Source organism: Oncorhynchus clarkii, chromosome 5 (assembly GCF_045791955.1).
Source record: "Oncorhynchus clarkii lewisi isolate Uvic-CL-2024 chromosome 5, UVic_Ocla_1.0, whole genome shotgun sequence".
Lineage (NCBI taxonomy): Eukaryota > Metazoa > Chordata > Actinopteri > Salmoniformes > Salmonidae > Oncorhynchus > Oncorhynchus clarkii.
This window is the reverse complement of record NC_092151.1, coordinates 39,620,252-39,863,555: the sequence shown is the minus strand read 5'-3', so window position 1 is coordinate 39,863,555 and position 243,304 is coordinate 39,620,252. Positions and strand designations below refer to the sequence as shown.

General features: G+C 43.5%; 16 protein-coding genes, 1 long non-coding RNA gene and 4 pseudogenes across 19 annotated transcripts; 16 read left to right on the top strand and 5 right to left on the bottom strand.

Moving 5' to 3' along the window:
• Positions 1 to 1,006: 1,006 nt before the first annotated feature.
• On the bottom strand, positions 1,007 to 12,258 carry LOC139408812 (pumilio RNA-binding family member 3). The gene is made up of 17 exons (XM_071153156.1): positions 12,217 to 12,258; positions 11,789 to 11,865; positions 11,443 to 11,664; positions 11,125 to 11,263; positions 9,863 to 9,938; positions 9,492 to 9,585; positions 9,303 to 9,369; positions 8,398 to 8,572; positions 8,119 to 8,222; positions 7,933 to 8,011; positions 7,749 to 7,847; positions 7,595 to 7,648; positions 7,266 to 7,489; positions 6,161 to 6,383; positions 5,826 to 5,913; positions 3,131 to 3,221; positions 1,007 to 1,512 (listed from the first exon to the last, which is right to left on the bottom strand). The coding sequence occupies exons 1-17, from the start codon at positions 12,222 to 12,224 to the stop codon at positions 1,386 to 1,388; spliced, it is 1,947 nt and encodes a 648-aa protein (XP_071009257.1). The 5' UTR covers positions 12,225 to 12,258; the 3' UTR covers positions 1,007 to 1,385.
• An 819-nt stretch (positions 12,259 to 13,077) lies between these two features.
• Positions 13,078 to 22,582, bottom strand: LOC139410024 (coactivator-associated arginine methyltransferase 1, like). 3 transcript variants are annotated; one of them, XM_071155443.1, is made up of 13 exons: positions 22,374 to 22,582; positions 21,141 to 21,266; positions 20,928 to 21,037; positions 20,730 to 20,834; positions 20,506 to 20,616; positions 17,588 to 17,765; positions 17,394 to 17,484; positions 14,706 to 14,787; positions 14,515 to 14,600; positions 14,274 to 14,363; positions 14,012 to 14,149; positions 13,814 to 13,903; positions 13,078 to 13,331 (listed from the first exon to the last, which is right to left on the bottom strand). In XM_071155443.1, exons 1-13 carry the CDS (start codon positions 22,543 to 22,545, stop codon positions 13,322 to 13,324), a joined length of 1,389 nt encoding a protein of 462 aa, XP_071011544.1. In that variant the 5' UTR covers positions 22,546 to 22,582; the 3' UTR covers positions 13,078 to 13,321. The 3 variants fall into 3 exon arrangements, with proteins under 3 accessions (XP_071011544.1, XP_071011543.1, XP_071011545.1); XM_071155442.1 differs by lacking the exon at positions 13,078 to 13,331 and adding an exon at positions 13,487 to 13,574 and having other exon boundaries at positions 22,374 to 22,566; XM_071155444.1 differs by lacking the exon at positions 13,078 to 13,331 and having other exon boundaries at positions 13,810 to 13,903; positions 22,374 to 22,566.
• Positions 22,583 to 23,693: 1,111 nt separating this feature from the next.
• Positions 23,694 to 24,338, top strand: LOC139410023 (heat shock protein 30). Its single transcript, XM_071155441.1, has one exon. The coding sequence runs from the start codon at positions 23,694 to 23,696 to the stop codon at positions 24,336 to 24,338; it is 645 nt and encodes a 214-aa protein (XP_071011542.1).
• A 1,145-nt stretch (positions 24,339 to 25,483) lies between these two features.
• On the top strand, positions 25,484 to 26,128 carry LOC139410022 (heat shock protein 30-like; annotated as a pseudogene).
• A 1,108-nt stretch (positions 26,129 to 27,236) lies between these two features.
• LOC139410026 (heat shock protein 30-like) lies at positions 27,237 to 27,882 on the top strand. The gene has a single exon (XM_071155445.1). The coding sequence runs from the start codon at positions 27,274 to 27,276 to the stop codon at positions 27,880 to 27,882; it is 609 nt and encodes a 202-aa protein (XP_071011546.1). The 5' UTR covers positions 27,237 to 27,273.
• A 1,145-nt stretch (positions 27,883 to 29,027) lies between these two features.
• LOC139410021 (heat shock protein 30-like) lies at positions 29,028 to 29,673 on the top strand. The gene has a single exon (XM_071155440.1). It carries the CDS (start codon positions 29,065 to 29,067, stop codon positions 29,671 to 29,673), a length of 609 nt encoding a protein of 202 aa, XP_071011541.1. The 5' UTR covers positions 29,028 to 29,064.
• A 1,145-nt stretch (positions 29,674 to 30,818) lies between these two features.
• On the top strand, positions 30,819 to 31,464 carry LOC139410020 (heat shock protein 30-like). The gene has a single exon (XM_071155439.1). The coding sequence runs from the start codon at positions 30,856 to 30,858 to the stop codon at positions 31,462 to 31,464; it is 609 nt and encodes a 202-aa protein (XP_071011540.1). The 5' UTR covers positions 30,819 to 30,855.
• A 1,145-nt stretch (positions 31,465 to 32,609) lies between these two features.
• Positions 32,610 to 33,255, top strand: LOC139410019 (heat shock protein 30-like). Its single transcript, XM_071155438.1, has one exon. The coding sequence runs from the start codon at positions 32,647 to 32,649 to the stop codon at positions 33,253 to 33,255; it is 609 nt and encodes a 202-aa protein (XP_071011539.1). The 5' UTR covers positions 32,610 to 32,646.
• Positions 33,256 to 34,436: 1,181 nt separating this feature from the next.
• LOC139410018 (heat shock protein 30-like) lies at positions 34,437 to 35,081 on the top strand (annotated as a pseudogene).
• Positions 35,082 to 36,189: 1,108 nt separating this feature from the next.
• LOC139410017 (heat shock protein 30-like) lies at positions 36,190 to 36,835 on the top strand. Its single transcript, XM_071155436.1, has one exon. The coding sequence runs from the start codon at positions 36,227 to 36,229 to the stop codon at positions 36,833 to 36,835; it is 609 nt and encodes a 202-aa protein (XP_071011537.1). The 5' UTR covers positions 36,190 to 36,226.
• Positions 36,836 to 37,980: 1,145 nt separating this feature from the next.
• LOC139410016 (heat shock protein 30-like) lies at positions 37,981 to 38,626 on the top strand. Its single transcript, XM_071155435.1, has one exon. The coding sequence runs from the start codon at positions 38,018 to 38,020 to the stop codon at positions 38,624 to 38,626; it is 609 nt and encodes a 202-aa protein (XP_071011536.1). The 5' UTR covers positions 37,981 to 38,017.
• Positions 38,627 to 39,771: 1,145 nt separating this feature from the next.
• On the top strand, positions 39,772 to 40,417 carry LOC139410015 (heat shock protein 30-like). Its single transcript, XM_071155434.1, has one exon. It carries the CDS (start codon positions 39,809 to 39,811, stop codon positions 40,415 to 40,417), a length of 609 nt encoding a protein of 202 aa, XP_071011535.1. The 5' UTR covers positions 39,772 to 39,808.
• Positions 40,418 to 41,562: 1,145 nt separating this feature from the next.
• LOC139410013 (heat shock protein 30-like) lies at positions 41,563 to 42,208 on the top strand. Its single transcript, XM_071155433.1, has one exon. The coding sequence runs from the start codon at positions 41,600 to 41,602 to the stop codon at positions 42,206 to 42,208; it is 609 nt and encodes a 202-aa protein (XP_071011534.1). The 5' UTR covers positions 41,563 to 41,599.
• A 1,144-nt stretch (positions 42,209 to 43,352) lies between these two features.
• LOC139409688 (heat shock protein 30-like) lies at positions 43,353 to 45,825 on the top strand (annotated as a pseudogene).
• A 1,109-nt stretch (positions 45,826 to 46,934) lies between these two features.
• LOC139410012 (heat shock protein 30-like) lies at positions 46,935 to 47,616 on the top strand. The gene has a single exon (XM_071155432.1). The coding sequence runs from the start codon at positions 46,972 to 46,974 to the stop codon at positions 47,614 to 47,616; it is 645 nt and encodes a 214-aa protein (XP_071011533.1). The 5' UTR covers positions 46,935 to 46,971.
• A 1,146-nt stretch (positions 47,617 to 48,762) lies between these two features.
• LOC139410011 (heat shock protein 30-like) lies at positions 48,763 to 49,407 on the top strand. The gene has a single exon (XM_071155431.1). It carries the CDS (start codon positions 48,763 to 48,765, stop codon positions 49,405 to 49,407), a length of 645 nt encoding a protein of 214 aa, XP_071011532.1.
• Positions 49,408 to 55,679: 6,272 nt separating this feature from the next.
• On the top strand, positions 55,680 to 56,359 carry LOC139410010 (heat shock protein 30-like; annotated as a pseudogene).
• A 2,407-nt stretch (positions 56,360 to 58,766) lies between these two features.
• LOC139408811 (heat shock protein beta-11-like) lies at positions 58,767 to 59,787 on the bottom strand. Its single transcript, XM_071153154.1, has one exon. It carries the CDS (start codon positions 59,602 to 59,604, stop codon positions 58,975 to 58,977), a length of 630 nt encoding a protein of 209 aa, XP_071009255.1. The 5' UTR covers positions 59,605 to 59,787; the 3' UTR covers positions 58,767 to 58,974.
• Positions 59,788 to 64,251: 4,464 nt separating this feature from the next.
• Positions 64,252 to 180,887, top strand: LOC139408810 (poly [ADP-ribose] polymerase tankyrase-1-like). The gene is made up of 27 exons (XM_071153153.1): positions 64,252 to 64,699; positions 66,720 to 66,944; positions 79,882 to 79,977; positions 129,882 to 129,918; positions 135,332 to 135,407; positions 159,303 to 159,397; positions 159,615 to 159,681; positions 160,003 to 160,189; positions 160,357 to 160,478; positions 160,598 to 160,689; positions 160,800 to 160,878; positions 164,182 to 164,353; positions 164,441 to 164,520; positions 165,022 to 165,167; positions 165,502 to 165,667; positions 167,183 to 167,402; positions 170,738 to 170,847; positions 172,026 to 172,214; positions 172,475 to 172,847; positions 173,081 to 173,160; positions 175,151 to 175,271; positions 176,692 to 176,789; positions 177,044 to 177,118; positions 177,271 to 177,376; positions 177,818 to 178,004; positions 178,274 to 178,430; positions 178,575 to 180,887. Exons 1-27 carry the CDS (start codon positions 64,270 to 64,272, stop codon positions 178,659 to 178,661), a joined length of 3,873 nt encoding a protein of 1,290 aa, XP_071009254.1. The 5' UTR covers positions 64,252 to 64,269; the 3' UTR covers positions 178,662 to 180,887.
• Positions 180,888 to 188,606: 7,719 nt separating this feature from the next.
• Positions 188,607 to 195,767, bottom strand: LOC139408809 (dual specificity protein phosphatase 4-like). The gene is made up of 4 exons (XM_071153152.1): positions 194,887 to 195,767; positions 193,919 to 194,052; positions 193,057 to 193,276; positions 188,607 to 190,991 (listed from the first exon to the last, which is right to left on the bottom strand). The coding sequence occupies exons 1-4, from the start codon at positions 195,272 to 195,274 to the stop codon at positions 190,609 to 190,611; spliced, it is 1,125 nt and encodes a 374-aa protein (XP_071009253.1). The 5' UTR covers positions 195,275 to 195,767; the 3' UTR covers positions 188,607 to 190,608.
• Positions 195,768 to 206,043: 10,276 nt separating this feature from the next.
• On the bottom strand, positions 206,044 to 207,677 carry LOC139408807 (uncharacterized). Its single transcript, XR_011634322.1, has 3 exons — positions 207,471 to 207,677; positions 206,729 to 206,914; positions 206,044 to 206,223 (listed from the first exon to the last, which is right to left on the bottom strand). It is a non-coding gene; the product is annotated as an uncharacterized lncRNA (long non-coding RNA).
• Positions 207,678 to 243,304: the final 35,627 nt, after the last annotated feature.

The following is a 243,304-nucleotide window of genomic DNA, read 5'->3' as shown; positions in this document are numbered from 1 at the left end:
TGTGTGAACAGGCTCTAGACTCATCTTCGTGTCTGTGACAGACCGTATGAGCAGCACCATTGAGGCCATCTCCATTTTAAAGTAGTAATTTCTTCATTGGCTGATTGCTCCCAACGCATAGGATTCCCCAACCGGTTGACTTTAAAATGGTGGAATCCCTCAATGTCCATGCTAAAACGGGTTATAGCTAGGAGTCCTCTCTATGACAACACGCACAACTCCTATAGTGTTTGATTTTTTGCCAAAATGCCACGTGTCTACTTATATCAGTACATTAATTAATCATAACCTAACCACTACGAAACTTATTTTAGAGCAAATTAGCAAGTACACTTATGACCGAATTTGACCACTATACAAAAATTCCTCACTTTGTGCGCTTATTTTCATGGACAGATTGTGGGCAGAGAAAAACCTCTCGCTTGTCATTCACAATGTTCACCAGCCACCAGTGCTGTATTTCCACTTAGCAGAAAGCAGACTTTTTGCTAAAGAGAAAGATCAAAATAACATGACAGCACAGCTCTCAGGTGTTTTTGATTGCCTAACGGCCAAATTGTCTCCACTGGACAGAATCCTCAGAAGTAGCGCAAGTCAGACTGACTACTACAATGTGACTAAAATCTCCCGAATAGCGGCCACACAGGCAGCCACTAATAATCCTCTAAACTGATGAGAAGAATGCTGGGTCTTGAAGGAAAAAGCTGTTTCTCGGCTGACTGGGTCCATCCAAATCACAGAGACCTGGACAGATGGAAATCTAAGCAGGACACACTAGTGAGCAAGCTGGCTTCTGCTTCCTTCACAGATGAATAGGCTACGAGCAGTCTGACAGGCCGGGACACAGATTGGTGACTTAATGGGGCATAAAGGTGACGGACTGAGGTTCCCTGTCAGGGAACGTGACAGGGAACGCATTTATGGTTGGATTTATATGAAAGAATTCTTCTAACATTTGCTTACTGACAAATTCATTGGCAATGGAAAGATTCACACAACGATAGTGTACCAACCAACATTTTTGTTTATTCCAGCGCCACAGTCAGCTAGCACAAATCAAAAATACAGGTCAGTTACAAATTATACAAACTCACTGCCTGCCAGTGTGTGGGTATCTTTTACCTTTAAAATACTTGCACCACAGCTTTACAAACAAGCATATCGGAATTATTTGGACAAAAAAAATGCAGTACAAATAAGCATCCTCTGTTCTTCCCTCTTCACGCTATTTCACCAGGATGGTCAGGTCATTGGACTGGGTGGACAGTATGGATAGAAAACCATATAAACCCCAGTGAAGTAATGAAAACCTGTTACTCCAGTTGGGAAGAAGTGACAAGTAAGTGGGTAGACTGTCTCTGAGGATAGACATCATGAAATATGTATCAGGCCAGTTTCTCCAAAAGAACTTCCACTCCTTTACAGTTCTGGATCTTCTGTAGTTCTGGAGCGTAGGCCTTCAACGCCTCCCTAACCTCCTCTGCAACAGTCTCATCTGCACTGTTCAGGAGACTGTAAAAAAACAAAAACAGATATGTTGGTGAAGGTAACCTTTACACATAAACCACATTACAAAACAAACGTCTTCCTTTCATCTCATACCTGGTGAGTGAAACATTTCTTCCCATACTAAGTTAACCAAGTCAAACTATTTTTAGTGAACATCGAGAATTAAATCTAATTATTTGCAGTGCTTCCCCTATTTGCATTGAGCAGCAGTGCACTGCCCCTTGTTAATTTGTGGTCGCCATTGCAAAAAAAATTACAAAATAAAAGTTTTATAATGTAGATGTATAGATATGCCCCCGGAAGCCCCCCCGACTCCGCTAACTGCCACCGCTGCTGGGAAAAGAATCCTAAGAGAAAAACTGATTTGATATGGCAGGCTACAGCTATAAATGTAGACTTTAGAGAGTGAATCAGACAAATCTCTCACTGCTTAGAGACTTAGAGAGATTACAGAAGGACAATGGGCACAAAGACATTGCAGGAGGTGGCGGGACAGTGGCACAGGACAAGAGAGGAGAGAGGGACTGGAGGAAGGGGTGGGGGCTAGAGTGAACAGGGGCTAGAGAAGAGAGGCAGAGAAATGAGAGAAGAAAACGAAAGCCAAGGAATTGAGGAAGCGTAATCCACGGCTTGTGTTGCTGTTTCACAATGGGCAGCTGTGCCCAACTGCACACCCCTTTCTCACCCACAGCACCCAGTGATATGGTGAATGAATACAAACAGCCACCCTGTAAGACATGCTTAACCCCCAGCTGCCTGTTCTCGCTTTACACTCAATTTCACTGGCAACAGCTAGGATGATAAGACAAGCAGAACATCTATAGTGATGGGAAGATTTAAATGTTTAAATCAAGACAAACACTAAGCTTAGTCTTTTGTGATGGTGTTTGGTATTCCTGAAGTGTTTGGCCTCCAGAGACCTTGATCCAAGTTCAATTACCCTTTCCATGGCTCAGTGAGTTTCGCTGTCATGGTACACATTTCTAAGCACTTCTAGTTTCAATCTGTTTATAACAGGTTCCCCCCCCCCCCGTTCTGAACAAAACCACCCTTTCATTGTTCCGACCAGCAAAATAAAGTTCTGAACCGGTTCGAACCAAAATTAAATAAACTATTTTTAATTGTTCCTTTCTACATTAAATGACTTCAGACAGAGCAGCTGGCAATGGAGCAGTCAAGCCATTTACATTCATTGGACAGATGAGTGTAGGGCGCGAGATGAGACTAATGTTGCGGGTGGGGAGAGAGCGAGAGGGTGGAGGAGTACGCTTGGCCTGAAGCACTGGGCTCCCGAGTGGCACAGCGGTCTTAGGCACTGCATCTCAATGCCAAAGGCGTCACTACAGACACCCTGCCTGGTTCGAATCCAGGCTGTAGCTGTATCACAACTGGCCGTGATTGCGAGTCCCATAGGGCGGCGCACAATTGGCCCAGCGTCATCCAGGTTTGGCCGGTATAGGCCGTCATTGTTTTAAGAATTTGCTCTTAACTGACTTGCCTAGTTAAATAAAGGTTAACTAAATCAAAAAGCACCAGTTTGCGTCCTTTGCAGTATTTGTCGATAGTGCTACAGTTTGTGACTGGCTAGAGGAATTAGATCGAACAGTGTAGAGGTACTCACCAGTAGAGCACGATAGCCCCACGGTTCACTGCAGCCCACGTCTTTAGCTTGTCCATCCCTACCTTGTCCAACAGGACCCTGGAGAAACGCTCTGTGAAGACACAGTAGTCATGGTCAGGAAGACACAGGATAGAGTCACAGGTCCAAATGGACACGCATACAGCCAATGTTTGCGTGGAGTACTGTTTCAAGATCATACACTCCCCTATGTATTTATTTATAGACAGTGAAGATAAAACTTAATTTGGCGCTATACTCAAGCATTTTGGATTTGAGATCAAATGTTTCATGAGGCGACAGTACAGAATGTTACCTTCAATTTTATAAAAACAATTTACCCCCCTTTCTCCCCAATTTCATGGTATCCAATTGGTAGTTACAGTCTTGTCAATAGGGGAGTGGCAGCGATGGGACTCGTCCTCCGAAACACAACCCAGCCAAGCCGCACTGCTTCTTGACGCGATGCCCGCTTAACCCGGAAGCCAGCAACACCAATGTGTCGGGGGAAACACCGTACACCTGGCGACTGTGTCAGCGTGCACTGCGCCCGGACCACCACAGGGCGTGCTGGTGCGCGATGGGACAAGAACATCCCTGCCGGCCAAACCCTCCCCTAACGCGGACGACGCTGTGCCAATTGTGCGCCACCCCATGGATCTCCCGGTCACGACAGAGCCTGGACTCGAACCAGGATCTCTAGAGGCTCAGCTAGCACTGCCACCTTTCATTTTAGGGCATTTTCATACATATCAGTACTACCGTTTAGAAATGAAAGCACTCATGTATCTAGACCCCCTTTTGAAAGTGTCATAAGTATTTGGACAAATTAACATGTGTATTAAAGTAGTCCAAGTTTAGTACTTGGTCAGAAAGTATTCATACCCCTTCCCTTTGTCCACATTTTGTTACGTTACAGCCTTATTCTAAAATGGATTAAATAAATAAAAAATCCTCAGCAATCTACACACAATACCCATAATGACAAAGCGTAAACAGGTTTTAGAAATGTGTGCAAATGTATTAAATTCAAAACCGAAATACTTTATTTACTTAAGTATTCAGACCCTTTGCTAAGAGACTTGAAATTGAGCTCAGGTGCATTCTGTTTCCATTAAGATGTTTCTACAACTTGGGAGTCCAGCTGTGGTAAATTCAGTTGATTGGACATCAGAAAGGCACACACCTGTCTATTAGGGCCCACAGTTGACAGTGCATGTCAGAGCAAACACCAAGCCATGAGGTCGAAGGAATTGTCCGTAGAGCTCCGAGACAGGATTGTGTCAGCACAGATCTGGGGAAGGGTACCAAAGAATGTCTGCAGCATTGAAGGTCCCCAAAAACACAGAGGCCCCCATCGTTCTTAAAATGGAAGAAGTTTGTAACCACCAAGACTCTTCCTAGAGCAGGCCGCCCAGCCAAACTGAGCAATCAGGGGAAGAAAGGCCTTGGTCAGGGAGGTGACCAAGAACCTGATGGTCAGTCTGACAGAGCGCCAGAGTTCCTCTGTGGAGATGGGAGAACCTTCCAGAAGGACAACCATCTCTGCAGCACTCCACCAATTAGGCCTTTATGGTAGAGTGGCCAGACGGAAGCCACTCCTCAGTAAAAAGGCACATGACAGCCTGCTTGGAGTTTGCCAAAAGGCACCTAACGCTTCTCTGACCATGAGAAACAAGAGTTTCTGGTCTGATGAAACCAAGACTGAACTCTTTGGACTGAATGCAAAGCATCACGTCTGGAGGAAACCTGGCACTATACCTACAGTGAAGCATGGTGGTATCGCTGGGAGTTTAGTCAGGATCGAGGAAGATGAACAGAGCAAAGTACATAGAGATCCTTGATGAAAACCTGCTCCAGAGCGCTCAGGACCTCAGACTTTGGAGAAGGTTCACCTTCCAACAGGGCAATGACCCTAAGCATAAAGACAAGACAACGCAGTAGTGGCTTCCGGACAAGTCTCCGAATGTCCTTGAGTGGCCCAGCCAGAGCCTGGACCTGCACCTGATATAACATCTCTGGAGAGACCTGAAAATAGCTGTGCAGCAACACTCCCCTTCCAACCTGACAGAGCTTGAGAGGATCTGCAGAGCAAAATGGGAGAAACTCCCCAAATACAGGTGTGCTTAGCTTGTAGTGTCATACCCAAGAAGACTTGAGGCTGTAATAGCTGCCAAACATGCTTCAAGAGACTTTCAAATAAAATCTGTTTTTGCTTTGTCATTATGGGGTATTGTGTGTAGATTGATGAGGGACAAAACATTTTTTAATCCATTTTAGAATAAGGCTGTAATGTAAAAACATGGAAAAAGTTAAGGGGTCTGAATCCTTTCCGAATGCAATGCATATGGAAGTAGTTGTGCCTATAGTTTTGGTATAAAAAAATAAAAAAAATCCAGACCTTTCTTAGATATAAAAGAGACACTTTAAAACAAACTTCCTTCTGATTATCTGTTTTTCCATGTATGAACCTGTTATTCAATGCATTTATATGGACTAATAGCAGTAAGGCCAACTTCAATATTTCATCAAATATATAAACATTTGATTTCAAATCCCAAATACTTGATTATAGAGCCAAATTAAAAAGTTTAACTTTCACTGTTCAAATAAATACGTAGGGGAGTGTATTTGAGGTCATATGTACGGTCAGCCCCATAGGTGATATATACATATATTTTTTTACAGACGGTCATACCTTCTCTCCCAACCTCCTTCATCTTGGTGTCTTGTTCAATCAGCCATTTGAGCACCAGATGCCCAGCAGGGTGTTCAGCCATGTGCAGCTACAGAACAGGAAACAGACAAAACATGTTCACACTGAACACCATGTTTTTTCCAGAGGACAGAAGAGAGAAACAGATTTTGCCCTTCAAGTGTTTCCGATTCCAAGCCTGGACAATCCTCCTGCAGTTGACCAGACAGACTGAAGAAAACCTAATGAGACTTCAAAACCAAGTGAAATTCTCACCAATGAGAGACATTCTCCTACTTGAATTTGACAGGCACACCATGCCCCTGACCCCTCCTCACCTGCCCCTCCACTCCTCCTGGTGTGAAGTCGTCAGCAGCCAGCTCAGCCACAGCCTCCATGGCAGGATGCAAGTCCCCAATGGCAGACCCCAGAATGACGGTGACTGTGACGCTGGAGGCCTTGTCCATTGCCATAGTGCGGGCGTGGTCACACAGGTGCTGAATTAGGTGCGGGGACACCGCATCCAGGAGCTCCTTCCGGCGAAGGGCAACATCCTTCTTGCTGAAGGGACAGAGAACGGATGGAGAACATTTAAAGTACAGGCTATGAAAAGCATGAAGCATAGACGGCATTTCTTTCATCTTGTCTGTCCAATTGGGTTCAAAATAGCAATTTAGGTATGTTAAGTGACTCTAGGGAAGGTTTGGACAGTTAACCTCCCTTTGTTCTAGTCTAACTAGCTGGTTAAGGCAGATCGGACGAGTTAGAGTTAGCTGTTCGGACACACACATTTCTGTCTCGAGGCAACCCGAAGTCAGTAGCCAGAAGTCGGTAGCCGGAAGTCGGTAGCCGGAAGTCGGTAGCCGAAGTCCACGACCCCTCGTCTGTGATTTGTCAACGGTTGGGATTCTTCAATAAAGTGTCATTCAATGAGCACCGACTCATTTTCATGCGAAAATAAAAAGTACAAATAAATATTGCGGCAAACATTTTAGTTAAATGTAATATTGCACAACTAAGATCTCCTCTGCAAAAACGTCAACATTTTTATTTAACTAGGCAAGTCAGTTAAAAACAAATTCTTAATTACAATGACAGCCTACCGGGTAACAGTGGGTTAGCTGCCTTGTTCAGGGGCAAAACAACAGATTTTGTTAGCTCAGGGATTCGATCTAGCAACCTTTCGGTTACTGGCCCAACGCTCTAACCACTAGGCTACCTGCCGCCTAATGACAGAGTTCTTGAGATATCTTAGATTAATTGACTATTTTGAGGAAGTGTATACTGGACAAACAATCCTATTGCCGCTTTTTTTCTTGTTTTCCTAGTGAAGGTCTTTGAAGCACACTCGTTCGGTACACCTAGCCAAATCCAGCTAGGCACCAACCAAACTGAAGTACGCGGACGCCTTTAGAATGATTGGTAGGTGGTGGCAGGACTCACCTGTGGGCGTTTCCATCCCCCTTCTCTAGCACCTGGATGATTTCAGGTAACAGGTGGGCGTGGTCTCTCGGGCTGAGCAGGTACAGCAGAACTTTCTTTCCATTCTTATTAGTGATGACATCAGGCAGGGAAGCAAGAATCTCTGATAGGACGGCCTGCTTCACTAGCTTGGTGTCGTCTATGCAGTCAAAGGCAGCGATGAGGACTAAGAACGCAAACTCTCCCTGGAGAGAAAATCAACAAACCAATCAGTAAGTCACACACGTTTACATATTTGCATGTCTGACTGTGGCGATCAAATATTGTCTGTTTGTTGTTGTCTTGAGTACCATTGCAAACTTCTCAATGTAGGTCTTCATGGTTTTAATGATGACTTTTCTGTCCTGAAAGATAAAACAAATAAATCACTGTACATACAAAGAACAGACACTAGTTTGTGGTTGGTGAGGCTCATCTCTCTAGAAGGCCTGAGTGAATACTCACCTTAGGTGTCCCATGCCACAGGCAGTGCATTGCTACTCTAGCTCCATCGTGGGTGTGGGCCATATACACCACAGACTCCCTTATTGATTCAATCATTTCCTGTGAAATCACATGATCAAAATGGTATTAGAAACATGGTAGGATTCGCTCGGTCATTTCTACAGCCATTGGTAGTTTTACTTACAGTCCTCTGTTTGGCTGGGGCATGCAGGAAGAATTCCAGAAACACTTTGTGCACCAGAGAATGTTTGATCACAGCCTCTCTGTGGGAGAAGAGAACACGGACAGAAATCAAAAGCAGTATCTGGATTTATTATCTCGGTTTCCCTTGTGGAGGGTTAGAGCTGTGTGTGTGCTCAATAATACCCACTTTGTGGCCATGGGGGTAAGGATCTGCTTCATCTCCTCCAAAATGCCATTAACCTTGTCTGGGTTCGCCTCCAGCACCTTCTCTAGCGTGGGGCACACTGCCGACTGTGAACAAACATGCCAACTGTCAGTACAATTCGGCATAACATCCTCTCCGGCCGATATTCACAGAGACAAGCAATCAGAAAGATATCTTGGTAACCAGGTAACCGGGTTTCCGGACTCTGAGAACTACACTATTACACTGTGCTCGTGGGAGAGGTGTGAGACGTGTCCTGACCTTGAAGACTTGGAATGTGGTTCCGTAGAGCTCCTCGGTGAGCATGAGTCTCTGGGAGAGGATGGCCTTTTCGTTGTAAGCGTACTCCACCACCGACGACGCCTCAGAGTGACGCAGCATCTGCCTCACTTTCCCCTTGAAGCCCACCATCACACCCGCAACCTGCTCTTTGCTCCTGTGGCAGAGGATACACACACCTGCCGTCAGATTTTCATTCAGAGACCCCTGTCAGGTTTACTTCATTATGATGTAACAACACTGCCCTATCAGAAACTAGCAGTGAGTAGAGAGACTCAATGGAGATCAATGACTTGAATTTTCTCCCCAGATATCATTCTCCAAATCTTACACATGGAAGATGACAGGAAATGCAGAGATGAGTGTTCACAATGTAAACCAATCAAATGATGACCTTTATATTCGCCGTACAAGATACACCTTCATAACGGGATAACATTCCCCTATCCTTTAATAGCAGAGCCATGCATTAGATAGAAGTTGTTTTAAGTACAATCTTCAGCAAAGGTCACGATTACAAGGAAGATTACAATGAGTAAAGTTTGGAATTATTGACCTGATTCCCATTTCAAATGTGTCCTAAACAAATGATCAGGGAATTCCAACGACAGATCAGATCAAGCAGCACTACCAATTTGAATTGACAATGGCACGCGAGCACAAAGGATTACTGATGAATCATATCCATACTAAGATTTACAATGATGTGATTTACTCAACAAGATGACCCTTTTTGTTGTTTTTACTATATTTTTGGGGCCGGCTTTCCTGCTAGGATCTAATGCCACCAACACAATATCTGATGATATGGAAAGAATACATCCATTGCTAGTGCGACAACTTTGTGTATAAACAAACTGTCTGGAGGAAGAAAAAGGCACACTTACCCATACATTAAGAACTTCTTCACAATATTTCGGGCATACTTTGATTTACTCAGCTCGACCATATCATCTAGGGAGAAGAATAACATCATTGAGATGTAGAGCATTGTGATTGACGTGACAAAAACAACTGACCACACTCAGAAGAACAGACCGTTGGAACAGAACGGTAGAACAGAGCAAACCACCGACCCTTGAGTTCATCAAAAACCTCCCGCCTTTGCTCGTCGTTCCCAAACTGGATGAAACACTGGAGGACTCTGGTGGAGTCGTGAGCAAATGCTATCTGAAAGAGAAAAAACGTTTCATCTTTACCTGCAAACTTGAGCATTGGGATGCCATGCACTGTAAACTAATTTGAATACGTCTACTGTGCTCAATTGTTTTATTGTACTCAAGTGTTGACAGGCATGGTCTGTCCAATAATTTCAGCGGATAACAAATTCTCCATTGTGCCATGTTTTTAATTCGTACATTGTCGTGATTGACAATGCACAATCTACAGTAAAATATTGATTTTGAATGGCTCCTTCCAGCAGTGTAAATGTTAAGACTGTACTCACTGTTTTTATCTTTCCTTTCACAAGTTCCTGAAGCTCTTTCATGAGTTTGATCCTCTTCTCTTTGTTGCAATCTTTCCTGTGTTGAAAAAGAGGAACATATAATAAATAACAAGTACAGGCGTAAAATGTTGCTGTCGCCAAATGACATTTAGTCCTGAGGTGTTAAACTACTGCACTCTATAGCCACTGTGGTTTTTATCTGACCCTGCTGGCCATCTATGAACGTTTTAATGTCTTGAAGAATGGCCATGTACTGGCCACCCCTCGGAGCCTGGTTCCTCTCTAGGTTTCCTCCTAGGTTCCTGCTCAGGTTGAATATTTCCCTGGTGTTTTACAAATGTTCCATCCCGAGAATAAATCCCCTTTCTCCCAGGTATCCCAGTATTTCCAGACAAAACCAGAAGTGTTATTCAAAAGCATTATAAAGCATATAAATCCCGTGTCGGGATTAGATTAGAGATTTGACTGAAAATTCAAGCCTGATACTACCTGAGGCCTACATTAAATACATTTTATGAGGCTTAGCACACAAAAAAGCACAAATGAGTGCTGTTCTCCAATAAATATTTGATATAGGCTACTGCAGAAAAACAAAGCCCATGGATGTAACTAGTTCCAGTAGGCTAATCTTGTGTGAACTGTATTACTGTACTGTATTAACCGGACTGGAATGACGCACGTTCAAACCATGATAAAGTAGGTGAGCGAACACGTGATAATGGTGCTGCACATGCGGCCTTCAAAGTTATAAGTATAGGCTAGCGAATTTGATTTTGAAATACAATAGGGCCTATTTGTATAATTAGTAGGCTGACTCATACATACCTTTCATAATATTACCCCTAATGTTACCACTAATATTACCAAAAAGTTACCACGATGAGATGATAGGTCTACGTGCATTGTGAACTGCGCTCCATACTGAGATGGTCTGTCTGTCCTCACCCGGAGCGGAGCGTTGATGATTCATCATGCAAAGTCCGTAAGGGAAGCCAGATGTCTCATATTATTTAACAGTTCCATTTCCCGCTATGCTATTCATAGAAATAATTTATTATATTTGACCTGTTTGTCGCAGCTACTTATCCCGGGAATAGGTAGTGGTTTTGTGTGGCAAATCCCGGTAAATTAACCGTGTTCCCAGCGGGTATCTGTATAGCACTGTGACAACTAACGATATAAATATATGCAACTTAATCCTAAATTTGAAATTTTGTTAGACCGCTGGTACAATAACTAATGTAGTAGCTGGTTTAACCCACCTTCTGACCATCTCCCACACTTGCTTGGCTCTGCTCACTATTTGATAACTCTCCTTTTTTTCAGTCTGCTGCCGGTTTTGTTTCAGCTCTTTCTTCTGCTGTTTGAACTCATCCCATTTGGGCTTCTTGGCCTCAGAACCTGAACAAACGAGACAAGCGTTACACCACTGGTGTGATGACTGATCATTCATACAAAGATGAAGAAATCTAATAGACCCATTTTTTTTTAAAAATACTGTTAAAACATTTCCAGCAAGCCATTACAAAATGTAGCCCATTTAAAGTGTTTGATAATTGGCTGTTGTACATATTTCATACCTTCCTCAGCCTTCCCAGGTATGAATTTTCGCTTTTTGGTGAACTTTCCATCTGTGGGTTTGATATACTTTCCATCTGTGGGTTTTTTGTTCAAGAATTTCCGTGGAGCCCCCTTTCCTCCAGTCTTCTCAAACGTCTTGCCCTTTTCTCCACTGTGGGGTTTAAATGGCCTCTTCCCTGGTGATTTACCTGTTGGTTTGGTCCCCGGTTTGCCTGTACCTTCTGAACAGAGTTTGTAGCTAGTCAGTTAGGCCTACACATTGTTTTTACCAGCACATCATTAAACAAATATTTTCAAGTATAATATTCATATTAGTAGTAGTATTACTTCTACGTATTAACTTACCTTTTCCTTTCTGTATTAACTTCTTGCCACCTTTAGGGGAAAATATTTTCTTTTTGGGTTCCATTCTCAAGAACTCACTATTCAAAGGAAAAGACAAAAAGCGCATGATCAGTAGGTAGTTGCACCTTAGACGATCGACTAATCATAGTTCCAGCTTCAATACTGATTACTGTATGTACTATTGCCATGTGTTTTCCAGCTAACTTCAGTACCTAGCTAGCAATAGCAGCTAGTTAGTTAGCGTTCAGCTGACTTGCTAACGTTAGTTACTAAACCTGGCAGGCCAGAAAGAACTACAGGTAAGGTATGAGGTGTAATAATTAAACATGTCTGGTAGAGATATTTTCACTGACAAAACAGTCACGTTAACAACATTATTTTAGCATTTTCCTATGCAGAAGACAAAATACACACGTTTAGCTACATACCTTGACATGCGTTCTGAACTTAACGGTTTACGGCATGAACCTTCCAATCAGAAAACGTCCTGACTGCCGTAAAATGCATGGGTTGTTTTTTATTGCGACAATACTAGAACGATACGGCATATTGTGCTGTGCCTGGGTTGTCACTAGTTACCACAGCCACAAAGTCAGAATTGGCAATATCGTAGACATTCATGAAAACAAAATGTTGCTGTTTTATGTTAATTTAAGGTTAGGTTTACGATTAGAAGTGTGGTTAAGGTTATGGTTAAAAAAATCACATTTGAAGAAGATACATTGTAGAAATAGGCGCGGTTTATGAAATATTTTGGCTGTGGTAACTTGTGACGACCCTGGGTGGTTAAGTGCAATCAGGGATACTTGGGACGTTCCTACCCCCTAACACGTCTAACAGCTTTTGTCAAAATTGACTTTTCGTATCATGTTTTGCAGAATTTACACAGCAAATTAGGAGAATTAACGTAGCCGGTTATGAGAATTAGGTTACGTTTAGGGTTACGTAAAATGCAAAACAAATTAAAAAACGGCGTAAATTTGACAAAAGCTAGCTGCAATCCATCTAGACATGACCCGGTGCCTGTTTTTGTACCTGATAAATCATTATATTACATGTATGATATCTATGTGTTTATAGATAAAAACTGATACTTACTGTAGTAGCTAAGTAGCCTAAGTCACGTATAGTCATCCCCTGAATAGCCCAAGAAAGTCACTCGTCACCAGCATGTTGTTTCCACCTGTCCCTTCAAATCAATGATTTTCAAATCCAAGTAAGAGCTAACGAGCCAGGGACCGAAATGGAACCAGATATGTGTTGGTTAGAGAAGTAATGAGAGGTTATTGTTACGGATAACAAGTTTATTGGTTTTGTATTACAGGTTTACAATACATACACGTGTATCTCTCTTAGTGCATAACTATTGTAGATCCACTTGATGTCCCTGTACACTATAATGCATGAAATGCCGGCGTTGGCTATATGTTTATGCAAAATAAAAACATATTCATGTACATTCAAAGTTCTTTAATGGACAGTTTTATAGCGAAGGACATGAAGGCTCCTGGAACTTGATTGGTGATCATCACTTCAGGCATACCTTTGGAAAGAAAATGCATGTTTAGCTAAACAAACAAAGTCAAACTCCTGTTGGAACTATGCACTTTCCTACAAAGGGGATATGTAATGGACTACACTATTGACCCCGCAGGGCAGTTCAGGTGTACTTTACCTAGCCTATAGTCCCGGGGCTTGTGCCACACTCTACTCTGTAAAGGGTCTGTCCACACTCTTTGCTCCTGCATTGTCTGGAGGTTCTTACACCAGCAGCCAACTGTGTACCCTAAACAGGCAGACAGACAGAGGTGTAGTCCAGGCACACTACAGAGCACATTAGGCAAGTAGGAAATAACAATACTACCATATCTACTCGCTTCTACCAAAAGCTGTATTAATTGAAAGGATATGAAGAGAATTTAAGCTTCTGCTATGGACCTGGTATGGACCAACATTATAGACTGCATACATAGAAGAATAAGACATCATTGAATCTCACTGTTGAACCAAATATCAGCTGCTCACCTGAAGAAAGGGTTCTTTAGATCCAAACTGTTGCCAGATTTGAAGCCTGACTGATCAACGACTGCTGTGATGTGAATGTCGTAGCTCTGCCTGGTAGAGATGAAGAGCAAAAAGCAACCAATATAATCTCTGTATGATATTGTTTCCATTTCCCACATTCCATTTCTATAGTACAGACACTGTCCTTCTTCGGCTTACCTTGTGTTGGCTATGAACTGGACAGATCCGGACAGAGTCTGTCCCACCTTGCCAAACAGAGGGGTCTGGAAGAGACAGCGGACCTGGTACCAGTGAGTCAGAGGTTCACTAGGAGCAGTGGACAGCCACACTGTCATCCTGCAGAGAGAAAGGACTCAAATGAACAGAGTATATCTACTGTACCCCCTGGAGCCTGAGACAACACTTGTTTGTTTTTTTAACAATGAAAATCATTGAAAAACATCACTCCAAGCGGTCTCACTTGGATCCTATAAATGCTACGTCAAACCAGAAGGCCAGCCCATGGATCAGTCCAGACTGGAGCAGTTTAAACACAAATGGAATCTCCATCCTGCAAGACATAGTGAAATGGAATGTTTATTACAGCGACGTTCTGTCATTATCGCAGATTTTCTCTTATCTGCCAATACAGTTTCATAGCTCATAATAAGAGCCGCGCAATTACATTTGTGTTGTTGTTGAAAAAGGACTTAGACAATCACCTGTGTAAGTCCTCTTCTTTAGCCTCCATGAAATTGATGCAGTGCTTGACAGATTTTGCCATTAGAATCGACATCTCAAATGTGTCCTACAACAAAATGAGGACAATGAGGCAAATTGAACATCTTTGTATTATTTCACAGTATATATCAGCATGAACGCAATTATAGCCTCATTGAACCGAGGTACTCACAACTATGGGCTGTTTGAAAAACTCATCAACTGCAGAACTGTGAAGACCACTCAGGTTAACCCCATAGAAACAGGTCTGGTGCCTGCAACGGAGTGTGGCAGAACAACAAGGCACATAATGTATTAGATCGGAAGATTTTGCACTTAAGTCTAACTTGTCCAGGCAGACACAACTGAAATTCATGCTGTAAAATGTATGAGCACCAGGCTAAGAATGATTTCTGCATTCCTAAAAACTGAAAAGGCTTGTCATCCCTTCATAGTAGTGGATCAAAGACTGACACTACACCATAGCCCTCTTGCTGGAAAAGGCATGCAGACCACTATCTTGTAACATTATACAGCTTCAAGGGGAAAAGTGAAGTGTATATATGACACCGTTGATTTCATTGCACGTCCCATCTTGGTGAAGTGTCTTTGGTCCCGTATTGTTATAAATGGGTGGTGTAAAAGACTTGCATGTGAAACACAAGATGTGTGTGAGATGAAGTGCATTAGATTATCACGAATAACCTTTTCAGTATGTTCAAGCTTGGGTGAGGATGCTGTCAGCACTAGTGAACTGGTGCGGGTGATATACAATATAACCTCAAAAGTATGTGGACTCTCCTTAAAATGAGTGTATTCGGCTATTTCAGCCACATTTTGCTGACAGGTGTATAAAATCGAGCACACAGCCATGCAATCTCCATAGACAAACATTGGCAGTAGAATGGCCTTACCGAAGAGCTCGGTGACTTTCAATGTGGCACCATCATAGGATGCCACCTTTCCAACAAGTCAGTTCGTCAAATGTCTGCCCTGCTAGAGCTGCCCCGGTCAACTGTAAATGCTGTTATTGTGAAGTGGAAACGTCTAGGAGCAACAACGGTTCAGCCGTGTGGTGGTAGGCCACACAAGCTCACAGAACAGGACCGCCGAGTGCTGAAGTGCGTAGCATGTAAAAATCATCTGTCCTAGGTGGCAACACTCATTACTGGGTTCCAAACGGCCTCTGGAAGCAACGTCAGCACAACAACTGTTCTTCAGGAGCTTCAAGAAATAGGTTTCCATGGCCGAGCAGCCGCATACAAGCCTAAGATTACCATGCGCAATGCCAAGCGTCGGCTTAAGTGGTGTAAAGCTTGCCGCCATTGGACTCTGGAGCAGTGGAAACGTGTTCTCTGGAGTGATGAATATCACTACATCATCTGGTAGTCCGACGAACAAATCTGGGTTTGGCGGACGCCAGTAGAACCCTACCTGCCCAAATGCATAGTGCTAACTGTAAAGTTTGGTGGAGGAGGAAAAATGATCTGGGGCTGTTTTTCATGGTCCGGGCTAGGCCCCTTAGTTCCAGTGAAGGGAAATCTCAACGCAACAGCACACAATGAAATTCTAGACAATTCTATGCTTCCAACTCTGTGGCAACAGTTTGGGAAAGGCCATTTCCTGTTTCAGCATGACAATGCCCCTGTGCACAAAGTGAGGTCCATACAGAAATGGTTTGTTGAGATCGGCATGGAAGAACTTGACTGGCCTGCACAGAGCCCTGACCTCAACCCCATCGAACACCTTTGGGATGAATTAGAATGCCGACTGCAAGTCAGGCCTAATCGCCCCAAATCAGTGCCCGACCTCACTAATGTTCGTGGCTGAATGGAAGCAAGTCCCCGCAGCAATGTTCTAGTTCTAGTGGAAAACCTTCCCAGAAGAGTGGAGGCTGTTATAGCAGCAAAGGGGGGGACAAACTCCATATTAATGCCAAAGATTTTGGAATGAGATGTTCGACTAGCAGATGTCCACATACTTTTGGTCATGAAGTGTAGGTGTGTAAGTGAGAGGGAAGGCAGAGGGTTCATAGAGGAGCATTGCAACATCTATCCGGTATCTCCATGTAAGCATGGCATCTGCGGTCATGTGTTGAGTGTAGTGAGGGAGGAAAACTACAGGCAAAGACATATTGCGCTTTCTCTAACCAACAATATTTGAGCAGCAGATATTTTCTTTACATTTCTCTCTATGTCTCTGTGTCTTCTGCCACTGGCAATGTGAGGACAGTTATCTGAGTAGAGGGGGTTCGAGAGGGTATGTGTGAGTCAGGTTTGGACTGAACTGGAGCGTTTTACGTTGACAGGAAACCCGCTTGACTGGGGTCACAGCCCAGTGCCAGTCGGACCTGGAGCTGCGGGTGGGTGGGGGACCGATTAGCCTCCTGGCATGTTGCGTAGCCCCACAGCCTGCCCAGGCCTCTGTGGGGGGATGTCAAATAAACCCTCATGGACACAGCTGTAAACAGTCACAGAGACTCATGGAGATGGAGGGGAGGGGAGCGTCAGGCAGGGCCAGGCCCAGACTGAGAGGCTTTGTGGGGGTGTGAGGCGGGGTCAATCATGGTCTGTTAACGCACTGGCATCCTGCTCTGCTCTGCTCTGCTTCTCCCCAGAAGGAGAGGAGAGAGGGGGAGGAGAGCACTATGAGCTCATCCCATACAGCAGTTCACTGTGTTTTCATGGCAGCCACACACACACCGCTGTCACAGTTAAGTACGAGTTAAGTTAGCACTGATGCCAACTGTGAAACCCCCTATGGAAAGCAGCACTAATCCAGAATACAAAACTAATAAGAACGTTTATTTGAGTTCAGCCTCCACCTTGTGGTGCCGGAATGACACGCAACAGATTCTGAAACGTTGTGTTAATTCTCTCACCAGAAGCTAGAGCGTCCATAGTGCTCGATGTAGAGCTGCTCGTCAGTGAAGGGAGCGAGGTGCATGTCACTACAGGTTGGGAACATCATACCTGAATAGGTAGAAGAGAGACATGTTTTGTGTAACATTAGCTGAACAAAACTATCAACAGATCAATCACAGCATGGAAAATAGCCTCTTGGAATTCAACTGACCTTTGGGTTTAAGCCACTTCCTGGAGTGGAGGTAGCTCTCCAGCATCCTCTCGTTCAGAAGCATGTAGCCAATGGGCTCTGAGATGATCACGTCCACCTGCTCAGGGCACGACACCTCCTCAATCTTTCCAGCCAGGACTATGATCCTATCTGACAGACTATTGCTCTTTACAAGCATCTGAAGGGAAAACACAAAACATTGCTGTCCCCCCCAAAAATGACATTTGTTTTTTGAGTCAGACAGGGTCCGATCTTACTGATGCACCACTGCACGTCTGAGGCTTTGATGATGACATCCTGTGTAGTACATTTGAGAGCAGATGTCTTGGATCAAGGGTGTTTGTAGCTTGTTTCTTCACCTGAAATTGCATTAATCTGCTGTCTAAAATTAGCGAGAAATAATTAGCTGTTGACAAATTGTGTTTTGGTAAACCCTCGTGCATGCAAACTCTCCCATGAAGTGCTCTGGTACATTACACTTCCCTGCTGTGTAAACAGGGAGTTCTACTTTAATGATGCCAGAGCTGCTGGGCTGCTGCTCCAGGGCAATTCCATGGTAACGGAATTACGCTTCGACTCGATTTTTTCACTTTAAAATGTATGCCAAACAAAACAATTGATTTAAACAGTTATCAAACCATACAACTTTGTGCACAATAACTACTTTGAACAATTTGCACAGAACATTTCACAAAAACACATTTACTGGAAGAACTGTGCAGATGCTAAATTTGGCCACAGAATTACGGTAAAATCTCCCTCAGTTTTCTATGTGGACCACGTCTGCTCAGTGGGTGAGGAGGCTTGTTACAGTAAATGGAAGGAGGGTAGGTGGTAGGTGTCATGGTAGGTTTCACTAAGATCTGGGAGGAGACATTCACTGGAGAGAGAGAGAGAGAGCGAGAGAGAGAGAGAGAGAGAGAGAGAGAGAGAGAGAGAGAGCGAGAGAGAGAGAGAGAGAGGGGTTGTCCAGACTTTTTTAACACTGTTTTAAAAACAGTAGTGAGCTGAACATAACAGAATGCCAGAGGAAGGGAGGACAGTAGCAGGTGAACCCAACTGTGATTTGTGGACTACTATGATTTCCCATTGTAGACAATTCAATTGCAGTAATTCCGATTTGGTAACAGAATTCAGAGTTTTAATCACTTAATAATTCATAACAAACTTGATATTAGTAAAAACACTACACAGTAACTAATTGGTAGGTCTACCTTTACTTGTTACTTCTGTGAACTTTCACTATCGTCCCTCCTCATGAGAGACATTAAAACATGTCTTAAAGATATGTGGGGTTTTGGTAACGGAATCACAAGGCACAAAGTTTCTCAAAGCAAATGATTTATCCAAAAACGAAACATAAGTATTGATATTAGTGGGCAGGGGTCTTTACTTCAACATTGTGTTCTGATGTATTTCTCATACCTTTTACTGGTTGATGTTGTGGTCTAAGAACCCTTTCCATCAGTTTGTTAGTCCAGATTTTTAGGATGGCAAATGGTAGAGAAATGTATATATGCCTTCATTTCCCCCAAATATAGACTCTTAGCTTTCATTTGACACACAATGTGATATGCTCCTATGAACTTCACATGTTGGTGCTCATGGGTCCTTTTACATGGAAATGCTCTCCATGCACACTGAGTGAGAGGAACAGACTGCTGGGTCTTCGATTACTGAGAGACTGAAGCATATGGTGTATTAAAAACATAAACCAGGTCATGCTGGCCAGGCAAGACCCTCTGACTGGGAGTGTGACGGAGCCCCTCATAATATTGTTTCAAAAGGACATTGTCCACACTGGTTGGTTTTCTCTTGCTGTCTGCGTAGGTCATCATCCCACACCGTGGCAGAGCACCCTTCCTGTTTAATCCAGACCTTGGCCTGTGGAGCGTTCTTGTGAGGCAGTGACCCATGCACATGCACGTGCACACTGACGCTGGCCAGGCGTCCACAGGGGTGGTCCCAGGCTCTGGCTCACACTGTTTATATAGACCTCAGTGTAGGCCTACAGTGTGATAGGGATTCAGCCTGCTCAGAGAGACCATGCAACCACCCCAACAGGAATACATTATGGAGGTCCACCATTTTGTCCAACTGAGTATACGGTTCGGCTATTGGCAGATAAGCTGCAAGGAAAGAAATATGAAGGGACACATCTGGTTGCAGTCTAGAAACAAGCACCAGTAGAGTAGAAATAGAACAGGGAGAACTATGCCTGACTGTTAAGCTAGAGGCCATCCATCCATGAAAATATGTTTCCTTCACCCTCAAGCTGGTTTCTGGGCCAAGAGCTGCCTCAAACCATTACACCCTCAGAATGTCATGCTCTGTGTGTGAAGCACGAGGTCCTTTTTATGGGGGCTGTTCTGTTCTGGAGGTGTGACTTTCGCTGAGATAGCATTTCCAGGGTTGTGTGGTTTTCATCAAGGCTTTGTCCTTGGCTCCATGTAGACACCATGAGGTTTGAGCTAGATGTGTTGACAACACAGGTGATTAGGGCTGTGATAAGTGATTCATCATCTTTACCCGGGGTGTTTCGGGCCAAGCAATACAAATGACTTTATTCACTGGTCAAAGCCGTAAGGTTTTCCTTCTCATTCTAGGCGTAAGTGGTTTAAGCTGCTAAAACAGCAGAAACATAAATCAGATATCAAAGCAGCATAGAACGTTCAATCATCTCAACAGACCAATGACGTTACTGAAGTAACTACCTATTCATCATACAACACACACACATTTGAGCAATTATTAAGAATTCTGGTGCTATAGATTGAAAATGCCAGATAGCGCATGTTAAAGTGCAAAAGGATGCTCGTTTAACGTGAGCTTTCACATTTCCTGGAAGGTTGATAGGAAAACAATCAGATGCTGCTAGAGTAGGCCGTAAGGGTGAACGGTAAAAGAGATGCCTTTACCTCCGCAAATTTGGCTACAGGGCTGGCCTCCACAGCATATACCCTCTTCGCTCCTGCCTGGATGGCGAAGAAAGACAGGATCCCTGATCCACTGCCAACATCAAGTACTATCTGGGTACAGGAAGGAGCCAGACATTACATCCGCATGCAGTAACAGACAAAATGTAAGACATGATCAGGTTCAATGGATACGTGTGGTTTTGGTTATGTGGTTCCACTCTTACCTTGTCCTTGAAGTCCATCTCGTTTAGTAGGATGGCCTTTTGATACGTGGCTGTCCTCAAATAATCCTGCAGCATATTCTGTTGTTGTGATAGACAGCCATAAAACTACAGAAGAAGGGAGGACGAGGTTCATTCACAACCTAGTACACCACCAGTTTGTCTCTCTGCGGGCCGAGTTGACGGGTACAGTAAAACTACCTGGAAGTACTGCAGGGCTGAGGAGTCTTCTGTTCTCTGGTCAAACACGGATTGTTGCCTTTCTGCTGACTTCTCTTCTCTCCTCAGCTGTATGTGGAACTCCTGAAACTCTAGGGTCAGAAAACAACGGACTTTATGCAGGAAAACTCTTTTTGACGGTGCAAAGGAGGCTCCCACCTTAGCTAACGTGAGTCGTTTCATGTGTGCCCTTACCACTCTGTGTTCTGAACTGCAAGAGAACGCTCAGGCAGCCAACGGTAATGAGGAAGGATTGGGTGCCCACCCGACAACAGTCTGTTTCCCTGGTGACTGTGAATTTGAAAACACAGACCCCATCACCTGCAAAAGAAAAAAACACAACAGACAGTTAATTCAAATACACCCAAATACAAGATCTCTGTATTCTGTGTCATCCATTATCAAGGGGGCTGTTCCTCTGAGTTATCTACCCCAAGTCCATTCATTTGTTCTTGGCCTTTTGCAAACGTATCAGTAAAGGAACCATAAATAACAATGTCAGACATTAACCTAAGAAATCCTTCAGCATACTCTGGCAGCACGAGGCTTCTAATGTGTAGCGGCCCTATCTGATCCTGTGCACCAGCAGGCAGAGAGATATAGCGGTAAGGCCCACTGTACCGTATAGTATAGGAAAACACAGTCTAGGTGCATACTGTCCAGTAGAACTCCATAACAACGGAGTCAGACACGCACGCACACACACACACACACGCACGCACGCACGCATGCATATTGACGCCTCACATACACACATACACACATTTGCACACTCTCAACATACGCTGCTGCTACTATTATCTATCCTGATCGGTTAGTTTTTACCCATACCGACATGTACACCTCAACTACCTCGTGCCGCTGCACATTGACTCGGTGCAGGAACTCCTTGTATAGAGCTACATTGTTGTTATTTGTTGTGTTTTCTATTTTTATTTGTTCATTTGCTTTTTTTAACTCTGCATTGTTGGGAAAGGGCTCGTCAGTAAGCATTTCACGATCAAGTCTACACCTATACTGCACGTGTGACAAATACAATTAGATTTGATTTGACTTCACACGCACGTACGCGCGCGCACACACACACACACACACACACACACACATGGTGCACACAACTGGGTAGTAAATCTCACAGACCTTTCAGCACTGCCTGTCCAGCGACCACACAGAAAGAAGTCAAATTGCCACATGGGAAAGACTGTAGGAAAATATCATACACTCCACACACATACACATACATGGGCTTCTCATAGACCAGAGAGAGGGCAATACATTTCTTTTTTTAATCTTTAGAAAAAAAAAGCTATTGACAATTTTATTCAGAAATAAAGAGAGCATCATCACTATTTCTTCTTGGTTGTACTCATATGGAAAGACTGTAATTTGATATATTAGCTTGTTCTTGTTTCTTGCATGTGTACTTACCATCCTGAATAGTGAGCTCTGTCTCCTCCAGCCCTGTGCTCAACTGTAGAGAAAGGCCTTGGTGTTGCCTCTGTTTAGCCACCTCTATCTCTCCCTGTACCTGGTCCTCATTCACCGTGAACAGATTGATGGAAAAACAGGTCACTTCTGAACCCCTCTCCATGGTCTCCATGGTCGCAGCTGTCGTAACTTCTGTAGTAAGGTTCTGTAGATGTGTCTGAGTTTGGTTGAGGTGGGAGGGGAAGGAGCTCTGGTAGGAGTCAAGGGGCGGGGACAGACTGTGTACAGGAATATGCTTTGAACAAAAAGAGAAGTTACAATCTATTTTTCTACATATACATATATATATATATATATATTAACCATGGCTAGATTTAGCTGATCTAGTTCAGCAATTTAGGCTAAGGCATTGAAGAATCTGAATAGACAAAAGTTTATTTTAGATTTCTGCAAATACATATTTGTATCATCAATGCTTGGATAACTTCCAAATTCAGGGCGAAAACACCTTTTTCTAACATAATAATGAACACACTTTCACTTGATTAAAACTGACTTTCACTCATGTTCTATTTTGTTCACTTTTTACTATGTTGAATGACACTAAAGTGGACAGCTTAGTCTATTGATATCATTGAAAACATAGCAGCGTTAAGCACAGCAGGACGAAGTCCTGATGAATGTGGAATAAATTGGGCTTGGTCCTGAACTTCCTGATTTCGAAGTGGGCTGGAGTGACGTCACCACGTCCATTCAGTGTGTCACCTAGTGGAGAACTATGGCAATGACAAGAAAGGTCCTGCTCAATTACATTTTGACGTCTCTTGCAATGACTCCTGTGGTGAAAACTCTTTAAAACGTAGCTTGTGATCTTTTGTCCAATTTTGTTCGACTTTGCTGATACTATTGCATGTCACAGAATATGCATTGCTAATGATCCATCAATACTGTAAATGTCAAAAGCAATATGGTTCAAAATACTTTTAAAAGTCATAAATATATTTAAGTTAAGTGAATCATTCATCAGTGAAACCAATAAAAGGTGACCTGCTTTAAGTACAGCACCACTAATATCTCAGGACTGTGGACTCCATCCAGGTTGTTACTGAACTACCTGATTTAGAAGCTGGCTGGAGGGACATCACCACTTCCCTGCAGTGTGTCACCCAGTGGAGAACTGTGGCAATGACAGGAAAGTTCCTGAAGACACTGGAGCTCCAAGTGGCAGCATATAAAAGCTGTGAAACTTCCCCTGCCGAGACAGAAACCAATACATCCAACACTGAACACACAAGACTCAACACTCAACATTGACTGAAGATGCTGTGTTCCCGAGGATTCCAGTCTTCCCTCAGCCCATTGATGGACTTCTACTGGCCTGTCCGCAGTCTATGGCCAGAGGTCCGACCTCTTCTCAGCCAGCGGGATCTACTGCAGAGAAACCTGCTAGAGGTCAAGAGCAGTCTGGAGCTTATGGCAAAACTCCAGCAGCAGATCTTTGAAGAGTTGGACAATGTCCCGTCCTCTTTGACCATCCAACCAGTCTCCTACAAGCATGATAAAGATGGAGAGGGCTTTGCCCTGACACTGGACACTGAAGACTTTTCCCCAGAGGAGCTGTCTGTCAAGCAGGTGGGCAGGAAGCTGAAAGTCAGTGGGAAGACAGAGAAGAAGCTGGATGATGGGGAAGGCTCCTACTCTTACAGATGCCAAGAGTTCAGACAAGAGTTTGATCTGCCTGAAGGGGTGAATCCTGAGACAGTCACCTGCTCCCTGGCTCATGATGGGAAGCTCCACATTCAGGCACCAAAGAATCCATTATCTGGTGAGGAGGAGGTTGCAGAGAGAGTGGTGCCCATCAACTGTAGCCTGGATGTGAAAACCCCACAATTCCTGTCAAAGACAGAGGGAAGCATCACCGACACACAGAAGAAACAAGAGAACAGCGTTTCACATGAGGACTGATTTGTAATTCACTGGATGAAACATTTTCTAATACATATTTTTCATGTTATGAAACTGTATGCATTTACATTTCATATCTTGTAACAATCAATATGATATGCTTTTTAATTTAATCAATAAAATATACCATTTTACAGAATATTGCAGTTGTTATGATCTCTTCAACGGATATCAACATAATGACCTTTATTTCTCATCAAAAGTTAACTTTCCAAAAGGCTCACTTGTCTGATATTTTTCAATGATCATTTTCAATAAATTCAATTTTCAAAAAGCTCTCCTGAAAATGTTCTGATTCTAACATGTTTATGACATGTTTATAAACCTGACTTCTGAAAACAAATGTCATGTGGACTTGTCAGGATTTGCAATGTAGGCCTTTTTGAGCAAGTGTCCTGTTTTAGATCATTGAATGTGAGTGACTAGTTTCCACAACTAGAAAATATTGTTTTTAGTTATTATAAAACAGATGTTAATATATGATAAACATAATGCCAGACAAAAAAAAATATGTTTTCAACAATGTTATAGGAACATAAAATCGACACATGACCAATTTCATAATGCTCTACAATCTGAATTTCTTTCTAAAAAATATGATTTCTCTGTGGATTATTTTAGAATGTGTTCAATTACATTTGGACCTTTCTTGCAATGACGCCTGTGGTGAAAACTCTTTAAAACGTAGCTTGTGATCTTTTGTCCAATTTTGTTCGACTTTGCTGGGACTATTGCATGTCACAGAATATGCATTGCTAATGATCCATCAATACTGTAAATGTGAAAAGCAATATGATTCAAAATACTTTTAAAAGTCATAAATATATTTAAGTTAAGTGAATCATTCATCAGTGAAACCAATAAAAGGTGACCTGCTTTAAGTACAGCACCACTAATATCTCAGGACTGTGGACTCCATCCAGCTTGTTACTGAACTACCTGATTTAGAAGCTGGCTGGAGTGACGTCACCACTTCCCTGCAGTGTGTCACCCAGTGGAGAACTGTGGCAATGACAGGAAAGTTCCTGAAGACACTGGAGCTCCAAGTGGCAGCATATAAAAGCTGTGAAACTTCCCCTGCCGAGACAGAAACCAATACATCCAACACTGAACACACAAGACTCAACACTCAACATTGACTGAAGATGCTGTGTTCCCGAAGATTCCAGTCTTCCCTCAGCCCATTAATGGACTTCTACTGGCCTGTGCGCAGTCTATGGCCAGAGGTCCGACCTCTTCTCAGCCAGCGGGATCTTCTGCAGAGAAACCTGCTAGAGGTCAAGAGCAGTCTGGAGCTTATGGCAAAACTCCAGCAGCAGATCTTTGAATAGTTGGACAACGTCCCGTCCTCTTTGACCATCCAACCAGTCTCCTACATGCATGATAAAGATGGAGAGGGCTTTGCCCTGACACTGGACACTAAAGACTTTTCCCCAGAGGAGCTGTCTGTCAAGCAGGTGGGCAGGAAGCTGAAAGTCAGTGGGAAGACAGAGAAGAAGCTGGATGGTGGGGAAGGCTCCTACTCGTACAGATGCCAAGAGTTCAGACAAGAGTTTGATCTGCCTGAAGGGGTGAATCCTGAGACAGTCACCTGCTCCCTGGCTCATGACGGGAAGCTCCACATTCAGGCACCAAAGAATCCATTATCTTGTGAGGATGAGGTGGCAGAGAGAGTGGTGCCCATCAACTGTAGCCTGGATGTGAAAACCCCACAATTCCTGTCAAAGACAGAGGGAAGCATCACCGACACACAGAAGAAACAAGAGAACACCATTTCACAAGAGGACTGATTTTTATTTCACTGGATGAAACATTTTCTAATACATATTTTTCATGTTATGAAACTGTATGCATTTACATTTCATATCTTGTAACAATCAATATGATATGCTTTTTAATTTAATCAATAAAATATACCATTTTACAGAATATTGCAGTTGTTATGATCTCTTCAACGGATATCAACATAATGACCTTTATTTCTCATCAAAAGTTAACATTCCAAAAGGCTCACTGGCCTGACATTTTTCAATGATCATCTTCAAAAAATTCAATTTTCAAAAAGCTCTCCTGAAAATGTTCTGATTCTAACATGTTTATGACATGTTTATAAACCTGACTTCTGAAAACAAATGTCATGTGGACTTGTCAGGATTTGCAATGTAGGCCTTTTTGAGCAAGTGTCCTGTTTTAGATCATTGAATGTGAGTGACTAGTTTCCACAACTAGAAAATATTGTTTTTAGTTATTATAAAACAGATGTTAATATATGATAAACATAATGCCAGACAAAAAAAATTATGTTTTCAACAATGTTATAGGAACATAAAATCGACACATGACCAATTTCATAATGCTCTACAATCTGAATTTCTTTCTAAAAAATATGATTTCTCCGTGGATTATTTTAGAATGTGTTCAATTACATTTGGACCTTTCTTGCAATGACGCCTGTGGTGAAAACTCTTTAAAACGTAGCTTGTGATCTTTGGTCCAATTTTGTTCGACTTTGCTGAGACTATTGCATGTCACAGAATATGCATTGCTAATGATCCATCAATACTGTAAATGTGAAAAGCAATATGATTCAAAATACTTTTAAAAGTCATAAATATATTTAAGTTAAGTGAATCATTCATCAGTGAAACCAATAAAAGGTGACCTGCTTTAAGTACAGCACCACTAATATCTCAGGACTGTGGACTCCATCCAGCTTGTTACTGAACTACCTGATTTAGAAGCTGGCTGGAGTGACGTCACCACTTCCCTGCAGTGTGTCACCCAGTGGAGAGCTGTGGCAATGACAGGAAAGTTCCCGAAGACACTGGAGCTCCAAGTGGCAGCATATAAATGCTGTGAAACTTCCCCTGTCGAGACAGAAACCAATACATCCAACACTGAACACACAAGACTCAACACTCAACATTGACTGAAGATGCTGTGTTCCCGAGGATTCCAGTCTTCCCTCAGCCCATTGATGGACTTCTACTGGCCTGTGCGCAGTCTATGGCCAGAGGTCCGACCTCTTCTCAGCCAGCGGGATCTTCTGCAGAGAAACCTGCTAGAGATCAAGAGCAGTCTGGAGCTGATGGCAAAACTCCAGCAGCAGATCTTTGAAGAGTTGGACAATGTCCCATCCTCTTTGACCATCCAACCAGTCTCCTACAAGCATGATAAAGATGGAGAGGGCTTTGCCCTGACACTGGACACTGAAGACTTTTCCCCAGAGGAGCTGTCTGTCAAGCAGGTGGGCAGGAAGCTGAAAGTCAGTGGGAAGACAGAGAAGAAGCTGGATGATGGGGAAGGCTCCTACTCTTACAGATGCCAAGAGTTCAGACAAGAGTTTGATCTGCCTGAAGGGATGAATCCTGAGACAGTCACCTGCTCCCTGGCTCATGACGGGAAGCTCCACATTCAGGCACCAAAGAATCCATTATCTTGTGAGGATGAGGTGGCAGAGAGAGTGGTGCCCATCAACTGTAGCCTGGATGTGAAAACCCCACAATTCCTGTCAAAGACAGAGGGAAGCATCACCGACACATAGAAGAAACAAGAGAACACCATTTCACAAGAGGACTGATTTTTATTTCACTGGATGAAACACTTTCTAATACATATTTTTCATGTTATGAAACTGTATGCATTTACATTTCATATCTTGTAACAATCAATATGATATGCTTTTTAATTTAATCAATAAAATATACAATTTTACAGAATATTGCAGTTGTTATGATCTCTTCAACGGATATCAACATAATGACCATTATTTCTCATCAAAAGTTAACATTCCAAAATGCTCACTGGTCCGATATTTTTCAATGATCATTTTCAATAAATTCAATTTTCAAAAAGCTCTCCTGAAAATGTTCTGATTCTAACATGTTTATGACATGTTTATAAACCTGACTTCTGAAAACAAATGTCATGTGGACTTGTCAGGATTTGCAATGTAGGCCTTTTTGAGCAAGTGTCCTGTTTTAGATCATTGAATGTGAGTGAATAGTTTCCACAACTAGAAAATATTGTTTTTAGTTATTAAAAAACAGATGTAAATATATGATAAACATAATGCCAGACAAAAAAAAAAATCGTTTTCAACAATGTTATAGGAACATAAAATCGACACATGACCAATTTCATAATGCTCTACAATCTGAATTTCTTTCTAAAAAATATGATTTCTCCGTGGATTATTTTAGAATGTGTTCAATTACATTTGGACCTTTCTTGCAGTGACGCCTGTGGTGAAAACTCTTTAAAACGTAGCTTGTGATCTTTGGTCCAATTTTGTTCGACTTTGCTGATACTATTGCATGTCACAGAATATGCATTGCTAATGATCCATCAATACTGTAAATGTGAAAAGCAATATGATTCAAAATACTTTTAAAAGTCATAAATATATTTAAGTTAAGTGAATCATTCATCAGTGAAACCAATAAAAGGTGACCTGCTTTAAGTACAGCACCACTAATATCTCAGGACTGTGGACTCTATCCAGCTTGTTACTGAACTACCTGATTTAGAAGCTGGCTGGAGTGACATCACCACTTCCCTGCAGTGTGTCACCCAGTGGAGAACTGTGGCAATGACAGGAAAGTTTCTGAAGACACTGGACCTCCAAGTGGCAGCATATAAATGCTGTGAAACTTCCCCTGTCGAGACAGAAACCAATACATCCAACACTGAACACACAAGACTCAACACTCAACATTGACTGAAGATGCTGTGTTCCCGAGGATTCCAGTCTTCCCTCAGCCCATTGATGGACTTCTACTGGCCTGTGCGCAGTCTATGGCCAGAGGTCCGACCTCTTCTCAGCCAGCGGGATCTTCTGCAGAGAAACCTGCTAGAGATCAAGTGCAGTCTGGAGCTGATGGCAAAACTCCAGCAGCAGATCTTTGAAGAGTTGGACAATGTCCCATCCTCTTTGACCATCCAACCAGTCTCCTACAAGCATGATAAAGATGGAGAGGGCTTTGCCCTGACACTGGACACTGAAGACTTTTCCCCAGAGGAGCTGTCTGTCAAGCAGGTGGGCAGGAAGCTGAAAGTCAGTGGGAAGACAGAGAAGAAGCTGGATGATGGGGAAGGCTCCTACTCTTACAGATGCCAAGAGTTCAGACAAGAGTTTGATCTGCCTGAAGGGATGAATCCTGAGACAGTCACCTGCTCCCTGGCTCATGACGGGAAGCTCCACATTCAGGCACCAAAGAATCCATTATCTTGTGAGGATGAGGTGGCAGAGAGAGTGGTGCCCATCAACTGTAGCCTGGATGTGAAAACCCCACAATTCCTGTCAAAGACAGAGGGAAGCATCACCGACACATAGAAGAAACAAGAGAACACCATTTCACAAGAGGACTGATTTTTATTTCACTGGATGAAACACTTTCTAATACATATTTTTCATGTTATGAAACTGTATGCATTTACATTTCATATCTTGTAACAATCAATATGATATGCTTTTTAATTTAATCAATAAAATATACAATTTTACAGAATATTGCAGTTGTTATGATCTCTTCAACGGATATCAACATAATGACCATTATTTCTCATCAAAAGTTAACATTCCAAAATGCTCACTGGTCCGATATTTTTCAATGATCATTTTCAATAAATTCAATTTTCAAAAAGCTCTCCTGAAAATGTTCTGATTCTAACATGTTTATGACATGTTTATAAACCTGACTTCTGAAAACAAATGTCATGTGGACTTGTCAGGATTTGCAATGTAGGCCTTTTTGAGCAAGTGTCCTGTTTTAGATCATTGAATGTGAGTGAATAGTTTCCACAACTAGAAAATATTGTTTTTAGTTATTAAAAAACAGATGTAAATATATGATAAACATAATGCCAGACAAAAAAAAAATTCGTTTTCAACAATGTTATAGGAACATAAAATCGACACATGACCAATTTCATAATGCTCTACAATCTGAATTTCTTTCTAAAAAATATGATTTCTCCGTGGATTATTTTAGAATGTGTTCAATTACATTTGGACCTTTCTTGCAGTGACGCCTGTGGTGAAAACTCTTTAAAACGTAGCTTGTGATCTTTTGTCCAATTTTGTTCGACTTTGCTGATACTATTGCATGTCACAGAATATGCATTGCTAATGATCCATCAATACTGTAAATGTGAAAAGCAATATGATTCAAAATACTTTTAAAAGTCATAAATATATTTAAGTTAAGTGAATCATTCATCAGTGAAACCAATAAAAGGTGACCTGCTTTAAGTACAGCACCACTAATATCTCAGGACTGTGGACTCTATCCAGCTTGTTACTGAACTACCTGATTTAGAAGCTGGCTGGAGTGACATCACCACTTCCCTGCAGTGTGTCACCCAGTGGAGAACTGTGGCAATGACAGGAAAGTTTCTGAAGACACTGGACCTCCAAGTGGCAGCATATAAATGCTGTGAAACTTCCCCTGCCGAGACAGAAACCAATACATCCAACACTGAACACACAAGACTCAACACTCAACATTGACTGAAGATGCTGTGTTCCCGAGGATTCCAGTCTTCCCTCAGCCCATTGATGGACTTCTACTGGCCTGTGCGCAGTCTATGGCCAGAGGTCCGACCTCTTCTCAGCCAGCGGGATCTTCTGCAGAGAAACCTGCTAGAGATCAAGTGCAGTCTGGAGCTGATGGCAAAACTCCAGCAGCAGATCTTTGAAGAGTTGGACAATGTCCCATCCTCTTTGACCATCCAACCAGTCTCCTACAAGCATGATAAAGATGGAGAGGGCTTTGCCCTGACACTGGACACTGAAGACTTTTCCCCAGAGGAGCTGTCTGTCAAGCAGGTGGGCAGGAAGCTGAAAGTCAGTGGGAAGACAGAGAAGAAGCTGGATGATGGGGAAGGCTCCTACTCTTACAGATGCCAAGAGTTCAGACAAGAGTTTGATCTGCCTGAAGGGATGAATCCTGAGACAGTCACCTGCTCCCTGGCTCATGACGGGAAGCTCCACATTCAGGCACCAAAGAATCCATTATCTTGTGAGGATGAGGTGGCAGAGAGAGTGGTGCCCATCAACTGTAGCCTGGATGTGAAAACCCCACAATTCCTGTCAAAGACAGAGGGAAGCATCACCGACACATAGAAGAAACAAGAGAACACCATTTCACAAGAGGACTGATTTTTATTTCACTGGATGAAACACTTTCTAATACATATTTTTCATGTTATGAAACTGTATGCATTTACATTTCATATCTTGTAACAATCAATATGATATGCTTTTTAATTTAATCAATAAAATATACAATTTTACAGAATATTGCAGTTGTTATGATCTCTTCAACGGATATCAACATAATGACCATTATTTCTCATCAAAAGTTAACATTCCAAAATGCTCACTGGTCCGATATTTTTCAATGATCATTTTCAATAAATTCAATTTTCAAAAAGCTCTCCTGAAAATGTTCTGATTCTAACATGTTTATGACATGTTTATAAACCTGACTTCTGAAAACAAATGTCATGTGGACTTGTCAGGATTTGCAATGTAGGCCTTTTTGAGCAAGTGTCCTGTTTTAGATCATTGAATGTGAGTGAATAGTTTCCACAACTAGAAAATATTGTTTTTAGTTATTAAAAAACAGATGTAAATATATGATAAACATAATGCCAGACAAAAAAAAAATTTGTTTTCAACAATGTTATAGGAACATAAAATCGACACATGACCAATTTCATAATGCTCTACAATCTGAATTTCTTTCTAAAAAATATGATTTCTCCGTGGATTATTTTAGAATGTGTTCAATTACATTTGGACCTTTCTTGCAGTGACGCCTGTGGTGAAAACTCTTTAAAACGTAGCTTGTGATCTTTTGTCCAATTTTGTTCGACTTTGCTGATACTATTGCATGTCACAGAATATGCATTGCTAATGATCCATCAATACTGTAAATGTGAAAAGCAATATGATTCAAAATACTTTTAAAAGTCATAAATATATTTAAGTTAAGTGAATCATTCATCAGTGAAACCAATAAAAGGTGACCTGCTTTAAGTACAGCACCACTAATATCTCAGGACTGTGGACTCTATCCAGCTTGTTACTGAACTACCTGATTTAGAAGCTGGCTGGAGTGACATCACCACTTCCCTGCAGTGTGTCACCCAGTGGAGAACTGTGGCAATGACAGGAAAGTTTCTGAAGACACTGGACCTCCAAGTGGCAGCATATAAATGCTGTGAAACTTCCCCTGCCGAGACAGAAACCAATACATCCAACACTGAACACACAAGACTCAACACTCAACATTGACTGAAGATGCTGTGTTCCCGAGGATTCCAGTCTTCCCTCAGCCCATTGATGGACTTCTACTGGCCTGTGCGCAGTCTATGGCCAGAGGTCCGACCTCTTCTCAGCCAGCGGGATCTTCTGCAGAGAAAAATGCTAGAGATCAAGAGCAGTCTGGAGCTGATGGCAAAACTCCAGCAGCAGATCTTTGAAGAGTTGGACAATGTCCCATCCTCTTTGACCATCCAACCAGTCTCCTACAAGCATGATAAAGATGGAGAGGGCTTTGCCCTGACACTGGACACTGAAGACTTTTCCCCAGAGGAGCTGTCTGTCAAGCAGGTGGGCAGGAAGCTGAAAGTCAGTGGGAAGACAGAGAAGAAGCTGGATGATGGGGAAGGCTCCTACTCTTACAGATGCCAAGAGTTCAGACAAGAGTTTGATCTGCCTGAAGGGATGAATCCTGAGACAGTCACCTGCTCCCTGGCTCATGACGGGAAGCTCCACATTCAGGCACCAAAGAATCCATTATCTTGTGAGGATGAGGTGGCAGAGAGAGTGGTGCCCATCAACTGTAGCCTGGATGTGAAAACCCCACAATTCCTGTCAAAGACAGAGGGAAGCATCACCGACACATAGAAGAAACAAGAGAACACCATTTCACAAGAGGACTGATTTTTATTTCACTGGATGAAACACTTTCTAATACATATTTTTCATGTTATGAAACTGTATGCATTTACATTTCATATCTTGTAACAATCAATATGATATGCTTTTTAATTTAATCAATAAAATATACAATTTTACAGAATATTGCAGTTGTTATGATCTCTTCAACGGATATCAACATAATGACCATTATTTCTCATCAAAAGTTAACATTCCAAAATGCTCACTGGTCCGATATTTTTCAATGATCATTTTCAATAAATTCAATTTTCAAAAAGCTCTCCTGAAAATGTTCTGATTCTAACATGTTTATGACATGTTTATAAACCTGACTTCTGAAAACAAATGTCATGTGGACTTGTCAGGATTTGCAATGTAGGCCTTTTTGAGCAAGTGTCCTGTTTTAGATCATTGAATGTGAGTGAATAGTTTCCACAACTAGAAAATATTGTTTTTAGTTATTAAAAAACAGATGTTAATATATGATAAACATAATGCCAGACAAAAAAAAAATCGTTTTCAACAATGTTATAGGAACATAAAATCGACACATGACCAATTTCATAATGCTCTACAATCTGAATTTCTTTCTAAAAAATATGATTTCTCCGTGGATTATTTTAGAATGTGTTCAATTACATTTGGACCTTTCTTGCAGTGACGCCTGTGGTGAAAACTCTTTAAAACGTAGCTTGTGATCTTTTGTCCAATTTTGTTCGACTTTGCTGAGACTATTGCATGTCACAGAATATGCATTGCTAATGATCCATCAATACTGTAAATGTGAAAAGCAATATGATTCAAAATACTTTTAAAAGTCATAAATATATTTAAGTTAAGTGAATCATTCATCAGTGAAACCAATAAAAGGTGACCTGCTTTAAGTACAGCACCACTAATATCTCAGGACTGTGGACTCTATCCAGCTTGTTACTGAACTACCTGATTTAGAAGCTGGCTGGAGTGACATCACCACTTCCCTGCAGTGTGTCACCCAGTGGAGAACTGTGGCAATGACAGGAAAGTTTCTGAAGACACTGGACCTCCAAGTGGCAGCATATAAATGCTGTGAAACTTCCCCTGCCGAGACAGAAACCAATACATCCAACACTGAACACACAAGACTCAACACTCAACATTGACTGAAGATGCTGTGTTCCCGAAGATTCCAGTCTTCCCTCAGCCCATTAATGGACTTCTACTGGCCTGTGCGCAGTCTATGGCCAGAGGTCCGACCTCTTCTCAGCCAGCGGGATCTTCTGCAGAGAAACCTGCTAGAGGTCAAGAGCAGTCTGGAGCTTATGGCAAAACTCCAGCAGCAGATCTTTGAATAGTTGGACAACGTCCCGTCCTCTTTGACCATCCAACCAGTCTCCTACATGCATGATAAAGATGGAGAGGGCTTTGCCCTGACACTGGACACTAAAGACTTTTCCCCAGAGGAGCTGTCTGTCAAGCAGGTGGGCAGGAAGCTGAAAGTCAGTGGGAAGACAGAGAAGAAGCTGGATGGTGGGGAAGGCTCCTACTCGTACAGATGCCAAGAGTTCAGACAAGAGTTTGATCTGCCTGAAGGGGTGAATCCTGAGACAGTCACCTGCTCCCTGGCTCATGACGGGAAGCTCCACATTCAGGCACCAAAGAATCCATTATCTTGTGAGGATGAGGTGGCAGAGAGAGTGGTGCCCATCAACTGTAGCCTGGATGTGAAAACCCCACAATTCCTGTCAAAGACAGAGGGAAGCATCACCGACACACAGAAGAAACAAGAGAACACCATTTCACAAGAGGACTGATTTTTATTTCACTGGATGAAACATTTTCTAATACATATTTTTCATGTTATGAAACTGTATGCATTTACATTTCATATCTTGTAACAATCAATATGATATGCTTTTTAATTTAATCAATAAAATATACCATTTTACAGAATATTGCAGTTGTTATGATCTCTTCAACGGATATCAACATAATGACCTTTATTTCTCATCAAAAGTTAACATTCCAAAAGGCTCACTGGCCTGACATTTTTCAATGATCATCTTCAAAAAATTCAATTTTCAAAAAGCTCTCCTGAAAATGTTCTGATTCTAACATGTTTATGACATGTTTATAAACCTGACTTCTGAAAACAAATGTCATGTGGACTTGTCAGGATTTGCAATGTAGGCCTTTTTGAGCAAGTGTCCTGTTTTAGATCATTGAATGTGAGTGACTAGTTTCCACAACTAGAAAATATTGTTTTTAGTTATTATAAAACAGATGTTAATATATGATAAACATAATGCCAGACAAAAAAAATTATGTTTTCAACAATGTTATAGGAACATAAAATCGACACATGACCAATTTCATAATGCTCTACAATCTGAATTTCTTTCTAAAAAATATGATTTCTCCGTGGATTATTTTAGAATGTGTTCAATTACATTTGGACCTTTCTTGCAATGACGCCTGTGGTGAAAACTCTTTAAAACGTAGCTTGTGATCTTTGGTCCAATTTTGTTCGACTTTGCTGAGACTATTGCATGTCACAGAATATGCATTGCTAATGATCCATCAATACTGTAAATGTGAAAAGCAATATGATTCAAAATACTTTTAAAAGTCATAAATATATTTAAGTTAAGTGAATCATTCATCAGTGAAACCAATAAAAGGTGACCTGCTTTAAGTACAGCACCACTAATATCTCAGGACTGTGGACTCCATCCAGCTTGTTACTGAACTACCTGATTTAGAAGCTGGCTGGAGTGACGTCACCACTTCCCTGCAGTGTGTCACCCAGTGGAGAGCTGTGGCAATGACAGGAAAGTTCCCGAAGACACTGGAGCTCCAAGTGGCAGCATATAAATGCTGTGAAACTTCCCCTGTCGAGACAGAAACCAATACATCCAACACTGAACACACAAGACTCAACACTCAACATTGACTGAAGATGCTGTGTTCCCGAGGATTCCAGTCTTCCCTCAGCCCATTGATGGACTTCTACTGGCCTGTGCGCAGTCTATGGCCAGAGGTCCGACCTCTTCTCAGCCAGCGGGATCTTCTGCAGAGAAACCTGCTAGAGATCAAGAGCAGTCTGGAGCTGATGGCAAAACTCCAGCAGCAGATCTTTGAAGAGTTGGACAATGTCCCATCCTCTTTGACCATCCAACCAGTCTCCTACAAGCATGATAAAGATGGAGAGGGCTTTGCCCTGACACTGGACACTGAAGACTTTTCCCCAGAGGAGCTGTCTGTCAAGCAGGTGGGCAGGAAGCTGAAAGTCAGTGGGAAGACAGAGAAGAAGCTGGATGATGGGGAAGGCTCCTACTCTTACAGATGCCAAGAGTTCAGACAAGAGTTTGATCTGCCTGAAGGGATGAATCCTGAGACAGTCACCTGCTCCCTGGCTCATGACGGGAAGCTCCACATTCAGGCACCAAAGAATCCATTATCTTGTGAGGATGAGGTGGCAGAGAGAGTGGTGCCCATCAACTGTAGCCTGGATGTGAAAACCCCACAATTCCTGTCAAAGACAGAGGGAAGCATCACCGACACATAGAAGAAACAAGAGAACACCATTTCACAAGAGGACTGATTTTTATTTCACTGGATGAAACACTTTCTAATACATATTTTTCATGTTATGAAACTGTATGCATTTACATTTCATATCTTGTAACAATCAATATGATATGCTTTTTAATTTAATCAATAAAATATACAATTTTACAGAATATTGCAGTTGTTATGATCTCTTCAACGGATATCAACATAATGACCATTATTTCTCATCAAAAGTTAACATTCCAAAATGCTCACTGGTCCGATATTTTTCAATGATCATTTTCAATAAATTCAATTTTCAAAAAGCTCTCCTGAAAATGTTCTGATTCTAACATGTTTATGACATGTTTATAAACCTGACTTCTGAAAACAAATGTCATGTGGACTTGTCAGGATTTGCAATGTAGGCCTTTTTGAGCAAGTGTCCTGTTTTAGATCATTGAATGTGAGTGAATAGTTTCCACAACTAGAAAATATTGTTTTTAGTTATTAAAAAACAGATGTAAATATATGATAAACATAATGCCAGACAAAAAAAAAAATCGTTTTCAACAATGTTATAGGAACATAAAATCGACACATGACCAATTTCATAATGCTCTACAATCTGAATTTCTTTCTAAAAAATATGATTTCTCCGTGGATTATTTTAGAATGTGTTCAATTACATTTGGACCTTTCTTGCAGTGACGCCTGTGGTGAAAACTCTTTAAAACGTAGCTTGTGATCTTTGGTCCAATTTTGTTCGACTTTGCTGATACTATTGCATGTCACAGAATATGCATTGCTAATGATCCATCAATACTGTAAATGTGAAAAGCAATATGATTCAAAATACTTTTAAAAGTCATAAATATATTTAAGTTAAGTGAATCATTCATCAGTGAAACCAATAAAAGGTGACCTGCTTTAAGTACAGCACCACTAATATCTCAGGACTGTGGACTCTATCCAGCTTGTTACTGAACTACCTGATTTAGAAGCTGGCTGGAGTGACATCACCACTTCCCTGCAGTGTGTCACCCAGTGGAGAACTGTGGCAATGACAGGAAAGTTTCTGAAGACACTGGACCTCCAAGTGGCAGCATATAAATGCTGTGAAACTTCCCCTGTCGAGACAGAAACCAATACATCCAACACTGAACACACAAGACTCAACACTCAACATTGACTGAAGATGCTGTGTTCCCGAGGATTCCAGTCTTCCCTCAGCCCATTGATGGACTTCTACTGGCCTGTGCGCAGTCTATGGCCAGAGGTCCGACCTCTTCTCAGCCAGCGGGATCTTCTGCAGAGAAACCTGCTAGAGATCAAGTGCAGTCTGGAGCTGATGGCAAAACTCCAGCAGCAGATCTTTGAAGAGTTGGACAATGTCCCATCCTCTTTGACCATCCAACCAGTCTCCTACAAGCATGATAAAGATGGAGAGGGCTTTGCCCTGACACTGGACACTGAAGACTTTTCCCCAGAGGAGCTGTCTGTCAAGCAGGTGGGCAGGAAGCTGAAAGTCAGTGGGAAGACAGAGAAGAAGCTGGATGATGGGGAAGGCTCCTACTCTTACAGATGCCAAGAGTTCAGACAAGAGTTTGATCTGCCTGAAGGGATGAATCCTGAGACAGTCACCTGCTCCCTGGCTCATGACGGGAAGCTCCACATTCAGGCACCAAAGAATCCATTATCTTGTGAGGATGAGGTGGCAGAGAGAGTGGTGCCCATCAACTGTAGCCTGGATGTGAAAACCCCACAATTCCTGTCAAAGACAGAGGGAAGCATCACCGACACATAGAAGAAACAAGAGAACACCATTTCACAAGAGGACTGATTTTTATTTCACTGGATGAAACACTTTCTAATACATATTTTTCATGTTATGAAACTGTATGCATTTACATTTCATATCTTGTAACAATCAATATGATATGCTTTTTAATTTAATCAATAAAATATACAATTTTACAGAATATTGCAGTTGTTATGATCTCTTCAACGGATATCAACATAATGACCATTATTTCTCATCAAAAGTTAACATTCCAAAATGCTCACTGGTCCGATATTTTTCAATGATCATTTTCAATAAATTCAATTTTCAAAAAGCTCTCCTGAAAATGTTCTGATTCTAACATGTTTATGACATGTTTATAAACCTGACTTCTGAAAACAAATGTCATGTGGACTTGTCAGGATTTGCAATGTAGGCCTTTTTGAGCAAGTGTCCTGTTTTAGATCATTGAATGTGAGTGAATAGTTTCCACAACTAGAAAATATTGTTTTTAGTTATTAAAAAACAGATGTAAATATATGATAAACATAATGCCAGACAAAAAAAAAATTCGTTTTCAACAATGTTATAGGAACATAAAATCGACACATGACCAATTTCATAATGCTCTACAATCTGAATTTCTTTCTAAAAAATATGATTTCTCCGTGGATTATTTTAGAATGTGTTCAATTACATTTGGACCTTTCTTGCAGTGACGCCTGTGGTGAAAACTCTTTAAAACGTAGCTTGTGATCTTTTGTCCAATTTTGTTCGACTTTGCTGATACTATTGCATGTCACAGAATATGCATTGCTAATGATCCATCAATACTGTAAATGTGAAAAGCAATATGATTCAAAATACTTTTAAAAGTCATAAATATATTTAAGTTAAGTGAATCATTCATCAGTGAAACCAATAAAAGGTGACCTGCTTTAAGTACAGCACCACTAATATCTCAGGACTGTGGACTCTATCCAGCTTGTTACTGAACTACCTGATTTAGAAGCTGGCTGGAGTGACATCACCACTTCCCTGCAGTGTGTCACCCAGTGGAGAACTGTGGCAATGACAGGAAAGTTTCTGAAGACACTGGACCTCCAAGTGGCAGCATATAAATGCTGTGAAACTTCCCCTGCCGAGACAGAAACCAATACATCCAACACTGAACACACAAGACTCAACACTCAACATTGACTGAAGATGCTGTGTTCCCGAGGATTCCAGTCTTCCCTCAGCCCATTGATGGACTTCTACTGGCCTGTGCGCAGTCTATGGCCAGAGGTCCGACCTCTTCTCAGCCAGCGGGATCTTCTGCAGAGAAACCTGCTAGAGATCAAGTGCAGTCTGGAGCTGATGGCAAAACTCCAGCAGCAGATCTTTGAAGAGTTGGACAATGTCCCATCCTCTTTGACCATCCAACCAGTCTCCTACAAGCATGATAAAGATGGAGAGGGCTTTGCCCTGACACTGGACACTGAAGACTTTTCCCCAGAGGAGCTGTCTGTCAAGCAGGTGGGCAGGAAGCTGAAAGTCAGTGGGAAGACAGAGAAGAAGCTGGATGATGGGGAAGGCTCCTACTCTTACAGATGCCAAGAGTTCAGACAAGAGTTTGATCTGCCTGAAGGGATGAATCCTGAGACAGTCACCTGCTCCCTGGCTCATGACGGGAAGCTCCACATTCAGGCACCAAAGAATCCATTATCTTGTGAGGATGAGGTGGCAGAGAGAGTGGTGCCCATCAACTGTAGCCTGGATGTGAAAACCCCACAATTCCTGTCAAAGACAGAGGGAAGCATCACCGACACATAGAAGAAACAAGAGAACACCATTTCACAAGAGGACTGATTTTTATTTCACTGGATGAAACACTTTCTAATACATATTTTTCATGTTATGAAACTGTATGCATTTACATTTCATATCTTGTAACAATCAATATGATATGCTTTTTAATTTAATCAATAAAATATACAATTTTACAGAATATTGCAGTTGTTATGATCTCTTCAACGGATATCAACATAATGACCATTATTTCTCATCAAAAGTTAACATTCCAAAATGCTCACTGGTCCGATATTTTTCAATGATCATTTTCAATAAATTCAATTTTCAAAAAGCTCTCCTGAAAATGTTCTGATTCTAACATGTTTATGACATGTTTATAAACCTGACTTCTGAAAACAAATGTCATGTGGACTTGTCAGGATTTGCAATGTAGGCCTTTTTGAGCAAGTGTCCTGTTTTAGATCATTGAATGTGAGTGAATAGTTTCCACAACTAGAAAATATTGTTTTTAGTTATTAAAAAACAGATGTAAATATATGATAAACATAATGCCAGACAAAAAAAAAATTTGTTTTCAACAATGTTATAGGAACATAAAATCGACACATGACCAATTTCATAATGCTCTACAATCTGAATTTCTTTCTAAAAAATATGATTTCTCCGTGGATTATTTTAGAATGTGTTCAATTACATTTGGACCTTTCTTGCAGTGACGCCTGTGGTGAAAACTCTTTAAAACGTAGCTTGTGATCTTTTGTCCAATTTTGTTAGACTTTGCTGATACTATTGCATGTCACAGAATATGCATTGCTAATGATCCATCAATACTGTAAATGTGAAAAGCAATATGATTCAAAATACTTTTAAAAGTCATAAATATATTTAAGTTAAGTGAATCATTCATCAGTGAAACCAATAAAAGGTGACCTGCTTTAAGTACAGCACCACTAATATCTCAGGACTGTGGACTCTATCCAGCTTGTTACTGAACTACCTGATTTAGAAGCTGGCTGGAGTGACATCACCACTTCCCTGCAGTGTGTCACCCAGTGGAGAACTGTGGCAATGACAGGAAAGTTTCTGAAGACACTGGACCTCCAAGTGGCAGCATATAAATGCTGTGAAACTTCCCCTGCCGAGACAGAAACCAATACATCCAACACTGAACACACAAGACTCAACACTCAACATTGACTGAAGATGCTGTGTTCCCGAGGATTCCAGTCTTCCCTCAGCCCATTGATGGACTTCTACTGGCCTGTGCGCAGTCTATGGCCAGAGGTCCGACCTCTTCTCAGCCAGCGGGATCTTCTGCAGAGAAAAATGCTAGAGATCAAGAGCAGTCTGGAGCTGATGGCAAAACTCCAGCAGCAGATCTTTGAAGAGTTGGACAATGTCCCATCCTCTTTGACCATCCAACCAGTCTCCTACAAGCATGATAAAGATGGAGAGGGCTTTGCCCTGACACTGGACACTGAAGACTTTTCCCCAGAGGAGCTGTCTGTCAAGCAGGTGGGCAGGAAGCTGAAAGTCAGTGGGAAGACAGAGAAGAAGCTGGATGATGGGGAAGGCTCCTACTCTTACAGATGCCAAGAGTTCAGACAAGAGTTTGATCTGCCTGAAGGGATGAATCCTGAGACAGTCACCTGCTCCCTGGCTCATGACGGGAAGCTCCACATTCAGGCACCAAAGAATCCATTATCTTGTGAGGATGAGGTGGCAGAGAGAGTGGTGCCCATCAACTGTAGCCTGGATGTGAAAACCCCACAATTCCTGTCAAAGACAGAGGGAAGCATCACCGACACATAGAAGAAACAAGAGAACACCATTTCACAAGAGGACTGATTTTTATTTCACTGGATGAAACACTTTCTAATACATATTTTTCATGTTATGAAACTGTATGCATTTACATTTCATATCTTGTAACAATCAATATGATATGCTTTTTAATTTAATCAATAAAATATACAATTTTACAGAATATTGCAGTTGTTATGATCTCTTCAACGGATATCAACATAATGACCATTATTTCTCATCAAAAGTTAACATTCCAAAATGCTCACTGGTCCGATATTTTTCAATGATCATTTTCAATAAATTCAATTTTCAAAAAGCTCTCCTGAAAATGTTCTGATTCTAACATGTTTATGACATGTTTATAAACCTGACTTCTGAAAACAAATGTCATGTGGACTTGTCAGGATTTGCAATGTAGGCCTTTTTGAGCAAGTGTCCTGTTTTAGATCATTGAATGTGAGTGAATAGTTTCCACAACTAGAAAATATTGTTTTTAGTTATTAAAAAACAGATGTTAATATATGATAAACATAATGCCAGACAAAAAAAAAATCGTTTTCAACAATGTTATAGGAACATAAAATCGACACATGACCAATTTCATAATGCTCTACAATCTGAATTTCTTTCTAAAAAATATGATTTCTCCGTGGATTATTTTAGAATGTGTTCAATTACATTTGGACCTTTCTTGCAGTGACGCCTGTGGTGAAAACTCTTTAAAACGTAGCTTGTGATCTTTTGTCCAATTTTGTTCGACTTTGCTGAGACTATTGCATGTCACAGAATATGCATTGCTAATGATCCATCAATACTGTAAATGTGAAAAGCAATATGATTCAAAATACTTTTAAAAGTCATAAATATATTTAAGTTAAGTGAATCATTCATCAGTGAAACCAATAAAAGGTGACCTGCTTTAAGTACAGCACCACTAATATCTCAGGACTGTGGACTCTATCCAGCTTGTTACTGAACTACCTGATTTAGAAGCTGGCTGGAGTGACATCACCACTTCCCTGCAGTGTGTCACCCAGTGGAGAACTGTGGCAATGACAGGAAAGTTTCTGAAGACACTGGACCTCCAAGTGGCAGCATATAAATGCTGTGAAACTTCCCCTGCCGAGACAGAAACCAATACATCCAACACTGAACACACAAGACTCAACACTCAACATTGACTGAAGATGCTGTGTTCCCGAGGATTCCAGTCTTCCCTCAGCCCATTGATGGACTTCTACTGGCCTGTGCGCAGTCTATGGCCAGAGGTCCGACCTCTTCTCAGCCAGCGGGATCTTCTGCAGAGAAACCTGCTAGAGATCAAGAGCAGTCTGGAGCTCATCGCAAAACTCCAGCAGCAGATCTTTGAAGAGTTGGACAACGTCCCGTCCTCTTTGACCATCCAACCAGTCTCCTACATGCATGATAAAGATGGAGAGGGCTTTGCCCTGACACTGGACACTAAAGACTTTTCCCCAGAGGAGCTGTCTGTCAAGCAGGTGGGCAGGAAGCTGAAAGTCAGTGGGAAGACAGAGAAGAAGCTGGATGATGGGGAAGGCTCCTACTCTTACAGATGCCAAGAGTTCAGACAAGAGTTTGATCTGCCTGAAAAGGTGAATCCTGAGACAGTCACCTGCTCCCTGGCTCATGACGGGGGATCTCCACATTCAGGCACCAAAGAATCCATTATCTTGTGAGGATGAGGTGGCAGAGAGAGTGGTGCCCATCAACTGTAGCCTGGATGTGAAAACCCCACAATTCCTGTCAAAGACAGAGGGAAGCATCACCGACACACAGAAGAAACAAGAGAACACCATTTCACAAGAGGACTGATTTTTATTTCACTGGATGAAACATTTTCTAATACATATTTTTCATGTTATGAAACTGTATGCATTTACATTTCATATCTTGTAACAATCAATATGATATGCTTTTTAATTTAATCAATAAAATATACCATTTTACAGAATATTGCAGTTGTTATGATCTCTTCAACGGATATCAACATAATGACCTTTATTTCTCATCAAAAGTTAACATTCCAAAAGGCTCACTGGCCTGACATTTTTCAATGATCATCTTCAATAAATTCAATTTTCAAAAAGCTCTCCTGAAAATGTTCTGATTCTAACATGTTTATGACATGTTTATAAACCTGACTTCTGAAAACAAATGTCATGTGGACTTGTCAGGATTTGCAATGTAGGCCTTTTTGAGCAAGTGTCCTGTTTTAGATCATTGAATGTGAGTGACTAGTTTCCACAACTAGAAAATATTGTTTTTAGTTATTAAAAAACAGATGTTAATATATGATAAACATAATGCCAGACAAACATTTTTTCCGTTTTCAACAATGTTATAGGAACATAAAATCGACACATGACCAATTTCATAATGCTGTACAATCTGAATTTCTTTCTAAAAAATATGATTTCTCCGTGGATTATTTTAGAATGTGTTCAATTACATTTGGACCTTTCTTGCAATGACGCCTGTGGTGAAAACTCTTTAAAACGTAGCTTGTGATCTTTTGTCCAATTTGTTCGACTTTGCTGAGACTATTGCATGTCACAGAATATGCATTGCTAATGATCCATCAATACTGCAAATGTGAAAAGCAATATGATTCAAAATACTTTTAAAAGTCATAAATATATTTAAGTTAAGTGAATCATTCATCAGTGAAACCAATAAAAGGTGACCTGCTTTAAGTACAGCACCACTAATATCTCAGGACTGTGGACTCTATCCAGCTTGTTACTGAACTACCTGATTTAGAAGCTGGCTGGAGTGACATCACCACTTCCCTGCAGTGTGTCACCCAGTGGAGAACTGTGGCAATGACAGGAAAGTTTCTGAAGACACTGGACCTCCAAGTGGCAGCATATAAATGCTGTGAAACTTCCCCTGCCGAGACAGAAACCAATACATCCAACACTGAACACACAAGACTCAACACTCAACATTGACTGAAGATGCTGTGTTCCCGAGGATTCCAGTCTTCCCTCAGCCCATTGATGGACTTCTACTGGCCTGTGCGCAGTCTATGGCCAGAGGTCCGACCTCTTCTCAGCCAGCGGGATCTTCTGCAGAGAAACCTGCTAGAGATCAAGAGCAGTCTGGAGCTGATGGCAAAACTCCAGCTGCAGATCTTTGAAGAGTTGGACAACGTCCCGTCCTCTTTGACCATCCAACCAGTCTCCTACATGCATGATAAAGATGGAGAGGGCTTTGCCCTGACACTGGACACTGAAGACTTTTCCCCAGAGGAGCTGTCTGTCAAGCAGGTGGGCAGGAAGCTGAAAGTTAGTGGGAAGACAGAGAAGAAGCTGGATGATGGGGAAGGCTCCTACTCTTACAGATGCCAAGAGTTCAGACAAGAGTTTGATCTGCCTGAAGGGATGAATCCTGAGACAGTCACCTGCTCCCTGGCTCATGACGGGAAGCTCCACATTCAGGCACCAAAGAATCCATTATCTTGTGAGGATGAGGTGGCAGAGAGAGTGGTGCCCATCAACTGTAGCCTGGATGTGAAAACCCCACAATTCCTGTCAAAGACAGAGGGAAGCATCACCGACACACAGAAGAAACAAGAGAACACCATTTCACAAGAGGACTGATTTTTATTTCACTGGATGAAACACTTTCTAATACATATTTTTCATGTTATGAAACTGTATGCATTTACATTTCATATCTTGTAACAATCAATATGATGTGCTTTTTAATTTAATCAATAAAATATACAATTTTACAGAATATTGCAGTTGTTATGATCTCTTCAACGGATATCAACATAATGACCTTTATTTCTCATCAAAAGTTAACATTCCAAAAGGCTCACTGGCCTGACATTTTTCAATGATCATCTTCAATAAATTCAATTTTCAAAAAGCTCTCCTGAAAATGTTCTGATTCTAACATGTTTATGACATGTTTATAAACCTGACTTCTGAAAACAAATGTCATGTGGACTTGTCAGGATTTGCAATGTAGGCCTTTTTGAGCAAGTGTCCTGTATTAGATCATTGAATGTGAGTGAATAGTTTCCACAACTAGAAAATATTGTTTTTAGTTATTATAAAACAGATGTAAATATATGATAAACATAATGCCAGACAAACATTTTTTCCGTTTTCAACAATGTTATAGGAACATAAAATCGACACATGACCAATTTCATAATGCTGTACAATCTGAATTTCTTTCTAAAAAACATGATTTCTCCGTGGATTATTTTAGAATGTGTTCAATTACATTTGGACCTTTCTTGCAATGACGCCTGTGGTGAAAACTCTTTAAAACGTAGCTTGTGATCTTTTGTCCAATTTTCTTCGACTTTGCTGAGACTATTCCATGTCACAGAATATGCATTGCTAATGATCCATCAATACTGTAAATGTGAAAAGCAATATGATTCAAAATACTTTTAAAAGTCATAAATATATTTAAGTTAAGTGAATCATTCATCAGTGAAACCAATAAAAGGTGACCTGCTTTAAGTACAGCACCACTAATATCTCAGGACTGTGGACTCTATCCAGCTTGTTACTGAACTACCTGATTTAGAAGCTGGCTGGAGTGACATCACCACTTCCCTGCAGTGTGTCACCCAGTGGAGAACTGTGGCAATGACAGGAAAGTTTCTGAAGACACTGGACCTCCAAGTGGCAGCATATAAATGCTGTGAAACTTCCCCTGCCGAGACAGAAACCAATACATCCAACACTGAACACACAAGACTCAACACTCAACATTGACTGAAGATGCTGTGTTCCCGAGGATTCCAGTCTTCCCTCAGCCCATTGATGGACTTCTACTGGCCTGTGCGCAGTCTATGGCCAGAGGTCCGACCTCTTCTCAGCCAGCGGGATCTTCTGCAGAGAAACCTGCTAGAGATCAAGAGCAGTCTGGAGCTCATGGCAAAACTCCAGCAGCAGATCTTTGAAGAGTTGGACAACGTCCCGTCCTCTTTGACCATCCAACCAGTCTCCTACATGCATGATAAAGATGGAGAGGGCTTTGCCCTGACACTGGACACTGAAGACTTTTCCCCAGAGGAGCTGTCTGTCAAGCAGGTGGGCAGGAAGCTGAAAGTCAGTGGGAAGACAGAGAAGAAGCTGGATGATGGGGAAGGCTCCTACTCTTACAGATGCCAAGAGTTCAGACAAGAGTTTGATCTGCCTGAAAAGGTGAATCCTGAGACAGTCACCTGCTCCCTGGCTCATGACGGGAAGCTCCACATTCAGGCACCAAAGAATCCATTATCTTGTGAGGATGAGGTGGCAGAGAGAGTGGTGCCCATCAACTGTAGCCTGGATGTGAAAACCCCACAATTCCTGTCAAAGACAGAGGGAAGCATCACCGACACACAGAAGAAACAAGAGAACACCATTTCACAAGAGGACTGATTTTTATTTCACTGGATGAAACACTTTCTAATACATATTTTTCATGTTATGAAACTGTATGCATTTACATTTCATATCTTGTAACAATCAATATGATGTGCTTTTTAATTTAATCAATAAAATATACAATTTTACAGAATATTGCAGTTGTTATGATCTCTTCAACGGATATCAACATAATGACCTTTATTTCTCATCAAAAGTTAACATTCCAAAAGGCTCACTGGCCTGACATTTTTCAATGATCATCTTCAATAAATTCAATTTTCAAAAAGCTCTCCTGAAAATGTTCTGATTCTAACATGTTTATGACATGTTTATAAACCTGACTTCTGAAAACAAATGTCATGTGGACTTGTCAGGATTTGCAATGTAGGCCTTTTTGAGCAAGTGTCCTGTTTTAGATCATTGAATGTGAGTGACTAGTTTCCACAACTAGAAAATATTGTTTTTAGTTATTAAAAAACAGATGTAAATATATGATAAACATAATGCCAGACAAACATTTTTTCCGTTTTCAACAATGTTATAGGAACATAAAATCGACACATGACCAATTTCATAATGCTGTACAATCTGAATTTCTTTCTAAAAAACATGATTTCTCCGTGGATTATTTTAGAATGTGTTCAATTACATTTGGACCTTTCTTGCAATGACGCCTGTGGTGAAAACTCTTTAAAACGTAGCTTGTGATCTTTTGTCCAATTTTCTTCGACTTTGCTGAGACTATTCCATGTCACAGAATATGCATTGCTAATGATCCATCAATACTGTAAATGTGAAAAGCAATATGATTCAAAATACTTTTAAAAGTCATAAATATATTTAAGTTAAGTGAATCATTCATCAGTGAAACCAATAAAAGGTGACCTGCTTTAAGTACAGCACCACTAATATCTCAGGACTGTGGACTCCATCCAGCTTGTTACTGAACTACCTGATTTAGAAGCTGGCTGGAGTGACGTCACCACTTCCCTGCAGTGTGTCACCCAGTGGAGAGCTGTGGCAATGACAGGAAAGTTCCTGAAGACACTGGAGCTCCAAGTGGCAGCATATAAAAGCTGTGAAACTTCCCCTGCCGAGACAGAAACCAATACATCCAACACTGAACACACAAGACTCAACACTCAACATTGACTGAAGATGCTGTGTTCCCGAGGATTCCAGTCTTCCCTCAGCCCATTGATAGACTTCTACTGGCCTGTGCGCAGTCTATGGCCAGAGGTCCGACCTCTTCTCAGCCAGCGGGATCTTCTGCAGAGAAACCTGCTAGAGATCAAGAGCAGTCTGGAGCTTATGGCAAAACTCCAGCAGCAGATCTTTGAAGAGTTGGACAATGTCCCATCCTCTTTGACCATCCAACCAGTCTCCTACAAGCATGATAAAGATGGAGAGGGCTTTGCCCTGACACTGGACACTGAAGACTTTTCCCCAGAGGAGCTGTCTGTCAAGCAGGTGGGCAGGAAGCTGAAAGTCAGTGGGAAGACAGAGAAGAAGCTGGATGATGGGGAAGGCTCCTACTCTTACAGATGCCAAGAGTTCAGACAAGAGTTTGATCTGCCTGAAGGGATGAATCCTGAGACAGTCACCTGCTCCCTGGCTCATGACGGGAAGCTCCACATTCAGGCACCAAAGAATCCATTATCTTGTGAGCATGAGGTGGCAGAGAGAGTGGTGCCCATCAACTGTAGCCTGGATGTGAAAACCCCACAATTCCTGTCAAAGACAGAGGGAAGCATCACCGACACACAGAAGAAACAAGAGAACACCATTTCACAAGAGGACTGATTTTTATTTCACTGGATGAAACATTTTCTTATACATATTTTTCATGTTATGAAACTGTATGCATTTACATTTCATATCTTGTAACAATCAATATGATATGCTTTTAATTTAATCAATAAAATATACAATTTTACAGAATATTGCAGTTGTTATGATCTCTTCAACGGATATCAACATAATTACCATTATTTCTCATCAAAAGTAAACTTTCCAAAACGCTCACTGGTCTGATATTTTTCAATTATCATTTTCAATAAATTCAATTTTCAAAAAGCTCTCCTGAAAATGTTCTGATTCTAACATGTTTATGACATGTTTATAAACCTGACTTCTGAAAACAAATGTCATGTGGACTTGTCAGGATTTGCAATGTAGGCCTTTTTGAGCAAGTGTCCTGTTTTAGATCATTGAATGTGAGTGAATAGTTTCCACAACTAGAAAATATTGTTTTTAGTTATTAAAAAACAGATGTTAATATATGATAAACATAATGCCAGACAAACATTTTTCCATTTTCAACAATGTTATAGGAACATAAAATCGACACATGACCAATTTCATAATGCTGTACAATCTGAATTTCTTTCTAAAAAATATGATTTCTCCGTGGATTATTTTAGAATGTGTTCAATTACATTTGGACCTTTCTTGCAGTGACGCCTGTGGTGAAAACTCTTTAAAACGTAGCTTGTGATCTTTTGTCCAATTTTGTTCGACTTTGCTGATACTATTGCATGTCACAGAATATGCATTGCTAATGATCCATCAATACTGTAAACGTGAAAAGCAATATGATTCAAAATCATTTTAAAAGTCATAAATATATTTAAGTTAAGTGAATCATTCATCAGTGAAACCAATAAAAGGTGACCTGCTTTAAGTACAGCACCACTAATATCTCAGGACTGTGGACTCTATCCAGCTTGTTACTGAACTACCTGATTTAGAAGCTGGCTGGAGTGACATCACCACTTCCCTGCAGTGTGTCACCCAGTGGAGAACTGTGGCAATGACAGGAAAGTTCCTGAAGACACTGGACCTCCAAGTGGCAGCATATGCAGTGCCTTGCGAAAGTGTTCGGCCCCCTTGAACTTTGCGACCTTTTGCCACATTTCAGGCTTCAAACATAAAGATATAAAACTGTATTTTTTTGTGAAGATTCAACAACAAGTGGGACACAATCATGAAGTGGAACAACATTTATTGGATATTTCAAAAAATTTTAACAAATCAAAAACTGAAAAATTTGGCATGCAAAATTATTCAGCCCCTTTACTTTCAGTGCAGCAAACTCTCTCCAGAAGTTCAGTGAGGATCTCTGAATGATCCAATGTTGACCTAAATGACTAATGATGATAAATACAATCCACCTGTGTGTAATCAAGTCTCCGTATAAATGCACCTGCACTGTGATAGTCTCAGAGGTCCGTTAAAAGCGCAGAGAGCATCATGAAGAACAAGGAACACACCAGGCAGGTCCGAGATACTGTTGTGAAGAAGTTTAAAGCCGGATTTGGATACAAAAAGATTTCCCAAGCTTTAAACATCCCAAGGAGCACTGTGCAAGCGATAATATTGAAATGGAAGGAGTATCAGACCACTGCAAATCTACCAAGACCTGGCCGTCCCTCTAAACTTTCAGCTCATACAAGGAGAAGACTGATCAGAGATGCAGCCAAGAGGCCCATGATCACTCTGGATGAACTGCAGAGATCTACAGCTGAGGTGGGAGACTCTGTCCATAGGACAACAATCAGTCGTATATTACACAAATCTGGCCTTTATGGAAGAGTGGCAAGAAGAAAGCCATTTCTTAAAGATATCAATAAAAAGTGTCGTTTAAAGTTTGCCACAAGCCACCTGGGAGACACACCAAACATGTGGAAGAAGGTGCTCTGGTCAGATGAAACCAAAATTGAACTTTTTGGCAACAATGCAAAACGTTATGTTTGGCGTAAAAGCAACACAGCTCATCAACCTGAACGCACCATCCCCACTGTCAAACATGGTGGTGGCAGCATCATGGTTTGGGCCTGCTTTTCTTCAGCAGGGACAGGGAAGATGGTAAAATTGATGGGAAGATGGATGGAGCCAAATACAGGACCATTCTGGAAGAAAACCTGATGGAGTCTGCAAAAGACCTGAGACTGGGACGGAGATTTGTCTTCCAACAAGACAATGATCCAAAACATAAAGCAAAATCTACAATGGAATGGTTCAAAAATAAACATATTGTCACGTTCTGACCTCTATTTCCGTTGTTTTGTATTTATTTAGTATGGTCAGGGCGTGAGTTGGGTGGGCAGTCTATGTTTGTTTTTCTATGTTTTGGGGCATTTCTATGTTTTCGGCCTAGTATGGTTCTCAATCAGAGGCAGGTGTCATTAGTTGTCTCTGATTGAGAATCATACTTAGGTAGCCTGGGTTTCACTGTGTGTTTGTGGGTGATTGTTCCTGTCACTGTGTTTGTTGTCACAGGATAGGCTGTATAGGTTTTTTCACGTTCCGTTTGTTGTTTTGTAGAGTTAAGTTATTTCATGTATCGTTCATTTTTCATTAAAGAAACATGAGTAACCACCACGCTGCTTTTTTGTCCGCTTCTCCGTCTACAGACGAACGCCGTTACAGAATCACCCACCCCCCAAGGACCAAGCGGCGTGGTAAACAGAGGCAGCAGCAACAGCAGCAGCAGGAGAAGCGACTGGTGCAGCAGGAGCAACAGCAGCAGCAGGAGGAGCAACAGCAGCAGCAGGAGAAGCGACTGGTGCAGCAGGAGCAACAGCAGCAGCAGCAAAAGCAGCAGCAGGAGGAGCAACAGCAGCAGCAGCAAAAGCAGCAGTGGGAGAGGCTGCACTACTTGGAGAGATGGACTTGGGAGGAGATTCTAGACGGGAAAGGACCCTGGGCAGAGCCAGGAGAATATTGCCGCCCCAAGGCCGAGCTGGAGGCAGCAAAAGCAGAGAGGCGGCATTATGAGGAACTAGCACGGCAGAGCGGATGGAAGCCCGAGAGTCAGCCCCAAAAATGTCTTGGGGGGGGGCACAGGGGGAGTGTGGCAGAGTCAGGAGTCAGACCTGAGCCAACTCCCCCCGTTTATCGTGAGGAGTCAAGGAGGAGCTCAGAACCAGAGCTGGTGTTGGAGGTGAGCGAAGCAGAGACTGTGAAGGAGTTAATGGGGAAATTGGAGGAGAGAGATATGAGGGAATTGCTGGTTTGGTGCATGAGGCACGACATTCGCCCGACGGAGCGTGTCAGGGATTTAATGGCACCGGGGTCAGCTCTCCATACTCATCCTGAGGTGCGTGCGAGGGGTCTGGTGAAGACTGTGCCAGCCTCACGCACCAGGCCTCCTGTGCATCTCCCTAGCCTTGCACGTCCTGTGCCATCTCAGCACTACAGTGCTCCTAGCAGTGCTAACTGTGGCGGGCGTGGTGCTGGTCAGGCACTGTGTTATGCAGTTGTTCGCACGGTGTCCCCAGTACGCGTGCTTAGCCCGGTGCGCTACATCCCAGCTCCCCACATCTGCCGGGCTAGGGTGAAGATCCAGCCAGGGCGGTTGGTGCCAGCCCTGCTCTCAAGATCTCCAGTACGCCTTCACGGCCCGGTCTATCCGTCACCACCTCCACGCACCAGCCCTCCGGTGGCAGCCCCCCGCACCAGGCTGTCTCTCCGGCCCATCCTTACAGGGGCTCCCTCCTCTCCAGCGCTGCCGGAGCCTCCCGCCTGTCCGGCGCCGCTGCCGGAGCCTCCCGCCTGTCCGGCGCCTCTGCCGGAGCCTCCCGCCTGTCCGGCGCCTCTGCCGGAGCCCCCCGCCTGTCCGGCGCCTCTGCCGGAGCCTCCCGCCTGTCCGGCGCCGCTGCCGGAGCCTCCCGCCTGTCCGGCGCCGCTGCCGGAGCCTCCCGCCTGTCCGGCGCCGCTGCCGGAGCCTCCCGCCTGTCCGGCGCCGCTGTCGGAGTCTCCCGCCTCTCCGGCGCTACCAGGGCCTTCCTCTTCTCCGGCGCTGCCGGAGTCTCCCGCCTGTTCGGCGCTACGAGAGCTACTCAGTCCAGCGCTGCCGGAGCTTCCCGTCTGCCCAGCGCCAGCTGAGCTTCCCGTCTGCCCAGCGCCAGCTGAGCTTCCCGTCTGCCCAGCGCCAGCTGAGCTTCCCGTCTGCCCAGCGCCAGCTGAGCCTCCCGTCTGCCCAGCGCCGCCAGCGCCGCCCGTCTGCCCAGCGGCGCCAGCGCCGCCCGTCTGCCCAGCGCCGCCAGCGCCGTCCGTCTGCCCAGCGCCGCCAGTGCCGCCCATCTGCCCAGCGCCGCCAGTGCCGCCCGTCTGCCCAGCGCCGCCAGTGCCGCCCGTCTGCCAGGAGCCGCCAGTGCCGCCCGTCTGCCAGGGGCCGCCAGTGCCGCCAGTCAGCCAGGGGCCGCCAGTGCCGCCAGTCAGCCAGGGGCCGCCAGTCAGCCAGGGGCCGCCAGTGCCACCAGTCAGCCAGGGGCCGCCAGTGCCGCCAGTCAGCCAGGGGCCGCCAGTGCCGCCAGTCAGCCAGGGGCCGCCAGTAAGCCAGGGGCCGCCAGTAAGCCAGGGGCCGCCAGTGCCGCCAGTCAGCCAGGGGCCGCCAGTAAGCCAGGGGCCATCAGTGCCGCCAGTCAGCCAGGGGCCGCCAGTCAGCCAGGGGCCGCCAGTGCCGCCAGTCAGCCAGGGGCCGCCAGTCAGCCAGGGGCCGCCAGTGCCGCCAGTCAGCCAGGGGCCGCCAGTGCCGCCAGTCAGCCAGGGGCCGCCAGTAAGCCAGGGGCCGCCAGTAAGCCAGGGGCCGCCAGTGCCACCAGTCAGCCAGGGGCCGCCAGTAAGCCAGGGGCCGTCAGTGCCGCCAGTCAGCCAGGGGCCGCCAGTCAGCCAGGGGCCGCCAGTGCCGCCAGTCAGCCAGGGGCCGCCCGAGCAGCTGCCCCTCTGTCCAGAGCAGCTGTCGCCCCTCTGTCCAGAGCAGCTGTCGCCCCTCTATCCCAAGCTGCTGCCGCCCCTCTGTCCCGAGCAGCTGCCCTTCTGTCCCGAGCAGCTGCCCCTCTGTCCCGAGCTGCTGCCGCCCCTCTGTCCCGAGCTGCTGCCGCCCCTCTGTCCCGAGCAGCTGCCCCTCTGTCCCGAGCAGCTGCCCCTCTGTCCCGAGCAGCTGCTTCACCTATGTCCCAAGCAGCCCCTCTGTCCAGTGGGGTCATTGAGAGGGGTGGCCATGGTGAGTAAGCCACGGAGGCGGACAATAAGGCGGACTAAGACAATGGTGAAGTGGGGTCCGCGTCCCGCGCCAGAGCCGCCACCGCGGACAGACGCCCACCCAGACCCTCCCCTATAGGTCAAGGTTTTGCGGCCGGAGTCTGCACCTTTGGGGGGGGGGTACTGTCACGTTCTGACCTCTATTTCCATTGTTTTGTATTTATTTAGTATGGTCAGGGCGTGAGTTGGGTGGGCAGTCTATGTTTGTTTTTCTATGTTTTGGGGCATTTCTATGTTTTCGGCCTAGTATGGTTCTCAATCAGAGGCAGGTGTCATTAGTTGTCTCTGATTGAGAATCATACTTAGGTAGCCTGGGTTTCACTGTGTGTTTGTGGGTGATTGTTCCTGTCACTGTGTTTGTTGTCACAGGATTGGCTGTATCGGTTTTTTGACGTTCCGTTTGTTGTTTTGTAGAGTTAAGTTATTTCATGTATCGTTCATTTTCCATTAAAGAAACATGAGTAACCACCACGCTGCTTTTTGGTCCGCTTCTCCGTCTACAGACGAACGCCGTTACACATATCCAGGTGTTAGAATGGCCAAGTCAAAGTCCAGACCTGAATCCAATCCAAGAATCTGTGGAAAGAACTGAAAACTGCTGTTCACAAATGCTCTCCATCCAACCTCACTGAGCTCGAGCTGTTTTCCAAGGAGGAATGGGAAAAAATGTCAGTCTCTCGATGTGCAAAACTGATAGAGACATACCCCAAGCGACTTATAGCTGTAATCGCAGCAAAAGGTGACGCTACAAAGTATTAACTTAAGGGGGCTGAATAATTTTGCACGCCCAATTTTTCAGTTTTTGATTTGTTAAAAAAGTTTGAAATATCCAATAAATGTCGTTCCACTTCATGATTGTGTCCCACTTGTTGTTGATTCTTCACAAAAAAATACAATTTTATATCTTTATGTTTGAAGCCTGAAATGTGGCAAAAGGTCGCAAAGTTCAAGGGGCCGAATACTTTCGCAAGGCACTGTAAATGCTGTGAAACTTCCCCTGCCGAGACAGAAACCAATACATCCAACACTGAACACACAAGACTCAACACTCAACATTGACTGAAGATGCTGTGTTCCCGAGGATTCCAGTCTTCCCTCAGCCCATTGATGGACTTCTACTGGCCTGTGCGCAGTCTATGGCCAGAGGTCCGACCTCTTCTCAGCCAGCGGGATCTTCTGCAGAGAAACCTGCTAGAGATCAAGAGCAGTCTGGAGCTTATGGCAAAACTCCAGCAGCAGATCTTTGAAGAGTTGGACAACGTCCCGTCCTCTTTGACCATCCAACCAGTCTCCTACAAGCATCATAAAGATGGAGAGGGCTTTGCCCTGACACTGGACACTAAAGACTTTTCCCCAGAGGAGCTGTCTGTCAAGCAGGTGGGCAGGAAGCTGAAAGTCAGTGGGAAGACAGAGAAGAAGCTGGATGATGGGGAAGGCTCCTACTCTTACAGATGCCAAGAGTTCAGACGAGTTTGATCTGCCTGAAAAGGTGAATCCTGAGACAGTCACCTGCTCCCTGGCTCATGACGGGAAGCTCCACATTCAGGCACCAAAGAATTCATTATCTTGTGAGGAGGAGGTGGCAGAGAGAGTGGTTCCCATCAACTGTAGCCTGGATGTGGAAACCCCACAATTCCTGTCAAAGACAGAGGGAAGCATCACCGACACACAGAAGAAACAAGAGAACAGCGTTTCACACGAGGACTGATTTTTATTTCACTGGATGAAACATTTTCTAATACATATTTTTCATGTTATGAAACTGTATGCATGTACATTTCATATATTGTAACAATCAATATGATATGCTTTTTAATTTAATCAATAAAATATACAATTTTACAGAATATTGCAGTTGTTATGATCTCTTCAACGGATATCAACATAATGACCATTATCTCTCATCAAAAGTTAACTTTCCAAAAGGCTCACTGGCCTGAAATTTTTCAATTATCATTTTCAATAAATTCAATTTTCAAAAAGCTCTCCTGAAAATGTTCTGATTCTAACATGTTTATGACATGTTTATAAACCTGACTTCTGAAAACAAATGTCATGTGGACTTGAGCAAGTGTCCTGTTTTAGATCATTGAATGTGAGTGAATAGTTTCCACAACTAGAAAATATTGTTTTTAGTTATTAAAAAACATACGTAAATATATGATAAACATAATGCCAGACAAACATTCTTTCAACTTTCAACAATATTATAAGAACATACAATCGACACATGACCAATTTCATAATGCTGTACAATCTGCATTTATTTTATTCAAAATATGATTTCTCCGTGGATTATTTTAGAATGTGTTCAATTACATTTGGACCTTTCTTGCAGTGACGCCTGTGGTGAAAACTCTTTAAAACGTAGCTTGTGATCTTTGGTCCAATTTTGTTCGACTTTGCTGATACTATTACATGTCACAGAATATGCATTGCTAATGATCCATCAATACTGTAAATGTGAAAAGCAATATGATTCAAAATACTTTTAAAAGTCATAAATATATTTAAGTTAAGTGAATCATTCATCAGTGAAACCAATAAAAGGTGACCTGCTTTAAGTACAGCACCACTAATATCTCAGGACTGTGGACTTCATCCAGCTTGTTACTGAACTACCTGATTTAGAAGCTGGCTGGAGTGACGTCACCACTTCCCCTTCAGTGTGTCACCCAGTGGAGAACTGTGGCAATGACAGGAAAGTTTGTTTGGCCATCCAACCAGTCTCCTGCAAGCTGGATAAAGATGGAGAGGTCTTTGCACTGACACTGGACACTGAAGACCTTTCCCCAGAGGAGCTGTCTGTCAAGCAGGTGGGCAGGAAGCTGAAAGTCAGTGGGAAGACAGAGAAGAAGCTGGGTGATGGGGAAGGCTCCTACTCTTACAGATGCCAAGAGTTCAGACAAGAGTTTGATCTGCCTGAAGGGGTGAATCCTGAGACAGTCACCTTCTCCCTGGCTCACCATTATTTCTCATAAAAAATTAACTTTCCACATTGATGCACCAAATAATCAATTTTCTGCTGAGGAGGAGGTAGCTGGGAGAGTGGTGCCCATCATCTGTTGCCTCAATGTGAAGATGCCACAATCCGTCAGCTCACAGACAGAGGGCAGTACCACAGAGGACAGAACCACAGACACACACAAGTATCAATTGTCTATGGACAAAATACATATTGCCTAAAGCCTGGCCTCAAGTATTATTCATAGAATATTTTGTTTTGATAATTAATTCTCTAAATGTTTTTATTAGATTGTCTCTGAAATAATGTCTTTCTGTCGTTTTGTTACACAATAAAATGTTCAGTACACTTCTAATAGTTGTTCAATTCACTCGTTGAAATTAAAGATACTATATTTTACTATACTATATATACAGTATTTTTTAAATAGGCAAGTCAATTAAGAAAACATTCTAATTTTCAGTGAATACCTAGGAACAGTGGGTTAACTGCCTGTTCAGGGGCAGAATGCCAGATTTGTACCTTGTCAGCTCAGGGGTTTGAACTTGCAACCTTACGGTTACTAGTCCAACGCTCTAACCACTTGGCTACCCTGCCTCCCCCCCAGTATGCTAGCTAGAGGAAACTATATTTAACATTTTGGATGGATCCAGGCCCATATTTTTGTTCATGTATAAGGAAATCATTATTGACATAATCAGGAAAATCCTGTAAGTTCATTAAAACCTCACCAGACCTTTCATTTCAGTTACATGTTCATGTCCTGGGATCATTTCCTGGTTGGTCACCTTTTTGATGTAGAGTATTTACACTCCTCATAATGTTTTACTTACATTGTGTTGAGAAATAGTTCAGATATGGCAGGGTCTCTTCAGCGATATCATGGTGACTGGTGGGAACACTACTACCACTCAACTCCTGTGACCCTCAGACATTCTCTAGCGTAGTTTGAAGAGTGTGAATATGACACTAACATAGACACACACAGACCATACAGTACATATGTACCCGGAACCTGTTTGCGCTCATTTTGACTAACTACATTACTCTTATAAAACTCAACTCTGTTATAATATCAAAACATAGTCTTTCAATCCACTAAGTGATTTTCAAGACATGTATTGAAATGGCAGCAAAACCAGGCCAGGGACACAATTTAAAAAAAACTTTATTGAACATGCTAAAATATTGGCTTTACATTCCATGCCATTGATAATTATTGATGTTGAATTCATCAAATTTGACAAAATAGTTATTTCATTGAGATAGTACAGAAATTATGATATTCATGGGAGTTATTTTTATTTTCCAAACATAAAATGAATGGTTATAGCAATATCATGAATGAGTCATCGTAATCAGTCCTTCTTGGGCTCTGCCTCCACAGCAGTGCTCTCAGTGGCAGCCCCGGGTGATGTTACTGCTGATGAACAAGTGATAGGAACCACTCTCTCATTGCTTTCCGTCACAGCAGCCACTTTTGGTGCCTGAATCTGTAGCTGTCCATCATTCAAAGAGCAGGTGACTGTCTCAGGATTCACCCCTTCAGGCAAGTCAAACTCCTGTTTAAACTCCTGGCATCTGTAAGAGAAGGAGCCTTTCCCGTCGTCCTGCTTCTTCTCCGTCTTCCCACTGACTCTCAGCTTCCTGCCCACCTGCTTGACAGACAGATCCGCTGGAGAAAAGTCTTTAGTGTCCAGTGTCAGGGCAAAGCGGTTGTTTTCTTTCCCCATCTGGAAAGCGATGGGCTTGAAGTCAGTTAAAGATAATGGGCCATCAATGTCTTCGAAAATCTTTTGGTGGAGTCGTTGCATATATTCCATATTGTGCCTCATCTCCTGCATGTTTCGCATCATTTCCTGCTCCATCTGGAAGAAGAGAGGCCGGGTCTCTGGCCAGAGGCTGCGGACGGGCCAGTGGAAGTCCATGAAGGGGCCCATTGGGCTCATTGGGTTGAGGGAAGACTGCATCATGCTGGGGCAAAGCATATTCAAAATCGAATCTGCGTCGTTTCTGCTAGTTGGTCTCTTCTCCCTGATTGTGTCTCCGCGAGCTTCTGTCCCCAGCAGACTAGGGCTCACAGCTTTTATACTGTCCAATGGAAAGTTCCAGTAGCATTCCTCTGACTTCAACGTCTGAGTGTTATGACTACGCAACTTTTGTCATTCTCCAAAACAAGCCCCGGGTAATAGTGCAGTCTGACTGCCAAATGCCTTAGGGATATATCGTTGTTCTATTTACAGAGTGGCCGCTGAAGCAGGTCAGAGTCGCAGGGCCACATAACGTCCTTTAAATAAGAGTAGCCTCCAAAGTGAGCAAGTAATCTACAACAGCTGCTTTGTCATGCTGTCATTTCTGTCCATGAATAACCTTTCCCCCATGACAACAAATCCAAAGTTTTCCTGAAATCACTGTACTTATGAGGATAACAGTTATAACATATGGTTCTGCCTTAAAAGGGATACAGACATAAAAGGAATTACAAGTGCCCTTCCCCTTATTGATATGACATGTAGTAAATGTATTAACATTGTATTAATGTAGCTTGAGTCAGTATTCAATTTCCCTCAACCATCTTCTTGGATGTGACTCTGAAATTGACACCCACTGACAACATTGCTTCCTTACTCTGTCTTTAAATATAGTGTTGTGTTTGTTGAGAGAACATCACACGACCAAAAAATTATTCATAGTGTGTATTCATAGTGTGCACAATGAGTCACAATCTATAATGTAATAATATTCTTGATTTGAATGTACAAAAACAGCTAAGATCCTATTTCCAGCAACTTCTCCAAGTTAATTAAATATTTCAAAGGAAACTTGATCTGGACACAGATTAATGCCATGTCCGATCAATAAATGTTAAGGAACATACAGGAAGTTGCTATATGAGAAGAAGGAGTTACTGTCTTCCTAAACCACGGCATCAGATGAAACACACTGAGCCTTTGTGTCACGTTCGCTGTCTTCAAACTCCCTGTCATAAATGAGCCAAGGCACAGCGTGCATGTAATTCCACATCTTTAATCGAAGTGAAACCTTTCACACAAAAACAGGTAAACAGAAACAGACCGTGACGCAACCGTGGCGCACACAAACACTCACAGAAAATAAATAATTACCCACAGACACATGTGGGGAAAAAGGCTGCCTAAGTATGATTCCCAATCAGAGACAACGATAGACAGCTGCCTCTGATTGTGAGCCATCCCCGCCAACAAAGAAACAGACCAACTAGAATGCCCACCCAAATCACACCCTGACCTAACCAAATAGAGAAATAAAACGGCTCTCTAAGGTCAGGGCGTGACACTTTTGAAGGAGCAGCTAGAGGGCTGAATCTAAATCAGGACTATGACACGAGACAGGGATCATCAACTAAGTTCAGCCACGGGACCATTTTTTTTTGAGCTGATGGTCAGGGCCCCGGAACATAATTACAACTCATTTGAACTGTTGTGGAAAATTACTAAATTAGTCATGCTATCCCACTTTACTACTTAAAAAAGTGTCTCTTGTCATAGGATAGTGTTTTTTCTAACATGATAAAAACTTGCCTTTGTGTGACTTAGTCATTAGACTGGACGTATAGCTAAGATCCGTTTGAGTGTGACAGCAGCATGTGAGACATCCCTTGGATTTACTATCTGCAGGAAGTCAGCTGTATGGAAACTTGCAGGAAAGAGCACATTTTATTTACTAGGCAAGTCAGTTAAAAGCCTAACATTATAGTGTGGACTGTGACAAAACACAGTTACGTGGTTAACCCCTTGTGCTATCATCCTCGGGCTATCTTAATCTGCACAGACAAATCAATCGCCTTTTACACTATGTTCCGTCCCTGTTTCCACACATCTGCTAACACTGAGTAAACAAAAACATAAGAACACCTGCTCTTTCCATGACATAGACTGACCAGGTGAATCCAGGTTAAAGCTATGATCCCTTGTTGATGTCAATTGTTAAATCCACTTCAATCAGTGTAGATGAAGGTGAGGAGACAAGTTAAAGAAGGATTTTTAAGCCTTGAGACAATTGACACATGGATTGTGTATGTGTGCCATTCCGAGGGTGAATTGGTAAGACAAACTATTTAATTGCCTTTGAACAGGGTATGGTAGTAGGTGCCAGCGGTACCAGTTTGTGTCAAGAACTACAATGTTGCTGGGCTTTTCATGCTCAGCAGTTTCCTGTGTGTATCTGGAATGGTCCACCATCCAAAGGACATCCAGCCAACTTGACACAACTGTGGGAAGCATTGAAGTCAACATTTGACACCTTGTAGAGTCCATGCCCCAACGAATTGAGGCTGTTCTGAGGGTAAAGGGTGTTCCTAATGTTTGGTATACTCAGCGTACGTGGTAATACTTTGTAATAGATTTCCAAAATGTAAATAACTTGGAGATGATTTGCTGAAGTTTTTACAGGCTTTTACATTCGTTGGTTTACAAAAAAACAAAAAAATAATTTGGCCCACAGACTGCCAGTTGGGGGAAGCCTGACATAAGATATCTGGGTTTTCACAGACCTTTGTTAGGGTTACAGCAGGTCCTTTTCAATTACTTGATAAAGACTTGGACTTAAATATTGTATGTGAAATAAGTTAAAACCTTTGTGCTTTTTGTTGGTACACAAAAAAACATATTTTGCACATTTTTATTGGGTCACAAAACTAAACATATAAGACATAATTCCAGAAATTTTATAAAAAACATATGACAAAAAAACAAAGACAAGATTAGAAGCCTGTCTATTCATTTTCCTGTGTGTCTGTGGTGCTGTCTTCTGTGGTGCTGCCCTCTGTCTGTGAGTTGAGGGATTGTTGCATTGTCACATGCAGGCTACAGTTGATGGGCACCACTCTCAGCCACCTACTCCTCAGCAGATAATGGATTATTTGGTGCATCGATGTGGAGCTTCCTGGGAGCACAGCATCTTCAGTCAATGTTAAATCTTCTTGCTCTGAGATGGCACTGTATTGGTTGCATTGGTTTCTGTCTCAGCAGTGGGAGTTTCACAGCTTTTATGCTGAACAAAAATATAAACGCAACATTGGACGTACAGCCATATTCTCAAAAACGACGTTGGAGGCAGTTTGTGGTAGAGAAATTATAATTATATTCTCTGACAACAGTTCTGGTGGACATTCCTGCAGTTAGCATGCCAATTGCATGCTCCCTCAAAACCTGAGACATCTGTGGCATTGTGTTGTGTGACAAAACTGCACATTTTTTTAAAGTGGCCTTTTATTGCCCCCAGCACAACGTGCACCTGTGTCATGATCATGCTGCTTAATCAGCTTCTTGATATGCCACACCTGTCAGGTGGCTGGATTATCTTGGCAAAGGAGAAATGCTCACTAACAGAAATGTAAACAAATGTATGCATTTGAGAGAAATAAGCTTTTTATGTGTAAGGAAACTTTCAGGTATTTTTTTTATTTCAGCTCATGAAACATGTGATTAACACTACATGTTGCGTTTATATTTTTGCTCAGTGTTTATCCTGCCACTTGGAGCTCCAGTGTCTTCAGGAACATTCCTGTTTTTGCCACGGTTCTCCACTGGGTGTCACCCTGCACATGAGTCATTTTCTTTATCTGTTCAGTAATAGAAGAAGCAGGGCACATATTCCAAGTCCTTTATCTGTGTTGAGTACATTTTCTTCCCTGTGTGTTTCCCAGCACTCCAGGTCAAGAGTACTTCTCCCATAATTGTACCTTATACACGCCAAAAAAAACATAGGCATACAATGTTGAAATGGGTAAGACCGGAATGGTTGCAGAATGTACATTTTCACCATTGTCACTATAGACTATAGTTATTCAAATAGCTTTCATTTTTTCATATGTAATTTGCAAGGCTCTGAATGTCAAGGCAGAAAAAGTAATCAGGCCAACCTGACTGACACTGAATTCAACTGCTCATTGAAAATGTAATTTTCTATTTAAGTCATGCAATAAAGTGTTTTTTTTTCTGAAACTGATTTTGCCTGTTAGATATGTTTCATATTCTCGTCCATTTCAATATCAGGACAGGCAGTCCTGCCTGCTGGTGATTCAGGCTACTTTAGATTAAGTGAAAAATGTGATCTGCATAGGGAAATACTGTGGATGACTCATCGTGCAGTACGTGCACACTGAATTTCACAGACGAGAGGGAAATTGTGTTCAGTGAAATGAATCTTCCTTAGCATATATGACAGTCTATTTCTGCTATTTTGAGGGTTGCGTACAGTGCAAAAAATTTAAAGGTTGATTATAATATAGCAATAGTAGCTGTTAGAAGTTATACACACTATTGTCTCTGACACTAAAAACATAAGATATCAGACCATGGAAGTTATAAAACCATAGAATTTGCTGTGCATGTGTAGGAGAGAAAGTCTCACCCATGTCATGCCTAGTCTATTCGGTTGAAAGAGCAAAAATAAATTGTTATGGCAATTGAATAACAAGCTCTTTAATCAGACAATTTGATTAAACCATAGGCTGTGTAAAAAAAAACGATTAAAAAAACGTTTTGAAAGCCAGTTCTAAAAATATTTTCATGGCGACTTTCACTGCTGACATTAGAAACCGGAAATTAGCGTCTCCGCTTCCAGGAAGTTTAGCCAATATATTTTTTGTTGCCAGTGGGACTGCTGTAAAAATGGCGGCGTCTCGTCGCTCTTCCCAACAGCAAAAGCAGAGCATATCCTCGCCACCTCGCAGTATTTCTCTTTCACTCACTCCTCCGGGGTCTCCTCCCGTTCCCTGTGGTGGCATAATTTCGGTGCTAGCGGGTGCTGAAGTAGACAGTGCCGGGGATCCAGAGTTAACTCCGGCCTCCCCCAATATCCCCGCCCCGGCCCTAAGCAGCAGCAGCTCCACTACCACCGGGGGTAGCAGCAGCGCTGGCTCTAGTCCTGACTCAGGTAGCAATAGCAGCCCCGGGGGCAGCGACTGCGGGACTTTCAGAGAGCTGTTTGAAGCCTGTCGTAATGGGGACGTATCGCGGGTGAAGAGGCTGGTGGATACGGTTAACGTGAATGCCAAGGACATGGCTGGGCGGAAATCCACTCCGCTACACTTCGCTGCAGGTAACGTCGATGGCGAATGTTCGCTAAGAGCTGGTTTGTTTAGCTAACATAGCTAGCCAACGAACGTTACTTGAGTAAATTGCTAACTAACTAGCTACATTTTATGAGGCTAACTTCTGCAAGCTAAATTGTTAGCTAACAAACTTCGCGTACTAGTTAAGTAACGTTAGGCTAACTTGTTGAAAATGCCGAGCCAACTAGCCTACATTTAGACTCAGGAAGGGGTTGGTAAAGTAACTCAACTCTGCGATGATTTCATCCACGGAGTTAATCGTAAATACGTTTTTTAAATTAACCTCCGACTCGTTCGAGTTGATATGCACTAGACACTTAACAAAAAATGGTAATTATTCGATATAACTTTACCATGTACCAATGTTTGTTTTCTATTGTTGCTTGCGTTTTCTTTATTTGATTTAAAAAATATATAGTTTAAGTTTTTAATTAAACGTTAATCAAATACCACCACCGAGTTTAACTTAAAAAAAAAAAACTTTTTGAGATTCAATTGGAACATGTTCTGCGTTTCCACCGTAGAGAAAAAATATTGAGTACACCTTCCAGTGGTTGTATATATTAATATGCACGTATTATTAAAAAGTGTGGATTTAAGCAAATAAATGACAAGGACAGAGGACAAACAGAGGACAAGGTATATCGTCTGCATCGACTCCAAGGAGTCAGGTTAATTTAAAAAACTTTAGTCTGTGCTCAACTCCGTGGATGAAGTCATTGTGGAGTTGAGGTACTTTGCTAGGGGAGGGGGCACTGTATTAGCCAGCAAGTTGTAAGCAAAACACACAGGCCTTTCCAGGCAGAAAACGTGGTACAAACATTATTGGGCACAGATAACAGCACAAAGGGCAAGAAGGTAGAGAGACAACAATACATCACGAGCAGCCACAACTGTCAGTATGAGTGTCCATGATTGAGTCTTTGAATGAAGAGATTGAGATAAAACTGTCCAGTTTGAGTGTTTGTTGCAGCTGCAGCGACCTGAAAAGAGGAGCGACCCAGGGATGTGTATGCTTTGGGGACCTTTAACAGGGGCGGCAGGTAGCCTAGTAGTTAGATCGTTGGACTAGTAACTGAAAGGTTGCAAGGTCGACATGGTAAAAAAAAACAACAGAATGTGACTGGCAGAACGGGTGTCGTATGTAGAGGATGAGGGCTGCAGTAGATGTCTCAGATGGGTGGGTATAATTTGTGGAACATTCCAACGGGTATTTGTTCCAAAAACTTCGTAAATAACAAGGTTGCCAACAATAAGATTAAGATACCGGGCTAGGGAGATGGCTATTTTAATGAGGTTTTTTACTCACCATATTTATTCTGAAAAATGTCTGTAGTAACTCTGGTAGCCTATCGACAAACATTAAGAATAAGCTATATGGTGAGTTAATGCCTATTCGGTATTTAGGTGGATTGATCATGTTACTTTGTATGCATTGTTTGTTGGCAACCTTGTACTTTACGAAGTTTTTGGAACAGATTCCTATTGGAATGTTCCACAAATTATACCCACCCATCTCAGATAGGGGGGGAGTGAGGCCTAAGAGGGTTTTATAGATAAGCTTCAACCAGTGGGCCTTGCGACGGGTATACAGAGATGACCAATTTACAGAAGAGTGTAGATTGTCGTGATGTGTCCTATAAGGAGCATTGGTGGCAAATCTGATGGCCGAATGGTAAAGAACATCTAGCCGTCCGAGAGCACCCTTACTGCCGATCTATACATTGCGTCTCCGTAATCTAGCATGGGTAGGATGGTCATCTGAATCAGGGTTAGTTGGGCAGCTGGGGTGAAGAGGAGCGATTACAATGGAGGAAACCAAGTCTATTTTTAACTTTAGCCTGCAGCTTACCATACTGATTTAGTATATGTGATACACAACCAGTATTTCTTATCAGAAAAAACTATAAAATATGTTCAACAATGATTACAGGTTGTGTTTCACTGTTTTAGAGGCCCATTTGTGTAAGGAGGAAAAACACTTTGCACAATCTTTCCACTTTTTAGGATTTGGGAGGAAGGATGTTGTGGAGCACCTCCTTCAGACTGGGGCCAACGTTCACGCCTGTGATGACGGAGGTTTGATCCCTTTGCATAACGCCTGCTCCTTTGGTCACGCAGAGGTGGTCAGCCTGCTCCTCTGTCAGGGCGCCGACCCAAACGCCCGGGACAACTGGAACTACACACCTCTCCACGAGGCTGCCATCAAGGGCAAAATAGACGTGTGCATCGGTAAGAAACATCTACGACGACATGCAACTTTTATGCTTACCTTGCATTTTGTGCTGACTTTACACACTTGAATCACATTTAAAATAGTCCTAGCTATCTTTGAATCCAAATCTAAGGCTCCTGTGTTATGAACAGCTTAATTAACAAATCAAATTTATTTATAAAGCCCTTCTTACATTAGCTGATATCTCAAAGTGCTGTACAGAAATCGAGCCTAAAACCCCAAACGGCAAGCAATGCAGGTGTAGAAGCACAGTCGCTAGGAAAAACTCCCTAGAAAGGCCAGAACCTAGGACGAAACCTAGAGAGGAACCATGAGGGGTGGCCAGTCCTCTTCTGGCTGTGCCGGGTGGAGATTATAACAGAACATATAATAGCCTAACTGCTGTAGAAATTGATAGGAGAGTCTATGGTCTGTTGCTCTGCTGCTGCGTATTGTATCATCAAGTCTTACAGTCAGGTTATTTTGCCCTGAAACGAACATGTCACCCCTAGTGATCTCAACAGAATCACATCTCAATGACATAATGACATTTTCTGACCAGCCCATAATGGTCTGGCCCTAACAGTCTCCCTGTCTCCAGGGAGGAAGCCAGACACCATTGAAAAGAACATCAGGCCAGATCAATTTCTCGGGGCAGAAACTAGAGCCACAGTCCCTTCTCTGTCACTTACTTTGACCTACAGTGCCTTTCGGGAAATTATTCAGACTTTTCCACGTTTTGTTCCGTTACAGCCTTATTCTTAAATGGATTAAAATAAAAACAATTCCTCAGAAATCTATACAGAATACCCCATAATGACAAAGCGAAAACAGGTTTTTAGAAATATTTGCAAATGTATAAAAAAACAGAAATGCCTTATTTCCATAAGTATTCAGACAATTTGCTAGGAGACTTGAATTTCAGCTCAGGTGCATTTTGTTTCCATTGATCAATGCTTGATGTTTCTATGGCTTGATTGGAGTCCACCTGTGGTAAATTCAATTGATTGGACATGATTTGGAAAGGCACACACCTGTCTAAAGTCCCACAGTTGACAGTGTATGTCATTGCAAAAACCAAGCCATGAGGTTGAAGGAATAGTCCGTAGACCTCCGAGACAGGATTGTGTCAAGGCACAGATCTGGGGAAGGGTACCAAAACATTTCTGCAGCATTGAAGGTCCCCAATAACACAGTGGCCTCATCATTCTGAAATGGAAGAAGTTTCTAACTACCTAGAGCTGACCGTCCGGTCAAATTGAGCAATTGGGGAAGAAGGGCCTTGGTCAGGGAGGTGACCATGAACCCGATGTTAACTCTGACAGAGCTCTAGAGTTCCTCTGTGGAGATGGGAGGATCTTCCAGAAGGATAACCATCTCTGCAGCACGTTACCAGTAAGGCCTTTATGGTAGAGGGAAAGACGGAAGCCACTCCTCAGTAAAAGACACATGACAGCCCGCTTGGAGTTTGCCAAATAAAAGGCACCTAAAGACTGTCAGACCATGAGAAACAAGATTTTCTGGTCCGATGAAACCAAGATTGAACTCTTTGGCCTGAATGCCAAGCGTCACTTCTGGAGGAAACCTGGCACCATCCCTATGGTGAAGCATGGTGGTGGCAGCATCATGCTGTGGGGATGTATTTCAGCGTCCAGAGCTCTCAGAACCCTTAGACTGGGGTGAAGGTTCACATTCCAACAGGACAACAACTCTAAGTGCACAACCAAGACAACGCAGGAGTTGCTTCGGGACAATCTTTGAATGTCCTTGAGTGGTCCAGCCAGAGCCCGAACTTGAACCCGATCTAACATCTCTGGAGAGACCTGAAAATAGCTGTGCAGCAACGCTCCCCATCCAACCTGACAGAGCTTGAGAGGATCTGCAGAGAAGAATGGGAGAAACTCCCCAAATACAGATGTGCCTAGCTTGTAGCGTCATACCCAAGAAGACTCGATGCTGTGATCACTGCCAGAGGTGCTTCAACAAAGTACTGCGTAAAGGGTCTCAATACTTATGTAAATGTGATATTTCAGTTTTTTATTTGAATAAATTAGCGCAAAAAAAGCCAGTTTTTTTTCTTTGTCGTTATGGGGTAGTGTGTGTAGATGAGGACAAATAGTTTTTTTAAATCAAGTTTAGAATAAGGCTGTAACGTAAGAATGTGGAAAAAGTCAAGGGGTTCGAATACTTTCCAAAGGCACTGTATATATTGGCAAGAGTTTATTTTCTACCATTGCTGTAATGGAATAATCCCTGCATTGACCAAGTGTTGAGACACGAGTTGTCTATATGCCTTCAGAGCGTGTGCTTTTTAGCATCTGGTTCTTTGAATTATGCTTGACTACTATATTTGTTGGCTCTTGAGAATGAAGTTTCTTGTTGCAGTCTCTCTGCTGTGAAATGTGCATCGTGGCACAGGGATGAGCACGTTATTCTCTCTGGTGGGCAATGATCTGAATTAAGTTGATGTGCCGTACTCCGATTAAAACTTCCTCTCGACTTTGATGGTTCTGTTGTCTTTCCAGACATTTATTATTGAGAATATTTGACAAATTTCTTATTAACAAACTATAGTTTTGGCAAGTCAGTTAGGACATCTACTTTGTTCATGACACAAGTAATTTTTCCAACAATTGTTTCCAGACAGATTATTTAACCTATAATTCACTGTATCACAATTCCAGTGGGTCAGAAGTTTACATACACTTAGTTGACTGTGCCTTTAAACAGCTTGGAAAATTCCAGAAAATTATGTCATTGCTTTAGAAGCTTCTGATAGGCTAATTGACATAATTTGAGTCAATTGGAGGCATACCTGTGGATGTATTTCAAGGTCTACCTTCAAACTCAGTGTCTCTTTGCTTGACATCATGAGAAAATCAAAAGAAATCAGCCAAGACCTCAGAATTGTTTTTGTAGACCTCCACAAGTCTGGTCTTCTTTGGGAGCAATTTCCAAACGCCTGAAGGTATTACGTTCATCTGTACAAACAATAGTACGCAAGTATTAACACCATGGGACCACGCAGCCGTCATACCGCTCAGGAAGGAGACTCGTTCTGTCTCCTGGAGATGAACATACTTTGGTGCGTAAAGTTCAAATCAATCCCAGAACAACAGCAAAGGACCTTGTGTAGATGCTGGAGGAAACAAATATCCACAGTAAAACAAGTCGTATATCGACATAACCTGAATGACCACTCAGCAAGGAAGAAGCCACTGCTCCAAAACCGCCATAAAAATAGCCTTTGTACTTTTCTGAGAAATGTCCTCTGATCTAATGAAACAAAAATATAACTTTTTGGCCATAATGACCATTATGTTTGGAGGAAGAAAGGGGGAGGCTTGCAAGCCTGAAGAACACCATCCCAACCGTAAAGCACACTGGTGGCAACATCATGTTGTGGGGGTGCTTTGCTGCAGGAGGGACTGGTGCACTTCAGAAAATAGATGGCATCATGAGGTGGGAAAATTACGTGGGTGTTTTGAAGCAACATCTCAAGACATCAGTCAGGAAGATAAAGCTTGGTCGCAAATGGGTCTTCCAAATGGACAATGACCCCAAACATACTTCCAAAGTTGTGGCAAAATGGCTTAAGGACAACAAAGTCAAGGTATTGGAGTGGCCATCACAAAGCCCTGACCTCAATCCTATAGAAAATTTGTGGGCAGAACTGAAAAAGCGTGTGCGAGCAAGGAGACCTCCAAATGTGACTCAGTTACACCAGCTCTGTCAGGAGGAATGGGCCAAAATTCACCCAACTTATTGTGGGAAGCTTGTGGAAGGCTACCCAAAACATTTGACCCAAGTTAAACCATTTTAAAGCAATGCCTCCAAATACTAATTGAGTGCATGTAAACTTCTGACCCACTGGGAATGTGATGAAATAATTAAAAGCTTAAATCATTCTCTCTACTATTATTCTGACATTTCACATTCTTAAAATAAAGTGTTGATCCTAACTGACCTAAGACAGGGAATATTTCCTAGGATTAAATGTCAGGAATTGTGAAAAACTGAGTTTAAATGTATTTGGCTAAGGTGTATGTAAACTTCAGACTTCAACTGTATATTGTGAGGGTCTGATTCTGATGACATGATGATCGATGCGTGACTGCCATTTGACAATTAAAATTATCCATAATGTCATCACGTAGACTAGCATACCCGCACTGTATCTGCAAGCTGTTGTCTTGAGCGCACGTACCAAGACCAGAGTAGGCACATTATTATTAGAATTATTTTGTAAAACTTTTTTTAGTGTGTAGAGCAGCTTTAATATTGCAGATAGAATCGACAATTTATCAATGTAATTGTCTGCCTAATTTCCCTTCCCCCATAGAGTGGGGCAAAAAAAGTATTTAGTCAGCCACCAATTGTGAAAGTTCTCCCACTTAAAAAGATGAGAGGCCTGTAATTTTCATCATAGGTACACTTCAAATATGACAGACAAACTTAAAAAAAAAATCCAGAAAATCACATTGTAGGATTTTTAATTAATTTATTTGCAAATTATGGTGGAAAATTAAGTATTTGGTCAATAACAAAAGTTTATCTCAATTCTTTGTTATATACCCTTTGTTGGCAATGACAGAGGTCAAGCGTTTTCTGTAAGTCTTCACAAGGTTTTCACACACTGTTGCTGGTATTTTGGCCCATTCCTCCATGCAGATCTCCTCTAGAGCAGTGATATTTTGGGGCTGTTGCTGGGCAACACGGACTTTCAACTCCCTCCAAAGATTTTCTATGGGGTTGAGATCTGGAGACTGGCTAGGCCACTCCAGGACCTTGAAATGCTTCTTACGAAGCCACTCCTTCGTTGCCCGGGCGGTGTGTTTGGGATCATTGTCATGCTGAAAGACCCAGCCACGTTTCATCTTCAATGCACTTGCTGATGGTAGGCTTTGTTACTTTGGTCCCAGCTCTCTGCAGGTCATTCACTAGGTCCCCCCGTGTGGTTCTGGGATTTTTGCTCACCGTTCTTGTGATCATTTTGACCCCACGGGGTGAGATCATGCGTGGAGCCCCAGATCGAGGGAGATTATCAGTGGTCTTGTATATCTTCCATTTCCTAATAATTGCTCCCACAGTTGTTTTCTTCAAACGAAGCTGCTTACCTATTGCAGATTCAGTCTTCCCAGCCTGGTGCAGGTCTACAATTTTGTTTCTGGTGTCCTTTGACAGCTCTTTGGTCTTGGCCATAGTGGAGTTTGGGGTGTGACTGTTTGAGGCTGTGGACAGGTGTCTTTTATACTGATAAGTTCAAACAGGTGCCATTAATACAGGTAACGAGTGGAGGACAGAGGAGCCTCTTAAAACCTCTTGGAACTACCGCTCCCGGATCCGGGAGAATTGTCATCAACTGACACTAATTAGCATAACGCAACGGATAAAAAATATTACTCGAAAATATTCATATTCATGAAATTACAAGTGAAATATATTGAAACGCAGTTTAGCCTTTTGTTAATCTCCCTGTCATCTCAGATTTTGAAATTATGCTTTACAGCCAAAGCAAGACGAGCATTTGTGTAAGTTTATCGATAGCCTAGCATAGCATTATGCCTAGCTAGCAGCAGGCAGCTTGGTCACCAAAATCAGAAAAGCAATCAAATTAAATCGTTTACCTTTGATGAGCTTCGGATGTTTTCACTCACGAGACTCCCACTTAGATAGCAAATGTTAATTTTTTTCCCATAAAGATAATTTTTGTAGCCGAAATAGCTCCGTTTGTTCTTCACGTTTGGCTGAGAAATCGACCGGAAATTGAGGTCACGACAACTCTGAAAAATATTCCAAATTAGATCCATAATATCGACAGAAACATGGCAAACATTTTTTATAATCAAACCTCAAGGTGCTTTTCAATTATCTATTCGATAATATATCAACCGGGTCAGTTGGCTTCTTAGTAGGAGCGAGAGAAACAATGGCCGCATTTGTCTATTACGCACATATCACTCTGAGAGCCACCAGTTGACCATTGACGCAATGTTGTCGCTCAAGCTAATTTTTCAAAATGAAAAAGATCTAATACAATGCTGGGCCAGTATCCGAAAGGTTGCTAGATCGAATCCCCGAGCTGAGAAGGTAAAAATCTGTCGTCCTGAACACGGCACTTAACCCACTGTTCCTAGGCCGTCATTGTGAATAAGAATTTGTTCTTAACTGACTTGCCTAGTTAAATAAAGGTTAAATAAGAAAATTACTATCTAGTTTGAGGAACAGACAAGTCCTCAACTGGCAGCTTCATTAAATAGTACCCCCAAAACACCAGTCTGAACGTCAACAGTGAAGAGGCTGTGTTGCCTCTTCACCAGTTCAGACAGTTCCTTACTTTCTCCGTATTCCACTTGCGACTTCCATTTTTGCTGTAATGCTGCAATTTGTTGGTTGTAATTTAGGGTCCATGTTTTTTTTTTTTTAGCTGCGTGTGTGATTTAACTCCACCAACCCTATTTATGATATAATTTACAAAGATTATACCCTTTTCACCATAATATTGGCAAGTAACTTTCTATGGTTTGTTTTAAAAATAGCAATATTTTGGAGATTATTTATATAATAACTGAAAGTGTGAGATTGTAATCTGAATAAAGGGAAATCGGGTGAGCCATTCTTACTAATCTGCTATAGAGAACCAGTTCAGATTTAAGTATAGCTTTTGCATGACTGAAGCCTTTTTAGTAAGAGGTCTAATGCTTTAATACCTAATGATTTCTGCCCTCCGAATTCATATTCATGAAACAAATATAGAGTAGGCACATTTGATATTTAACGCAACAGTTTTGGTGAAAATAAATCTAGGTTGGAGTTAAATGTGATGGAAGCACATTGCACTTTAGATTTTTGTTTGGTACATGAGAAGTTAAGCAAAAAAAGAACATTTTGTGTGCACTGTCATTTGGTGGAAACACACTGGTGGGGAAAATGAACATATTTTTTAATATTCACAAGTCTGTCGCCAATTGGATGGAAATCTAGCTACACAGATTGTTGATTTGTGAGCTGCTGTTCTTCAGAACTGGGCATGTAAGGAGATATTCACTCATGCTTTTGCTTGTCTCAGATATTATATACATATTTTTGTGTGTTATGTTTATGTTGAATGAAAATAATTTCAGCAGAAATTAAGCAGTAACCATTAAGTGACTTTAGCCTAATTTCAGCAGTGCCAGTTCATTAACATAGAAACACTCACTCTGCTCATCTCATGCCAGAATGTAATTACTACACACATTTCTCACTCTCACAGAGACTAATAACATTTGGACTCGATAGTTACATACCACAATATTATTTTGGACGATATTATACTGAACAAAAATATAAATGCAACATGTAAAGTGTTGGTCCCATGTTTCATGAGCTGAAATAAAATATCTCAGAAATGTTCCATATGCACAAAATGTGTATTTCTCTCATTTTGTTCAGAAATTTGTTTACATCCCTGTTAGTGAGCATTTCTCCTTTGCCAAGATAATCCATCCACCTGACAGATATGGCTGATTAAACAGCATGATCATTACACAGGTGCACCTTGTGTTTGGGACAATAAAAGGCCACTTTAAAATGTGCAGTTTTGACAAACACAATGCCACAGATGTCTCAAGTTTTGAGGGAGCATGCAATTGGCATGCTGACTGCAGGAATGTCCACCAGAGCTGTTGCCAGATAATTTAATGTAAATTTCTCTGCCACAAGCCGCCTCCAGCGTCATTTTAGAGAATTTGGCAGTACGTCCAACCGGCCTCAATCCGCAGACCACGCATAACCTCTCCAGCCCAGGACCTCCACATCTGGCTTCTTTGCCTGCGGGATCATCTGAGACCAGCCACCGGGACAGATTATGTATCTGTGGGTTTGCACAAGTAAGGCTGTGTCGGTCATGACAGCCGGTGATTTTCAAGCAATTAACTGTCGGTCTCACGATAATTGACTCTTAATTAACATAAAGACATTTAGCATCTCCTGGCTTCCACACATAGCCTACAAGCCACTGATGAAGACCTTTGGAACATCTACATTTTAAAAAGGCAAATAAATCCATATAATATAGCCTACACCTTCACAATAAATCAATCATTTATTTTAGACAGGTCTAAAGAAGCATGATATGAAGAAAATGAAGTCTATTTCAGCAGAACAGAATTGCGTACTCTGAGTTGTCCTGATCTGGCTATGCGAAATGGCTGTGGGCTACACTTTAATTTAGCAGACAAGATTAGCTTAGAATTCCGTGGCATTATTTTATAATATGAAGAATACAATTGAACAAAGTGGAAATAAAATGATTTGAGATTGCGCACATTTATTTACCTGTGTTGACTGGTAAATAAAGAAATATGTATTCCTATTTGCTTAATTTAGAGGTATTAATGTAACTTTTGTTGTTCTACAAACGTTGAGCTACATGTTTTGATATTTGATACATTGTAAGGCTTCATGATGCTACTCTAATGATGATTTTGAAAAAAGTCGCTTGAAAGGCATGAGCTCTGCTTTGTTTTTTGCGCGGGCTGTACACACTTCATCAGTCTTTCATTCACAATTTGACCAGCACTTGATAATGCCTCGAATTTTACGGCGGCATCCCCTTTTGTGTGGCCATAATGCACCTTGGTCTGGAGTGCTGCGATGTGCCCTTCTCCCTGAGTGCTGCGCGCTCCGAGCGCCTCTCACTCACACGGCTCCCCATCACGTGATCGGGTCTTTCATACAGGCTACAAGTGAAGACAGACACATCGTGGATGCAACTGCGCGGGTCCTTACCCAATTCTGAGGTGCATATTGAAGATATTGGAAGAACTGTCCACATTTACTTTTCATCAGCCAACAAAATGAGTGGGCCTAACGAACAGCAAAAGCACAAGCCTATGCCAATCTACCATCCCCCATAGTACAAAAGTTGACCTATTCTGCGCAATAAATAAATATTCCAAACATAGTCTGGGACAGTTGTGAGATGCAATAGATCCCAAATTAATACTTTAAAAAAGCGCAATATGGCTGATGCAACAGATCAGAACGTTTAGCTTAAAATGTCAATGAACTATTAGGCTATTTCTTCCATTATAAGCGCAGCAATGCACACATGGTAGTAGGCTATAAGCGCAGCAATGCACACATGGTAGTAGGCTATAAGCGCAGCAATACACACATGGTAGTAGGCTATAAGCGCAGCAATACACACATGGTAGTAGGCTATAAGCGCAGCAATACACACATGGTAGTAGGCTATAAGCGCAGCAATACACACATGGTAGTAGGCTATAAGCGCAGCAATACACACATGGTAGTAGGCTATAAGCGCAGCAATACACACATGGTAGTAGGCTATAAGCGCAGCAATACACACATGGTAGTAGGCTATAAGCGCAGCAATACACACATGGTAGTAGGCTATAAGCGCAGCAATACACACATGGTAGTAGGCTATAAGCGCAGCAATACACACATGGTAGTAGGCTATAAGCGCAGCAATGCACACATGGTAGTAGGCTATAAGCGCAGCAATGCACACATGGTAGTAGGCTATAAGCGCAGCAATACACACATGGTAGTAGGCTATAAGCGCAGCAATACACATGGTAGTAGGCTATAAGCGCAGCAATACACACATGGTAGTAGGCTATAAGCGCAGCAATACACACATGGTAGTAGGCTATAAGCGCAGCAATACACACATGGTAGTAGGCTATAAGCGCAGCAATACACACATGGTAGTAGGCTATAAGCGCAGCAATGCACACATGGTAGTAGGCTATAAGCGCAGCAATGCACACATGGTAGTAGGCTATAAGCGCAGCAATGCACACATGATAGTAGGCTATAAGCGCAAATGTTCCATTTAGCGGGAAAATACCTTTATCATGTAATGCTTTTATTATAAAGATGCATTTTTATGGAGCAAATTATTTTCCCCAAACTTAACTCACGCTGCTTATGCATGCAAGTAAGGCGCTACACACCTTGTAAAGCGGATTAATGTGCTTCATTTTAATACGTTATTTGGCCACTTTAGTTGTGATAGAAACCTTATCTAAACACATAGGCCTATGGGCTAGGCTACATGAGTTGTGCGACTGATTCGAAGAAGTCGGCAAAAAAATGAATATTTTTTTGCCTTATGCTGGGCATCATTCACAAGTGATAGGCTAACATTGATACCCATCAGACTAATCTTGATTTAATCTTGTTTTCACATATTCTAAATAATATATGTGTGAAATTTGTTTTGATTTAGAATGGACCATTATGCACCTGTCTCGAAACGGGGCAGCAGGAAAAATGCATGTCATCTATGCACTTAAATAGCGAATGGAGGACGCCTTTCCGTGGTTCATTTTCATGCCAGGCAGGTAGTTTATAATCCTGTTGTAATTAAAAGCGATGTGCTAAATATTAAGAAAGTTTAGAAATAAATATAGTAGGTCTGGCCTATGATGGGATCCTCTTCTTTTTAATATCGACTATCATTTCTTGCGTAGCCTATAGAAATGTTGAGCAACATGAGCTCATTGGCTCTCAAGAAGTGTTTGATTAGATGTTTGATTACTTTTGCATTGTCAGAGTGATTTAGAGGGACAATAGAGTGCTTGAATACCAGGCAGTTAGCAAGTTTGGTAGGCTACTAATGACCATCACTTGGAGAACCCTAATCACCGTGACTAAAAGGTCACTTGGAATTGAACTGCCTTCATGACCGCCGGTGTGGTGATAATACGGGATTCCCCAACAGCCCTATGCAGGACCAAAGAATTTCTGCGCAAACGGTCAGAAACCGTCTCGGAGAAGCTCACCTGCGTGCTCGTCTTCACCAGGCTCTTGACCAGACTGCAGTTTGTTGTTGTAACTGACTTCAGTGGGGAAATGCTCACCTTTCGATGGCCACTGGCACGTTGGAGAATTGTACCGGGCAGATGGCAGTGTATGAGGTTGCGTGGGCTAACATCATAATGCAATAAAATCGTAGTATGGAATCCTAATACGTATAGAATCGCAATACACTGTGTCAGCACCTAAGTGTCAGGATCATATGATCAGGCCCCCTCCATCCTCTCCATCTTGTCAGCTAGCTCTGTCACTCCACAGTGGCTGGTGTTTGTATGCTGAGCACTCTCCCGCCCTCTCGTTTATCATTGTTGTAGGTGTTATTGGCCGTGTTAGCCAGCTGCACGTGCAGCACCATGGGAACAGGGTGAGCGGCGATGGCAAGGCAAATGGCTCATCTACTCAATCTTTGGGAGTGTCTCTCTTTGGTATGTGTGTGTGTTCGGAGGGTGGAGGTCATGTGGGTTTACATTATGAGGGGGAAGGAGTTGTTGTTGCTGTACAGGAACAGCTGAGCTCGCTCGCTCTCGCTCCCTCTCTCGCTCATGTGTGACAGACAGATAGATAGGCAGGCAAGCTGTCAGAGGAGCACCTGCGAATCTTAATCACCCCGTCGCCATCATTTACGCCTTGACACGACACCAAGCCCCCTCCACACTGCCCCATCCCTCTCCACACTGCCCCATCCCTCTCTCCACTGCCCCCTCCACCAGCACGGCCACCCCTCCATCAGACTCCCACTGACTGCCTGTCATACATCGACTCTCTGCTCTGCCTCCAGCTAACGCAGCAGCGTATGAGAGCCTACCTGCATATTAATCTGTTACAGGACTGAGACTGCTGCTATAGCCCAGCATATGTCTATTTTACAGAGGGCTCCTTTTCATTGGATTTGTTCACTCTTTCTTCCACCAGGGCTTTCTCTTTAGTGTCTCCCTGCTCCTTTAGTTACCAGGCTAGTAGGACAGGAGTGGATGTGGAAGACAATGTGATTTGGTGCAGAGCTAAATCACATTTGTGTTGAGGAATGGGTGAGTTAACGTGTGGCGTGCGTCACCGACGTGGAGAGAGGGGCAGGCAGGCAGGCAGACAGACATGGGCTCCCATTTAGCCAAGTGATCACCCGAGTGGCGATGTTGAGAAAAGCTGCTGCTGCTTGCGTGACTGAATACGAATGATGACAAATGGCTCCGAAAGCTAGCACCCTCACCCTGTTCTGCTGTGTATAAAAGGTGTATGTGATTTTGAGAGGTGCGATCCAGATTGAGTAGGAGTTGTCTTTAACCGGCCCTCTTGTTTTCTTCTCCCGGCCTCCCTCCCCATTGACTCTTTCTTTCATTGTCCTGCTCCCTGATTTGAGTGCAGAGCAGTTTTCTGCCTCTCTCCCTTTGTGTGTCTTCTTTGTTTTGTTCAGTGTGTAAACCTTGGTAATACATAGAGCGGTGTGTGAAGTGAAGAACGACTGAAGCGTAGTAGTGTTGCAGGATGTGATTGGTAGTGTGTGCGCGTGTGTGTGTTTCGGGATAGAGCTGAGAGTTCGGGGCCGCTGGTCTCCTTATGAGCGAGCGCTCTGCTGTTCATCCACTCAGACAATCACTCATCTGGGGGAGATTAAAACGCTGCACCCTGGGAAACATGTCCCCCCCCCGTCTCTCTTCTTTCCCCTCCCTTACTCTGTCTCTAACCCTCTGCTCTTTTATTGTCACGCTCGCTCACTCTCTCTCTCTCATTCCCTCTCCCTCCCTGGGCTAGAGCGAGAAAGGCTAGGCAGGCAGGCGGGCTTTGATATTCTGCTCTCATACCTGTGCTGGAGTCACATGGTAGTGCCCGAGTCCTCCTGCCTGTTTTTCTAATATGGCTTTTTCCCCTCCTCCTCACCTCCGCCGCAGCATTCAGTTTGGGCTGTTGTTTTTTTCCCCTCTTGCTGCCTGCTGTCGCTCCGGTCCTCCGTTCTCACGACGCACCGCTGGTGTGCGATGTATGTTTATGTCGGCAGCATGCCGCGGAGCCAGAGAGTGCTAGCGGGCAGCAGTGGCGGCAGCGCTAGTCCTGGTGTTAGCAGTGGTGGTCTGTGTCTGTCCCTGCCTGAGCTCAGCTACTGTCTGTGTTTCCCCTGTACAGTGCTGCTCCAGCATGGAGCCGACCCCAACATTCGCAACACCGACGGCAAGAGTGCCCTGGACCTTTCCGACCCGTCCGCCAAGGCTGTGCTCACTGGTAAGTGATGAGCGATTATTATTGTATTTTTTTATTTATTTTTTTACCTCTCTTCCTCCCTTTCTTTCTTTCTCTCAAGTTACCTCTATCACTCGAAGTCTCTCTACCTCCACTGCACTCTTTCTCTCTCCCTCTCTCGAGCTCTCTACCTCTGGCACTCTTTCTCTTTGTATCTACCACTCTCTTTCTCTTTGTTGTCTACATACCTTCTCCTCTAGCAGTCTCTCTACCCCTCGCTCTTTCTACCTCTACCATTCTTTCTCTCTTCCTACGTACCTGACCTCTTGCGCCTCACCTCTCCTCTCTCTCTCTCTTCTCTCTCTCTCCCCCAGAGATAAGTTGTCGAACTGCGAATGATCCTCCACTTGTATCCACACTACTCTATCCTTCACCCTCTTCCATGGTCTTATCTGTTGATTTTGTGTCTGAGTTGGTTGTGTGATTCCCTCCTTTCAGCAGTCAAGACAAATCCATAATTAGGCTGTTCCGTTGTGTGTGTGTGTTCTTTCACGCTCTCTCTGTTCACGCGGTTTCGTCATATTCCCTGGCTGGTAGATAAATTAAGGTGCGATACAGAGTGGAAGACTGTCCTAAAAGGCTTTCCACCCACCTTGTAAACAAATCACAGAGCGGATGTTATTTGTCTGGAATTTCTGTATGTGATGCAAACGTGAACTGATTTTGATAACAGTATTCAACAACAAAACATTCACATGATACGAAAGCAGACAGAACCGTTACACACTCAGGAAGTGTTTACTACGTTGGAGTGTGGCACGCAAGAAGAGCGAGCAACACACTGTTTACTGTTGCCAATTTGTCCTCTGTTGCTGAATATGACCGTGAGAAAAACTTCCTCTTATCGATTGCTGTGTGTAGACCGCAGTATTAAGCCGTGCGTGTGTGTTTAGATTTCTTGGAGATGAATGTATAATGATGCTAATACAACATCTTAATTATACCACCTGCTTGGACTTTCGTTTTGAGACAGTCAGTGAACTGATGCGATCCAGGTAGAAAATGCCCATCACTGTCACACTAAACTCTGGCCTTGTAGTATCATGACCCGGCTATCAACAATCACCAGACGACTTTCATGGGTTGAGAAAGAGCAGCCGAGAGGACTGTACTGTCTGTATAAATAGTGTAGCAGCGAGAGAGGAGAACCCCTCCAGTCACTGGAGTACTCCAGATAATTGTTACATATCGACTTTTCTTATCTCTCTCTGCACTTTGCGCCAGCACTCTGTCCGACCCTCATGCTGCTCAAGGCCCCGACTCTCTCTCCTAGAGCAAAGCTAACAGTGTTCACATACGCACATACTAGGGAAGGGGGTTTTAAACAATTGTACTATTCAAATAGTATCATGAATTTTTGCCCTAAGTCTGGAAATTTGAAATACATGATTTAAAAAAAAATTAAACAGTTTGTTTTGTTACATTTTTATTTTAAATTTTAATTTGAAAAACAATGATTTTTTATTTACCTGTTCACTGCTGCGTGAGGGAGAGAGGCTGGTACTCTATTGCTGCAGCTGTAAAGGGGCTTGGAGCGAGCAGACGGAGGGAGACGGAGTGTCACGGTAGCCACTAGCCACGGCAACTCGGCTACGGCCAAGACAAGCTAACTTGTAGCAGCCACAATGTTATTTATCATCGCACATAACAGTACCCGTCTTGACTGAAGTAGCCTAGAGAGAGGCTGGACAATAGAGCGAGTTAAAATTCACCCAAGTCTGAAAAACAGAAAAATAATATTGGCTAAGCTGGAACAACAGCGCACGCCCGTAGCAAATGAATGGAATCGAACATTCGCAGAGCCTGTTTTGACTGGATTGATGCTTAGAATTTAATTTCACATAAAATGCACCAAAAAATGTATCCCTTTTTATTTTACCACTAAAATCTGTTCGTCGGACGAAACTGTAAAAAAAAAAAAACTTGTGTAGAAAGTAAACATCTGCACCTCGATGGTGTCAACTGTGCTTATGTCTGTGTAATGAAAGTAGAGGAAAATATAAACTTCTGACTATTTCTAGTCTAGTGATCGATGACAAAAGAACTCGCTGCCCAGACATACATAATTACAAAGAGGAGGTTCTCCTGGCATGCCTCTCCATAGGAAAACAATGGGGGAGCTCAGCGTTCCAAGGGCAAAAAGTATTTTGGGGCTAGCATTTGATGACAACCAAGCTCGCTGCCCAGATTTACATAATTAGAAAGAGGAGATTCTCATGATTTTAAAATGACGTCCGACTAGAAAAAAATCAAAATATACACTTTGCAAGATATTTGGCGAAATAGACCGACATGATTTCCCCTATAGGAATCAATAGGACGACCTCAGTTTCATGAGTAATTTCTTTGTTTACATTTGAACTTCTAACAACGTGAGCAGGTCTCATTGCCAACAATAGCAAAGAATTGTGACGTAAAACAATAAGCTGGGAATAGAACGTTCGGAAGGCGAGTTGGTGCTCTATAGAACTAATAGGAGCTGGCAGGGTGAAAAATGACCTAAAATAAGGCCTGTTTTTTCTCGATTACTTCAAATCGACGACAAGCAGCTTGGAAAAATGGTCACATTATGAAACTGGGCTCCACGGCGGATGCAATGAACTAGCTTTTATCGGAAAAAAAGCGTTGTTAAAAATGTAATCTGTCCAGCCTACTAGAGAAGCTAGCTAAGCTAGCCAGCTATAGCTAGCTAGGATAATTGAGGCTACCCCCCTCCCAACCCCATTCAGATAAAACAACAATCTACCTTTTGGTTGCTCGTTGTGGCCTACTTCTCAATTCGGTAACATTTTAATTCTGTAACTTTATTCCATCTTGCTTTGTGTTAGTGAACTCTCACTCCACTTGCTACACATTGAGCCTCTTTGCCACTTTGATTGGCCAACAAAAACAACAAGCTACACATGTTAAAATAGGATTTTTTTCTCACATATGTATATTCCAATACTAATGTTAATTTGGATATTTAGAATAAACGCCACACTTGTTTTTCTATCCTCGTGGGGACCTAAATTTGATTTCCACTCAAAATCCTATTTCCCCTGACTAAAACCCAAACCTAGTTGTAACCCTAAACCTAACCACTAAGCTTAAAATAGCTTTTGTCCTCGCGGGGATGTGGGGAATGTCCCCATGAGGGAGATTTTTCCTTGTTTTCCTATCCTTGTGGTGACTTTTGGGGATTTCAGGTCCCCACCGAGGACAGAAGAACAAGACACACACACAGTTTCTCTCTCTGAGATAGAGAAACTATAGGACTGTTATCTTGAAAAGGAGATTCCACTGACACTTAGTTTTATCTCCTCGCCTGGCACAATCTTCCTCTTGTAATATAGAGCTCAGTTCTTATGTCACGAGTGGAGACGAGACCGACAACATTTTGAGGAGTCCGTCTTTTTTTCCTCTGCAATATTTTTGCCAGATTGGATCGATATGGATGTTCTTTATGCAGACCATCTCAAACTCTCAATGGCACTTCAATGAAACAAGGGGAGAATAGAACAGAGGCACTGCATGTGGGTTGAATGTCTTTTTTAAAATTCTGCACTTAGCTTAGACATTGGACTACGTTTATAATATGTAAAAACCAAGGACACGTCGCAATAGATTGTCAAATCATTAGCTGAACACTATTTGCAGGGCCCTTACGAGGCTTTTCCCATTCATAGCAGGGTAATGTTGTGATTTCTCAGTTGGCCTACCTAAACGGAGTGGACGTTGTACTGTGCTGACTGTGTTACATAAACAATCCCCCTCAAGGTTAGTCTTGAACAGAGGACCAAGCAGAGGCTCAATGATCATGGTGTTGCTCTGGCTGTGTTATACATCCTCTGGGTGTTGGCTTATACAGTAGTAACAGGACTGATGTCTCGAGGAAAAAGCCCAAGCCTTTGGCTGTGAAAAGGCACAAAGCGACAAACCATAACCATCTCACCGTGAGAACAGTGTTAGAGGCCATGGGCTAGGTTTTTGTTCCAAACTACCCCATGGACAAGAACAGTGTAATCATGAAGGTATCTGGTATGTTCTACCAGTTATCTATGTCTGTGATATGAGGTAAGTTACATGCAATCTATATAGATCTGTCATATGAAATAATCTAGATGTACTGTGTATACACAGCAATAACAGCCAAAATAATTATATTTACTTATGATTGACTATTGCGGTCTAGGAACCGTCCAAGACGGACATTCGTGTACCAACCTAGAGTAAACTGACTCCTCTCATCCACAGGACTGTATATCATACTCTACTCTAGTCTAACTTGTTTTACATTGACATGTTGTTTTCTAGAGGGCACCAGATGAGAAATGATATCTTCTTTTAAAGATGCCACACCTGGGAGTCCACACCGTACTTCAAAACACTGTGGCACCGTGTGTTACTGTTAGCCCCTGTCTGTAGTGTACTCCTAGTTGCAGGCTGCATTTTGGATGGATTTAGAGCTGTTATTCAGTTCTTCTACCCCAGAGCGAACAGCGAGTACACTGTTTGATTAAAGATTATATTGACCTATAAACTACCCGGGTGACGGGGAACAAATATCCTGTAGCGATGACAAATTTAGATCTACGCCGTTCCAGCAAAGCTTGAAGTGTTGCCACGGTTCCTGAGCGGAGAATATATCCCTACATGTAATCCGTAACTAACTGCCACGAAAATGCATTTTCAAATCCCGGCTAGAAGTAATTTAGTGTTACGGACAACACCCGGGGTTAGTCTTTTGTTGGATCCTCAAAGCTTGCATTAAAGAAATCGCCTTATAACACAGCTTGATGCATGCTGCTCCACGTCGTCCTCCACACTCAGATGAATCGCTTTTGAATTATTGACTTTTTCCAGACGACTTGAAATTAAATTCGCTGTACTCTGGGTATGAAAAGGATTGTGTAATTTTGTTTCACACATCTCATCTTGTGATGGAAAAATGCAAGGCATGTTGAATGATGTGTAGGATGTTCTTTCGGCCTCGGGGAGGGGGGCTGATGGTCCCCAATATGATGGGAGACCTCTCCAACAGAACACAATGACATGCAGATAAGAAGATGGAGGAACATTTATGCGGATTGTACATGCTGAAGCAAGTCGACATTGCACCCATTTAGTATCGGGTGCCTATTTGGATGTCATTTTGGCTGTGTTGACTTTGCAACTCTGCAAATGAAAGACACGGATTGAGTGGTCTGTGCGTGATTTGATTCTGAAGTTTAGCCCCAGTAGCACCTGTAGCTCTACCCCCTATGCGAGGTAGATTTAGATATGAGTGCCAGAAACTGAGCAAGATGAGTAAGATGCTGTGTGGGCGCTCCCTTTCTCTTCTTCCTCTACTGCAGCCAGGACCTCTACCTGCTACTGATGAAGTGTCTGCCCCAGTGCCCCCAGCTCTCAGCCGCCCTGGCCCTGGCCCCACTCCACCACACCCCACCGCCGTGCTTAGAATCACAGGGAGTGAGAAGGGCGCTGAGAGCAGTGGATAGAGAGGCTGGCTAAAAGGGACAGTGATAGAGTGAGGGTGCGTAGAGACCAGCTGCTCTTGAGGCTACACAGAGACAATAGGTTCACGGAGTGTTAAAGGTCCATTGAAGCAGTTATTATCTCCATTTAAAATTATTTCTGGATAACTATTAAGTATCTGATTATTTTTGGCCATTTTAATAGAAAACAAACAACTTTTTAGCAATTTCTCAAGCAAGAATTTTGCTATGACTGTCTGGGAGTGAGAGGGGAAAACTGAAAATTAGATGTTATTGGCAGGGAGTTTTGGAACTCTTTCTTATTGGTCTATTAACTAATTTACCACATGGTGATGTCACCATGGAAGGCCAAAACAGCATCCCAACAAAACAGGCGGAAATTTAGGCAGTCTTTTTAAAAAACGCTTACATTATCATTTTCACAATTTTACAGTATTATTCTAACCTCATAGTGTGGAAATATGTTTGTATATGTACAGTGCAAATTGACCCCAGGTGCATCCTGTTTCCATTGATTGTCCTTGATCAGTGGTGGAAAAAGTACCCAATTGTCATACTTGAGTAAATGTATTGATACCTTTATTAGAAAATGACTCAAGTAAAAGTGAGTCACCCAGTAAAATACTACTTGAGTAAAATTCTAAAAGTATTTGATTTTAAATATACTTAAGTATCAAAAGTAAATGTAATTGCTCAAATATACTTAAGAATTGAAAGTAGAAGTATACATTTCAAATTCCCTATATTAAACAAACCACATGCAACCTTTTTATTTTTTTTATTTATGGACAGCCAGGGGCACACTCCAACACTCAGACATAATTTACAAGCATGTGTGTTTCGTCAGTCCACCAGATCAGGCAGTAGGGATGACCAGGATGTTCTCTTAAGTTTGAATTTGATAATTGTCCTGTCCTACTAAGCATTCAAAATGTAACAAGTACTTTTGGGTGTCAGGGAAAATTAAAAAGTACATTATTTTCTTTAGGAATGTAGTGAAGTAAAAGTTGTAATTAAAAAAAAAAGTTACGTACAGATACCCCAAAAACGACTTAACCTCTCTAGTAGCGTCCCACCTCTTCAACAGCCAGTGAAACTGCAGGGTGCCAAATTCAAAACAACAGAAATCCCATAATTAAAATTCCTCAAACATACATGTATGTATTTTACACCATTTTAAACATACACTTGTTGTAAATCCAGCCACCGTGTCCGATTTCAAAAAGGCTTTACGATGAAAGCAAACCAAACAATTATTAGGTGAGTGCCTATTCACAGAATAACACAGCCATTTTTCCAGCCAAAGAGAGGATTCACAATAAGCAGAAATATAGATTAAATTAATCACTAACCTTTGATCTTCATCAGATGACACTCATAGGACTTCATGTTACACAATACATGTATGTTTTGTTCGGTAAACTTCATATTTCTATCCAAAAATCTGAGTTTACATTGGCGCCTTACGTTCAGAAGTTCCAAAACATCCTTTGATTTTGCAGAGAGCCACATCAATTTACGACCGGGAGTTCCGTGGGGCGACGCACAATTGGCCTAGTGTCGTCCGGGTTAGGGAGGGTTTGGCCGGCAGGGATATCCTTGTCTCATCACGCACCAGCGACTCCTGTGGCGGGCCAGGCGCAGTGCGCGCTAACCTCCTGTGGCTTTCGACCTTCATCTCGCCCGAGCCCATACGGGAGTTGTAGTGATGAGACAAGATAGTAACTGCTAACAATTGGATACCACGAAATTGGGGAGAAAAGGGGGTAACATAAAAATTAAAAAAATTAAAAAAAGATACAACTGTTATGCATGGAATTTTAGATACACTTCTCCTTAATGCAAACGCTTTGTCAGATTTCAAAAAAGCTTTACGGAAAAAGCAAACCATGCAATAATCTGAGTCGGCGCTCAGAGCCCAATCAAGACACAAATATATCCGCCATATTATGCAGTCAACAAAAGTAATAAATAGCATTATAAATCTTCACTTACCTTTGCTGATCTTCGTCGGAATGCACTCCCAGGACTCCCACTTCCACAATAAATGTTTGTTTGTTCGGTAATGTACATCATTTATGTCCAAATAGTTACTTTTGTTAGATCCAAAGTCACCAAGCGCGTTCACTAAAAGCAGACGAAATGTCAAAAAGTTCCGTAACAGTCAGTAGAAACATGTCAAACGATGTATTGAATCAATCTTTAGGATGTTTTTAACATAAATCTTCAATAACGTTCCAACCGGAGAATTCCATTGTCTTCAGAAGTGCAATGGAACAGAGTTCTCATGTGAACGAGCACGGTCAGTTCATGGCAGACCTTACTCATTCCCTTCTCCTTCGGCCCCACTTCACAGTATAAGCATCAGACAAGGTTCTAAAGACTGTTGACATCTAGTGGAAGCCTTAGAAAGTGCAACATTACCAATATCCCACTGTATCTTCAATAGGAGCTGAGTTGTAAATCGACCAACCTCAGATTTCCCACTTCCTGGTCTAATTTTTTCGCAGGTTTTTGCCTGCCATATGAGTTATGTTATACTCAGACATCATTCAAACAGTTTTAGGAACTTCAGAGTGTTTTCTATCCAATAATAATAATAATATGCATAATCTAGCTTTTATGGCTTTATAGCAGGCCGTTTTCATTCGGATGTGAAAATACTGCCCCCTACCCCAAAAGTTAAGTATTTTTACTTAAGTACTTTACACCACTGCTTGAGATGATTCGACAACTTGATTGGAGTCTACCTGTGGTAAATTAAATTGTTGGACATTATTTGGAAAGGGACACACCTGTCTATATAAGGTCCCACAGTTGACAGTGCATGGCAGAGCAAAAACCAAGCCATGAGGTCGAAGGAATTATTCGTAGAGCTCCGACACAGGATTGTCGAGGCACGGATCTGGGGAAGGGTACCAAAACATTTCTGCAGCATTGAAGGTCCCCAAGAACACAGTGGCCTCCATAATTCTTAAATGGAAGAAGTTTGGAACCACCAAGACGCTTCCTAGAGCTGTCCACCCGGCCAAACTGAGCAATCGGGGGAGAAGGGCCTTGGTCAGGGAGGTGACCAAGAACCCAGTGGCCTCTGACAGAGCTCCAGAGTCCCTCTGTGGAGATTGGAGAACCTTCCAGAAGGACAACCATCTCTGCAGCACTCCACCAATCAGATCTTTATCAGACTGAAGCCACTCCTCAGTAAGTGGCACAGCCCGCTTGGAGTTTGCCAAAAAGCACCTAAAGGACTCTGACCATGAGAAACAAGATTCTCTGGTCTGATGAAAGCAAGATTGAACTCTGGCCTGAATGCCAAGCGTCATGTCTGGAGGAAACCTGGCACCATCCCTACGGTGAAGCATGGTGGTGGCAGGATCATGCTGTGGGCATGTTTTTCAGCAGCAGGGACTGGGAGACGAGTCAGGAGCGAACAAATATGAACGGCGCAAAGTACAGGGAGATCCTTGATGAAAACCTGCTCCAGAGCTCTCAGGACCTCAGACTGGGGTGTAGGTTCACCTCCACACAGGACAACTAAGCACATAGCCAAGACAACGCAGGAGTGGCTTCGTGACAAGTCTCTGTCTTTGAGTGGTTCAGCCAGAGCCCGGACTTGAACCCGATCTGACATCTCTGGAGAGACCTGAAAATAGTTGTGCAGCAACGCTCCCCTTCCAGCCTGACAGAGCTTGAGAGGATCTGCATAGAAGAATGGGAGAAACTCCCCAAATACAGGTGTGGCAAGCTTGTAGCGTCATACCCAAGAAGACTCAATGCTGTAATCGCTGCCAAAGGTGCTTCAACAAAGTACTAAGTAAAGTGTCTGAGTACTTATGTAAATCTGATATTTCAGTTTTTTAATTTTGTTATTTTTTATATTTGCAAACATTTCTAATAACCTCTTTTTGCTTTGTCATTATGGGGTATTGTGTGTAGATTGATGGGGAAAAATGTATTTAATAGATTTTAGAATAAGGCTGTAATGTAACACAATTTTGAAAAGTCAAGGGGTCTGAATACTTTCCGAAGGCACTGTAAATACTCTGTACTCCTCTGTAAACTGTCCATCTCTGTGTACCTGACGCAAGACCCATTCTTATTTATAAAAACCTCTTAGGCCTCACCTCCTCATCCTCCACATACACCCGTTCTGCCAGTCACATTCTGTTAAAAGTCCCCAAAGCGCACACATCCCTGTGTCGCTCCTCTTTTCAGTTCGCTGCAGCTAGTGGACTGGAACGAGCCACAAAAACACTCAAACAGGACCGTTTTATCTCCATCTCTTCATTCAAAGACTCAATCATGGACACTCTCTTACTGACAGTTGTGGCTGCTTCGTGTGATGTATTGTCTTTCCCTCTTGCCTTTGCTGTTTTCTGTGCCCAATGATGTTTCTACCATGTTGTGCTGCTGCCATGTTGTGTTGCTGCCATGCTGTGTTGTCTTATGTCTCTCTTTATGTAGTGTTGTGTTGTCTATCTTGTTGTGCTATGTGCTTTGTCCAACATTTTTATTTTTGTATTATCCCCGCCTCCATCCCCGCAGGAGGCCTTTTGCCTTTTGGTCATTGTAAATAAGAATGTGTTCTTAACTGACTTGCCTAGTTAAATAAAGGTTAAATAATAAATATATACAAATAATATATATATATATATATTCAGTGCTGTGAAAAAGTATTTGCCCCCTTCCTGATTTCTTATTTTTTTGCACATTTGTCACACTTAAATGTTTCAGATCATCAAACAAATTGTAATATTACACAAAGATAACCCAAGTAAACACACAATGCACCTTAATTGATAATTTTATTTCTTAAAGGAAAAAAGCTATCCGAACCTCCATTGGCCCTATGTGACAAAGTAATTGGACCCCCCTTGTTAAATCATGAATTTACTGTGGTTAATCAAATTTTTTGGAAAGCTGAGTTCAATTTCACTAGCTACACCCAGGCCTGATTACGCCAGACCTGTTGAATCAAGAAATCACTCAAAAAGCAAGACGACATGTTGCGATCCAAAGAAATTCAGGAACAGATGAGAAACAAAGTAATTTACATCTATCAGTCTGGAAAGGGATACAAAGCCATTTCTAAAGCTTTGGGACTCCAGCGAACCAAGGTGAGACATTTTCCACAAATGGAGAAAATTTGGAGCAGTGGTGAACTTTCCCAGGAGTGGCCGGCCTACCAAAATTACCCCAAGAGCACAGCGACGACTCATCCAAGAGGTCACAAAAGAACCCACAACAACATCTAAAGAACTGCAGGCCTCACTTGCCTCAGTTAACCTCTCTGGGATATTCGGGACTGTAGCGTCCCACCCCACCAACTGCCAGTGAAAGTGCAGGGCGCCAAATTCGAAACAAATAAAATCTCATAATTAAAATTCCTCAAGCATACAAGTATTTTACACCATTTTAAAGATGCAATTCTCAATCCAGCCACAGTGTCTGATTTCGAAAAGGCTTTACAGCAAAAGCACCACAAACGATTGTTAGGTACCCACAAAGTCACAGAAAAAAACAGCCATTTTTCCAGCCAAAGAGAGGAGTCACAAAAAGCAGAAATATAGATAAAATTAATCACTAACCTTTGATGATCTTCATCAGATGACACTCATAGGACATCATGTTACACGATACATGTATGTTTTGTTCGATAAAGTGCATATTTATATCCAAAAATCAAATTTTACATTGGCGTGTTATGTTCAGTAGTTCCAAAACATGCAGTGATTTTGCAGAGAGCCACATCAATTTACAGAAATACTCATAAACATTGCTAAAAGATACAACTATTATACATGGAACTTTAGATAAACTTCTCCTTAATCTCACCGCTGTGTCAGATTTAAACTTTACGGAAAAAGCATACCATGGCGTAATCTGAGTACGGCGCTTAGAGATCATAACAGCTAAAGAGATAACCGCCATGTTGTGGAGTCAATATTAGTCAGAAGTAGCATTATAAATATTCACTTACCTTTGATGATCTTCATCAGAATGCACTCCCATGAATCTCAGTTCCACAATAAATTTTTGATTTGTTTGATAAAGTCCATTTATGTCCAAATAGCTCCCTTTGTTAGGGCGTTTGGTAAACATATCCAAATGCGCGTGCAAGTCCAGCCGAAAGGTCGGACAAAAAGTCCAAAAAGCTATATTACAGGTCGTAGAAACATGTCAAACGAAGTATAGAATCCATCTTTAGGATGTTTTTATCATAAATCTTCAATAATGTTCCAACCGAGAATTCCTTTGTCTGTAGAAATGCAATGGAACGCAAGCTAACTTTCACATGACCTAGCGTCACGAGCTCGTGGCTCTCTGCCAGATACCTGGCTCAATCCCCTCTCATTTGGCCCCCCTTCATAGCATCATACAAGGTTCTAAAGACTGTTGACATCTAGTGGAAGCCTTAGGAAGTGCAATATGACCAATACCCCACTGTATCTTCGATAGGCTATGAGTTGAAAACCTACAAACCTCAGATTTCCCACTTCCTGGTTGGATTTTTCTCAGGTTTTCGCCTGCCATATGAGTTATGTTATACTCACAGACATATACTAATTCTATGCATATTCTAGCTTTTATTTGTAGGAGGCAGTTTACTCTGGGCAACTTTTTCATCCAAGCTACTCAATACTGCCCCCCAGTCACCAAGAAGTTAAGGTCAGTGTTCATGACTCAACCATAGGAAAGAGACTGGGCAAAAATGGCATCCATGGCAGAGTTCCAAGGCGAAAACCACTGCTGACCAAAAATAATATAAAGTCTTGTCTCACATTTGGCAAAAAACATATTGATGATCCCCAAGACTTTGGGAAAATTTTCTGTGGACTGACGAGACGAAAGTTGAACTTTTTGGAAGGGCCATTACATCTGGTGTAAAAGTAACACAGCATTTCAGAAAATGAACATCATACAAACAGTCAAATATGGTCGTGGTAGTGTGATGGTCTGGGGCTGCATTGCTGCTTCAGGACCTGGATGACTTGCTGTGATTGATGGAACCATGAATTCTGCTCTCTACCAAAAAATCCTGAAGGAGAATGTCCGGCCATCAGTACGTGACCTCAAGCTGAAGCACACTTTGGTTCTGCAGCAGGACAATGATCCAAAACACATCAGCAAGTCCTACTCTGAATGGCTTTAAAAAAGCAAAATTAAGGTTTTGGAGTGGCTTAGTCAAAGTCCGGACTTGAATCCGATTGAGGTGGCGTGACCTTAAAAAGGCTGTTCATGCTCGAAAACCCTCCAATGTCGCTGATTTAAAACAATTCTGCAAAGAAGAGTGGGCCAAAATTCCTCCACAGCGATGTGAAAGACTCATTGCCAGTTATCGCAAACGCTTGATTGCAGTTGTTGCTGCTGAGGGTGGCACAACCAGTTATTAGGTTTAGGGGGCAATTACTTTTTCACATAGGGCAATGAAGGTTCGGATAGCTTTTTCCCCCTTAATAAATAAAATCATAACTTACCTGCATTTTGTGTTTACTTGGGTTATATTTGTGTAATATTTAAATTGGTTTGATCTGAAACATTTGTCACGTGCAAAAAATAATAATAATCAGGAAGCGGGCAAATACTTTTTCTCAGCACTGTGTGTGTGTGTGTGTGTGTGTGTATACATACATTATACATACAGTGGCAAGAAAAAAGTATGTGAACCCTTTGGAATTACCTGGATATCTGCATAAATTGGTCATAAAATTTGTTCTGACCATCTAAGTCACAAAAGTAGACACACAGTGTGCTTAAACTAATAACACACAAATGATTGTATTTTTATTTTTTTATTGAATAGATCGTTTAAACATTCACAGTGTAGGAAAAAGTATGTGAACCCCTATGCTAATGACTTCTCCAAAAGATGATTGGAGTCAGGAGTCAACTAACCTGGAGTCCAAGAGATGAGATGTTGGTTAGAGTTTCCCTGTCATATACAAAACACTCATCAAATTTGGGTTTGCTATTCACAACAAGAATTGCCTGATGTGAACCATGCCTTGAACAAAAGAGATCTCAGAAGACCTAAGATTAAGAGTTGACTTGCATAAAGCTGAAAAGGGTTACAAAAGTATCTCTAAACGCCTTGATGTTCATCAGTCCACGGTAAGACAAATTGTCTGTGAATGGAGAAAGTTCAGCACTGTTGCTACTCTCTCTAGGAGTGGCCGTCCTGCAAAGATGAACTGCAAGAACACAGCGCAATAAAGCTCAATGAGGTTAAGAAGAATCCTAGAGTGTCAGCTAAAGACTTACAGATATCTCTGGAACATGCTTGTATCTCTGACGCGTCAACGATACCTAAAACACTAAACAAGAATGGTGTTCATGGGAGGACACAACAAAAGAAGTCATTGCTGTTCAAAAAAACATTGTTGCACATCAGAAGTTTGCAAAAGTGCACCTGGATGTTCCAAGATATTCTGTGGACAGATGAAACTACAGTTGAGTTGTTTGGAAGGAACACACAACACTATGTGTGGAGAGAAAAAAGGCACAGCACACCAACATCAAAACCTAATCCCAACTGTAAAGTATGCTGGAGGGAGCATCATGGTTTGGGGCTGCTTTGCTGTCTCGGGCTGGACAACTTGCTATCATCAACGGAAAAATGTATTCCTAAGTTTATCAAGACATTTTGAAGGAGAATGTTAGGCTTTCTGTCCGCCAATTGAAGCTCAACAGAACAACGACCCAAAACACAGAAGTAAATCAACAACAGAATGACTTCAACAGAAGAAAATACGCCTTCTGGAGTGGCCCAGTCAGTCTTGACCTCAACCCGATTGCGATGCAGTGGCATGACCTTGAGCGGTTCACACCAGACTTCACAAGAATATTGCTGTACTGAAACCGTTTTGTGAAGAGGAATGGTCCAAAATTCCTCCTGACCGTTGTGCAGGTCTGATCCGCAACTACAGAAAATGTTTGGTTGAGGTTGCTTCCATAGGAGGGTCAACCAGTTATTAAATCCAAGAGTTCACATACTTTTTCCCAACCTGCACTGGGAATGTGTTCATTAAAGACATGAAAACGTATTGTTTGTGTGTTATTATTTTAAGCAGACTGTTTCTTTTTGTGACTTAGATGACGATCAAGTTGTATGGCCAATTTTAAGCAGAAATCTAGGTAATTCCAAAGGGTTCACATACTTTTTCTTGCCTGTCAAGGCATGGAACTTTCAAGTGGACGTTTTCCAAGAGTTTTAGTTATTATGATGAATTGCGGTTGCTATGACAGCCTGTGAATGTGACCGTGACAGGTTTTTACGTAGCCAGGGGACGCCATTGACACAAGCCAGACCGGAGCTTGTACCACAAAAATGACTTTGCTGTTAGTGGAAAATGGAATGTCAAGGTCGCTGGGAAATCTCAATGAACACGCACGCAGCGGCGATCCGGAAAGTTTAAACCTTTTCCCAGCCCTTAGAGCATGTCCGTGTGTCTTCTCTCGTGGTGGCAACTGAGGGATTCCTCAATTACAGCCCTCCTAGATAATGAATAGCTAGTTAGCTATCACCCAGATTATCCATGTTGGATATTATTTTAATTAGCCTAGGTCTACTTATTAACGCTCTGGCTTCATGATCAACGTCTCTATACCACAGCAGTCTAATGATGCTTAGGATCTCAGTTGAGAAAAGCTTCCCTCTAAGAAAGCACCACTATTTCTGTCATTGAGTAGAGTAATTGCTAGCCAAAGCTTTAGATTGTTATGATAGCCAGAAAAATGTTATAGCCTTGGGTGATTTTTGTTCTGAAGGACGGAGGTCCCTGGTCTGACTGAGACTGCAGTACCGTAAGCGGCTAAGTGCAAGGCTCTTCTTCATTTATGAATAATCCTCCTCTCCGTACTCTGAGTGGAAGGAAGACTTTCAGGTCGTTATCCTGTGTCCTTGTGCCCTTGGGATGCCTTGGCTTCTTCTCATCAATTAGAAGCCAGTTTAATGATCCTGACTTGAGGCAGTCCTTGGTATTGACAGTGGGGATTTATCTCTCCTTCTCTGTTCCTCTTTTTCTCTGGCCCCCTTCTCACCATCTGACAGCAAGGAGACTTTTATTTCCTCCATGTCATTTTTTGATGTTGTTAAATGGCCATAGGCCTCATTTAACACTTAATTGCTTAAAAAGTTGTATCTCTGAATGTCCTTATAGAGCCAACTCTAGTCCTATGTGCAGGAAGCTTATGCCCCAGCAGGAAGCTATGCACCAGCCAGAACCTCTCCCGTCTCCAGACTACGTGCTGGGCGCACCAGTGAGGAGGGATTCACAGATGGGCCTAGTATTAGTGTAGAACTCTTTTTTTCCCTTTTTACTTGAGTTCTAGGTCTTGAAGAGTTAACATTGAGAATGCAAATCCCTTTTAAGACTTTTTGCAAATGACTGCTCGCCTGTCATTTTATTCCAGAGCTCCAAGCTCCATTACTATTGAAAGAGGTATACTCCATTATTACTTCCTCTTTGCTTAGCTTAAATACCAGGATAAGTGAAATGGCTTGCGTGATGTGATTATTCGTTTTTTTGTGGGTCCAACTAAGCGGGATGTATTTAAGCTTGCTATTGTTAATTTTCCTGCCTTTTATCCCCAAATAAACGTGTGAATGTGGTCATTTCTTCTACGCAATTAAAAGGAAAAACAAGTTAAGTATAATAGTATAATAGCACATAACGATGTAATGGCATCATGTAAGGCAGTTGAATGCAGTGTGTTTAACTCGATCTGGAAAGTGCACTGCAACCATTGCACAACTGACAGTGAGTGTGTGAGGGAAGGCGGCTCAATGTGGATGAGAGAGTATGATTTCTTCTATAAGTTAATGTTGAACGACTGGGACTAGTTTCTACCTCCCATGTGTTGCCCCAGGTAATTATGTAGCCATGCGCACATTTTAGATAGACCTGGATAACTTTACAATGAATTAAAGCTGCAGTATGTAACCTTCTGGGTGCCCCGACCAGATTCACATAGACATGTGAGTTAAATACAGTGTATAAAGCATTAGGAACACCTTCCCGAATTTTGAATTGCACACCCCTTTTGCCTTCAGAACAGCCTCCATTCACCGGGGTATGGACTCTATGAGGTGTCATGTGTTCCACAGGGATGTTGGCCAATGTTGACTCCAATGCTTCCCACAGCTGTCAAGTTGGAATTTTAGCAACCAGGAAATGGCGGAGGGGTTTTACATATTACACCTTTTTTTAATATTAGAAATGTCTTATTGCGCTTCATCTATTTTAGATTCTCTCAATCTTCATACTCCCGTTCTCTTAGGGTGTCCCTCCATTTCTCTGTCCTCTCTCTCCTCCCCCTCTCCATAGGGAGGAAGTATGGTTCAATATCAGTTCACACACTCTTGGCCAGGGAACACACCTTTTAAGTCTTTGTCTGAGGGGACAGAGGCCACTGTCAGCCTATTCTACCTGCTGACAGGAGGCACGGAGAGCTGGAGGATTAATTATGTCAAAGTGTTAGCGCCTGAGTGCTAGCTGTTGGCTGGGCTGGCTGGCACTCTAATCGCGAGGAAATTCCGGTCCACCAGCCGTTGTGTGCCATTGATTAGTTCTCTTACACACTGGTGGTGTCTCCTAGCGGCTCTGTCTTCTCTCTGGGTTTTATTGACTTTAAGGAGTTCATATGAATTATCTTAAATCCATGTGAATTCACAATGCAGATGGCTTACGTGTATAATTTATGCTGCTGCTCTTGCTTTTCACAATATGTATGTGAATGGTGTGTGCATGGACGTTTATGTGACTTGGTTTGTATAGCGGTAGTTAAATAGAATGAGCTTTGACTAGAATACAGTATGTAAGGTAAAACCATATTAAAGTGACCAGTGTTGAGTGAGTCGTACATTATAAAAAGTGTGCTATTGGCACAGTGGGCGATTTAATTGTGAAATGACAAATGTACCTCATCAACAATGCCCAGCAGCAGTTTCTAGGCTTGGTGGTGAATGTAAAATGTATCTTATCCATAGTGAGAAATCAAGCTTTGCATCTGTGGTAGGATCAGATCACAACATGCAGAGCAGCACATCAGACCAGACAGGTCCGGCTGCTCATTAACAATCAGGGAGACATGCTGCCAAAGTTGGGAGGTATTATGCAACCCAGATGTAGAGAGATGGCAGGCAGGCCTGTCTGATGGTGAGTTAAACAGATGTGGGGCTGTTTAGTCAGTGGTGAACCGTGACTATAGGACCACTGTAGGACCTAGGCCCTCAGAGGATCCAAAAATCTTCCAATACGTTGTATCAAACTCAAGAAAATAACAAAAAACATAGCATCACTTAAAGCGCCCGACATGATGTCTTCTGTAGTCGGACAATTCTAGTTGTAGTGAAGGAGGAGCAATGCTTTTTGATGACGGCATGAATGAATCAAACAGGCCTGGCCGCGCTTCCGGCTGCGTACAAATGGACACAACACGTGACACACAGCATAAAACAATGCGACCAGCAAGACAAAAAAACACTGTTTACAGCACCTATGCTAGCCTAAGGCCACTATCACACAATCACCAATAGTGACAACAACAGTGGCACATCAAAGGTGACAGGCTCGTTGTGCTGAAAGGACAGCGACCGTAATACCTGTGCACTCAACTGGCCTGAAGGAGAGACCGTTTTGGCCGAACACATAGACACGGCTGATAGACAGACGACAGCAGTCACGCATCAATTAATGTTAAATAATAAGCAGTCCATTCACTCCAGTAAGCCCCATGAAATCACAACGATACAAAAGCATTTTCAAAAATGAAATTAACAAACCAGCTATTACTTCCGATTGCAAATTCAATTTCATCAGCTTAATCGCACTAACCGGTGATCTAAAGTTTATATCTGGCCACTACGTTTCAGTCGTTTTCAAAGCGATAACTAACAGCAAGTGAGCTGCAACAAAAAACAGTGCCACTCACCAGATGATAATTTGTAAATAAGGTTTGAAAGAAGATGAAAAGTTTATCTTGAAAAAGGTGATTTTTAACAAATTAGCGAGGGCATCCACCTTGACGTTGATAACAGCTGCTGCAGCCGCTGTCGTTATTGTCAAAATACTACAACACAAGCCAGCTAACTTTACTTGCTTTAGCGGGGGAAACTACTGCTTGCACCACTGATTTCCTCTTGCGCTCTCAGTAGACCTCTGAGAAAGCCTAGACACGTCACCTTTTTGTTTTTACGATCCCGCCCTTTACAAGTCAAAATGTGATTGGTTCATTCCACTGTCACTCGAAAATCCTGCTCTAATACAGTTGAATGTTAGAGGCCTTCTGTCCAGCTTCTGAAGGCTGAGCCTATGGCTGGCTGACCAAGCTTGATTTTTCTAACTGGGGACAACCAAAGAAAATCCTGATTGGATATTTTTTTATATTCCAATTGTAAAGATGAAATATAAATTGAACTACATTTTCATAAATCGTTAGGCCTTCTCCGAAGGTCTAGATGGCCCTCAAGGGTCCCCACTGTCTTTAGTTGTGTGTCCTCTGGGGGATAGATCTCTCTGATGGCGTAGTGAGTGCTCAGGTATCTCAGCTGCCGCTCTTTACATTGGCATTTTCATTATACCTGGATTGAAGATGCTTATAGCCAACTATGCTTTCCCAATACGGTTGAGATGCCATGACACAATCCTTCTGAAATCCACTGGATACACCTAAGCTATTTGACATATTGGTGTCGATGTGCTGTCTTTGAATGAAGTCTGAGAGTGGCAGCGAGCTGCACAGTTGGATAGGGCTGCGATGGTAATTGAATAACCGTGTAACTGCCGTTTATGGATCAAGACCCTCATGAATTGTTTTTATTTTCATGTAGGTCAACATCACCTAATAGCAGGAGTGTTCACTAATGATTATAAGCAATTGTTTTGCTAACTTGAACTTTCTACATCTAGTCCTCTTTCCAACTGTCCTTTGATGCTTGAGCAGCTAATATGCTAATGTTTTTTAATTGAACCTTTATGTCACTAGGCAAGTCAGTTAAGAACAAATTCTTCTTTCGGTTACTGGCCCGATGCTCTAACCACTAGACTACCTGCCGCCCCTGTGTATGTGCGTGGAGTGTTATGGCACTTCATTAAAACAATTGTTTGTGTGGACATTCTTTTACACAATGTATGTTTTTGTTGCTTGCTAGTAAATAAATAAATTGGTCTTTTAAAAAAGGTTGATGTGTCTGACTTCATGAATTATTCAACAGCAGTCGACAAGGTTGTTCCTGCGATGAGCTAATGTTGTGTCAAATGGACAATGCGCCAATCCTCTCCAATTTGGCATGGTATAATATGATACATAATCTTTACTCAATTTATACACTAATCAATGCTGATCCGGTCCTAACCAGTAGTTTGCCCTAGACGAGACCAAAAATACTGACGTCTCACAGCATTTGAAGAGTCTTTCCAACACTCTCCCCCTCAATAATCCGTGTCGCTGAAAACTAGGTTATGGACATGATGCGTGTATTGGTTTCTATTTTAATGACTGTACATTTCATCTTCACACTATAACATAGGTGTCCTTGTCATACTTTACTTGACAATTCATTATATTATAGCCTACTTTCAGTAATGCCTAAAGTAGGCCTAGTTTAAAAAAAAAAACGTTTTAAGTGAAGGAGAAATATTTGCTATTTTGGCTGGTTGAGAGAAATCAAGTGTGCAAAGCTGTCATGAAGGCAAAGGGTGGCTTTTTGAAGAATATAAAATATAAAATATATTTTGACTTGTTTAGCACTTTTTTGGTTACTCCATGATTCCATATGTGCTATTTAATAGTTTTAATGTCTTCACTATTATTCTACAATCTAGAAAATAGTAAAAATGAAGAAAAACCCTTGAATGAGTAGGTGTTCTATAATTTTTGACCGGTAGTGTACGCTGGTTGCTTTGATAGACAGGTGCTTTTACAGGGGGTGTGAGAGTTCACTGATTCTCTTTCTATAGGCCTATATGTCCAAGTTTTCCCGAAATTAGCATGTCTGGACTCCATCTCTTTAATAAGAATCAAATGCTCCTGTCAAGACTTAATCTGGTAAAAAGCCTGTTTTCAGTAGGCTACATTATTTTTCTCATTACGGCGACCTCTCTTTGAAGAACATATGCCAATGCTGTTGAATGACCGCAGCAGCAGGGTTAGTGACGTTATGCAAATATTTCGGGGAAAGTGTGACAAAACCCATGGGACTGGTTTTGTGCGTCAAAATATGATTTGTATTACATGTTTTTATATGCAGAAAAGCCAACAGACAAGGAAAAGGTTGGCATATTTCTTTATTTTGACTCTGTTAAAGTTGTCAGTAGGAAAATGTGACAGATCCTCTTCAACCTGGCATTTGTTCATGTATTGATTCATATTTACCATAACATCAAATTCCAAGACTGTTGGTTTCCTGTCAGTCTTCTCTCTGGTCATGTTAGCTTTGTCAGAAAGACAGCTCTGATCTGTGAGAGGTAACGCACCATGTCATCGAATCGCTCTCTCCACCAACCTCTCCTCTCCGTCCTATCCCACAGGTAGAGGTCTCTCTGTCTCCCTCTCTCTGCAAAAAAATAAAAGCACAAAGGCAGATAAAACTGCAACAACAATATTGAAATCTCCAGTTGGCTATCCAAACCTTAGGTATACTTCTGATTTGCACAGTCCTCCTACTTTGTTAAGCCTCTATCTCAAACATTGTTCTCTGAGTCCTAAATCCCGAGATTCAGTGTCATTCTGATGTGTTGATCCTCAGTAAGGGCGAGCCTTCAGGACAGCAGAGAGGAGAGGCTGCAGAGAGGCTCCTTGTCTTTGTAGCAAGTCTAGCCATGATAATGTTAAAGTTCTTTAACCACACAGATGCCCAATGCGTTACTGCAAAAAATATTGCCATGCTGTTCAATCACCTGCCCATTGATTGCGATGCAGGCCACGTCCTCTTCTCCCTGCCCGGTCCACAACAGGAGCCAGCCGCAATGGGGTGGGGACGGGGTTGTGTTCAGGCTGACTATATGGTTTCCACTGGCTCTCCAGAAATAGCTACCCAGGCCAGCAGTGGCCCTGCTATGGAGACTGCTCTCATTGATCTGGAGCAGGAGAGGCTTGGCGCTTTTGGTCCATTCCAGTCCCCTCAGTGTGGAAGGCTGTTTCTGGGCTTTTTTGTCTATGACTGAATCACTAATACTGCAGAGGAGGTTTATTGTCTGGCTTTTGTCTCTCTGACTGATTGAGGCACTGTCCTCTCAAAACGACTCTGAGTGGGAGGGTTAGGTGCATTTCTGCGTCACACAGTTTGTATTAGGGCTGGGACTATACCATTATCGCGATTCTAGTTCTGTCGTGGCAAGGGAACAAAACAGGAAGTGGATTTAACTTCTTTAGGAAAACAGCCCTAATGTTGGAAACAAATGTTGTCATCCAGAGTCACACATATATATTTGCCAAACTATAGCACACAATATTCTACATACAGTGGATTTTTAAAGGAACAAAGAGTTTGGTCTGCTTCGTGTTCATTTGTGCCATGGGACAAAAAACATGGCTAAACTAGTATTGTCACAACCCTAGTTTGTATGCGATGTGTGGTCTTGTGGTTAGGGAGTAATGTGAAGGAACCAGATCACCCGCATGTAACAAATCCAGTTAATTCCTGGCTTTGAATAAAGCCTGTTCATCCGTCATTTGTTTGTCGCTCTGTCATGGTTGGCTCTGGACTTTATACGCAGTGGGCTCATCATCAGGCTCCTATAATCGTATTGGTTTGTATTTGTGTTAGCGTTCCACCTAATGCAGCATCTATCTAGGCTTATGTCTCGGAGTCCCGTTTTAATGAGGCAACTTGCTAATTAAGTGGAAGAATTACTCACGGAGACTGTTTTTCCTGCTTTGGGAGAGCATGAGGAGGTCATATCACACAGCTCTTCACCTATTAACCACCAGCCTGTTAGTTGGCACACACAAGTGAAAAATAAAAACTACCACAGAAACCATCCTACCCTTAAATCATTTTCAAATCAGATTTTCTCTGTTGGGATTTTCCAGGGGTGATAAGATCCCATTCTTTTTTCATGCCTCTTCTCTCCTCCAAAAAGCTAATTTATTTCTGCTGATGAGACAATGTTCGGGGGGGCAACAGTAATGGGAGTTCACAGAGACATTTCAGAGAAACTGCCATCTTAGGCAACATTAACTCCTCCTATTAATTACCTCTGTGATTGGTATTCAGAGGCTGGTTGCCTGTAGGGGGGAGGGGAGGATCAATTCTCTTAACCGGACGGTGCACTGGAAGAGAGGACCTTGATCATCTCCCTACTCCTTCTCTTTTTCTCCTGTGTAATAACTAACATAATGTGGCATGTAGCTTTCCATTCACTGGCCACTTCATCACTGTTTGACCGGGCCCAGTGGGGTTGTCACTCTCACTAACCTTGGCTCGGGAGGAATGCCAGTCTAAACTGAAGCATGGGGCATCTCTAGGCTATTTTTAGACTCTTTAGAAGAGTGATTCCAGTGATTGTGTTGTCAATTGATAGGCTCTATCGTCAGACGCTTGTGTTTTGAAACACTTTTTCTGAAGAGTAGCCAAGCTCTCTTGGTTTCCCAAGGGCCGACGCTGTAGGGAGGGTTTGCATGAATGGCGCTGCAGATGGAGTATTGATTTTGAAGCTGGCTGTATACTTTTTATTAAACACTCCTTCCAGCTGCTAATTGTTTGCCCCAGACACAAGAATTTCAATCCCACAGCTACAGTAGTAGCTAGCGTTATTGTTCAGTGAATTCACCTTGGACCGTAATGGATCTTCCAGAGTTATTTGTATCTGTAGCACCCTTTTGCCTTGACTGTTGTTTTTTCCCATTCTGCTGCGCTGAGGTAAATATCTACTCTATCTTACCAGCGTCATAAAGCACAACATCTTAAATCATGGCCCCACGAGGCATGAGGCTCTCCCTCTACCACAAACAGCCACTTCTCCTTGGCGAGGGATAATGTCAAGTAGCACACCCAGGTAATTGCAAATGGGAAAGAGGAATCAGGGGTTACAGTGTGTTTTAAGGTTGAAGGGTCTCTTGTCAAGGTAAACAATCACTGGCGCGTGTGTGTAGCCTAGCTTATATTTTTTTCTACGTCTATGAAAGGGTGTGTGTGTGTGCGTGCTGTGTATTGAGTCTCAGGAGTCGGAGTGCTCCCCTATGGGAGTGATCTCAGCAGCCTTCAACCCAGCCTGGCCATCAGTTAGGCAGCAGCAGCACGGTGACTCAGGTAATAATATAGCTCTGACCAGCACACCACAGGGAACTGAGAAAGGACAGAAGGAAAAGCACTCTGAATAGGTTTTGGTTATGAAACCAATCGACACGTGTCACTACAGGTATTTTTTATTTTATACCATCCATCTCTCTGACTACCGTTGTTTTTTTTCTTTCCAGGAATCAATTATAGAAGCAGACAATGAGCTGGAGCATTGAAATGTGTTCTACAATGGAGTTGTACTTCTTGGTGTTACACACTTTAACAGCCCCATTCAGGTAGTCTTTCGACCTTGTTCTGTCGCGTTGAGCCACTAAGACTCTTTCTGGAGCTCTTTCTGTTGTGAATGTGTAGAGGATAAACCTCTTACTGGGCTGGAACCAAAGCCTTTCAGGGTGCCAGGCCAACCCACAGCAGAAGAGGTTTAAGCCCAGGACAGAGGATGAGGAGAGGATGGAGGACAAAGAGGGACACAGAGAGGGAGCCAGACGGGTAGGACTCTCTGAAGGCCGTCCTATAGATTTAGCTGCATCTCCCCTATAACTATTCCCCAGGCTGTTGCTGTAAGTGAGAATTCTCGGTCAACTCACCTGGTAAAATAAGGGATGAATAAATATGAACGATGGAGAAATCCTCCTAACCTTCCCTAGAGAGAGAAACTCTTTGACTTGATGTTTTCTCTCTCTTTCAGTTTCTCTTTCAGTTTATCTCTGTTTATCTTTCTCCCTCTTTTGCTCTCTCTCTTTCTCTCTGAGCGTGTGATAGGGAGAGTGTGCGTGAGAGGGAGAGACAATGCATACCAAAGTGCAAGTGTCTTTGTGCTTAAGAAACCTTCTCCTTATCAGTGACAGGCTCATTGATTACTGTCGCGACTGCCTTTCGATTGGTCCCCTGTGATGAATGGGCCCGGGCCTAAGATATCCAGCGAGCACTCATCATTCTTCTTCTGGCAGAGCACAATATCTCTGTTTTCTGTTGCCATGAGAAAATGCAGAATCTTCCCGGAAACATTCCTTCCTTGTCCCCTTATGTCCTCCACTCATAACATTTGGGCCAGATGACAGGCTGAACGGATATGAAGTCGTCCTCCGGGACACACAGGCGCACATGCACACTACGCAGGCACAGGCTCACACATGAGCAAATAGATGAGCGCACGCGCACTCAACCTCCCTAGTCCCCACAAGCGGGTCGGGCAGTGAGGCTGCTGGTTTTCCACTTTGTGATGGCACAGGGAGTGATTCATCTTCCAGGCTGTTGGCCTTGGTGGCCGTTATCATCCAGCTGTAATTGCCTAGTTTTTCACATGGCTGCTCCACTTGGCTCTGCTGTGTGTGCCCGTCTGAGAGAGGATGGTACAGTAGGAGAAATTACCATATTTACTCCACTGCTAATGTTTCTGTGCCCGTCTCTCTGCTCCACAATGCTGTTATGGATGTAGCTAGCATATTATCAGAGTTAAACCCAGAGGCCCAACATCGTGATACTTCCGGGAACGCTTCACGAAGCAGACTTGACAGACCAGACGGGTTTGGGAAGTCAACGGGAGAAGTGAAAAATTCTTACTTTTTAGTTGTTAATTTTCTCAATCTAAAGACACAACGTAGATTCGAGCCAATGTCTGAAGTAGCTGAATGTGTTATTACTCCATCCTCAGGAATGTGACCAACTGACACGTTTTCATTTTCGCCAAAAATAAGTTCATATCGAACGAGTGCCTTTTGATTTGACGGCCTGCACGGTCATGCCCGATGACGTGTTTCTGTGCATGAGCTCAGCGAGCCAACGTCGCCACGACATCGTCTTCAAGCATGACTGGGGATTTCTATTGGAGAAGCAGTTTCTAGTGTACTGTCTGTCTGTTATCGTACTTTTTGAACCATTTTATGCTGTGGTGATCACCTTATCACATCTAGAATTCTAGATATTTCATGTAATACTCCTAGTCCAGTTATAGTTGGAAATAGGGATGTACCTATGACATTTTTGGCCGATACCGATATCCGATATCTTCCTTGCCATAAAATCCTATACTGAGTGTGTTCATGTTTCCAAGATGTTCTCAAATGCCATTGAAATGGCAGCAGCGGTATGAGAACCAGCACATTCTCGAGCATGCAATACGGCTTTCCTCAGTACCAAATCCTCGTCGACTCACTGTACTGTCAGACTCCGCATGCTCACAGGGCTGATATCGCTGGTCCAAATGTCAGTCGTGAAGCTAATGAGTGACGCGCGCCAATAGCAAGTAGCTCATTGATGTGCTTTCCAACAATACTGTCTAACTCTGGTAGGGCAACATCTGAAAAATAGCGCCTACTTGGCAGAGTGTACCTGGGCCCGAGGTGTTGGACCAGTCGGTGAAAGCCAACATCATCCATGACAGAGAACAGTTGATTGTCAAGAGCAATGAATTCCATTATCTTGGCGTTAATGGATTTTGCCGTTGCGTGTCTCACGGAAATGTTCTTACTCTTTCAAATGACTGCTCGACTTGTTGACTGCTTGATCCATACAGCAGACATTGTGTGCTGGGGTAGGAATGCTTTGTTGCACGCGTAGCGCTGTAATTTTCGTGGCGCCATTACGTCATCTACCTACGTTATATAGGTATGCACGTCTGCTTTGACATTGACTTTGCACATCGGCGTTAAACTAGCCGAATTGGGCATTTTTAGCTAATATCGTCTGATTCCGATATGCTTATCGATATATCGTGCATCCCTGGTCGGAAAACTAAAGGGTAGACTCCCAGTAACAAACAAACTAAATTAATTTGTCTTGTGTTTTCTTACAGCCATTTTTAATATCACCACTCAGCCTTTGGTAACCAAGTCAGAACACAGTATCTGTTCTTCTCCACTCAAACCACTCACATTAAGGTTTCAACATGTATGCAGAGCTTGTGACGGAATCGTTCTTCTAGAACATTCATAGAATCAATGTTGTGTACTCTACCTCCTCAGCATGTCTATGGAAAACAGAGGGGAACACTTTCACCATCTTGTTCCTGCTTCACACACACAGGCCTAGCGTAGTACAACTCATGCAGAGAAATACATGCAGTGTGTCGATCCCATGATGGAAATACTTCTAATGAAAATAAATGTTTATGCTGGCTATATCTAATTTGTTTTGAATAATAATGACACGGCTGACCGAACGAGAATAACCCTTAGTTGAAAGAAGACACTTAGAGGCGATCTCACCAACTATCTGAATGCTAGAACCACTAAACGTTTAAGCGACTAGGCTAGATTGCTTTAGCGGCAGAAGGACCATGTAATGTTTTGTCTTTGAACCCATCCTACTCGGAGGGAGGCTGCTCTGCTTTGTTATTGAGCCCATCCTACTCGGAGGGCGGCTGCTCTGCTTTGTTATCGAACCCATGCTACTCGGAGGGCGGCTGCTCTGCTTTGTTATCGAACCCATCCTACTCGGAGGGCGGCTGCTCTGCTTTGTTATTGAACCCATCATACTCGGAGGGCGACTGCTCTGCTTTGTTATTGAACCCATCCTACTCGGAGGGCGGCTGCTCTGCTTTGTTATTGAACCCATCATACTCGGAGGGCGGCTGCTCTGCTTTGTTATTGAACCCATCGTAGTCGGAGGGCGGCTGCTCTGCTTTGTTATTGAACCCTTCCTACTCGGAGGGCGGCTGCTCTGGTTTGTTATTGAAACCATCCTACTCGGAGGGCGGCTGCTCCGCTTTATTATTGAACCCATCCTACTCGGAGGGCGGCTGCTCTGCTTTGTTATTGAACCCATCCTACTCGGAGGGTGGCTGCTCTGGTTTGTTATTGAACCCATCCTACTCGGAGGGCGGCTGCTATGCTTTGTTATTGAACCCATCCTACTCAGAGGGCGGCTGCTCTGGTTTGTTATTGAACCCATCCTACTCGGAGGGAGGCTGCTCTGCTTTGTTATTGAGCCCATCCTACTCGGAGGGCGGCTGCTCTGGTTTGTTATTGAACCCTTATCGAACCCATCCTACTCGGAGGGCGGCTGCTCTGCTTTGTTATTGAACCCATCCTACTCGGAGGGCGGCTGCTCTGGTTTGTTATTGAACCCATCCTACTCGGAGGACGGCTGCTCTGGTTTGTTATAGAACCCATCCTACTCGGAGGGCGGCTGCTCTGCTTTGTTATTGAACCCATCCTACTCGGAGGACAGCTGCTCTGCTTTGTTATCGAACCAATCCTGCTCGGAGGGCAGCTGCTCTGCTTTGTTATCGATCCCATGCTACTCGGAGGGCGGCTGCTCTGCTTTGTTATTGAGCCCATCCTACTCGGAGGGCGGCTGCTCTGCTTTGTTATTGAACCCATCCTACTCGCAGGGCGGCTGCTCTGCTTTGTTATTGAACCCATCCTACTCGGAGGGCGGCTACTCTGCTTTGTTATTGAACCCATCCTACTCAGAGGGCGGCTGCTCTGCTTTGTTATTGAACCCATCATACTCAGAGGGCGGCTGCTCTGCTTTGTTATTGAACCCATCGTAGTCGGAGGGCGGCTTCTCTGCTTTGTTATTGAACCCATCCTACTCGGAGGGCGGCTGCTCTGGTTTGTTATTGAACCCATCCTACTCGGAGGGCGGCTGCTCTGCTTTGTTATTGAACCCATCCTACTCGGAGGGCGACTGCTCTGCTTTGTTATTGAGCCCATCCTACTCGGAGGGCGGCTGCTCTGGTTTGTTATTGAACCCTTATCGAACCCATCCTACTCGGAGGGCGGCTGCTCTGCTTTGTTATTGAACCCATCCTACTCGGAGGGCGGCTGCTCTGGTTTGTTATTGAACCCATCCTACTCGGAGGGCGGCTGCTCTGGTTTGTTATTGAACCCATCCTACTCGGAGGACGGCTGCTCTGGTTTGTTATAGAACCCATCCTACTCGGAGGGCGGCTGCTCTGCTTTGTTATTGAACCCATCCTACTCGGAGGGCGGCTGCTCTGCTTTGTTATTGAACCCATCCTACTCGGAGGGCGGCTGCTCTGCTTTGTTATTGAACCCATCCTACTCGGAGGGCGGCTGCTCTGCTTTGTTATTGAGCCCATCCTACTCGGAGGGCGGCTGCTCTGGTTTGTTATTGAACCCTTATCGAACCCATCCTACTCGGAGGGCGGCTGCTCTGCTTTGTTATTGAACCCATCCTACTCGGATGGCGGCTGCTCTGGTTTGTTATTGAACCCATCCTACTCGGAGGGCGGCTGCTCTGGTTTGTTATTGAACCCATCCTACTCGGAGGACGGCTGCTCTGGTTTGTTATAGAACCCATCCTACTCGGAGGGCGGCTGCTCTGCTTTGTTATTGAACCCATCCTACTCGGAGGACAGCTGCTCTGCTTTGTTATCGAACTGATCCTGCTCGGAGGGCAGCTGCTCTGCTTTGTTATTGATCCCATGCTACTCGGAGGGCGGCTGCTCTGCTTTGTTATCGAACCCATCCTACTCGGAGGGCGGCTGCTCTGCTTTGTTATTGAACCCATCCTACTCGCAGGGCGACTGCTCTGCTTTGTTATTGAACCCATCCTACTCGGAGGGCGGCTGCTCTGCTTTGTTATTGAACCCATCCTACTCGCAGGGCGGCTGCTCTGCTTTGTTATTGAACCCATCCTACTCAGAGGGCGGCTGCTCTGCTTTGTTATTGAACCCATCATACTCGGAGGGCGGCTGCTCTGCTTTGTTATTGAACCCATCGTAGTCGGAGGGCGGCTACTCTGCTTTGTTATTGAACCCATCCTACTCTGAGGGCGGCTGCTCTGGTTTGTTATCGAACCCATCCTACTCGGAGGGCGGCTGCTCTGGTTTGTTATTGAACCCATCCTACTCGGAGGACGGCTGCTCTGGTTTGTTATTGAACCCATCCTACTCGGAGGACGGCTGCTCTGGTTTGTTATAGAACCCATCCTACTCGGAGGGCGGCTGCTCTGCTTTGTTATTGAACCCATCCTACTCGGAGGACAGCTGCTCTGCTTTGTTATCGAACCAATCCTGCTCGGAGGGCAGCTGCTCTGCTTTGTTATCGATCCCATGGTACTCGGAGGGCGGCTGCTCTGCTTTGTTATCGAACCCATCCTACTCGGAGGGCGGCTGCTCTGCTTTGTTATTGAACCCATCCTACTCGCAGGGCGACTGCTCTGCTTTGTTATTGAACCCATCCTACTCGGAGGGCGTCTGCTCTGCTTTGTTATTGAACCCATCCTACTCGCAGGGCGGCTGCTCTGCTTTGTTATTGAACCCATCCTACTCAGAGGGCGGCTGCTCTGCTTTGTTATTGAACCCATCATACTCGGAGGGCGGCTGCTCTGCTTTGTAATTGAACCCATCGTAGTCGGAGGGCGGCTACTCTGCTTTGTTATTGAACCCATCCTACTCAGAGGGCGGCTGCTCTGCTTTGTTATTGAACCCATCCTACTCGGAGGGAGGCTGCTCTGCTTTGTTATTGAGCCCATCCTACTCGGAGGGCGGCTGCTCTGGTTTGTTATTGAACCCTTATCGAACCCATCCTACTCGGAGGGCGGCTGCTCTGCTTTGTTATTGAACCCATCCTACTCGGAGGGCGGCTGCTCTGGTTTGTTATTGAACCCATCCTACTCGGAGGACGGCTGCTCTGGTTTGTTATAGAACCCATCCTACTCGGAGGGCGGCTGCTCTGCTTTGTTATTGAACCCATCCTACTCGGAGGACAGCTGCTCTGCTTTGTTATCGAACCAATCCTGCTCGGAGGGCAGCTGCTCTGCTTTGTTATCGATCCCATGCTACTCGGAGGGCGGCTGCTCTGCTTTGTTATTGAGCCCATCCTACTCGGAGGGCGGCTGCTCTGCTTTGTTATTGAACCCATCCTACTCGCAGGGCGGCTGCTCTGCTTTGTTATTGAACCCATCCTACTCGGAGGGCGGCTACTCTGCTTTGTTATTGAACCCATCCTACTCAGAGGGCGGCTGCTCTGCTTTGTTATTGAACCCATCATACTCAGAGGGCGGCTGCTCTGCTTTGTTATTGAACCCATCGTAGTCGGAGGGCGGCTTCTCTGCTTTGTTATTGAACCCATCCTACTCGGAGGGCGGCTGCTCTGGTTTGTTATTGAACCCATCCTACTCGGAGGGCGGCTGCTCTGCTTTGTTATTGAACCCATCCTACTCGGAGGGCGACTGCTCTGCTTTGTTATTGAGCCCATCCTACTCGGAGGGCGGCTGCTCTGGTTTGTTATTGAACCCTTATCGAACCCATCCTACTCGGAGGGCGGCTGCTCTGCTTTGTTATTGAACCCATCCTACTCGGAGGGCGGCTGCTCTGGTTTGTTATTGAACCCATCCTACTCGGAGGGCGGCTGCTCTGGTTTGTTATTGAACCCATCCTACTCGGAGGACGGCTGCTCTGGTTTGTTATAGAACCCATCCTACTCGGAGGGCGGCTGCTCTGCTTTGTTATTGAACCCATCCTACTCGGAGGGCGGCTGCTCTGCTTTGTTATTGAACCCATCCTACTCGGAGGGCGGCTGCTCTGCTTTGTTATTGAACCCATCCTACTCGGAGGGCGGCTGCTCTGCTTTGTTATTGAGCCCATCCTACTCGGAGGGCGGCTGCTCTGGTTTGTTATTGAACCCTTATCGAACCCATCCTACTCGGAGGGCGGCTGCTCTGCTTTGTTATTGAACCCATCCTACTCGGATGGCGGCTGCTCTGGTTTGTTATTGAACCCATCCTACTCGGAGGGCGGCTGCTCTGGTTTGTTATTGAACCCATCCTACTCGGAGGACGGCTGCTCTGGTTTGTTATAGAACCCATCCTACTCGGAGGGCGGCTGCGCTGCTTTGTTATTGAACCCATCCTACTCGGAGGACAGCTGCTCTGCTTTGTTATCGAACCGATCCTGCTCGGAGGGCAGCTGCTCTGCTTTGTTATTGATCCCATGCTACTCGGAGGGCGGCTGCTCTGCTTTGTTATCGAACCCATCCTACTCGGAGGGCGGCTGCTCTGCTTTGTTATTGAACCCATCCTACTCGCAGGGCGACTGCTCTGCTTTGTTATTGAACCCATCCTACTCGGAGGGCGGCTGCTCTGCTTTGTTATTGAACCCATCCTACTCGCAGGGCGGCTGCTCTGCTTTGTTATTGAACCCATCCTACTCAGAGGGCGGCTGCTCTGCTTTGTTATTGAACCCATCATACTCGGAGGGCGGCTGCTCTGCTTTGTTATTGAACCCATCGTAGTCGGAGGGCGGCTACTCTGCTTTGTTATTGAACCCATCCTACTCTGAGGGCGGCTGCTCTGGTTTGTTATCGAACCCATCCTACTCGGAGGGCGGCTGCTCTGGTTTGTTATTGAACCCATCCTACTCGGAGGACGGCTGCTCTGGTTTGTTATTGAACCCATCCTACTCGGAGGACGGCTGCTCTGGTTTGTTATAGAACCCATCCTACTCGGAGGGCGGCTGCTCTGCTTTGTTATTGAACCCATCCTACTCGGAGGACAGCTGCTCTGCTTTGTTATCGAACCAATCCTGCTCGGAGGGCAGCTGCTCTGCTTTGTTATCGATCCCATGCTACTCGGAGGGCGGCTGCTCTGCTTTGTTATCGAACCCATCCTACTCGGAGGGCGGCTGCTCTGCTTTGTTATTGAACCCATCCTACTCGCAGGGCGACTGCTCTGCTTTGTTATTGAACCCATCCTACTCGGAGGGCGTCTGCTCTGCTTTGTTATTGAACCCATCCTACTCGCAGGGCGGCTGCTCTGCTTTGTTATTGAACCCATCCTACTCAGAGGGCGGCTGCTCTGCTTTGTTATTGAACCCATCATACTCGGAGGGCGGCTGCTCTGCTTTGTTATTGAACCCATCGTAGTCGGAGGGCGGCTACTCTGCTTTGTTATTGAACCCATCCTACTCGGAGGGCGGCTGCTCTGGTTTGTTATCGAACCCATCCTACTCGGAGGGCGGCTGCTCTGGTTTGTTATTGAACCCATCCTACTCGGAGGACGGCTGCTCTGGTTTGTTATTGAACCCATCCTACTCGGAGGGCGGCTGCTCTACTTTGTTATCGAACCAATCCTGCTCGGAGGGCAGCTGCTCTGGTTTGTTATTGAACCCATCCTACTCGGAGGGCGGCTGCTCTGCTTTGTTCTGTTATTGAACCCATCCTACAGCAACCCTCCTCCTGTCAACCCCCCTTTCTCTTCCCTGCTTCACTTCCCTGGTTAATCAGAGTCCGACACGGGTGGGAATGAGAACAAATTGAGCCAGTCAGCTGACAATCTATAGAAAATGTCTAATGTGGATGGGAAGATTTAGAGAAGACATAGTGAATGACATTGAAACGGTCTCTCTTTTGTCCCTTCCCTGTGCCTTTAGAGATCCATCTAAAAGCTGAGATATTGTAGAGGTGGGCATCGGTAGTGTGGACACAGACCCACCCCTGCTTCTATGGTAGTCATTATGTCACAATACCCCTCAGCTAACCTGTCAGTAAGTCATGCTTGAAATGCTGTCTTCTCACTACTTGTCCCTCATCCTTCAGTTGTGTGTGCGTGTGCGTGTGCGTGTACACACACAGACACACAGACAGTCAAATAAAATTTTATTGGTCATATACACGCGGTTAGCAGATGTTATTGCGAGTGTAGCGAAATGCTTATGCTTCTAGATCCGACAGTGCAACAATATCTAACGGGTAATAGCTAACAATTCCACAACAAAACCTAATACACACAATCTAGTAAAGGAATGGGATAAGAATGTATAAGTATAAAGTGAGCAGTGACAGAGTGGCTAAGATGCGACGGTAAAGAATAGATGGTGAAGGATACAGTATATACATATGAGATGAGTAATACGAGATATGTGAACATTCCTAAAGTGACTAGTGTACCATTTAGTGGCCAATGATATCAAGTCTGTAGGTAGGCAGCCGCCTGTCTGTGCTTGTGGTGGCTGTTTAACAATCTGATGGCCTTGAGATAGAAGCTGTTTGTCAGTCTCTCGGTCCCAGCTTTGATGCTCCTGTACTGACCTCACCGTCTGGATGGAAGTGGGGTAAACAGGTAGTGGCTCGGGTAGTTGTTGTCCTTGATGATCTTTTTTGCCTTCCTGTGTGTTGTAGGTGCCCTGGAGGGCAGGTAGTTTTCCCCCATTGATGCTTTGTGCAGACCGCATCACCCTCTGGAGAGCTTTGCGGTTGTGGGCGGTGCAGTTGCCGTACCAGGCTCGATACAGCCCGACAGGATGCTCTCAATTGTGCACCTGAGTTTTGGTGATGAGCCAAATTTTTTCAGCCTCCTGAGGTCGAAGAGGCACTGTTGCCTGTGCGCGTGGGCCATTTGTTTGTCGGTGATATGTACACAATGAACTTAAAATGCTCCACCTTCTCCACTGCTTGTCCTGTCAATGTGGATAGGGGGGTGCTCCCTTTGCTGTCCCCTGAAGTCCACGATCATCTCTTGTTTTGCTGACATTGAGTGGGAGGTTATTTTCTTGACACCACACTCCGGGGACCCTCACCTCCTCCCTGTAGGCCGTCTCGCCGTTGTTGGTAATCAAGCCCAACACTTTAGTGTCGTCTGCAAACTTGATCATTTGAGTTGGAGGCGTGCGTGGCCATGCAGTCATGGGTGAACAGGGAGTACTGGAGGGGGCTGAGAATGCACAATTCTGGGGCCCCAGTGTTGACGATCAGCGGAGTGGATATGTTGTTTCCTACATTCACCACCTGTGGGCGGCCCGTCAGGAAGTCCAGGACCCAGTTGCACATGGCGGGGTCGAGACCCAGGGTCTCAAGCTTAATGATGTGTTTGGAGGGTACTATGGTGTTGAATGCTGAGCTGTAGTCAATGAACAGCATTCTTACATAGGTATTCCTCTTGTCCAGATGAGATAGGGCAGTGTGATGGCGATTGCGTCGTCTGTGGACTTATTGTGGCTGTAAGCATATTGGACTGGGTCTAGGGTGACGGGTAGGGTGGAGGTGATATGATCCTTGACTTGTCTCTTAAAGCATAGTCATTTAGTTCAGTTACCTTAGCTTTCTTGGGAACAGGAACAATGGTGGCCATCTTGAGGCATGTGGGGACAGCAGACTGGGATAGAGATTGATTGAATATGTCCATAAACACACCAGCCAGCTGGGCTGTGCATGCTCTGAGGACGCGGCTAGGGATGCCATCTGGGCCGGCAACCTTGCGAGGGTTAACACGTTTAAATGTTTTACTCACGTCGGCCACAGAGAAGGAGAACCCTGTCTTTGGTAGCGGGCTGTTTCGGTTGCACTGTATTGTCCTCAGAACGTGCAAAGAAGTTGTTTAATTTGTCTGGGAGCAAGACGTCGATATCTGCGACAGGGCTGGGTTTCTTGTCTGTAGACCCTGCCACATACTTCTCGTGTCTGAGCCGCTGAATTGCTACTCCACGTTCTCGCGACTCCGCGTTCTCTCTATACTGATGGTTTGCTTGTTTGATTGCCTTACGGAGGGATTAACCACACTGTTTGTATTCAACCATGTTTCCCGTCGCCTTGCCATGATTAAATGCGGTGGGATGTGCTTTAAGTTTTGCGCGAATGCTGCCATCAATCCACGGTTTCTGGTTAGGGAAGGTTTTAATAGTCACAGTGGGTACAACATAGAGGTCGGCCGATTAATCGGAATGGCCAATTTAATTAGGGCCGATTTTCAAGTTTTCATAACAATCGTAATTTTTGGACACCGATTATGACCAATTACATTGCACTCCACGAGGAGACTGCGTGGCAGGCTGACTACCTGTTATGCGAGTGCAGCAAGGAGCCAAGGTAAGTTGCTAGCTAGCATTAAACTCATCTTATAAAAACAATCAATCTTAACATAATCACTAGTTAACTACACATGGTTGACGATATTACTAGTTTATCTAGCTTGTCCTGTGTTGCATATAATCGATGCGGTGAGTGTTAATTTATCATCGAATCAAAGCCTACTTCGCCAAACGGGTGATGATTTATCAAGCGCATTCGTGAAAAAAGCACTTTCGTTTTCACCAATGTGTACCTAACCATAAACATGAATGCCTTTCTTAAAATCAATACACAAGTATATATTTTTAAACCTGCATATTTAGTTAATATTGCCTGCTAACATGAATGTCTTTTAACTAGGCAAATTGTGTCACTTCGATTGTGTTCTGTGCAAGCAGAGTCAGGGTATATACAGCAGTTTGGGCCACCTAGCTCGTTGCGAACTGTGTGAAACCATTTCTTCCGAACAAAGACCGTAATTAATTTGCCAGAATCATAATTATGACATAACATTGAAGGTTGTGCAATGTGACAGCAATATTTAGACTTTGGGATGCCCTGGATAAAATAGATAAAATACGGAACAGTTCCGTATTTCACTGATAGAATACACATTTTGTTTTCAAAATGATAGGTTACGGATTTGACCATATTAATGACCTAAGACTCATATTTCTTTGTGTTATTATATTATAATTAAGTCTATGATTTGATATTTGATAGAGCAATCTGACTGAGTGCTGGTATGCAGCAGCAGGCTCGTAAGCATTCATTCAAACAGCACTTTCCTGCATTTGCCAGCAGCTCTTCGCTGTGCTTCAAGCATTGCACTGTTTATGACTTCAAGCCTATCAACTCCCAAGATTAGGCTGGCAATACTATAATGCCTATAAGAACATCCAATAGTCAAAGGTATATGAAATACAAATGGTATAGAGAGAAATAGTCATATAATTCCTATAATAACTACAACCTAAAACTTCTTACCTGGTAATATTGAAGACTCATGTTAAAAGGAACCACCAACTTTCTCATGTTCTGGGCAAGGAACTTAAAACGTTAGCTTTTTTACATGGCACATATTTCACTTTTACTTTCTTCTCCAACACTTTGTTTTTACATTATTTAAACCAAATTGAACATGTTTCATTATTTATTTGAGACTAAATTGATTTATTGATGTATTATGTTAATAAGTTAAAATAAGTGTTAATTCAGTGTTGTTGTAATTGTTATCATTACAAATATAGAAATAAAAATTGGCCGATTTTAATTGGTATCGGCTTTTTCTAGATCCTCTAATAACCTGTATCGGTGTTGAAAAATCATAATCGGTCGTCCTCTAGTACAACATCTCCAATACACTTCCTTATAAACTTGCTCATTGAGTCAGCATATACGTCAATGTTATTGTCTGAGGCTACCCGGGAACATATCCCAGTCCATGTGATTGAATCAATCTTGAAGCATGGAATCCGATTGGTCAGACCTAAGCACTGTCGCTTCCTGTTTTAGTTTCTGTCTATAGGAGGGGAGCAACAAGATGGAGTCATGGTCAGATTTGCCAAAAGGACAGTGGGGGAGGGCCTTGTATGCATCGCAGAAGTTAGAATAGCAATGGTCGAGCATGTTACTCGCTTGTGTACTGCAATCGAAATGCTGATAGAATTTAGGTAGCCTTTAGGTAGCCTCAAATTAGCTTTTTTAATATCAATAAACTCAGCCTCATGATATATGGTTTCCAGCTTGCATAAAGTCCAGTGAAATTCCTTGATGGCTGTCTTGGTATCCGCTTGCCAGAGGGATATACACAGCTGTGACTATAACCGAGGAGAGTTCTCTTGGGAGAAAATACTTTTGCGTGTGAGGAAGGTGGGAGGTGCAGACAAAGCATCCACTTTGGGAAAGTCGTATTTCTGGTCGTTGTGCTGGTAAGTTGACGTCTCTGATATCCAATAGTTATTCCCGGCTGTATGTAATAACACAAGGTTTTCTGGGCTAACAATGTAAGAAATAATACAGTTTCCGAAGGACTAGAAGCGAAGCTGCCATCTCTATCGGCACCATCTTGTACCCCGAAAGACTCGCACACAGACACACACACACACACAGTCTCACACACAGTCTCACACACAGTCTCACACACAGTCTCACACACAGTCTCACAGACAGACAGACAGACAGACAGACAGACAGACAGACAGACAGACAGACAGACAGACAGACAGACAGAGAGTAGTATAAGGTGGACTGAAGAGACTCATGGTTCTGTCAGCAGCGGCAGCATCATCAGTGGAGCTGTCTGTTTCAGTAAGGTCACTTAGTCTCTATAGTGCCGTTATTAGACACATGCTCTCCCAGGCTGTGGAGGGAGAAGCACTGACTGCTGTGCTGCTGTCAGAGGGAACATCCACAGCACAGAGCCACTCTGCTCTGTGGTGGGAGATTTGCATGCAAGCCGGCAGAGGTGGATGGTAGCAGTGTCCTGAGCTTTTGCCCTGCCCTCTCTGTCTTCCTGTAGTCAGCATTGTTGAAGAATACACACAGACATGCACACCAGTGTACGTACACACACACACTGTCAATTGCACAGACTTCATAGACTATGGTTGCTTTTTGTTGTAAAGTTTCCCTTACCAACTGCATATTAATTAGTCAACGTCGTGATAGTTTTTCCAGAAACTCTTAACGTGCCCAGACCACTTACTTGTTCAAATCAAATGTTATTGGTCACATACACGTTTTTAGCAGATGTTATTGCGGGTGTAGCGAAATGCTTGTGCGTCTAGCGCCGACAGTGCAGTAATATCTAACAGTTTCACAACATAAACCCAAAATGCACGTAAATCTAAGTAAGGAAAAGATTAAGAATGTATATACAGATACGTCAGAGCGGCATTGGACTAAGATACAGTGACATAGTATAGAGTACAGTATGTACATATGAGATGGGTGATACAATATTTACACATAATTCATGTGACTAAGATACCGTAGAATGTTATAGAGTACAGTTTACACATATGAGCTGAGTGATGCAAGATACGGAGACATTATTAAAGTGGCCTGTGATTCCTAATCTGTGTCTGTAGGCAGCAGCCTCTGATGTGCTGGAGATGGCTGTTTAACAGTCAATGGTGTAGTATAGAATACAATACCGTATATACATATGAAATGGGTGATGCAATATGTAAGCACAATTTAAAAGTGACTAAAGATACTGTAGAATAGTGTGGAGTGCAGTTTGTACAAATGAGATGAGTAATGCTAGATACGGAACATTATTAAAGTGGCTAGTGGTCCATTTCTAAAAGTGGCCAGTGATTCCTAATCTTTGTCTATAGGCAGCCGCCTCTGATGCGCTAGTGATGACTGTTTAACAGTCTGATGGCCTTGAGATAGAAGCTGTTTTTCAGTCTCTCGGTCCCAACTTTGATCCACCTGTACTGACCTCGCCTTCTGGATGATAGTGGGCTGAACAGTCTGTGTCTCAGGTGGTTGATGTCCTTGATGATATTTTTTGCCTTCCTGTGGCATCGGGTGCTGTTGGTGTCCTGGAGGGCGGGAAGTTTGCCCCCGGTGATGGGTTGGGCAGACAGCACCACCCTCTGGAGAGCTTTGCAGTTGTGGGCGGTGCAGTTGCCGTGCCAGGCGGTGATACAGCCCGACAGGATACTCTCAATTGTGCATCTGTAAACTTTTGTGAGGGTTTTTAGATGTTATGTCAAATTTCTTTAGCCTCCTGAGGTTGAAGAGGCGCTGTTGCGCTTCAGTTATGGGTGAGCAGGGAGTACAGGAGGGGGCTGAGCACACATCCTTGTGGCGCCACTGTGTTGAGGATCAGCTAAGAGATGTTATTTCCTACCTTCACCACCTGTGGGCGACCCGTCAGGAAGTCCAGGAGCCAGTTGCACAGGGCAGGGTTCAAACCCAATGCCTCAAGCTTGATGATGAGCTTGGAGGGTTACTATAATGTTGAATGCTGAGCAATAGTCAATGAACAGCATTCTTACATAGGCATGCCTCTTATCCAGATGGGACAGGGCATTGTGATGGCGATTGCATCGTCTGGATCTATTGGGGCGGTAAGCAAATCGAACTAGGTCTAGGGTGGCAGGGACAATGGTGGCCATCTTGAAGCATGTGGGGACAACAGACTTGGAAAGGGAGAGATTGAATATAGAGAGATTGAATATAGCCAGCTGGTCTGCGCGTGCTCTGAAGACGCGGCTAGGGATACCATCTGGGCCGGCAGCCCTGCGAGGGTTAATGCACTTAAATGTCTTACTCACGTCGGCCACGGAGAAGGGGAGCCCGCAGTCGATGGCACTGTATTATCCTCAAAGCGAGCGAAGAAGGTGTTCAGCCTGTCCGGAAGACATCGGTGTCCGCCGCGTGGCTGGTTTTCCTTTTATAATCCATGATTGTCTGTAGACCATGCCATATACGGTTGGAAGTTTGCATACACCTTAGCCAAATACATTTAAACTCAGCTTTTCAGAATTCCTGACATTTAATTCTAGTAAAAATGCCCAGCTACAATAAATGCAGCCTCAGGATATGTGCTTTCCAGTTTGTGTAAAGTCCAGTGGATTTCTTTGAGGCTGTCGTGGTATCTGCTTGGGGGGTGGATATAGACCGCTGTGGTGTTTATTGATGAAAATTCTCTCTGGAGATAGTATGGTTGGCATTTGATTGTGAGATATTCTAGGTCGGGTGAACAGAAGGACTTGAGTTCCTGTATGTTATCACAGTTACATCATAAGTCGTTAATCATAAAACATATACCTCCATCCTCCATCTCTCCATCCGGAGAGATGTTTGTTCCTGTCAGCGCAATGTACTGAGTACCCAACTGGCTTTACAGAGTCAGACAGTGTATCTCGAGAGAGCCATGTTTCTGTGAAGCAGAGTATGTTACAATCCCTGGTGTCTCTCTGAAAAGCAACTCTCGCCTTGAGCTCATCAATTTTTTTTATCCAGAGATTGCACATTAGCATGTAAAATACTCAGGAGCGGTGGGTGGTGTGCATGCTTCCTAACTTGAACCAGAAGACCGCCTCGAGTACCTCTCTTTTGCCGGCTTTGTTTTGGGTCAGCCTCTGGAATAAGTTAAATTGCTCTGGGGACACAAGGGATCCGCTCCAGGGAAGTCGTAATCCTGGTTGTAATTCTGGAAGTTCTGGTGAGTTACCGCCGCTCGTGTGCAAGTCCGCTCGTGTGCAAGTCCGGGCCACTCAAGGACACTATACGGACAATGCCTTCGACCTCATGGCTTGTTTTTTGCAGTGTCAACTGTGGGACCTTTCCAAATCATGTGCAATCAATTGAATTTAACACAGGTGGACTCCAAGTTGTAGAAGCTTCTCAAGGATGATCAATGGAAACAGGTTGCGCCTAAGCTCAGTTTTGAGCCTCATAGCAAAGGGTCTGAATACTTATGTAAATAAGGTTTTTCATTTACTAATTATTTTGTGCAAACATTTCTAAAAAACGGTTTACTTTGTCATTATGGGTTATTGTGTGTAGATTGATGAGGGAAAAAAAAAATTGTATCCTAGTATAAGGCTGTAATGTAATACGATGTGGAAAAAGGGAAGGGGTCTGAATGCTTTCCGAATGCACTAGGCTACCAAGCGTGTCTGATGCTTTAAGCACACTTTGATTAAATTATTAAGACACACAAATGACTCATGAGTAGGGTTGCACATGTTGGGAATATTCAGAGGTGGGAACTTTCAGTGGGAATTAACGGGAATATATGCAAATAAATATTAATACCATTTAAATGTAAATGTTTTTTGCATTAGATATATTTACCATATATGGAGACAAACATAAACCTTATACCTTATCATAAGTAGACATAATTGCAAATTATTAAATCCATACAATAGAGTATATTTTTTACATTTAGTTACGAATTTAACTTTAATTAAATTAGTTGACTCTTCACATGGGATGATTTCACTGAACAACAAAAGGGAATATTGAATGATCCATTATCTCCCATAAACATTTTCAACATCTATAAAATGATAACCAAAGCTTTAGTTTCTAGACTGTCTTCCTCTCAGGCTTCCATATATTTTCCCTGGACCTCAATGTCCACCTCTTGAACATCAGACTCCGAGGCCTCATCTTCACTGTCACTTTCCAACCTTGTTCAGGATGGCTCGGTGTCAGGCTCAAAAAGCCTCAAATTTACCCGAATTGCCACCAATTTTTCAACCGTTGTATTAGTTACCCTGTTGCATGCTTTGGTGTGTGTTCCCAAACAAGGACCAGTTGCGCTGGTGGGATTTGGAGGATGGAGGCAACCGGGGAAAGAGCCTCAAATCCATGAAGTCCCTACCACCAGGTGGCTGATGAGATATGTTGACACGACTGCCATATTGCATCTCCATCCCAAAGCCCTTGCTTGGAAGTATACTTTGCCAGAATGCCAAGAACCTTGCCCTCCTTCAGGCCAAGGTGGTGGGACACTGTAATAATGACTCCATTGGCCTTGTTGATCTTTGCGAATGATTAAATCCATACAATAGAGTATATTCTTTTCAATTTAGTTACGAATTTAACTTTAATTAAATTAGTTGACTCTTCATATGGGATGATTTCACTGAACAACAAAAGGGAATAGGATGCTCTCGCCAGCATACTTGGGGTCCAACATGTACGTTGCGGCATGTACGTTGCGGCTTCAGGCAGAAGTCTTCACGCCTTTTGATGTATTTCAGAACTGCAGTTTCCTCTGCTTGGAGCAACAGTGAAGTGGGCAAGGCAATACGGATTTCTTCTCTTACATCTGCAAGCAGAGTCTGAACATCAGGCAGGATGGCATTGTCTCCCTCAATCCATGCAATGGCTACTGCTATAGATTTCAGGAGTTTCAGGCTGCTTACCACTCTCTCCCAAAATGCATCATCCAGGAGGATCCTCTTGATGGGGCTGTCCATATCGGCAGACTGTGATATGGCCATTTCTTGGAGAGACTCCTTCCTCTCCAGGAGACTGTCAAACATGATGACGACACCACCCCAACGGGTGTTGCTGGGCAGCTTCAATGTGGTTCTCTTATTCTTCTCACTTTGCTTGGTGAGGTAGATTGCTGCTATAACTTGATGACCTTTCACATACCTAACAGTTTCCTTGGCTCTCTTGTGTTTATCCATTGTTTTCAGTGCCATGCCGTCCTTGAGGAGCAGATTCAATGCATGAGCAGCACAGCCAATGGGTGTGATGTGAGGGTAGACCAAGCAGCCTTCATGTTCGCAGCATTGTCTGTCACCAGTGCAAATACCTTCTGTGGTCCAAGGTCATTGATGACTGCCTTCAGCTCATCTGCAATGTAGAGACCGGTGTGTCTGTTGTCTCTTGTGTCTGAGCTCTTTTAGAATACTGGTTGGGGTGTGGAGATTAGTTAATTATTCCTTGCCCACAAACATTTGACCAAACATCAGAGATGATTGCAATACTGTCAGCTTTCTCTGATTTGCTTGACCTTCACTTGAACTCTGTTGAACTCTGCATCCAGCAAATGAGTAGATAAAGCATGTCTGGTTGGAGGGGTGTATGCTGGGCGAAGAGCATTCAGAAATCCCTTCCAATACACATTGCCTGTGAGCGTCAGAGGTTAACCAGTTGCATACACATCTCGAGCAAGACATTAATCAGCATTTCTCTGACTATGTTCCTCCATTGAGTCGAAGAAACTTCTGATTCCAGGAGCACCATGAGCTGTTGCCATTGAAAAGGTGTCTGATTTATAACTTTCACCTCGAATAGAAGTAGAGGGACTTTTGACAGAGGTTGCTTGTTGTGAGCTCTGAGGGAACTTTATGCACTTGGCCATATGATTCTGCATCTTTATTGCGTTCTTCACATATGATTTGGCATAGTATTTGCAAATGTACACAGCTTTTCCATCTACATTAGCTGCAGTGAAATGCCTCCACACATCAGATAGTGCCCGTGGCATTTTCCTGTAAAGAAAGGGTTAAAAAATAAATAAATACATGTACAAATAAATTAACTCAGCACTTCAGGGCCGTGTCTTTCAAAGATAATTCGTAAAAATCCAAATAACTTCACAGATCTTCATTGTAAAGGGTTTAAACACTGTTTCCCATGCTTGTTCAATGAACCGTAAACAATTAATGAACATGCACCTGTGGAACGGTCGTTAAGACACTAACAGCTTATAGACGGTAGGCAATTAAGGTCACAGTTATGGAAACTTAGGACACTAAAGAGGCCTTTCTACTGACTCTGAAAAACACCAAAATAAAGATGCCCAGGATCCCTGCTCAATTGTGTGAACATGCCTTAGGCATGCTGCAAGGAGGCATGAGGACTGCAGATGTGGCCAGGGCAATAAATTGCAATGTCCGTACTGTGAGACGCCTAAGACGGCGCTACAGGGAGACGGCACGGACAGCGGATCGTCCTTGCAGTGGCAGACCATTTCTAACACCTGCACAGGATCGGTACATCCGAACATCACACCCGCGGGACATGTACAGGATGGCAACAACAACTGCTCGAGTTACACCAGGAACTACCTGATGAGCAGCACAGCCAATGGGTGTGATGTGAGGGTAGGAATCCTCCACTTTAGACCAAGCAGCCTTCATGTTCGCAGCATTGTCTGTCACCAGTGCAAATACAGTGCCTTGCGAAAGTTCGGCCCCCTTGAACTTTGCGACCTTTTGCCACATTTCAGGCTTCAAACATAAAGATATAAAACTGTATTTTTTTTGTGAAGAATCAACAACAAGTGGGACACAATCATGAAGTGGAACGACATTTATTGGATATTTCAAACTTTTTTAACAAATCAAAAACTGAAAAATTGGGTGTGCAAAATTATTCAGCCCCCTTAAGTTAATACTTTGTAGCGCCACCTTTTGCTGCGATTACAGCTGTAAGTCGCTTGGGGTATGTCTCTATCAGTTTTGCACATCGAGAGACTGAAATTTTTTCCCATTCCTCCTTGCAAAACAGCTTGAGCTCAGTGAGGTTGGATGGAGAGCATTTGTGAACAGCAGTTTTCAGTTCTTTCCACAGATTCTCGATTGGATTCAGGTCTGGACTTTGACTTGGCCATTCTAACACCTGGATATGTTTATTTTTGAACCATTCCATTGTAGATTTTGCTTTATGTTTTGGATCATTGTCTTGTTGGAAGACAAATCTCCGTCCCAGTCTCAGGTCTTTTGCAGACTCCATCAGGTTTTCTTCCAGAATGGTCCTGTATTTGGCTCCATCCATCTTCCCATCAATTTTAACCATCTTCCCTGTCCCTGCTGAAGAAAAGCAGGCCCAAACCATGATGCTGCCACCACCATGTTTGACAGTGGGGATGGTGTGTTCAGGGTGATGAGCTGTGTTGCTTTTACGCCAAAAAGTTCAATTTTGGTTTCATCTGACCAGAGCACCTTCTTCCACATGTTTGGTGTGTCTCCCAGATGGCTTGTGGCAAACTTTAAACGACACTTTAACGGCCAGGTCTTGGTAGATTTGTAGTGGTCTGATACTCCTTCCATTTCAATATTATTGCTTGCACAGTGCTCCTTGGGATGTTTAAAGCTTGGGAAATCTTTTTGTATCCAAATCCGGCTTTAAACTTCTTCACAACAGTATCTCGGACCTGCCTGGTGTGTTCCTTGTTCTTCATGATGCTCTCTGCGCTTTTAACGGACCTCTGAGACTATCACAGTGCAGGTGCATTTATACGGAGACTTGATTACACACAGGTGGATTGTATTTATCATCATTAGTCATTTAGGTCAACATTGGATCATTCAGAGATCCTCACTGAACTTCTGGAGAGAGTTGGCTGCACTGAAAGTAAAGGGGCTGAATAATTTTGCACGCCCAATTTTTCAGTTTTTGATTTGTTAAAAAAGTTTGAAATATCCAATAAATGTTGTTCCACTTCATGATTGTGTCCCACTTGTTGTTGATTCTTCACAAAAAAATACAGTTTTATATCTTTATGTTTGAAGCCTGAAATGTGGCAAAAGGTCGCAAAGTTCAAGGGGGCCGAATACTTTCGCAAGGCACTGTACCTTCTGTGGTCCAAGGTCATTGATGACTGCCTTCCGACTGTCCGCAATAGGCTGAGAGAGGCTGGAATGTTGGCTTGTAGGCCTGTTGTAAGGCAGGTCCTCACCAGACATCACCGGCAACAACGTCACCTATGGACACAAACCCCCCGTCACTGGACCAGACAGGACTGGCAAAAAGTGCTCTTCACTGACGAGTCGTGGTTTTGTCTCACCAAGGGTGATGGTTAGATTCGTGTTTATCGTCAAAGGAATAAGTGTTACACTGAGGACTGTACTCTGGAGCGGGATCGATTTGGAGGTGGAGGGTCTGTCATGGTCTGGGGCGGTGTGTCACAGCTTCATCGGACTGAGCTTGTTGTCATTGCAGGCAATCTCACCGCTGTGCATTACAGAGAAGACATCTTCCTCCCTCATGTGGTACCCTTCCAGCAGGCTCTTCCTGACATGACCCTCCAGCATGACAATGCCACCAGCCATACTGCTCGTTCTGTGAGTGATTTCCTGCAAGACAGGAATGTCAGTGTTCTGCCATGGCCAGCGAAGAGCCCGGATCTCACGCACGTCTGGGCCATGTTGGATCAGAGGGTGAGGGCTAGGGCCATTCCCCCCAGAAATTTCTGGGAACTTTCAGGTGCCTTGGTGGAAGAGTGGGGCATCATCTCACAGCAAGAACTGGCAAATCTGGTGCAGTCCATAAGGAGGAGATGCACAGCAGTACTTAATGCAGCTGGTGGCCTCACCAGATATTGACTGTTACTTTTGATTTTGAACCCCCCCCCCCCCCTCCCCTTTGTTCAGGTGCACAATGTTCCATTTCTGTTAGTCACATGTCTGTGGAACTTGTTCAGTTCGTCTCAATTGTTGAATCTTATGTTCATACACATTTTACACATGTTAAGTTTGCTGAAAAGAAACGCAGTTGACAGTGAGAGGATGTTTCTTTTTTTGCTGAGTTTAGTGAAGCAGTTAGATTAAACAACTCCTTTGTAATAAATGTTTTAAAATTTGACATGTATGGAAACAGGTGAATTAACACTTCTCAGTTAGCAGGCTCAAGCAAGCTAAAACCCACATGGAAGCAAAAACTAACTAGCAGAAATTGTTACGTTTTTTTTAAACACACTTTGCTGTAGGCCACTATTTACTAGTTAACAAAAAAATCATGTATGTCATATCAAATATATTCAACCCACCCAGTATTGTAATCAAACCTTACCAGAAAGTATGTAGTCCTTAGCTCAGACAGTGTAGTAGTGTGGGCTCAATAGCATCTCATAAGTGTGCAAGATCTTGAGTCAGCTGTGCATGTGATGGAGGAATGCACTGTGCATGCAGGGGGTTGCAATTCAATTGAATTTGAGATAGTTTAACCAAAATATGCCACAAGACCAATAAATTCCTTGTGTGTATCCCACAAAAAAAGGTTCACTGTTATAAGCTAACTTTTTTGATGAATTTAAGCAAAATTCCTGGGCTTAACTTACCATGGAAAATTACCGGGAAGTTTCCAACCCTTTGCAACCCTACTCATGAGGGAACCAGAGTTCAAGATAGCATAACCAGAAGGAAAAACCCTGTCCCCCCCCCCCCCCCCCCCAGGCTACACCAGGGGTCATCAACCTTTTCCTGCTGGAGTGCCAATTTATCTTTGACCATTTCTACTGATCTGCGTGCCAGTCATGATTTTTGTGGAACAGTCATTTCATTTATAATAAAGTCTTTGAATCTCAAAATCTTTGTGGTTATTCAAAATTCTAAAATTAACTTCTATTACCATTGCCAACTATGTAAAAAGTGCTAACATAAAGCCAACAAATAAAAACGTTGCAACTTGCAGGTAGAAAACATCCAGATTTAAAAAATGAATATCCTATTAATCACATTGGCTATGCATGGCATGTCTGCAAGGAACTTGAAATATTGTGTCAACTTGGTCTGGCCTGAAGCTCACCCTAGGAAACTTGCCCCACTGTATAAAACATTCTGGGCCCTCAGAGTTTCCCGTGCCAGTGAGCTCCAGATAGACAGAGCTGTAGGCTATTTGTGCAAGGGATAAGAAGTAATCAACCAGATCAGAACATACACATTTTTCTCCCTTGTTTGTTGTTTGTTGTCTTTCTCAATACATGTAAAACCAGACTTTTGTTTACTTGCTGTTTGAGGTGAAGAAAAAATGACTCATATGTTCCACAGTGGTGGTGAGTTAAGATGATCAGAAATACTATCAGATCCCCAAATGGGCACATTTATCATTTATAGGCCTACATTTGCGCGCAGGCCAGGCAGCCTAGGCCTACTGCTATGCATAATCTGGTGCGGGTCCTTACTCAACATTTACCAGAGCGCTACAAATAAAATACATTGAATGAATTGACAACTCGTAAATGGAATGAAATAAACCAAAACTTGTTCCTCATAACTGTAGCCTAGGTTGTGTGGTCCTTAAACAACTTGTCAACTCCAGACAATGAGAACGGTAAAAGACTATAATAATAATTTTTTGAATGCATTAACAGAAATGACCTTAACTAAACATTGTAGATTTGAAATGATGGGAATTAACAGTAAATGTACTACTGGTGATACTGGTGTGCCCTCCCACGGCCTACAATGGATTAGTCCACTGAGACATGCGTGAATCAGACCGGTGTCTCGTGGCATAAAAATAATAATATATATAATTGCTGCTCGACTTAAAAAAAATATATATTGGTCGACCAACAGCCTATCGACCAAACAATCGACCAGTCAGTCGACTGGGGTCAGCCCTAGATGCCGTGCTAATTTCTGCCTCGCCATCTGCTGTTTTTATATCCTCTCCTCCCTGTCGATAATGTCATATCTGTTAGAATGATCCAATCTGAGTCAGAGTACAGGCAGTCAGGCACACCACAGCAGAGACAGAGGAAACCAACCACTGCTCTGGCAAATATGGATGGGAGCACCGCATGCATGCCTCAGATGAGATTTACTTCTGTTTGATATTGACTGAGGCAACCGTACCCCGAATATACATACACACAGCCTACTCCCCCACAGAAACACAATGTAATTCATGGCATCCATTAACTGCCCTCTGGGGTCCGGCCATTCCAGTCAGTCTATCACTATGTCCCCGTCAGCTGCCAATCACATATTAGGGAGGGTTACTGAGTGCAGGGGCATCAACACTAAGAACACAGGGCGAGGAAAGATGGTGTGTGTTCTCTCCTCTCGCCTTGCTTTATCTCAGGAGAGGAGGGGGTGTTGTTTGTTTGATCTTGCTGCCCATATGTCTCTGAGTTAATAAATGTATTATGTCCATAGAGACCTAAAAGCCTGCCTAGACATGTCCCCTCTCTTTGTATGGGAGTCCATCCCAGCCATAGTCTTCTAACCCCAGCCAGCCCCCAGAGCCCCCCCCCCCCCCCACCCCTCCCGGATGTATTCTGTGTGTTCTGATCTTAACACCAGGCAGCCTCCCTCCCTATCTCCACATCCACGGCTGTTGGAATGGAAACAAAGGACTCCTCCAATTAAGCCACTGTGTCTGACTCTGCGTGTATTCTTTTTGTGTTCCAGAATGCTTTCTCTCTCTCCCTCCATCTCTGTGGCACCCCTCAGGCATGTCCTGTCAAATCCACGCATGTCCACACACGGGGGATGGGGGGGGTTGATGGTGAGGAAATCAAGGGGGGTCGGAAGGAGGGAGAGGGGGATGGAATTTGTTGCGACTGTAGTGGCGGGGGCAAGGCTGTGGGTTGGAGGGATGAGAGGGAGAAGGGAGGATGAGGGTGGGACCACTTCTGTTCATGATATCTATTTCCCTTCTGTTATCACTGCAACCCCTCCTCCTGTGCTAACAGAAAAACAGGAGGAGAGAGAGAGATGGGCGGCGTTGGTTGGATGTGTGTGTATGTGTGTGAGTGAGAGAAAGAAAGAAAGAAAGCCGTTTAATTTGAAGATTGAAACAAGCCGTCTCCTAGAGGATGATAATGCTGTGTGCACAGGCTGCCCAACGTCACGTCAACATCAGCCAAAGGGGTGTGCACTGAGCTACGCCACCCAAGCCAAGAGAGAGATGTGCGAGGGAGGGGAGGGGGAGAGAGAAAAGCGAGAGAGAGCCGTAAGGAGAGAGAAATAGGCAGGCATTGAGGAAGGTTCTCTGTCTAATGTGTGGGTGCTCTGCTGCACCGTGTGTGTGTGTGTGTGTGTTTCTCCCACACAGTGTCTGTGTGTGTTTCTCTCTTTTCTCTCTGTGCCGTAGCTGCCTCTCTCTCGACTGTGACACTGGCTCTGTGCTGCTGCTGTGCGTCTCTCTCCCTGCCCGTCTCTGACACTATGATTTTCTGCAACCATTTAGGTGAATACAAGAAAGACGAACTCCTGGAGGCGGCTAGGTGAGTACAAGCTCCCCTCTCATCATCTCTCCATCTCTCTCCTCCTTTTAATCTCGATCTCCCTTCTCCCCTCTTCCCCTCCGGCATTAGCAGACAGGTGTTGTGAAAGGGCTGAGCGTGTGGCTTGGGAGTGCTGGTGCACGGTGAGGGTTGTTATTGTGAAGGGATACCCACGTGGACTGTGTGTGGCCCTTTCTCGTTTGGGCAGAAGTCCGTCCTCGCTCTCCTCCGTCCTTTCACTTCCGTTCCCTGGAAACCGATGTGGTCGAGGAACGTGTCAATTGGTTAGTAGGCAAACGGAAGATCCCCCCCCCCCGACAGCCTCCTTTTGGCGAGGAAGCACGAATGTTTCCTGCCGCGGAAGAGTTTTGATATCTGCCACACCACCTTATGAATCAGCTGTCGTATTGTCAGAGGAGAAAAGCATGCACACATTTAAAGACCAGAAAGCTACGTATCCGTTTAGCTATAAACTGTCTTGCACAACTAATTCAACTAATTTATTTTTAGCACTTTACACATATATTTTGGGATCCACCCCTGTAAACGTCATTGGCCTGATGACGCGCAATTGGAGAAGGAGCTTCTCATTTCACTCAAGAGCATTTTCGTCCACGTTCCCACTCCTCGATTACCTTTTACCTTTTTCAGAAGGAGGCGAGAGAGGACAGAGAACGCAGGAGTTGAGCAAATCCAATTGAGGAAGGCCCCTGTCTGTGTGGAGTGTTAGTTGTTACTTCTGCTTGGTGTGGGTGGCAGGACAGCGACGTGTCATTCAATCAACACAGAACACACTATGTTAAGACACACTGACCGGAGTCCGGACTGTGTTCCCTGGTAAGGTGCTAGCTCACCGACCAGAGACCCAGAGCAGAACCAGAATGGATCATATAAGGTTGCTCCATTTGATTTGAATCACTTTCCGACTGCAAAACCTTCCAAACATGTTTGCCCGTGGTAAAGTGGTCAGAAAATGACTTTATAGACCTGAATGCAAAAACATTCATGTGATAGAGGCCCTCATAGTTGAGCCATTTTGCATACCCCACCCTACCATGAGACATCCGTTTCTGAGACTGGTTACTCAAATGAACTTGTCCTCTGCTGCAGAGGTATTTCTGGGTCTTCCTTTCCTGTGGTGGTCTTCATAGGGCCAGTTTCGTTATAGCACTTGAAGGATTTTGTGACTGCACTTGAAGAAACGTTAAAAGTTCTTGACATTTCTTGGATTGACTGACCTTCATGTCTTAAATTCCTGATGGACTGTCATTTCTCTTTGCTTATTTGAGCTGTTCTTGCCATAATATGGACTTGGTTTTTACCAAATAAGGCTATCTTCTGTATACCCTCCCCTACCTTGTCACAACACAACTGATTGTCTCAAACGCAACAGTCCATATTATGGCAAGAACAGCTCAAATAAGCAAAGTGAAATGACAGTCCATCATTACATTAAGACATGGAGGGTCAGTCAATCCAGAAAATGTCAAGAACTTTTAAAGTATCTTCAAGTGCAGTCACAAAAACCATCAAGCACTATGACGAAACTGTCTCTCATGAGGACCACCACAGGAAAGGAAGTCCTAGAGTTACCTCTGCTGCAGAGGATAAGTTCATTGAAGTTACCAGCCTCAGGAATTGCAGCCCAAATAAATGCTTCACAGAGTTCAAGGAACAAGACACATCTCAACATCAACTGTTCAGTCGTGACTGCGTGAATCAGTCCTTTATGGTCGAATTGCTGCAAAGAAACCACTTCTTAAGGACACCAATAAGAAGAAGAGACTTGCTTGGGCCAAGAAACACGAGCAATGGACATTAGACCGATGAAAATCTGTCCTTTGGTCTGATGAGTCCAAATTTTAGATTTTTGGTTCCAATTAGTTGAGCGGATGGTCTCCGCATTTGTGATTCCCACCATGAAGAATGGAGGAGGTGGTGCTATGGTGTGGGGGTGCTTTGCTGGTGACACTGTCTGTGATTTATTTACAATTCAAGGCACACTTAACCAGCAATGGCTACCACTGCATTCTGCAGCGATATACCATCCCATCTGGTTTGGGCATAGTGGGACTATCATTTGTTTTTCAACAGGACAATGACCCAACACACCTCCAGGCTGCGTAAGGGCTATTTGATCAAGAAGGAGAGTGATGGAGTGCTGCATCAGATGACCTGGCCTCCACAATCACCCGACCTCAACCCAATTGAGATGGTTTGGTATGAGTTGGACCGCAGAGTGAAGGAAAAGCAGCCAAGAAGTGCTCATCATATGTGGGAACTCCTTCAAGACTGTTGGAAAAGCATTCCAGGTGAAGCTGTTTGAGACAATGCTGAGAGTTTGCAAAGCTGTCATCAAGGCAAAGGGTGGCTACTTTGAAGAATCTAAAATATATTTTGATTTGTTTAAGACTTTTTTGGTTACTACATGATTCCATATGTGCTATTTCATAGTTTTGATGTCTTCACTATTATTCTAAAATGTAGAAAATAGTCCAAATAAAGATGAATGAGTAGTTCTGTCCAAACTTTTGACAGGTACTGTATATATTTTTTTATTTTTTATTATACAATCCTTTGACAACCCGTTTTGTGAGCTTTCAAATGATGAGTGACAACGACATGGATGTCTCATGGTAGGGTGGGGTATGCAAAATGGGTCAACTTTGAGAACCTCTCATCTCCTGAATCGTTTGGCATTCACGTCCAAAAAGTCAATTTTTCTGACCACTTCTACCATGGGCAAACGTGTATGGAAGGTTTAGTTCAAATAAAAAGGGGTGCGGTCAGAAAGTGATTGAAATCATATGGAAGGACCCTTTTTGGACAGGGTTCCCCAAATGGTGGCTTTATGAGCAAAAAAATTACCAAACCGTTTTTGTCTTTTCATTGTTGGACATAAAATACTGTAAAAACACCAGGAAGTCAGCTCCAAGTTATTTTAAGTTAAAACATCTGTTTTCAAGTATTCCCACACATAATTGAATGACACGTGATCATATACAAAGGTTTAAAATGATTATGTTTTAGTCCAACATATGTGTTTGAGCTTCTTGCGGTCAATTTGCAGTCTATACATTATTCGTAATTATGTTCTTGCCCTCTACCATCCGCTCAACAACAACAAATAAACTGCTGCAGGGATAACAACAGAAGGCTAGATAGACCGTCTGGTCCGGATGCGGCTGGGATTCAGAGTAGGGGTTATCTCTCTCTCTATGGCTGTTATGACTGACATGACAACACCGTTGTGGTGGATGGATGTTTCTGATTGGCCAGCGGGTTCACAGTTCACACGGCCATCCCTCGAGAGGTGCACTCTGGGAAGGAGTGAAGCCCCCAGCGAGAGGAAGAGGAGCAGTACTGAGTCTTCCTCCTGTCATCTGAACAGCTGAGATTCCCTGGTTTCCTGCTCTGTGCTCCCACCCTCTGTCCGCCCAGCTCTCGGTGCTCCTGCTGCCTGAACACGAACTCCCTATGCCTACTGGGAACTCCTGTCATGTCAGCTATAAACATGAGGGGATTTCTCTCTTGTTCCTACAAATTAAGGACATACAGGCTGCCCCACAATGGCTGTTGTGGTCGCTCCACGCACACAGTTTCCTTCCCACAATGGCCACCCCAGCATAGCAAAGTCTGTTATAGTCGTGCTTTGAACCACCTGAACATGTCTTGCGGTGCAAGGCATGTATGTCACATTCAGCTCATTATGGCCCTTGGCCAGCAGACCCAACTTGAATACATGAGAACTATAAAGACTCCGTCTTCATTATCTGGGAACGCAGTTAGTCGGTTGAAACCATGATGAGAGGGGTTGCCATGGAGTGTAAATGTACCACTCACTATGTCCACAACAATCACATGTACTGTATGGAGCTCCATCCATCCAGGGCTTTGCTTTCAGCACTTCTTATAAAGACGAGGCCTGCTATTGGTTATTCTGCGGTAAGGGATAAGGCTCTTCTGAGATGTCTGTATCATGGAGGGGGCGAGCCTCATATAGCTGATTGACTTATGACAGGAGGTTTACTCTGTATGGGCTCCATCTTAGCGCCCTGGTAATTAGGAAGATGAAACTGACAAACACACTAGCTTTAATCCAGTGGCCTCCACTCTCTGCTAAACCTTGGGATGTTGTTGTGCATCTCAATTAAGAATCTCTTGTTTTCACTTAAGCCCAGTTAGCGTTGTCTACAGGCGGAAGGAGAAGGAGGGGAGAGAAGAGAGGAACAGAAGAAAGCAAAGCCACCGACTATGAATGCATCTTCGCTGAAGGAACTTTGGCAAAGGTTGATACAGGGGGAACGAAAGAGAAAGAGAGTTGGGGGGGAGAAAGATCCCTTTCTTCCTTTCTCTGACGGCCTTAAAGAGTTGTCGTCATCTGGGTAATGCGGAGACTGGCCGGCTCCGCTGCCAGGGTAGTGCATCCTGGCCAGGCCTCCCGTCACCGTGTCTGGGCACCGTGCACCAACCACAGGAGGCAGAGGACATCCCTAATAAATAAACTCTCAGAGCGTGCCAACATTAAGACTGACTGGCACGGCCACCCTGATCCAGAACAGAGCAGGCAGCAGGGCTTCTGGTAACAGCCAAAGGGTGAAGAGACACACGGATAGAGGAGAATGAGTAGGATTACCCTGACCCAGCACAGTAGTAGGGCCTTACTGTAGTTTTTTATTTTGTCCATCCCATATTCAGGACTGTCTTTTACCCCCCTGGCTCTTAACTGTGGATCCTTCGAAGTGCCATACAGTCACATTGAGAACTGAGAGTGGAGCGGAGAGGGTGGCCCTTGGCTTCAGTGACACTGGAAGGAGACGCTGAGGCTTTACATGTCTCCTGACCACACTGGACCATCACTCTGGACCAGATTTTAGGACCAGACTTCAGGACCGGCTGTTAGTGTGTGTTCAATGTGTAATGTCCTGCTGTGTTTTGGGATGGTAGAGCAGAACACAGGAAAGACCTCCACAGCAGGTAGAGATGCTGACTCTGTTATCCGGAAGCCTTCTCTCTGAATCTCTCTACAGCCATGCATAGCCATTGGCAAAAAGGAAGTTTCTGTTGGGATAAGGAGATAATTTATACTGCGTCAGTGTTTTTCACTCTTGTTGTTTTCTGTTACCTAACTATCTTGACCAGTGTGTTCAGAGATCTAAAGACTGGTTTTGACTGCAGACATAAATAATGCTCTTTAGTTTAGATCGCCGTTCTGTCCATTTTGGGCAACTCCCTGGGCAAGTTTTCTACTCCTAGCCTTTTGTTATTCTCCTTTTTAGTTAATGATAATCCTCCATTCCTCCCTTCTGTTTCTATCTCTCGTTCTCGCTCACTCGTTGGGGTATATCTAATGCAGGGTATATATTTTTTTGTTTTTTCGATCCCTATTTTCTATGGTTTTCTTCCGCTGCAGGAGTGGAAATGAAGAGAAGCTCATGGCCCTGCTCACTCCGTTAAACGTCAACTGCCACGCAAGCGACGGCCGCAAGGTAAGGGCTTGCTCCACCAGCACGCACGTGTCTGCACACACATTGTTACCCAAGCGATTCCCGCTCAAACCATGATATTACAACTCAATCGTTAAGTCATAGTGAAATGGACCAATCAGTTCAGGTAAATCTAGAGGCGTTGAGACATTCTTTGCCAGCGGAGGTAGTAATTGTAAGTGAACACAAGTGAAACAGGGTGAGGAGGACTATGTGGCCCTCTTGATGTCATAGTCCTGTTCCAGGTGTCAGTGTTAGAGGCCTGGTCTGAGCTCAGGGAAAGCTACAGGATCCAAGTCAGTCCAGAGAAGAGGCTTAATCTGAGCCACGACATCCCTTCTCACAGACCTTTCATACGGGAAATGAGAGGATTTGTGATACCCGGTTGTCTGCTGCAAGGTAATCATAATGCATAGATAGGTCAGAGTTGAGGATAGTACCTCCGCTCTCTTTTCTACTAAATTTGTTTTTGAGATTTTGACCACACTCAGTTTCTATAGTATGTTGATTATAAGTAACACATTTTTAGTACAGTATTGACACAACATTCTAGTGACAATGGATACTACAGTCGTGGCCAAAAGCTTTGAGAATTACACAAATTTAAATTTTCACAGGGTCTGCTGCCTCAGTTTGTATGATGGCAATTTGCATATACTCCAGAATGTTATGAAGAGTGATAAGATGAATTGCAATTAATTGCAAAGTCCCTCTTTGCCATGCAAATGAACTGAATCCCCAAAAAACAAACATTTCCACTGCATTTCAGCTCTGCCACAAAAGGACCAGCTGACATGTCAGTGATTCTCTCGTTAACACGTGTGAGTGTTGACGAGGACAAGGCTGGAGATCACTCTGTCATGCTGATTGAGTTTGAATAACAGACTGGAAGCTTCAAAAGGAGGGTGGTGCTTGGAATCATTGTTCTTCCTCTGTCATCCATGGTTACCTGCAAGGAAACATGTGCCATCATCATTGCTTTGCACAAAAAGGGCTTCACAGGCAAGGATATTGCTGCCAGTAAGATTGTACCTAAATCAACCATTTATCGGATCATCAAGAACTTCAAGGAGAGTGTTTCAATTGTTGTGAAGAAGGCTTCAGGGTGCCCAAGAAAGTCCAGCAAGTGCCAGGACCGTCTCCTAAAGTTGATTCAGCTGCGGGATCGGGGCACCACCAGTACAGAGCTTGCTCAGGAATGGCAGCAGGCAGGTGTGAGTGCATCTGCATGCACAGTGAGGCGAAGACTTTTGGAGGATGGCCTGGTGTCAAGAAGGGCAGCAAAGAAGCCACTTCTCTCCAGGAAAAACATCAGGGACAGACTAATATTCTGAAAAGGTACAGGGATTGGACTGCTGAGGACTGGGATAAAGTCATTTTCTCTGATGAATCCCCTTTCCGATTGTTTGGGGAATCCGGAAAAAAACTTGTTCGGAGAAGACAAGGTGAGCTCTACCATCAGTCCTGTGTCATGCCAACAGTAAAGCATCCTGAGGCCATTCATGTGTGTGTGGTTGCTTCTCAGCCAAGGGAGTGGACTCCCAAAATTTTGCCTTTGGGTCCATGGCCAGGAAACTCCCCAGATTGGACAAACAAAACCCCACAAATTCTGACAAACTCCAAGCAATGATTATGCAAAAATGGGCTGCCATCAGTCAGGATGTGGTCCGGAAGTTAATTGACAGCATGCCAGGGCAGATTGCAGAGGCCTTGAAAAAGAAGGGTCAACACTGCAAATATTGACTCTTTGCATCAACTTCATGTAATTGTCAGTAAAAGCTTTTGACACTTATGAAATGCTTGTAATTATACTTCAGTATTCCATAGTAACATCTGACAAAAATATCTAAAGACACTGAAGCAGCAAACTTTGTGGAAATGAATATTTGTGTCCTTCTCAAAGCTTTTGGCCACGACTGTACAGTGTAGCCACACGCTGTGATATCCATCATATCCAAACATTACATTATTCTCTCTGAAAGCTATCTTCCTGGGAATATTTTAGCAATAAGGCCTGAGAACTATCGTGTGAATAACTCCCGACTAAGGGCTGTTCTTAGGCCTGACGCAGAGCAGAGGGACGGGGAAACAGCCCTTAGGAGGGTGTTATTCAAGATAATTCCTGGGTTCGTAGCCCTTATTGCTTTTATAAAACGGTTACCAGCGTATAACTAAAAAACAGATTTAACGGCATGTTTTCATTTTTTTATTCAGTCAATTTGTTTGCTTTAATCCTTCCACCTTACGATATAGTCTGAGAAAAGCCAGTCGTTAGTTCAGGAATCCTGAAGTTGCAAGCCAGATGGGCTGGTCATCCATTCTATTGGCATGGACAGTTCTAAGCCACAGGTGTCAAACTCATTCCACAGAGGGCCAAGTCTATGCGGGTTTTCGGTCCTCCCTTGTGCTTGATTGATGAATTAAGGTCACTAATTAGTAAGGAACTCCCCACACCCGGTTGTCTCGGGCTTAATTGAAAGGAAAAACCAAGAACCTGCAGACACAAGGCCCTCAATGGAATGAGTTTGACACCCCTGGTCTAAGCAATAAAGGTTGCTATGAGACTAGCACGTTCTCCTTTGCTAGTCTAGCCAACTAAAGCAAACAGACAATCACATCAAGCAGCTGAAATGACAGCAAGCTATGTGCATTTTTTGTTTGTTTTTACCTTTGTTCCTTTTGCAGTTTCTTGGGATATATTAATTATAACCAGAGAATCTGTCACGTTCATATGCATGGCACGGATTGGAGAAGCAGACAGCAAGTTTTAGACAAACCTCAACTGTTGCAAACCAAATGCTAGAGTAGTAGCATGGGGAAATATTGCCTAGACGTTTTTTTTTTCAGGGGAGATGAAGTGTATAAATTACCTGGCTAAGCTGTCAGACAGTGGATGCGCATGGATTCAAATGGAGCTGTTAACAGGCATTATCAAATCAAAATGTATTTGTCACATGCGCCGACTACAACAAGTGTAGGTAGACCTTACCGTGAAATGCTTACTTACAAGCCCTTAGCCAACAGTGCAGTTCAAGAAGAGTTAAGAAAATATTTACCAAATAAACCAAGGTAAAAAATAATAAAAAGTAACACAATAAAAGTAACAATAACGAGGCTATATACATGGGGTACCAGTATAGAGTCAGTGTGCGGGGGTACAGGTTAGTTGAGGTAATTTGTACATGTAGGTGGGGTTTGAGTCAATTCATTACCTGGGATTGTGGTTACTAACTCCTATCAACCAATCAGCATCCAAGATCCAAATAACCTGTTTTATAGTTTAGAATTATTCCGGTAGAGGGATTTGGAGATCTGTGTGGGGTTCCGCAGTGAGGTCCTTTGTATTCCTACACCACAGCAGTGTAGGTTGTAGTTATGGCTATTAAGTAAGCCGTTAGCATTCAATGACTCCTGATCATCCCCCGGCTCGGTTGTCAGTGCCGTGGCTTTGTATATCTGAATTCTGTCCCTGCCTGCTTCAGGAGGCATGCAATGACATTTAGATTTGGATTGATTTCCGTGAGGGTACGATGACAGCGATAATAATAACTGACACAATGATGCATATTAAAATGCTAATGAAGCTTTCCCAAAGATTGTCGCCATAGCCTCCATCTCAAGACCCCTTTCTTTATTACCCCTCTTTCCTTTTAATTAAAATGCCACCATCCCTCCCTCCACCTCCCTGGCCAATTCTCTGCCTTTTATGTGAGCAGTGCTGTTCTAGACGCTGTGGATGTTTATGGCTGGTTCTGTGTTTGCCAGATCACGGCCCTCTAATACAGCTCTGCAGGGTGCAGTGTTCCTGCCAGCCAGCCAGCCAGCCAGTTGGTTGCTCCCCAGACCTCAGTGTTTATGAACAGAGAGAATGTATTCTCCTTTACAGTCGTCACTAATGTGCAGTGCGGTTAGTCTCTCTGTGCTAATGAGTTGCTGTGGCCCAGGCTGCACAGCATGTCAGTTCAGAGATGCTGTTCTAAGGCAGATGAGAGGGTTGCTCCTGCTAGTTACATTGATTTGGGTTTTTGAGTCCTCGGTGTTTCTCGATATGCGTACTACCGTGCTCCCCACACTCGTGCTCCACGTGCATTCTCCAAGGAAGTTCTCTTGAGTATGCTCTTGTGAGGACAAGAGCATTTATTTAACTAGGCAAGCCAGTGAAGAAAAAATTCTTATTTACAATGACGGCCAAACCCAGACGACGCTAGGCCAATTGTGCTTTACCATATGGGACATCCAATCGCGGCCGGTGGTGAAACAGGCTGGATTCGAACCACAGTGTCTGTAGTGACACCTCTAGCACTGAGATGCAGTGTCTTAGGCCGCTTCGCCACTTGGGAGCAGCAGTCTAGCCAGGATAATGGCAATAGAGACGAAACCAGATATACACAAAACAAAAGTTTTACTTCATAACTATCAGCTGTGTGAATGTGTGAATATGTGAATCGTAATAATGTAGCTAACCAGATAGTATAACCGGCAAAAATGACCTTAAACCAACGTTATCCAATATAGATGTGAATTCTACATGGGTAGCTAGCTAACAATTCTTTGTGGCTATCTAGTTAGCTAACAGTAGTAGCTAGCCAGTTAACTCTATTGACTTACTATGGCTTGCGGTCTACGCACACCACAGTGGGTATGGTAGGCAGGTAACCATGCCAAAATTAACACAGCATGTATTTATTGAGGTATTAAAATATTGTAGTCAGGCAACATATGAGAGGTGAATAGGCAACATTTTTTATTTATTTATTTATTACTTTTCATATTTTTTTTCTCCCCAATTTGGTGATTGCGATCTTTTCTCATCGCTGTAACTCTCCAACGAGCTCGGGAGAGGCGAAATTCGAGTCATGCGTCCTCCTTAACATGACCCACCAAGCCGCGCTTCTTAACACCCGCTCGCTAAACCCGGAAGCCAGCTGCACCAATGTGTCGGAAGACGCTGGGCCAATTGAGCATCGCCATATGGGACTCCCAGTCACGGCTGGTTGTGGCACAGCCTGGGATTGAACCCGTGGCTGTCGTGATGCCGCAACACTGAGACGCAGTGCCTAAGACCGCTGCGCCACTCGGGAGGCCAATAGGCAACATTTCATTCAAATGAAAGTATTTTCTCTCACTTCAGCTCAAATAATCGCCACCATTGATTTCAAGAAAATGTGGGTAATTTTTTACGTGGTTGCGTCATATTTCTTTGCATACTTTCCGTTGACGCTTGCATCGGTGCATGCTTCAAGATATGTACAAACGGAGCACGCATTCGAGAAGTGCCCTCTGTGCTCCGTTTGGCATACTTTGATTTAAACTCGTACTCTGACCCTCCTGTGCTAGTATGTATTTTGACAAACACCCATGTGTGTTCGTTCGGATGGTACTATAATTGTGTTTTTAAGAGTTTTTCAGATAGGAGAGGCCAAGTAAGCCTTTTCTAAGGCCACAGCTCTGTTTCCCTGCTACTATATAGCCCTTTAATTGACTGTCCAGTGAGTCACAGGTATTTTACCTAGGAGGGAGACCCAGGAGTTATGGAGGAGATTATGGGAAAGTGAGAGGTCAGCATTTAGCCGACATGGTGCAATTCATGGGGCTCCTAGATATTTCCAAGGGAGCTTTTTGTCGGTGTTTAGGCTACATCCAGTCTTTTAGGTGTGGTCTCGTCCCCTTCCCACTCTGACCTCTAAAGGGGAGCTTCTCAGCTATCCTAAGATGGTTAGTACACGGCAACTCACTGTTTGTAATTACCTGGACTCCACTTAACTTAATGCTAACACAAAATTGTCCTGATTTCTTCCTAAGAAAGAGGGAGAACTGAGTGTGTGAGCCAGAGATAGAGCCATCTGCGTGATCTCTCTGTGCAATATGCAAATACTGTAAGTGTGGATTCTGATTAGCATACTAATGATATTCTGTTCTGAGGATTCTCCGTCCTCATAACCCATTCCACTTGTAATTTCTGTTGTCAAAACTAATAAAGAAATGAGTGACTCAACTGGAATGGAAGTAAAGGTCTAAGGCCCGCCTTGAGAGGGAAGAGTGAACTTGAAAATGTACTAAGCTTGCTGATGTTTTGTTGGTGCATTTTATTCAGAGATGTGTGCCATGCATGTGGTAGTTAAAAAGTGACTTTGTGGCACAGGTTATTTCATGGAGATTCTACCACTCAGGTGCAGTACATGTTACTTTAACCCCCCCCCCCCCCCCGTAAAGAGACTAGTCACAGTCCGTCAGTCCTCAATGCTCTCACCTGTCTAGTCATTCCATGCCCAGATAATCTCTCCTTTGATACTCGGCTAAATAAATAAAAAGTTGATCACACTTGCTTCCTGAACCCATTCAGTTAGCTTCTTGTTTTTATCTCCTTAGTGGTCTGCCTATGTGCGTTTTAAAGATCCACTGCTCGCATTTGCTGCCTCTGCCCCTGTCCCCCCACCTCGCTTCTCTGTCCCTCCGCCTCCATAACCCAGGGAAAGAATTGAAGAGAAGCTCGCCCTTGGCTGCTCAAGTCTTCTGTTTTCCATTTGTCATACATTTCCAGCTTACAGGGGCATTATTTTGTTGAAGTATATAATAGAATACTTTAGCTCTTTCCGAGCGGCACCATTTGTCATGGGACTCTGTTGCTGTACCAGTCTCTCTTCTATTTCTCCTCTTCTGTTTTGTGTTGAATCCACACCCAGAGTTTTTTTTAAAAAGCAGCAAAGGGCTGTTATCATCCTCCGATATCTTCATGGCCTGAAACACAGTTTGTTCTGTAAATTCATTGCGTTTGTCACAGTTTGCTTCTACAATGGATATTGCAGCAGCCCAGGACAGAAAAGGCTCTTGGCGATGATGGGGTGATCAGGGACAATAGGAAATGGAGAATACTGTCCCTGGCAGTGTCCTCAGTGTTAGGCTATTTCCATGGCTACAACAAGGAGGGGAAGAGGCGTAGGCGATACTAGAGAACGTTGTAAAGTGATGAATCCACTCCGAACCTGTGATATTAGCCATACGTGGACCCCCTGCCAACAGCCATGTTTTTAATCTAGGTTACTGCGGTGTCTGCAACACTGGTATAGTTAGTTGTTAGAAACCCCTATTAGATTGAGGTTCAAGGCATGAACAATAGGCCCTAGTTGTTTTTGATCATCCTCTTTTATGTAGCTGGATTTACTAAATCCTTACTTTGCTTTTCTGACTGGTTGGTGTTGATACTGTGGCGGAATCTGTAGAATGCCTATCCCTTGGCGTCTGCTGTTAGTAACTCCGCTCTGTCATGTCAGTAGTGTGTAAAGAAATTACCTTGGGTGGACACTGACGGGAAGCTTAGTGGAGCGTTGAGATGAGACGCTCCCTGTAATGACCGGTTTGCCTCAACCCAGTACCCGGATGCGGCCAAACGCCTTCGGAAGCTGCCCAGTATTCAGGAGGAGGAGATCCAGTCTGTCTATGTGTGAGGAGCAGAGCAGACACGTGTCCGTCTCCCCGGGCACAATGGCATCTCAATTTACTTCAACAACCTGCTGCCATCCTGTCCCTCCAACGGCCCTAGGAACAGTGGGATGTGCTGAGGATGAATGAACCGGGCCTGTCTCAAACCTCACCATTTTTTGCTGTGTCTTAACCGTCATCAACATCAAGGCTTGTCATAACCATCACTGCCTCTGTTTTTTGAGGGACTGACTTCGAAGTGACATCCGCCTCTGCATATTGTACCGCAGGGGAAAATGAGAGACTCAAATAAATGCTTTATCGGTTTTGAAATTATATCGGCTTTAGAATTTCAATGGAGAGCATAAGACGCTGAGGATGAATCTCTGAGTTAAGTGAATCAATCATGTGATTGGGTAGCTCAGGTTCCTGGGTGTCTCTGCGTGACACCAGCTGGACTATGTCATCACACAAGTGTTTGTTACATTTGGGGTTGTCCCCAACTTTAAAAAATCTTGGTCGACCGAGAGTGGTCCAGTTCTTTTGACCAATCGATTGGTCGAAATGTTTCACCTTATTTTTCCATATATAGACAGGCACACCCTATGTGTTTTAATAAAATCAACTACATATGCACTGAGCGTGTCTGATGCTTTAAGCACACTGTTTGATTAAATTATTAAGACACACAGATGAGTCAAAGACCCCGGAGGTCACATTGTGCTTAAAAAAAAAGAATTACAGCGAGTGCCTGTGTGACTGGCGCACATTGCCTCCTCTCCTCCCTACTGCAGCGACAAGGTACCACAGCAAGTGTTTATTGTGCTGTTCGTGCTGAAGCTGCAACATTTCAGCCATTTGTTTTCCTGCCTGTTTCTGACTGAAAAACACTGTTACCCAAATCCCTATTTTGTTTTCGGAGAAACTTTCCCTATTCCCTCAATATTTGCTTTCTTAACTTGAAATTGGATTTGATTTGAAACATGTAAGGATCACATGCATGTGACCATAATCACATTAATACATTGGTTATAACAAACACGTGACCGCAAAATGGACGCGGAAGACGTGAAAAATCAACTCAAAGCGGTTTGTTTACTGGTTGCTCAGGAGGATAAGTGGAAGTCAGATCTGTGGAAGACATTTGACTTAGTTGTGGAAAATCCTGGAGATGAAGAAAGAGGAGGGTATTGGAGCAAGCGTTGCGTGAGTATTATGTGTGCCAAACAGTTGCTATTACATAACAAAATGTTGGGACCATTTGGAACAGTAAACAACACTAAATAAATATGTCTGTTCTAATGAAAAATAATAAATATGGAGCCTTTATTACAGCAGACTAAAAACAGCATTGCAGTTTATTTATTGTTTAGGCTTCTCATTCAAAGCTCCCCTTGATATTTAATTATGCTTGATTGCATTTCAAAGTAGGAATGCCTCATATGCTGTGTGATGGCATGAATGAACAAATTATTGATTGATACAATGTATATTGAAATATAGGCCTAAGTAAGTTACAGTTTAAGTTTAAGACTGGCCTACAGCTCATGAGAATGACAATATTTATTATAATGATAATTGTAACAATAAGAATGAGATCAATAAAATGAAGGGTATAAGACCGAGAGATGCTTGCTTATAATGTGTGACAAACAGATGCTGTTAGATTAAATATATTTTTTCCTGCCTGTTTGGAACAGTGTAAACAACACTAAATAAATTGTAAGTAATACCAGTCTATCCTAACAAAATATATATATATATATATATATATTTTTAACCTTTATTTAACTAGGCAAGTCAGTTAAGGACAAATTCTTATTTTCAATGACGGCCTAGGAACAGTGGGTTAACTGCCTGTTCAGGGGCAGAACGACAGATAAGTACCTTGTCAACAACTCGGGGGTTTGAACTTGCAACCTTCCAGTTACTAGTCCAATGCTCTAACCACTAGGCTACCCTGCCACCCCGGGTGTGTTAAAATATTACAGTATAGTAAAGGCTAAAAACAGCCAAATCTGTTTTGCCGTTGCATGATGCTTGGTTCTCACGAATCAGTAGGCAACTAAACAAGCACTCAAACAGGCAACAAAGGCAAGCTCGGTCTTATTTCTGTGTATGTATGTATATGTATGTGTGTGTGTATGTATGTATATATATATATATATATATATATATATATATATATATATATATATATATATATATATATGATTTGTAAAGCCAGGCACATTTAACAGTTAGGCTATTTATTATAGACCTAATTAAGTTGGGGTTTCCTCTCTCCTCAATTTGATTAGACAATTAGGCATGGGCTGTTTCCTCATCTTTGCTGCTGCCTCCGCTGCAATGTTCTCAATCCCCATATACAAGTTAACTCTACTATTATGCACGTAGCAACATAGGGAAAAGAGCCACTTCTACGGCGCACTAAAGAATGTTTCAGAGCCGCTGTCAGCGACCTGTAAACAACGCGGGAGAAAGTGCATTTGTTAATATTAAATGTATTAGTGTTGCAACATTATTTTTTACATAATTTCACAATCACAATACACAATTTCAGTATCACATGTCTTAGAGCGATGGACTGTTCCATCCCCGTGGCCTCAGCAATGGATTAGTCCACTGAGACAGTCGCGAATCAGACTGGTGTCTTGTGCACCATTAGAAAAATTACAAATAAATTGCGACTGCTCGACTAAAGAGATCTTGGTCGACCAACAGCTTATGGATCCAAACAATTGACCATTCGACTAAATGGGGTCAGCCCTAGTTACAGTGCATTCGGAAAGTATTCAGACCCCTTCTCCTTTTCCACATTTAGTTACAGTTGAGGTCGGAAGTTTACATACACTTATGTTGGAGTCATTAAAACTCGTTTCTCAACCACTCCAAAAAGTTATTGTTAATAAACTATAGTTTTGGCAAGTCGGTTAGGACATCTACTTTGTGCATGACACCAGTCATTTTTCCAAATATTGTTTACAGACAGATTATTTCACTTATGATTCACTGTATCACAATTCCAGTGGGTCAGAAGTTTACATATGCACTATGTTGACTGTGCCTTTAAAAACAGCTTGGAAAATTCCAGAAAATTATGTAATGGCTATAGAAGCTTCTAATTGACATCATTTGAGTCAATTGGAGGTGTACCTGTGGATGTATTTCAAGGCCTACCTTCAAACTCAGTGCCACTTTGCTTGACATCATGGGGAAATCAAAATAAATCATCCAATACCTCAGAAAGAAAATTGTAGACCTCCACAAGTCTGGTTCATCCTTGGGAGCAATTTCCAAACACCTGAAGGTACCACGTTCATCTGTACAAACAATAGTATGCAAGTATAAACACCATGGGACCACGTAGCCGTCATACCGCTCAGGAAGGAGACGCGTTCTGTCTCGTAGAGATGAACATACTTTGGTGCGAAAAGTGCAAATCAATCCCAGAACAACAGCAAAGGACCTTGTGAAGATGCTGGAGGAAACAGGTACAAAAGTATCTATATCCACAGTAAAACGAGTCCTATATCGACATAACCTGAAAGGCCGCTCAGCAAGGAAGAAGCCACTGCTCCAAAACCGCCGTAAAAAAGCCAGACTACGGTTTGCATCTGCACATGGGGACAAAGATCGTACTTTTTGGAGAAATGTCCTCTGGTCTGATGAAACAAAAATAGAACTGTTTGGCCATAATGACCATTGTTATGTTTGGAGGAAAAAGGGGGATGCTTGCAAGCCAAAAAACACCATCCCAACAGTGAAGCACGGGGGTGGCAGCATCATGTTGTGGGGGTGCATTGCTGCTGAAGGGACTGGTGCACTTCACGAAATAGATGACATCATGAGGGAGGAAAATTATGTGGATATATTGAAGCAACATCTCAAGACATCAGTCAGGAAGTTAAAGCTTGGTCACAAATGGATCTTCCAAATGGACAATGACCCCAAGCATACTTCCAAAGTTGTGGCAAAATGGCTTAAGGACAACAAAGTCAAGGTATTGGAGTGGCAATCATAAAGCCCTGACCTCCATCCTATAGAACATTTGTGGGCAGAACTGAAAAAGCATGTGAGAGCAAGGAGGCCTACAAACCTGACTCAGTTACACCAGCTCTGTCAGGAGGAATGGGCCAAAATTCACCCAATTTATTGTGTGAAGCTTGTGGAAGGCTACCTGAAATGTTTGACCCAAGTTATGCAATTTAAAGGCAATGCTACCAAATACTAATTGAGTGTATGTAAACTTCTGACCCACTGGGAATGTGATGAAAGAAATCAAAGCTGAAATAAATAATTCTCTCTACTATTATTCTGACATTTCACATTCTTAAAATAAAGTGGTGATCCTAACTGACCTAAGACAGGGAATTTTTACTAGGATTAACTGTCAGGAATTGTGAAAAACTGACTTTAATTGTATTTGGCTAAGGTGTGTATAAACTTCCGACTTCAACTGTTCGTTACAGCCTTATTCTAAAATGTAATTCAATTGTTTTTTCCCCCTCATCAATCAACACACAATACCCCGTAATGACATAGCAAAAAATGTTGAAAAAATAAAATACTGAAATATCACATTTACATAAGTATTCAGACCTTTTACTCAGTACTTTGTTGAAGCACCTTTGGCAGCGATTACAGCATTGAGTCTTCTTGGGTATGATGCTATAAGCTTGGCACACCTGTATTTGGGGAGTTTCTCCCATTCTTCTCGGCAGATCCTCTCAAGCTCAGGTTGAATGGGGAGGCTCTGCCTGGGCCACTCAAAGACATTCAGAGACTTGTCCCGAAGCCACTTCTGCGTTGGCTTGGCTGTATGCTTAGGGTCGTTGTCCTGTTGGAAGGTGAACCTTCGTCCCAGTCTGAGGTCCTGAGCGCTCTGGAGCAGGTTTTCATCAGGAATCTCTCTGTACTTTGCTCCGTTCACCTTTGCCTCAATCCTGACTAGTATCCCAGTCCCTGCCACCAAAAAACATCCCCACAGCATGATGCTTCCACCACCATGCTTCACTGTAAGGATGGTGCCAGGATTCCCCCAGATGTGACGCTTGGCATTCAGGTCAAAGAGTTCAATCTTGGTTTCATCAGACCAGACAATCTTGTTTCTCATGGTCTTTTAGGTGCCTTTTTTTTTTTAGCAAACTCCAAGCGGGCTGTCATGTGTCTTTTTACTGAGGAGTGGCTTCCGTCTGGCCACTCTACCATAAAGACCTGATTGTTGAGATGGTTGTCTTTCTGGAAGGTTCTTCCATCTCCACAGAGGAACTCTAAACCTCTGTCAGAGTGACAATCGGGGTCTTGGTCATCTCCCTGACCAAGGCCCTTCTCCGCCGATTGCTCAGTTTGGCCAGGCGGCCAGCTCTAGGAAGATTTCTGGTGTTTCCAAACTTCTTCCATTTAGAATGATGCTGGCCACTGTGTTCTTGGGCACCTTCAATGCTGCAGAAATGTTTTGGTATCTTTCCCCAGATCTGTGCCTTGTCACAAACCTCTCACAGAGCTCTACGGACAATTCCTTAGACCTCATGGCTTGGTTTTTCCTCTGACATGCGCTGTCAACTGTGGGACCTTGTATCGACAGCTGTGTGCTTTTCCAAATAATCTCCAATCAATTGAATTTACCACAGATGGACTCCAATCAAGTTGTAGAAACATCTCAAGGATGATCAATGGGAACAGGATACACCTGAGCTTAACTTCGAGTCTCATAGCCAAGGGCCTGAATACTTATGTAAATAAGGTCTGTTTTTTTTGTTTTAATACATTCACGAACATTTCTAAAAACCTGTTCACTTTGTCATAATGGGTATTATGTGTAGATTGCTGCTTATTTTTATTCATTTAATCCATTTTAGAATGAGGCTTTAACAAAATGTGGATAAAGATAAGGGGTCTGCAAACTTCTTGAAGGCACATTACATTAGTGTTCTCTCACAGAGCTGATTCCGTCTAGCCTAATCCGTTAACCATCTGGTTCACACCGTCCTATAAGAGATGTTTGTGAGGTGATAATTTCTCTGATGGCACTTACGCTTCATCCTTTAATAGTCATGATTAGCTGGTGATTGCCTGTGTAATTAAGGGTAATTATTGGGCGTAGGGCATCCCACCTCTTCACCCATCAGCCTATGCTGTAACCAGTGCCTGGTGTTACACTGGTCCACATTTAACCAGAAGAGAGAAACCAGTCTCAGGTCTTTGGTCCTCCACATTCTGCAGAACAAGTTGTGTCATAGACCAAAGGTAGGATTAGCATCCAGTAGATTAGTCTGGATGGCCTTAGTCTGCAGTAGAAGATCCAGCCAGGAAGGGGTTAATGCTGTCTAACACTCCTCGCATAAGTGTTCTGCTACTGGCTCTGTCAGGCCAAGATGGGTAGGTAAGCTCCATTGTGTTGACCCAGTCTGCTGTACACGAGGCTCCGGTATTACTAGTTAATGCTCCTCTGTGCTTCCTTGTCCTGGATATGGAGGCCCAAGTACGTTTCCTGAGCCGCCCACGCATTAAAGGTTTTACTCCGAGAGCCTTCGGGGGAGAGAGCAGAGTAGTCCAAAACACTGCTGGGTCATAGAGGCGGGTCATGGAGAGGAAGATCACATCATTACCCCCCTGTCTGAGAGGACTGATAGCCAGCCAGGTTCAATGATCATACGTGCAAATGTGCATTGTGCAATGTGACGAATACTGATGGGAGTCAAGCTTGTGGCTGGATGTTGACAGCTGTTTTCCCTTGTGGTGAACTGAAAGAGCAGCCGACGTCCCAAATGCATGACGATCATCAGCTCATGCAGATTGGAATGCCCACTCCTGAATCTGTCGCCGGTTTTACCGGCAAATGTGACAACCACCATCAATACCTGTGGAGGGAGTAGGAATACGAAACAACGGCCAGGTATTCATACTGCTGCCTGTGATTCACATCAAAGCTGACAGGAGTGTGCCACTTAACTCAGTCTGCAATGAAGCAACTCTTCAAAAGCATCATTTGAAAAGGCGTCTCTGTAACACCAGCCGCCCTCTTTACGCTATCCTGCCTCCAACAGAAGCTTTCATTTGGAAGTTTGTAGTAACAGTGTGTGTGTGGTGTGTGCGAGAGAGACTCCATGGGTGGGTCTGAAGATGATGGAGAGCTCAGGAGTGCAGGACGTTATTAACGCGGCACGGCTCGATGCGGCAGCTCGCTGGAGAGCATTATCAAAATGCCTTCTGAAAAACCAATCACTTACTCCACCACACATGTGCAGCGCAGCCATGAGAGTCCCCCCTCAATTGTTTCACTGACCTTTCTGGTTTCTCCTCTCTTTTTATCCCCTCTTTCTCCTTTTTATGTATTCCTCGTTCGTACTAGTTCTGTGAGAGAGGGCTCTACAGTGCTACAATTTTGGTCGCATATGCTCCTAGATATTTTACTGTGCTACCTGGAATTTTAATTTAGGAGCACCGGTGCCCCTAGGAACAAATTTCAGCATAGATGCCTGAGTGTGGTACAGAGAGGGCTAATGTTGCGTTATGTGCTGCAGGACCTAACTGAGACAGGGTCCTTAATATATGGAGTGTTTTGGCTTGTTTGAACCATCTGCGAAAGCAGCCCGGCAGGCAAATGTAGTGGTGTTTTTTTGTCGTGGTTCATGGCATAGATATTGAGTTGGTAACACCACTACTGAACCAAGTCCTTCATCTTTATCTCACTGAGCTGCTTCTTTCTAGGCCCATAGTTTCCAATTAGCGCACTCTGTACCGGGGGAAGACTGTACCCTTCTCAGTTCTCTCTGTGTAGGCTACTGTGTATATACTTGACTGTTAGCCTCTCGTTGTACACACACACACACGTTATTCCATTAAGATTATATCAGAACTACTGGCAGAATGTCCACCTACACTCTGCTATCATGTTGGCAGGGGTAATATTTACTTGACGATATCGCCTGGCTCGAACGTAAAAATGATCTATTGCTGGTGTGAGGGCTAGGATTGGACTGGGAATAGAGTCTGCGGCCAATGCTGGGTGAGTGTTTCTTTTCAACCCAATTAACACTAGCAGCTTTTGTGAGTTTGCTACTCAGGGATTCTGAGCTTCTTTTGAGCCTCGTGTGGTTTAGATCGTTCACCGTTATCGTGCCGCAGCCGCCTCAAGGTTTGAAAGATCAGTTGCAAGGCGTATGTGATTTCTAAAATGTTCTTGATCCATGTTCTGACCGTATATAAATGTAGGCCGCCTGCTCGGCTGTCCTTCCTGACTCTGTGTTTTGTCTGAGTCTAGCTGTAATGGGAATAGAAGGTGGCAGTGAAGTACCACCCACGCGCCTGCCACAGCTAACTACAACATCAAAGACATAACGATTAGGGAGTCACTCTGTAGCCCTCATCAAAGGCGCTTGTTAAGATGTTCATCATATTTCTGGATAAAAGCAGCATGCTAAGACGGCTCCCAATTTTGGTGTGTGAAGACTGTCTGTACTATGGGAAAACAGACTGTTTAAATATGTGCTTAATATTAAGTACATTTTCTGAACATTTGTCAACTATCGGCTCATGAAACGGGGCTGTAAGGTTTCAGGAAGATACCTGCACGGTGGTGGTGTTTGTGTTTACGTAGTCGCTAGCCTGGAATATATGGAGGTCAGAAGGACACATTAACAGAGGTGTGCATGTAGTGTGCTGCTTTATGTCTGGAGGATGGGCAGGGCACCCATCCCCCCGGGACCTGGGCTGTGTTATGCATCATTACCACAGAGTGGCTGGGGATAGGGGCCGGGGCAGGGCCGTATATCTCCCCCAGCAGTTAGCCGTCAGCAGGGCGGAGGAGGGGAGTGGAGAGGCCTAATGTATTATCGATCCAGGGAAAGAGTGGGCTATCCTCCGCTCTCTGTTTGCCAACATTTGTGTTCGCCTGCCTCCCCTTGGACCGGGCTGTCTACTCTACCGTATCCCCTGGAACAGGACACAGGACATGAAGACAAAGTCACCCTCCCTCCCTCCCTGGCTGGTGGTGTGTCCCCAGGGTTAAGCCTGTCGATGCATGGTTATCTCAGTGGAGAGAGAGATTCTCTGTAAGTTGGTTCGCTCAGGAAAGCGCAGTGCCTCGGCCAAACCTCACACTCTACCAATTTTATGGTAGTTATAGCATGCACTGCCGCCATGGCAACAGCTGACAGCTAGCAGTCACTGTTGGCATGGTTACAGGTTACAATTCTGTGAAAAGAGAGAGAGAGGGGGCTAAGGAAATAGGAGAGAAAATGGGACAAAGGACTGGAGCTGATGAAAGTAATGGCAAAGGAAGGAATCACAGCTTTGCGACATACTCCCACCCCTGCCGCTCTCCTATCTGCTACTCTGTATATGCTCCGGTTGCCTGGCAGTCTGCTTTTAGATTTTAAAAACACAACGTATTTTATTCAATTTTACCTTAGTGCCGATTTCATAAAGTACTGACTGGCTATCCAGCTAAGTTTGGAAGTCTGCTATGTCCCTGTTTAGTCTAATGGAATAGTGTGTCATACAATCTTTGGTGTAATTGAAGACTGAATATACACTGAGTGTACAAAACATCCAGAACACTTTCCTTATATTGAGTTGCACTCAGAAGAGCCTTAATTGGTCAGGGAATGGACTCTACAAGCAGTAGCGGTGTGTGGGTAAAATCACAGGGGAAGCCAAGACCAAAAATAAGCCAAATTACACCTTGTGTAGTGATGATTGCCTTGTTTGCTCTATAATGTTAGTTCATATGCCTTGCAACCTCTGTCCGGTGAAGTCCACGACGCATATTGCATGTAACAAACCGTTACGTGACCTACAGAATGGTGAGAGGGTGTTAATGTTTCCAACATTTTCAGACCACTAAACAACTATTGATTTAGAACCACGGAGAGTTTCCGCAAAGAAAATAGGAGCTGCCTCCACTATTCCAGCACAATTTAAACTTCAACATTTCAACATCATCAAATCACCTACGCTTAGTCTAATACAGTGACAACTAAACATACCAAAAACTCCAATCAACGTTAGCTAAATATGATGTGGCTGACCATGGTTCTGATTTGTGTGTGCGTGCGTGCGCTCATGCAAGTAGAATAAACATGTTGACTCACCCTAACTGTAGAGAAACGCCAATGCCATCCTCTCGTTCATGTTGACGAAACGGTCAATGACTGTCATACAGTACACACTTTTATTTGTTGTTCTAGGCTACCTGGCAAAATTCTTGCTCGCTAGCCTAACTTCCTTTCATGGGCAACGTTAAATAGTTCATATTAGCCTTCTACTACTATTAGTCTTCTACTAGCTAAATATTGAACTTCCGTCCTCTCAGACCAGGGGCACAATGGATGAATTTATGGTTGGATCAGAATTGCCATTGTAATCGTTGGCCAGTATGGAGAATTAAGTAAAACCAGAAGTCCAAATCCTTATCTCCATCCATGGCTAATTTAGGAAAGGGACGATTTTAGCTAGCTAGCCAGCCACCAGGGGATAACAACACAATGAGATGCATCAATTCAAGTTATTTCTGTCAATGACGTATTTCTCTTGATGCGATGTGATGTGATAGGAGTGAAGCCAAATCCAAACTGGCTTCCCTTGTCACTTTATTTTTTTTGTGTGCCAGGACCATTCACAGTTGCGCTTACTCAGTTTACATCAATGCAGATTGGATATTATTTAATACTTTTTTTATTTTTTATCAAGGGAGGCCAAATACTCGCTGGCTTCCCTTGCATTTAATGCCATGGGTGGCAACAATGTCAGTCTTTATGACCAGACAGCATCAGATAGATGGCCTACACATACAGAGACAGAGGGGCGCTGTTTCACTCGCCCCGGATACTTTCTCCGGTGAGATACATTCAGCCTCTTGCAAATCGAAGGAAAATTATGAAACAGAGGCTTAAGATAAATTCAAATTTATTTTGTTTCTTAGACATTTTTGGGGTTATCGACGTAAGCTCATAATCGAGTTACCATACACTGATTTAAAACACCTGGTTTTCTGAGAAATCTTTCAAATTATTAGGACACGTTAACCCCTTACTGTATTTCACACGAGCAGCTTCCTTTTGTCCGAGAGTTCGGAAAAAAGTATGCATCATATAAATAGTTTTCACATACGAAATCGTTCTTCTTGCAAAGCATGTGTACTTTTAAATCGAACTATTATATCAATCTGATTATTCACAATTGTATTATTGTGTGGATGTATCTGTACTCATTGTGTATTGGAGATGAAGAGGGCAACATTAACTGCCAAGTAACAGTTCAAAGAACATTACAATATAGTACACACAGACATGTACTCTCTAACACTCCACCCTCCTGAACCTGCTCTCTTTCTCCCCCTCTCTCTCCCTTTATCTGACTCACTACAGTACATATCTCCAAGGGCTGGGAGACAATAGGTTAATCCTGCCACATCCGTTTTCACTCATTCGCTCGCTCTCTCTCTCTCTCATATTCTCTCCGACAAGCAGCTCAGCTTTGCCTTGCCCTCTCCATGTCCACCGGGAAATGAAACAGTGCTTTATTCCATCACAGATGTTCCCTTACAAATACTTAAGATTTGGTTAGAAGATGAAAACTACGTTTTCACATCGGGCCTCCGAGACAATATGCCCCAGCATGCAATTCCTCTATCTGTATGACTTCAGTACGTCATGTTCCAAATCAAAACTGTCGTTTGATTTCATATCCGCGGGGACAGTACATTATTAGAGGTGGGGACAGGGTAGTGAGTTGTGTAGTAGTTGACTAGACTGTCTGGAAGGTCATGATGACTCTCGAAAGTGGAGGCCGGATTGTAATAATTTCCAGTCAGTTGTTTAACAGTGAACAGCTTTGTGTCTGAAAGCAGATGGAACATTACCCGGTCTTGTCAATGAGCCATGTAAGCGATTGCAGAGGGGGAGAGAGCGGAAGCAGTACTTAGTTATTTTTAACAACAGGGTTTGTTATTGTGTCCTTAAGTGGTTTTTTGTGTGTTTTTTTAGAGCTGCAGTGTTTGATTGTGTACTGTATAAAGCCGGTGGGATGCTCTAGCTATCAGTAGACTGACTCGCCCTCCTCCCTACCTCCCCCTCTCCCCTCATCCCCGCCCCTCCGGGTTGACAGATTGACGGGCGGAGCCTAAGCGATTGAGCCCAACCTCGGCTACAACTGTCGCCATGGTGATGCAGCCCTGTGATGCATTGAATTTGCAATATTCCTGGGTTAGACACAGCCTAATAAAAACAGACTGGCAGACAAGGGAAAACTGTTAATGAAAAATGCAGTGAAAGAAGGCTCTTTGTCAGCATGGTGTGTGAATCATATCAACATGTTAGAGAATAGTGGCATGTAACTGGGATAAATAGCCTAGTCTTATCATTGGTCTAGCCATTGGTATGGGATGCATATAAAATACGGAAACAAAAAATGACCTTTTGTTGGTATTTTGGTGTTTATTTTGTGGTTTGCTTTATATCGGGCATATACGGTGCATTCGGAAAGCATTCATACCCCTGGACTTTTTCCACATTTTGTTACTTTGCTGCCTTATTCTAAAATTAATTACATTGTTCTCTCCCTCTGATCAATCTACACACGCTATCCCATATTAACGAAGCAAAAACAGGTTTTTAGACATTTTTACATTAAAAAAAAAATAAAAAACTGAAAATACCTTATTTACATACGTATTCAGACCCTTTGCTATGAGATGCGATAATTGAGCTCAGATGCATCCTGTTTTCGTTGATCATCCTTGAGATGTTTCTATAACTTGATTGGAGTCCACCTGTGGTAAATTCAGTTGATTGGACATTATTTGGAAAGGCACACACCTATCTATAAAAGGTTCCACAGTTGACAGTGCATGTCAGAGCAAAAACCAAGCCATGAGGTGGAAGGAATTGTCTGTAGCGCTCCGAGAGGATTGTATCGAGGCACAGATCTGGGGATGGGTTCCAAAAAAATTCTGCAGCTTTGAAGGTCCCCCAAAAAAAGTGTCCTCCATCATTCTTAAATGGAAGTAATTTGGAATCACCAAGACTCTTCTTTAAGCTGGCTGCTCAGGCAAAATGAGCAATCGGGTGAGAAGGGCCTAGGTTAGGAAGGTGACCAAGAACCCGATGGTCACTCTGACAGAGCTCCAGAGTTCCTCTGTGGAGATAGGAGAACCTTCCAGAAGGACAACCATCTCTGCAGCACTCCACCAATCAGGCCTTTATGGTAGAGTGGTCAGACGGAAGCCACTCAACAGTAAAAGCATATGACAGCCTGCTTGGGGTTTGCCAAAATGCACCTAAAGGATTCTGATCATGAGAAACAAGATTCTCTGGTCTGATGAAACCACGATTGAACTCCTTGGCCTGAATGTCAAGCGTCCCTACAGCGAGGCATGGTGGTGGCAGCATCATGCTGTGGGGTTGTTTTTCAGCAGCAGGGGAGACTAGTCAGGATTGAGGGAAAGATGAACGGAGCAAAGTACATAGAGATCCTTGATGAAAACCTGGTCCAGAGCGCTCAGGACCTCAGACTGGGGCGAAGGTTCCCCTTCCAACAGGACAACAGCCCTAAGCACACAGCCAAGACAACGCAGGAGTGGCTTCGGGGCAAGCCTCTCAATGTCCTTGAGTGGATCAGCCAGAGCCCGAACTTGAACTCGATATAACATCTCTGGAGAGACCTGAAAATAGCTGTGCAGCAACACTCTCCATCCAACCTGACAGAGCTTGAGAGGATCTGCAGAGAAGAACGGGATAAACTCCCCAAATACAGGTGTGCCAAGTTTGTAGCTTCATACCCAAGAAGACTCGAGGCTGTAATCGCTGCCAAAGGTGCTTCAACAAAGTTACGAGTGAAGGGTCTGAATACTTATGTAAATGTGATATTTCATATATATATTTTTAAATGTGGTAATATTTAGAAATGCCTGTTTTTGCTTTGTCATTATGGGGTATTGTGTGTCGATTTATGAGGGATTAAAAAAAACTATTTAATACATTTTAGAATATGGCTGTAATGTGGAAAAAGTCAAAGGGTCTGTATGCCCTCCGAATGTACTGTACAGTGGTTTATTTTTTCACTGTAAAATCAGCAATCAAGACGTGCATGGTGCTGGTTTCTCCTGAGGTGCTAGTTCTGAAGTCTTACAATGGCTTTTTTGGTTCTATAGCGGTCTTGTATTGAGACCCACAGTATGGCTGTAAATCGCTTTGGATAAAAGTGTCTGCTAAATAGCATAGAAATAAAAGCATATGACTCACAGCTGTCACGTTGAAGAGAGAGGCCCAGTATTGCATCCTGTCCTAAATAACACACAACAGCTCTGCTCTGCCATGTGTTGGCTGAATCATCCTCCCAGTCCTGCTCATGTAGCGTTATCTATCTGGGGGTGGAACAGAACAAGGCTGACTGGTGCCCCATGACGCCAGGCCCAACCCTTCCTGTGGCCAGATGGGGACAGAGAAGACAGGATGATGAACAGCCCTGTCGCCTCCCTCCAGATTCTGTTCAAATGTCCTGTAAATGTTATGGTTGCTAATGCCTGTCACCTGCACCTCCCACCCGACCAACTGTCCCTGAAAGTTCTAGTGCAGTCACGCGGTTCTCCACAACTTTTTCAAAGAATAATAAACGCGTAGGCCGAATGAACAGCTGAAAATACAGGGAGGAATCAAATGGGTTCTACGGAACTTCTACTAGCTTGGAATACCAACATGATGCTTTCATATCATTTTTTGTGTTTTCTGTTTTTGTTTTCCTTTTTTTTGTTTTGTTTTATTTGTGATTCTGCCGACATTGTCTATCAGTCAACGACCCAAAAAATGCTGGTAAGTTATTTTCAAACAGCTGTAAGATGATGCACTCCTTTTGATTTCTGTTTGGGGTTCTTGGATTATGGTTTTATCAGTTAAGATGCCTCTTGTGCACATTTTGGAACCTTGGCCTTTTTGTTGGTCATATTTCATCCACCCACCAATGCTCCTGCTGTGTCCTGGGTTAAGGTTATGATTTGGGGTGGAGGTGAGTTTGGGGCAGGATAAAGAACCCTGGGATACGAACCTTCTCTAAGAGGTGTTCCTGATTCCACCTTACTTCCCCTCCCCTGTCTGCAACTGCTACTGTAATGCCTTACTGTGACACCCTGCCCATCCCATAGCTTGAGTCACACATTTGAATATTGTTCTTGACTCGGTTTGTTGTCTACTTTGCTGTTGTTTTTATCATGTGCACGTGACGAAAGCTTGTTTCTTGCATCTTGGTAATATTGTCCAGACCAAATAAGAGTTGTAAATGATCTATGGGTAGACAATTTACACAGTTCCTTAATTGTGTAATCAGTGGAATGCAGGAAACAATGACAAATTGTCAGTGTTTGTTGTTGTGCACGCCTCATTGGCACAGTTTCTCTTTATTTGATTCACTATTCTCCAGTCACATACTTGTTCCTCACCTAGAAAGTATATATGAAGGGGGATGGGGTCCACTCTTTTTCCTGCTTTCTGTTTATTCACTGTCTGGTTATTACCATTTATTTTGTCTCTGATACCCACTCAATGCACGGGCGCTAGGCTAACTCCTGTCTCTGTGAATGACGTTGATGCTACGCTGCTCATCTCTTTGTTCTGTTGATGGAACGACCTTGATGCTGCCTTTTCCTTTGAGTTCCTCCTTCAGATTGTTGTTTTGTCTGTGTTGTCTTGCCACTGCCTCTTCACAACAAACGTCGCTAAGTCATTTCCACAACTTACTAGAATCACAACTGTAGGACAGTCCACAACAAAACATGCAAATCAATGTGTTCCCTGTGTTGTTAAAGCAGCCATTGTTCTAGCGCTTCCCTACTTGGCTGTTGACTCAGCAGTGTAGAGCATTCTGCTCAAGGCTGAAACAGCTGAGAGAGGCTTTCACATGGCTGCTCTGAAGGAAGACATTGATTCACATTTTTGATCCAGCTTGAATCTGCAATTTCCTAATTGCACTAATTGTTTTCAATGAGGTGAAGTAATCTATTTGACTATTCAGTGGGAGCACTTCATTTAGGTTACACACACATGCACACACAGAGATAAGTTAAGATAAGATATAAAAGCAGTCACACTATAGCCCAGGCTAGCCCACCAGGTTTTCACCTGATATGAAGCATTAACTAAAATGACCTAAAGAATATTGTCCTCCCAGATCAGCTCTTTATGTTGCCGACTCCGGTTCAGAGTTAATTCCGCTTCTGTTTCCGTGAACTCTGACCTCCGGATAAACATTCCATCCTGAGTCCTCTCCTCCCTCTTTGGGACCTCACATCAACTTCTCTCCCCAGACAGACACGCTCATAGGCTAGCACTAAGGTGCGTTGTTAATGTGCTTTAGGTGCTGTAATGCTCATCGTGCTCCTGCCTAGTAGGAGGTCTTTTCTGTGGTTTAGTTAGAAAGTGTACTCTCAGATGTCCTTGTCTTATTCTGATCATTCTCTCTCTCTCTCTCCTTTCTCTCCTGTAGTCCACCCCTCTCCACCTGGCTGCAGGGTACAACCGGGTCAGAATAGTCCAGCTCCTACTACAGCACGGTGCAGACGTACATGCTAAGGACAAAGGGTAAGTGTGTTTGTTGTTTGCATGCGCTTTAGGGTGAGTGTCGTGTTGGAGTGTCCATCCGTCCCCCCCCAATAATGTTTCTGGAATGTTGAAGTTCACACGTTGCTGAGACACTTCATTCGACCTTACCTAATGAACTTAGTTTCCAATTGCACAGAGATATATGGGCTCTGTCCCTGTAATGACCTAATGCTGTCTGTGTTCCTTTCTCCCTCAGTGGTCTGGTTCCACTCCACAATGCATGTTCCTATGGTCACTACGAAGTCACAGAGCTGCTGCTGAAGGTTAGAAACTCTATGCTGCTTTTTGTGTGCTGGTATGCTTGTTAGACAGACTCAGACTTCATTCTCTATTCACTTTGTCTTTGAGTTGGTCTTTGAGATGAAGTCTCAGGACTGCCTGGCATGTCTAAGGGAAGCCACGTTTTAATGTCGCGTCAGTAGCGCTGTAACACCTGGGTCGTGTTCACACTTTAATAAGCCGTTTTTCTTTGCTCTTATTGAACCCGTTCGGATTTCAAAACATAGTTTTTCAGAAACATGTCTGCCACTTTATTTCCTTCACCACGTGTACGGTGTGTAACGGCCCTCTCTGTTTCCTGTTAGCATGGAGCGTGTGTGAACGCCATGGACCTGTGGCAGTTCACCCCGCTCCACGAGGCTGCCTCGAAGAACCGCGTGGAGGTGTGTTCTCTGCTGCTGAGCCACGGGGCTGACCCCTCCCTGGTCAACTGTCACGGGAAGAGTGCTGTGGACATGGCCCCCACCCCGGAACTCAAAGAGAGACTCACCTGTGAGAAAAGACATCTACTTACTGACACTCACACACTGACCTATAGACTCTCCTATGCACTCACATGCTGAAATAGTTTTCCCCTTTGACGACTTGGGAGAATAATGGAAGTCTTATGGCGTGTGTGTAAGTGATGACATGGTTTCCCCCCTGTGTGTGTTGTGTAGATGAGTTTAAGGGGCACACTCTGCTCCAGGCTGCGCGGGAAGCAGACGTGGCCAAGGCCAAGAAGTCCCTCGCTCTGGAGATCATCAACTTCAAACACCCACAGACACACGAGACGGCACTGGTGAGGCACACCCCACACGCACAGCACACACACACACACACACACACACACACACACACACACACACACACACACACACACCACACAGTGTTAAATGGACTCCTCCTCTTGTGTTGCAGCACTGCTCAGTGGCCTCTCCTCACCCCAAGCGGAAGCAGATCACAGAGCTGCTGTTACGTAAAGGTGCCAACGTCAACGAGAAGAACAAGGAGTGAGTCTCTTCCTGTTTAGCTGAACTCTGTCTGACCTCTAAAGCGATCCTCTAACCACTGCTATATCATGACGATGTTGACCCAACCCTGTGTGCGTCTGTCTCTGCAGCTTCATGACCCCCCTACACGTGGCTGCTGAGAGGGCCCACAATGACATCATGGAGGTGTTGCAGAAACATGGAGCAAAGGTACAGTGTTCACCTCACCTGTCCATCCCTTCTGCCATGCTCTCTACTGGTCTTGCTGCTTGTATCAGCAAAAGGGGCAAGTTCAATGGAAAATACTTAATCAGAGTGTAAATCTGCAGCCGTTTGAGTGAACCCAGACCCTGTGAGACGGGATGTTTTTCTAACTAAAAAGAAGGCTGAGATCTGTCTCCTCAGTGTCCGGGTGGGTCTGAAGTTACCACTTGTTTTAGAGCTCAGTCATTTATAGTATTATTGAGACCAACGACAGGACGGACTGGGGGGAAAGACTGTCCTCCTGGCCGATCAACTGCCTGCTTCTGAGAGCTCCATCAGATAAGAATGAGCAGATGGATGGAGTGTTCAGAGCCTGCCAGCTCCCCCCCCTGAAGAGCCCATCCTCACCTTCACAGGCGGTCCTTCCCTCATGCAGACCTAGTGAAAGACGTGCACCAGTTCCACAATGTTTCAAAGCCAGACAGCCACTAAAGAGAATCCTCTTGATAGCTTCCCTCGATGGAATTCTCTCAATAGCGTGAGTTGTGTTTTTATATGACTTTCTAAAGAAAGACGTCAGAGACGGACACGAGAGAGAGGCTCCTGGGTGCTTTTGACAGTTGAGTATCTATCCAGAGAAGAGAAGCCTCCAAACAGTGGTATTTTGACTGTCATGTCTGGGCTTGTCTTATTCATAGTTATAAGGGGAGGTAGCTATCCCCCCCCCCCACAGAGGCCCAGCACTACTTAGCTGGTTAGGGAGAATGACAGATGGAACAGACATCGAAAGGTAAACCGCAGCACTTCCCTGAGCAGAGCAGGCAGCCTGTTAAACTCGCTGCCGGTATACGGTGTGTAAATGGAAGATTTGATCACTTTTAAGTGCCTGTATTAGAATGCATTGGCTGCGCAGTAACATACTATACATGTTACAGGGTCTCCGACTCCAAATGTGCGTGTAATTTACAGTATCAATGTTTATGACCGCTATGTTTGATGACATGCCAAAACCTGGGTTGCTCTGAACAGAATTAGCCCAAAACACACACCTGAATGCGCTAATGACTCTATTCTATGTGCACCAAAATTACTACCGTTTCCCCGAAGGGCGTTGTGTAGGCCCCTAAAAAATAAGTTTAATTTTTTTTCTGTTTTCCCCTATGTTTTTTTCTGCTCTCAAGTTCTTCTCTGTTCTAAGTCCACATCAATGCTTAAACCACATCAGGAGACCACTTTTGAAGTCTAGGAAAAATACATAAAACATTGGGGTGAATTGAACCTTTTAAAGCAAGTGCACACCAGCAAGCGCTCATGTGATTGTTGAGTTTGCATAACACATGGCCACTGGATTGATGCAAATAATCATGATGTCATTCTGCCAGGTAGGAGTAGGCTACTAAGTAGTTAGCATTTAATTGAGACGGTTTTTGGGAAAGCCTGTCCATCTCTACCAAAAGGTTATTATTAGCATCATCGCTAACGGCTACACAAAGTGTAGACCTGCGCGCGCATCGCCCATTCCCGTGCCGTTTCAGAGGTTGCAGGAAAATACAATTCACTGATGCATTTTGTTAATGTCTTTTTGATTAACTTGGGCAAATGAATGAGCTTTCTTATAAGTTCAATACATTTAGTTGATTTCCTATTGAGTTTGATACAATTTTATGTCTGGATTCCATGGTTCCATCCACGTTGTCTGCAGTGCCGATTGTACAGGGCCCAACTTTCGAAAGCGTGACACTGTAACATGGTATTTTCTAAATTAGCTAGTCATGTCGGCAATAGAACAAGCGTTCAAATTATACCCATCCGACCCAGATTGGACCGTTCTTGGATTGCGTAAACAACAACAGTGATTCAGTGATGGTGGGGATGCAGGGCTGTGTTCCAAACAAAACAACAACAGTGATTCAGTGATGGTGGGGATGCAGGGCTGTGTTCCAAACAAAACAACAACAGTGATTCAGTGATGGTGGGGATGCAGGGCTGTGTTCCAAACAAAACAACAACAGTGATTCAGTGATGGTGGGGATGCAGGGCTGTGTTCCAAACAAAACAACAACAGTGATTCAGTGATGGTGGGGATGCAGGGCTGTGTTCCAAACAAAACAACAACAGTGATTCAGTGATGGTGGGGATGCAGGGCTGTGTTCCAAACAAAACAACAACAGTGATTCAGTGATGGTGGGGATGCAGGGCTGTGTTCCAAACAAAACAACAACAGTGATTCAGTGATGGTGGGGATGCAGGGCTGTGTTCCAAACAAAACAACAACAGTGATTCAGTGATGGTGGGGATGCAGGGCTGTGTTCCAAACAAAACAATACGGATGTCCTTGCTCTAGTTCCTCAACGGCACAGCTAGGGGAGCTCAAGAAAGCACCTTTTATAGTTAAAGGCTCTCTTCTTTGAGTCAGAAAAGTGCACTGGAATGACTTAGGAGCTGTGCCTACTTTGGAGATGTGTGTGACCACTTGGAGACACCAGTGAGACCTCTCACTCAAACCCTTTCATTTTTGGTCTTTTATGTTGAACCTACCCCACGTTTTCTATGAATATCGTTCTAGTCTTACTGAATATATCAGATTTCGCAACAAATGCTGCGAAAAGTACAGTAAAATGTCAAATGAGCTCTGTTGTCCTCGCCTTTTGGTCTGATCATTTCCCTGTCATCTCTCTTCATTTTCTACCATGATTATGCTTCTCATGTTTATTTTGTTAGAAGCATTTCAATTTGGCCCTATTCAAAGAGGCCAATTCCCATGAGTGTGCAGGGTTAACAAGTAAAGTCGAGCAGCGCCTGGTATTGGAGTTTTGCTGCTGTGCTCTGATCAGTGGGTCTGTGGGGAGCAGCGCTGTGGTGTGTGTATGTTCTAGGCAGAGCCTCCCCTTTCATTTGGAGTTGTACAATCAGTAATAAATCGAAATGAGGATATCCCAGGAGCTAAGGGAAACGAAGACAGGGCAGAATAAATAAAAGTCAGGCAGGAAGTCATCTCAGACTTGAAACACTCGGCTCTGGTACACAATTGTACAGTGAGACGAGCATACATTTATACACGTACATATGCAGTTGACCTCCCAAACACACACACACACAATAACACTATCTCTCCCAGTTCCTGCTCGGTGCTGATAGTCTCTGAAGAGCTCCAGCAGCCCGAGGGCTCGGCTGATTAATTATTGTTTGTGTTCATTTCAAAATGCGTGAATTTAGTTGCACAGCTCAATCCCCACAACTCTCAACTCCTCTCCCTCTCATCTCCTCACTCTTTTCTGCTCTCCCTCCCTTTCTCCCTCCCTCTCTCAGATGAATGCCCTGGACACCTTGGGGCAGACAGCCCTGCACCGTGCTGCAATGGCGGGACACCTCCAGACCTGCAGGCTGTTGCTGAGCTACGGAGCAGACGCCTCCATCCTCTCACTGCAGGGCTTCACCGCCTCACAGATGGGCAACGAGGCCGTGCAGCAGATACTCGATGGTACGGAGAGCGAGAGGGCGTGTGTGTGTGTTACTCTAAGACACTGGTTGGTGATACTGTGACGTTGTACTTCTCTCTCTCCCCCAGAAAATGTACCAGTGAGGAACTCTGACGTAGACTATCGTCTCCTGGAGGCAGCTAAAGCTGGAGACATGGACACTGTAAAGGTAGGATTCCCATTTAAGTCGGTGTGTGTGTGTGTGTGTGTGTGTGTGTGTGTGTGTGTGTCCCTACTATATGTATAGCGAGCTGACTCACAGGAAAAAAAGAAGGCTAATAAGCAAGTTTACATGACATGCCCAGGACCCGTTGATATGGAAACTGTTATTTGATTTTCTGCTACTCCGTGTTCTGGTGTATGAACTCACTGGACTGCGTCGCCTTCAGCTCAAGATATTCTGAGAATGTTTTTGAAAACTTGCCAGTTTCATCACGGCTGCTTTTGCCGGTTTGATCTGAACTAGGCTTTGGTCTCACAGCTCACACTAATACTCTCATTCTGCCTGCAGACAGCTTGTGCTGCTGTCAGAATGTTGAGTGTGTCACTCTTTAGACTGCTTCTCTCTCTACCCTTCTCTGTGTGTGTGCACTTCCCACGCGTGTGTGACCATGCTCTCTGCAGACTTCCTGTGCCACTGTCAGAATGTAAACTGATTCTCTCCTTGCAGTCGTTGTGCTCTCCACAGAATGTGAATTGTCGGGACCTGGAGGGTCGTCACTCCACGCCGCTGCACTTCGCCGCCGGCTACAACCGTGTGGCGGTGGTGGAGTACCTGCTGCATCATGGGGCCGACGTCCACGCTAAAGACAAGGGGTGAGTCTTTCAGGCTGGCTGGCTAGTTGTCTTTCTGTAGCCATCTTGTTTGCTCAGGAATCTATATGTCTGTCTATCACCTTCTGTCTCGGCAGTGATTTCATCTTCTCCGCTCCACCACCCCCCAGATGATATAGAATCTCTATCAAAGATGTTATCGCTCTGTTGTGTTTCCTCAGGCTATGTCTCTTATATTAGACCCAAGACATTTCATTGTAGGTAGAAGCTCATCACTTTCTAACCCTCCCTCCTCTGTGTCTCCCTTTGCTCTCTCCCTTTTTCTCCCTCTCTATCACTTTCTATCCTCTCTCTCTCCCTCCCCCTCTCTGTGCAGAGGTCTGGTGCCCCTGCACAATGCCTGCTCCTACGGTCACTACGAGGTGGCTGAGTTGCTGGTGAGACACGGGGCGTCGGTGAACGTAGCAGACCTGTGGAAGTTCACCCCTCTCCACGAGGCTGCAGCCAAGGGCAAATATGAGATCTGCAAGCTGCTCCTCAAGGTATGTCCTGTCTAAAACCGAGTTAGTCAGTCCCCTCAGTCTCTGCAGACTGTCATACGCTTTCTCAACCTCTCTCTGTCTCCCTCCATCTTTCCCTCTCTCTCTGTTTTAAGCCCTTTTTTACGGAGAGGTACTGTAGAAAGTCATAACGCTTCAGTATTAGAATTTTACCACATGTTAAAGCCCAGTGGTAGTTACACTGTTTATTACGGCTGAATAGCAGACAGGAACACCACTTGTGTTTTATGGGCTTTTTTTTCATTAGATCTCCGGTCAGGAAAACATCACTCGAGAAGGGTGTTTAAAAGGCGCTTTAGAGACGGGCCGCAGTGAGCGGCAAAGGTCTCATAGACTTCAATGGGGGTAGGGCGGCAAGACGCAAGAAGTTTTGCAAGCGGCGCAGTGTGTTGCGCTTGCACTCATGAGCGGTGCCGCTGGCTCGATCGCCCGTAAGATAAAATTGTCCGAAGTCTTGAGCGGCCACCGGGCGTGGTTGACCAATTAGCAGAGTTCATCTTGTCAACCAATCAAGCAATGTTTTAATGACAACATTTGAGCAGACAACAACCGGGACCACTGGTCTCTACACGCGGTAGGCGAATCTTCTTTCGTTTCAGTTGCCATTTACCGCGTCCCGTGTGTAAGCACCTTTTTTTATGGTTTTGTTCATCATTAGGGTTAAGCAGGTCCCAAATGATGTGAGTTCTAAAATCATAAGGGCCTCAGAAACATGTGCGTCTGAGCTGTGAGCTGGGGAGTTATTTTTGGTAGCGTTATCTTACAAGAACGCCAAGAGCTGCTGGAACGTGTTACTTCCCACCTCATGGTTAGAGGGACAAGTGTTGCATTGAACTTGATGCACATGATAAGAAATGACTCCGTCACCTCAATCATCAACTGAGACAATTTCTATCTAAAGAGAGCTTGTTTGTTTAGTTTCGCCCATCACCCAAACATCTAACTGTGCCTAACTGCAGCAGTCAAGAGGCATACTTCCTTCCATATCTATTTGGATTGTGAAGCTAAAATAACAAAGGTTGCTCTATACTCCTGCTTTTTGGATTTGAGATCAAATGTTTCATATAACGCGACAGTACAGCATGTCACCTTTTTATTTGAGGGTATATTCATACGTATCTGTTTCACCGTTTAGAAATGAAAGCACTTTATGTATCTTGTCTGCCTATTCGAATATGTCATAGGTATTATGGCAAATTCCCTTACAGGGTATTAAAGTAGTCCAAAAGTTTAGCATTGGGTCCCATATTCCTATCACCCAATGATCACATCAAGCTTGCGACTCCACAAACTCGTTGGATTCATTTGCATTTGTTTGGAGTTATGTTTTTTTACCCAATAGGAACTTTTGATTTGATCTCAAATCCAAAATGCTGGAGTATAGAGCCAAATGTAAAAATGTAGCTTCACAGTTCAAATACATAGAGAAAGAGTGTATATCCAGTGCTTTTCCTTAGCAATCCATGACAAGCCTCTCTGCTCTGCTGGTTCCCTCAGCATGGGGCAGACCCGACCAAGAAGAACCGTGACGGCAACACTCCGCTGGACATGGTGAAGGAGGGGGACACGGACATCCAGGACCTGCTGAGAGGAGACGCTGCCCTGCTGGACGCTGCAAAGAAGGGCTGTCTGGCCCGCGTCCAGAAACTCTGCAGCCCAGAGAACATCAACTGTAGAGACACCCAGGGACGCAACTCCACCCCCCTGCACCTTGCAGGTAAGACATAGCCAGGGGCATATAGACCCATCTAGTTGGACGTCTGTTACTGAACTTCTGTTAACAATTATCAATGGCTGTTATACTTGTCAAAAGGGCCAGATTTGATGAATAGCTTAATCAAATCAAATGTTTATTTGGCCCATGCTTCGTAAACAACAGGTGTAGACTAACGGTGAAATGCTTGCTTTTCCCACAATGCGCAGTTAAAGATAAAACATACAAATTGTGACACATGGAAAAAATACACAGTGAAATGATGGCAGATACGTTAAGATCAGCGTAAAAAAAAAAAAACACAGCTCCCATCCACTGCAGCAGTCACATGCCATACCACGTCTAGTGTGAACTCATGGAAGCCACTGTATTTTCAAGCCAGGCGTAAGTGGGATTCTAGATTCCCACAGTGTGTGTGTATATACAGTGGGGCAAAAAGGTATTTAATCAGCCACCAATTGTGCAAGTTCTCCCACTTAAAAAGATGAGAGAGGCCTGTAATTTTCATCATAGGCACACTTCAACTATGACAGACAAAATGAGAAAAAAAATCCAGAAAATCACATGGTAGGATTTTTAATGAATTTATTTGCAAATTATGGTGGAAAACAAGTATTTGGTCAATAACAAAAGTTGATCTCAATACTTTGTTATATACCCTTTGTTGGCAATGACAGAGGTCAAGCGTTTTCTGTAAGTCTTCACAAGGTTTTCACACACTGTTGCTGGTATTTTGGCCCATTCCTCCATGCAGATCTCCTCTAGAGCAGTGATGTTTTGGGGCTGTTGCTGGGCAACACGGACTTTCAACTCCCTCCAAAGATTTTCTATGGGGTTGAGATCTGGAGACTGGCTAGGCCACTCCAGGATCTTGAAATGCTTCTTACGAAGCCACTCCTTCGTTGCCCGGGCGGTGTGTTTGGGATCATTGTCATGCTGAAAGACCCAGCCACGTTTCATCTTCAATGCCCTTGCTGATGGAAGGGCGTTTTCACTCAAAATCTCACGATACATGACCCCATTCATTCTTTCCTTTACACGGATCAGTCTTCCTGGTCCCTTTGCAGAAAAACAGCCCCAAAGCATGATGTTTCCACCCCCATGCTTCACAGTAGGTATGGTGTTCTTTGGATGCAACTCAACATTCTTTGTCCTCCAAACACGACGAGTTGAGTTTTTACCAAAAAGTTATATTTTGGTTTCATCTGATCATATGACATTCTCCCAATCTTCTTCTGGATCATCCAAATGCTCTCTAGCAAACTTCAGACGGGCCTGGACATGTACTGGCTTAAGCAGGGGGACACGTCTGGCACTGCAGGATTTGAGTCCCTGGCGGCGTAGTGTGTTACTGATGGTAGGCTTTGTTACTTTGGTCCCAGCTCTCTGCAGGTCATTCACTAGCTCCCCCCCGTGTGGTTCTGGGATTTTTGCTCACCGTTCTTGTGATCATTTTGACCCCACGGGGTGAGATCATGCGTGGAGCCCCAGATCGAGGGTGATTATCAGTGGCCTTGTATATCTTCCATTTCCTAATAATTGCTCCCACAGTTGATTTCTTCAAACCAAGCTGCTTACCTATTGCAGATTCAGTCTTCCCAGCCTGGTGCAGGTCTACAATTTTGTTTCTGGTGTCCTTTGACAGCTCTTTGGTCTTGGCCATAGTGGAGTTTGGAGTGTGACTGTTTGAGGTTGTGGACAGGTGTCTTTTATACTGATAACAAGTTCAAACAGGTGCCATTAATACAGGTAACGAGTGGAGGACAGAGGAGCCTCGTAAAGAAGAAGTTACAGGTCTGTGAGAGCCAGAAATCTTGCTTGTTTGCAGGTGACCAAATACTTATTTTCCACCATAATTTGCAAATAAATTCATAAAAAATCCTACAATGTGATTTTCTGGATTTATTTTCCTCATTTTGTCTGTCATAGTTGAAGTGTACCTATGATGAAAATGACAGGCCTCTCTCGTCTTTTTAAGCAGGAGAACTTGCACAATTGGTGGCTGACTAAATACTTTTTTGCCCCACTGTAGGTCCGATTGGTCATGAGTGTGTGTAGCCAGATGGCCAGGGCTGTTGGACAAGTCTGCCCTCCCTGTGCCCGTGGAAGGCCGTGGCTCAGTGGAGGGGGGGGCAACAGATGGGTGAGGGTGAACAAACAGTCACAGGAGGCAACCGGGAACGGACCTGGGCTGGGACAACAGTCAACGGCTGACCTGACACAAACCTCACACCACACCATGTGTTTACTACAGTATGGCCTCTCTCTAGGTGGCGGATGATCAGGACAGACGCCCCTCGTTTCATGCGCTCACCCACTTTCTACCGCAGCTTGATTTCACAGTTAAATTAGCAACTTTCGACCGCGCGGCGGAAATTAAGATTGTCTGTGTGTGTGTGTGTGTGTGGTGATTCAACCGTTTAATTACATTTACATGCAATAATACCACTTAAACTTAGTGTCTCTAGTCTATCATTCACTTCCATTCTGCTAACTAGAGGTCCGTGCTGCAGTGGAGGTTTCGGAGGTCTTTAGTCTCCATAACACGGCAGCTCAATTATCTCCCCTAGCAGAACATTAAGTCCAAACACCCTGCTGCTGGGAGAGATGTGTGTGTTTAATAGTGTAAGAAGAGTGTGTGTGTGTGTGTGTGTGCGTGCGTGCGTGCGTGCGTGCGTGCGTGCGTGAGTGAGTGAGTGAGTGCCAGGCAGACATCTCCCCCCCTCATGTTCACACCGTGAAGAGCTGAGAGGAGCGAGAGACCTAATCTATGAGAATGACTTTGATTAGCGGTCTCCTCATTAAAGTAGCAATGAGAGAGTCTGAGAGTGTAAGCGACGCACACGCCCAGAGCCGTGTGTGGATCGGCATCGGGCTGAAGCTAATAATGAGTGTTAATTAGACTGGGTCCTGGAGGGGAGTCAACTAGAGGGAACAGTGTGCTCACCGTGCCTCCAACACACCGCTGCGGAACCGATTTCTGGATTTCTGTTCAATTTCTCACACCATAAATTGCTGCAGTGGTATAGGGTCACTTCTCCTTTGAAGCTGAGCTCGTTTGAGACCTTGAAAGAATACTGAGAAGGAGAGAGAGAGAGCTACGGAGAGAGAGGAAGAGAGAGAGAGCTAGAAAGAGAGAGAGAGCTAGGGAGAGAGGGATTGAGATACCAGTGTCAGATGGAACACTGAGCCCCATGATGCCAGAGTAATCCATTTTGCACCCTTTTCCTCGCAAAGGTCTCTGAAAAGTTTTGGCTGACCAAATGAGGCATTCATGGCAATACATATGAGCACATTTCGGTGTCTGCATTAATCCATTGTGTGCCCCCCCCCACCAGCTGGCTACAATAACCTGGAGGTAGCAGAGTACCTGCTGGCGCATGGAGCTGATGTCAACGCCCAGGACAAGGGGGGCCTCATCCCCCTCCACAATGCTGCCTCTTACGGGGTGAGTGCCATAATCCATCATCTCCAATCCATGGAGCACAGCCCAAAAAGTGGACTATTACTTATAAACACCAGTGTGCCAATGACATTTACTGAGCCAATCAGAGCTCCTCTCTAGTCCTGTTCCCCCACACGGCCTCTCTGTGCTCCCTGCTTATACCAAACACTCTGTTGTGTTCCTGAGTGTGACACATTGTGTCGGGCGTGTAAATGTTGTGCTGTAGAGGTCCCTCCAAGGCCGAAGAATCTCATCAACTTTTCATACAACACTGCGTTTCATCATTCATTTAGTAGTGAAGCACTGCCGTGGCCCATTGAGGGAGGCGCTTTGTGAACACTGGCTGATATGGAGATGATACGGAGAGTGGTCACAGAGAGCGAGAGAGCACAGCAGCACTGACAGGAAACACAACCTCGGTCTAAATCAAACAAGCAAAATAAATGTCCAAGCCATAACCAAACCCTCTGCCACCCTAAATCAAACGCATTCTCAGGGACAAGCCACAACCAAACCTTCTCCCACCCTAAATCAAACGCATTCTCAGGGACAGCTCTGACCATTGCGACGACACAGATGGGGAAACTTGGCCATTTGTTAAGCTAATAGGCAGTCCAAATGGCCGTTGTTTGTGTTCTTTATGCCATTTAGTCCAGTATTAGTGTGTAGGGGCCTGCTGACATGATTAGGCCCAAGCAGGAAGCTCGGAGCAGTCTGTTTTACGTAACAGCCCTGGGTTATGAGATGGCTCTCAGTTCAGTCCAGCGCCTGCTACCCTTGGCATGGGTCCCGAGAACTGCTCCTGCTGCACAACTATCTGCCTGTGTGCTGCTCTGACTTCCATTGTGTAGGTGTGGAGTGTGTGCTCCTTAGGTCCATGGGTCAGCTGGTTGCTGGCAGGCCTCGGCTGACCTTGACTGGGCCTGTCCCGTCTATATTGCATAGGGCCACTGTGTGGGTGTGCGTGACAGTGTGTGGTGATGATGAAATGTCAGTGGGCTCGGCTCAACACTGAGATGATCACAGAACACTAGAAACGTCAGGCGTTGATAGGGTTTCTAAGTTCTCTCTTTCACTAAGTTAAGTCATTGAACTGATTCACTCCATCATTCACTGAAGGATTTGTTTCTTCCGGGTCATTCAGATTTGAGCCTAACGCATCCCTGTTGTTTCTCCCGCAGCACGTGGATATAGCTGCTCTCCTGATCAAGCACAACACGTGTGTGAACGCTACAGATAAGTGGGCCTTCACCCCCCTCCACGAGGCGGCTCAGAAAGGCCGGACCCAGCTGTGTGCTCTGCTATTGGCCCACGGAGCTGACCCTACAATGAAGAACCAGGAGGGACAGACGCCACTGGACCTGGCTACGGTACACACACCCACGCACACACACTTGTAATTACCTCCGGTAAATGGCCTCTCACAAAGTCACTCTGCCCTTTAATTCTGGAATACACAACTGTAGCTTGTTAGGATTTCCATTGTGTTCTGATATTGAGAAGTAATTGACTTTAGGCAATTAAGACCTTCCTTCAGATGAACGCGATAGATGGTTTACTGTGTAAATCAATGAATATGTTTATCATAGTATCCTCATTACATGTCTGTTTCTTGTCTCCTCTGTCTCAGGCTGATGACATCAGAGCGCTGCTGATTGATGCTATGCCTCCAGACGCCCTGCCCAGCTGCTTCAAGCCTCAGGCCACGGTGGTCAGCGCCTCGGTGGTCAGCGCCTCGGTGGTCAGCGCCTCGGTGGTCAGCGCCTCGGTGGGCAGCGTCTCCGTGGTCAGCGGCTCAGTGGGCAGCGGCTCGGTGGGCAGCGGCTCGGTGGGCAGCGGCTCGGTGGTCAGTGCAGCGGACATCTCTCCGGCCTCTACGCCATCCTGCCTGTCTGCAGCCAGCAGCATAGACAACCTGGCCGGTCCCCTCAGTGAGCTCACTGTGGCTGGAGCCACCGGGCCTGCAGACGGAGCCGCCGGGTCCGACAGGAAGGAAGGACAGCGTACGTAACCCTTCCGTCTTTTATATATCACAGATAGAATATGATTCAACTTTGTATCCAGCCAAGAGTGGACATTTTCCCTTGGCATCACCATACAAAGTAGGCCATCAATGTGAAAAATGAAGACTCCCATAATACGGCAATACGTGTGAAAAAGAGTTTGTCTGATTTGTCTGAGTAGACCGTATTTAAGCCGTCATTTGACACTGTCTGTTTTGTGTTTTATTCAACAGCCATCCTAGACATGAACATCAGCCAGTTCCTGAAGAGCTTGGGGTTGGAGCACCTGCGCGACATCTTCGAGAGGGAACAGGTAAATGCACGTATCCTAGTGGTCCCTGTACAAACCAATCACTTTTACTGTTTCCCGTTCATGCACCTCCGTCACTCACGACTAAAAGTCTAAAAAGCTGAACTCTCAGTCAATCTGTCATCCGTGCCGCTCTGTCTGCAGCTGGCCTTTTTACTGGACCGTCAACCAGTCAGCCAGTCAGCCAGTCAGTCAGTTAGTCAGTCAGTCAGTCAGTCAGTAGTATTACTTGCCCCCCTTATGCATAGACAGATCATCTCAGACAGGCTGAAATCAGACTTCACCGTGCTGCATGGCCAGAAACTATGACATTTCCCTCATGCTGCAGAGCAGACTGCACTCTCTCTCTCCCTCCCTCTCCTCCCCTGTCTCTTTCTCTGCCTGTGTCTGCAGCAGCTCAAAGTGCCCCGTGTCTCCGGCAGGGTAGTTTAGACTGACCTCTTCATCCCACCGCTGATTGATTTTAGGGGGATGTTGGGTTCCACGCTGAGCAGCGTGTGGTGTTAGGGGTGTGCGGGACGACATGTCAGGTGAAATCAGGCTGGGGACATGGTAGCCATGCTGGAACAGAGAGGGATCTCATTTGCACATAGATGAGCAGAGGGATCCCTGCAGCGAGGGAACGGGAGCGAGGAGGGAGGTCAGGAGAGGAGAGCAAATCAGACCTTATTCAACCTTCCTGTCTCTCCTAAAGACAAGTTCAGAATCAGAGCAGCCAGGAAAGGAAAGGAAAGGAAAGGAAAGGAAAGGAAAGGAAGAAGTTACATGAAGGAGGGTTTACTGCTAAAGGAAAAAGTTCCAGTCTTTCAGATGTAGAGAAGCTTATGAGATGAAAGTGGAGTTGTTTGTTCTCGTACCAGATTGTTTTTTGGTTTCTCACCATTATCACTGCATTACAGGTTCCCGCTCCAGCTGTTGAGTGTTTTGTTCTATATTTTTATTTTGTTTTATTTTTAATCCCAGCCCCCGTCCCGCAGTTGGCCTTTTGGTAGGCCGTCATTGTAAATAAGAATTTGTTCTTAACTGACTTGCCTAGTTAAATAAAGGTTAAATAACATATATACCACAAGCCTGTCCTCCCCAATTAAGGTGACACCAACCTCCTGTGCTGCGTTATCACATCTGTATGTTAGTCACATGTGGGAAGTTCCTTTTCCTGATTGATTAGACAGGGCCAGTGGCCCGGGTGTCAGTGTGTGACAGACCTGTCTTACTTGTGATGGATAGCCAAGGAGGAGGCTATTTGAGATTGGGAGTGTCAGAGAGAGAAGAGGTGATTCAGCCTTAGAGGATATATGCTCAGGGAATAGAAATTATGAAGTGTGTCCCCCACACACAGTCACTAACCTACCCCACACTCACACCACGGCCTCTTCATAGTTTCTCTATATTACACTCTCTCTATGTGATTGTGTGAGTGTTTGTTTGTCCATATCTGAAGGTTTGTTTTTGGTGAGTAGACTAGATGATGCTGTGTTAAGGGTGAGGATTCTCCAGTGTTGTTGATCAGTGAATATGCATTTGAGTAGTGAGTTACCCATTTAAACCCCTCTCTTCTCCTCAACCACTGGCTAAGTGTATCCCCTCAGTGGCTGGAGAGATTTTACACAACTCCCTGCACTGGCCGGATGAGTGAGGGTTGACACAGACCGAGAGGGAGAGAGATGGCTCTAAACCATATCTTGTCATATCTTGGTAGAAATGGGTCATGGTCGGCTGCAGGGCTAGAAATGGTGGCCAGCAAGTACATTTAACCAGCGAACTAAGATAAATCTACTATTTTTTTCTGGAATTTGTTGATATTCTTCTTTCTGAATGTCACATTATTTGTAGCGATCTGTGACTTGCTATTCTCTGCACTGTCACCGTCTCTTCGTTCTAATGATATTATGATTGGATGCATTTTTTTGGAGAGCCACTCTGATTTGCTGTGTTTAGGATGCTCTGTCTCAGCTCCTGTTCTTGATTGGCTGATTGTTCTGTTTCCGTGCAGATTACACTGGATGTCCTGGCCGATATGGGCCACGAGGAGCTGAAGGAGATTGGGATCAACGCCTACGGTCACCGCCACAAACTCATCAAAGGCATGGAGAGACTCCTGGGAGGACAGCAAGGTCAGAGAGCCAGATCTCAGCCAAGATACTGCCAGCCGGATCGTTTTCCATTCATCTCATCCCTTATTGATTTCATATTTAAGAACTGTCTTATACAGTATATAGTGGCTTAATTGGCCACACTGGCTTAATCACGAGAGTTTAAGGTTATTTTGGAGGGCCGTTTAACCTCTTATGAAGTAATACTAGACATGCACACTGCTGCTTACCCATACCCAATGTCTCTCAGTACAGCCTGCTACTCAGAGGACACCACCTTTAGCTCTGTGTTATTGTGGTTTCTCGTGGAGTTCGACAAATGTATTGAAGTGTCACTCCACTATGACACAGTAATACAAAAGACAGATTTTTTTTTTTAATGTTTTGAAACCACATTGTGGACCAATCAAAATGAGTTATGAGACACTGAAAACAAACAGTCAAGCATGGGACAGGCGTCGTCCACTACTACACTACATATTCTATGTACGCTGCCTGCACCTGCCCGCCCGTCCAGCATCACTACTCTGGACGGTTCTGACTTAGAATATGTGGACAACTACAAATACCTAGGTGTCTGGTTAGACTGTAAATTCTCCTTCCGGACTCACATCAAACATCTCCAATCCAAAGTTAAATCTAGAATTGGCTTCCTATTTCTCAACAAAGCCTCCTTCACTCATGCTGCCAAACAGACCCTTGTAAAACTGACTATCCTACTGATCCTCGACTTCGGCGATGTCATTTACAAAATAGCCTCCAATACCCTACTCAATAAATTGGATGCAGTCTACCACAGTGCCATCCGTTTTGTCACCAAAGCTCCATTTACTACCCACCACTGCGACCTGTACGCTCTCGTTGGCTGGCCTTCGCTTCATACTCGTTGCCAAACCCACTGGCTCCAGGTCATCTACAAGACCCTGCTCGGTAAAGTCCCCCCTTATCTCAGCTCGCTGGTCACCATAGCAGCACCCACCAGTAGCATGCGCTCCAGCAGGTATATCTCACTGGTCACCCCCAAAACCAATTCCTACTTTGGCCGCCTCTCCTTCCAGTTCTCTGCTGCCAATGACTGGAACGAACTGCAAAAATCTCTGAAACTGGAAACACTTATCTCCCTCACTAGCTTTAAGCACCAGCTGTCAGAGCAGCTCACAGATTACTGCACCTGTACATAGCCCATCTATAATTTAGCCCAAACAACTACCTCTTCCCCTACTGTATTTATTTATTTATTTATTTTGCTCCCTTATTTCTACTTTGTGGGAAAAAATAAAACAAGTACAGTGGACAAAAGGTCAATTAGGCAATTTATAGAGAAACGTCTTCGTTGGAGGATGAGGTAGCGGGCTTTGGTGCGGGCATTTACATTGTTACCTGATACAATTTCACATGATTAATTATTTTCATATGCTGTGTTCTCGTCCCTCTGCTCCAGGTGCTAACCCGTACCTCACGTTCCACTGTGCCAGTCAGGGTACGGTGCTCATAGACCTGGCCACTGACGATAAGGAGTTCCAGTCTGTAGAGGAGGAGGTATGTGCTATAACTATAGCTCTCCTCTACCATGTAAACACTGCAAACGTAGCCCTGATTTGTTCCAAGGGCTACTTGCTCAGTCGGCAGCGCAACGATGCAGATCATTTCCTCAATCAAACGGACAATCGAAAACAGGCCTTTGTTCAATTAGATTATATCTGTGTTAGAAGTGGACACGGTCGACTTAGGAGAAGTAAGGACATCGGACCAAAAGCTCTGTCATAACAGCTCTGTCTTTACCGTCCTCACAGTTGCAAAGTACGATCCGAGAGCACCAGGACGGCGGCAACGCAGGTGGGGTCTTCAGCAGGTACAACATCCTAAAGGTGAGTCGTTGGCGTCTGGAGAGGAGACGACCTCCCCAAATCCCGATTCCTCCTCAATAAACACCTCTCTAATAACACTGGTAATAAGACGAAGATTTGAGCACGTGGGCAGTTCTGTTGAGTCTGACTGTGTGCGCTCTGTCCGTCTGTAGATCCAGAAGGTGGTGAATAAGAAGTTGAGGGAGAGGTACTCGCACAGACAGAAAGAGATCGCTGACGAAAATCACAACCACCACAACGAGCGCATGCTCTTCCACGGTAGTTTTTCATTTACCCAGTACCTCTACCATTTACCCAGTACCTCTACCATTTACCCAGTACCTCTACCATTTACCCAGTACCTCTACCATTTACCCAGTACCTCTACCATTTACCCAGTACCTCTACCATTTACCCAGTACCTCTACCATTTATCCAGTACCTCTACCATTTACCCAGTACCTCTACCATTTACCCAGTACCTCTACCATTTACCCAGTACCTCTACCATTTATCCAGTACCTCTACCATTTACCCAGTACCTCTACCATTTACCCAGTACCTCTACCATTTATCCAGTACCTCTACCATTTACCCAGAACCTCTACCATTTACCCAGTACCTCTACCATTTACCTATCGTTTCTGTTGAAGAGAGACATTTCTCTTACAACTTTTGTTTCTGAATGAGGGTTGCCCCCCCCCCCCCTTCCTCTGCCAGGCTCTCCATTCATCAACGCCATCATCCATAAGGGTTTTGACGAGCGGCATGCCTACATTGGAGGCATGTTCGGCGCGGGCATCTATTTTGCAGAGAACTCCTCCAAGAGTAACCAGTACGTGTACGGGATAGGAGGGGGCACGGGCTGCCCTACTCACAAAGACCGCTCCTGCTACGTCTGCCACAGGTCAGACTCACTCCAGACGTTCCTTATTGATGTGTGATGTGTAGCCTGTTCTGCAAGCAGAGGCTGTGTGTATGCTGCTGTTTCTAATCCATCTGGTGTTGTGTATTGCAGCCAATTGTATGTGCTGTTCCGATGTGTGTGTGTGTGTTATGAATGATCTCAAGTTGTGTAATGTTCTGGCGTGTGTTGTTGTTTATTACAGGGAGGTGTGTGTTTTGTTCTAATGTGTGTGTGTGTGTATGTGTGTGTTGGGTTGTTGTGTGTTGCAGGCAGTTGTTGTTCTGCAGGGTGACCCTGGGTAAGTCCTTCCTCCAGTTCAGTGCCATGAAGATGGCCCACGCCCCCCCTGGACACCACTCTGTGATTGGCCGGCCCAGCGTCAATGGACTGGCCTACGCAGAGTACGTAATCTACAGAGGAGAACAGGTCAGTCTAACACACACACACCTTTCACAAGAGCCACGGTACCACAGTGCAAGTCTGTCGAAAAGCACATATTGTAGATGTGTTGAGACTGTATGGTTGGTGTTTATAATGACAATGATTGTCCTCTCCCACTGTATTCCTCAGGCTTACCCAGAGTACCTAATCACGTATCAGATCCTGAAGCCAGAGAGCACACCCTCATCCACAGCCGGAGAAGAACAGAAGTCCTAGTCCAGACTGAACCAGACCAACTCACACCCACCTTTACTGGGAAAGAACCAACCACAGAGACTCTTACCAGAAACACTTCACACATTCTGGGCTGAGCCGGGACAAACCCCAGCCCCTTAACTCAACTCTACACCATTGGAAAGATTTCTTTCCTCCACTTGTTTTGTTGTTGTTCCATTTCACTATAAACGACCAGTTTCTCACAACCACCACCCATTTATTCTTTCCTCATCCTACTTCAGTGTTTACATGAAAATGTTGCCTTCCCGGGAAATCGTCTCAAGTCATGTTGTCGCCCCCTAGTGCCCATCTCCCGGTCTCTCGCTCATGGTTGCTCTTTGTTGTCACTGGTTAAGGCCAAATAGAGAGAACCAAATGGATAATGGTTAGGTCAGACATTGGGACTCAAAGCTCATTGGTTAGTGGTTAAGGTTATAGATGAGTACTCATAGCTCATTGGTTAGTGGTTAAGGTTAGAGATGGGGACTCACAGCTCATTGATGAGCAGTTAGGGTCTGTGATGAGGACCCATGCCAGTCTGCCTTTACCTGAGTGTTAGCTGCCCTAATGAAGCCGGGCAGAGGCTTCTCTACCTATCCCTCAGACAAGGATAGAGATTAGGGTGGGTGTAGTAGTGCATATACTAGCCTCACTCAGAGCCATGTGTCTTCAACAAGCCTGGCAAGGGAAGCTGCAGTATACAGACCCCGAACACAGATCATGTGTTATTAAAAAGACAACCAATGGCCTCTCCCTTTCCTTTCCAGCACACTAATATTTTAAGCAAAAAACTCATAAAAGCATTAGACCTCATTTATGAAATTAGCTCTGTATTATTTTATGATTATTTTCAAGTTGGTTTTACGTTATTGTTTTGACTTTTAGAGATGTGTACACTATAATGGGACCATGTCAAAACGGGGGACCTGCCGGTTTTTGACCCCTTTCTGATTTTAAAAAACAAAATGTAAGTTGAGGTGATACATAGTATTCCTCTCTGGGACCATTAAGGGTTTTCTCTCCATTCCTGGATTTGATGGAACATCCTCTAAAAGGTTTCAGATTGGGAACAAAAAGCAAGTGGGATTGAGACTCGAATGGAGTTATGTGAGAAAGTACAGCGAGCTATGACACCTGTAAAACTCTTATAATTACTATTATTTGTATTATTATAACGTTACTTTGCACAAGAAAACACTGAACATCGGACTTTTCATGACCATTGCCCATCCAGTCAAGCTCATCTTTTAATGGATTTGCACTTTTTAACGGGAATGATTTTTAAGTTATTTGAAAATTAATTGAAAATAACGTTGAAAAAAAAGATGTCCAGTATTGTACAGTGTGTAGCAGACGATGCCTTTGTAAAGCTCACCATGTTGTTAACGGATGAAGAGTGGGCTGTATTAGTACTGTAAATTAAGTGGGGGTTTTTGTGGATCTTTTATGCTTTGGGTTTTTTCTGGGATGAAATAGATTTTTTTTAGTTGAGTGAGTTTCTCAATTGTACCGTCTTAAGATTGTACCTGGATGAACTGTTTGCAGCTGTGTTTTTCATATTTTCTTAGTCACTATTTGCCATATTCGTCCCTCTGCTCTTTGTCCTCTTTCTGAGGCGTAAACAATAACTTTTCTTACTTCCTGGTGGATTTGTCTACCATCCTCTGGGAGATGGCAGTTTGAAGCGACAGAAGTAGTAGTGGCTGATTTGAATTGAAAGACGGTGTCTCGGTCTCCTCTCACTAGCTGGGCTCTATCTGCATCTTGCTGCTGTGGTACTGTGCTTTCCCTATTGTTTCCACTGCTAGGATCACTAGTCCTCCATAACTGCCTGTGCTTTGACCGGAATGTTAACGCATCTGTTACTACAGCCTGGAGTGATTCCCAAATGGCAATTATGTGTCCCAAATGGCGCCCTAAACCCTATATAGTACACTATTGGCATTGGTCAAAGGTTATGCACTATATAAGGAATAGGGTGCCATTTGGGATGGAACCGTGGTCTCAATCTCCCCCCCGCGTTCCTTCAGACCAACAGCGCCTGGAGAGAGCCTCGCTGCCTCTACCTACTTCCTACTACAGTTCTTATCTTATTTTACCACCGGTTCATTTTGTTTTCCTGGTGCTGAAAGATCCTGCAATGACCCACTCACAGCTGATCTGCAGACTAATGTAACACTCCTCAGTGTTGTAGAGTCTTAATAAAGTACATAACTTCACATCCGACCAATGCCTATTCCCTACTACTTTTCTCACGATGAAGTAGTTCACTGAAGATTGTTCGGTCTTAATGTTAGACTTTGAATGGCTTTTGTTGAAGTTAAATGCACAGCATATAAGTGTCCCACTTAAGGAGCAGGGCCTTGTATTGGCTACACTACATACTGTACAGGACATTCATGGAAATGTCTAGATTAGACACTGAAACAGTATTGTCCATGCTATGCATTCCTGTAGAGGGTAAAATTCATTTCATTAGACACTGAAACAGTATTGTCCATGCTATGCATTCCTGTAGAGGGTAAAATTCACTAGACGCTAAATCCGTATTGTCCATGCTATGCATTTCTGTAGAGGGTAAAATTCACTAGAAACTAAATCTGTATTGTCCATGCTATGCATTCTTGGAGAGGGTAAAATTCACTAGACACTGAAACAGTATTGTCCATGCTTTGCATTCCTGGAGAGGGTAAAATTCACTAGACACTGAAACAGTATTGTCCATGCTTTGCATTCCTGGAGAGGGTAAAATTCATTAGACACTGAAACAGTATTGTCCATGCTATGCATTCCTGGAGAGGGTAAAATTCATTAGACACTGAAACAGTATTGTCCATGCTATGCATTCCTGGAGAGGGTCAAATTCACTAGACACTGAAACAGTATTGTCCATGCTTTGCATTCCTGTAGAGGGTAATTGATTTCCTGCAAAGTGGGGGAGATGAATAGGTGTGAGGACAGAGTTGACCATTACCTCAGCGATCCCATGCAGGAAAAGACGGATGTTTAATCAATCCTCTCATTCAGAAGGCCCATTAGAAATCAGTCGGTCAAACCAAGCAATCTATCCTCCTGTTTGTCACACAGAGCTAAATTGTATTCTCTGCTAGATGATGTGGATGGACCTAGAGCTTGTATGATGATGTGTTTATTATGCATAGTGTATAGGCCTATACATATATGGAGGGGATATGCTCACAGGCCACCCCCAGGTGGTGAAGGTAGGAAACAACACCTCCACTTCGCTGATCCTCAACACTGGGGCCCCACAAGGGTGCGTGCTCAGCTCACTCCTGTACTCCCTGTTCACCCATGACTGCGTGGCCAATCACTCCTCCAACTCAATCATCAAGTTTGCAGACAACAGTAGTAGGCTTGATTACCAACAATGACGAGAGCCTACAGGGAGGAGGTGAGGGCTCTGGGAGTGTGGTGCCAGGAAAATAACCTTTCACTCGACATCAACAAAACAAAGGAGATAATTGTGAACTTCAGGAAACAGCAGAGGGAGCACCCCCTTATCCACATCGACGAGACCGCAGTTAATAAGGTTGAAAGCTTCCAAGTTCCTCGCGTACACATCACTGACAAACTGAAATGGTCCACCCACACAGACTGTGTGGTGAAGAAGGTGCAACAGGAGGCACCTTAAACCCTCACAAACCTTTACAGATGCACAATTGAGAGCATCCTGTTGGGTTGTATCACCGCCTGGAATTGCAACTGCACCGTCCGCAACCGCAGGGCTCTCCAGTGGGTGGCATGCATCACCGGGGGAAAACTACCTGCCCTCCAGGACACCTACAGCACCTGATGTCAAGGGAAGGCCAAAATGATCATCAAATCAAATGTATTTATATAGCCCTTCGTACATCAGCTGATATCTCAAAGTGCTGTACAGAAACCCAGCCTAAAACCCCAAACAGCAAGCAATGCAGGTGTAGAAGCACGGTGGCTAGGAAAAACTCCCTAGAAAGGCCAAAACCTAGGAAGAAACCTAGAGAGGAAGCAGGCTATGAGGGGTGGCCCGTCCTCTTCTGGCTGTGACGGGTGGAGATTATAACAGAACATGGCCAAGATGTTCAAATGTTCATAAATGACCAGCATGATCAAATAATAATAATCACAGTAGTTGTCGAGGGTGCAGCAAGTCAGCACCTCAGGAGTAAATGTCAGTTGGCTTTTCATAGCTGATCATTAAGAGTATCTCCACCCTTCCTGCTGTCTCTAGAGAGTTGAAAACAGCAGGTCTGGGACAGGTAGCACGTCCGGTGAACAGGTCAGGATTCCATAGCCGCAGGCAGAACAGTTGAAACTGGAGCAGCAGCACAGCCAGGTGGACTGGGGACAGCAAGGAGTCATCATGCCAGGTAGTCCTGAGGCATGGTCCTCCAAGGGAGAGAAATAAAGAGAGAAATACTTAAATTCACACAGGACACCGGATAAGACAGGAGAAGTTCTCCAGATATAACAAACTGACCCTAGCCCTCCGACACATGAACTACTGCAGCATAAATACTGGAGGCTGAGACAGGAGGGGTCAGGAGACACTGTGGCCCCATCCGATGATACCCCCGGACAGGGCCAAACAGGAAGGATATAACCTCACCCACTTTGCCAAAGCACAGCCCCCACACCACTAGAGGGATATCTTCAACCACCAACTTACCATCCTGAGAGAAGGCCGAGTATAGCCCACAAAGATCTCCGCCACGGCACAACCCAAGGGGGGGCGCCAACCCAGACAGGAAGATCATGTCAGTGACTCAACCCACTCAAGTGACGCACCCCTCCTAGGGACGGCATGAAAGAGCACCAGTAAGCCAGTGACTCAGCCCCTGTAATAGGGTTAGAGGCAGAGAATCCCAGTGGAGAGAAGGGAACCGGCCAGGCAGAGACAGCAAGGGCGGTTTGTTGCCCCAGAGCCTTTCCATTCACCTTCACACTCCAATTAGGACAATTAGGAGGCCTGCGTCTTGTGACCGTAGCGTACGTGTAAGTATGTACGGCAGGACCAAATCAGAAGGATAGGTAGGAGCAAGCCCATGTAATGCTCTGTAGGTTAGCAGTAAAACCTTGAAATCAGCCCTTGCCTTAACAGGAAGCCAGTGTAGGCAGGCTAGCACTGGAGTAATATGATCACATTTTTTGGTTCTTGTCAGGATTCTAGCAGCAGTATTAACAGTACTAACTGAAGTTTATTTAGTGCTTTATCCGGGTAGCCGGAAAGTAGAGCATTGTAGTATTCTAACCTAGAAGTAAAAAAGCATGGATTCATTTTTCTGCATCATTTTTGGACAGAAAGTTTCTGATTTTTGCAATGTTACGTAGATGGAAAAAAGCTGTCCTTGAAACAGTCTTGATATGAGATCAGGGGATATGCTCACAGGCCACCCCTGTGATCTTGAGATCAGGGTCCAGAGTAACGCCGAGGTCCTTCACAGTTTTATTTGAGACGACTGTACAACCATACAGATTAATTGTCAGATTCAACAGAAGATCTCTTTGTTTCTTGGGACCTAGAACAAGCATCTCTGTTTTGTCCGAGTTCAAAAGTAGAAAGTTTGCAGCCATCCACTTCCTTATGTCTGAAACACACGCTTCTAGCGAGGGCAATTTTCATTGAAATTTCATTGAAATGTACAGCTGTGTGTCATCCGCATAGCAGTGAAAGTTAACATTAGGTTTTCGAATGACATCCCCAAGAGGTAAAATATATAGTGAAATCAATAGTGGTCCTAAAACGGAACCTTGAGGAACATTGAAATGTACAGTTGATTTGTCAGAGGACAAACCATTCACAGAGACAAACTGATATCTTTCTGACAGATAAGATCTAAACCAGGCCAGAACTTGTCCGTGTAGACCAATTTGGGTTTCCGATCTCTCCAGAAGAATGTGGGGATCGATGATTTTAAAAGCAGCACTAAGGTCTAGGAGCACGAGGGCAGATGTAGAGCTTCGGTCTGATGCCATTAAAAGGTCATTTACCACCTTCACAAGTGCAGTCTCAGTGCTATGATGGGGTCTAAAACCAGACTGAAGCATTTCGTATACATTGTTTTTCTTCAGGAAGGCAGTGAGTTGCTGCGCAACAGCTTTTTCTAAAATTTTTGAGATGAATGGAAGATTCGATACAGGCCAAGTTTTTTATTTGGCTTTTTCAAGAGAGGCTTTATTACTACAACTTTTAGTGAGTTTGGTAAACATCTGGTGGACAGAGAGCCGTTTATTATGTTCAACATAGGAGGGCCAAGCACAGGAAGCAGCTCTTTCAGTAGTTTAGTTGGAATAGGGTCCAGTATGCAGCTTGAAGGTTTAGAGGCCATGATTATTTTCATCATTGTGTCAAGAGATATAGTACTAAAACACTTGAGTGTCTCTCTTGATCCTAGGTCCTGGCAGAGTTGTGCAGACTCAGGACAACTGAGCTTTGAAGGAATACGCAGATTTAAAGAGGAGTCTGTAATTTGCTTTCTAATGATCATGATCTTTTCCTCAAAGAAGTTCATTAATTTATTACTGCTGAAGTGAACGTCCTCCTCACTTGGGGAATACTGCCTTTTAGTTAGCTTTGCGACAGTATCAAAAATAAATTTCGGATTGTTCTTATTTTCCTCAATTAAGTAGGAAAAATAGGATGATCGAGCAGCAGTGAAGGCTCTTCGATCATCAAGGACAACAACCACCCGAGCCACTGCCTGTTCACCCCGCTATCATCCAGAAGGCGAGGTCAGTACAGGTGCATCAAAGCTGGGACCGAGTGACTGCAAAAACAGCTTCTATCTCAAGGCCATTAGTTACTAGAAGCACAAGCAGGGTAGCCTAGTGGTTAGAGCGTTGGACTAGTAACCGGAAGGTTGCAAGTTCAAACCCCGGAGCTGACAAGGTACAAATCTGTCGTTCTGCCCCTGAACAGCATCAAATCTTATTTTCAATGAAAATAAGAATTTGTTCTTAAACTGACTTGCCTAGTAAAATAAATTTTAAAAATTGCTATACTCGCATTAACATCTGCTAACCATGTGTATGTGACCGATTTGATTTGATTACATAATGATAATAATTTTCTTAAGTTTGTTTACTTGGTTACTATGGTTATAAATAGTGACCGTGGAGCACATTGATTTTCTTGGAGGGAGATTCAAATGTTGATGCCGGAAAGGATATAAAAAGAAAGGTAAATATGACTTGAGAAGATAATATTGTACGTCATTACCAAATTGAATCTAATTTCAAGAAATGATGTTAGATTTTTGAAATGATGTTTTAATTATGTGCATTTAGGATACATTGTATGCTAGCTGTTCAGCTGGAGTTAGCATGCTAGAATCCCTGCTATTTATGACCAAATATCGTAAAAATGCAAAGCTGTCATCAGTCTAAGGGTGGCTACTTTGAAGAATATTACATTTAAAATATGTTTTGATTTGTTTAACACTTTTTTGGTTACTACATGATTCCATGTGTTATTTCATAGTTTTGATGTCTTCACTATTATTCTACATTGTAGAAAATAGTCTAAATAAAGATAAACCCTTGAATGAGTAGGTGTGTCCAAACTTTTGACTGGTACTGTATAGGATCATGTTTAAGTTTAAATTGAACACTTATTTTCTAAATAACCATGACCATTACATTTTGTATAATGCTAGGATAATTGAGTGATTTTGATGTCTATGTAATGTAACTTACTATGGTTATTACTGACAGTAATTATTTTTATTTTTTCTATAAGATACCCCCTAAATCAACCAAGGAAAGGACAAGGACATACTATATATAAACAAAATCAAACATACCAGGAGTATCTTAAGAAACAAAAAAGAAAGACACCTCAAGAGAAAATAAAGCAGTAAACTGAAATCCATATCACAACTCTCCCAGTGAGAAAAAGCAAAAAAAGGAGGAAATGGGAATTGAACCAAAGAAACAGCAGATGAACTATCCAGAAAAGAGGTTATGGAGTCATACCTGGCAAGGAACACACCACCACACCTACCTGACCCTCAAATGACTCCACGTCTATGTGATTGTTTTGGCGGACAGACCGTGATAATTCAACCAACAGAAGCAGACAAAGCACAACCTTCCACTTCCACCTGCAAAGTATCACAGCCATCTTCTAGCGCAATACAGCCCATTGCAGACATACAGGAGAGACTGATTGGAAAGTGGTGTGTTGTGAAATATGATGAAGAACTTTACCCTGGTATTATACAAGATGTTGATGCAGAGAGTAGCACTCTAGTCAAGACAAAGAGTCGTGTGGGAGCCAACTGATTATTTTGACCAATGAGAGAGGACCAACCAGAGAATGTGCTTAGGCTTGTCCCTGAGCCTCATCCAGTGACAAAATGACATATAATGCTTGATGGTGCAGTCTGGGAGAAAAATTGCTCTCTCGTTAAGCGTGCATTAAGTGCATTAAGGGCAAAACCTAAACTTGAGTGAGCCCACACCTGTCTCACGAGTCTGAATTAATAGACTGCAGCCAGTGAACAGTCATTTGTTCAATGTCAAACAGTGTTTCCAACCTTGTACATGTATTTCTGCCTAATGCATTGAATCCCAAAATTGTTCTAAAATATGCTTTAAGTTCATGAGGCATGTAACCTTTGTTTTTTGAGGTTTTGAATGGTGTGTTCTATGTCTTCAATCAAGTTGAACATGTACAACTGTGACATTAAACTGTTTAATGGTATTTTTCATCAGTTTTATATGAAATATCCTTTCCACCACACTCTGTCATTACCACAACCCTAGTTCATTACCATCACGGCACATCTTTTTGAGGAAACGGTGCATTAACTTACAATTGATATGGATGATTTTTCCCATATGTGAACCTTATATGCTTGTTCTTAAGATAATTCCTAACATAATGTAAAATAGTCAGATATTGGTGTGGTAAACATGTTTCTGAGTATCACCAAGGCATATATGGGCATTTAAACTTGACAATGAGGAATACATATAATTAAGAAAACTTCCAAATAGTAAAAAAAAAAAAACTTTCTGTAATTTCATTTTCAACTAAAATATCCCATTTTATGACTTGGTGGTAATGACATTTCTCCTCAAGTATTTGGGGAAACTGATCAAAATCGTTATATTGTTAAATAGTATGGTCTCTACCACTATTAGATCTTGTTTCCAGACAGAGTGAAGATATTCTGATAGATAAAAAGCAGTTTCAAGAGGGGGTTTTTTTCAAAAACATTTAACATGCCCTTATTTGCAAAATCAACCATGTGCATAATCTACCTCAAATACGTTGTACCCTTGCACATCGACTCAGTACTAGTACCCATGTATATAGCCAAGTTATCGTTACTCATTGTGTATTTATTCCTCGTGTCATTATTTTTTCTCTCTCTCTGCAAGTAATTATTTCACTGTTTACACCTGTTGTTTGCGAAGCATGTGACAAATAAAATGTCATTTGATTTCTATGGAGAGGTTTAAGAGGATGTGAAGTATTAAGATCACCCACTAGGGGGTGTTATAACCCTACATTAATGTTGGGAAACGCAACACAGCTCCTCGAACCCTATTCTGGTCAATGCACTGAAGTTTGTGCAGATCTTTAGACAGGACCAACACCGGTTATAAACAGACCATCACAATCCATCAAGTTTTGCGGCAAAAATTTCTGCATAGTCTAATGCTGGCTACATCTAAACCCCAGCCTTTTCCTTGTGAGGCGATTGGTAAGATGCCTTTGATTATTTTGATACATTACCTGTGCTTGCAATTATGATCTGGTGATTAGAACTACCAAAAATGTTTACATTAAAGGTTGTATTTGAATATGAGTCATCTGCCTGTTTATGACCAAGGTGTTTGTGTAATAAAGTGTTCATGAATATGAAAAATACCACCACTATATAGTCCTCCCAGACACCATGTGTGATGTTTCGTGCAAATAAGACACAGAGATTCTTTTTTTTTTAAGAACAATGTTGTATTTAACAATGGAATTTTAGAAATAAATAAAGCATTTATAATTGAACCAAAAAAGTTTTAAAAAAATGTTAAATTGATGAATGATACTGCCATAAGGAGACGACAGCATTTCACTTGACACAGGTAAAAAGTATTGCATTATTCAATGATTGTGGACCAGAGAGCGCCTCTCATCTTCATATCATTTACATACCCTTGCTCAAGAAGAAAACAACATAATGAGTGTATGAAAAGTAATCAGTTACCACCTGGTATAACAATAATGTGCAAACCAATTAAATAATACAGTATTGCATCACTTAAAAGTGCTCTATAAAAGGTGCCAACATTCTTCAAAAAAGAGGAGGGAATTAAATCCGGTTTCCCCAGAAGCCTTTGCTCCTGGCTCTGATCGTCACCTAGGCCAATGCTTCCAGGCAATATTTTGTCTCAAACGCTCAGAGAACTTTCTGTTTAACATGAAAAGGAAAACAATGAACCATTTCTCAGGAGTCAGACCAGTGGCAGCACACACAAGCAGTTTTCTACCTTATCTTTTCCCAGTGATGTCGGATATCCCAGTGTCTGTTTCTTAGGGGTGTTTGTGCGTAACTGGGAAATCATCCCAATTAGAAAGTAGACTGGATCTACTAGACATTGGTGGAGTAACAGTGACAAGACAAAAAAGACAAGTCAGGTTCATAGGTCAGTTCCCAATTAAGCCTCCGTCTTTCAACAAGCATTAGACCAATCAACAATCAACATCTATTGTCTGGACAGAAATAGTACCTATGTAACAGACAATATGGATGAAAGGATGAAAAACAACACATTCTTATCTTGAGAATTATAAAAAATAATTATTGGTAAGGCAAAAAAAAACACTTCTGAAATATCTGGTCTGTATCGATGAGTGAATATACATATGAAGCTAAAAAACATGATCAGAAATACACAACACAATGTAGTGCTTTGGTGGCAACTGGGAAAAGAGAGAAACGGATTATTGCTCTACTTGGGGGAGAGGAACGGATGGGATTACATTGTCTGTATTGCAGTGTTGACTTGAAACGTTGTTGTTTAGTGATTTCCCAGTTTATCTGCCTCAGTCTGTTTGAAAATGAAAGGCGCTGGGGCACTTGAGCACATCCAAAGCGCCGGAAAAAACATCCTATACCTTTTCTGAACAAGGCACTGACCAACAAACAGAAAAAAACAAACTTTCTCCTCAAAAGCCTATCTGTCCATCCGACCGAGCCTATTAGCAGGGGCTATGTAGCAGAGGCTCAGGCGTTCATTTGGCACCGTCTCAGAAAGCTTGTCTCTTTATCTCAACGGCCTCTCCACCTCCGCATGGGGGACGCTTTTATTCTCTCATTCACCAGCAGTCCTGCTCCAGGAGAGGAGGGGGGCACATGGGAGATAGGATGGGGATGTCGAGGACAGGAAGCCGGACAGGACGTTAATAGAGCACCTGTCACAACTGAAGGGCCTCCTGCTCTCCGTCAGGAAGCGACTAAATGACTGAGCGCACTTTCTCTCTCTTTCTCTTTCCCCCTCCTCCCCTCTTTGCTCTTTCCTTTTCTCTGCATCTCTGCTCATGGCCATTCACCCCTCTCAGCAGGACTGGAGAGGCTTTGGAAAACTCCACAGGAAATGAAAGAGACGGACTGCAACTTAGAAGTCTGCCGCCACGTCCTTCGCACTAAACCACAGGAACTGCATATCTCCTTGAGCCTGTTTTCAGAAAAAGCTTATTTAATGTTCACCAAATAGTGATGAATGAGTGTGTGTGTGTGTCATATTCTATACAGTTTTTTGAGTCAGGCAGCAGCATAGGCACCCCCAGTTTTTCATTGTCAATGGACCTTTCAGCTTAAACCAAGTTAGGAGAAGAGAAACTCTCTCTCTCTCTCTGCCCTGGATAGTGAGAGAAATGGGGCTGACAGGAGCCCCCTGGGTCAGTTCAGTGTTGATGTCTGTCTGTGGGGGCAGGGCATCAGCAGCTGGGCGAGGTTGTGATTGGACTGTGCAGGTAGGCCAGGCTGCTGGGCTGGCCATGTGCTACCACGGAGACGGGGAAGCTGAATATGAAGGGTGAGGTGGGGGTGGAGGAAGACTTGGGGCCCAGGCTGGCTGCCGAGGGGCTGGCGGCCTCCACCGCACATGACGTAGCCAGCACCTGGGACTCAAACTGCAGCAGCTGACCCATGAAGCTGAAATTAGGGGAGATGATACTGCGGCGCTGCTTGACGAACTCAAAGGCTTCGTCCAGGCGAACACGCTTCTTCTTCATCAGGTATGCCAGGCAGATGGTGGCAGAGCGAGAGATGCCCGCCTGGCAGTGCACCAGCACACGCCCGTTAGAGTCTTTCACAGAGTCTGAAGAGAGACAAAGAGATAGGGGGTTCAGAACTGACTCCAGGATATTGATATGTACAGGATAGGTAATACATAGTGCTCAGGATGATCTGTTGCCATGGTCCATAAGCTTTGATGATAGAGACCCCCCGCCCCCCCACAAAAGCAGACACCAGCCTCTTACACCTCAGTGTCTCATAAGCAATATATTAATCTGTAGCACTATAAAACACAAACAGCAACACTATGCACCCAAGAGAAAAGACATGCAAATGTACAGGTAACAGTCAAAATAAAGGAAACACTTGAGTAAATGAGGTATTCAAAATATATTGAAAGCAGGTGCTTCCAAACAGGTGTGGTTCCTGAGTTAATTAAGCAATTAAAACATCCCATCATGCTTAGGGTCACGTATAAAAACGCCCAATTGCCCATTATTTTGGCTACGGTGGCTAGAAGAACAGATATGGGTGACTTTGAAAGAGGGTTTCAAAGGAAAAAAAGCTATTTTAAGCTTAGGGGTTAGGTTTACAATTAGGGTTAGGGGTTTAGGGTGTGCACGCTTGCATGTGCGTGTCAGTCTCCAGATCTCAACCCAAGTGAACACTTATGGGAGATTCTGGAGCGCCGCCTGATACAGCGTTTTTCCATCGCCATCAAAAAAACACCAAATGATGGAATTTCTTGTGGAAGAATGGTGTCACATCCCTCCAATAGAGTTCCAGACACTTGTAGAATATATTCCACGGTGCATTGAAGCTGTTCTGGTGGCTCGTGTTGACCCAACGCCCTATTAAGACACTATGTTGGTGTTTCCTTTATTTTATATACAGTTTCCAGTATATCCTGCATCCAGACACCTACAGCAGCCCTTTCCATACATAAACATTTCTCACCATGAGAAATAGCAGCAACAGGGGATATGCCCTCATCACAGGGAGGCCATTTTGAGTAGTAATACACACATATTTCCACATAGATAGAATTTCATAAATACTCATTAAAACATTGAAATGTAGTATTCACTTCTATACAAGTGCAGTCGTGTTCTCTCGGAGATACACACACACACACACACACACACACACACACACACACACACACACACACACACACACACAGGTAACTCCAACTAACGAGGCGGCGCACCCAAGAACAGTGGATGAGTCAGACTCCCTAAGCAGCTAGCTCTGACGCATTCAAGTCCATACACGCTTATATACACACACACACACACACACACACCTTCAAGCCTACTGGGTTCTCCACAGAACAGTGCAGAGGCTTTCATGTGTGTGTGTGTGTGTGTGTGTGTGTGTGTGTGTGTGTGTGTGTGTGTGTGTGTGTGTGTGTGTGTGTGTGTGTGTGTGTGTGTGTGTGTGTGTGTGTGTGTGTGTGTGTGTGTGTGTGTGTGTGTATTCTACCAAGATGGAACCTCTAGAAGCTACGCCCTCCTATCCTCCCTCATGGTAATCCCTAACCATTGGAGTACCGCAATAACTATAGCTCAGCACTCCTCTTCCTCCGTCGCCCATATCAACAAAGCATTTTGAGCATGGGCAACACACACACTGAGATTCTGCATGAGCACATGATTTACTCTCTATTTATTACCAATTATTTATTCTAAAATGCTCTCCCGTCAGATAGGCTATTACCTAGCATGAAATGAAAATGTTCTGTCAAATGCATTACGCCACCCAGGTTTGAAAGATACTGCCAACCATTACTCATACACTACACTAGCATTAATTACCAAAGGAGACATCTGTACAACATGTTCCTGAAGAGCCATCAATTAAAGTAACAATCTCGTCCCTGCAAGAAGACAACCTTCAATCACATGACCAAATTAACATTCTACTGGGCTATGCGGCAGCTGGGTCCTACAGGGACCATCATGGACCATGTAATTCTCCTTCTGCTCATGATGATGTTGATTAAGTGGCATTAGTCTGTGTCCCAAATGGCACCTTATTCCCTTTATAGTGCACTACCTTGTCTCGGGCCAAAAGAAGTGCACTATAGGTAACAGGGTGTCATTCGGGACAGGTCCCATGTATTCTTCTAAGAGATTGAAACTTACCGATAAACTCAATGGCTTCTATGAACCAGGAGCTGATGTCCTCTTTATGGTTGTCCTCCACAGGAATGCACTTGTACTGGTAGACCCCCTCGAAGTGGTTGGGACAGTTAGAGGACACGTTGAGCAAGGCTGAGATGCCCATGCCGTCCAGCATGTCCTTTTTGGAGGCATGGAAGGCACTGCCAAGGTACAGGAAGGGAAGAATCTCCACTGGACCAGCCTGGAACATAGAGAAGACAAAAGTGGGCATTAATACAGAGCCAAGAGAGAATAGAGGATATTTTACAGTCAGAATGTCTCTTTCAAACATCACAAATTAACACAATAAATAGGACTGGAGAAGGGGCCTATTAACAATTTGCTATTAACAATAAATGAAAAGGTTTACAGTGTGAATGATTTTAATACAAAGGTAGCAGTAATAGGGTCTGACATGTGGTCATATACAATCTTGGCCAATCACCAATGGCAATGATTTGAACTCCAGCAAGTTATTTATCTCCGGACAGCTTATTGATTTGGGCCCTGTTATGTCATTGCTGATATGAGCCCGCTTCAAACGGCAGAAATGATCGATAAGGGCTATGTAAAACTGTTATGTCATTGCTGATATGAGCCCGCTTCAAACGGCAGAAATGATCGATAAAACAAATGTGCATAGGGAAGGTCGGCCGGGTCACTGTTCGTCACACAGGCCTACCACCCATTCCGGCAGGGAGAGAAAAAACGGAAGCATAACTGGTGCTCTTATCGAGCCCGGAAACCAGTGGATGGACAAAATTGACGAGTCCCCAATTATTTCAATCAATGGCATATATTCAGTCAAACTCGGTCACCGAGATAAACAGGCACCCTTCTTTACCTGGTCATGGTGCAACGTCTGTGGAGTTCCACAGGAAGAACAGGAGTCCAAACTGGACTGCGTAGAGAACGAAGATAACGTTTTGGTCTTCAAACAGAACTCGGGATACTCCGTGAAAAATGTGTCATAGCCCCCTGTGAAAAGAGATTACCGTTAGACATCGGGATATTCCAATCACAGGCCACACTCTCAACACAACAAAATAGCGCACCGTGTGCGTTAAAAAACGACTGTATCATTTACAAATTAGGCCTACCTAGCTTAATAGGGCTACAGATCATACATTTTTTCAATAACAACCAAATAAAATATTTCTGAATAATTACATAAAACATTATAGAACACAATAATAATTAGAATTTCAATTGCTTATAATGTCATTTATAATTTGGGTAGGCCTATGCCTAACGGTTAAGGCCTTAATTACATTTGAAAACCTATTAAATACTCGAATAGATTAAATGTTTTTGCATTTCCCCATTAACTTCCAATAATTTATTGAGAAATACTCTCGTGTGATTTTCTGCCAACACTTCACGCTTCAATGCGTGTGCGTCATTTAAATCTATTTTGGATAATGACATTGCGATAATGAGCCATTTACAATAATAACTATTATCAAATAAAAATGTTATGCGAAATCTTGACGATGAACCAATTGTTGAGGATCACAAGATACTCACTGCGGCACATCCTCGTGCACCCAGATGCGGCTCTCTACGCATTACATCATTGTTAGAGCCTAATGCCCATTGTGGGTTGAATTGTGCAGCAATACAAAACGGCAGTACATGTACCCTACCATTTTAAACTGATTGAGACAATATGATAACATGGTAATAACACACTTGTCAGATATAATGAGACAGATGTGATATTTAATTGTTGTTATTTATATTTGTAAACAAAGTCAGCATTGGGCATGTTTTTAAATTCTGATAACCTTAAGTGCATTGTGATCATTTTACCTTTGAGTAGATATATTTCAGTTCCAAACGTGTCTCTGTATAATGCATTGAGCACCAGAGTGATTGTGCTATCGTCTTTAACCGTGTCTATGTCGGGCGTCCTCTCGTCGTAGAGGATCACAGCGGAGTACAGTCCTGATTTCAGCCGGGCTTTGACCTCTTCGTCACCGGATAGAATCTGGTCTAAACTCACGGAGCCCTTTGCTCGCCTTCTCACGATTGTGTTACAGCGGATATTCACTGCACTCCGAATGTGTCCAGCGCTAAACGCCAGGAATGATCTGCAGTCCAGCACCAGACATTTCGCACTGTCGTCCTTCAACAACCTTTTCAAAACGTTGCAATCCATTTCGCAAAGTTCATCCATGATAACCATATTTTCCCCCATAATGAAGAAAAAAATGTGTTTTTCGTGTTGAAGAACACGAAGAGAGTGCTGGATGTGCGTTAATCCTGAGCAGCTCCTGCGCAATGTTGTGCTGTTATTCTTCTGAGAGCATTACTATCACGAGCAGTCACCTCTTTCCGTTTTATGAATGGGTGGTGGCGTCACGCTGGAGGTGACGTCACCCGCTAGCACCATTCATTAACCATTCTCTCCTTTCTCTTCATTCATGAAAAGTCAACAATCAAAGCCGACAGAAGATGAAATTACCGCTGCCAAACCTCGAAAATTGTGTTGACTCTCTTCTGAATGAATGCAAAATGCAGTAGTCTACTTCTTTTCCCACGATAGTCAAAATCTTCTGTAATTATATATAGGCTACCATGCCTAGGCTATTTAATCATTTATTATTTTATATTCCTTCATATGAAGATAAATTGGTCAAATGTTATGAATGTGTTATATGCCGTTGCCATTCTTGATTTAGATTCTAAGTAATATACCTTTGTGAATAGGGTACCGACCAGTACAGGCTGGTGGGAGGAGCTATACGGGGATGTGCTCATTGTAATGGCTGGAATGGAATTAACAGAACAGAGTTTCCACATGTTTGATACCATTCCATTGATTCCATTCCAGCCATTACAATGGGCCTGTCCTCCTATAGCTCCCCTCACCAGCCTCCTCTGGTACAGACGATGCTTTCCCTCCCCCAATCCCTTTCTCTCAACTGGGTGCCAGAGGGCCAGGATACCTCTCTTGTTTGCTCACACAGCCGTTACAGGATCCTGCAGGATATGACCAATGATATTTGCCCAAACTTGTTTTTAGCAACAGGATCAGAGTGTAGAAAGCAGGGTATGCAGATTTTCTCAGTTTCACGCAATCAGTAGTTTCACTGTTCTGGTCCATGGCAGCTGTCTTCTAGAACATTCACACCTCATCAGTAGGCTATCCCTCACTTCCACTGTGAAGGGGGTGGGGGGGTGGGGGGGGGGGGCTCTACAGACGGTTATATCAGTGGCTAATACAGGATTAGTAAAGACCCAGTGCACTACTTTAGTGAACAGAAAAAGTATAATTTTCATTGTATTTTTTGCTTTTTGGTTTTAATTTAAGGTTAGAGTTAGGCGTAGCGTTAGCAGTGTGGTTAAGGATAGGTTTAAAATCAACATTTAAGAAGATACATTTAGTAAATAGGCAGGGATTATGACTTTGTGGCTGTGGTAACTAGTGATGACGAGGCTAGACCAGGTAACTAGTGATAAGACATTTTTTGTTAACTAAATTCAACATTCTCTCATTGACCTCTATACAAAACTCCTCACTTGGTGAGCGAAGAAAAACATCCCCTGCTGGAGAAGACAGATTTTGGGCCCAGTTATCGCTCTCGCTTCGTCTCTTCCTGGCTGATGAGCCTCAGTAATGGAGTGTTGTGTCAGAAACCCTATTGAGTGTTTCAAATTGTTTTTGGTTTCTTCTCCTATAATTGCAGCATGGTTGCTCTCCCTATCAGAAAAAATCCCATTATAATCAGCCCCAAATTCTTTTTTCACCGACATCATTAATAATGAACTGTTTCAATTTCTTGTCATGCTGGAAAATCACTCTCTTTTCTTTCTTCTCTCACTCTATATGTTCTATTTCTGTCAGATATCTACTGGAGATCTATCTTCCATGTCCACTCTACTTTGTCTCTCTCTGAGTGGTTTTGATCAAGCATTAGTAACCAAGACATTCACGGAGGAAGTCACGGCTTTAAAAGAAGGAAGCATAATTGAATTCCTCAGACAGATCTGAAGGAATAGATGAAGGCACCACATTGAGTGTCCACAAAGTGATTTCCTGAATCTTTGTTCTGGTGTCATTGTCACTACAGTCTGATTAAGGTTCAATGTCTCTGGAGAGTTCCAGTTCCTAATGCCCCATTCTCACTCAAGTGTCATCATTAATTAGTCTTCAAATCTGTCAAAGGCCACAATAACACTTTCAATTCAGAGAACATGTCGTTGTCATTCATCTTACAGAGGTTAGTGGTTCCCTACATACATGTAACTTACAAAATAAAGGGAACACCAACATAAATTGTTTTAATAGGGCGTTGGGCCACCATGAGCCAGAACAGCTCCAATGCGCCTTGGTATATTCTACAAGTGTCTGGAACTCTACTGGAGGGATGCAACACCATTCTTTCACAATAAATTCCATCATTTGGTGTTTCATTGATGGTGGTGAAAAACGCTGTCTCAGGTGCCGCTCCAGAATCAATTGGGTCTTTATACATAACCCTAAGCATGATAGCATGCTAATTAACTCAGGAGCCACATCTGTGTGGAAGCACCTGCTTTCAATACACTTTGCATCCCTCATTTACTCAATTGTTTCCATTATTTTGGCAGTTACCTGTATATAGCGTCATAGCCTACTGTAGAATCTTTGTTCTCTCTCTCTCTCTGAGGTAAAAGTGTATCATTTGCATAGTTTAACACAAAACCTTTCAGAGCGCTCAGGTATTTGCATGTCGATTTTGTCTGAATGGCTTTGGTAAGGTGGAGGGTGGAGATGAGGTGACACAGGGCGGACGTGTTGATGTAAAAATTAACACAACATCCTGGGCTGCAGGGCACATAGGAGATGGACAGACCGACTGCACTCTGCTACTATACAACAAGGCTAGATAGGTACAGACATCGTAGTAGTGTCTGGGTTACAATAAGACAGCATAACAGGACATCCTGTGAGCATCCTGAGGTGTCAGACGTACTGGCAGTGTTGCATTGCGGTACCAGCTGAATAATGAATAGAAGGCCTTGAATGTTTCAGAGCAGAGAGGACGAGAGAAAGAGGTGGCATAGATGTGTGTGTGTGTGTGTGTGTGTGTGCGCAGAAGGAGGATATTCACTGACAGAACACCCAGGTGAGTGTGACAACATGTGCACAGTGGTCAGAAGTGTCAGAATGGAATTTGTCCTGCTATCGCCATAGCTCCCAGCGCCACGTATGCATGCAGCGAGGGAGCTGCAATGAATCTCAGCCGTCATGGCAACAAGGGAAAGGTATTTTAAGTGGGTGCAGAGAGCGCTGGATGTGGCTGTCACTGGATGTGTGTGTTAGTGTGTGTGTGGCCCTCCTCTGTTCTGTTTGACGTCATTATACTCCACCACCCTCCATCCGCCGGTCCCCATCACATCACACCCCAGGAGAGGACGCCTAGGCAGGCACACAACACAGGCTGGGTCCCTCCCTCCACATCCTCCCAAACACAGACTACTCCCAAGTGAAGCTTAATTTTCCTCCTCTCTCACACACTCCTTGCCCCCTCCCTCCCTCATTGGAATGATAAACATCCATCACTTTGCATGCTGTGCAGGGTATGAGTCACCCGTTGAAGCCATGGGAATTACATCCCACTCTCTCGCTCTCCTCTCTCTGCTTTCTCCTCTCAGGGCAGCTGTGTGTCCCTCCCTGACTACACCAGTATGTTCTGCCTCAGTTCATCCACTCTCTCTCCTTCTGTACCTCTCTCTTTCTCCCACCCCCCTTTCTCAGGTTCATGGAAACCACTCACAAATCTCTCTGTACCCTGCACTCTAAACCTTTTCTCCATAAACCATTTTAATCCCGTATTTAAGCATCAACAGCATCATGTTTTTATGAATGTGTATGTGGTGTTTTGGTATAAGTGTGTGTTTCTATATGTTTATATGGGGCAGACATAGAGATGGGTGGGCAGGTTGCATGTGTGCATCATGTGGACAGGTTGCATATGTGTTATGTATGTTTTTGTCACACAGTGTGTCATTTGTCCCAGGCTTTTAGATTCGATTGTAACTCCAGACAGCTTGATTTCTCCTGGGATTACTGGACTGGGCTGAGGGAGCAGGGAGGTGGGGGGGTAGACCAAGAACCATTTCAAAAAGGCCAGAAGATCCATTCAATTAAATTTTCTCCTGTGGAAATCCCTCTGAGTTTTGTTTGGATCATAGACGGGCTGCCCCTCTCATCATGGCAAAACATGTAGCAGGGCTTTGGATAAAATCATTCACGACGTCGGGCTATGAGATACATGAGGAAGTAGATTTGAAAGATACCCAACCACGTGAATGTAATGTAGACGGCTACAGTGTACGTGCCAGCTGCTTTTTCCATTTCTAAGTGAAGAAAAAGTTAATATGACACGTGTAGAGTATGACGTTAAACGACAGTGGTGTTTTTGGAACATCTGTGAGTTAATCAATGACCTAGTTACTGTGTCAATAACCTCAACCCGTCTGTGGACTTCTCACCTGTTTTCTGGTGCTGGATCTGTAAAATAGTATATTGGTTGGGCAGCAGACTTCAGTCCAGGCATGGAAAGTTCACCCTAACCTCAGTGCTTGTTAGCTTATTGAGGTTGGGACTTTGGAATCTGCAGCTCCAACTCCATTGTGGATGTTATGTGACTTGACAATTTCCTTCTCTTTATGTACCGTGCAGTCATACAGGCTTTGAGTTGTTGAGGTACGTGCAATGCACAGTAACGAGCGGAAATGGAATCCGCAACTCGCTGGTTTAAAAGGACATCTTTTATGCGGCTGGGACCATGAGATTAGTGTAAGAGCAGGATAGGAAGGCAAACATTGTGCTTCTACACCCCGTAAAGGCAAGCCAGAGACCTTTCACTCTGGATGGAACCAGCTCAGACTCAGAGCAGGGTCCATTTCATTTGGTGTACAAAGGTGGATCGAATCGCAACAATTGAAGAGGTCATGAGTTCACTACTCTGCTCAATACAGAATAAATGAACAGTTTCATTCCAAAATGCTATATATTAATTTTAGAAATGTTGGTAAATTACCTTTTATTGTGTAAAGAACTTATCAAAGAGATTGGTGTGTTTTTTCATCACCTTACACGGAACCCAAACCGGCTGCGTGCGTGCGCCCTCGTGCATACATTTATTTTGTCCCCCCCTACACTAAACGGGATCACGACACGCAGGTTACAATATCAAAACAAACTCTAAACCAAATACATTAATTTGTGGACAGGTCGAAAAGTATTTAACATGAATGGCAATTTAGCTAGTTAGCTTGCACTTGCTAGCTAATTTGTCCATTTTAGCTAGCTTGCTGTTGCTAGCTAATTTGTACTGGGATATAAACATTGAGTTGTTATTTTACCTGAAATGTACAAGGTCATCTACTCCGACAATATATCCACACATAAAATGGTCAACCGAATCATTTCTAGTCATCTCTCCTCCTTCCAGGCTTTTTCATCTTTGAACTTATATGGTGATTGGCATCTACACTTTTACCACAACAAGGCAAAACATTTCGTCTTTCAATCACCCACGTGGGTATAACCAATGAGGAGATGATACGTGGGTACCTGCTTCTAGAAACCAATGATGAGATGGAAGAGGCAGGACATTCAGCACGATCTGCGTCAGAAATAGAAAGGAGTTCTATTTTAGCCCGTGGCATCCCAGACGCTCGTTGGCGCGTGCGAGCAGTGTGGGTGCAATAATTGAATAACATGGATTTCTACATTTATTTTGCGATGCTCGCGCATGCGACGTGTCTGGTCAGCATGTTATCTTGGCATGGGGTTGTTCAATGACAGACAAATAATCATATTTTAGCAAATAGCTATGTCCGCCTCACTCTCAGATAAATAAGTAGTACTACTAGGTTTTACACAGTCAAATGTGACAAATAACTACATTTTAAAAAATTATCAATATAGTAATATGAGATCTGTATGTAAAATATTTACATTTGCCATTTAGCAGATGGTCTTATCCAGAGCGACGTACAGTTAGTTAGAACATTTATCTTAAGATCGCTAGGTGAGACAACCACCTATCACAGTCAAATATACAGGACATGAACTTTCCATTCCAGCTGAACAATGGATATATAGCAGTTTGCAACTAAATCCATTTTAATACATATCTAAAATCTATGAATGAAAAATCGGAGAGCAATAACACACACACATGAAAGTACCCATAAGCAATCATTTCTGATGGAAAAAATACAAATTGGTGGACATTGTGTTTTTTAACTAAACTCTTCGAATAATGAGTTATTTTGTCTAGGGACTATAGTCTTGTATAGCTTTTCCCCTATAGCCATATTGCTCAGCCTGAGACATGCCAGTTGGGTTCCAGGCAGTGCAGACAGAATAAGAAAACCGCAGGCTCAGTTGGGCTGAGTAATCTTTTCCTAATTAGTCAGTTAGTCCTGAGGAGCAGTCTCCCTTGTTCCCTTCTATCCTCTCCAGTTATACCCAATGGCCTGCATGTTTCTGCTGGCTGTTACAACAGTTACAAGCACCACAGATAGCCAGCAGCATACCACCCGGCATCCCATTGCTGGCTTGCTTCTGAAGCTAAGCAGGGTTGGTCCTGGTCAGTCCCTTGATGGGAGACCAGATGCTGCTGAAAGTGGTGTTGGAGCGCTGATAGAAGGCACTCTTTCGTCAGGTCTAAAAATTATCCCAATGCCCCAAGGGCAGTGATTGGGGACATTTCCCTGTGTAGGGTGCTGTCTTTTGGATGGGATGTTACACGGGTGTCCTGACTCTCTGAGGTCATTATAAAATCCCATGGCACTTATCGTGAGAGTAGGGGTGTTAACTCCGATGTCCTGGCTAAATTCCAAAGCTGTCGCTCATGCCATCACGGTCACCTAATCATCCCCAGCTTATAATTGGCTCATTCATCCCCTGTAACTATTCTCCAGGTCGTTGCTGTAAATGAGAACGTGTTCTCAGTCAACTTACCTGGTTAAATAAATAAACAGATCAATTGTGCTCAGGCTATTTATTCAAAGTGAGGGTTTCCTAACATATAATGACCGTTATGAGAAATTCATCCTGGAATCATTGCCAATGTAAGTGGCTGAGTTAATTGATCATGTCCAGAAATAGAAAATATAAACGTTTTCACAATGTTAATATTTACATCTATGACAGACCACAAAAGCAAGCTACAGTATCTCAATCAATAAAACCTTACGTTGTATTTCCGTTGCTTAATCAAATAATTGTTTTGATATTTAGGAGTGGTGGACAGCATCTATCTAAATAGGTCTCAGATCACAGGGAAGTTGATGGCTAATGGGTAGTCACTATTGCTACTGGGTCATTCCACCAACTCGGTGCCTTTTGAGATGTGCAACTTTTTTTGTACATAATATTTCCTCCATCATTTCATATGACCGAAATTAGGTTCTGGACATCAGAACAGCAATCACTAACCTTGATTTGGATGAAGATTACTACTTCAACGGGTCGGCAGCGCACCAGACCAGGCCCTAATCCCCGAGACTCGAAGGCCGACAAGCGGGCGCGCTGACGAGACTGTGTCAGCAAGTAAATTAACCTCCTCTACACTCTGTTCTTTTGGCGAACATACAATCACTACAGAACAAACAAGAAACTCCATTTGAGACTGTTCTATCAACGGGACTTGAAGAACGGCAATGCCATATGTTTCTCGGAGTCGTGGCTGAACAAGTACAAGGATAATATACTGTACATCTAGCTGTTTTTCTGTGCATCAGCAAGACCGAACAGCAGCTTCTGGTAAGGTTAAGGGGGAGGTGTGTGTCTCTTAACAACAGCTGGTGCATGATCTCTAATGTTAAAGAAGTCTCAAGGTTCTCCTCACCTGTGTTACAATACCTCATGATAAGCTGGAGACCATACTATTTACCAAGAGGGTTTTTTAAACTATATTTTTACGTAGCTGTCTATTTACCGCCACAAACCAAGGCTGGCATTAAGACCGCACTCAATGAGTTGCATAGGGGCATAAGCAACCAAGAAAATGCACATACAGAGGTGGCGCTCCTAGTGGCCAGTGATTTTAATGCAGGGAAACTGAAATCCGTTTTACCTCATTTCTACTCCACACACAGAAACGCAAACAAAACTCTCCCTCGCCTCTAATTTGGCAAATCTGACCATAACTCTATCCTTCTGATTCCTGCTTACAAGCAAAAACTCAAGACAGGAAGTACCAGTGACTTGCTCAATACAGAAGTGGTCAGATGAAGCGGATGCTAAGCTACAGGACTGTTTCGCTAGAACAGACTGGAACATGTTCCGGGATTCATCTGATAACATTGAGGAGTTTACCACATCAGTCACCGGCTTCATTAATAAGTGTATCAACAACGTCGTCCACACAGTGACCGTATGTACATATCCCAACCAGAAGCCATGGATTACAGGCAACATCCGCACTGAGCTAAAAGCTAGAGCTGTCGCTTTCTAGGAGCGGCAGATGCTTATGAGAAATCCCAGTACAACCTCCAACTAGCCATCAAACCATCAGTCAAAACATCAATACAGGACTAAGATCAAATCCTAATACGCCGGCTCTGACTCTTGTCAGTTGTTGCATGGCTTGCAAACTATCACAGATTACAAAATAAAGCCCAGTCGCGAGCTGCCCAGTGCCACAAGCCTACCAGACAAGCTAAATGCTTTCTATGCTCGCTTTGAGGCAAGCAACACTGAACCATGCATCAGAGCACCAGATGTTCCGGATGACTGTGATCTCGCTCTCCGTAGCCGATGTGAGTAAGACCTTTAAACAGGTTATCATTCACAAGGCCACAGGGGCATACTCAGAGCATGCGCTGACCAGCTGGCAAGTGTCTTCACTGACATTTTCAACCTCTCCCTGACCCAGTTTGTAATATTTACATGTTTCCAGCAGACCATCATAGTCCCTGTGCCCAATAACGCCAAGGTAACGCCCCATTGCACTCACATCTGTAGCCAAAATGTTTTGAAAGGCTGGTCATGTCTTACATCAACACCATCATCCCAGAAACCCTGGACCCACTCCAATTCGCATATCACCCCAACAGATCTACAGATGACACAATCTCTATTGCACCCCACACCTGGACAAAAGGAACACCTATGTGAGAATGCGGTTCATTGACTATAGCTCAGCGTTCAACACCATTGTGCCCTCCAAGCTCATCACTAAGATCAGGACCCTGGGTCTGAACACCTCTTTCTGCAACTGGATCCTGGACTTGCTGACGGGCTGCCCCCAGGTGGTGAGGCTAGGGAACTGCACATCCCTCATGCTGACCCTCAACAATGGGGCCCCTCAGGGGTGCGTGCTTAGTCCGCTCCTGTACTCTCTGCACACCCACGACTGTGTGGCCGTGCACGTCTCCAACACCATAATTATGTTTGCTGACGACAACAGTGGTAGGCCTGATCACAGACGACAATGAGACAGCCTATAGGGAGGAATTCAGAGACCTGGCAGTGTGGTGCCAAGACAACAACCTCTTCCTCAACTTCAGCAAGAAAAAGGAGCTGATCGTGGACTAAGGGACAAGCACGCCACCATCAGATTGATGGTGCTTTAGTGGAGCCGGTCGAGAGCTTCAAGTTTCTTGGTGACCATATCACAAAGGAATTATCATGGTCCAGACTAGACCTCTAGTCCACACACACCAACACAGTCATGAAGACGGCATGACACCACCTCTTCCCCCTCAGGAGGCTGAAAAGATTAGGCATGGGCCCTTCAGATCCTCAAAATGTTCTACACCATTGAGTTCAAGACAACTGGGAACTCGGAAAGAAATGAGCCCCGACTGGGAAAAATAATTTTGAACGGTCATCCAACTCGAAATTCCAACTTGGGAACTCAGGCCTCTTTCTAAAGCTCCGATTTTCTGACCTAAAGATCACTGACATCATGATTTGACCTCATATTTTTCAGAGTTCCCAGTTGTCTTGAAAGCACCATAAAACTCATGGTAGGCTACCCTTAGCCAGCTCATATCTGTGTGAATCTGGATGCAGTGCTCTTGTCTGCATTAAAACCTAATATCGATCCAGGTTGGATGTGAGCAGAAAGGAGGTGCGCATTATCAACCACGCCCCCTGACTTTGAGAAGCTCTGACTCGACATGCATCAAGCACACCCACCTCATTAGTGGCAGTGAGATAATGTCTCTTATGTCAGACTCATTTGAAATTGACTGTCATAGCCCCACATTATTAAAAGTATGTGATGGTGAGTTGAGAAGACCATCAGAAATACTGCTAGAATGTTTTTCAATTGACTGCCATAGTCCCAAATAACAAAATGTTAACTTTGGCTGTTAATTACATACATTATTTCACATGGTTGGGTTCGCGGGAATTTTCAGATATCAAAATGGGGTCATGGGCCAAAGACGTTTGGGAACCCCTGTTTGGCATTCATTTTAAATAATAAAAAATTATAATTATGTCTCACCATATTAAAATGAGAGTTCAGTTCATGTAACAGGTTTGACCTTAAAATGAGGTACATGAGGTATTGTTTTTTTTTTTAGCTTAAAATCAATCATTAATCACATTAAATAATAATTTTCAGAAATGACTGTCAAAGCAACAAAATAATTAGCGCTTTGCAATGATGGTGAAAACTGATAGGGTTAAGTGGGTTAAAATCTTCCTGGTAGTCACAGGGAGTGCAAAGAGGGACATGTCATAATACTGCATTTTGGCTATTTAGCAAGTCTTTATTCATAAAAAAGAAATCAGATTTATTGAATTATTCATGTGGTCTATATTAAAAGGACACTTTATTGAACATAACAGGTTTTTAAAATTCAAAATTGGTGGACAACGTACTTAAAATACCAAAGGGACACAAAAGGCACCCATTTCGCTGAACGACCCTAAAGATGCTATAAGTCCCAGAACCACAGCCTCGCTATCGCTCTCTCCCCCCCCCCCCCCCCCCCCCCTGTGTTTAGGTGTGTGTGTGTGTGTGTGCTCAGACACAAATTCCACCCACACACCTCCGGAAACTGCTGTATCCTCATTCAAACTCCCTGTTTTGTATAGTCAAATTTGTCAAGCAGATGGGAGCAGATGGGTTCAGGTCAGGCCACTGACAAGATGTTACTCGATGATATTGCTGGATGAAGTTCCTGGAAAAAACACAAATCTATTCATTCTTCAGTGATCTGACACCATGGGAAATTGAAATGTTCAGAGTAGATTGCAGAACCTCATACCCCATAACACCACCACAATGTTTGAGTGAGTAGAAATTGTGTTTTTATACTGAACAAAGAGCATTTAGGGATTGCAAAGTCATCAATACTTCACTTTTAGCTTGTCAATGAAAGATGACTTTCAAAATAAACAGAAAACAGAGAAAATGTTATTTTGTGTGTGCTTGATCTTGTGTATTCTGAACTGTGACTCCTATCCATCTTCTGTTCATTTCCTAATAATCTCCCAGATGTCTTCTTTCCAGATATACCAATTTTTGCATGTCAGAATCATGTAATTACACAAGAATAGCAGTTACTTTTGGGTATGTCTATTTAGGCGGAAATGTACATTTTCCATTACATTTAAGAGGTTTTAATATGAGTGTTTTTCTGCTCCCTTATCCCTGAGTGTCCACACTGCTCGCTTGCCACTTACCACAGACACTCTTTAGCACTGCTTCTCCCCATGCCTCCCACTTTGGCTGGCCTGATGGGCTGGCCGGGCCGGGGATAATCCATGTTCATCCCCTCAATAGCACAGCAGAGCAGACCGCCTGAATCTGGACTTGCTGGGGATGGAGGGATGGAGGGTAGAGAGCCTCAGCCTAGACAGGAGCTTTGGCTGTGTGGAAAAAGCCAGACAGACACAAGTTGGACACCGGCTTTGACTGTCTTGAAAAGATGCTTGGAATCCACTTAAGACTGAACTATACAGCACTGTTAATGTTAGGGGATTGTAGTCAACCAATGGGCATTCACACAGTACATACATTATATTGTATCATTAAATATCCCCTGTAACAGTTTGTTTGTTAAAGTATGAGGTTCTGGGGGTTTCCAGGGTACATTCAAGTGTCCTTTCAAACTCTCCAAAGTGTTTTTGCACACTGGATGTGCCTAAAGGTTATTGTTCACTATAAAAACAAAATTTCTACAACACCAACCTCTCTCAAACATTGTGCTGGTGTCTGGGGACATACAGGGGATATGGATAAGCAGACAACATAATTGTTTTGATGCGCAAAGATATAATCACTTGGTGGACATTCGATGTTGCCATTAAGTCATACATCATCAGATAACATTGGCGATAGGCTAGATTTGTTTCTACCAACCAAGGATTAATTTGATACCTCCCATGTAGCTATAGCTCAAACCCAGACCAAATCGAAGCTTACCTTGTAAGATGTTTGCTGTTTGATGTAAACGTTGTGTAAAAACATTTTGACTGTCGGGGCTGGTGATCAATAACGGTAGGTCACAGGCTGACAAATAAGATATCCACATGATCTGTGGAGTCACAGTTTTCGGTGTGTATCAACGTATTCAGTGTTTATTTCGTTATGTAGGTAGCAGCCATCTTGAAATGGTCATCAGCTCGGCCTGCCCGTATAAATGTGTATGCCCATATATGGTAGCAAGTCATACCAAAGATTTGAATGCACCGATCAATAGCCAAGATACTCAGCTATCCGCAGACCCCTTGCTTTTGCAGATAGGAGTTACCGTTCTCATACCAGACTGAATTAAATTTTAAAAAATCGAATAGGGTCCCCAAATATGGGGACTTTACATTTAAGAGGTTTAAACAACATGTGAGAGCTAAACCCCCTGGATCCAGGGAGCTGTGGAGAGGCCCAGCACACGTGGACTCCTCTGCACCACACTGCTGCTGCTGCTTCTGCTAATGTTTCTTTATATGCCTCTTGACTCACTCCTAAATAGAGTAGGGCTTGGCTATACAGTGCCTTCAGAAGGTATTTATACCCTTTGAGTTTTTCCACATTTTATATCTTGATTAGATAAGTATTCAACCCCCTGAGTCAATACATATTAGAATCACCTTTGGCAGCAATTACAACTGTGAGTCTTTCTGGACAGGTCTCTAAGAGTTTTGCACACCTGGATTGTACAATATTTGCCCATTATTCTTAAAAGATTCCTCAAGCTCTGTCAAGTTGGTTGTTGATCATTGCTAGACTGACATTTTCAAGTCTTGCAAAAGATTTTTAAGCCGATTTAAGTCAAAACTGTAAGTAAGCCACTCAAGAATATTCAACTCCAGTGTATATTTGGCCTTGTGTTTTAGGTTATTGTCCTGCTGAACGGTGAATATGTCTCCCAATGTATCTTCTGTCACAGGAGGAGACGGTGGCTATGGAAACATATGTCTCTGAATCCCTTGGGCAGGGATACTTTGAGCCTTCCACTTCACCTGCCTTCTCAAGTTACTTTTTTCTGAAGAAGAAGGATGGAGGTCTGCGCCCGTGTATTGACGATTGGGGATCAATCAGATCACTGAGAGGTACAGCTATCCGCTGCCTCTCATCGCCAGTGCGATCGAGTCAATTCTTCACAAAATTGGATCTCAGGAGCGCTTACAACCTGGTGCGTATCCAGGAGGGGGACGAGTGGAAGACGGCATTTGGTACCACCTCAGGGCACTAGGAGTACCTCGCCATTCCGTACGGGTTGATGAATGCTCCATCAGTCTTCCAGGCCTTTGTTGACAAGATTTTCCGGGACCTGCACGGGCAGGGTGTAGTGGTGTATATCCATGACATTCTGATATACTCCGCTACACGCGCCGAGCATGTGTCCCTGGTGTGCAGGGTGCTCGGTAGACTTTTGAGAAGGCTGAGAAATGTCTGTTCTTCCAACAGTCCGTCTCCTTCCTAGGGTACCGCATTTCCACCTCAGGGGTGGAGATGGAGAGTGACTGCATTTCAGCCGTACGTAATTGGCCGACTCCCACCACGGTAAAGGAAGTGCAGTGGTTTCTAGGGTTTGCCAACTACTACCGGAGGTTTATCCGGGGTTTAGGTCAGGTAGCAGCTCCCATTACCTCACTGCTGAATGGGGGACCGGTGCGACTGCAGTGGTCACCTGAAGGCTCTGTTTACCTCGGCTCCCGTGCTGGCTCATCCTGATCCCTCTTTGGCATTCATAGTGGAGGTGGACGCATCCGTGGCTGGGATAGGAGCTGTGCTCTCTCAGCGCTCGGGCACGCCACCAAAGCTCCGCCCCGTGCTTTCTTTTCGAAGAGGCTCAGCCCGGCGGAGCGAAACTTTGATGTGGGGGACTGGGAGCTGTTGGCTGTTGTCAAGGCTCTGAAGGCGTGGAGACATTGGCTTGAGGGGGCTAAACACCCTTTTGTCATCTGGACTGACCACCGCAATCTGGAGTACATCCGGGCGGCGAGGAGACTGAACCCTCGCCGGGCAAGGTAGGCCATGTTCTTTACCCTTTTTGTTTTCACTCTGTCCTACAGACCAGGTTCCCAGAACGCTAAGGCAGACGCACTGTCCCGGATGTATGACACAGAGGAGCGGTCCATGGATCACACTCCCATACTTCTGGCCTCTTGCCTGGTGGCACCGGTGGTGTGTGAGCTGGACACGGACATCGAGCGGGCGTTACGCACAGAGCCCACTCCCCCCCAGTGTCCAGCTGGGCGTCTGTAAGTTCCGTCAGCTGTCCGCGACTGTTTGATCTATTGGGCCCACACACCACCCTCCACTGGTCATCCTGGTATCGGTCGGACGGTGTGTTGCCTTAGTTGGAAGTACTGGTGGTCCACCTTGGCCAAGGACAAGGGTTTATGTTTCCTCCTGCTCTGTGTGCGCCCAGTGCAAAGCTCCCAGGCACCTGCCCAGGGGGAAGTTACAACCCCTACCCGTTCCACAATGGCCGTGGTCGCACCTGTCGGTGGACTTCCTGACGGATCTTCCTCCATCACAGAGCAGCACCACGATCCTGGTCGTTGTGGATCAATTTTCTAAGTCCTGCCGTCTCCTCCCTTTACCGGTCTCCCTGCGGCCCAACAGACTGCGGAGGCCCTGTTCACTCACGTCTTCCCGCACTACGGGGTGCCTGAGGACATAGTCTCTGATCGGGGTCCCCAGTTCACGTCCAGGGTCTGGAGGGCATTCATTGAACCTCTGGGGGACTCGGTCAGCCTCACCTCAGGTTTTCACCCTGAGAGTAACGGGCAGGTGGAGAGAGTAAACCAGGATGTGGGTAGGTTTCTGCGGTCATATTGCCAGGACCAGCCGGGGGAGTGGGCGGCGTTCATCCACTGGGCAGAGATGACCCAAAACTCACTCCTCCACTCATCTACTAACCTCTTCCCCTTCCAGTGCATACTGGGGTATCAGCCGGTTCTGGCACCTTGGCATCAGAGCCAGATCGAGGCTCCTGCGGTGGACGAATGGTTTAAGTGCTCGGAGGAGTCCTGGGACGCCGCCCATGTGCACCTGCAACGGGCCGTGAGGCGGCAGAAGGCGAGTGCCGACCGCCACCACAGTGAGGCCCCGGTGTTTGCACCGGCGGACCGGTTCTGGCTCTCGACCCGAAACATGCCCCTCTGCCTGCTCTGCCGGAAGCTGGGCCCGCGGTTTGTGGGGCCATTCAAAGTCCTGAGGAGACTGAACGAGGTATGCTACAGGCTACAGCTTCCCCCAAATTACCGTATTAATCCCTCGTTCCATGTGTCTCTTCTCAAGCTGGTGGCTGGTCCACTCCAGGAGTCTGAGGTGCGGGAGGTTCCTCCACCTCCTCTGGACATCGAGGGGGCCCTGGCGTATGCTGTACGAGCCATCCTGGACTCGAGGCATCGGGCGAGGGGCCTTCAGTACCTTGTGGAGTGGGAGGGGTACGGTCCGGAGGAGAGATGCTGGGTGCTGGTAGAGGACTTATTGGGCCCTTCGTTGCTGCGGGATTTCCACCGTCTCCATTCAGATCGCCCTGCGCCTCATCCTCTGTGTCATCCCCAAGGTTGGTGTCAGCGTGCTGCTCGAGCCGCGCGTCAAGGGGGGGGGGGGGGGGGGTACTGTCACGACTTCCACCGAAGTCGGTCCCTCTCCTTGTTCGAGCGGCGTTCGGCGGTTGACTTCACCAGCTTTCTAGCCATCGCCGATCCACTTTTCATTTTCCATTGGTTTTGTCTTTGTCTTACACACCTTGTTACAATTCCCTAATTGATTGTTCATTATTTAACCATTTGTTCCCCCATGTTTGTCTGTGAGTGATTGTTTGTTTGTTTTGTAATACGGTCCGTTATTGTGGGCTCGATTATTTGTGGAATCTTGAGTAAATACGTTTATTACTCATATCTGCTGTCCTGCGCCTGACTTCTCTACACCAGCTACACACAGGCAATATTACAGACAATGACAAGCATACCCACAACTAGATGCAGCCACCACCATGCTTGAAAATACAGTGCCTTGCGAAAGTATTATTATTTTAATACACCCAAAACAAACACGTATACAAAAACACTGGGCTGTACCCAAACAAAAGAGCGAGGGTAAACCTCGCTGAACGACACGATACCCATAATACACAATATACAGTGCCTTGCGAAAGTATTCCGCCCCCTTGAACTTTGCGACCTTTTGCCACATTTCAGGCTTCAAACATAAAGATATAAAACTGTATTTTTTTGTGAAGAATCAACAACAAGTGGGACACAATCATGAAGTGGAACGACATTTATTGGATATTTCAAACTTTTTTAACAAATCAAAAACTGAAAAATTGGGCGTGCAAAATTATTCAGCCCCTTTACTTTCAGTGCAGCAAACTCTCTCCAGAAGTTCAGTAAGGATCTCTGAATGATCCAATGTTGACCTAAATGACTAATGATGATAAATACAATCCACCTGTGTGTAATCAAGTCTCCGTATAAATGCACCTGCACTGTGATAGTCTCAGAGGTCCGTTAAAAGCGCAGAGAGCATCATGAAGAACAAGGAACACACCAGGCAGGTCCGAGATACTGTTGTGAAGAAGTTTAAAGCCGGATTTGGATACAAAAAGATTTCCCAAGCTTTAAACATCCCAAGGAGCACTGTGCAAGCGATAATATTGAAATGGAAGGAGTATCAGACCACTGCAAATCTACCAAGACCTGGCCGTCCCTCTAAACTTTCAGCTCATACAAGGAGAAGACTGATCAGAGATGCAGCCAAGAGGCCCATGATCACTCTGGATGAACTGCAGAGATCTACAGCTGAGGTGGGAGACTCTGTCCATAGGACAACAATCAGTCGTATATTGCACAAATCTGGCCTTTATGGAAGAGTGGCAAGAAGAAAGCCATTTCTTAAAGATATCCATAAAAAGTGTCATTTAAAGTTTGCCACAAGCCACCTGGGAGACACACCAAACATGTGGAAGAAGGTGCTCTGGTCAGATGAAACCAAAATTGAACTTTTTGGCAACAATGCAAAACATTATGTTTGGCGTAAAAGCAACACAGCTGAACACACCATCCCCACTGTCAAACATGGTGGTGGCAGCATCATGGTTTGGGCCTGCTTTTCTTCAGCAGGGACAGGGAAGATGGTTAAAATTGATGGGAAGATGGATGGAGCCAAATACAGGACCATTCTGGAAGAAAACCTGATGGAGTCTGCAAAAGACCTGAGACTGGGACGGAGATTTGTCTTCCAACAAGACAATGATCCAAAACATAAAGCAAAATCTACAATGGAATGGTTCAAAAATAAACATATCCAGGTGTTAGAATGGCCAAGTCAAAGTCCAGACCTGAATCCAATCGAGAATCTGTGGAAAGAACTGAAAACTGCTGTTCACAAATGCTCTCCATCCAACCTCACTGAGCTCGAGCTGTTTTGCAAGGAGGAATGGGAAAAAAATTCAGTCTCTCGATGTGCAAAACTGATAGAGACATACCCCAAGCGACTTACAGCTGTATCCGCAGCAAAAGGTGGCGCTACAAAGTATTAACTTAAGGGGGCTGAATAATTTTGCACGCCCAATTTTTCCGTTTTTGATTTGTTAAAAAAGTTTGAAATATCCAATAAATGTCGTTCCACTTCATGATTGTGTCCCACTTGTTGTTGATTCTTCACAAAAAAATACAGTTTTATATCTTTATGTTTGAAGCCTGAAATGTGGCAAAAGGTCGCAAAGTTCAAGGGGGCCGAATACTTTCGCAAGGCACTGTATGAAGAGTGGTACTCAGTGTTGTGTTGGATTTGCAGAATTACTTCAGTGCCTTATTGTATACAGGATGCATGTTTTTGAATACTTGTATTCTGTACAGGCATCCTTATTTTTACTCATTGATGTTAGTATTGTGGGGTAACCATCTTCAGTTATCTCCTTTGACAGCCATTAAACTCTGTAACTGTTTTAAAAATCACCATTGACCTCATGGTGAAATCCCTGAGTTAGGAAGGGCACCTGTATCTTTGCTGTCACTGGGTGAATTGACACACCATCCAAAGCATAATTAATAACTGCACCATGCTCAAAGGGACATTCAATGTCGGCTTTTTTTTTTTTTTTAACCAATTTTGCGAACCATTGGAAAACCTACCTGGTCTTTGTGGTTGAATCGGTGCTTGAAATTCAAATTGACTAAGGGAGCTTACAGATAATTGTATGTGTGGGATACAGCGATGGGGTAGTCATTTAAAAAAACATTTTAAACACTATTATTGCACACAGAGTGAGTCCCTGCAACTTATTATGTGACTTGTTAAGCACATTGACTCAAGACATTTCAGCTTTTCATTTTTTATTAAAAACATAATTCCACTTTTACATTGTGGGGTGTTGTGTCGATCAGTGACCAAAATCTCATTGTAATCCATTTTAAATTCAGGCTGTAACACAACTAAATGTGCGAAAAGTCAAGGGGTATGAACACTTTCTGAAGGCACTGTGTCTGTCTCTCTCTTCACTCTTATCTTATACCCCACCCCCTGGTCAAAAAGAATGGTCATTTCAACTTGTTATGACTATAATCATGTTGCAACAACATGCCCGGTTGGTTGAATTTGCAAAAAGTCGTCAGTGTACAGGTTTTGTCTTATGGCTCTCTCAAAAACAACAGCAAAAATGTCATGGTTACCCTGCAATTGCGTTTACATGCGTAGGCTACTGATGTATTGCAGATTTTAAGATACCTCTTTGATATTCCATTTTACAAAAGGATGCAGATGTCCTTTGAAGCAGGGATAATGTGAGTGTGTGAGTACTGTATGTGTATGTGTGCATGTGTTTCTCTCTTTATATTTTCATACTCGTGTAAGCTATTTTACGTCACCCAGCAGTAATTTATGTAGATTTGTTTCGATGAGAAAGACTTGTGGGTTGATCTTTATACTGTGAAAGATGGGATACTTCTCACAAGTATACACACAGTAAGTACAAGAGTATTTTCAAACCTTCCTTCTTACTCCTGGAAGAAAAGTACATGTAATATTGCATTTCCTCAAAGCTCTCAAAGGGTGCTTAACAACAATATTTTATTCATACCGATATTTATTTTCATGGCCAAGGTATCTTGACTAACAGGAAAGCAGAAAACTGACATTAATCGCAAATGACATCAGCAGGAAGTGGATCAGTACTTTGACCTTGTTACCCCCCTTTCTCTCTCTCTCTCTCTCTCTCTCTCTCTCTCTCTCTCTCTCTCTCTCTCTCTCTCTCTCTCTTTCTCTCTCTCTCTCTCTCTTTCTCCACTCTCTCTCTCTCTCTCTCTCTCTGGATAAGGTTACAGCACCCCTTTCAGCCTCACTACAACCATTTTCTCCATAATAAGCAGGATATTGGATATTATGAAGTTTGATTTGTTGCTAAGCAACTGGATATCTATGCACCAGGCTCACCTATCTCTTATGGGAAGTCTCTTCAGAAAGAAGAGAGCGGTGAGTGGGGAGTGTCGAAGTTGCAAAATAGCAGCATCTCTTTGTCAACAATGAATCATATTCACTGATGAATACTGATTCTGCTACAATACAATCTTTGTATGTGTCAAAAGATGCCCTTCCAAATATAGCAATATGTGTGGGCTTAGGACCAAAAACCTTGTAAACTTATGAGGTTATAGGTGGCATTATAATATGATGACTTGAGATAGAAATTAAATATGCACTGGCTTGGACGTGTCCTGCGCATTCACAGAACCAGCATCCAGAGATGTGTCATGAATCATATACACTATACTGTCCAGCTGTTTACTAACATTAACGTCCTTGCCTTCACTGTGGCCATGGACAGGCTGCTATACTGCTTCTGGGAGGGGTCACGACGTCACATCACCTGTCAAGTTCTCACTCTTTGAGTTTGAGACAAACTAAGAAATAGCTGGGAACACAGTAACCAAGGCAATGCAGCTTGTCTGATGATGACACATCTACTCCTACTGAAAATATGGGCCTCGTTTTTTCACCGGTTTTCTTTGAATATGTTTGTAAACAACTGCCAGATATGATAGTGTTTGCCATGCCAACATTTTCTTTCAGTGCTGGGATACATTTCTTCAACACTCAGATCATGAGAACATAATAAGCTTTGAATAGACATTTGAATCAATAGACTTTTTTTGGTGAAATGTAATTTACTTTGAACTAAATTAACCTTCTTTAATCAAATGAATACTGACACGTTAAATGGCACACACATCCACCAAGCCAGTGTGTGTTATGTAATGCTAATTGCCTGTGTTCTAATGGGAAAACTCAAGTGCTCAAGATCTTGGTATTTTAAAGCACTACAGCCTTCATCTTTTTGAATTATGTTAAAAGACAGATTATGCTCAGTAAGATATGCGCTGAGCTGTCCTCTCTTTTATGCTTTGCTAGACTAAAAAATGACAAAGGCCAGACACAGGAAGCCTCCCTCTCATGTCAGTGAAAGTTAGAAGGGAGGAGGCAGACTTCAACGTGCAGACTTCAGGCACCTGGTCCCCTCCCCAGCAGGCCAGGGGTGAGAGAGGGGACAGGAGGGGTGATAGCGACGAAACAGACAGGAGAGGGGACAGGAGGGAGGAAGCAAAGTCCTCTCACTAATGTGACAGTGGTACTTCCAAGTGATTGAATTTCCTTTCCTGACTTTTAATTCATGTGTGGTTCCTTCTCTTACAGATCAAGACAGCTAAAGTGTTTAGAATGGATAATCATGCATCTGTGTGTGTACTATTGGCCAATAATAAAATTATCCTTGTGCAGTCAGCCGACAGACATCAAAATATGTTGTAATGGATTCCAAGGGAATTAATCAACATTCGACACATAGCCAGTGTGGGACTAGCTGTAACCTTGAATGGCACTCTGAATGGCACTCAATTAAATTAAATTAAAACGGCTTTATTGGCATGGGAAACAGATGTTTACACTGCCAAAGCAAGTGAAATAGATAATAAGCAAAAGTTGTTAGACTCTGTTGGTCAAACTGCCACAATGGGCTGAACCTGCTGTAAAAACCTGACAACTATCTGACAACCATCTGAGAACCTGTGAGTTGTTGGAGTGGGGCGGGAGGGCGGGCTACTGACAGTATATAATGAGGTAGTGAAGATGCGATGCATAACTCACACAGGGGCAAGGTGATAAGATAGGCACCTCCTCTACTGATGTGTGTATTGGGAAATGAAACCAAAAGTAACAGTAACCAAACCTTGGTGGTGGTGCCAAGGTTCCTGTTCAAGCCCTAATTAGTCAGTGCCAGTCACTGCCCTCTCCTCTTACTCACATCCTTTAGGCTGTACGCCCATGGCTGAATCCAGAGACAGTTATAATGATTGAAAGTGAAATCTGTACAAAAGAAGTAGGCCCATAGGACAGGGGTGTGGGTTGGAGTGATTTTAGGGAGACGAGAGAGGTGAGGTATCAAGGACGTCGGTTCCTGATAGGAAGATGAGTTGCCGTGGAAACGCCTCAGTGGGAATGTGAATGCCCTGGTAATATGCTTGTAGGATAGACAAAAAACGAAGCCGAAAAGTACAAGTGAAGACAATACATTCAGGGTAAAACATTGCCTTCAGAAGAGAGGTTCCGTTCATTATTGACCGTATAATTACTTCTATGACTTAATGACTTACTTATGTATACCTTTCACAATACAGGGAGAAACTTCCGCTGGAGTAATGAGGACCTCTGCACAGAATCACCGTAATTCAACCCTTTCATTTTCATAAACTATTCCTGTCCAGCTTGTCTGAAGGATTATAATAGTTTGCAGCATAATGTTCTTAAACAAATCTGGTTGGAATGAGTAATCTGGTAGAAAATATGCAGAACAAGTGCTGCGATAATTTCAAGTAAGGAATCGTGACGTTGTTTGAGTGGGCTGTTCATGGCCGTATGACTATCTCTGCGTGAATCTAGGCCTTAATGACAGCTACTCACAGTTGTCTAGGTAATCTGCTGCCTATTTATACTGTTGAGGAAGGAGGAAGAGGAACTTGCCTAACAACGACCCCAATATGTCTTCTACTCAGGTAGCACAGCGGATGATACTGCAATAAACATTATATTGCAAAGAACCACCCTCTGTACTTTCCAAGGAAAATGTGAATGTTGTACCACACCATGTGGTTCCAAGGAACCATGGGGATATCTAAGGAACAATTTGATTTCGTACCACACAGTGTGATTGGTGTAGTCGTGTTTGCAACAAGGCAACTAATAACATTGTCTATTTAAAAGAGTCTAAAGTAGTTTTGGTTGTTCATCTAACCTTATCACAAATCAATGTTTATAAGGACAAATACTAGCTTGGCAGCTGACCTCCTCGATGTGAAACGAACATCAGAAACATGTCCTACCCTTTTTAACTCTGCCCTGGTCTGGTCTGCTGCAACGATAAAAGCAATAACGCCGAAACAAGTGGCCTTTTGTTTGGGTATGTATCAGTGAGTGTTTGTAAAACCCTGTTTCCCAACCAGGATAAATATGCTTATTTCCTGGGCCCTCTGACCCAGTGCAAAGGTCAGAATGAAGCTCTGGTCTCAATGAAGCAGTAGAACACACAGTAGTCTTTACTCTGATGATATGAATGACGCCAACCATGTGAGGCCAGCCATCTCTACTCATGATTGGATAAGGCTGACCGTATAGTCCGCTCCAATTCAGATGAAGTTTTGAAGTACTACTAGGCTTTTCCCCCCCAAATCAACTCAAATCAAATCGTATTGGTCACATACACATGCTTAGCATATGTAGTGAAATGCTTGTGCTTCTAGTTCTGACAGTGCAGTAATATCTAACAAGTAATCTAACAATTCCACAACAACTACCTAATACACACAAATCTAAAGGGATGGAATAAGAGTATGTACATATAAATATATGGATGAGTGATAGCCGAGCGGCATAGGCAAGATGCAGTAGATGGTATAAGATACAAGTAAATACATATGAGATGAGTAATGTAAGATATGTAAACATTGTTAAAATGGCATTATTTAAAGTGACTAGTTATCCATTTATTAAAGTGGCCAATGATTTGAGTCTGTATGTAGGTAGCAGCCTCTCTGAGTTAGTGATGTCTCTTTAACAGTCTGATGGCCTTGAGATAGAAGCTTTTTTTCAGTCTCTCGGTCCCAGCTTTAATGCACCTGTACTGACCTCACTTTCTGGATGATAGCGGCAGTGGCTCGGGTGGTTGTTGTGCTTGATGATCTTTTTGGCCTTCTTGTGACATCGGGTGCTGTAGGTGTCCTGGAGGCCAGGTAGTTTGCCCCCGGTGATGCGTTGTGCAGACCGCACCACCCTCTGGAGAGCCTTGCATTTGAGGGCGGTGCAGTTGCCATACCAGGCGGTGATACAGTCCGACAGGATGCTCTCAATTGTGCATCTGTAAAAGTTTAGGTGCCTCCTGTTGCACCTTCTTCACCACACTCTGTGTGGGTGGACCATTTCAGTTTGTCATTGATGTGTACGCCAAGGAACTTAAAACTTTCCACCTTCTCCACTACTGTTCTGTCAATGTGGATAGGGGGCTGCTCCTGCTGCTGTTTCCTGAAGTCCACGATCATCTCCTTTGTTTTGTTGACGTTAAGTGAGAGGTTGTTTTCCTGACACCACACTCCGAGTGCCCTCACCTCCTCCCTGTAGGCTGTCTCGTCGTTGTTGGTAATCAAGCCCACTACTGTTGTGTCGTCTACAAACTTGAGAGGCTGGAGAGTCTGATGTGTATGTTTGTCACACAACTCCTCTATGTATGGAATGCCTGCTGATTCTGAGAAACCATATGTTTCCCGCAGAACCAGACAGAATCCGACTACAGTTGGTTATTTAAATGTCTAATATTGACTTAAACCAACTGAAGCAAGTATTATCATACCCTTCAAAGAAGTTGATGGATAAGATAGTTATTGCTGAAACTAAAGCTATTAGTGAACATAATGGACTACAGTAATACCATAGTAACTGAGTCGTAATAACATCCTGATGCTGCTTTTCCAAATAGTGAAACAAAGGACATTTTGTCCTTGTTAGATAGAACCAATTCAAACTGCATTCATCATAGAACGAAGGAGATGAATCGCTTTGGTAACATCACATAGTCAGAGGTCAGTCATCCAGGTGTGTCTTGTCTATAGGGAAGAATAGAACAGGGATGAATCATTCTGTTTGATATGCTGCTGGGCTGTGGCCTGTCAGCTTCCCTTGTAGTGAGTCACCAGAGACATAGCCCATCCTGATCGCCCGGCCGGCTGCCTGCCACTGGAAATACAGATGTAGGATCTTCATTGGATCAATCTTTCATTGCTGAGAATTTTCCTGCACCGCAGGAAATGCAAAGGAGCTTTGTGATTTCCAGAAATTCACTGAAAGCCCACATTAACACACGGTTATATTAACAGCATTGCACTTTTCATGTAGCCTACTTTTGGCAGCTAATAGCCTAACCACCGATGAAGCAACATGAATGACTAAACGTTTAAATCCTGTTGCTGCAGGATTATTTTAGCTATGACAATATAGATCAAATTAAGATCCTACATCTGTAGAGCTGATCAAATCCCAAGAGGAGAGGAGAGGCCTGTGTCATGTAGATGTACAGTACCAGTCAAAAGTTGGACACACCTACTCAGCTTTGCACACGCTTGGCATTCTCTCAACAAGCATCATGAGGTAGTCACCTGGAATGCATTTCAATTAACAGGTGTGCCTTGTTAAAAGTTTATTTGTGGAATTTCTTTCCTTCTTAATGTGTTTGAGCCAATCAGTTGTGTTGTGATAAGGTAGGGGTGGTATACAGAAGATAGACCTATTTGGTAAAAGACCAAGTCCATATAATGGCAAGAACAGCTCAAATAAGCAAAGAGAAACAACAGTGCATCATTACTTTAAGACATGAAGGGCAGTCAATACGGAACATTTCAAGAACTTTGAAAGTTTCTTCAAGTGCAGTCGCGAAAACCATCAAACGATATGATGAAACTGTCTCTCATGAGGACCGCCACAGGAAAGGAAGACCCAGAGTTAGCTCTGCTGCAGAGGATAAGTTCATTAGAGTTACCAGACTCAGAAATTGCAGCCCAAATAAATACTTCACAGAGTTCAAGTAACAGACACATCTCAACATCAACTGTTCAGAGGAGAACCAGTACTAAAGGACAACAATAATAAGAAGAGACTTGCTTGGGCCAAGAAACATGAGCAATGGGCATTAGACTAGAGGAAATCTGTCCTTTGGTCTGATGAGTCCAAATTTGAGATTTTTGTTTCATCCGCTGTATCTTTGTGAGTCACAGAATAGGTCAATCAATCAATCAATCAAATTGATTTATAAAGCCCTTTTTACATCAGCCAATGTCACAAAGTGCTATACAGAAACCCAGCCTAAAACCCCAAACAGCAAGCAATGCAGATGTAGAATCACCATGGCTAGGAAAAACCTCTCTAGAAACCTAGAGAGGAACCCGGCTCTGAGGGGTGGCCAGTCCTCTTCTGGCTGTGTCGGGTGGAGATTATGACAGTACATGGCTAAGATGTTCAAACATTCATATACTGTATGACCAACAGGGTCAAGTAATAATAACAACAGTGGTTGTAGAGGGTGCAACAGGTCAGCACCTCAGGAGTAAATGTCAGTTGGCTTTTCATTTGGATCATTCAGAGTTAAAGACAGCAGTTGGGGAAGAGAGAGAGAGTCGAAAACAGCAGGTCCGGGACAAGATAGTATGTCCGGTGAACAGGTCAGGGTTCCATAGCCGCAGGCAGAACAGTTGAAACTGGAGCAGCAGCACGACCAGGTGGACTGGGGACAGCAATGAGTCATCAGGCCAGGTAGTCCTGAGGAATGGTCCTACAGCTCAGGTCCTGCAAGAGAAGAGAGAAAAGAGAGAAAGAGAGAAAGAGAGTTAGAGGGAGCATACTAAAATTCACACAGGACACCGGATAAGACAAGAGAAATACTCCAGATATAACAGACTGATCCTAGCCCCCCGACACATAAACTATTGCAGCATAAATACTGGAGGCTGAGACAGGAGGGGTCGGGGTGACACTGTGGCCCTGTCCGACGATACCCCCGGACAGGGCCAACCAGGCAGGATATAACCCCACCCACTTTGCCAATGCACAGTCCCCACACCACCTGAGGGATATCTTCAAACCACCAACTTACTACCCAGAGACAAGGACGAGCATAGCCCACAAAGATCTCCCCTATGGCACAAACCCAAGGGGGGCGCCAACCCGGACAGGAAGATCACGTCAGCTTCACCATGTTTCATTGAAATGTACAGCTGTGTATCATCCGCATAGCTGTGAAAGTTAACATTACGCTTCCGAATGACATCGCCAAGAGGTAAAACATATTGTGAAAACAATACTGGTCCTAAAACGAAAGCAGAGGACAAAGGACAAACCATCCACAGAGACGAACTGATATCATTCTGACAGATAAGATCTAAACCAGGCCAGAACTTGTCCGGTTTCCAATCTCTACAAAAGAACGTGGTGATCAATGGTATCAAAAGGTCTAGGAGCACGAGGACAGATGCAGAGCCGCGGTCTGACGCCATTAAAAGGTAATTTACCACCTTCACAAGTGCAGTCTCAGTGCTATGATGGGGTCTAAAACCAGACTGAAGCGTTTTGTATACATGGTTTGTCTTCAGGAAGGCGGTGAGTTGCAGCGCAACAGCTTTTTAATTTTTTTTTTCGAGGAATCGGAGATTATAGGCCGATAGTTTTTTATGTTTTCTATATTTTCTGGGTCAAGGTTTGGCTTTTTCAAGAGAGGCTTTATCACTGCTACTTTTAGTGAGTTTGGTACACATCGGGTGGATAGGGAGGCGTTTATTATGTTCAACATAGGAGGGGCAAGCACAGGAAGCAGCTCTTTTAATAGTTTAGTTGGAATAGGGTCCAGTATGCAGCTTGAAGGTTTAGAGGCCATGACTATTTTCATCAATGTGTCAAGAGATATAACATTAAAAAACTTGAGTGTCTCCCTTGATCCTAAGTCCTGGCAGTGTTGTGCAGACTCAGAACAACTGAGCTTTGGAGAAATACACAAATTTAAAGAGGAGTCTGTAATTTGCTTTCTAATGATCATGATCTTTTCCTCAAAGAAGTTCATGAATTTATTACTGCTGAAGTGAAAGCCATCCTCTCTTGGGGAATGCTGCTTTTTAGTTAGCTTTATGACAATATCAAAAATAAATTTTGGATTGTTCTTATTCTCCTCAATTAAGTTGGAAAAATAGGATGATCGAGCAGCAGTGAGGGCCCTTCGATACTGCTCGGTACTGTCTTTCCAAGCTAATCGGAAGACTTCCAATTTGGTGTAGCGCCATTTCCATTCCAATTTTCTGGAAGCTTGCGTCAGGGCTCGGGTATACTCTGTATACCAGGGAGCTAGTTTCTTATTACACATAGTTTTTGTTTTCAGGGGTGCGACTGCATCTAGGGTATTACGCAAGGTTAAATTTAGTTCCTCAGTTAGGTGGTTAACTGATTTTTGTACTCTGACGTCCTTAGGTGGGTGGAGGGAGTCTGGAAGGGCATCTAGGAATCTTTGGGTTGTCTGAGAATTGTCTGGGTTGTCTGATGATTTTTGGGTTGTCTGATGATCCTTGGTTGGGGTCTAAGCAGATTATTTGTTGCGATTGCAAACGTCATAAAATGTTGGTCCGATAGTCCATCGTTATGAGGAAAAACATTAATAGCCACAATATTTATTCCACAGGACAAAACTATGTCCAGAGTATGACTGTGGCAGTGAGTAGGTCCGGAGACATGTTGGACAAAACCCACTGAGTCGATGATGGCTCCGAAAGCCTTTTAGAGTGGGTCTATGGACTTTTCCATGTGAAAATTAAAGTCAACAAAAATGTAATATTATCTGCCATGACTACAAGGTCCGATAGGAATTCAGGGAACTCAGTGAGGAACGCTGTATACGGCCCAGGAGGCCTGCAAACAGTAGCTATAAAAAGTGAGTAGGCCGCATAGATTTCATGACTAGAAGCTCAAAAGACCAAACAATATATTTTTTGTTGTAAATTGACATTTCCTATCGTAAATGTTAGCAACACCTCCGCCTTTGCAGGATGCACGGGGGATATGGTCGCTAGTGAAACCAGGAGGCCTCATTTAACACAGTAAATTCATCAGGCTTAAACCATGTTTCAGTCAGGCCAATCACATCAAGATTATGATCAGTGATTAGTTCATTGACTATAACTGCCTTGGAAGTGAGGGATCTAACATTAAGTAGACATATTTTCAGATGTGAGATATCACAATCTCTTTCAATAATGACAGGAATAAAGGAGATCTTTATTCCAGTGAGATTGCCCAAAGCGAACACCCCCATGTTTAGTTTTGCCCAACCTAGGTCGAGGCACAGACACGGTTTCAATGGGGATAGCTGAGGTGACTCAACTGACTGTGCTAGTGGCAGACTCCACTAAGCTGGCAGGGTGTGTAACAGCCTGCTGCCTGGCCTGCACCCTATCTCATTGTGGAGCTAGAACCCTGTCTATGTTCATACAGTGGCTTGCAAAAGTATTCACCCCCCTTGGTATGTTTCCTATTTTGTTGCCTTACAACCTGGAATGAACATGGAGTTTTGGGGGGTTTGTATCATTTGATTTACACAACATGCCTACCACTTTGAAGATACAAAATATTTTTTATTGTGAAACAAACATATAACAAATAACTTGAGCGTGCATAACTATTCTCCCCCCCCCCCCCCCCAAAGGCAATACTTTGTAGAGCCACCTTTTGTAGCAATTACAGCTGCAAGTCTCTTGGGGGTATGTCTCTATAAGTTTGGCACATCTAGCCACTGGGAGTTTTGCCCATTCTTCAAGGCAACACTGCTCCAGCTCCTTCAAGTTGGATGGGTTCCACTGGTGTACAGCAATCTTTAAGTCATACCACAGATTATCAATTGGATTGAAGTCTGGGCTTTGACTAGGCCATTCCAAGACATTTAAATGTTTCCCCTTAAACCACTCGAGTGTTGCTTTAGCACTATGCTTGGGTTCATTGTCCTGCTGGAAGGTGAACCTCTATCCCAGTCTCAAATCTCCAGAAGACTGAAACAGGTTTCCCTCATGAATTTCCCTGTATTTAGCACCATCCATCATTCCTTCAATTCTGACCAGTTTCCCAGTACCTGATGCTGCCACCACCATACTTCACTGTGGGGATTGTATTCTCGGGGTGATGAGAGGTGTTAGGTTTGTGCCAGACATAGCATTTTCCTTGATGGCCAAAAAGCAAAATTTTAGTCTGATCTAACCAGAGTACCTTCTTCAATATGTTTGGGGAGTTTCCCACATGCCTTTTGGCGAACACCAAACATGTTGGCTTATTTTTTTCTGGCCACTCTTCCATAAAGCCCAACTCTGTGGAGTGTATGGCTTAAAGTGGTCCTATGGACAGATACTCCAATCTCCTTCAGGGTTATCTTTGGTCTCTTTGTTGCCTTTCTGATTAATGCCCTCCTTGCCTGGTCTGTGGGTTTTGGTGGGCGGCCCTCTCTTGGCAGGTTTGTTGTGGTGCCATATTCTTTCCATTTTTAATAATGGATTTAATGGTGCTCTGTGGGATGTTCAACGTTTCTGATATTTTTTTATAGCCCAACCCTGATCTGTACTTCTCCACAACTTTGTCCCTGACCTGTTTGGAGAGCTCCTTGGTCTTCATCGTGCCGCTTGCTTAGTGATGCCCCTTTCTTAGTGGTGTTGCAGACTCTGGGGCCTTTCAGAACCGGTTATATATACTGAGATCATGTGACAGATCATGTGACACTTAGATTGCATACAGGTGGACTTTATTTAACTAATTATGTGACTTCTGAAGGTAATTGGTTTCACCAGATCTTATTTAGGGGCTTCATAGCAAAGGGGGTGAATACATATATATGTGCACACATCACTTTCTGTAAAACATTTATTTTTTATTTTTATTTAAAGTATTTCTTTTTATTTCACTTCACCAATTTGGACTATTTTGTGTTTGTCCATTACATGAATTCCAAATAAAAATCCATTTAAATTACAAGTTTTAATGCAACAAAATAGTAAAAACATCAAAGGGATTGAATACTTTTGCAGGGCACTGTAGATAAGATGAGAGCACCCCTCCAGCTAGGATGGAGTCTGTCACTCCTCAGCAGGCCAGGCTTGGTCCTGTTTGTGGGTGAGTCCCAGAAAGAGGGCCAATTATCTACAAATTCTATCTTCTAGGAGGGCCAGAAAACAGTTTTCAACCATTGATTGCTGTAGAGCTAATCACTCCCCCTAACTGGGAGGGGGCCAGAGACAATTACTCGAAGCGACACATCTTTCTAGCTGATTTACACACTGAAGCTCTGTTGCGCTTGGTGACCTCTAACTGTTTCATTCTAACATCGTTGGTGCCGAAGTGGATAACAATATCCCAAATACTCTCTAAACTCCCCAGTTGTAGCCTTAGCTAGGTGAACGGATTATCTCTGCATGTGTGGTTCCCACCATGAAGCAGGAGGAGGAGGTGTGATGGTGTGGGGGGGGCTTTGCTGGTGACACTTTCAGTGATTTATTTAGAATTCAAGGGACACTTAACCAGCATGGCTACCACAGCATTCTGCCGCGATACTCCATCCCATCTGTTTTTTTAAAGGGGTGGTTTGCGCTTAGTGGGACTATCATCTGTTTTTCAACAGGACAATGACCCAACATACCTCCAGGCTATGTAAGGGCTATTTGACCAAGAAGGAGAGTGATGGCGTGCTGCATCAGATGACCAGGCCTCCACAATCACCTTACCTCAACCCAATTGAGATGGTTTGGGATGAGTTGGATCGCAGAGTGAAGGAAAAGAACCCAACAAGTGCTCAGCATTCAATATGTGGGAACTCCTTCAAGACTGTTGGAAAATCATTCCAGGTGAAGCTGGTTGAGAGAATGCCAAGAGTGTGCAAAGCTGTCATCAAGGTAAATGGTGGCTACTTTGAAGAATCTAAAATCTAAAATGTATTTTCATTTGTCTAACACTTTTTGGTTATTACATGACTCCATATGTGTTATTTCATAGTTTTGATGTCTTCACTATTATTCTACAATGTAGAAAATAGTAAAAATAAAGATAAACACTTGAATGAGTAGGTGTGTCCAAACTTTTGACTTTTACTGATGATGTACTGCTCCTTACTGTATACCAAGAGACTGAAAAGTTTTCCAGGATTTTAGATGTCATTTTTAGTAATAGCTATATTGGCCATGTTTTTTTCTCAAATATTGTCAGGTATTGTAGATTGAGTATGAAATGCAATCCATTGTTTGTCTCTTCAGGAAATGTTTTTCACCTTGGTTCACCTTGTCTTGTCTCTAACCTACTTCTCTTCCCCTTTCCACAGTGCATTGTGATTCTGGTGTAAAAATAGCTCAAGTGCTGTTCCATAGTGTTGCAATTAACGACTAGTGTTGATTGAGGAGACAAGAGAGAGCTGTGGCTCTTGGGATGAAAAATGACACAATTAAAGAGACGTTCATGGCACCCCAGTGAGTAATGGCCCCTCTTCTTGCCAGCTCTGGAGGTCCAGCCAGCCAGGCAGGCAAACACTCACACATCAGAGAGAGAGGAAGTGTGTGTGTGTGCTTGTGTCTGTGTGTGTGTGTTGCGTGTGTCCATGCATGTGTGCGTGCGTGTGTACTTGAGCTGAGCATGCAGGTGCAGAGTGAGACAGAGGATGTCAGTGCTGAGTGTCAGTGAGTAGCAATCAGTGGAAGGAGCATAGAGAGCAGGTACGTATGTATAGGTGGGTGTATACTGGGCTTGAGTTTACATGGCATAGGAAGACACTAAAGAAGAGAGGTGCTGGGTATGGAAGTAGTAAGATATCCACTACAGAGTATCTATCCTTCTCCTTCTTACTTGCCTCTGTAATATAACACAGTTCATGTTTGCTTGAAAGATTGAATAGATTATTGGTACTTAGGCTCTGTGGGTGTCACACTTGGCCCTGAGTCTCTGTGAAATCTAATGGTCTACTTTATCACCTTCTAACTTCCTGCCTAATGGAATATGACAATAAAGCCAGAAAAATCTAAACAAATGATCTTCTGCGCTTGCCGAGATGACAGTGAAAAATGTGTGGTTTCAGGACGGTAATTGATTTATTGCAGATTATGCCATAACATTAGTAGGCATGTAGCGCGCAAAACGATTCATGGGATGAGCCTCCAAGTGGCTGCAAATAGAGTGTATGACTCAGCTGTGGTGGTGAATGGGCTTGCAGTATTCATTACAGTTAGCATGAATAGTTCTATGGAAGGGTAGAGATTGTCCCAGCTATGAGGAGAGAAGGCATGTGTCCCCTTCCCAATAATTCAGCAAATGCACACAGACAGGACCAGCACTTTAAAATTCAATCGCTTAAGTTATTGTAGCCATTTATCGTATGTTCAGCCAGAGGAAGAAAGCCTGTACTGCTTGTTGGCTGGTCACATGACTATAAGATAGAAGCACGCATTAATAACGCCTAAGCATGCACACTTAAATGATCACAATGGCCCTGTTGATTATGCTGCTCTCACAGTCTGAAGAGCCATCCTTGTCTCAGACAGCCTCCCCCCACCCTCCTGCCATTCCATTCCCTTACTCAAGGTTGTGGTCCAGCATGGAGCTGTTTGTGTGTGTGACTGCTATTACGGTCCCTTAGCCTCACAGGAAGCTGGGTACGATGGTTATTACGGTCCCAGAGCTGCACAGGAAGCCAATTCAATCTGTCCTAATGGAATTGACCTGACCCTGGTGGCTGTGCCTGGACATGGTTCCTGCTGGGCCAAGGAAGAGATGGAGGGAGCGATGGGCGGAAGGATGGAGGGAGGGATGGTTGTCTTCTCCCAGCACTGGGATGTTACTTCATTTACATTGACCGCAGATGCTGTGTCCTAATGTTTATTGAACCGTCTTAGTGACCTATATCTTCATCAAACAGCTCCATATAAGGAGCACTATGTAAGACAGGAAACGCTCAACATGCTAAAGTCAAATAACGACAAAGCAGATCAATTACGGTGTCCGTCCATATAGTATCCAGTTCCAGACCATGCAGGGGTGTATCCTGTGGCCTCTTCCTCCTCTGATTACAATGTGAAAGGCAGTCCTGTGAGGCTGAATGGCACAGGGCTCCTTGTAGCCGCCATGCTCTAATTAGGCATGGTAATTAAAAGAGGCCCTGTGCCTTTGTAGTGACATCTGGTTCCCCGTTTACCTCCTGTATCAGGGGTGGAGAAACAGACCAAACAAAACCAGGAAGTGGTCTATAACTGCCTCAACACCATGACAGGGCATGGGGTGATAGGTCAGGGACAGGAAGAGCTACCACCGGAGCTACCATCTCGAGGTGCTAAAATGTATGTGTGGGTGTGCGTTTTTCTCTCCAGTGTACTACTGTACAGGAAGTCTGGAGCGGTAAACTGATCTTGTAGGGGGCCTCTGTATGTTTTCCGTTTCAGCCGGACTTCACGCATGTATTTGTAGCCTGAGTGATATTATGTACACGTTCAAAGTCATCTAAGAATTCTCATACATGTGTTCTTTCTTTCCGTTGACAGTGTTGAGCGCTAGTTCATTACATGGGCCTTGGCCTCTGCAGACAGAATGTATAGAGCTATGTACCCTTACTGGAGGCATACTGCCTGCTACTGTGCTTCCTGCGTGTAGGAGGCAGAGTAGGAGGTAGGAGCCTACAGACAGAACTATGTGCGCAAAATGCTACATTAATGCAACATAATGAATACAGCAGTGTGTGAGAACGTAGATGGAATGGGTTGAATTATTCTGCACAAAACAGGGAGGAATACAAAACACACATAGGCCAGTAGTTTGGAATGTCCATACTATTCCACATGAAAAAAGAAAAAATGACTCCTGCATTACTTACATTTTCACAAACAAGCTATTACTTACCAGAACCTTCTGTGCTCTGTCTGTGAGGGAACAAGCAGGATGTCTGAAGTGCGTTCCTGTGTGCTGACGAGGTTTGTGCAGTGTAGCAGTGCTGGACAATAGTGTCCTGTAGAAGCTATAGGAACATTATCCAGGATAGGCAGCATAGCTTACATTTCATTGATTTGTTTTCACTAACTAGAACTGAGTTACTGTTGTGCAAATGCTCATCATTAGGCAGTGAGTGTTTCTACATTCAAATAGCTTCATCAGGGATTCTCTACTTGTGATTGACAGAAAAACAGAGTGGAACCATTGTTACATGGTAGAAAGAAATCTGTACACGGTAAATGCATAATAAATATTTGACGTAACTTTCAAACTGTACTTATAACACCACATTTAAAACACAAGGACATATGACCTCTGGTGGAATTGTGTTTCGAGGCAATACAGAGTACATTGCATGATCTGGAGAAATAAGTCATGATTTATATCATCACAATCAGGCTAATAAAAAAGGGCACAAATAACTATCCTAATGTTCAGATACAGCATCATCTTTTCAGTCTATCGTAGCCTTAAATAAATAAGGTTTCAAATATATTACACAGAACTTAGAATTAACCTTTAAAAGTGCTCTAGCATTGCCATAATTTTTGAGTAAATATTGAAACAAGATATCCATTGACATATTCAAATTCACCCAAAACAGCTTGCACTTCATTGCCATTCATACGTTATTTTCTTCCCCTCTGCTATAATAAACAAAATATTTAATGTGAAGATGTCTGTCTGAGTGAGGATGAGAGCTGCATGATAACTAGCAGCCAGACACTAACATGGGCTGGGTAGCTCTGAGTCGCTGGGGCGAACCGTTGCTAAGCACTTCTGGTTGCTAAGTGAGAGTGAGAACATTTGGGGAGCCCTTGGTGCAATGCTGAAATCTGAGGGCATTCCTTGACAGCTGGTGCTGCTGCAAAACTGTTTCAAACCCAAACTCCACTCATATGACAGGCTAATGCCGCAGTGTTAGAGACAGCCCTAAAGCATCCTCAATAAACACACATATAAACAAGAACAACAACAACAATCTTAAAATAGGCCAACATGATCTAATGTAGGCTGCAGTACATACTGTACCTGTGTTCCAGTCATTGAAAGCCACGTGACAATCAAAAAGCAGCAGTTTACATCAACAACAGAGATATGACACTTCCTCTGTTGTCAGTCCTGTTCTGGACAATATACAGTATCAACATGTGAACAGTGAACCATATCAACATTGAAATCGTCTTTAAAGGTCAGTACCTGAAGATCGAGTAACTGGTACTGACTAAGGCCCGTACATACAGGGGACCAAGGACCACTGCCATAGAGAGGCCTGTCCTGATCTAATCTGCCTGCCTCTCAGTGTCCATGCTCTGGTCTTTAGGGGTGTACCATTAGGCAGGTCTGAAGCACTGCTCTCCAGCTCCAGCCCAGTGAAGCACAGTGAGGGGGACAGTGAGGCAGGACACAGGGAGCCATTTATACTGGCTCAGGTCCCAGTCATAGTACTGGAGCAGGTACCCACACTCTGCCTGAAACAGAAATACAGGCACAGATGTCCCTCTTCAATAGAGATGTTATTTTAAGCAAAACACATTAGGGTACATAAACTATCACTCTTGCCAATCTGGCTACTGAGGTCCAAATATGTGACCCGTTTCAAGAAGCTACGTATGTTGCACGTCACTACTTCACAGGAGATGCAGCTGAACGTAAACATTTTTTTAAATGCGTTTTTTGGCAGAAATGCCTTCTGAATCTTTCATGTGCCTTAATAACAAATTTGTATGCCACCTGAATATACAAATACAATTGTTAAATTATGAGCCTAGTTGGTTTAGCCACGGAAAAAGGGGGGAACCTTCCCGCTACTCATGATTGGCTGAGCTAATGGATGGGCTGGACATGCCGAGATGAGTTTGGATTGGTCTGCCATGTAGCGTGCTTCTGTCTATAACATGAGCTGCTCAGCATGTGTAGATAATCCTTGCTACGGCCTCTTTTTGGAAAGGGAACTGTAAAAGTGTTGCTACCGCTCTCAATATTGCTGCCCTGAATTTAACAGGCTCTATCGACAAAGATCAGTGGGAAAAAGTTGTGAGGGACTACTTTCTGGAGAACGATCGGGCCATGCTGACATTCTCTGACTCTGAAAACGAATCAGACGATGAGGAAAACCCTGATTTAGGAAAAACCATTTTCATTGAATCATACATTGTAGAGTTATCTGATTATAGTGATGGGGAAGAAACAACGATCAACAGTGTTGCTGTCACGGAAGAAGTTGACCGAGTGTTGAAATCAGTGGAATGCCCGGTTGAAGCAGAGTATGTTTGTGAATGTGGAGGGAGTTGAAAAGAGAACACAGAAAGCTGTTGTATAAAACACCTGTCTCTGGATTACATCTTCAAACTAAGGGCAACCATGGCATCAATGACAGAGAGGGAGAAGCATTCATTCATGTAAACGGTTAATAAATCCTCTTAAGTCTACCCCTTCCTTTTTCGAACATTCTGTTAAAAATCGCGCAACTTTTCAGCGTCCTGCTACTCATGCCAGGAATATAGTATATGCATATGATTAGTATGTGTGGATAGAAAACACTCTGAAGTTTCTAAAACTGGTTAAATCACGGCTGTGACTATAACAGATCGTGTGTTTCATTGAAAAACGCAAGAAAAACTGCTCTCTGAAAGCTAAAAATAATTTCCATAAGTCACTTTCATGGGTTGTTAAAAGGGGACAAAATTTTATATCGACCTGCATGCAATTCATACAAATTCCACACGATGTCGCCATTGTCGTCATTTTCAATTGAATTTTTTGTTGGAAAATCCAACTATCTGGATTCCGTTTCTTCCGGTCTCCACCAGGATCTTTTCAATGTGGACATTGGCAGCCATTGATTTGCAGACGAGGAGCTATTGAATATACATCGCCCTGTAATCATTTTGATAGATTATAAACGTTTACTAATACCTAAAGTTGGATTACAAAAGGATTTCGAAGTGTTTTGTGAAAGTTTATCGTCGACTTTTTTAATTTTAAAAAATGACGCAGCGTTTAAAAACGATGTTTTTTTCTGAATGACACAGCTTCCATAGAAAGCTATTTTGGGTATATATGGACCGATTTAAACGAAAAAAAGACCCAATAGTGATGTTTATGGGGCATATAGGAGTGCCAAGAAAGAAGCTCGTCAAAGGTAATGAATGTTTTATATTTTATTTCTGCGTTTTGTGCAGCGCCGGATAAGCAAAGTCTTTGTTTACGTCGCATTCAGGCATTTTGAGGTGTTGCATGCTATCAGATAATAGCTTCTCATGCTTTCGCCGAAAAGCATTTTAAAAATCTGACTTGTTGGCTAGGTTCACAACGAGTGTAGCTTTAATTCAATACCCTGCTTGTGAATTTTGATCAAGGTTTGAGTTTTAACGAGTACATTTAGCATTTAGCGTAGCGCATTTGCATTTCCAGGTGCCTAGTTGAGACATATGCGTCTCAAGTAGAATCAAGAAGTAAAGAAACTAGCTACATTTTCAGATGTTTCTAATTTCGTCAGAAAGTTGTTTTCATTGCAAGTTAAAGTGTACTGTTAGCTAGATAACGTTAGCTGACTGGCTTGCGAGCTAACATTATACGTGTATGTTCTGTGTAGTAATATTATTTATATCTCAGAAATTCATTTGCATTGTTAGTTATAGCTAGCTAGCTAGCTAACATTAAACCTAGTTAGTTAGCTTTAGCTAGCTGCAAATTCATGCATGGTGGCTAGCTATGACAATCAGTTTTTATTTCTAGTAATATGGGTTTGGATTATGGTTAATTGTTTAGCTTACTCTGTTTAGCACATGGCCTTACATGTGATTCCTTAAAGAGATAGGTAGGGCTAACAGGCTGACTACACAGCTCGCGTCGCGTGCTTTTCGACCTGTCCCCAAATTAATATAATTGGTTCAGAGTTTATTTTGATATTTTAACCTGCGTGTTGTGATCACATTTGGTGTGGGGGGACAAAATAAATGTATGCACGATGGCGCACTCGCGCAGCCGGTTTGGGTTCCGTGGGGTGTGAACGATGCTGAACGGGTGTAGACAAAGAAGAACTCTCCAAAACATTCAAGGGGCCATTTTCTCAAAAGTTTATCAACTTTCAAAGCAGAATCACATACACTATTTTTCTAGCTCTGAGTCTCTACTTTTATCCAATGTAAAAATTTAAAATAAAAACATTTTGCTACGTAAGACCGGTGGGTCACATATGGTGACGTAGTGTCCTGTTCGTCAACTGCAGGATCTCTGAAGTGACCAGTTTGATGCTAACAGTACACGAATGACAGGTCGTCCTTGCCCTCCTCTCTTTCCTTCTGAGTGAGTGCCGTTGCCAGGGGCGGTAAGGGGAGAGGGTAAGGGAGAGGGAAGGGGGAAGATGACTCATAGCTTCCGACCTACATCCTACTGCTCTCCAGAGTCTCCTCTCTGGTCACACAAATCCCAATCACTAGCCTGGCCAAGGCAGAAACTGCCAGCTACCCCTCTTGTGATGGTGCCTCAGTAATGACCACTGAGAACACTGCTGCAGTTGGGATGGGCCAGGTAATAAATCACAAGAATACAGAGAGCATGTTTCGAATGGATTCCAAGAGGCTATTCCAATGCATTTGATTTAAAAAGCTAAAGAAAGGTTCCATGCAATACACTAATTGACTGTTTTTGAAAGACACCCCATGTCTCTTCTCTTAATATACGCCTTTATGCTTAAAGGGAAGTATATGATTTTGTTTACGTAGATATAAATCAACACTTAGAGTAGATCCATGACTCTGAAACACACATCTTGTCACCTCTCATACAACTCATGGTCCTATAGAATGGTGTTGAGCAATTAGTGCTTTTAGAGGTCGGTTCGGTTTCTGTTAAATTATAAAGAAAAATAATCACGGTTTCCGATTATGGATATTTTTTTCAACATTAAATGCACCATGCATTATGTGGGTTGAATACTGTAACAACACAGATTAAAACAATTAATAAAGTCTCATGATGGTAGTGAATGTTCATTACTGCTTATCATTAACCATAAAAACAATGGATTAGAGTAATTCTAGTTAATTACTACCTTTTCCGTGCTAAACTATGTAGAATATTGGCCTGTTGGAAACTACAACTCCCTACTTCATCACACAGTTTTGGGCTTGATCTGATGTATCTCTGTAGAAACTGTGCATTGAGATCACAGATAAAAACTTAATGAAATGGAATTCAAATAATTGAACCGACCATCATCAATTATTTTTTCGTTTTTAAACTAACCAAATGTCGGTTAATCGCTCAGCACTACATTAGTAGTGTTCTTGGCCCTGCTGATGTGTGTGTGGGTGTGGAGGCTGCCATGTGTAAAGGAAGATGACAAATGGACTGTCCCCTCAGGGGTGACCTAGGTTTGGGGGGCTGGCCACGCTAGATTTCACCAAGCCAACATCATCTGTCCCATGACTGAGCCCGCCCCAGCTCCTCAGAATGGATATGTCTGGATTCAATGTTCTTGTCACTGCCTACTGCAGCTAGCTAGCAGCCCCGGCATGACGAGATACTGTAGGATATTCTTATTTGCAATGCACCATCACCTAGGATCTAAACTTAAGAGTTGTGAATCTTGTCTCAAGTATCGCAGTGGACACTTCGGAACCTATATATACCATCAAAACCTGTTACTGCGTGTCTGTACACAACAAGGGAGAATTGCAGTCAAGTCAACATAGGAGAGTAATGTCCCACTAGGCACAAACTGGTTGAATCAAAGTTGTTTCAACATAGTTTGTCAACGTATTGTGACGTGGAATTTACGTGGAAAATACATTGGATTTGAAAAAGGTTATCAATGTAATTTACTCTCAAGTGTTCTCTTGAGGGTGACATTTCAACCACAGGATTATGTCATCATGGTAACCAAATTTCAACATAGACAAACCTTGAATTTTTACCTTTGAACATCAGATCTTCAACATTATATCCACTATCAGAAAAAATAAACAGAAGGATAGACAGCACTTCCTACTGGACAAGGGAACTATTTACAGCTACCCTTCAGTCTCCCGACCAAGGTTTTAACCAATCCCAGCCCAGCTATGACATTTGTCACTGACTATTACCAATGTGCTATGGGGAGAATGACTGTTGTGCAATCACCACTTAAAAACTAAATAGATTCACTGTTGCTATTGAAGTCATTCCAAAGGGTAGGTTTAACAGAGCAAATGAAATGTGAACTTATCACTCATGTATCAGCAATGACTATACCAATGACTAGGACTATATATCATTTGCAAAGTCATCAACAGCTATAGTTTCAGTTCAACCCAGGATTCAACTAATCATAGACAATACAAGAGGCCTAGGGTTTCAAGCTTGGTTAATTTCAAAGGGAATGATATTTAGTGATATTGAATTGTGTTTGGTCGTCAACACAACCAAATATCAACATTTGAAGGAGATGTATCTTCTTCTTGGATAGTTCCATCTGTGCCACTGACTTAGTCTGGCTTTAATTCTAGTTTGTCTACAAATTAATAATTGATATGCTGGATTCACATCTCAACCAAAAGGTCTCCAGTTCAACCAAAAATCTAATTTAAAGGATTAGGACTAAATTCAAGTGCATTTAAAGTTTGATTTGATTTTGTCCTATTCTTTAACTTAGATTTTTGGTTGATGACATTGATTATTAATTTGTAGACAAACTGGAATTAAAGCCAGACTAAGTCAGATGGAACTATCCAAGCAGGCGATACATCTCCATTAAATGTTAATATTTGGTTGCGTTGTCAACCAAACACAATGCAATAGTACTTTTGTAATACATTAAATAGCCTAAAGTTAAGGCTATCTTACAAACTAATGTAACATTCACCTTAAAATGAGCAATACATCCATGGCCACCTGTTGATGTTACTGTAACTATAAATGTCTTCTTATGTGATCATATAAAGTGTGCATGTTCAAGACAGCATGTATAGGTCATCGCAGGTCTGTGGAGATCTTCACAATTGCTGTAATTATCTGCACAGAATCGCGAACGGCAACGGTCTCCTGCGCCATGTACTTTTATATCAAAGTGCGCCAGTTTTTCGGCAAAGGTGGGGTTTTATCCATTTTGAACTTGACGGGTAAGCGTGTGTATATCTACGCAAAACTAGAACCCCTGCCTGCACACAACTTCTAGAATGTTGATCAACTGTATTGCAAGCAAATAGGCTTCTTGTTCATTTGGGGAAATGGGGGTGTTTGATGGACAGGAATTATGATCATGGTTGGCTAAGAAAAACATTAAAACGTAGGCCTAATGATAAAACAGATGCATTTGCCATTGGTAAGGAGATCGCATAGCAGCATGTCATCTAATATGTTTATTTTACTTTTATTATATAGGCCTAAATCATAATCATATTGCAGGACATGTCTTTCGTTTTCTGACTTAACTGGTTTAAAAGATTCCCGCTACACAACAAATAGTAGGCTACCATTTATCAATCACTCATTCAATAGTAGGCTACCATTTATCAATCGCTCATTCAATGGTAGGCTACCATTCATCAATCGTTCATTCAATAGTAGGCTACCATTCATCAATCGTTCATTCAATAGTAGGCTACCATTCATCAATCGCTCATTCAATAGTAGGCTACCATTCATCAATCGCTCATTCAATAGCAGGCTACAATTTATCAATCATTCATTCAATAGTAGGCTACCATTCATCAATCACTCATTCAATAGCCAAGCAGGCTCTAAAGTAAATAGACCGGTAGCCTTGGCAGTATGTGACAGTATGGGTAGGCTACAGTATTTCTGTGTGATAGGATTAGGAAAGGATTAGGAACACCCCTCCCCCTTTATTGGGGGGAGGGGTGTTCTACTAAGCAAATTGTTTTAAAATGGTTATACCAAGGATCGTTTAGCTATCTGATTTAGAGTTTTAGGACCCTTTTAGGTTTATATATTTTTTTTAATGAAACATTGAATTTGGTCATACTGCTATTAGCCAATAGAAATGCATTGAATAACAGATTCATACATGGAAAAACAGAAAGTAAAAATAAAAAAATCGAAAGGAAGTCTATTTTGAAGTGTCTGTCCTATATCTGAGAGATCGAAGAAAGATCAGGAAACTATTTAACATTTTTCTTGACACATTTAACCTGTTTTTGCAGGCACTAAACCACTTCCATATATACTTCCAAAAACGTTTTTAACTGGTACCGGGCTACTACGTTCAGGAGAGTGTTGTTAAGCTTCTGAGCAAAACAACCACCATCTAGGTGTTCGTGAGAGTCTCACCTTTCCATAAAGGGTCAAATTAGTTAGAGGGGGTCAAACCGTTCGGACGCTACAGACGTTTTCGTGAGAAGAGCAATTTTCTCGTGGTCTCGTGGTCTGACAAACACCACGGTAGCTGGGCCACCCTCCACCTTAGATGCGGAAGGCCACCATTGGCGGATGAGGTGGATTGAGACGCAGCCCATGCTGGATATCTCTAGCTTAGGTGAACGACATCATAGCCTAGCCTATTGAATTTCAGAGCCTATAGCAAGGCAGGAAATAGAAACACAATCATGCATTGATAAACTAAATATTGAACAACAATTTGTCTTTTGCATCGATGTGTGCACTGCAGCTTTTACTTTTAAATTTTTCGAAAGGACAATCAATCTATCAGAGTGCGTGGCCAGTGTTTGGCACTCGCTAGGCGGTATGCATTTTTAGTTCGGAAAAGCCACTGCAGCATTTTGCCCACGCCTCTACAGAAATGTGATCAAATCTGCCATTGCGCTTTCTTTTAGGAACTACCATGGTCCAGTTCCAACATCATCAAATCATACAGCAAATTATTTTTTTTTTGTTACCATATAAGGTGAATGGGGGGCATTTTCCAGGCGGGGTTGTAGGGCTCGTTCACGTTTGAGAAATGCAAATAATATGTGGCGAACGCAAATCCTAGAATCTCCATGTATGCCAGAATTTAGTAAGACATTTATGCATGGTTGATAAATGAGGCCCCAGGTCATTTGGTTCTGCTATTAGATGAAGCACAGTGATAACACAATCGGTTGTATAATTAAACAAAATGTTTGACATTGTTTATCCAATGGAATTTGGTTCTACATTGGAAATTCAACAAACTTTTGGATGTCTTTTTGAGTGGGTGAAATCCACGTTGAAATGATGTGGTCTGACCAGCAGGGTGTCTTACTCTTAAAAAACATCAACATTGCTTTTATTACTTTGAGGTTTTGACCCGAGCTCGGTAAAATGGCTTGCTTTAATAAAACAGACAGTACTCAGTACAGCTCATCCTCTCAAACCAATGTCTGTTTGTTGCCATGGTACCCATCTCAAAGATATGCTTCATGCTCTCGCTCTTTCATCAACGATCAGTTACTCAGGCAGACACAATATCTCATATATAATGAGCTTGATATCTATATTTTCACTATAGGCCTACCTACACCACCATTGAGCAGTGAGTGCATTCCTTTCCTACAAACAAAACAGCTACAGTAAGCGAGAAAAACAATTCTCATAGCAGCCGTAAGACAGCCTTTGTCAGCCAGCACATCTGTATGCAGGAGGCAGTGTAAGTATACTTCAGCATCAGCTCTTCCATTATCAGGATCAGGATTGAGCCATCCCTCACAATACCCCTCTCCGCCCGCATGCACTAAATCATAAAATCACTAAACAGGAAAAGGATGATCATTTTTGGAAGTTGATGACGTCCATAAGCATACACAAGCTCCTCCTGTCATGATTCTAGGCCTTGGGAGGGGGGGGGGGGGTCTCGTATTACCGCATAGTTCTGAAAATCTGCAATTCCCAGGGTGAGTGATGGGCTGAATGAAGTAGTGTGGTACCTATCGTCTATATGACTGACAGTAACTGGTTCTCTTGGATGAAAAGCAATAGAGAGTGAGTCATACTCCCTGCTTAGTGGATGGCAATCTCCCAGAGCCTTGTCTATCAGTGGGCATCAGAGAGCTCAGTACAGACACTCAGCTCAGTACGTCAGAGGAAGTAGGCTGATCTGACAGGATAAGGGCTGCCTCCTAAATTGCCATCTTATTCCCTATAGTGCACTGCTTTTGACCACAGCCTTTTGGGCCCTGGTCAAAAGTAGTACGCTATAAAGCGAATAGGCGCCATTTGGGACACAGCCAAGGCATGACAGGCAGGCACCCAGGCTCCCTCACAGCTTCACAGAGGATCTGATCTGCGGGGGCTTAAGCAGCTGCTGTTGTTAAAACAATCGTTGCCGTGTTGGTGATATTTTTAGAGTGTAATGACTGGACATCCTGTGTCACCACCACCGGCCGACCCTGACTGTGAACAGCAAACATTGGACATCAATATCCCTGTCAACAGGGCCCGTCACACATCTCTGTTCCATTGACTGATAAGCAGCGAGCGATCTGGTGACCAGACGCTAAGACTCCTGGCTCCTGCCTGTCAAAACCACTGGATATAGACTATTGGTACACACGTCGTCATAGCCACCGGCAACAGGAAGAGGATCCCCGCCCACCTCACTGTCATCATGGCAGCAGCACACCTGTCCTGTTTCTCACCTGGTCAGACAGAAGTTTATGCATCCCAAATGGCACACTATTCTCTTTATAAGCCACTACTTTTGACCAGGACCCATACAGCTAGGGTCAAAGGTAGTGCACTACATAGGGAATAGGGTGACATTTGGGACGCACCCAGATGGTCCCAGTTAACAGTTTCCTGCCTGGCAGTGACGCCACAGAGGGCCCTGCACAGCTGGCCTGTTCTTACAAGCAGCCAAATAGAATACCTACAGCAACACTTACCACCGCAACAGCGTTATCCCTTTAGCCAAGAGCAATCCCTACTGAACAGACCAGTCTCTATCTCCTGAGTGGTGCTCTACTTGCCGAGAAACTGGCTACAGACATTCAGGCACTGGAGACAGACCTTTCCTATCTAAATGGTCAGAAATGTTGGACATTTACATAGACCAAATGCTGCTTATTTTTAAGGGACATTGGTAGCATCATGCTAAATCCATGGAGCAAAAAGAGAAACGATGACGGTGCATCTCACTGACACTGAGAGGAATAAGAGCGATGAGAGGAGAGTAAATGAGAGGAGGAACCTTGGGAAAGACATTGTTGAGCTGGACTCCAATGCAGTTCCGTTTGCCTAGGCTGCAGAGGAGATCCTCCTGTCCTGTGTTTCTAAGACAGACAACAAAGCGCAGCATAACCAGTTCATTACATCACAGTCTTCTCTGACCACTCTGTTTCATTTCTCTCTCCTCACATGACTTAAGTTGAGACCTTGGGCGCTGTGGCTTGTAGCTGTCACATTTCTGCCGTGGTGCAGGGATGTGGGGTGACGACCCTGGTGATTGAGTCAGCCGCATCAGGGAGCCAACAGAACACTGCTATCACTGCCTTTAGGACTATGCATCTAGAGACTGTCTACCATGGGTTTCTATGTAAAGCAGTGATAGACACTCACCGGCCAGTATATTAAGTACACCACCCCGTTCACGTAAATAGTTCACTCCTACAGACAGTGAGTCATGTGGCCGTGGCTTGCTATGTAGGGGCGGCAAGTAGCCTAGTGGTTAGAGCGTTGGACTAGTAACAGATAGGTTGCACAGCACGAACATCCCTGTTGGAATGTTTCTGACTAGAATGCCTCAAAGAAGTCAGGTTGTTCTGGAGACAAAGGGGGTCCGACCCCGTACGAGATGGGTGTACCTAAAAAACTGTCCGGTGAGTGTTTCTTAATTTAATACACAACAGAGGTTTGTAGATATCCATAAATCCATATTATTGACATCATCTTATGTTATCAAAATATATGTCCATATGGTCTGTTTTTCAGAGTATAATTAAGCAATAAGGCCCGAGGGGGTGTAGTATATGCACAACGCAGAGTGCCTGGATACAGCCTTTAGCCATGGTATATTGGCCATATACCACAAACTCCCCAGGTGCCTTATTCCTATTATCAACTGGTTACCAACATAATTAGAGCAGTAAAAATAAATGTTTTGTCATACCTGTGGTATACGGTCTGATATACCATGGCTGTCGGCCAATCAGTATTCAGGGCTCGAACCACCCAGTTTATAATTTTCTATAACTAGCTACCTACATTCATTCTGTATTACCTGTCTATGGGTGGTAGAGTAGCAGTGAGACTGACAGCAGGAACCTACTCGTCTCCGCACCACACATATTAACTAACACGTTTTTGAATATACTTCAGCTCTCTTTCTCCACTAGTATTACAGGAAGGAAGCCGAGTGAGAGGAAGCATATTGGCTTACTCTGAGACAGGAGTGTGGACTAATGCACTAAGTGGACAGAGATGAAGTGCAGGTTCTGAGTGGCTGGCTTCCAAAATCCAGCAGAGCTGTGTTTTTCAACCGGATCATCGGATGCTGTGGTCAGCTTCAACACTGTTATTATAATGTGTGAAATGGTTTTCCATCCCCTTTGTTGTACTTCCTGGGAGTTGTGCAACTGTGATCATGTAAACCACATTGAACAAACATACAGTATTTTAGATGCCACAGAGTGTAGGGAAACATATACAGTATATTGATTCGTCTTTTTTTACACTCAACCTAACATACAGGCACATAAGACATGAATGTTGCCTCACCATCTCTATCAGTGTGTACCAGTGAGTATGCAGTCAGTCACTATGATGCAGGGAGGGGTCCAGGACTCTGCTATGAGTCACACCTGAAGATGAATGACATGTCATACCCCTCAGCGGTCAAGCATAGCACAGTCTCCGGGAAACAAACAGAGGTTGAAAACAGCCCACACAAACAATAGCTGAACGTATACAACCGTCATTGTTCAGTCAGAGTGTCTGCCAGAATGACGACAGCTTAGAGCGTTTGAGTCTCTAGAATGTCTGGTTGTTCAGAAAGAGAGATGCATGCCGAATGTTTTCTTGTAAAATGATATATCGCCATTATCATCGTCGTATCGAATGTTAGATATGTTACACTGAGAATGGTGTTCTTGGGGTCCGCTCTTCTCTCTTCCTGCACAGCACACATTGTCGGTGACTACTAGCCAGGTGTGAATGAGCTGCAGCAGGACATCTCACTGTCATCCTTCTTCAGGCCAATTTATTTTCACACTAGGGCAAGAATCTCCTCCTCTCCAGTCCCTCTGTATGATAGAACAGATAACGTTTCCACAGCTGCGAGTTATATATTCTTCTCTGTCCCAACAAGCAAGTTATGGGATTTTGTGGAAATGACCTTCTAAAGCACATTCGAGAGATTCCACATTCAAAGGAATTATTGTTTGCCTTACAGCATTACTCCAGTCTGAGTGGTGTACTATTGTCAGTGGGCCCTAGAAGTGAGATTACCCTGCCTTCCTGACTGCTGAGATCAGGGTTGTGGTCCATGCATGACATTTTATAACAGGACCGGACAGTCATTAGTGTTGCTTAGAGCGCTGATCCAGCCTCAGAGCTGACTGAAACCCAGCACCTTGTTCACTCCATCTGATGTCCACTGAGGAGACAAGGACAGAGAGAAAAGACAGGAACTAAGAGAGGAGAGAAGAGAAAGGGGAGAGAGATGAGAAAGCAGAGGAGAAAAAGAGAAGAAGAACTCAATGACGGGAAGAGAGCAATGGACACCATCAAAAAGAGGTGGGGCATTACTTTTCCTTCTGCATTAATTGAACACGACGAGGCCTGAAGAGGAGTGCGACAGCAATCAGGAC

Bases quoted from the DNA above. Each gene is read 5' to 3' on its own strand.
- LOC139408811 (XM_071153154.1), bottom strand. From the start codon at position 59,604: ATGCTTTGCCCCAGCATGATGCAGTCTTCCCTCAACCCAATGAGCCCA.
- LOC139408812 (XM_071153156.1), bottom strand. The intron at 8,573-9,302 runs GTAAGTGTGCCT...CCTCTGCCACAG, and splicing joins AAGAAGTTCTTAATGTATGG to GAGCAAAGAGCAGGTTGCGG. The intron at 6,384-7,265 runs GTGAGTCCTGCC...CTGTCCCTTCAG, and splicing joins GGGGATGGAAACGCCCACAG to CAAGAAGGATGTTGCCCTTC.
- LOC139410015 (XM_071155434.1), top strand. From the start codon at position 39,809: ATGCTGTGTTCCCGAGGATTCCAGTCTTCCCTCAGCCCATTGATGGAC.
- LOC139410023 (XM_071155441.1), top strand. From the start codon at position 23,694: ATGCTGTGTTCCCGAGGATTCCAGTCTTCCCTCAGCCCATTGATGGAC.
- LOC139410017 (XM_071155436.1), top strand. From the start codon at position 36,227: ATGCTGTGTTCCCGAGGATTCCAGTCTTCCCTCAGCCCATTGATGGAC.
- LOC139410024 (XM_071155442.1), bottom strand. From the start codon at position 22,545: ATGGAGACCATGGAGAGGGGTTCAGAAGTGACCTGTTTTTCCATCAAT. The intron at 17,766-20,505 runs GTAAAGGCATCT...TTTTCCCTTCAG, and splicing joins CTGTAGCCAAATTTGCGGAG to ATGCTTGTAAAGAGCAATAG. The intron at 14,364-14,514 runs GTGATTGTCTAA...TATGTCTTGCAG, and splicing joins AAAGAAGAGGACTTACACAG to GATGGAGATTCCATTTGTGT.
- LOC139410020 (XM_071155439.1), top strand. From the start codon at position 30,856: ATGCTGTGTTCCCGAGGATTCCAGTCTTCCCTCAGCCCATTGATGGAC.
- LOC139408810 (XM_071153153.1), top strand. From the start codon at position 64,270: ATGGCGGCGTCTCGTCGCTCTTCCCAACAGCAAAAGCAGAGCATATCC. The intron at 159,398-159,614 runs GTAAGTGTGTTT...TTTCTCCCTCAG, and splicing joins GTACATGCTAAGGACAAAGG to TGGTCTGGTTCCACTCCACA. The intron at 164,521-165,021 runs GTAGGATTCCCA...CTCTCCTTGCAG, and splicing joins GAGACATGGACACTGTAAAG to TCGTTGTGCTCTCCACAGAA.
- LOC139408809 (XM_071153152.1), bottom strand. From the start codon at position 195,274: ATGGGGGAAAATATGGTTATCATGGATGAACTTTGCGAAATGGATTGC. The intron at 194,053-194,886 runs GTAAAATGATCA...CTCTTTTCACAG, and splicing joins TGAAATATATCTACTCAAAG to GGGGCTATGACACATTTTTC. The intron at 193,277-193,918 runs GTAAAGAAGGGT...TCTATGTTCCAG, and splicing joins AGACGTTGCACCATGACCAG to GCTGGTCCAGTGGAGATTCT.
- LOC139410012 (XM_071155432.1), top strand. From the start codon at position 46,972: ATGCTGTGTTCCCGAGGATTCCAGTCTTCCCTCAGCCCATTGATGGAC.
- LOC139410019 (XM_071155438.1), top strand. From the start codon at position 32,647: ATGCTGTGTTCCCGAGGATTCCAGTCTTCCCTCAGCCCATTGATGGAC.
- LOC139410021 (XM_071155440.1), top strand. From the start codon at position 29,065: ATGCTGTGTTCCCGAGGATTCCAGTCTTCCCTCAGCCCATTGATGGAC.
- LOC139410013 (XM_071155433.1), top strand. From the start codon at position 41,600: ATGCTGTGTTCCCGAGGATTCCAGTCTTCCCTCAGCCCATTGATGGAC.
- LOC139410026 (XM_071155445.1), top strand. From the start codon at position 27,274: ATGCTGTGTTCCCGAGGATTCCAGTCTTCCCTCAGCCCATTGATGGAC.
- LOC139410016 (XM_071155435.1), top strand. From the start codon at position 38,018: ATGCTGTGTTCCCGAGGATTCCAGTCTTCCCTCAGCCCATTGATGGAC.
- LOC139410011 (XM_071155431.1), top strand. From the start codon at position 48,763: ATGCTGTGTTCCCGAGGATTCCAGTCTTCCCTCAGCCCATTGATAGAC.